The sequence below is a fragment of the Mercenaria mercenaria genome, chromosome 2, assembly GCF_021730395.1.
Source record: "Mercenaria mercenaria strain notata chromosome 2, MADL_Memer_1, whole genome shotgun sequence".
In the NCBI taxonomy this organism is placed as follows: Eukaryota; Metazoa; Mollusca; class Bivalvia; order Venerida; family Veneridae; genus Mercenaria; species Mercenaria mercenaria.
In genome coordinates, this window is record NC_069362.1 from 12,082,807 (window position 1) to 12,348,757 (window position 265,951).

Consider the following 265,951-nt stretch of genomic DNA (forward strand, 5'->3'; position numbering starts at 1 on the left):
ATAGACCTAAACGTAATGTAAACCCAGAAAGATTGATGATGTTATCAGTCGAAATTTGTGCTGGATAAATGAGAGTTCCTGAACTGCGAAACAAATTAGTTCCAGTCACATACAAAAGACCAAAAAGTAATAAAAATACAAGGGATATAATGCTAAAGAGATAGCTTCGGCATTTATTTGTCAGTGGTTATTCACTTTTATAACATTGACTCGATACTGAGATATATTTGATCGGAATGATTTTATGACAAAGTTTAATAAAGATTGGACAACAAAAATATTCTGATGAATATGATAGTATTATCAATGCAAAGCGTAAACATAGACATTCTGTATCTTCATAATTAAAGTACATTTTATAGCAAACAAATGGTAAAACATTAACAATTAACGCATATTACAAACATTATATTTGAGTTCTAAATATAAAGATATTAAGCCCAAGGTCATGAATTACAAATTATGAGAAAAAGGGATAGACTATATACAGAAATTGTCCTTTTCCTGTTTTCGTATATTATTAAACTAATTCGTAAACCATATTCATTGCTAAATCAACGCAGCACACATAGGAGCATACAATTTAAGAAATACCGCAAAGAGAAATGCCATATTTTCTTGTTCCAGAGACTGACTAGATTTTTTATAGTCTTCAAACGGCGAAAATTTTCCACTGTAATACTGGTTTCAAGGCTGTGAAGATAAGTTTGAACATCAGTCTCCGGCCTTCAGCATCTTGTAAAATAACATATATCATAGTTGCTGCCCCTTAATACAAACCAAATATCATTCCGTGTAACGTATATGGCAAATGGACTAATACAAATCTTTTTATAAATTTCATTTCTTACTAATATTGCGACATCCAATAGATCATTATGGATTTTTAAGACGTGATATTTCTACAAAAATTCGTGATTTACAACAGTGATTATATAGTTCTTGGCGGTTGGTGTAGAGAGATCAGTCAGTCTGACAATCAATATTTATTTACAGTAACTGTAATTGATCACCAACTTTCCTTTCTTTATTATTGTTGCTTGTTGTTTTTAACAAGAGCACTTAAAATAGTATGCAACACGAACATGTTTTTTCTTCTTTCCATTTCTACCTACAACATAGTCATTCTAGGTCTTTATACTGATCTTTGAAAACATGATATAATTATAACCTGTCATGATTTATAACGGCCATGACTGCAGTATTGTATTTCATGAGGCTAATTTTCTTTAAATAATAATAGTTAAACTGTATCAAAAACTTTACATGGTTATTCCGTATGCTCATATAATAGGTTTGTTTGTTTATATCATGAGTTAAACGTGCTTTTCAAAAGTATTTTAGTTGTGTGCGGCGGTCAGTTGACCTAACTGATGTTCCTGGATTCTGTGAAAATACTGACAAAAGTTATTCACTGACAATTTCCCCGTATGAATCAAAGATGGAAGACGAATGACTGCAGACAAATTTTCTTCGCGAATCGTCACTGAGAACATATTATATCAATCCCGGGGATCGAACTCGCGATCTATCAACCCATAGTCATGTGTTATACATACTGCGCTAAGCAGGTGACAGAAAGCGAAATCAAAACATCCTTGATGAATCGCATCAACTACTGAAATATTTTGGCAATTTAAAATTCCCATCTCTTCTATTTACAGGTAAATATTTCCATTCAGAGATTATGATCTTTTTATTCGTGTTTTGAAATAAAACACACACAAGCAAATAAGTTCCACTGCTGGTACAGAGTCAATCCGGAGGTTGTAGCAGCTATTTTACAACTGTGTTGTTAATTCTTCATTTGCGACGTTCTCCGCACAGCTTTGATCACATTCGTCGTTGTCATGAGAATGTGTGTCAGGTTTTCCTTTCCTGAAAAAGTCAATAAAAGAATATCATTTCAAGTGGTGTTTTGCCAGTTGTTGCCAAACTGTGTTCCTTTATTTGTTTGTTTTGTCGTTGCTGACTTGTTGAACATTGTCTCTGCAGTTTTTGTACAGATGCCAATTATTTATGTGGTTATTAAGTTAGTGTCTCAATTTCTTTTCTTGTCACATGCCAGTATGAATTATATTATGCAGGTAGAATAGCTTGCAATGTGTCCATTTTACAGTATTAATAAAAAGTTATACTTTGAAATTTAAAAGAAGCATAGAACGCAACCAAGCAAAACTATAACAAACTAGACTTGACTGAGTCTAATAAAATTACTTAATAATAAATGTTATATCTACACTATCGATACCTTGTTACGCGATATTTTTCGCGTGTGGTTCTGATGAGAAGTATAACGACCACAACAACTACCAGTGTAACAAGTGCTCCGCCGATATAGATAATGTAGACAGCTAGGGGAGAAAAATTCAAAGTTAACTGTTGAAGTTTTGTGCAAATTTATTCATATCCGATGAAGTTACATAAAGAATACAATTTGACATATCAATAACCTACTAAAACTTTAAACCGCTGTGTAGACGAAATCTAGACTGTTCTTGAAAATGAATTTTCAGGATTAGGTCACATGTTTACCTGCCATTTCTACAAATGTCGCCAGAGTTACAAACACATATTCAGCTAGTGATATTTTTGGCGGCAAAGCTATTTCAAATGCTCTTCTTATATTTCCGTATGACGAATGAAAAATGTAAATTAAAAACGAGATTTATGGAACAATTAATGTGTCCTGTAACCATCATAAATTTTGTTTTGTTGTTGTTGTAAAATTTTGTTTTCTAATCCAAATCTAAGTTAATTTACACAAACGTATTTGCCTGAAATCTAACAGAAACCACCAAATATATAGTCTTTAACCAAGATCATTGGTAATGTAGTATGAAGGTCTGGGTATCCAGATCCAGACCAGTAGCTACTTTTCTTTAAAATCCTGCGCGATAGTACCCCATTTTGGTCATTCTCTCGATAATCAAGCAGTGCACCAAAACGGTGAATAATTGCATACTGTTGAAGAGATTTCCAAAACAAAATATAGACATGTTTCAAACTTACTTCTCCAGAACATTATTGTATTAAGTTTAATCTAAAGATTTGTATAAATCTTTCCTTGGAGCTTTATTATTTGAAGCAGCGAGTGGATTAGTTATGTATCATATGATTTGTTATGTGCGACTTTTATAACAGTTTTATTGCTGTTTCTGTTGCCTTTTGCAAATACACGGAAAATATTATTTAAAGCACATAACCGATATGCATCAAAACTGCCACAAAGACTACGTTCATTAGCTGTCTAATAAAACCCTGATCAACGTTTCAACATGCTATTCAAGAAAATCAAATTACATTATGTACTTTAAGTAAATAATGTATATTTTATCCCATAGGCATGAATATTAACATTTTCGTATCATATCGAATGATAGTAATACCCAACATTAACCTTTAGCCTGCTGGCCTGCTGGTGGCAACTGATTTTGCTACTGCGGCCAGTGCAGACCAAGATAAGCCTGCACAGCCATGCAGGCTGATCATGGTCTGCACTGTTCGTTATTCCGTCAGTAAATCTTCATATTGAATGATAGACCGGTCCATTTTAGAAAATTAACAGGGTAAAGGTTATACTGATTTGCTCTTGAACTTTTGTTCCTTAATCAAACTCCTTCAAAAGCAAAATGAATGTATCCATTTACCTAATACCTTAAAACTAGACAGTTAGGTTAAAGGATATTTTAAATTTGACAGTAGGTCCAGAAGTATCAGTTTTCTTACCTATTTGAGTTGGGTTTCCGTCTTTTTGAACTTCACTGAAGAAAGAAAATGTAATAGACTGATACACGAATCACCTATAAACACATGGTTGAACTGTTTGACACCATAACGCTCGTATGAATTAACAATTAGTATTTTATATAGTGCAAACAGAACATTCTAACGCATTTTATGTGCTGGTGCTGTTCTTAAATTCATTAAGTGCTTATTTTTCGTCCGCTCTTCATAAAAAATGCATACCTATTCCTAAAAGATAGCTTTTAAAATTTAACGAGTTTTGGTTTTGGATTTTCAGTGCTAGACAAATAAGAGATGAACTGATTTGAATCTGCCCAATTTCATATATTTATAGGCTTAAAAAGAGCTTTTGAAAAATAAAATACGGCGAAACAATAATTTAGCATTAAATTGCCTTAACGCTTACTCAAGACTTTAAATATTGTTTGTTGGCCTGTTGTTTGTCAACACTTACTCAAAATGATAAAATTTGCACACTGAAAATTTAATGTTCGTCTATAATTCTGCGGAAAACATGACCGTGAAGCGTAAATAAAGAGGCGCTAAGTTAAAATAATCCTGATAATTACAAGTTAAAGTAATCTCGACTACTCGTAAATATAACCCTATTAAGGCAGTTCTGCACGTTTGATAAACCGGAAGTGATGGCGTGACGTCATTTATCCGGAAAACGTAGAATAAAATCTTGATTCGGCGCACGGAAATGTAAAGCAGTTTATGAATTAATGGTAAACTGTGAGTAAATTTATTACAATGACACTATTGCTATCTTTCTTATGTTAAAATATGATATTAAAACATTGACATGTTAGATAGTTTAAAATAATGTCTTAAAATAAGTTTGAAATTGCGGATAGCTTTAATTATAGTCCAATACCCCAAAAAATAAACGCACGGACATATACATTTTATTTCACTATAATATAGGCCATATGTTTATTTACGACTGTGAGAAGTTTCATTAAAATCTACATTGTAGAAAAATTTCTTTTCGCGAAAATGTTATGAAAGTTGTGATTTTCCCATAGACTTCCATTATGAAAAGTTACGTGAGATACATTTATTTCAATTCAGTCTATCAAAAAATTAAACACACGACCCTTTCTTTCTTATTTGCTGAATTGTCTAAGTATATTCCGAAGTTCTGAAAAATCAGAGTTTAATCAAATTCTACATTGCAGAAAATGTTTCGATATGTATATGTAATACCGTGAGCTTGCATGACACCAATTCATTTCCTTCTTCATTTCATATGCACAATTACTTCTACATCATTTTCACAACTTAGATCACTTCATTGATCGGAATATCCAGTTGGTATAGCATTTCTTTTTACCAAAGAACTAAAAGTGAGATGTTATGCTTATTTCATAACTGTTTATCACGGTTAAAAATGTTTTTCTTAAAAGTAAAATAGAATTAAGAGTTCCTTTACTTTCTTATTGATGCAATGTCTCTTTAAGTTTTGTGTACACGAATATGCAAGAATATTTGTTAGGTTGTATTTTATGTGCACATAGTATCAACTGTACTATTTTAGTACCCATCATGAATGACAATCCATTAGATATGAGTGTCAGTTAGCCCATACGTTTGTCCAGCTTCCTTATCAAATGATTTTATTCAAGCCAGAAATCTGAGGCTTCCTCATTTTGAAATGAAATTTAGTAGATTTTAAACATAATTGTTATATTCTGAAGAAGCTCGCTCGTTTTCGGCGACTTTGATGCATAGCATCAGCAGTCTGATTGTAACTAGTTACAAAACACATGAGCAATATTAGTTATTGTAGGCATAGATAATACAGATCAACTGAGATCTGAGGAAGCCACCCAGCTGGCTTACGAATGTCGGTGGTTCTACCCAGGTGCCCGCCCGTGATGCTAAAAATGCCCGGATGGACACTTTGTGTCTTTTTCCACCATGAATAGCGTGAAAGTCACAATATGACTTATAATTATGTCAGTGTGACTTTAAACCTCCCTCTCCCCCCGAGAAAGATAATACGATCGATATAATATAATTATTATAGCTGTTCATGAATATGACATAGTTTTACATGCAAACATGTACATCCTTGTAGTATTTTCACTATAAGATATACTGAATGATACTTCATGTTATCATCAGATAGTTAAATGTTATTTGTTTTCAATAAATAAGCTTGCAATACATTTAAGTAGAGCAGCAAGGGTAAATTACACACATGCGCGTATATCCTCATTATCTTTGATGTGAAAAATATAACATTTTGTCTAACTTTGTTTTACACTTCCACTCAGTTGAGTAAGGCACGTGTAAGAGAAGCTAACTAATACATGTATATGCTAGTGCTTGTATTGAGGTGTCACTCTTTGCGAACACAGGTCTAAAATAAACATCAGAATTTCAGTTATAGATATAAACAAAACTTTCATACAATTCACATTTGTAAAATAATTGTTGGTTATTTGAAGGACTTAGAAATCATTTTCTAGATATTATTTAATGTGTTTTGTATTTGAAAACTTATGTTCTATCTATATTTATTGGTGTATTTACACCACTGAAAATAGCGTTAGTGTAACGATTCACTGCCGAAAATAGGTAAGATTGAGGAGCAAAAGAAAGTTGATTTCCGAGTTTTGATTTGTATTTATTTAAGCTTTCGTAGCATTTCAAGTTCTTTATGTCAAATATGATCCTGTGTCTGACAGTTACTGACATGATATTCATTCGTTGGATGTACCGACTCAGTGATACTTGCATCACAAGCATTGTTGTACTAATCTGCATCGAGATACTTACCGGCATCGTGGAACGCCATCTTCAACTTGACATTCAAACCGTTCTGCACATTTTCCGAAGACAGTTTCAAAAATATCACATGTTCTTGTGGCATTGTCTGGTATATCTGAAATATTGTATCTGTTTGTTGCTTTCATTCATAATATGTGGAAACATTGCAGTGTACCATCTATCAAAGAAAACTTCTTCTTTGAGTATTTCTATTCCACTGACAGTCTTTGGTTTCTTTAAAACAATAGATAATTGCATTAATGACTGATATCATTCTAAAGGAATAAAAGTTTGATTACATCTACGCATTAAGGTTTTAAAGATATTCTAGAAAATTTTACCTAACACTTACATTGTAGGTACATATAGCTAAAAACGATTAAACTATGAGACACATTATTTTTTCATATTAGAATATCTTGATACACATTGATTTCCATAATATTTATAATTTAAAAGAGGTTTTCTTTAAAAAATCTGATTAAAAGAGAAACCACATTCTTTGGCATTGATTTAATACCGACATTATCCAGTAAGCTCCAACAGAGATGTATGGAAACAAACAGAATTAGATACACCTGTAACTCATTTTTGATTATCTTTATAATTCTAGAAACTGTTTAGAGAAAAATACGCAAGGGAAACATTTACTGAGCATCATGAATATTCACAACTCCAAAAACTATAACATCTGATTTCTAGACAGGAGTCTCAAAGAAGGAAAAATTTATTTATTAATTTTTAACATTTTCCAGACAAAATGTTCTTATAATTACACGCCCCATTGTTTATGATTAATCGATAAAAATAAAATAGAAAAATACATTACTACTAGTACTTGAATTACAAAAATGTTTAAATAATTGACTGTTTAAAAATTATCATTGAAAGCTTTGTACATTAACCTAATTTCACCAAAACAGAGTTTCCACCGTAGTTCATAGTAGTCCACTCAGTTAGGTCTAACAGTCCACGAACAATTTCGTCTTTAACATTTCCATTATTCGTCTTTTTATCATAATTTAGAGTGTATTCTGCTACGATTCCAAATCCGTCAGTTTGATAAGTCGCCATGTTCGTTTCCCTATCCAGATAAGGATATCAATCATTTTCATGTCAAACTTGTTATGCTTTTAGACAATTTGATGTTTAACCCTTACCCTGCTAAATGTTTCTAATAAACTTATCCATCTTTCAATTTGGACAGTACCATTAACTGTTAGAAGGGGTGCTTACCTAAATACCACAAAAGATACTGACTGAATGGTGAACTGTGCAGATCTTGATCAGACTACCCGGATGTGCAGACTAATCATGATCTACACTGGTCGCAAAGGCAGAATTAATCGTGTACAGCAGGATAAGGGTTAAATAGCACTAAAACAAATCTTACACTGTGAGTATTGTCAAGTTTGTTACAATTGCAATTTTTATGTGTGTAAGTCATTTGATGTAGCACAAACGCAGTTGTATCTGAAATGTAAATCAAAGTATAAAAATATCCTTTAGAAGCATAAGCACAAGAAAGAAAGTAAATAGCATAGTCAGTTGATCGGGTCTGTTCAAGAGAGGTAAAGAAATGTGCAACACCCCTCTCACACTTACACCGGTTAAGCTCAACGTATTATAAAGACATATTGAATGGAGTCGATGACCACACAAGGACAGACATAGTTACGACACTGAGTCTCACAGCTAAAGAAAACATTGAAAAAAGTTACCTTATTTGAAGAGCACTAACAGAAACTTGATCTCCTGTTAAATATTTGAAATATGTCTCAAGCTAAAAGAGAAAATAAAGCATTATTAAAGGTCCATTACTAAGGGAAAGTGAGTTGGCAATTTTTTTCATAGCCAGTGCATAGACTTCTGCAAGACACTAAATAATGAAGATTGGCAGGTCAAAATTTACAGAAGGTCTTTGGAACTCAAAGAAATGTATGTGTATTATGTTGAAATTTCAATGAATCGACAGAACGACCCCCCAGGTCTTTTTAACTTTCTTCATACTTCATAGAAAAATAATTGTACATATACTGCGATTTATTTCGAATTTCTACATACCAACTTTCATTTTCCAATAAAATGAAATAGTTTCTGTGCTTTTTAAAAGAAATTAAAATGTTCACTTTCCTTAGTATTGGACCTTTAAGAGTAATGCGAGGGAAACGTGTACAAAGACAATGACACAATATATATTTAATAGATACTTTTGTAATTTTTTGCCGCTCTTGACTTATTTCCTGTGACTGCTGAATATACCTGGTACATAAGCAGAGTAGACTTTGGTTTTACTCTTTAGAAATTTGTCGGGTTTTATTTTTGTTTAAAATCATTGTCGAGATATTCTATAACGTTGTAATCGTAATCAAATCAAATCATAAAATACTTACAAGGAACTCGACTTGTTTTGAAATTTGGTCCTTTGTGGCAGCCTTCTGCAAAGTTTCATTTTTCGTTTCTTTGAAAATGAAGATCAGTGATGAGTTCAAAGCAGCATTGTCTTTAAAACAATAAATTTATATTTAGTTTTGTATTATATATGTATATGTATCAAATTATATAAAACACGCTACACAAAAATAAAAAAGTAGGAATAAATTGTTATAATATCGTTAAATGCCTTTACTGGATGGTTCTTCTTATCAAATTAGGATCGACTTTTCGCAAATTTAATGTAGTTTATTTCGACACTGGGTAATTTAAGTCGGTTAAAATATTCTTTGACAATTGATTCATCCAACGCCGGGAAATGAATTCAGGCATGTAGAATTATTGTTAAATATTACCGAACAACGAGAATACTGTAAAATCATCTAATTTCGTGGGCATGAAATTTCGTGGTTTTGGTCAAAACAGTAATTTCGTGGGGATATGAATTCGTGGATTTCAACTTTTGAACATAAAATGAATGGGAATTTTACTTGTTCGTTGGGATTAAATTTCGTGGATTGACCCTACCACGAAATCCACGAAAATTTGTCCCCCACGAATATTAATGATTTCACAGTATTAATTTTCTTACTATATAAGATATGCATTTGCTAACTGAAAAAAAACATACTACAGATGAAGTTTTATGTCGGACAGCAAATCGATACTATCACGAAAGGCTCTTAGTCATTTAGCACTAATAAGATTCCAGGCACGTATGATATACATATAATAAATATACCATGTCAAAAATGCCTAACTTACTATTACATGATATTTGGTCATCATTCAGCAAGTAACCTTTCTCACAACTGCATCTGTAAGACCCCTTTAGGTTTTCACATATGTGTTGGCATCCACCATTTCCGTTTTCGCATTCATTTACATCAAAACATGAAACATTGTCGCTTTGTAAACGGAAGCCTGTAGTGCAGTTGCAGAAAAATGATCCTATATTGTTAACGCAAAGTTGTTCACATTCTCCAATGTTGCTTGCACATTCATTTATATCAATACAATACCCACTATCGCTATTTCGAAGATATCCATCACTACAGTTACAAGAAAATGACCCTATCTCGTTAACGCACAACTGGTCACATCCGCCATTTTTAACATTGCACTCATCCATATCAATACATGATACACTATTGTTCTGTAGAGAAAAACCGTCGATGCAGCTGCATGAAAATGAACCCATTGTGTTCGTGCAAATTTGATCACATCCCCCATTGTTAATTTCACATTCATTCACGTCTATGCATGCATGTTTGTTGTTGTGTAAAGTAAACCCCTTTCTACATTTACAAGAGAAAGAACCTGCTTCGTTAACACATATTTGATCACATGCTTCATTATCCATACTGCATTCGTTTACATCGATGCACGAAAAACTATCATTCTGCAGTTGGAAACCTTTACCACAAGTACAAGAAAATGAGCCAAACTCATTGATACAAAGTTGTTCACATCCTCCATTATTGTCGTTACATTCATTTACATCGGAACATGAAACACCGTCATACAAGAGATAGAAGCCTTCAACGCAACTGCATGAAAATGAACCAATTTTGTTTGTGCAATTCTGCTCACATCCCCCATTGTCAGTTTCACATTCATTCACGTCTACGCATGAATATGTGTCGCTGTGTACGACAAACCCATTATTGCAGTCACATGCGAAACTTCCTATTTCATTAATGCAAATTTGTTCACACCTCCCGTTGTCAGTTTTACACTCATTCACATCAATGCATGAAAAGCTGTCATTTTGTAAAAGGAAGCCATCGAAACAGCTGCAAAAGTAAGCTCCATTTGTATTAGTACAAAATTGTTGGCATCCTCCATTAATCCATGCACATTCATCTAAATCTACGCACGAAATACTGTCATTTTGCAGAATAAATCCTCTGGAACAGTTACAAAAGTAGGAACCAACTTCATTGGTGCAAAGTTGTTCACAGCCTGCATAATCTGTTTCGCATTCATTAACGTCGGCACATGAAGTACTGTCATTTTGCAGAAGAAAGCCTTCAGAACAATTACAAAAAAAGGATCCAACTTTATTTGTGCAAATTTGTTCACAGCCGCCATTGTTAGTTTCACACTCGTCTACATCAATGCATGAAATATTGTCATTTTGCAGAAGAAAGCCTCTGGAACAATTACAAAAGTAGGAACCAAGTTCATTTGTGCAAAGCTGTTCGCAGCCTGCATTGTACGTTTCGCATTCATTAACATCGGCGCATGAAATATCGTCATTATGCAGAAGAAAGCCCTCGAAACAGATGCAAAAATAGGACCCAAGTTCATTCGTGCAAATATGTTCACATCCGCCATTGTTAGTTTTGCATTCATCTATGTCAATGCATGAAATACTGTTATTTTGCAGAAGAAAGCCTTCGAAACAGCTGCATAAATAGAACCCATTCTCATTTGTGCAAAGTTGTTCACAGCCTCCATTGTGCGTTTCACACTCATTCACATCAATGCACGAAATGCTGTCATTTTGTAAAAGGAAGCCATTAGAACAGCTACAAAAGTAAGCTCCATCTGCATTAGTACAGTGTTGTTGACATCCTCCATTATTCAATGCGCATTCATCAACATCCAAGCATGAAATGCTATCATTTTGTAGTATAAATCCTCTGGAACAGTTGCAAAAGTAGGAACCAATTTCATTGGTGCAAAGTTGTTCACAGCCTGAATAGGGCGTTTTGCATTCATTTACATCGGCACATGAAGTACTGTCATTTTGCAGAAGAAAGCCTTCAGAACAATTACAATAAAAGGACCCAACATCATTGGTGCAAAGTTGTTCACAGCCTCCATTGTTCATTTCACATTCGTCTACCTCAATGCATGAAATACTGTCATCTTGCAAAATGAACCCTCTGGAACAGTTGCAAGAGTAGGAGCCAACCTCATTTGTGCAAATTTGTTCACAGCCGCCATTGTTAGTTTCACATTCGTCTACATCAATGCACGAAATATTGTCAGTTTGCAGAAGAAAGCCTCTGGAACAGTTACAAAAGTAGGACCCAGGTTCGTTGGTGCAAAGCTGTTCACAGCTTCCATTGTACGTTTCGCATTCATTAAAATCGACGCATGAAATATTGTCATTTTGCAGAAGAAAGCCTTCGGAACAGTTGCAAATATAGGACCCAACTTCGTTTGTGCAAAGCTGTTCACATCCTCCATTGTACGTTTCGCATTCATTAACATCGGCGCATGAAATATCGTCATTATGCAGAAGAAATCCTTCGGAACAGTTGCAAAAATAGGACCCAAGTTCATTCGTGCAAATTTGTTCACATCCGCCATTGTTAGTTTTGCATTCATCTATGTCAATGCATGAAATACTGTTATTTTGCAGAAGAAAGCCTTCGAAACAGCTGCATAAATAGAACCCATTCTCATTTGTGCAAAGTTGTTCACAGCCTCCATTGTGCGTTTCACACTCATTCACATCATGCACAAATGCTGTCATTTTGTAAAAGGAAGCCATTGAACAGCTACAAAGAAGCCCATCTGCATTAGTACAGTGTTGTTGACATCCTCCATTATTCAATGCGCATTCACACATCCAAGCATGAATGCTATCATTTGTAGTAATCCTCTGAACATGCAAAAGTAACCATTTCATTGTGCAAAGTTGTTCACAGCCAATCTTTGCATTCTTTACATCCACATGAAACTGTCATTTTGCAGAAATAAATCCTTTCGAACATTAGCAATAAAAGGACCAATTCATTGGTGCAAAGTTGTTCACAGCCTATGGCCTTTTCATTCGTTTACCTCGGACATGAATACTGTCATCTTGCAAAGAAAGCCTCGAACATTGCAAAGAAAGGACCCAACTTCATTGTGCAAATTGTTCACATCCGCCATTGTCATTTCACATTCGTCTACCATCAGTACACGAAATACTGTCACTTGCAGAAGAAACCTCTGGACAGTTGCAAAGTAGGACCCAACGCATTGTGCAAATTGTTCACAGCTCCCATTGTATTCGATTATTAACATTCGTCTACACATGAAATATTGTCATTTGCAAAAGGGAAGCCTCTGGAACAATTACAAAATAGGACCCAACTTCGTTGGTGCAAAGCTGTTCACATCTCCATTGTTAGTTTCGCATTCATTATGTCATGCCATGAATATGTTATTTTGCAGAAGAAGCCTTCGGAACAATTTACAAAAATAGGACCCAACTTCGTTTGTGCAAAGCTGTTCACATCCGCCATTGTTAGTTTTGCATTCATCTATGTCAATGCATGACATACTGTTATTTTGCAGAAGAAATCCTTCGGAACAGCTGCAAAAATAGGAACCATCTTCATTGGTGCAAATTTGTTCGCAACCGCCATTGTAAGTTTCACATTCATCTATATCAATGCATGAAATATTGTCATTTTGTAGAAGAAAGCCTCTGGAACACTTACAAAAGTATGTACCAACCTCATTTGTGCAAAGTTGTTCACAGCCTCCATTGTGCGTTTCGCATTCATTTACATCGATACATGAAATATTGTCATTTTGTAGAAGAAATCCCTCTGAACAGTTGCAGAAGTATGACCCAATGTCGTTTGTACAAATTTGTTCACAGCGAGATTCGCTGTTGTTTTCGCATTCATTCACGTCAAGGCATGAGTAAATGTCGTCACTTAAAATGAAACCTTCGGTACAATTGCAAAAGAAGGACCCAATTTCGTTCGTACACATTTGTTCACATATTCCATTATGCATTTCACATTCATTCACATCCAAACATGAGTAATTATCTTCACTTAAAATGAAGCCTTCCGTACAATTGCAAGAGTACGACCCAACATCATTACTGCAAAGTTGTTCACATCTCCCATTATCGATTATGCATTCATCTAGGTCACGGCATGAGCAACTGTCAATCTGTAGAAGGAAACCTTCCGTACAGTTACAAGTGAAGGACCCAATTTCATTTATGCAAATTTGTTCACATCCTCCGTTGTTGATTTTACATTCATCGATATCACCACAAGTATAATTGTCAATATGTATAGCAAAGCCTTCAGTACAGTTGCAGAAAAATGATCCAACTGTGTTAAGGCACTGCTGCTCACATCTTCCATTGTAAGCTTCACATTCGTTCACATCCTGACACAAATATCCGTCATGATGCAACATGAAACCTTCATCACAGGTGCAAGAGTACGACCCGTCTACATTCATGCATATGTGATCACATCCACCAAGGTTATGTTCACATTCATTAACATCTAAAACCAGATTTGAATAACAATAATGCATTCATCAAATATATCTATGGTTATTTGGCATATATTTCTATGACCAACTAACTGAGCGTTGTTACTTACTTTAGCAGTATATAATCAGTTTAGACAGGTCCTGACCTGCGTTCTTTAGAAAGATAGACATGTAGGTATAAAAGGTATCTGTAGGTATAAAAGGTATCAAACATTTAATTTTCCTTGTTCTTTTCTCATAAGCTAATGCATATAATATAAATGATAAAAATGTCAGATTGTCGTTTGGACAAGTTATCATCTACTGCATAGTGACACATGGTGGCTATTATAACTGGGGTGAAAAAAAACCTCCCGTATGTTTCTTTCTACTAAATGACTTACGGTTAAGCGTTATAAGTAACAATGACTAATCAGTGTATATAATATTCAGATAAAAATGCTTTATGTCATAATTCAACTACCTACCATTACAACCCTTTCTATCGGTTCCAAGTGTGTATCCTAAACGACAGTAACAATAGAACGAACCGACTGTATTTTGGCAAGAATGCTCACACTCATGTGTACTGGTCGCGCATTCATTTATGTCTGCAACAGAAGAGACAAAAAATGGAATAGTGTGTACTAAACAATGACCTAAGACAACGTTACTTTAGCTTACAATTATTTGGACATAAAACCAAACCAAAACATAATATTTGAAATATTGGATAGATTAAGCCTGTCAGAGTCAAAGATAGCTGACAATGAAAAAATATCTAACAATGATTTAGTGCTGCATTAAACATCTGGTTTCTATATAAAAGTTTAAGATAATTGTTTAATAATAATTGGTAATTTGTGTAATATATACATGACAACAATTTGAACACTGAATAGTGAATAGGTCAGGTGGTATTTGCCACTACATGTGTTCTTGTCCGTGTCAAGCTCAAATCTCAAGAAGCAGCTGCAATAGTAGTATCATTCCGTATTGCGACAGGAATTATCACATCCGTGGTGTGTTATAAAACATTCCTATCTTTCTTGCAATGAATTTATTATGGAACGTACATAAACTTGTGAAAAAGACATTATATAAAGTTATCGTGATTTACTATATAAACATGCCCTAGTACTATGTGTTAATATAGAACTTTTTAAAATAACAATTTACATATTTACAAAAAATAAACGGTAAAGCTAGATATCCTGGAAGCACAGAGTACCCCAAACACAGTCCATTGCCATGCATGAACAAAAAGTCCTCAACAAAAAGAAACTGTAACGGTAAAATATAGCAGACGGTTTGCTTCAAAAATCCAACAAGTACATTTAAATTGTATGCAAAATACAAAAATGGATAAAGATAGAGAAAAGGGTGGGGGTTGTTGGGGAAAGTGGTAATAAGCAATGATGAATATTCAACAGGGACACACACACACGCGCACACGCACACACACACACACACAGAGGAAAAAAAGCACTGTGGGGCACCGCTCCGGGAAGGTTGGCAGCCTAAAATATGGTAGGCACCTAACCTCACTCATAAAACATGTCCTTTCGCATTCAACATGCAGATGCTTAACAATAACATTTTGTTTAAGTAAACACCCACCATTACATGATTTTTCATCTGAATCAAGAAGGTAGCCTAATCGACAGTTACAAAAGTAAGAGCCTATTGTGTTTATACAGGAGTGTTCACATCCATGTTTGCTTCCGATGCATTCATTTATATCTACAAAGAAAGATTGCATAGAATAGGTTAAATGCATTAAAAAGAAGAGGTTCAGTTATCAAATTACCCTTTTTGTTAGAAATGAGGAGAAATTATCGAACTGAACCTAATTCAATTTATTTCTTGGTGTAATCGGAGAACGCAGATCTACGGATCCCGGGGTTGTGAGTTCGAACCCCAGGCGTGACGCATGTTCACCATGACGATTTGATAAAATACATTGTGTCTGATATCATTCGTCCTCCACCTCTCATTCATATGGGGAAGTTGGCAGTTATTTGCGGAAAACAGGTTTGTACTGGTACAGAATCGAGGAGAGGAACACTGCTTAGCTTAACTGCCCGCCGTTAAATAACTGAAATACTGTTGAAAAACAGCGTTAACCCATTTATACCTAGAGTTTTACCTTGGGATCTTCCGACTTCCAGTTTGGACAATTCTATTTCTTTAAATAAGGGTGTATTGCAGGATTTATTTTCGAAAAGCTATAAACATAAATCCTGAGCAGACAACATTGTTCTTCCATGTGCACCGCCGTTTGAACACATCTGCGGATGTCTAAATTGTTTTTGTACTTGTGTAAATGTTGAGTTCTGCTCAACCCGTGACGGTAGCACGCATTTCCACTACCGTTTTTGAATAGGCTCAATCAAACCAAGCCTGCAACATTTTAATTTTTGTCGTGTTGAGCGACCTATGGAGTTTCAACTTTTTCGGCGTGCCGTATTAAGCACGATTTTATGACCTCGTATGACCTTATGCCGCCTGAATAATGTACCAATCTGATTGCTTGGTAAGGTATTCTCGGTATTTTCAGCCATAATGAGAGATTTTGTAAGAGTGGCGCTGATTGGAGGAAAGGCTGAAAATGCTTCACTCTGAGTCATGTGTGACACTGAGTGAAATGGCAACGCGTTCGTCATCTATAACCTCTATAAGTACAGCACCATCGGGTTGTATGCGTACCACTTGAACAGGTGTGCGTAACCAAATATTCATCTGCTCATCCGGACATATTTCTGTTTTGTTTTCTTGTTAAGTTATTTCTGTTTTGTTAAGTTTCCTTTCCTTAAGTTTTGTTTTTACAAAAAGGTTATTTGTTTTATACAGTCATTAACTCTTACCCTGCATTACAGCAACAATTTCTAACCAGTGCAAATCATTACTAACCTGCAACAACATGTCCGATACTGTTAAATTTTAGACTCTAAATTTTAAATTAATCTTTCCGGTGAAAACAGTACTGTACATATTCTGAATGATAGACAAATTTGATAATAAGCTAAAGTAGGGTAAGGGTTCATGTTGCTTCCAACAATTCCAGAAATAAAGTATAGAACGTATTTCAATATTGTTTGCTTACTGTTACCATATTTTAAGCACCGAAGGCTCAAAGTGAGCTTTTGTGATTGTTTGGTGTCAGTCGTGTGTCCCTCCACAATTTCTAAACACAGTCTTCTTCAGAACTACTGTCCTCATTTATACAAAACTTCACAGAGGCCCCTTTCAACATTGCCAAAAGATTAAAATACAGGTTTCTGTCCATATATAACTTGTGCTTCAGTTACATCACGCCGACCATCTTTTTTAAAGATATTTCTGTTCTATTGTATTATCACAACAGCGTTGATTGTGCCGTGTGGCGATCGTAAAATGTACCAGTACATTCAATCAGGGCTGTTATATTTCGATCTTTTCAGATCGTTCAACACGGCTTTTATGTCGTGTTATTGGTACTGTTTAGTGTTTCAGCTTGAGCATTTCGGCCTGGGTTGTTCCAATACCCCCGCTTTCATAGCTTTGGGTATTGTACAATCACCCCTTGGATATGGTGCCTGCTTGTAATTTTGTCTTTTGGCAGTTTCTGTAATATAAAGGCTCTCCTTTTCAAATTCCAGTTTGTTTAGTTCTGCCCATTGTTTTATCGTTTAGGGCAACCACATTATTTTAACCGGGAACCATACGCCACCTTTCATGGAATTACACGCAAGTGTATCATTGAAGGTTCCATGTGCACCATCGTATATGAACACATCTGCACATGTCTCTAAATTGTTTTTGTACTTGTAGCATGTGTAAATGTTCAGTTCTGCTCAACCCGTGGCTAGAGGGCGTGGAAGGTAGCATGCATTTCCACTACCGTCCATGAACAGGCTCAATCAAACCGAGCCTTTTGTCGTGCTTAGCGACCTGTTGAATTTCCACTTTTTCTATTTTATTCTTGAATGATCTGCATAAACATCAGTTTGAAATTAAAGGTGCCAAATAAAGACAAATAAAAAACCTATCAATCTTAAAAAAGACTACACATTTTGAAATGTACTACTAAACATTACGATAGCCGTGCAATATTCCCTTGAAGTCAAAACATGTGCAGCGAAACCAATGTTTTTTTCTGTATTTTCTTAGACTGACATGGGTGGTCATTTTGTTCTACTTTCGTATTTATCGCTTTTCCGTAATCGGTCGGAAATTCTTCGGGATCACGTGATTTTAAAATTAATTCAAACGAATATCCTTTTAAAGACGCGCAACAAAATAACTGTATTCTTTTGTATTTCCATGATGGTAATTATACATGATTTGCATGAAAAATATGAGATATACAAGATTTTAGTTTCAAATTGACAGTGACATATTAGGCCAAAACAATGTGTTTAATGTCTAAAATTTTATTGAATTAATGTAGCAATATGTACATTAATCAGTGTATTTTGGTAAATTTCAATTACATTTTGTTTCTACAGTGTACATAGTTTTTCATCTATATTCTTAAAACTTTGCTGAAAAGAGATTGACTGAATAAGTTTACAGATGAAGTTGTGAAATCACATTTACTCGGGAAGGGCCTAAACTGTCCACCCGAAAACTTGTAGCATAGCTGTATATTACATGTACCTGTATTATAAGAATGATATTCATGAAGTTTTTGTGAATTACAAAAATGTTGAATTCCCTATGCTATGTTTGTAAACATCACGTTATCGTTGGGGCATATATTTTGTATCTATTTATAAATTATAGCCTCGTTTTGGAGCATTCTTTCGAAAAAATCCGAAGATGCGCGACGGGTTCGTAAGCAGTCGGAAAACATACTTTCGGTTTGAAATAGGCAAAAGGTTTTTGTTTATTTGTTGATTATTCTTGAACATATTCGTGACTATTTGGTCAGATCCGATGCAGTGGGTCATATTTTCAGTAAATATGAAGTCTCAGCTACAAACTCTGGTGTTCCTATAATACTCGTTCGGGTGTTAGCAGTGGACCTTTAATTGATACATAGCATCTATATTCTGTATTGATGATCATCTACCTAAAAACTTTGCTTTGTGTCAAAACTTTATCCTGAACGACAGTCCTTATATATGTTTTATTTGACTGAAGGATTTTCCTACGTATATTAGGTTCAATAAATACAAAATCAACATCCATTACATGACATGAACTTTTATTTGTATCAAGACTATAATTACTGTGCATGCAACAGTAAGAAAAAATAACTAGTATGAATAAGTGTAATTTCAGAAAAGGACACTGATTACAAGATACTAATACAAATACGAGTACTGATACAACAAAGCATGTGAAGATGACAAAATGCCAGTTTCTTACCATCACAAGTTTTGTTATCTGTGTCTAGTAAATATCCAGAATTGCAGGAACAGTTATATGATCCCGGTGTATTCTGGCAGATTTGGTCGCATTCATGCTCACCAGTATTACACTCATCAGTATCTTCAAATAAAAACAACAATATTACAAGTTAAAGCATAGCAAAAGTTCCTTCTAGGGCACATCTAAATAAATATGTAATGGTCTTAAATATTTTTGGTTGCAATGTATGTTTTAAATATTGGTCATAATGACATCAGTGTATGGAACCCTTGGATTGGACGCAAGGACAAGACCATTCTACCTTATTGACATTCCGTATCCCCCCCCCCCCACCCGTTTAAGCGCCCACGGGGGCGTTACATGTTGCACCAAGGGGGCGTTTATTTCTGCACCAAAATACAAAAAAAACCCTAAAAATTAATTTTGAAAAAGAACTATGTTGTTTTTTATTGCCTAAAAATGAAAGTCCGCTATTTCCACAGTATTTACACTAACATAAGTTGTTATGTCCAACAACAAAGTAAATCCGTTACAACAATTCAGTTGAGTAAATACGGCAATACAGAAACACTGGCTGTACACATGGACCCGATTTAAACTCAGTCCATGTCCACGTGTAATTGGAAAATCGTACACGCGTGTAGAAGGACTTCGGACACTTTCTATACGAATCTGCCTACTCCATGAGAGTGACAAATAAACCATTAAAAATAAATATTTAATTACAAATACCATCAAAATACATATTTGAGATTATTTCTTAAAGTCAAATTTTCAATATTTTATTTGTTTCATAAAACGGTGATTTTTTGCTCTAAATAGAATTATGTACCCTGTTATATACATACAAAAGCTATTTTTCTTTATACAACATTGTCCCCCCCCCCTCCCCCCCGTGCATCAAAACCATATTTGGCCAGCATAGGTAGATATTAATTATACACATTTTCTGTGACTATTGTGTTGATGCAAGTGGAGGGAACACTACTTTTAAGAGAAAAATATAACTACAGGGTGTTCCCAAATGTAAACTAACCAATACTTTTTATATTCATTTTAAATAACTTGATAGTCACATATTTTTACATCTGTTTGTAACTCAGATAACATACAAATGTTTGCAAAGCGTACACATAGGTATGTTATACATGTATAGTAGCGAGAGAAGCAAATACTGTGAATTCATTATTATTCGTTGGGTCAAATTTTCATTGTCATATCCTTGTTGTTTGTTGCAGTAGATTGGCAAATGTGTGCTGTAAAATACTAGCAAAGCACCAGACAATCTTCTGCATGCCCTCCTCGCGACGTACACGCCACTAGCGATGAGGAAGAATTCGTATTCAATTTATTATTATTATTGTTTGCATTTTTTTTTTATATATATTTTTCATTTTTTTTTTCATCTTTTTTTTTATATTTATTTCTTTTAGACACATACTAATTGTCACACGCATTCATTACTTCATGTTCTTCCTTTTGTGAAAACTGAATTAAAGATTTTTCTTTGTGGTGGACTAGGCCTAAACACCACAACAAAGAGGCAATATGTGCACAGCAGTTAATCTGATCCTGACTATAGTCTATCAAATAGAAATAACGCTTGGCATTGATATGCCTGTGATGCATAGGTCAAGAACAGTAGTTTCTTGGCAGTCGTATCAGTGATGGTTTCACATTCAGTGTGATGCCATGAAAGTGATGTGTCAAGTCGCTTTCCATGCAAATGGCATACACAAATACGGCTGGACTCGAAAACTAACTAAAAGGTCCAGTCGAGTTTCAAGTGGAATTTTTATGCAGCGACCTTCTTCTACTTTAGCCCTACACATGACACATTTCGAATGTGTTTTGCCCACAGCTTCAGCCCTGATTTGCACAACGTTATCTTTAGCAGGGTTGGAGTCAGACTCATCCTTTTAACTTTTTCCGATAAAGCTTCCTTAGGCAAGCCCCACAAAGAACTGTCATTTCGGATAGATTTTTATTACATGTTTAATTCAAATATTGTCTGTGCCACTGGTACTTATCCCCAGCGAGAACCCACCCAACGGCCTTGATAAGATGACTCCCTTTTCTTAGTATTAAAGTTATACAACACAAACATACCTGCCATCACTTATAACAAAGGTATACAAACATTTACACAACTGTTCTTTTGTTCTCCGCGGGTTAGTAACCAAAAGAATACCTACAAACCATACCTGCGCACGTGCACAGGTATCATACCATACCTGAGCACGTGAAAAAGATATTAGACGAGTTCAAACAGTAATGTTTTTTTTAATGCCATTTTAGAAGTATCTGTGTCAAATAACATTTACAAAACATAATTTAATGTACAGTCAAACTTGTGAACAAAGACCACTCTTCGGAACAAGCAAAAGTGGTCTTTGTTCACAGGTGGTCTTTATTCGGGGGGAGGGGGGGGGGGGGTCACTTCTCAGTTAGCCATTATCATGCTGATAAAAAGTATTTTACAGCTTCTTGCATTCTTTATGTTCTATGTATTAATTCGGCCGGTGCAAACTTGCAAATTTTCAATCAAGCAGTAATTATTATGCTTGCTATAAGGCGAAAGTCATGAAAATTCGGCGGATTTCAAATATTTTCAAGCCAGAACGGTCCAGCTTGGTCGTTATTGGGGGGGGGGGGGGGGGGCAAATATGACCCTTTGGAATCAATTTGGTCGGTAGCTGGTCGCGGTCGCCAGGTGGTCGCTATTCACGGCCTTTTTATGAGCATTTTTTTATGGTGGGACCAGAGACCGGTCAGTGTCGACAGGTGGTCGCTATTCACGGGTGGTCGCTAGCACAAGTTTGACTGTATACTTAAATTCTTTTTATATATTGTATATTTTGACCTTTGAGTTACGATCGACATTTTTCCCTACCATAAGCTTGAATACTCGAAATCAGACTAAACAGGGAGAAATAAACATAGCATAAATGTACCTCGCCTTAGGCTTACAAACATTTGTCATCGTGTGCAACATATGATCTTTTTGTGTCGGTTCGCCTTAAAACCTAACTTACTCACTCATCGTGTGAAAATCTTTACACATGTATTTATTATATACTGTTACAAAATACAATGTGGCATCAAGTATTATTAGTAATAATAATAATAATCATTATTATAATAATAATTAGGAGGAGAAGAAGATAATCATTACAATCATTTGTGATCGCATAGTGCACATGTCCGTTGCATCGTGCGTCAACATTTGACCTTGTTTACACTCTAGCCCTGTCATTTCGAAAGCAATCCTAACCGAATTTTAACATAATGTGTTTGGCCATAAAAGCTCGACCAGCTTTGATTGTGACCCAGATCAGATTAGTACTTCCAGAGTTATTGCCCCTGAAGAGGCAAAATTGCCATATTTGACTTTGTTTACACTCAAGCGCTTCCGTACCGAACTTTACGATAATTTGTATGGCTTTAGGAACTTTGCCAAGTTCGATTGTGACGCAGATCGGACCAGTACTTTGAGAATGTTTGCCCCTGATATTGCAAAAATTGCCAAATTTTACGTTGTTTACACTCTAGCTCATTCATTTCTAAAGCAATCCTATTAAAACTTTGATGTACTTTTTATGGTGTCAAGTTCAAATGTGGCCGAAATCGGATATAACTTCTAGAGTTATTGTCCCTGATAAGGCAAAATTGCCATATTTAACTTTTGAAAGCAAGCCACATCAAGTGTACATATTACTTTATCATTTTTATGGTCATCAGATCTCAATCAAGTTCGATTATGGGCCACGTTGTATGAATTTATAGACTTACTGCATTTGATGTAGCAAAGTCAAAGAAAATTCATAAAAAAAAAACAACCACTGACCAGATTTAGAAATAATTTGGCACAGATGATTATCAGGTGAATCATTATCAACTACTGTGAAGTTCATGCAGAATTCTGGTTGCCATGGTTACCAACAATACTTTAATAATTCATTAAAAATTCTACCACTTACCAGATTTCAAAGAAATTTGACAAAAAGGATCAGCTAGAGACCTTCTGTGAAAAGTGCTAAAAGAATATGTTCATGCAAAATTCTGGTTGCCATGATAACTGATTGGAAAATAAATGAAATATAAAAAAAACTCATCATATGTCCAAATAATTTGGTACCTACAACCAGCAGGAGACCTATTGTGAGAATTATTGAAAGAATTCATGTCAGTGCAGAATTAAAGTCATGGTTAAATGTATTTTACAAGATTTACGTATAACAATTTACCGGCTTAAGTTAGAGAAATTCCCACAATCATTTTTTTCTGACTGGGGGAAGGAAAGACTTATTAATAAATAAGTTATAGAAACTTACAAATTAATATGACGTTGTGTAAGTCAGTTACTTACCTCTTAGATCGGTGTTCATGAATTGAAAATACTCGTGCGGTAACACTACGCGCTTTCGGTGTCACGATTCGCACGAGCGCGGGTATTTTCAATTTATGAACACCTCCTACTCGGTTAGTAACCTACACGTACATGTACTTAAATAATAAACTGAACCACTGTAATAAAACTGACCGGTAACTTATACATGTATATCTGTAGCATTCCTATTTACATAAGTAATGCATCAATAACTTTACATTACGAACAGTGTATAGATAAGAACGTAAAGTAAGTTTAAATCAAGTACAGGTTGTTTGCAAAAATATCGTTCTCTTTCTTTATTTTTTCTAGGATTTTAATCCTAATATGTTATTTTTTCCTTAAATTAACATATTCTGTCACCTTTTTTCAGTTGGAATCCATATATTTGAAACTTCCGTAAAGTGATGACATTATATTTTTACTGAAATGAAACATTTTATTTTTTCAAAAAAATATACCCTGGCCTAGATTAAATAAGAAAAACATCTTGATAAGAACAGATACAAACCAGTTTCTGCTGTAATAAGTTAACTGACATATTGCTTTATATGTGATTCGAAACGACTTGGGTATTGTTTTAATACTTAATGAGAATTTTGCATTCCAAATGTAGGCTAGAAGCATATGATAGTGTCCGAAGTCCTTTTAGCACTAAGTAACAAGTTTAAGTCACGAGTACGTTTTAAGAAGTTTATAGAGATGACAGCAGACTATGACAGTAGCGGACATTAAAAGTGAATAGTGGATATTTACGGGACTTGAGTTTTTTTTTCTAACATGTAAAATTGATATTTTACGGAAGTGTTTAATTTAGTGCTAGATATATGGTTGGGGCGTTTATAACGGGGGGGGGGGGAGGCATTTAAACGGGGGGATACGGTATATTTGCTTTATTATTGTTTCTGTTTAACATCCTAATGTAGTCTACGCCCTCGCACACAACAAACTTAGTGGTCATTGATCAAGTAATTCTAGGCTGTTATTTAGTAGTATCTGACCTAAACCTCGTGAATGTGACATACGAGCATTCGATACGTGAATTTGTTGTGCACAATGAGAGGGTCGCAAAGGGGTTTGTTTTTACATATTGACAATGCATTCGAAGGTAACGACGTATGTTAACCTTTGTCATAAATAAGATTGTATGGTATGTTTCAACAAAGCCACTTTTCCATCCTCTGGTTTAATAATATGTAATCCGCGGAGCGCGTACAGCCAGACAGTCGCCTCAATCAGGAAAGAATAATTTTAACGTCAGAGGTTATTTCTAAGCTCACGGAGTTAGTTTGATTGGCCAGCTTGTAATGACAACAGCTTTCGAGGTCCGTTGCTCAGTCAAATGTGACTTACCAATTCTCAACAGAAGGAACAACAATCTGATTAAAATTTATCATTTTACCTAGATTTTTCATGGATTTCTAACAATAAGAAGTAATAGTGTCTTATATGATATTTGTTTAAATCATGAAACAATTTTATACCTCTACAAAATTGTTTTTCCTAAACAATATTGGTTAAATCTGATTATTGTTTTAATTTTCACATTTCTATTACTTTAATGTGAAAAACAGTCCTTAAATGTATAAACAAATATAAATTTTGCATGCAAAAAGATCGTAGAACTTGAATAAAAATGGCGGCCTCCGTGGCCGAGTGGTTAAGGTTGCTGACTTCAAATCACTTGCCCCTCACCGATGTGGGCTCAAATCGCACTCGGGGCGTTGAATTCTTCATGTGAGGAAGCCATCCAGCTGGCTAACGGATGGTTGGTAGTTCTACTCAGGTGCCCGTCCGTGATGAAACACCTGGGATCTTCTTCCATCATCAAAGAATGAAAGTCGCAATATGAAATTGTATCGGTGCAACGTTAAACCCAACAAATGAATCAAAATGACATCTTTTGCTTCAACTCCCATAGTAAGGCACATAAACACGTTATATAGTCCTAACCATGACACGTTCTGTTATGTGCATCCAGTATGAACCCGGAAACACATGAGCAATTATATGAGCCTGTTGTATTTTCGCAGTTTTGGTCACATTCATGATAACTGGTTTTACACTCGTCTACACCGTTGAATAGATACACAAATCATAATTTTAAATCAGACACAATGCAAACTCAACACAAACAATTTCTAAAATTTATTTGAATAGAAGTACTTTCTTAAATAATTTTTTGCTTTTTCTTTAAATGAATATGTCTTAAATAGATACATGTTTTGTTTGAGATCTGTAAATGCGTAAGGCTTGATTATTTGCGAATTTCTACTTTGTCAGCATTGCAAACTTATTACATGTACCATTACATGTTTTGTAATCCGTATCTAGAAAGTATCTATGATTGCGCGAACAACCATATGATCCTGGTGTATTCTGGCAGATTTTGTCGCATTTCTTGTCACTTTTATCACATTCGTCTATATAATTATTATTTTATGGAAGAAAAGTGTTACATGGTATGAATATTTTAGTGATACATAAAGATTAGGATGCCAATAGGGTTTACAGTACAATTGGTAGTAAAACTGAAACTGAAACTGTTTTATTTGATTAAACGCCTATTTTTGCGTAAAACATATTCAATGGCGTTTTACAAATACATAAAAATACGACAAAATTAAGACATTTTAAATGACATATGACATAAATGAGTCATAAATATCATTGTGAATAAACTATTTAGTAAGCATTAAACAAAAGATCAGGCATCAGATAAGATTAAAAAAATATTAGAGTATTAAGATACAGTAAGATAGCTGTTTGTTATTTAGTAAGAATAAGTGGGTTATTGCGACATGTCCAGAAGTTATTACAAACAACTGCAATTTTGTATTTGTTATAAAATAGTTCATATTAGAATGTATTTACACAATAAAATCATCCAGTTCACGTTACTTCAATCTCTTAAAAATCACAGTCACATTCTCTAAAAGAGTCCAAAGTAATTTCCAAAATAATGAGCTTTCAACTTCTTTTTGAAAACATCTATTGTGCCTGAGTTCCTTATTTCGAGAGGAAATTCATTCCAGAGTTTAGGTCCAACAGTACCAAAACTTCTGTCGCTGAACGTTTTGCACTTGTTTAAAGGAACAACGAAACACCCAGTAACGGAATTTGAAGAAGTTCCTTGTCTGTGTTTGTTTTATGAGAAGTTCAGAAAGATATTCTGGAGAGTTTCCAACTGAACAATTATACATGTAGGTGAGCATTTAGAATGTGATTCTGGCTTTGATTGGTAGCCAGTGAAGATCATACAGCGCTTGCTTGGAACTGTCATATTTTCTTCGATTTAGGACAAGTTTTGCACACATGTTCTGAATTCGTTGCATTTACTTCGCTTTGAGCAATACCATACAGAATGACATTACAATAATCTAAATGGGATATCACCAATGACAGCACAAGGGTTTCGGTAGCCTCTTTGGTAAGATATTTCCGGATACATTTTATTCTGAAGTAGTTGAGCATTGCTGTTCTACACTTTCGTTTTACATGCTCTTTTAGATTCAAGTTTTCATCCAGGTATGCACCTAGATATCGAATAAAGCTCACTGATTTCACTTCATCACCTACAATGCATATTTTGTCAGTTGAGCACTTAGAGAGCTGTTGCCTACTACCAAACATGATGAACTCGGTTTTGGAAGTGTTCATTTTGAGCTTATTTTCATTCATCCAGTTGTTGATTGTTTTAGCACATTGTTCAAGTTCTTGTATTGCCTGGGATTCTACTGTTGGAGATGATGGTTTAAAGCGTTTAGTAGCAGTTTGGTCATCCGCAAAGCCGTAAACTGAAATCGACGGCGGAATAACACCAAACAGTATCCCCGCATATGTCAAATATAGCCGCGGTCTTAAGCAGCTCCCTTGTGGGACGCTACAATTTAATTGGCGTAGAATTGACATGGCTGAATTGACATTTACACGGCAACTTCTGGGGCGCAGATAGGAATCAACCTAGCTCAGTGCTGTTCCACGAAAGCCATACTGCTTTTCAACACATCAACAATAATGTCATGATCTACTGTATCAAAGGCGGCACTGAGATCGATGGCAATTAGCGCCGTTACTTCTTTCTTCTCCATAGCATCCAGCAAATCATTTACTAGACGTAACAATGCTGATTCGCAAGAATGGTTTTTCCTGTAAGCAGATTGTTTTTTGGTAGAAGATTGTGTTTGTTTACATGATCACTGAGTCTGAACAGAACTGCTTTTTCAATTAATTTTGACAGAAACGATAGGTTACTAACAGGCCTGCAGTTTGCGAATTCAAGTTCCAGTCCCATTTTCTTCAACAAAGGTCTTACAATTGCCTGTTTCCACTTTGTTGGAAAGATGCCGTCGCGCAACGACAAATTAACCAATTTGGTAATAACAAGCAACAGCTCATCTAAGTACGATTTTAGCACTTTTGTTGGTAGAATATCAGGTTCACATGATTTCGTCTGTAGTTGGTTTATAAGTTTTCTAACTTCTTCCTCGCTCAGATCTTTAAAACTATCAAACCAAGGAATATCTTTATCGCATGGTTGGAAATTATCGAAATGTTTCAACGATTCTCGAATTTTTTCGATTTTATTCATGAAATGATCTGTAAATTTCTCAGCCAATGTGCTGTCATGTTCAGAGGGCATAGGATTCTCAGACCTAGTGCCTGTTGTCTCAGATACAAATCTATAAAGCTTTTTCGAGTCACCTTTTGCATTTAGAACTTTTTCACTCAGAGATGATTTTTCTCATGTTTGAGTTCTTTTTCGTAGTTTTTACGTGCTGTTTTGAAGGCTTCATGCATATGTGATTGTCTATGTTTCTTCCACAAACGTTCAGATTTGCGAGCCACTCTTTTAAGGTGAAGGAGTTTTTCTGTGAACCTGGGTTTTGGAGCGCGACGGATGATTGTTTTTTCTATAAATGGTGCGTGTGGGTTCATAAACCTTTCTACTGCTGTCTGAAATTCTTCAACAAAAAAGTCGACATTTTCGATGGTCATTTTTCTCAGATCATTTGAAAATGTGTTCGTATCCATGTCTTTGAAATTTCTAAAAAGCACCACCTCACTGGTTATATTTTCCTTTCTAACATTTGTCACAATTTTAACTGAACAGTGATCAGAAATATATGGACCCTGTTCACAAGAAACTACTTCAACACTATTCACGACTTCCGTAAGGACCAAATCAAGAATGTTACCACCAGTGTGTATACTAAATTGTACATGCTGTTGCAAACCCATGGCATACAAAGAGTTATTGAATTCTGTTACTGCATTTGTGTCATCGTGGATGTGAAGATTAAAGTCACCCATGACCATTACATTTGAGTATTGTGATAGTATGTTGGGCAAAGTTTCCTAATTGTCACGGCAAAATTTTTAGTGACTAATATTTCGAAAATACTTAATTAGGGCAAGTGTTTTTACATATTTAAAACTCTTTTAGGAAAATATCTTAAAAACAAGCACATTGACCGATACATTTTATTTTAGCATATTATAGACAGTATATTCAGACAGTTTAATTCTAGACTAAAATTTTTGTACAGAAAAAAGGATTATCTCAACTTGCACACTAAAAAGCTATTAGTAAATTCTCTTATTCAGTGTCATTTTGATTATGCCTCTTCAATATGGTTTTATTCAATTACCCAAGAGCTCAGAAACAAGTTGCAAATATCACAAAATAAACTCATACGATTTGTTTTAGATTTAGACTGTAGGTCTCATATTGACAAAGGACATTTTTCCTCTTTAGGATGGCTATCGGTTGCCAAAAGAGTTGACTTTAAGACACTTTGCCATGTTTTTAAAATTTCTTCCCATGCAGCTCCTTACTATATGGAAGAAAATTTTGTTTTGGCCAGTTCTGTTCACAATTACAATACTAGATTCCGAGTTACAACTACAGAAAAACAATTAAACACTAATTTCAATTTTGCTGATACTAGCAGATACTCTATTCCAAAGGTTAAAAGTTTTGGCGTACGATCTTTTGCGTACAAAGGTTGTTCCTTATGGAATAATTTACCACAGCATATAAGGGATATTCAGTCCTATAATAAGTTTAAAGTCAATATCAAAAAGCACCTTTTTGCACAATGATATATTCGTTTTAACATTATTGCAATTATTTCATGTTAGTATTTTTATCCAATTGTGATTTCATTTTAGACTACATTTAAGTTCAATAATTATCGGCAATAGTTTTATTAAGTGTATTTGCCTAATTGTGATACTTTTTATGACATACGACATTGTAATTGTTTTTCCACAAGTCTTTCATGATAAAGTTAACTGTGATAACAATGTCTTCCTTTGTCAAACTGTAATTATTATTATAAGGACCACAATGGAAATAAGAGACATCTTTGTCCCTTTTTTGTGTTATCCTTTGTGTATAATGTAGTTGGCATGGCAATATGGCATTATATTCAATTCATTTATGTTCTTTTACATATATGTTTGATATCTATTTTACCATGTTTTGTATACATTTTATGCAGAAATAAATCTATCTATCTATCTATCTATATTAGTTTATAATCGAGAGAAGTTTCATTAAGATCCATATTGTAGAAAAATTCTATTCGTGAAAATGTCAGCAGAATTGTAATTTTTCCATAGATTCCCATTGTCAAAACTTGTGTGGGTCCAAATTTTTCAAATCAATATAGCAAAAAATCAAGCGAAAGATCCTATCTTTTTGGATTTGTCTTATTTTCTAAGTACATTCTAAAGTTTTGAAAAAAATAGGGCTGCAGCACGTATGGTCACATCTATTGTATGGTCACTATTATCACATTCATTAATATCTGCAAAAGAAAATATAAAACTTGAAACAGTACTTAAAAGTGACATAACACATCATTTTGTTTACTAATAAGAACAGAAATTTAAAAAAAGGACAGACTTTCAATATTAAATATTGCCGATACTGAAAATATCCAAAGAGATTATTATGTTCGACAGGCCTTATTGTTCTTAACTGTTTTAAAGACCGTTGTTATAGAATTATCGATTCTATGTACTCATTAAAAATAATTATATACAACAGGGCCATGTTGGCCCTAGCTCGCTCACCTGAGTTCCAGAGCTTAGAAAGGCCAGGACCATAATACGCCCCAGGTATTGAAAGTTCAAGAGGCAGTGGAAGTTGATTACATTACCGTGACAGATGACAGCAGTTCAAACACTATTGGATTCCTAGGTTTTTAAAATTAGGTGGAAAAAACACAGACCATTGGAGTAGGCCAATAGTGTTTTTGACGGTTTCTCTATAATGATTACCTTTATTAGTGATTGAATCTTTATTTGAAATATAAACATGTCATTTTATGATGTGTTACAGGAAACCTATTTATATCAATAAATGTGTTTAAAAACACTTGAGAGAAAAAAAAAAACAAAAAAAAAAAAAAGAAAAATAAAACTGTAAAGATAAAACCAAAATCTGTTTTAAAATGAAAACTCATGGTTAGAGGAGAAAAGCACACGACTACAAGTGGCAACAAAATGTCCTTGCACGAAAGACAAGAGATCTGCATGAAGCATGTCGATTTAGCGATTATACATATATACGATCATTAATGGATTCAGTTGCGCCCAATATGCAAATGATTTTGTTTTTGTAAGCACCCACCGCTACATGACCTTCTATCCGGATTAAGACTGAATCCTGATCGACAGTTACAATTATAAGAGCCCACTGTGTTCATACAGGTATGAACACATCCATGTGTGCTGCTGATGCATTCATTCATGTCTACAATGAAAGAATCACAAAGGAAAGAAATGTAGACATCAAATGAATCTTTTTTATTAAATAGTAAAGAGAAGAGTTTCGAACTAAAGAAACTTTAACTTCTTTCTTGTTGTTATCGTGAATTAGAATTGATTGTGGGTTATTTGATTAATTTGCATATATGACAATTTGATATTGATCGATATATAGCAACTATATACTTATTGATGATCATCTACCTTAACAACTTTACTGTGTATCAGGACAGTATTGCGAACAATAATATTTATATACGTTTGCAAATCTCAAACTGATTTCATGATTTTATGAGAAATATTGAAGAACATATTTGTTATTTTTAAAACTGATAGATTTGCTTACATATACCAGATTCAATACATTAAAAGTCACCATCCATTGCATGCAGTTTTATTTGTTTCAAGACTATAATTATTCCAAAAAGTCTAGTTATAAAAGTTAAAAAATAACTAGTTTGGATAACCAGCTTGTGAAAGTGTAAACTCCGAAACACATAGATAACAAGAAAGGGGGAAAATAATGATACAACAAAACATCTAAAGACGACAAAATGCATGTTTCTTACCATCACACATTCTGTTATCTGTGTCTAGTAAATATCCAGGATTGCAGGAACAGTTATATGAGCCTGGCGTATTCTGGCAGATTTGGTCGCATTCCTGTGCACCGGTATTACACTCATCAGTATCTTAAAATTAATACAACAATTTTCTAATCTGATTTAAATATTTCTATCTTATTTGTTGATTTCTAACAATAAGAAATGTTGCATTATATAATATTCGTTCAAATTACGAAACAATTGTAGACGTTTAAGCAAATGTTTTCCGTAAACCTCTATTGACAAAATCCGATTATTACTTTGATATGAATAGTTCATTTAAATATCTAACGTACAAACAAGCATCAGTTGCATGCTAGAAGATCATAGAACTTGAATCAAAATAATATTTTGCGCTTCACTTTCCATAGTAAGGCATATACACACGTTATGTTATATCACGTATACACATGTCTTACCATTACACGTTCTGTTATCTGCATCAAGTAAGAACCCAGAAACACATGAGCAATTATATGAGCCTGGTGTATTTTCGCAGTTTTGGTCACATTCATGATCACTGGTTTTGCACTCGTCTACATCTTTTGAATTATTAATACACAAATCATAATTTTACATCATACACCATCCAAACTCAACACAAAACATTTCTAAAATTTATTTAAATACAAGTATTTTCTAAACTAATTTGTGCCTTTTTGAATAAATATGTCTTCAATAAAGAAATGTTGTTTTTTTAGCAAAAGGCTTGATTATTTGCGAATTCCTACTTTGTCAGCATTGCTAACTTATTACCTACCATTACATGTTTTGTTGTCTGTATCTAGAAAGTGTCCCTGATTGCACGAGCAAACATATGAACCTTCTGTATTCTGGCAGATTTGGTCGCATTTCTTGCCGCTTGCATCACATTCGTCTATGTCTTTTTGATTTTATTGAAGAAAAGTGTTACATGTTTATGATATGGATATTTTACTATTGCATTAAGATTAGAATTTCAATACGGTTACCATTGTAACACTTGTTCTACAATCATCTTTATGTTTTGAAGACATAACCAAGTCCATATAAAATGCAAACTAAACAATTTATTTGGGACACAAATAGAAGTATTTTCTGCCATCCTACGGAGAGACCTCGTTGAGTAACTCCTTTAAATGAGTATGTCTTCAATAAGGACAGGTTTTGCTTGAGATAGATACATGCATAAGGCTTTATTGTTAGAGAATTATTTCTTCTTCGTCATTACTAGGCAGTTCAAAACAATGTAAAGTACTTACCGGTCCCATCACATATTTTATTCTATATATTTGGTATGAACACATCAGACTTAGCACCTACCACTACATGTCTTGTTATTTGTATCTAGAAAATATCCCTGATTGCACGAACAATTATACGATCCTGGTGTATTCTGGCAGATTTGGTCGCAGCTGTTGTAACTTGTATCACATTCATCTATATCTTTAAGATATTTTAGAAGAAATTTGCAATATGACATGGGTATTTTAGTTATGTACAAAGATTAGAATGTACATACGGTTACCAATACCATTAATAGAGCGTTGGATAAAGTTTTCGAATTATTGTTTGTTAAACAGAAATTGTTTCATTGAATAATTCTTCAAAAATATTTAATTAGGACATTTGCTTTATTTATGGCATAATCAAATTAACGACATGATCAAAGGATTTTCAAGGCTTCTAAATGTATAAAGGGATCGGTTTGTGTTTAAGCCCGTTTTGGGAAGGAAGATCCTTTGAAAGCATAGAATGCAATCAAGCATTGAAATAGCAGACTCGCTTTGACTGAGTCTGTTCACGACAGGTAACGAAAATAGTAACATCCCATTCTTTCAAGCACCGGTTTAAGCGGAATTCTATCAAACAGATTTTGAATGGACTCCTTTATTACAAAGGACGAGAAAATATAACAATACTTTATTAAAGTACGGTTTAATAACAGGTTTTTGATTGGTTCTGCTTTGTAAATTTATTCTCTACATCTGTTTAGAAAGCGGTCTGTTGTATAGCAAGGTGAACAAGGTGGCGTAATTTTATTCTTGTGTTGCCCTCTCGCATAATGGTTTAATTTTACATATTTTCCGGTCATATTTATGTCAAATATCAATATAAATATCATTTCGTCATGCACAGTGGAAATAAACTAGTTTCGTGGGATAGGACCGATACCTGTATCTCCGTTTAAACAGAAAATTCTGTTTTAAAATCTACATACCATTACAGGTCAGCTTATCTGTGTCACGTGTGTATCCTTGGCGACAGAAACAATAGTAGCTTCCTACTGTGTTCCGGCAAGAATGGTCACACCCATGTGTACCGCTATCACATTCATTAATATCTACAAAAAGAAATTAGAAACAGTACTCAAAAATGACAAAAGACATCATTTTGTTTACTAATATGGGCAGAAATTTTAAATATTGGACATACTGACATGTGCTGTCAAGATTAGACATTGCTGATACTGATCATATCAAACTATTATTAACTATGTGTTACGTAAACATGACATATTAAGATTATCAATGCCATGTATTCTATAAAATACCATTGCCCAGAAGAACAGAACAACTGATTGCAGAAGTTTGGTATACTAAAACGCTGCCTATATATGTTTTTAAACACGCCCTGAAGAATTACTATAACAACAGAGTTTGCATTTGCTATAAAATATCTTTAGAAATTATTTAATGCGGTGATTATTTTATTAAGTACCTACCACTACATGTTTTCTTATCCGTGCCAAGCTGGTATCCCGAGCGGCAGCTACAGTAGAAGGACCCTACTGTATTGCGGCAGTAATGATTACAACGGTGCCTAGATGTCAAACATTCGTTTTTATCTGCCAATAAATTGTTACATTTATAAACCGAAAGAAGTACTAACTTAAAAGAAACATACAACAAAATGTCTATACTTAAAAAGTATACATGTAATTTTACGCAATAGTAAAGATACGCATTTCAAGAGTTCATCAGCACTTGTCTAGAACAGAAATAGAGTCTTTCAGAAGATCCTTTGGAAGTATAGAATGCAAACAAGTAAATTAATAGCACACTCTGCTTGACTGATAATAAAATCTATAAACAAATTCTTCCAAAAGATAGAATAGACCAAGCGAAATAATAGCAGACTCGGTTTGACTGAGTCTGTTCCTGAGAGGTAACGGAAATAACAACACCCCTAGTACCATCTAGCACCGACTTCAGTGGAATTCTATTAAGCTACAGTTACACATACGGACATGTCTGTGCGTTGAGGTACGGTGCGGATGGGATTGGTCTGTGGGGGGTGCGGACACGGATAAGTACGAAGCAGTATATGTCTTAGTACGGGAAACATGGTGAGAAACGGTGAACAAAAAATACAGGACGCGAAAAAGTACTACGTGGAACTACGTTTTACTGCGCCTGGCAACTTGCCTAGCGCATGGACGGGTTTGTTTTGAACTACGTTGAACTACTCTTAAGTACGGGCAGCCTCGGATAACTACGTTCAGCTACGGATCAGTACGGCAAGGTACGTTTTAGGACGGATAACTACGTTTTAGTACGTTTAACTGCAGATGAATCAGTTTCAATCAAGTTGGACTGAAGTCACACTTATATGGCTACGTATCGCTCAAACTTTTGTGCATGTTCAAAAGTTGGAGAAACTTACAAGTTTGGGATAATACCCCAGTCACACATACGGCGCGGAAAGCTACGTCTAGCCACGGATAAAAACGTAGTTATCCGTATCTATCCGTATTGAAACGTATCTAAGACGTACCTCAAAGTAGTAATCCGTATCAGTTCATACCAAGCCGTACGGCTCAGGTACGGATCGATACGGGTTACTACGTTTTTATCCATGGTTAGACGTAGCTATCCACGCCGTATGTGTGACTGGTGTATTAAACATATATTGAATAGACTCCTCTATCCCAAAGGAGCAGAAAGTATAATTACACTGGATAAAAAATGGGTTTTGGTTTTCGATTGGTTCTGTTTTGTAAGTTGATTTTCTGTAGCTGTTTAGAAAGCTTTCTGTCAGACAGTTTCATATAGCAAGTTGAAAAAACAACAACACAGAATCTGTTTTAAAATCTACAAACCATTACAAGTCTTCATATCTGTGTCAAGTGTGTACCCGGAGCGACAGAAACAATAGTAGGTTCCTACTGTGTTCCAGCACGTATGGTCACATCCGTGTGTACTATTATCACATTCATTAATATCTGCAAAAGAAAATATAAAACTTGAAACAGTACTCAAAAGTGACATAACACATCATTTTATTTACTAATAAGAACAGAAATTTTAAAAAAGGACAGACTTTCAATATTAAATATTGCTGATACTGAAAATATCCAACGAGATTATTATGTTCGACAGGCATTATTGTTCTTAACTTTTAAAAGATCGTCGTTATAGAATTATCGGTTCTATGTATTCATTAAAATAATTATATACAACAGGGCCATGTTGACCCTAGCTCGCTCACCCGAGTTCCAGAGCTTAAAAAGGCCAGGACCACAATACGCCCCAGGTATTGAAAGTTCAAGAGGCAGTGGAAGTTGATACCATTACCGTGACAGATGACAGCAGTTCAAACACTATAAGCTTCCTAGGTTTTTAAGATTAGGTGGAAAAAAACACAGACCATTGGAGTAGGCCAATAGTGTTTTTGACGGTTTCTCTATAATGATTACCTTCATTAGTGATTGAATCTTTATTTGAAATATAAACATGTCATTTTATGATGTGTTATAAGAAACCTATTTATATCAATAAACGTGTTTAAAAACACTTGAGAAAAAAAAAAAACAAAAAGAAAAAAAGAAAAAAAAAACTGTAAAGATAACAACAAAAAAATGTTTTAAAATGAAAAATCATGGTTAGAGGAGAAAAGCATACGACTACAAGTGGCAATAAATGTCCTTGCACAAAATATAAGAGATCTTTAAGAAGCATGTCGATTTAGCGATTATACATATATACGATCATTAATGGATTCAATTGCGTCCAATATGCAAATGATTTTGTTTTAGTAAGCACCCACCGCTACATGACCTTCTATCCGGATTAAGACTGAATCCTGATCGACAGTTACAATAATAAGAGCCCACTGTGTTCATACAGGTATGAACACATCCATGTGTGCTGCTGATGCATTCATTTACGTCTACAAAGAAAGAATCACAAAGAAATGTAGAAATCAAATGAACCTTTTTTATTAAATAGTAAAGAGAAGAGTTTCGAACTAAAGAAACTTTAACTTCTTTCTTGTTGTTATCGTGAATTAGAATTGATTGTGGGTTATTTGATTAATTTGCATATATGACAATTTGATATTTATTGATATATAGCAACTATATTCTTATTGATGATCATCTACCTTAACAACTTTGCTGTGTATCAGGACAGTATTGCGGACAATTATGCTTATATAGTTTGCAAATTTCAAACTGATTTCATGATTTTATGAGAAATATTGAAGAACATATTTGTTATTTTTAAAACTGATAGATTTGCTTACATATACAAGATTCAATACATTAAAAGTCACCATCCATTGCATGCAGTTTTATTTGTTTCAAGACTATAATTATTACAAAAAGTCTAATTATAAAAGTTAAAAAATAACTAGTTTGGATAACCAGCTTGTGAAAGTGTAAATTCCGAAACACATAGATAACAAGAAAGTGGGAAAATAATGATACAACAAAACATCTAAAGACGACAAAATGCATGTTTCTTACCATCACACATTCTGTTATCTGTGTCTAGTAAATATCCAGGATTGCAGGAACAGTTATATGAGCCTGGCGTATTCTGGCAGATTTGGTCGCATTCATGCGCACCGGTATTACACTCATCAGTATCTTAAAATTAATACAACAATTTTCTAATCTGATTTAAATATTTCTATCTTATTTGTTGATTTCTAACAATAAGAAATGTTGCATTATATAATATTCGTTCAAATTACGAAACAATTGTAGACGTTTAAGCAAATGTTTTCTGGAAACCCCTATTGACAAAATCCGATTATTACTTTGATATGAATAGTTCATTTAAATATCTAAATTAACGTACAAACAATCATCAGTTGCATGCTAAAAGATCATAGAACTTGAATCAAAATAATATTTTGCGCTTCACCTTCCACAGTAAGATACACAAACACGTTATGTTATATCACATATACACATGTCTTACCATTACACGTTCTGTTATCTGCATCAAGTAAGAACCCGGAAACACATGAGCAATTATATGAGCCTGGTGTGTTTTCGCAGTTTTGGGCACATTCATGATCACTGGTTTTGCACTCGTCTGTATCTTTTGAATTATTAATACACAAATCATAATTTTACATCATACACAATGCAAACTCAACACAAAACATTTCTAAAATTTATTTAAATACAAGTATTTTCTTAACTAATTTGTGCCTTTTTGAATAATTATGTCTTCAATGAAGACATGTTTTTTTTTTATCACAAGGTTTGATTATTTGCGAATTCCTACTTTGTCAGCATTGCTAACTTATTACCTACCATTACATGTTTTGTTGTCTGTATCTAGAAAGTATCCCTGATTGCACGAGCAAACATATGAACCTTCTGTATTCTGGCAGATTTGGTCGCATTTCTTGCCGCTTGCATCACATTCGTCTATGTCTTTTTGATTTTATTGAAGAAAAGTTTTACATGTATATGATATGGATATTTTACTATTGCATTAAGATTAGAATTTCAAAACGGTTACCATTGTAACACTTGTTCTGCAATCATCTTTATGTTTTGAAGACATAACCAAGTCCATATAAAATGCAAACTAAACAATTTATTTGGGAGAAAAATAGAAGTATTTTGGAAACTAATTTTCTGCCATCCTACGGAGAGACCTCATTGAATAACTCCTTTGAATGGGTATGTCTTCAATAAGAACATGTTTTGCTTGAGATAGATACATGCACAATGCTTAATTGTTAGAGAATTATTTCTTCTTCGTCATTACTAGGCAGTTCAAAGCAATGTAAAGTACATACCGGTCCCATCACATATTTTATTCTATATATTTGGTATGAACACTTCTGACTTAGCACCTACCACTACATGTCTTGTTATTTGTATCTAGAAAATATCCCTGATTGCACGAACAATTATACGATCCTGGTGTATTCTGGCAGATTTGGTCGCAACTGTTGTAACTTGTATCACATTCATCTATATCTTTAATATATTTTAGAAGAAATGTGCAATGTGACATGGATATTTTAGTTATGTACAAAGATTAGAATGTACATACGGTTACCAATACCATTAATAGAGCTTTGGATAAAGTTTCCGAATTATTATTTGTTAAACAGAAATAGTTTCATTGAATAATTCTTCAAAAATATTTAATTAGGACATTTGTTTTATTTATGGCATAATCAAATGTAACGATAAGATCAAAGGATTTTCAAGGCTTCTAAATGTATAGAGGGATCGGTTTGTGCTTAAGCCCGTTTTAGGAAGGAAGATCCTTTGAAAGCATAGAATGCAACCAAGCATTGAAAAAGCAGAGTCGCTTTGATTGAGACTTTTCACGACAGGTAACGAAAATAGTAACATCCCATTCTTTCAAGCACCAGTTTAACCGGAATTCTATCAAACAGATTTTGAATCGACTCCCTTATTACAAAGGACGAGAAAATATAACAATACTTTATTAAGTACGGTTTAATAACAGGTTTTTGATTGGTTCTGCTTTGTAAATTTATTCTCTACATCTGTTTAGAAAGCGGTCTGTTGTATAGCAAGGTGAACGAGGTGGCATAATTTTATTCTTGTGTTGCCCTCTCGCATAATGGTTTAATTTTACATATTTTCCGGTCATATTTATGTCAAATATCAATATAAATATCATTTCGTCATGCACAGTGGAAATAAACTAGTTTCGTGAGATAGGACCGATACCTGTATCTCCGTTTAAACAGAAAATTCTGTTTTAAAATCTACATACCATTACAGGTCTTCATATCTGTGTCACGTGTGTATCCCTGGCGACAGAAACAATAGTAGCTTCCTACTGTGTTCCGGCAAGAATGGTCACACCCATGTGTACCGCTTTCACATTCATTAATATCTACAAAAGAAATTAGAAACAGTACTCAAAAATGACAAAAGACATCATTTTGTTTACTAATATGGGCAGAAATTTTAAATATTGGACATACTGACATGTGCTGTCAAGATTAGACATTGCTGATACTGAACATATCGAACTATTATTAACTATGTGTTTCGTAAATATGACATATTAAGATTATCAATGCCATGTATTCTATAAAATACCGTTGCCCAGAAGAACAGAACAATTGATTGAAGAAGTTTGGTATACTAAAACGCTGCCCATATATGTTTTTAAACACGCCCTGAAGAATTATTATAACAATAGAGTTTGCATTTGCTAAAAAATATCTTTAGAAATTATTTAATGCGGTGATTATTTTATTAAGTACCTACCACTACATGTTTTCTTATCCGTGCCAAGCTGGTATCCCGAGCGGCAGCTACAGTAGAAGGACCCTACTGTATTGCGGCAGTAATGATTACAACGGTGCCTAGATGTCAAACATTCGTTTCTATCTGCCAATAAATGGTTACATTTATAAACCGAGCAAAGTACTAACTTAGAAGAAACATACAACAAAAATGTATATACTAAAAAAGTATACATGTAATTTTACGCAATAGTAAAGATACGCATTTCAAGAGTTCATCAGCACTTGTCTAGAACAGAAATAGAGTCTTTCAGAAGATCCTTTGGAAGTATAGAATGCAAACAAGTAAATTAATAGCACACTCTGCTTGACTGATAATAAAATCTATAAACAAATTCTTCCAAAAGATAGAATAGATCAAGCGAAATGATAGCAGACTCGGTTTGACTGAGTCTGTCCCTAAGAGGTAACGGAAATAACAACACCCTTAGTACCATCTAGCACCGACTTCAGTGGAATTCTATTAAGCTACAGTCACACATACGGACATGTCTGTGCTTTGAGGTATGGTGCGGATGGGATTGGTATGTGGGGGGGTGCGGACACAGATAAGTACGGAGCAGTATATGTCTTAGTACGGGAAACATGGTGAGAAACGCGGAACAAAAACTACAGGACGCGAAAAAGTATTACGTTGAACTACGTTTTACTGCGCCTGGCAACTTGCCCAGCGCATGGACGGGTCTTTGGTGAACTACGTAGAACTACGCTTAAGTACGGGCAGCCTCGGATAACTACGTTCAGCTACGGATCAATACGGCAAGGTACGTTTTAGTACGGATAACTACGTTTTAGTACGTTTAACTGCAGGTGAATCAGTTTCAATCAAGTTGGACTAAAGTCACACTCATGTGGCTACGGATCGCTCAAACTTTTGTGCATGTTCAAAAGTTGGAGAAACTTGCAAGTTTGGGATAAGTCTCGAGGAAATTTTGACCAAGTGTTGTTACGGATTGATACGGATTTCTACTTGAGGTATGGCTCAGGTACGGATTGATACGGATTACTACGTTTCTATCCGTGACTAGACGTAGCTATCCGCGCCGTATGTGTGACTGGGGTAATAAACAGATATTGAATAGACTCCTCTATCCCAAAGGAGCAGAAAGTATAATAACACTGGATTAAAGTACGGGTTTAGGTTTTCAATTGGTTCTGTTTTGTAAGTTGATTTTCTGTAGCTGTTTAGAAAGCTTTCTGTCAGACAGTTCCATATAGCAAGTTGAAAAAACTACAACATAGAATCTGTTTTAAAATCTACATACCATTACAAGTCTTCATATCAGTGTCAAGGGTGTACCCTGAGCGACAGAAACAATAGTAGGTTCCTACTGTGTTCAAGCACGTATGGTCACATCCGTGTGTACTATTATCACATTCATTAATATCTGCAAAAGAAAATATAAAACTAGAAACAGTACTCAAAAGTAACATAAGACATCATTTTGTTTACTAATAAGAACAGAAATTTAAAAAACGACAGACTTTCAATATTAAATATTGCTGATACTGAAAATATCCAACTGATTAAATAAGTTTGGTATAGTAAAAACGCTGCCTATATATGTTTTTAAACACGCCCTGAAGAATTACTATAACAATAGTGTTTGCATTTGCTATAAAATATCTTTAGAAATTATTTCATGCGGTCATTATTTTATTAAGTACCTACCACTACATGTTTTCTTATCCGTGCCAAGCTGGTATCCCGAGCGGCAGCTACAGTAGAAGGACCCTACTGTATTGCGGCAGTAATGATTACAACGGTGACTAGATGTCAAACATTCGTTTTTATCTGCCAATAAATGGTTACATTTATAAACCGAGCGAAGTACTAACTTAGAAGAAACATACAACAAAATGTCTATACTAAAAAAGTATACATGTAATTTTAGCAATAGTAAAGATACGCATTTCAAGAGTTCATCAGCAGTTGTCTAGAACAGAAATAGAGTCTTTCAGAAGATCCTTTGGAAGTATAGAATGCAAACAAGTAAATTAACAGCACACTCTGCTTGACTGATATTAAAATCTATAAACAAATTCTTCCAAAAGATAGAATAGACCAAGCGAAATAATAGCAGACTCGGTTTGACTGAGTCTGTTCCTGAGAGGTAACGGAAATAACAACACCCTTAGTACCATCTAGCACCGACTTCAGTGGAATTCTATTAAGCTACAGTCAAGAGTTGTTACGGATTGATACGGATTACTACTTTGAGGTACGGCTCAGGTACGGATCGATACGGATTACTACGTTTCTATCCGTGGCTAGACGTAGCTATCCGCGCCGTATGTGTGACTGGGGTATTAAACAGATATAGAATAAACTTCTCTATCCCAAAGGAGCAGAAAGTATGACAACACTGGATTAAAGTATGGGTTTAGGTTTTCGATTGGTTCTGTTTTGTAAGTTGATTTTCTGTAGCTGTTTAGAAAGCTTTCTGTCAGACAGTTTCAAATAGCAAGTTGAAAAAACAACAACACAGAATCTGTTTTAAAATCTACATACCATTACAAGTCTTCATATCTGTGTCAAGTGTGTACCCTGAGCGACAGAAACAATAGTAGGTTCCTACTGTGTTCCAGCACGTATGGTCACACCCGTGTGTACTATTATCACATTCATTAATATCTGCAAAAGAAAACATAAAACTAGAAACAGTACTCAAAGTGACATAAGACATCATTTTCTTTACTAATTAGAACAGAAATTAAAAAAAAGGGACAGACTTTCAATATTAAATATTGCTGATACTGAAAATATCCAACGATATTATTATGTTCGACAGGCCTTATTGTTCTTCTTTTAAAGATCGTCGTTATTGAATTATCGATTCTATGTATTCATTAAAATAATTATATACAACAGGGCCATGTTGACCCTAGCTCGCTCACCCGCGTTTCAGAGCTTAAAAAGGCCAGGACCATAATACGCCCCAGGTATTGAAAGTTCAAGAGGCAGTGGAAGTTGATTACATTACCGTGACAGATGACAGCAGTTCAAACACTATTGGATTCCTAGGTCTTTAAAATTAGGAGAAAAAAAACACAGACCATTGGAGTAGGCCAATAGTGTTTTTGACGGTTTCTCTATAATGATTATCTGCATTAGTGATTGAATCTTTATTTGAAATATAAACATGACATGTTATGATTTGTTACAAGAAACCTATTTATATCAATAAACGTGTTTAAAGACACTTGAGAAAAAAAAAACAAGAAAAGAAAACTGTAAAGATAATAACAAAACTGTTTTAAAATGAAAACTCATGGTTAGTGGAGAAAAGCACACGACTACAAGTGGCAACAAAATGTCCTTACACAAAAAACGAGATCTGCAAGAAGCATGTCGAATTAGCGATTATTACACATATACGATCATTAATGGATTCAATTGCGCTCAATATGCAAATGATTTTGTTTTAGTAAGCACCCACCGCTACATGACCTTCTATCCGGATTAAGACTGAATCCTGATCGACAGTTACAATTATAAGAGCCCACTGTGTTTATACAGGTATGAACACATCCATGTGTGCTGCTGATGCATTCATTTATGTCTGCAAAGAAAGAATCACAAAGAAAAGAAATGTAGAAATCAAATGAACCTTTTTATTAAATAGTAAAGAGAAGATTTTCGAACTAAAGAAACTTTAACTTCTTTCTTGTTGTTGTCGTGAATTAGAATTGATTGTGAGTTATTTGATTAATTTGCATATATGACAATTTGATATTAATTGATATGTAGCAACTATATTCTTATTGATAATCATCTACCTTAACAACTTTGCTGTGTATCAGGACAGTATCCCGGACAATAGTACTTATATACGTTCGCAAATCTCGAACTGACTTCATGATTTTATGAGAAATATTGAAGAACATATTTGTTATTTTTAAAACTGATAGATTTGCTTACATATACCAGATTCAATACATTAAAAGTTACCATCCATTGCATGCAGTTTTATTTGTTTCAAGACTATAATTATTCCAAAAGTCTAATTATAAAAGTTAAAAAATAACTAGTTTGGATAACCAGCTTGTGAAAGTGTAAATTCCGAAACATATAGATAACAAGAAAGGGGGAAGATAATGATACAACAAAACAATTAAAGACGACAAAATGCATGTTTCTTACCATCACAAGTTCTGTTATCTGTGTCTAGTAAATATCCAGGACTGCAGGAACAGTTATATGAGCCTGGCGTATTCTGGCAGATTTGGTCGCATTCTTGCGCACCGGTATTACACTCATCAGTATCTTAAAATTAATACAACAATTTTCTAATCTGATTTAAATAGTTCTATCTTAGTTGTTGATTTCTAACAATAAGAAACGTTGCATTATATTATATTCGTTCAAATTACGAAACAATTATAGACGTTTAAGCAAATGTTTTCCGTAAAAAGCTATTGACAAAATCCGATTATTTCTTTGATATGAATAGTTCATTTAAATATCTAACGTACAAACAAACATCAGTTGCATGCTAAAAGATCATAGAACTTGAATCAAAATGATATTTTGCGCTTCACCTTCCACAGTAAGGCACATAAACACGTACTGTTATATCACATATACACATGTCTTACCATTACACGTTCTGTTATCTGCATCAAGTAAGAACCCGGAAACACATGAGCAATTATATGAGCCTGGTGTATTTTCGCAGTTTTGGTCACATTCATGATCACTGGTTTTGCACTCGTCTACATCTTTTGAATTATTAATACACAAATCATAATTTTACATCATACACAATGCAAACTCAACACAAAATATTTCTAAAATTTATTTAAATACTTTAAATACAAGTATTTTCTTAACTAATTTGTGCCTTTTTTAATAAATATGTCTTCAATAAAGACATTTTTTAGCACAAGGCTTGATTATTTGCGAATTCCTACTTTGTCAGCATTGCTAACTTATTATCTACCATTATATGTTTTGTTGTCTGTATCTAGAAAGTATCCCTGATTGCACGAGTAAACATATGAACCTTCTGTATTCTGGCAGATTTGGTCGCATTTCTTGCCGCTTGCATCACATTTGTTTATGTCTTTTTGATTTTATTGAAGAAATGTTTTACATGTATATGATATGGATATTTTACTATTGCATTAAGATTAGAATTTCAATACGGTTACCATTGTAACACTTGTTCTACAATCAGCTTTATGTTTTGAAGACATAACCAAGTCCATATAAAATGCAAACTAAACAATTTATTTGGAACAAAAGTAGAAGTATTTTCGAAACTAAGTATGTCTTCAATAAGGACATGTTTTGCTTGAGAAAGATACATGCATAATGCTTATTTGTTAGAGAACTATTTCTACTTCGTCATAACTAGGCAGTTCAAAACAATGTAAAGTACATACCGGTCCCATCACATATTTTATTCTATATATTTGGTATGAACACTTCTGACTTAGCACCTACCACTACATGTCTTGTTATTTGTATCTAGAAAATATCCCTGATTGCACGAACATTTATACGATCCTGGTGTATTCTGGCAGATTTGGTCGCAGCTGTTGTAACTTGTATCACATTCATCTATATCTTAAAGATATTTTAGAGGAAAGGTGTAATATCACTTGCATATTTTAGTTATGCACAAAGATTAGAATGTACGCACGGTTACCAATACCATTGATAGAATGTTGGATACATTTTCCAAATTGTCATTTTTTAAATGGAAATAGTTTCATTGAATAATTCTTCAAAAATATTTAATCAGTGCATTTGTTTTATTTATGACATAAGTAAATGTAACGAAATGATCAAAGTAATTTCAAGGCTTTTTAATGTAAAGAGTGATCGGTTTGTGCTTAAGCCCGATTTGGGAAGGAAACTGACCCAGGAATATGTCAAACGAGTTTATTATATGCTAACGTGAAACGTGTATTCAGTTAAAGAGAGAAAATATTGTGTCACTTTCTTGATAATAAAATCTATAGGAAAATCCTTTGAAAGCAAAGAATGCATCCAGGCATTGAAATAGCAGACTCGCATTGACTGAGACTGTTCATGACAGGTAACGAAAATAGTAATCCCATGCCTTCAAGCACCGGTTTAAGCGGAATTCTATCAAATGGATATTGAATGGACTACTTAATAACAAAGGACGAGAAATCATAACAATACTGAATCAAAATATGGTTTAACAGCACGTTTTCGATTGGTTCTGCTTTGTACCTCAGTTGTACAGCTTTATATAGCAAGTTGTGCAAACTTGAACAAGGTGGCGTAATTTTATTCTTGAGTTGCCCCCTCGCATAGTTGTTTAATGTTACATATTTTCCGGTTTTATTTAAAATATCAATACTTTTCCGCATGTATAGTGGAAATAGACTCTAGTTTCGTGAGAAAGGACCGATTCCTGTTTCTTTTTTTTTCAAACAGAAATCTCTGTTTTAAAATCTACATACCATTACAGGTCTTCATATCTGTGTCACGTGTGTATCCTTGGCGACAGAAACAATAGTAGCTTCCTACTGTGTTCCGGCAAGAATGGTCACACCCATGTGTACTGCTATAACATTCATTAATATCTACAAAAGATAAAAAGAAATTAGAAAAGTACTCAAAAATGACATAAGACATCATTTTGTTTACTAATAAGGACAGAAATTTTAAATATGGGTCATACCCATACCGACATGTGCGGTCAAGATTGAACATTGCTGATACTGAAAATATCGGAAATTATTATTAATTTTCAGACCATATTGTGCTCAACTATGTTTTTCGTAAATATGACATATTAAGATCTTCGTTACAGAATTATCAATTCCATGTACATGTGTACTGAATAAAATACCGTTGCTCAGAACAACTGATTGCAGAAATTTGGTATACTAAAACTCTCCCTATATATGTTTTTAAACACGCCTGACGAATTACTATAGCAGTAGCGTTTGCATTCGCTATGGAATATCTTTTGCAATTATTTATGATATTTGCCATCGAATGCACATTTTTTTAAAAATGATCAGGAGGAGATTGTCGAGAACTAAACAAAATGTTTTTTCGTTGTTGTTGTTATCTGGAATTAGAATAAATTGTGGGTAATTTGATTAATTTGCATATTTAACAGTTTTCAATTAATTGATATATAGCAACTATTTTCTGTATTGATGATTACCAAAGGTAATAGGAAAGGATGATTACCAAACTTAAAATCTTTGCTCTGTACCAAGACAGTAATCCGAACGACAATCTTTACATACGTTTGCAAAACTTGAATTGATTTCATGATTTATCAGAATTATTTAACTAATTGAACGTAACAATAATTGCATGCTATTTTATTTGTATCAAGACTATAATTAATACAAAACGTCTAATTTTAAAAGTTAAAAAATAACTACTGCCATTAATACAAATGTATAATGCATGGGACCCTTACTTAAGATAGTTCTGTAAGTTTATAAGCCGGAAATAATGGCGTAATTTCCTTATTCGGGTAACGCCTGGACACGACATAAGGAAACGAAAATCATGTTACGAATAAATTACAACCTGTGAGTATAATTATACAAACGGCAACGTTACTATCTTTCTAGAGGTGAAGCATGATATTATAAAGTTAGACATGTTTAAAAATTCAAAATAATGTCTGAAAATCAGCTTGAAATATGCGAATCTCTTTAATCATGGTCAAATATCTTAAAAACAAGCACACGGACCTATACATTTATTTTTGCCGTATTATTGACCATATGCTGCATTCATGCATCATTACTGACATTGTAAAAAAGCATCATGCAGATTTTAGCATTTTCCACTGATAATGTTGTTTTTTCCTCTCAGTACTGAAGCTTTTGTGAAACCATTACAAAAGGAATATTTACATGAACCGTATGTGTTTTTGCAAATGTGTTCGCAGCCGTGGCTTTTAGTATTACACTCATCTGTTTCTTTGTAAAATATCTTAAAGCTGTAAAATGGAGAAAGTTACAGCTTTAAATATGCCTAAATGTTGCAGCTGTAGAAATTTAAAAAGTGGTGAAAAAGAGAGCATTATTTTAAAGGACGGACGACAGCAGAGGTACAAAACGTTTAAGACGAATTGTAGTTCTCTAGAAAGGATATATGACAAAATATACGATTTAGTAAGTACAGAACAATATGAAATATGGAAACAGCATAGCAAGTGCAAAATTCAAGAGTAGGATACAAATCTACTGTAAAACACTATATGCACCATATTTTTATTAAACTTTCTTTGTCACGAAAACATATGATTATCTTGTGATTATTTCTCTTAAACTTGTCAGCTTTAAATATAATGTAAATAGTTAATGTATGTAATTGTACATGTCTTTTTACAACTGTACTAGATAATTAAACACTTGCACTTACTTATTCCCTAACGGTTAAATTTTAGATAATGTGGTGTCTCTGTGAATTTCAGTTATATCGGGCCAAAATGCATTACAGATGGCTGGCAGTACTCATGTTTCCCTCCAAAACAGTTACAGCTGAGACACGACCATTTTACAGCTGTAACTTTTTACTGTAATTTTTACAGCTGTAATTTTGAGACCTGTGTGTTTTACACCTGTACATTTTTAACTGTATTTCTGGTATTTTTCCACTTACAGGTCTTTTACAGCTGTAAGTTCAAAATACAGGTCTTTTACAGCTGTAAATACAAGATACTTTTACAGACGTTTTACAGCTGTAAAACAGGTCCTATTGTCGTACAGGTCGATAATGTAACTTGTTTCAGAAAGAGTTTCGCCAAAATAAAATAAATGTTATTGCGAAGAGAAAGAAGAGATCCTTTTCGCTAATGGACAGACATGCTTTAAATTTCGAGTAAAATTGTACTTCAATTTAAATTCCATCATTTAATTAACCATGAAATCATTTAAATTCGTTGGCACAACTTCCAAGGTTTTGGCAAATCAGTTTTTTATAGCGATATCAATTCGTGGATTCCAGAGTTTTAGCATAAATGATTATTTTACTGTGCGTTGTGATTTAATTTTGTGGATTGTCGCAACCTCCTTGAAATCCACGAAAACTAGTTCCCCATGAAAACTTCCTTTTATCAAAAGTTGTATAATTAGTGAATGTTAATAGTACATTTGTCATAAAAAGTATGGTTTTAAGTGAAAAATAAAATAAGCTTTAATTCATTTTATAATGGGATTGATGCCTTGTTATCTGTATTTATAAACTCATTGTATATAGATTTCTGTAGACTATTCACCTCTACATTTCGGCGAGGAATATCCAGCAGGACACAGACATTTGTCAGGGTATGAACATGTGCCACCATTAGGACAGGATGTTGAACCGTAACATAGAGCTGCATGAAATGATAAGTAAATAACAAAATACAAAATCAATCTGGTTATTAGGTCATACTTGGAAACAAAATGTCACATTACTTCAGTTTTCACTCGTTTGAGATTGTTTAGTAACAGCAGATTATTCCATACTGGTAATAAAACTAGAGAGCAGTGTAACTAAGATATGCACTGATAGTATATTGCACTAATAGTATATTATTGTAGTAAGATCATAAAAATTTTGTATCAAATTTATGTGAGCATTGTACTAGCATTGGAACATCATGGTAAAATACATCGAAAAGTTCACTGATATATGTCGCAGTCGTATGAAGCAAGGTGATTTAATATTCAGGGTAATATTATTCTATTCAGTTTAAGATATTATGAAATCTAAATAAAAGCTAAATACTTCTTGATGTTAGTCATGAGGACGTACGTTTGCGGCAGTAATATCCCGTGTAGCCCGTGCAACATCTCTGCCTGTAACAGGTCTCCGTGCAGGTATAACCCACGTACCTTATAAAGAAAATACCACATGAAACGAGGGTTGATCCGCATATGGTATCTTTTATTTCTTAAATATTTATATGACCTTATATGTAGGAATAAGTACGGTTGTAACTAAAAGTGTTAACTAGTTTAAAACTCGGCAAAAATATAAGAGAAAAATCTCCAATGTAAAATATATTCTATGTAAAGAGGATGGTTAAGACATTTTAAGTCATGGTAGTTTTCTGCTTTTGTCATCTTAAGGTGTTTAAAGGCTTGTTTAAGTTCTTAACAATATGCACACATCAATTTTGTTAGGTCTAACCTCATACTAATATAATTAAAGGTGTTCCGTTCGGACAATTTTGACTTTTTTATTTAATACTAAACCGCGATGCACGATGGTACGATGACGAAAACGCGATGGCGCGATGGCACGATGATGAAACAACGATGGTTCGATGGTGAAAACGCAATGGCACAATGATGAAATCGCGATGGTGCGATGGTACGATGGTAAAATGTCCATGTAATATCGCGTTTTAATCATCGTACCATCGCGTTTTCACCATCGTATCATCGCGTTTATCACCATCGTACCATGCGCAGTGGTACAGTAAAATACAGGCTTGATACAATCTCATTTTCACATTGCACTATGTACCTTCTACATCCTAACAAGAATAAGCTGAATTTGAATAATACCATGTGACTATTACACCCAGCTTTTTATTTACTTTCATGCATACATAAAATACAAAGGACGTGGCCTTGAAGATTTTACAGTTTTAATGAACAGAGCACTGAACATTTTGTAAAACGTTTTGCAAAACAGCAGAATATAACTGGTAAATTACGTCCCACAAAATACATTGAGACACATTCATCTATTGTTGACAAAAATACAACTGTACAGGACTACGCATTTCTAACCGGAAGGTGATGGTGAAAACGATATGGTACGATGGTGAAAACGCGATGGTACGATGGTGAAACCACGATGGTACGATGATGATAACGCGATGGCACGATGGTGAAAACGCGATGGTACGATGGTGAAAACTCGATGGTACGATGGTGAAACCACGATGGTAGGATAATGATAACGCGATAGCACGATGGTGAAAACGCGATGGTACGATGGTGAAAACGCGATGGCACGATGGTACGGTGATGAAAATGCGATGGTACGATGGTGAAAACGCGATGGTACGATGATGAAAACGCGATATTACATCGACATTTCACCATCGTACCATCGCACCATCGCGATTTCGTCATCGTGCCATCGCGTTTTCACCATCGTACCATCGTTGTTTTATCATCGTGCCATCGCGCCATCGCGTTTTCGTCATCGTACCATCGCGGTTTAGTATTAAATAAAAAGTCATTATTGTCCAAACGGAACACCGTATATTACGAAAGTTCAGCTTTTAATTGTGGAGGAAGCAAAGGCGTAGAGTAATTGCAAATTAATATCTTATTATCGTATCAATAAATCGAAAATGAGCACATGTGTTCGATGGTAAAATCAAAAGTATATCGAACTATGTGTCAAATTACTAATTGATTTGTAAAAGCATATTCAATTTTCTACTACGAAGTGGAAGTGACTCTTGCGCATTTTTTTTTCGGCCAACGTCTCCTACAAATAGTAATTAGGACATTAATGGAAGATCATTAATAGCTGAACGAGTTGTAAGCTTCAGAAAAACTAGTTATTTCGGAAAAAACAAATTTATAACATCTTGAAATACATAGCTAATTAAAGCAAGGTAGATGTTCAAAGTTTGAAACATTCGGAACTAGATAAAAACCAGTTCTCGAGGAAAATCATAAGTTATTACACAAAGAACCTTATTTCAACCAGAAATGATTAAGTAACGATACATAGAACCCTTCTGGTTGAAAACTGGTTGAAAAGGACTATAGGATTGAGCTTTTCCGTCCGTCTGTCCGTCCTTCAGTAATTTCGTTTCCGGCCTATAACTCTGTCATTTATCAAGGGATTTTAATATTACTTGGTACAAAAGTTCCCAAGGATGAGACGACGTGTCCTGCGCAAAATTCTGACCCCTAGTTTTAAGTTCAAGGTCACACTTTGAGGTCAAATTTCAACAGGATTTTTTCCTGTCCGGTCTGAAACTCAACAATCCATAAAGCGATTTTTATATTGCTTGGCACAAATGTACCACAACTTTCAGACCCCTAGCTTAAAGGGCAAGGTCACACTTGGCATTCAAATATGTACACAGCACGAACAGGGTCTGTTTAGTGTTCGGCCCAGAACTCTGTCATCCATCAAGGAATTAAAGTTTTACTTGGCAAAAATGTTTCCCATAATCGGACGACGTGTCATGCGCAACACCAAGAACCCTAGCTCAAAGGTCAAGGCCACATTTGTAGGTCAAAGGTCAGAGTAGGTTTTTTTCCCTGTCGTTCCCATAAGTCTACATGTATCATCCATTAAGGGATTTTAATACTACCTGAAATTAATGTTCCCCATATAAATCAGACATGTGTCAAGCTCAATACCCGGAACTCAAACTCAAAGATCAAAGTCACACTTGAGGATCAAAAGTCAACATTGATCTTTTCCTGTCCAGTCGGTAATCATGTGTCATATGGACTCAGTTAAAAATTTGTTGGTGTGTTTTCTTCAGAATTACTTTCCTTTAATATGATGATTTTTTTTATAAATTTTTTCTTATACTTTCCCACCAATTTCAAAGTGAAATGTTAACAAATTTGAAAAATACTATTTTGTATTTCTTTTTGTTAAATGCAATTAACAACTGCAGATTTTTATACATCCACATTTCAATCCAAATATTATGTTTTAACATATTGTATATACAGTACAGTATTGTTTATACATCATTGACACCATATTCTATACATTGTCTGGTCTCTACCATTGATCGTCTCACTGGCCGTGACAGTGACTCACTTTTGGCTTCAAAATTATTTGGATTGTTTGGTTAATACTCTACGGAAATTGCGTATAGATAAATTCTCCTCATCATTTGGCTTCAAAGTTTCTCTTTAACGGCATGCCTGGTGACATGCCGGGGGTCCGTAATTTTTAATAGCTTAATTGCTATATTGTGGCTGTTACGGCCGGATTGATCCTTATTAAACACAAACACTAACTCACTTACTCACCCACTCATATAATTGACATTTATTAGATCGTTATGTTTTACTGCAGCGGAGAAAATTAGTCGCCGACCATTAGGGAACCTTATATTGCATGGAAATACTTCATTCACTTGTTTTACCTGTATCTCGAGCATCTACCTAACCAGAGAAATCCACACGATGTATAATATACAGCTCTATAATAGCATGTGGTGTAGCAAGTATAACTGGTAGAGCAATAACCAGCGTATGCGCAACTGAAATAGATATATAGTAGTCTGTTAGTATCTCGTCTGTATAAAAAGATGGAAATGATACTTAAAAACTAAATTTTACATGTACACTTGAGAATACTTTTAAACACAACAAACGACACACCGGTTAGATGCTGTCGGCATTTAAAAATTGAAATAGCACATTCTAACATTCCATTGATCCTCAAATCAAAAGTAGGTTGTTTTACTTATTAACAAATGAAATACATTTCACTGATAAGAAATATAAACACTATGTGCAATATTTCACCATTTGTAAAAGTTGCCTGATCCATATATCAATCATGCCGTGTTTTATTCGAAAAACACACAGAGTAACATGTAACAAAACGGGTTCCCTCTCGGGAAATTGTTCTTTGTATTTTCGCGAAATACAGTGGAATCGTGTCATGTTGATTATGAACAAAGATCCAGGTTGCCCCAAACTCCAACAAACAATAGTCCATGTACGACCATGGGGCTGATTTATGTGTGATATAAAATATGCATGAATTTAACCTGAAATGCTCAAGAAATAGTTTTTTTCTCCAATTTGAATAAAAAATAAGCAAAACGTGTTTAAATAGCAGAGAAAGGAAATAACAGACAATACATGAAGAATAAAATTTAATCTACGCAAAAAAAATCGGCAGGATTGTAAAGATGTCGTTTGTTGATATAACATAACACATGAAGTATTGCTTCGAAGTATCAGCTGTGTTACAGTTTACTACTAACAATTGTCTGCGGTTTTGTAATATATGCTCTACTGATGGAATTTTGTAAACATTCTGCTCTTGTCGAAGGTGACCTTCCATAGCACAGAGGAGGAAGTATATTGTAATTTTCTGTCTTCTAACAAATATATGTGAAGTACACAATCTTTATTTTATGCTAAGGAAGTTATGTCTAGATGGCGATAGAGAAAGATTTAAAAAATGATAAGTTCCCAATCGTGGTTTATAGTAGAATAACCCGTGTTTTGAGTTCTTATGCGTAAGAATATAATACGAAGGCCGTAGGCTTCAGTGATATATTGTTTCGATTAAGAAAGAAAAACTCTGGTTATTCTACGATAAATCACACTTGGGAACTTGTTATCTCGATACTAACACGACACACTAGTATCAGCAGTGTTAGAAAAAATGGTAACTACTTATTACGACCGTGCTACTCACCTAAACCGGATTACGTCCTTGCACGCGAATGGGTTATCGCAAAATAACCGTTGACTGATCATCTTCTAAGTGTATATAGGTTATTTGCTGGTCGTGTTAGAATTTTACATGATTGTACATAAGCATTGTCATAAAAAGTTATAAACATACATGACTGAAACAACAAGTAAATCAATAAACTAATTAATTCAAAGAATAGTGTATCCAGGGGATACATGCGTGTTAAAAGATCCATGTCAACTGCATGCTTGCATAATTCTTAAGATGCGTTTACTTTCGCTTAAGTTTAGTCAAATCGAAAATTATACTGCCATGTTACCTTTATTGCAATTAAAATCCATTTTCTTACCTTAACAGGGTAAAAAGTAATGCTATCCTCAGTACCATAGTGTTTATGTTATTGTCATACTTCACGTTATTCCCTAAGGTGTGTTTGCTGTGCGCGGTTTATTTAGAGAAAATATCAGAACTTTGAACAGAACTCGACGTCAAAAAAGACTACTCAACTTGATACGCTTCTACACAATGTCATGACAAAAATGTCACTTACGGATTGAAAAAAAAAACACTTAATAACTGTCTATTGTTTACTTATGAGGGCTGTTGTAAAATAATCAAATATCCACGAAACCTTTATAATATGAGGGAATGTTTAGTTGATACTCAAAAGGTATTGTTTTTGTTGAGAAACATAAGAAAATAATATCTCAGAGGCAACATCATGTAACGTCATCCGGCTCATAGTTGTCTTATTCTTTCCCATTTTTCATTTAAATAAACGTTATGTTTTGAACATCCCTCACATATTGTATGTATTTGAATAGCAAAATGCAAAATATTTTTAAGTTTGCAATTCAATTTGCAAAGAGCAGTAGAGTCTGACATTTTCAGTTTTAAAGACAATGCCATCTTTTTAGAAACAGAATCGCAGTTCAAATTAAAATTAAAAAGCGCAAAGAAATTGGTATATTTTGTTTTCAAATTAAAGCCTGAAATTTTTTCGTAGAAATCTCGAAACACAGTTCAATATGTTATATTTTAAAAATGCAAAATAGTTCGCGGTTTGCAATTTGAATCGCAAAATGCAAACTTAACGCATATTAGACATGATATGTCTCACAATTATACAATCTATTACCTTTTTTCTTGAGAAGAAGAAAATACCAATAGTAGTAAAAACGTACTGAGACACCAGCTTACACACATAACTTACCCGAATATTTCTAAGTCGATGAAGGGATATAACTTGTCAAAATATAAAATAGAGTTACGGAACGTGTGTAGGGCATGTTAACAACTGTGTGAAATCACACTTGGTTTCTCAGATACTAAATTAATCAAATCGGGACATGGACGCGAACGAGAGCGCCGACGCAGACGCAGACGCAGACGAAGGTGTGCATTAGTTCTACCTATTCTTCGAATAGTGAAGTTAATAAAAGGAAATCGATATAAGTTTCTATGACTTTGTTAGTATAAATTTATTGAACATCGGTGATACTGCATTGTTTAGCTATTGCTCATCTTTTTCTCATCATTGTTTGTCTACACATTTAGATAAATCTAACTATGAGCTAGTTTGCAAATATAGATGATATGGACATGCATATAAGGACTGATTGATTAAGTTTGGTCAGACGACACTAAGTATTTCCGCTTCACGAATGGTATTACAAGGAAGAAAAGTTTTCAAGTTCTGTTCACATACTGATTTTGTTTTATCTTACCATGTGTATGTATATACATTAAACTAACAATTATTGAAGTTAAGTTAATGCGTAATTTCACAAGCGTTAAGTAGTTACTTTTTGTACATAAAATGCATCAGACGCCCTATTATAGATATATGTTTAATTGCTTTCTAGAGTGTTTATTCTTCAAATAGGAAATGCCACTACAACGATAAAATAACCTTCTCTGTATGTTGTGTGTATTATCATACCATCTAACGTGACTTCCTTGATCCAAAACTTAAGAAAAGGGAGAGAAGGCCATCCAATGTTTATCCAGCTTTTAAAAATGTAATGAAAATAAATGTATAGTATTATGTAAACAGAATGTTTATTGTGACCTGTCTGTCTTTTTTTCTTCAAGTTTTCTTTCTGTTAAGCTTAAATAGGAATACATAAAAATGTTACACTACAAGTTCATTGTAAGTTTATATAAGCAGTTATTTCTAAATCGTATTGTTTTTGTTTCCAGCTTATTGGTATACTAGTAGTATATTTTGACCAATTTATGTTACCTCAAAAACCATAAGAAAGCATTAACATGTACGTTGAATTAATTATTTTACTACTGTAGATAGGGGCGTATGTTCTCCGTGACTATTTTATAAACGACATTGTGTCTGAAATCATTAGTCCTCCACCTCTGATTCATGTGGGGAAGTTGGCAGTTACTTTCGGAGAACAGGTTTGTACTTGTACAGAATCCAGGAACACTGGTTAGGTTAACTGCCCGCCGTTACATGACTGAAATACTGTTGAAAAACGGCGTTAAACCCAAAATAAACAACAAGCAAACAAACAAACAGGGAAGAGTTTCAGCTTCCTACTCTGTTACTTGTGGTAATATATGTAAACGAATGTATTAATTAATTAATTAATTAGTAATTAATTAATAAGTAAATTAATTAATACATTCATTAATTAATACATTCATTAATTATTATATATGAATTAATTGTAAGTGTTCAATCTATCATGTCTACGTTTCACTGGTAACATCGTACCACCTGCTCATAAACAAATACACTAAAGCAATTTTCATATACAGAATTAGTTAATATAGATAAGGAATGCGAGGTGATGGCCGCCGCAGTAATAACTAAATTCTACAACATAATTTAACTGGTTAATATAACCTTACATCAAATTACAGTCAAGTGATTGTCTTACTGCAGAAACTGAAACTAAACTGAATAATTTGATTAAACGCCTAAGGTTGCACATGTTAGTCACGACTTTAACGGCTTTTTAAGATATAAACTGTACCAAAACGTCGGCTTAGTTCATGCGCAGGCTAGAAAGTAGGTGCCATGTTATACCCAACAAAACAAAAATAAAAGGTTATACGCGGAATAATTTCACATGGACGCAGCCTGAGTGAATTATTGCACCCGACGAATAACCGATTTGTCTTTTATCTAAACAATCTGGCGCATTTATGGCGTCAAATATAAGTAGGTCGACTTGACATCAACCGGATACCGGTTTTTTTAAAATGTCAGTATACGGGAAGAAGAAGCTTAGGAGTGCGAAGATGACTAGTGAGTTGTTCTGTGCGAATTATAATCAATTCAGAGTGTGTACGGACGGTACTAAGACTTCTTCAAGAGTTTTGATTTTGGTAAGGGACTAATTTCTACATACACAGGTAACTGTAAACAGGTTGAACTTTATATCTTGAAATGAATGGATCTTGGTCTGCACTGGTCGCAAAGGCAAAATCACTTGCAGCCAGCAGGTTAAAGATTAAAAGACAGGTCGCAGACATTTGGATAATTTTAATACTTTAGGAAACTACTTTCTTGTTTTTGTTACACGAAAACTGGCTTTGTTAACAAAGTCAACACACCAATATCCGGAATACTATGTACATGTCATTGTCGCAAAATTGTCACAGTTCATGTAATGTTGTTGTATAGCGTATAAGGATGCACTTATACTGCATAGCTATAGAACCTGTTGTTGTAAAGATTTGGTAGTCTGCGTAAGAGGTCCTGGGTTCGAGTCCCGGTCAGGACTTATGGATATGTGTAGTATGTTACAGCACGTGTTTTAAGGTTTTCAGACTGTTACTCTGTTATATATTTTAGCGGACAGTATAATGGATCATTGTTGAGCAATCCAGATAACTGAAATACACTCAAACAGAAAATATATAATATATTATATCCCTTTGATGTTTCTCCCCTACATGTTTAAGAAAGATTACATTTCCTTGATCACAGAATTTTCTTTTCTAAGAAGTATTAAATTCACTTTTGGTTAATATATTCTAAATGCATTTATTTTTAGAAATATATGAACATTTGAAAGCATTTCATGCGTTTCAACTTCCTGCCTCTGAAAAAGGAAATACAGTCTCCAGGGTGTGCGAATTAACTGTAACACCGTTATGTAATATTATTTCGATTCTGAAACGTCTTTTACATAAAACAGAAGATAAAACATGGTAGCCCTCTATTCTGGTGCATGTAACGTTGACGTGACGTCATTATCGTCATTTAAAAAGTGCATGTTACTTTCATATTATAATATAAATTTATTATACAAAATATATGTATTTTGATCTCTCTCTCTTAAGGAAAGCAAACTGGCTTCACTGTCTACTTCTTATTTTAAGAGAAGGTACGATTTGATACTTATACCGTTCGTTTAGGATTTCATTATTTATTTCAGATGGGTTCGGAACCTCTTTAGGGATGTGGAATTCTTCATGTGATGAAGCCATTCGACTGGCTTACGGAAGACCGGAATCAGGTGTCTGCATGTGATGAAGTACAAAAACAACAGCAAAAACACAAAACATACTTGTTAATCAGGTTTTATTGAACATATTTACATCTCTTGTTAATTCAAAAGTTTTTCTACACAGTTTGAAAGTATATGTATCATATATTTACGAATAAATGTGTTAAAGGTAACTATAACATAATTACAGGCAACATAAGGAAACATAGGAATATGGAATGTATAACAATTATTCAGTGTTTTTAGATGAATTATTACAACATTGTCCGAGAGCATATAAAAACAGTAAAGTTTTAGTAGTTTTTGAAATTTTATTGCATTCAACCACTTTCTCCAGAAAACGAAATTACATTTTTTTCTGGATTAGTTCATGTATGAATTTCACGCAGTGAATAAATTCGTTGTGCTTTCCTGTTACGAATACATGTTTTAGCATTTTAGTAAATTTCCATCAGACAACGAATCAACACATTACACTTTCTTGACGACAAAGTCCAAGCAGTTTATCTATAAATTCAGTCAGACAACACAAAATCAATCAGACAATAAAAAATTACCCAAACAAAAAACAAACAAAAAAGAAACAAACAAACAAACAACAACAAAACACTCAGACAATAGAAAAATTCAGTTAGAAGACAATTCCGTCAGAAAATAGCTATGTCGTTCCATAAGACGACTCCTTGCCAACGCGCTTAAGCGATAGCTTCAGCACTCCGCCAAAAGCATTCAGCGAGTCTTCAACGTTACACTAATCTTGTGAAGTCCATACTTTTTCTTCATTCATGTGCTGCTCAACACCATCTTGTGTCGTGGTATTTCCTTTTTGTGCAGCCGTCTTCTGCTGTACCTTCAAATAGTAACAATTATAGCAACTGATATTATTATTACTGCAATGACGATGATTGTGATGATGCTTTTTATGATTGATGATTATGATGACAAAGATATTGATTTCAACAATGTAGCAAGGGCACATCCGGCACAAGCATACAAATACACAACTCTTATTTTCGAAGAAGCCTCTAAGGACGGCTAAAATGCTATTCAAGTTCCTAGCAGCAAACTTCTAAATAATAATAAAATCCGTAAAATGACCCTTTAGAAGCATACATTGCACCCAAGCAAAATAAAGATAGCAACTTGACGGAATCTGTTCATAAGAGATTATGAAACGTGAACCACCTCTAGGGTCTTTGGTATTAACACTACATGTAGTATTAAGCGTAACATTATATAAATATCTTATGCAAGCGTGTGTGACATTGATATTGTCAACCCGAGGGCAGAATGTCACCCGAGGCGAAAGCCGAGTGGTGACATTCTGTTTCGAGGGTTGACAATATCAATGTCACACACGCTGCCATATGATATTTATTTATTATACCGCACAAAATTTAGTACATAAAAATGTTTAAAAATGTTTTTAATTCATTTAATTTAACAGCTGTAATCGCCCGTGTACACACTGAATAGTGACGTCACTACAATACGTGGACAAGGAAGGCAATCATTTGACTAAAAAATTGAAGCAGTTAATTGTCTTTATATGACATTCAAAATATCAGCGCGGTCACATGACCTGACAGTCACTTTCGCTCGGTCACGTGTCAAAAAGGTTGAAAATGTTTTTGATAGTCAAAATATCTCTTTTTCGGGTAATGGGGTTTTATCATTGTAGACAAAAGAGAGGAATAATAAACTGAAATGTCTCCATGATCCGAGGGACCGGCATTGGATATGAAACTTTTACAGCAATGAAAAAATGTTTTAGAAAATTTGCTTAATTTTCAATATATTATCACAAATATACTGTGTAAATGATGTCACATAGGTATTTTTTAAAACTTAGTTAAATGCCTCTTTGAAAACTCAATGTGTAATACTCTTGTACATTTGGTGATTCCTCAGCACGTCCAGTAATTGTTTCGTACGGGTTTTCCCTAGTTGATTGTGAGCGAAAACTCAATGTGTAATACTCTTGTACATTTGGTGATTCCTCAACATGTCCAGTGATTGTTTCGCACTGGTCTTCCCTAGTTGATTGTGAGCAGGTCACTTCCGGCTCGATTCCTTCCTCCCAAGGTCTTGCCACTTGTTTGTTGCTAAATGAAATCGTACTTCCTTCTGACAAAGTGGTTTCATACACATTTTCAACCGCTTTATCATAATCGTCTTCGTATATGTGTTTTCTATAATTTAAATAGAAGCAGATGTTAACATTTTAGGTGCAGCGGTATTATGGTGTATTTTACTTGATTTCCTGCGGCTTGTAAACCAGACATTTTCTGATTTGAATCAAGGGCAAATTTTCATTAAACGAACAATGTTTTTAACCGGGATGCCGATTGGCCAAATTTGCGTTAAAAGATCCCACATAAGACTATTGATCAAACACCGACATGAAATAAGTTTGTATTTCTTCTCCCGGAGCAAAAACGCTCAGACATTTTTACCGAAAACGTATTTTTTAAACATTGTTTAAGTTCATACAATTACTTTAAAGGTGGATAATCAGATTTTGGCTAAGTAACAGATTTGTTTTAAACTTTAACATCTGATCATTTACACTCATTTATGTTCAGTTAGCGCTTAATACAAGTTAGGTTTTCACTGGAGATATTTTTAATAATTGGTTTTCCTACTGCAGTTGCCCAACCAAGATCGAGTTATTTTATCATAAGTATAAATGTGATAAACATACTTTACCTAAGAAAATGTAAAACTAACCGATATATTGTATTATATTCATAAAATAATTGCATTAACAATTACATATGTAGATTGAATTCATTAGAAATGCAAGTTTGAAAAATTATTATTACCTCCCTTTGCCTATCTTGGTTGCGCAACCAAGATAGAATGGAAAAAAATGAAATTCAGAAGCTGCATGCATTTTAAAACCCACCTTTTGATTCAGATTGTTAAATATTCGGTATATCTATCCAATGCAAATGTAAAACTCGGAATTATATGGAAATAAAAAGAAATACCAAGCATTTTAAATATTTTCATATTAAAGGGGAGTAATTACAATTTTTTATGAAAATCAATAAAGTATACATTTCTAACAGGGATCTAACTCTAAGTAATGGGTATTTTTGTTTCTTAAATGAATCTCTAACAGAATATACAAAAAGTAAAAAATGTCACAAAATTTTGCTTAAATATGATTGACCACCTTTAATGCCATTGCTCACAATAAACACGGAAACGTTGTTTGAAAACCAGATAATTCATGTAATATTGTTTGCCTCTGAAAGTATAGTCTATTTCAGAAATTATATAAATTGGGTGTAGTCATCGCACAGGGAAGTGTATCGCTTAAAAACTATACTGACATGGGATAAAAGTAAACATACAGGATTCCCGTACGAGACTAGTGTTAGTTAGTTTGTAAAATGTCCACAAAAGTCTCGATATGGTTTTTACATGTATGCTAACAAAAAATTTTTTTATTTTGTTGGGTTTAACGTCGCACCGACACAATTTTAGGTCATATGGCGACTTTCCAGCTTTAATGGTGGAGGAAGACCCCAGGTGCCCCTCCGTGCACTATTTCAACACGAGCGGGCACCTGGGTAGAACCACCGACCTTCCGTAAGCCAGCTGGATGGCTTCCTCACGTGAAGAATTCTACGCCCCAAATGAGGTTTCGAACCCACATCGATGAGGGGCAAATGGTTTGAAGTCAACGACTCTAACCACTCGGCCACGGAGGCCCCCGCTAACAAAAAAAAAAAAAAAAAAAAAAAAAAAAAGAAGGACAAAACAGTCAGTATATCATAGGGATTATATCAACGATTTTGCGAAAATAAAAACTGCAATATCATAAACTCATATAAAGGAAAAATACACGTGCGTTGACAGCAGGCAATAAAGAAATGCATTCTGTGGTTAATTGTTTAAAACGTATTTCTTTGTATGCTTCATATACATCGAGATTGTCAAATATATTTCTTGTTTTATCATAGTATAGTCGGATACGACTTACGTTTGGAAAAAAGTAAGGCCAGACGGAATATATTTTCACATATGTACTTGGCAGTGTGTGAATAGATACATACATAGATCGGCAAGCTGTCGGTTACATACTGATTTAAGTTACCTGTATTTCACTGACCAGTCGCCGAGATGATGCTTCTTCCTTCTGATGAAAACAATTACTAATATTATTGCGACAATGACCACAGCGGCGACGATTACTGGCACAATGTAGACAACGTAATTGTCTGTGGAGAGATAGAAAAATGAAATTGATTACACATTTATCGTAAAGTAACTGGCTAAAAAATAACTATTCTGCTGCATATTATTAATGGTTCTCAGCTAGTCTGATATTCACAATATGACTTTTTAAAATTGTTTTAGAATTCCATACAGTAAAAGGCACATGCTAAATAATTATAAAACCTTTACCTTTAAAGTATTCTTCCGCTGGGATTATGTATCTGAAAGATGAAAAAATAGCTTTTTAGCGGTAAATCTCTTTTTCTGGTGGTAATGAAAAGAATGTACAGGTATATAGATTTGAATACGAAACCTCAAGTAAGTTATGTTCAAATGACACGACATTTTAGCCTGTTCAGCAGTTTGAAATTTAAATATAAGTCAGAAGTCAGGCCATTCAACTTATACTGCATTCACTGTATTATGTGTTTTCTTCTGAAATACCATTAAATACTAAAATAATCGTTATTGGAAGAGAGAATAGTTATTAATTAGTAAGTTAGTAATTAATAGTTATTATTATAATCTTCCCATATTACATGAACATGAAATGTGCGAAACAGACAGATGTAATACCTTACAAAACAGTCAAGGATTCAACAGGAAAATCCAAATTCTAAGGACAGAACCCCTTCCAAATCAAAACCCAAAAGCAGTGTATGTAGTGGATGTACATAATGAAACTTTACTTAAAAAGCATACAGAAAACAAGGAATAACAAACAAAGGAAAGAAACGGTCAATTCATGAAAAAACAACTATGGGAGTAGTTTGCACCAAACCACTACCCTGAATCCCCGCAATATTCCAAAGTTATCGGACATTATAAATGAAAAAGTTCGCCTATCAGGCGAATTGGTAACAGAAGGCATTATATAAAAACACAAAGATTCTCGTGTGTATAATTGTCGAAAGAAAACCTAATGAACCACAGGTAACATATCTTATAAAAAGTGGTATACTTACTGACATTGAGGTCCGTCATCACTATCCTTGCACTGAAATCCTTTGTCACAACCTCCAGTTATCATTGTATAAGCATCACAAACGGAAGATACTTTCTCTGGTAGGTCTAAAATGACAGTTTTATACAAATTTGTCAGCACTGCATGATTAACGCATAAACGTTATCTTATTTCAATTACTTCATTTTAGGCAACAGGCATTTTACGAAAATATATGTATTCAACTATTGATGCTCGGACCTAAGGTACGTTATTGTTTACATTAAAGTTCTTGTCAGTCCCGAAGTTTTCAAGAACTTCAATGTAAGCAATAACGTATACCGTAAACTCTTACACTAATACTGACACACTGGTCATGTCTCCGAAGTGCTGATATTTCAGTAAGTGTATACTGATATAATGACATTAGAAGCATAGACAATAGACTGTAAGGGCAGTTTTCATTCTTTTGAAAATGAAAACATGATATACATGATACTTACGTAATTTCCCTTCAACAGATTTCCCGTTGTATAACATCTTTGTACCATCAAAAAGCTCCATAGTTCCTCTGACAAGTTGGTCCTTGGTGTCACTGAATTTTTCGCTTTTTTCATATGCAACTGTAAAGTTAATCATTAACGTAGTTTTCTTCTCCTCCTTTAGGGATGTGAACTTTCTGAAAGAGCAGTTTTAAAAAATGTATCTTTTATTTTATTATTTATTTAAAACACTTACCATATATCTAGTGAGTTGATGATAATGTTACAGTTATGTTAAACAAAAACAATTATAACTGCTTCTTTTTGTTGTCAGCCTACTTTGCGATGCATGGCTCTATGGCTATGTTTGGGTGCTCTGTGCTTCCGGGAAATCTACCCTTGCGTTTTATGTTTTATTTGGTGGGATAAACAACTTGCTAAGTCAACAGAACAAAGCAAAATAGATGCAAACCTTATTCTGCGAATATCGATGGAGAAATAACTCCTGGTATACTTCTTGAAGTGCATTTGAAGCTGAAAATATCAATTTATAAAGCAACATAAGTTCTAGAGATACATATCAAAACTTCTAGACTATATAGGAGCGTTTTTCAGAAATTGTTACATACATTGTAATATGAGTCAATTTTTCCGCTACAAAAATAATGTTATACGAGATATGTTTCGCTCTAACTGATTTTGTTCTTTTCTTTCCACTCCCGAATGATTAAGTGTTCTTAAATGCAGTGTATCCGCCTTAAACCAGGACGTGAATACTTGTATCAAACGAACAATCTGTATATGCACTTATTGGGATTCAACTCAAACCAAGATCATTTGTAGAGATCATAGTATTTTATTAATGCTTAAAATCCATTAAAATCTTTTACATATACTGTTTTTCTTGTTTGAAGAAATCATATACCGAGAGCCTGACATGTTGATAAACTTCAGCGTCAGTAGACATGTCTGTCAGGTTGTTGTGTATCATCTTAAGGTCGCGTGTAATTTCAGAATCGATCGCAATGATCAACACAGAAGAGAGTGAACGTTCCGTAATATCTGGAAAAAATAATGTATACTTTATAATAATGTATCTATGGTTTGTTTATATAAAAATTATACATTATGGATAGCTGTGAATATAGCCATATTGACTTTGTTTAAAATGTGGTTTCCGTATTTGTTATTATGAACATAAAATATGTCAATTTCATGTTAAATCTTATTTTCGATAATTCATTTCTAATATATTTTTCAAAGGTTTGATCAAGTTGATTCGCATAATAGAAATGATAATTGAATTTATTCCGGTTTATTACCTCTCTTTATGGTTCTGATCGTATCAATTCATGAATGTGCAGAAATAAAAAAAGTGCTTTTCTTACCATGTAATTATGCATACTGTCTTTGTGGAGAGTTGCTGTATCGGGATATAACATAGAATTTAAAGCCTTATGGGACTTTAACTGCTATTAAGTACATGGGAAGAACAACGTTTATAAGAAACGCACTGCCCTTTCTGCTATAGATTTCTTGTTGGAATGTACTTTGCTTTTGTTGGGTTTTACGCCGCACCGACACGCTTATAGGTCATATGGCGACTTTCTAGTTTTGATGGTTGAGGAAGACCCCAGGTGCCCGTCCGTACATTATTTCATCACGGGCGGGCACATTGGTAGATTCACCGACCTTCCGTAAGCCAGCTGGATGGCTAAATTCAACGCCCCGAGTAAGGCTCGAATCAGTGAAGGGCAAGTGATTTGAAGTCAGCGACCTTAACTACTCAGCCACGGAGGTCCAAAAGATTTATTTTGATTGCTTAATACTTGAAAGAGCTGCAAATAATTCGTGAGCCTGCTCTATCAATATGAATTTCAAATTGATCACTTACTCTTACATGTTATCCTATCTTCATTTAGGGCAAAGTGTGTATCACAACTGCAGAAAAAGGACCCCGCTATGTTTATACATTGTTGCTGACAACCGCCATTTTTGATGTCACATTCATTTATGTCCACACATGACACACCATCATCTTGTAGAAAGTAGCCATTCTCACAACCACAGGAAAATGACCCTTCTTCGTTAATGCAAAGTTGGTCACAGCCTCCTGTGTTTGAGTCACATTCGTTCACATCCATACATGAAAATCCGTCACTGAGTAACGTGTACCCATTTTCACAACCACAGGAAAACGATCCTTCTTCATTCATGCAAAGCTGGTTACAACTTCCGTTGTATGAGTCGCATTCATTCACATCCGCACATGACAATCTGTCATTGAGTAAAGTATACCCATTCTCGCAACCGCAGGAGAAAGACCCTTCTTCATTCATACAAAGTTGGTCACAAGTTCCGTTCTTAAGTTCACATTCATTCACATCCCCACAGGCCAATCCGTCATTAAATAAGGTATAGCCGTTTTTGCAGCCACAGGTAAAAGACCCTTCTTCATTCACGCAAATTTGGTCACATCCTCCATTGTTAAGTTCACATTCATTCATATCCACACAAGTTGTATTGTCAGTACCTAGAGAATATCCTATAGTGCATTCGCAGGAAGTATTGTCACCCTTCAAATAAAAATTATCGAAACAACTACAATAGAAGGCACCTAACGTATTATTACATATGTGCTCACATCCTCCTTTGTCCGTTTCACACTCATTTACATCTACGCAAGTCGCGGTATCACTGTGCAACTTAAAACCACGTGAACAGTGGCAAGAGAACGATCCATTTGTATTTCGACAGAAATGTCCACATCCTCCATTATTAACTTCGCATTCATTAACGTCAGCACACGAATGATTGTCTTTTTGTAGAACGTAGCCTTCTCTACAACTGCAGTTGTAAACGCCCTGTTTGTTATTGCACAAATGCTCACATCCGCCATTATCTATATCGCATTCATTGACATCTGCGCAAGATGCACTGTCATTATGCAACATATAGCCATTAGAGCAAATGCAAATGTAAGATCCGTTGGTGTTGGTACAAAAGTGCTCACATCCTCCATTGTTTATTTCGCACTCATTTACATCAACACACGAATGGCTGTCATCCTGTAAGACGTAGCCTTCTCTACAGCTGCAGTTGTAAAATCCATCTGCGTTAATGCATTGATGCTCGCACTCGCCATTGTTAGTTTCACATTCATCGACATCTTGGCAAGAAACGCTATCATTCTGTAATGAATAACCATTATAACAGCTACATTGGAATGATCCAACTGCGTTGGTGCACGTATGCTGACATCCGCCATTATCAACTTCGCATTCATCCATGTCTGAAATATAACAAAGACATTATGAAATGTTTTAAGTTTAACTGTTAATGAAGTGGTAACGGAATGTTTATTTTAATCAAAGCTTTGTGTTTATAGTTCTAATGGTCATATAAATACATGACATTGACCCAAACAGTGTAAGATAAAATACACTATTTTTTGTTCATAGAAATTCGATAAAGAAAATACCATGTGTGTCTTCTACTGGAGCACTATGCAATGCCGTTATATAATGATACACTAGTCTAAGTTTTTACTTAAAGAAATTGTCAGCGAAAACATAACTTTTAACAGCGGAATAAAGGATTTTTTTCTACATACCGTTGCATGTTGTTCCATTTGTACTTAAAGAATATCCCGAGTCACAATAACATTGATAAGACCCAGGAGTATTCAGGCAGTTCTGCTCGCAGTCGTGCGTATTGTTAAGACATTCGTCTATGTCTTGTAACAAAAATAAACAACAGAAATTGAAGTGTACAATTTGCAACGAAATAAGCGCTGGACATGATTTGTGACTGAAATTGTGCAAAAATTAATTCAGGTGATTAACCAAAGTGTCATGCTATTATTAACCCTTGTTATGACTTGTTAAATTACAATGTAAAATGTAATCGTTACTATAATTAATTTTATTAAACAGTAGATCGAGTTTTAAGCATTGCCATTTGTACACTGTTTCTTCGCATTACCTGAAAAGAGGCTGCTTTGTATTTTTGTGATGTTATCATAGTTTTACAGTAGGGCATTACACTTATATATGTGTAAGACCTTAATTGGATGATATTTCGTTAATTATTTTCAATGTAAGAGTAAATATGAAGAGAGCATATAAAAGAAATATATATAAATATTGGGAAATATGACTTCGATATAGACTAAGTGTAAAAATAAATCTTTTTAAAGCATTGAAAACAAAGATACCGACCCATATCCAACAAGTATTAAATGTGCTTGTTGTACCTGTGCAGTTTGGTAATGAGAATCCAGACTCACAAAGACAACTGTCCGGGGCCACACATGTTCCATTATTTGGACAAGAGGTTGTTCCAAAACACAGGGCTGATGAAATACAGAATTTGTTTCGAGAGTTAAATATGTATATTCACCTGATATGAGAGGTTAGCACTGGAAATTTCTTTATTACTTTACAGATGATAAACCTAGAAATAACTTAGCTAAATGAAAAGAGTAGTTTTGTGATGACGCGGAGGTTTTTCTATTGACGCAACACTAGTTTATAAGGACAATATGAATTTTGGTGATTGCTGTTATAACTATAATGAAACAGAAAACATTTCTATACTTTTGTCAGGGCAACAATTTCTATAAAACAGGAACAATTATCATTAACTGTCACAGTCGTGATTTATAATTAATTGAGCCGAACCATGAGAAAACCAACATAGTGCGTTTGCGACCAGCATGGATCAAGACCAGCCTGCGCATCCATGTTGTTCGCTAACAGTTTCTCTAATTGCAATAGGCTTTGAAAGCGAACAGCATGGATCCTGACCAGACTGCGCGGATGCGCAGGCTTTTCTGGATCCATGCTGGTCACAAACGCACTATGTTGGTTTTCTCATGGCGCGTCTCATTTATTCATTACGATACAACCTGAGCAGTTTGGTGGTGTATATCCCGGCTCACAAAGACAATGATCTGGTGCGGAACACGTTCCATTGTTTGGGCAAGTAGTACTTCCTAGACAGAGAGCTGTGAAAATATAAATATACACAGAGCGTAAAGATATGGAATTTTGTTAAAGGCATATTAGGCCTGGATGTCTTATTTGAAAATATGGACAGTTGATACATATGATTTTGTATAACATACATAATATTACATACCATGAACTTGTGTATGTTTATTAATTGTATGATGCATCAGGTTTAAAATCAAACGTAAGTATGCAGCTAGTATAAATGTGAACTGCCACTTATTGAAAACAGAATATAAATAACTGATACTGTATGATATTTACTTTTGAATGTAGCTCATGTTGAATGTAGCTCTACATACAAAAATAATCTAGATAAATACATTTCACGAGGATTTCTACTTTGGAAGTAAACATTTATTAGTAAAGATAAAATATTTCAGAGAGAGACTGGCATTGGATCTCTTCAAGTTTCACCTTTTTTGGTTTTGCAAACAGCTAAAGGTTCACTTATTAAGATTTATGCCCGTTATGTATTCGAAATGCAGAACTTACTTTAAAGTTTTAGTAATTGTAAATGCCAATTCAACAGGAAAGGTAATAAGTAAGTTCTCTTCAGTATTAATTTAAATGCACTTTACACCATACCCATATAAATATTAACCAAAATAATACTGCTCTGAGATTGATATAAGTTATAATAGAAGTTGCTGTCCGTATAAGATATTTGAATTCTTATGTTCGTATTGAAGCATGCTCCTCGCATTCCAATAATACTGAATACATTCGCAAGGCTTAATGAAACTAACAAAACACTAATATAATAAATATACTTTACCCTTGATTCATTTGTAATAGCAATACTTACGCGTGGCACAGTCAGTCCCATTATATCCAGGACAACATACTTCCCGGTCACATGTTTGTTTGCACGTTTTGGTACTTGTACTAAAGAAACGTTTGGAAAGACTTACGACAATAAAATATCACCAACATGCTTAACAAAATAGTTATGTTCAAGTTTGGCATTCACAATGCTACAGCTATCTATTTGGCTGTATATAAAGCTGACTTGTATACTCAATCTTGGGCGTGGTCACAAACATAAAGTGACAGGCCGGACAGGAGACTCAAACTAATCAAACCTGTAAGGTAATAAAAATATTATATAACTAGTTAAAAATGAAGTGCGAATCGATTTAAAACAGTGAACCAAAATGGATGCAATGACAGCAAAATTTCATTAGAATTTTCAAAACCAATTTGTTAAATGCGAATCTATGTAGTCAGTGTGCTTGTATTATCTAACTAGATTGCAGGTACGACCTTTTGTCACGCACTATTTATATGCAGTGTTGCCCTTATTATCCGACTCAAAGATGTTGTTATATGAAGCAATATCGTTTAAAAAAGACTTAAAGATGGTGATGTCATTCTAAAAAAAGTCATTCTAAATATAAACTTATCCTGATTGTGGGCTCTAACGCATTTTGGATTGGAGCTCTAGTGTAGGGTAGCTAGGGACTATTAATACCTTCCTAACTGAAGAGTTGAACTCTTCTGATCCTCTTATGTAGAACTGACTGAGCAGCGCAAAGGCATATTTACGTAGCTGTGATTACTGGTTATTTTGTAGGATGAAGTGACTGTCTGTCCTACCTTAGAGCTCAAACCAGAAAACCTTAATTGCGTCAATAGGTGAAATACATGACTCCGTAACCCTGGTGTTATTTGCTTGACATGTTTTACAACAAAAAAAGAGGATTATTTGGCATGATTTGACGAACACTTGTACTTGGAGAAAATATGTTTTACATGACATACACAAAATAAAGTAAAATATTTGTTATTGTAAATAATAAAAGTTAAAACAATGAAAATTTCTTCTAAAACATAGAAGCGGTAACCACGTTTTGTCCAATGGCTTTATACATCGACCGTCAGACGGGCTTTGTTTGGCTACTAGTATCACTTTACATGACTGAATTGTTTAAACAATGATATTTTCAGCGTACAGATGATTACCATTCAAGTCGCAATTGTCTTTAAATCTAAATATTTGCTTCTTTTCACAATTTCTTAAACTTTTGTACAGGTCTGATACAGACTTTATGTTTACGTAGCCGCAACTGACGAGCGTGCAAAATTCCAAGTATCAACAACCTGAAGGGCCTGAGTCGGCTAATGATTGATGTACTGACAGTATAGTCTACCAGTTTCAGTTTGTTTTTAGTTTTTTTTCTTAAAATTTCATAACACAGCACGATATTTACGCAAAATATTATATCCGGATACGATTACACTTTTCTCCAGTTTCAACAATATATTTTACAAATTGTTATGATACGAAGACATTTAGCAGCAATTGGCAGTATCTGACATTGAAGTTTACGGTTAAATTACCTCTTATTTAGATCTTTTCATAAAAAAGTTGTTTCGTTTCGTGAAAGCAGCCAAACATAGACGATCTACTTTCGATTTCAAAAACTACAAGAAAATACAATTTAATGTTTCGCCGATTTGTTTATTTCTCGAAAAATAAGAATTAAAATCATTTTTAATATCAGTAGTAACTAAACAAGCCAGTAAGAGCTTCTTCTTCCGATAATTTATCCGTTTACTGACTGCAAAATTCAACCCACGCAAAGTTTATAGAAATCATACGATGCGTGTTTACGTTCAATGTGGGAGAATTAAGGCTGATCGGCTATGTTACCTAACGCATCCAGACGATTCAGATTTTGCTTTTAAAAAAGCATTGTGTGCGTTTCTGTAATTTTATATACGTTTTATACGCTTAGAAATTATTAGACATGCGTATTTGCATTATTTCTATACGTAATTTACGCTAATACCCATCTTATCTGGAGCCCTGTGGAACTGTTTTTTGTCTCTCGCTGGATGTTACCCAAGCTTTGTAAGCCTGCGCAATTCTTAAAATGCACATTTATGCTTAATGAGTTACATTCGATTATTGCACAATTACAAGTCATAAATATGACAGATTACATCGTATATTGGTCATAGCAAAGGGAAATGACACAACTTAACTTCGTTCATGCAGTGAACTGTTTGAAGTTTGAGAAATCTAATGGAACTACATCCCTTCACGTGTTATTCGGTCCATTTAGAGAATCGCTGAACAGCAAGGACTCGTCAAAAGGCTTTCAGCCTTTAGCCGACTCAAAAATGTCAAGATTTCCATTTCACAGCTCAGCCCGCTATTTAACTTGATACGTTTCTGTAGTCCTATATTGTTTCTCCTTGTTTACGTTTTTACTGTACGAGTTGTTACAAGAATTGGATTTATTTCTCTTGCCTACCTAGCAGTGAAAAAAAAAAGTTTTGCAGGTATGTGACCACCTTGTCTTCTCTAGGGCAAAATAAGCTACATGCGCATGTTGACGTCATAATATGACGCTACTGTCACTGAGCTATTTTAAATTTACAATATCTTTGAAAATATTACAAGTACTTAAATGGTAGACAAGAACAACGACCACTAACATGTCTGCCTGATCAAGACATGTGTTTTCCCAGCCCTTGAGAAATTATTTTACAGATAGATATCTAAGAAATAACGAAATACATGTACATCATTTTGTTTCATGTTGCCATTGAAACAAAAATTGCTGCCTCTTGATCAAATATTAAGATCTTCATAACTCTATCAGTTTTAATCCTATTTTACTTTTTTTCACTTCCTTAATTGATAAAAGAAGACCTATCAGATTGCAAAAAATACGAAAAAAGTTGTCTTTCCTTAAAATAAAAGACATCAATATAGACAAACATGTACACATAGACGATAAAAAAGCATGTAACACTATATATAAATTTAAATGAAATATTTAAATCTCTTGGAAATGGTTTATATGGCAAGCTAGTTTTGCAAAGAGTTCTCGTTCATCACATAGATTAAATCTTAAAATTTCATCATTTTCAATCGTTATCATACAATGAATTAAAACACTGAACGTTAAGACTCTAAAGACTTACTTTGAGGGTTTCAAAACGAATTGAATTGCAGAAAAAGAATGTTTTTTTTTTCTCATTGATGAACTGAAAACATCCAGTTGTTGTAGTGCTTGTATCATATAGGGAACACTGTTATGAATGTTTATATATCCATCCATTCAGAACTTATTCAACTTAAATAACTTATCCAATTTAAAATATTTCTCTTTTCTCCCTACGTGCGTAGCGTAATTGCTTATTATAAAGCCGATACTTTTATTTTCAAAATTTCTTTTCAATAATCCCCGACAATTACGCGGAAAATGACAGGCCTTACGATATAACTTTAAATCAATCCTACAAGATTTTCAAACATAAACATGTCGGCGTCATGAGAATGTGTATGACGTTTTGAAATGACATTCTGTCAAAAGGTAAGGATATATCAAATTACTGCTCACATGTGAAGACAAGGTTGAAAAAAAGTACTTTTTTTCTGTGAAAACTTTGATTTTTCAAAAAATAAATACAAACAAGGTTCGATTGTTAGAAGAATTTTTTTTCTGTGAAAACCTCGATTTTATAAACATTTATCACGTTAATGTAGACAAGGTTCGATATTTAGATAAAAAGTCAATTCATCTGTTTGTTTCGTATCTTGATAAATAGTTACCTGTATCTAGCACAGCGGCCCCAATAAAAGAATCCACAGCTGACGTAATAAGTGGTACTTTGATAGCATACCTTGTCGCACTGGTAATATTGTGTGCAGAAACCAGCATTCACTAATGTAACACTGAAACAAAGTCATTATACTTCGTTATGTAGTCTATGCAAAATCTGTACGGATATCAATAGAATTAGTACAAATGTACAGTATCAGTAATACAATATAAAAAGTAAATATATATATGATATCTGATATTTTATACATATTTATCTTCTCCAAATTTTTTTTCAAAATCAATACAAATTTGATAAATTTCAAAATAGAACATTCCAGTTTTGTAAAATACAGTGTTTTCTTTAACTTTTTTCCATAATTTTGAATGAACCAAATAGGAGTAATGCATCATTCTAGAGGTATTTGGCACAATAACATGTATTGCAATTATTGGAACTTCAGTTTCGTAAACACTTTACATCTACTTCAAGTAGGAGATCTTAAAAGCTTTGAGAAGGTCTGACAACAAATGCAGAAAATATTTGTGCTTTAACATCTGAAATTCACAATAAAATATAAGCCAATATCTACCCTTACCTTTTACCTTTGATAATATGTTTAATACCACTTTAGATATTTCGAAACTAAGTCTAAAGAATTATTAACGAATAGTATCGCAAAGTTCCGCCAAGAACTTCAGTACAATATTAAACAGTTTGTTTTATATACTGATTATAAACCTAAATCAAGAAATATGTCTTTAGTTTCATCTGAAAAAGGTCTCATTCTATTAATAAATAACTTTTAAAGAAGACGTTTACTCTACCTCACGACTGAAAGCAGTAAGACTATCCACGCCAGCATGATAATACGACCTGCGGGGCTCTCAGATGAAAATTAATAAATCAATATATAACTAGTTAACCCTGTCTTTTCCACAGTCGTTATGTTGAAATATTTGCAAAAACAACTTAAGAAGAGAACCTAATATTTTATCTTTGTTGCATCAACATCCTTTTTTATTATTATCTTTGTTATGCAGTTTTAGATAATATTGTTTTGTTTTTACAAAGCTATGAACAAAAGTAAAGGATCTGATAATAAACATTTTACTACTTATGGCTAAAGATAACATCGAAATACCTTCAGAACCATAGTTTTGAAATAACAAAATAGATTATTTTTTTATATTTAAACCTCAGCTTAAATATACTTATTTTCCTTTGGTAGCAGAGCGCTCAGCGATTAGAAAGTCTTGTTGCGATACATAAGGAAGCAAAATGCTCTGCGAGAAGGTGCAGCAACTGAATTTAATTTACCTCTTCCAGATGAAGAAGATGAAGATTTTATTAAATTCAGGAAACAGTGCGAAAAGACAAGAAAAACAATTGAGACTGACAAAAAGTAATTAGCATCTGAACAACATCAAAATAAAGATAACGTGTATCCTAACATGCACATACAAAGTGTGTGAAGGTGAAAATCTGGAAAGGATAAAACATATATACATGAAATAGTATAGTATTAACCAAAACAATTTTGATTTGAAATTGCCTATGTATGTTAGTTTATCAACCAAACATACTTATCAAATTCCTGTTTTCTATTTGCTGGTGTTTTATCACTGTTGTTGAGGCTTAATTAAGCTCGTTGTTTTATCAAGTTTTATAAAAAAGGTAGCACTGAAAATAATTTTATTTTGAGCTATGATAAATGCACGTAAAACAGGAGTCACCATCATCATCTTCAGTAATCGCCTCACTCTGAAAGAGTATACAGTAAACCTCGCTTATAAGGAACAGCTTGGGACCTCTAAAAATTGTTCCTTATAACCGAAGTTCCTTATATCCGTATAGCGAACTAGTTCCTTGTAACCGAGGTTTGTATAAAGAACACAATAGTGAACACTATTTGACTGACGTTTGAAAAGGGCTATGTGTTCACACTCCGGGCCGACCATGAATCTTTATATGAGAAAGTTGCGAGTATAGTACATGTACCGGCCCTTTCCTGGAGAGATGATAAGGTAAACTGCCTGCATGCATATGACTGAAAAAGTGTTGAAACACGGCGTTTAACCTAAACTTAGCCAAAATGTACAAAATGTAAGAATAACCGTAATTTGTGTACATGTATATTTTTGTCGGTTATTTCTATCTCTTTTTAGAGGGTGCTACATATGACTATAAGATATGTTGCAGTTACTCCCCTTACCTTGCCCGACTGCATGTTATGTGAATAGGCATCAATACTAATATAAAAAATGTTGAGATTTTCATTTTGCACACACTTTACAACGGCGCCATACGTAAGGATTAAAGTGTAAATTATACATATAGTTTTGCTATTGTCCATTTAAGCACCTGCTATAATTTTTACAGTTGGAAATTTGGTAAACTGGACTGTTTGCCATCGTTTATCACGCGTAATTAGCACATTTATTTAGGATATTTCCATCGTGAAACTAGACTAGTAATGACCAATATTAAAATCCCAAGGTTTGGTGACCGTGACTGATTTTCGTTCACTATTTTTAACATGAAATACCCAATTCATGTAGCTCTTGAACATAATCTTTCAAGAGTAAATATAAGTCTACTATCGTCTAGTATTCGGTAAATGTTATTGCTGATATATTTTTTTTTCGTATCCATGAATTAACAAACTAAAGATGATAGAAATGAAATACGAGTAATTTGTGCTTTAATTCATGTGCATGAAAGCGCGTGAAAGTGCCGACGTTAATCTGACGTCATCAGCGATTCTCCTGTTTATTTCCGGTTTTCATTAGTTTTTATTCTTTATGTCTATTCGATATAACCGAGGGGTTTTCCATTGAATTTCGTACTTTGGGACTGGAAAAAGTGTTCCTTATAACCGAGTGTTCCTTATAACCGAGTTCCCTATAACCGAGGATTTTTACATTGAATAAAGAAGGAATTACATCGGGGAATTGAAAACTGTTCCTTATAACCGAGTGTTCCTTATATCCGAGTTCCTTATAAGTGAGGTTTACTGTATTCGCGATTTGATTAATGCGCAGCCGCAATGGACAACTGTTTACATCTAAAAGACTAAAGGTTTCTCTTTGTACACAGTCTCAAAAAAAACTGACCAAACAAAGACTGGCATTTAGAATGTGTTGATATTTCCTAGAACAGCCTTAATGCCCTCTAGCCTAGGCTGATTAATGGCACATTAAGGCAGGTGGTTCCCAAGGACAACAGTGACAAACAATCAAGATCGCGTTGGAGTTGTCTGGCGTCTTCATGGCTCCTGATTTGTCTGTACTTTGGACAGTCATCTGCAAAAAGGTGGACTGTTGATCTGACTCTCGAAGGCAAGTCGTTGATGTACGTAAGGATGAGAAGAGGGCCAAGAATACTGCCCTGAGGGACACCAGATGAGACAGAAGAGACTTCTGAACTAGCACCATCTAGGACTACTTGTTGTGTGCGACAGTGCAGGAAATTGGAAATCCAAGAATGAATACTACCTCTGACTCCGTAGTGATCTAGCTTCTGTAGGAGGCGGTGATGACTAACCTTATCAAATGCCTTACTAAAATCTAGAAGAATAACATCTATCTGCTGGTTTTTTCGATGCCTTTAGCAAGGTCATTTATAGTGAGAATAAGTTGGGTATCACAGGAACGTTTCTTTCGGAAGCCATGCTGGAAATCAGTGAGTATATTGTTGGAATCAAAGTGAGACATGATGTGACTGAAGATGATGTGTTCTAGGAGCTTACAGGTTACAGAGGTCAAGGACATTAGACTGTAATTGGAAGGAGTGGAGCGGTTGCCCTTCTTTAACACACTAGTGCAGATTTCCAGTCAGATGATATTTGACTCTGGTCCGGCAATTGCAAGGATTGTGTAAGCCTTGGTGCCAGCTCATCAACGGCAAGCTTCAGAAGTTGAGAAGAAATCTTGTCTGACCAAGCAGCTTTGTGTGGTTTGAGCCCCTGAAGAAATTTAAACACACCTTTCTCTGTGATTTTGATGGTGCCAGCTAGGGGAATTTTACTAGATACATGAGTGAAATACTGTTGAAAAACGGCGTTAAACCCAAAACAAACAAACAAACAAACAAAGCTATTTGATTTAGAGAATAACGATACTCCACTTGGAAAAACTATTGGTAAAAATGGTATTGTTTTGATTGGATGCTAGTATATATAGTTATGCTAAACATGTGTTGAACAAAGGGAAAATGATTTAAGTTCACTGCTGAATAGCACTAGTTTTGATTTGAATATTCATGCTAATGGTATAAATTCAAATACATTCTGTGTAAGCATATGTATTTAAGATGCTGATACACTTTAAACTAACGCCTCTTCTTTGTCAGTATCTATCATATTACTAATAGAACATTTTCGTAAATTTCTTACATATCAAGCAAAATATGAGCCGTGCCATGAGAAAACCAACATAGTGGGTTTGCGACCAGCATGGATCCAGACCAGCCTGCGCATCCGCGCAGTCTGGTCAGGCTCCATGCTGTTCGCTTTTAAAGCCTATTGGAATTGGAGAAACTGTTAGCGAACAGCATGGAGCCTGACCAGACTGCGCGGATGCGCAGGCTGGTCTGGATCCATGCTGGTCGCAAACCCACTATGTTGGTTTTCTCATGGCACGGCTCATATGTTAAAAAAAACATGCGAAAATTCCAGCAAAATGAAATGATGCTCTGGTATTATTTTATTTATACTACGGCATCATCCCAGTTTTTAAAAACTCACAAAAAACACATAAATTGAAACAATTTACAAACGAGTGAATTTCGTTATAAGACACGAAAAATTTGTCAGAAACAAAACAATTTCTTTCCCTTTTTTGGAATAAATTTGTTTTTGATATTTGACCATATTTTATACAAAGTCAATTTCCACATATCTGTATCATTATAAACGGTATTTGCTCGTTTTGTAAAACCATTACTTTTATGACTTGTGTATTTTGTGAAATGATTAGTGATCGTAAAATAAATAAAATTATGTTTTGGCATGATTTGAAATTTTGATATGGTTATTTGTCTAAATGTGCGAGAAATTTGATAAATGAACAGTTAGAATTATAAAAGATATCGTCAAAAATATTGTTAGAAGTTTCGATTTGTTTATAAGTATTACTGAAGTTGTCAAGGCTGTAAAAAATCTAAGTTAGGTAAGGCTTTCGGAATTGACTGTATCCCACCAGACATTTATGAAAAGGATGCTTCTTTATTAGTTTTTACAGGAGTTTAAATGTCCGTTTTCAAACCGGCCGAGAACCAAATGTATGGCCAAAGAGTATTATATATTATAAATCATATTCCAAAATCTTGTTCAAAAGACCAAAGATCCTGTGTACTAGATAGTATAGTATTTTTATTGAACATTGTAAAGTCGGAAAAATGGCTTCCGCAAAATATGTAGTACAGTAGACTCTATATTAAGTCTTATTAATATGAGTACATTCTGCGCATTCATTTATTTTCGGAAAGAGTACGATTCAGTATATTGCCAAATACTTTGCGTAAGCTTGCCGAATTGGAATATCAACCAAAATGCAGTCGGTCCCTTTATAAAGATATACTTTGTGTAAGACAATCATTTAAGGTAGACTCTGTTTTTTTAGCAATGATATATAGCAGAACTATATCAAGGTATCGAAACAATACGAAGCGGTTATGCGCCTGCGGAATAACTTCGCGATGGAGTAGCCCGAGTGAATTATTACACGCATCGTATATCCGTTTCGGAGTGTTAAGATATATCAAAACATGGTTCTGCTGTATGTTATTTTGATTCTAATATGTCTTTTCTACGAATCTGTAAGGGATATAGGGAAACGCTGTTTCATAGCGTATGTATAGAGCTAAATATAATAGGTCAACGTAACGTCAACGCGTAACCGATTTTTATAGTGTTAAAATACTTGAAGTAATACGTCGAGCGGAATAACTTAGGAGTGCGTAAATGTCTAGTGAGTTATTTTTGCGCACCTAATAATCAAATTAAGTGTAACACCGTTTTCTTATATTAGATTCTGAAACATCTTTTATATAATATATAAAAGGGTAGTTCAAATTTGGCAGAACTCTTTCTCGGCATCTGTATGGCGCAAAATAATATGTAGAGGTGTGTTTTCATGTCATTTTGCATGTATTTTAATAATAGAATTCAAATGTGGGACTGCACCCATAACACTTAAAACTTGACGATATGTTAATTTATCGGTACCTGACAGAACTTGCCAGACAGAAATGCATGTTTTGTGTGAATATCTAATGTAATATCCTGTACGAAAAGGCTCTATCAGTACATGAAGGTTTTAGTGATATGTTTGTTAACGCTAAATTTGTGTTCGTATTTACTCACCCAAACATGGTCCAATCTTAGCAAAAACCTACTGTAATATATCACATCTAAAAGGAACACACTATATATTAACAATTATTCTGCAAGTATTTATTTTTAGAAGTGGTAACAATTTTATTGCAATGATATATATCTACAGATGGACAGTGAAACATTACCAGTGTCTGTTTTACAATATATGTAGTCAATTTAAAGCGACTAGCCCACACATCGTGGTGTAAGAATTTATAAAATCAAACGTTTACCTATATTGACCTTTAAGTGGCATATTGTAACAATGTATTTTTCATTGAATTCTGTCCAAAATCGTTGTTTTCTAATAAATCAAAAATAAAAACATTCGTCTACCATTTCTGATAAGGGTTTTCCGGTTTATAATAAAACGGAATCCCCGGCCTTCAGCGAGCGCCTTACAAACATCAGGTGACAATGAGAACATGATAATCAATAGAGCGTACAAGTATAGGTATCGCATAGTGTAATGACGTTTTGAAAATGAAACTAAATAAAACAATAATATAAAAAAAGTCAGCACACTATTGTCCTTAGCATGCACATCAAGCCAATTTTCTCAGAGGGGGTCCGACCGAACTCTCACTATGACAAACATGTGTCTTTATACACTAAATAATTTGATGTGACTTGTGCGAATGCTAGCCGTTTACATGTACAGGGTTGCCAATAAGGTCTTGTTGAATATGCTGATATAGAAAAGTAGCCGAACAGCTAGAAGGTCCGGGGCATGCCCCCCACCCCCTGGAAAATTTTGAAATTCAGCGCTTCATTTCCTGCACTCTGAGGTATTTTAGGAGCATTTAAGAACACATTTTCCACTGCAATTTTTAAACAATATACCCATTATTTTCACGTTTTTATGAAGTCACCAGTTAAATTTTGGAAAAATGATAACATTAAGTTTTCTTAAAGGTAAAATTCTTTGTTTCTTTGAAATACTTAATAATTATATGAATTACGTCAAGGTCGTATTTAACAGCAGCCACTCTCTCTTCTTTTCTTTTTTGGATTTTCCAGAGGAGGGGGGTCCCTTGGATCCGCGCATGCTTAGTATTGACCTGGAAGGGGTGAGGGAACCGAATCTTTTCCGCCCATATCTGCTGAGCCTTATAACATTGATATCAAAAGACAGTTGTATGTTATTCTATTAATCATGAAACTCATACAGCATACCTAGAAAAACATATGTCCTCATCTCTTATTTCGTAAAGGTTGACTTCTGAAGCAGAAATTAAAAAAAAATTCATATTTTACAGATTTGAACATTCATCCGCCCCTGAAACACTTGAATGAAACAATACGGCAGCCATACAGAACTTCGACAATGTTTACTGACTTTCTGATATTCTTATAAAAATATGATATCAATGACATAATCTCTTATCTGCGTAAAAATCATCCTCGAGAATAAATCAAAATATGCTTTATTTCCACATTATTAAACATTTGACTCAGACAACTACATGTCAAAACCCCTGAAAATTTCACTTCCAGTTCAGAGATACTTAAAATGTAATCACTAAATTTACACTGATCCAAGAAAAATTTGATAACACAAACATTTTTGCTACTAATTAACAAACACGGATGCCTTAAGTTAGGCATGAATCAAGAATAAGTAAATTATCAAGTGTATTGTAAACCTTTCCAAGAATTGATCTAATGGCATGTAAACATTGTGATGTCATGATGAACGCTCCCCAGTGACGTTTTTAAGTGATATTGTCTGTGTGATAAATGTGGAGACAAGCATATTTAAGGAAATGAGTTGAGAATACAGAATTTGTTGTGTTTTCTTTTAAAAGACATGCAACGTCAAAACTGGATCTGTAGTAAAATTCGATATGGAAGGAAGCTGATGTAAAAATTAGTTTATCAATATGGGAGGTGCTTAATTTTGATATCAGTTCAATGACCTGATATCGGAATAAAATATCAGGCAAGTGATATCAGGCACTTTGCAGTTTGCATAGTAGTTGCATGATAAATTACTTTATAATTTAACTTATATCGCATGTGCAAGTAGCTGCGCGGGCAAATCGTTTAACTGCCAATCTTGGTGCTGATTGTTCGAGTACTGCATCTGACCTTTTTTATTTTTCAAATTTCATCTACAACGCCGTGAAACCATCTATTGACTTCTAGCGTATATCTTCACTTTAAACGAGAGTGCTACTTATTGTTTTTGTTTGTTTTTTAATCAAAAACGACACAATACTGTGCGGTACTTATAGATACTTATCCGCTCTATTATTAGAAGCAAAATGAACGCGTGTACAGTGTATGGTTTGCTGCCCACGTGATTTAAGTGTCATAAAATACTGTCGCGTCTCATTCTATATTTATATCAATGTTTACAAAATAGAGCCAATATTTACAAAATAGAGCGTTGTAACGGTTTATAAAAATGCGTGAGAAAAACTGCGAAAACTCGAATGTTCCCGTAAATCTGGAAACTAGAAACTTATCAACCATTTAGTTTCATATATATATATATGAAATAGTGGCGTCATTTTGACTTTCGGTGATACTTTTTTTTTAAATTACAATTCACAATGTGCGGGTTAGTCGCTTTAAAGCTAACTGGTGTTAATTATAAAGTTTTATTTATCTTTAGTCTATCTATGCTATGCTTCCCTTTTTTAATTTGTAATATCTATGTCATCATATTTTGGGTATTGTTTAGATTATAGTATCGAAGTTTTCTTATAAAAACATTGTATACATTTATTTGTAATTTATGTGGATGAGACAAGATTATTAAATAAATAACTATAGATAGATCGTAAAACTGTAAAGTGACTTCACACGCTGTGATACTTAGATTTTCATAAATTTTAATAAAAAAGGTCACAAACTAGATTCGCTCATGAGAATGGCTCAACAGTGTGTCTAGATATGTAACAATAACAGAAAGGGAAGTAATTCAATAGTTCAATTCAATATACATATATATACCTACAATATAAACTGATGTATTATGACTGACTGTGTTCACGGAAAAGAAAACGTATTTGAAAAGTGATAAAACTCAATGTTATAAGACTTACATTTACTGACTGAATGAATTTCTTAAGGTTATGTATTTAATAATATATAAGTAATTCTAATATTCTAATTGCTGGACCAAGTGCTGTCAGCCATCTTGTATATGGAGAAAAATAATTTTCTGAATGAAATGTTGCCATGTTTACTGAAATAACAATAAGTTTACGTGGTGCTGGTAGCTGGCATAATGAAAGTACCAGATATGAAAAAGAAGACGTCACAGTTTACTGACTGTTTTGAAGCTTAACAGTAAAAAAAAAAGATTAACTAAGACACTTCCAACAAAATATTATTCACAATAATAATATTTTGCGTAGAGTCTACATGTACATTATTGCACTCGAGATATCTGAACAAGATTCAAGAAACTGAAACAAATCGACAGAACAACTGACAGAATGCAAAAACACTACATGCTACTAAATAATTCTACCTTACGGACGAAAGCAACAAATATATCCACAACTGCATGTTTTAGCCACTCTGTTTTTCCCTGTTATAATAAATTCAGGTACATTTTATCCACCACTTTAGCCTCAAACGTGTTCTACATTCGTGACTTCAAATATTCTAAAAAGTTATTTTGCAAAACATTTTCATATACAATACTTAAACTGGTTTTATCTATATCTAAATCATCTTCCTTTTCCTTTGTTACGGGAAAAACTATTTAAAGTCGTCTTTCGTTTAGATTCAACTAAAACAAGGAACATAAATGTAACTCATGACGCGAAAACAAAGGTATTGCAGACTGTTTTGACAGCTGTAGGAATTTATTGTCATGTGTTAAATGAATTTGAAAACTGGTCTTTTTTCAAAAAAGTACGCAATTTATATATGTTCCGACAGTTTTTCGGCTTAGCTGTCTAAGCTAACTTCTGACCTACTTAAACAACCAATAAAAGTTGTAAATTTATAATTCTTCAACAAATAAAAAAGAACTGAATACATGCATACTTTTAAATGGCTGAAATTGATATACAGTTTCACAAAATATTTTACATACAGTATTACATAGATACTGTAGAAACTGTCACTAATGGCGTTTATCGGAGATACTGTAGACAAGAGGATTTTTATACATGTAATATTGGAGTTTTGCCTTAGTGTAGTTGACGGTCGTGGTGAGCTCGTCTATCTATATTATAAAATATGTAAAAAGATCCCATTGGAAGCGTAGAATGCAACCAAAAAAATAATAATAGCAGACTCGGTTTGATTGAGTCTGTTCATGATAGGTAATAAAATGTGCAACACCTATCACGCTCAACCCACCCCCAGACCGGCTTAAATGGATCTCTACACATCTATTGAATGAACTCCATGATCCCAAATGACCAGAAAATATAACAACACTGAATCCAAGTATGGGGAGACTTTTACAGCCGCCACACGGCACTTAAAGATTGCTGTTGTGATAATTAATAATATCTGTAAAAAGATCCCTTGGAGGCATAGAATGCAACCAAAAAATAATAATAGCAGACTCGGTTTGATTGAGTCTGTTCATGAGAGGTAATAAAATGTGCAACACTTCCCACGCCCCCCTAGCACCGGCTTAAGCGGAACTCTATTACACAACATTATTGAATGGACTCCATGATCCCAAATGACCAGAAAATATCAACACTGAACTGAATACTATTATAACGTTACATTTTCCGTTTGCGACAACACCAAATACATCGAAGACAATGAAATTGACTTAACTAAAACTTTGAAAGTCAGTATCTACAGCACTCCTCCTTGCTTCAAGGCCCATATTCACAACTAATCTTAAGTCAAAATCCAATATTTTCTTTAAGTTTTAAAAAAAAATAAAAAAAAGTTAAGATAAAAAAATAAGTGGTATTCCCATCCATTTTTAACGTAAGTTTTGTCTTAAATATGCCATTTTCTTGCTTAAAGATAAGTCAGCCCTTACCCTGCCTTAAAGTTAAGAAATTTCTTAAGTAGAAAAAAAAGTTCTTAAAAATGGCCGACTAACGATCACTGCTTCGATAAAAATACATTTTATGACAGGGAACGAAATCTTGGTGAAGGTATAATAATTTCGTTCAAAAAAGGTATTATATGTGTAGGCACATGAAACAAGAGAAATAAATCATGGTGAATTGACATTACGACAGTGAATGATTGACATTTCTAATAAGCCAATCAGATATCTATTCTGATAGGCCTTGTTGTTATCCGTCATTTTGTCCGCCAAACTGACTTGTCTGACATTGAAATATTGTGTATTCTTTAGTAAATTTCTATCATTATCGTAAAAAGGTGCTGTTATGGAACTTGCAAATCAGATATTAGATATCCAGACAGGCTTGCGAATGAACTTTCTTTCGTCTCGTTCCCAAAACTAGCCTGTAACCTCGTAAAATGCAAGCGATGGATCAAACTCTGTGGTAGACCCCCATGAACAGCTTAATTTGGAAATTCTGAATATTCATCAGAAAGCTAAACATCTTTACGTCTGCACAAAGGCAAAGCATATATATAAAGGATATGGTGGATGTTTTTAGAGAAGGGAAATCATGAAAAGAAGTATTTCGCTTGTCGTTCTTGGCGACTTTGACCTTCAAACTTTTTCCAGCTTTTTACACTTCCGCGTTGTGATTTCCCGCAGTTTTCCATATTATAACATTTTGTATGATTTTGTAAGTTTCGTCTTCGAAAAAAATTGAAATTGAGACGATAAATTGTCCGAAAATCAGAACCTAGCCGAAATAGTCTTGAATCTAATTTGGATGCCGTGCATCTTCATCCGCATATAAGATATATCGAGCTAGTAGTCTTAAGTGCAGGTGGTCTTGGTAGCTCAACTGATAAGAGCACTTGCCTGGTAAGCAAAAGGTCCGAGGTTCGAATGCTGGTTTCATTGTCGGCAAGTGCAAATCGGATTACCCTTGGGCCACACTGGTGACAAGTGAATGCACTAATCGGACAGTCCAAAACAGCCCTAGAGTTCAGTTATATGAATTAACAGGAGCCTGCTTATTAATATCCACGCATGTTTGGTGCAAATCCGCACTTTGTTTTTTGGTAGTCACAGGTCTACAATGACACAATTTTGCATAGTAAAAAAGGACAAAAACACTGGCATATAAAGCGGTTTCACTAATTTAAACTATTTGTGTCGGCCTTAAACACATGTACATGTATTATGTAAGGTGTTGAATATGCCTGTACACTTGGCCTGTACGAGTCACGAAATGTATTAAAAAGTGCACAATGGCATGTGAAAAACTTTTAAAATATTTTTTAAAACATAGCTAATATTATTTAACCTAGTTTACATCTGCAGAAAGCGTCTGTCACGCACTTTTCCTTTGTGTTGATATCCATGTCGACAACATGGCGACCGTCCTCTAACATTATATTTAGTTTTTCTACATAGAAGCAGATACTTTCTGTTTTCTGTGTGATGAAATGCTGCAATGCAGGTAAATTAAACCAATATCACCCACTATGTCAGCGAGCGATCCGTTTTTCGACTCCATTTTGTTTTCTTTGTTTAACGGACCTAAACAGAGTAGTCCCCATTGAAATTCGGTGGGCGTGGCTACGTAGCCTGTGTCGAAAGGTCAATTGCGGAGACACGCAGGGACGCTAACACGAAATTTAAGTAATTTATTTAAGTAATAAATTCATAAATTTTTGACTTATCTTAAGGCTTGCATAAACGTTAAATTATTACAGACGACAACTGAGGTTTGAATACTAAAGTGTACTCGGTTAACTAATAATGTCATTAGATTTCGCGAATGAACTAGGAAGTTGCTAAATCGAATGATTGCATCTACACACTGTTGGGCAGAGTATATGTAGAAGTCAGGATGATTCACTCTTTTGAACACCGTCCTTTTTTATTATGACCATCTATAGTGATTGTCTCACTCTGGAAGAGTATAGTTCTCGCAGTCAAGATAGATCTACCCCTGTTAAGCTGTTAGTGCCTGACTTGCCCTGAGGTTGAACTAACTGGATGGTAGGAGGATCAATTTCAGTGGCCTTAAGATTGTTCCTTGCAGAAAAAAAATAGACTGATTGAATAAAACATATTTTCAAGAATGGATTACTGAAGTATTATCTAAAATAGTGACAGCAGTCACTAAGATTAAGAAGCAAATAAAAGTCTTGGTTAACTCCTAGGAAGTCAGTTTGCCAACCATATTTCCGGATTTGGTAGAGTTTGGTTCGTATCTTACTTGTTAAATAGGAGAAAAATGTTCAGACCAGATGCAGGACTCGAACCATAAACGTGCAGCTTGCAAATTACCAACTATGCTAATCAGGCAGACAGTATGGTAGTTTGTATGTTTTAGAGTCACACAGCTTAAATACTGTCTTGGGGAAATTGACCAGTTTGAAAATGGATAAATCCCCTTGATCAAACATAATATGCTGGTATATCTGTTCTTTTCTTTTCTTTTTAATCTAAACATGATCGAAGTTTTCCTAATAATAATATTAAAAGGCAAATATCTACAGTATATGGATAAAAATAATAGATTAGTGAATGAATATCTGATTCAAAACAAGATAATAAGGCTACGGCGTACCTGGTGTTTTGACTGCACTTTACTGATGGAGCATTTTATAATACACAGGCAAAGTAGTCAAGTTCAAGGCATAATCTTTAAATGCATTTGAAGTTTGCATTTAGATATTAACTGAAATATATAGTATTATAAAGACTTCTAAACATTTGTCACATGTGATGTTTCATTTGCAAGATTCATGATTTCATAATGTAAATCATTATTATTATTATTCCTCTTTGTGCAATGGTACACATAAGGCCTTGATTGTAATGTATAAATTTTCTCTCATAATGTAAATAGTCAGCTATTGAAAATGAATGATTTTCCACTATTTTTCAGAATGAAAAGGACATGCATTTTAGCTTGGGCAATAGGAAAAAGTGAAGAGTCCAGCAACATTAGCAGTTGGATATAATTATAATTCAGATGAAATGGTTAATAAAGAACATATTTTACAAACTGTGTGCGAACTTTACCTTGTTACAGTGATGACATTTCAAAGAACTGGGAAATATGGCAAATGTCAACTATGAAATTTCATCATCATTCATCATGCTCTTGTGTTATGAATGGTTGACAGGGCTTTTAGGATAAGAGCTGGAAGTGATCTTTCATGTTAAAAGCGTGCCTGATCAGAACAGGAAGGCGTCGTACTAGAACCGTTTCTCGCAATCGTATATCGCCGGAAGTAGAACATGTAGGTTACACCAGTTTCTTATTTCACGTGAAATTGGCCAAAAACGGAGCAGTTGTCAGCAAAGTATCAATTTACGGGTACCATAAGGATTTTAAATGCATTTATTATGCTTATGAATTATTCAATATTGTATGAAAGTAAATGTAAAGTGTTCCATTTTTAATGGAAACTATGAAAGGAAAGTAGAAAAGAAAATATTTACTTTCTACTTTCACTTTCACTGTCACTTTTAAAAATGCTCAACTGTGTTCTTTGCTTTAATTTGTTTTTTTTCTTGTTTTTGTTTGTAGATACATAATCCCCTAGCAAATTATTGTGTGAGATAACAGCTTATATAAAGCATTTGCGATTAACTGGGATTAAGTTGATTGATTTTTAGCTCGACTATTCAAAGAATATGTAGAGCTATTGGACTCACCCATGCGTCAGCGTCCGCATCGTCGTCGGCGTCGGCGTCCCGATATGGTTAAGTTTTTGTATGTAACCTGGTATCTCAGTAACCACTTGCGGGAGTGCATTGAAACTTCACACACTTATTTACTGTGATAATTTACATTGCATAGGTTCCATAACTCTGTTTTGCCTTTTTATAGAAGTATGCCTTTTGCTCGAATTAGAAATGTTTGATAAAGGTTTTGTATGTAAGCTGGTATCTCAGTACCCACTTATGGGAATTGATTGAAACTTCAAACACCTGTCCACTGTCATAAGCTGATAAGCAGTATGCAGGTTCTATAACCCTGTTTTGCAGTTTTACAAAATTATGCCCCTTTTTCGACTTTGTATTCTTTCAATTGACAAGGCTGTTGAGTAGTCGAGCGTTGCTGTCCTCCGACAGCTCTTGTTCCACTTAAAATGACCTTTGACCTTTAATAGCTTATAGTCTATTTTTATGGTTGAATAATATGTAAATAGCTTTAAAAATTCCAAAAAGTAAAAGAAAACTGGTCAAATTGTCTAGTGGCTTGGTATTTGATTGACTTGTACATGCAAAAGAAATTTTAAGTTTGCAGATATTAATGATTGCATTCATGCAATTTTATAAAAAGTACAGGCCAATGTCGCGATTCTTCCCAATTCAGTTTCCCTAAGTGACAAAAGAAAATCGCTGGCTTTAGTGAAATGCTTAAAAATAAAAGGCCAAAACAAATATATACCAGATAGTGCCTGTACCACAAAGCATTAATTCATTAAAAGTTATCACCTATCGTCTTGTCTGCGAAATGTTTATCCAAAGATTCATATTGAAATATTTAACAAGGTACTAAAATGAGTCACCATCAGATGTTGATTTTGATTAGAATTTTATGAATTTAACCATTTGAGCAAGTTTCTGGAATGATATACTAGGTCATTTTATTGATGTTCTTCACCAAAAGGGCATCATCTAGATGTGCGTATATTAAATAACTTTGCTATCGGTATGACGATTATTGATGATGATAAGCGTGTGTTCAGGTGCCTTGCTTCGATTAGGTATCGATTGCGCTTACGTAGCAGTTAGTAGTTTGTAGCCTTAGATGCGAATTGGCAAGGGTCAAAATCTTAAAATAAAGGTAAGTCTTAAAACTGAAACACCTGTTCTCTTTCAAAATTATATTAAATGCGAAGTTTGAATGTTGGTGCTCTGGAATGTACATTTCAAAATCTTCTTACAAGCATTCTTAAAAACTAGTTCTTCATAATAAGCTTGCTGTACACTTAGTATGGTGACAGTATGTCAATCGAAACTAAAGTTATAAACTGGAAACCACATTTTGATAATTCCAGCAAAAGAAAATCAATCTCTTTTTTTTAAACTGTGTCTTGGACATTAACCATATGGTATCTAAATGGTTCTGTTTACCAAACCAAAATGAAAACAAAAAGTTAAGCCTGGACCAAGATTAGAACCACTACTCGTTCGTCGCACTTAAAAATTACTACATAATAAAAGGTACAATAACCAAACGCCTTAGACCACTGCGCCACGGTAGAATTTTCAAAGTATGCATATTAAATAATTTACGCTGCCTTGAACTTGATCCCACTGACCTCATATGGCATCACAACTTTGGTTTTTCTGTAAGCTACCTATATGCCTATATATGTTTAATTTCAACACATCAGTCCAATCAAAAGGTAATCAGGGGAAACTGCTTTTTTCTATTATTTGTATCAGTGACCTTGACCTTGGCGCAACTGAACCGAAATTAAATCCAAACCTAAGTCTTATTACATGTATAAGCTACTTATATGTTTTATTCCACTATCTCAACTCGAACAAAGTTATGGAACGGATCTCAAATTTTGCTGACGATTCCAGCAAAAATATATATTTTTAATGATTGTGACATTTATTTTAACCTATTAAATGACTTTTTATCACAAAACAAATGTTAGGCGCTGAGGGATTTTAACCATAATCCACCCGTTCCACAGTACGAAATGTAGATTTTGCCCAACTCTCTACATCACTGCGCCACGGTGGTTTTTTTCCAAGTATACACACGAAACCAATTATACTGACATTGGATGAAACCCCACTGACCTGACATGCAATCCTAGCATTGATTATTCTATAAGCTACTTATATGCCAAGTTTGGTTTCAAAATTCATCAATCCAAACTTAAGTTTTTGAGAGAAAACTTTTTTTTTATCTATTTTTGGTAAAAGTTACATTGACCTTTACTCCACTGACCCCAAATTTAGTACCAGCTTGTACAATATAAATTATCGAAAATATTCTTAACACCCCATATACCTTAGTTTAAAGCTTTTTTCAGCTTAACTCGACTTATTGATATTTGCAGTATGTTACAGCACGTGTTTTAAGGTTTTCAGACTGTTCCTCTTGCATATTTTAGTAAACAGTATAATGGACAATTGCTAAGCAATCCAGATAACTGATGAATATATAATGAAATACTCTCAAACAGAAAATATAACCAATATATAATAATATCCACTTGATGCTTCTGCTCTACATGTCCATTAAATCTTCCATTTCCTTGATAACAGGATGTTCTAAAAATATTAAGTGCTCATAACTATTCACTTTTGGTTAATATATTCTATATACATTTATTTTTTAGAAACTTCTGCATCCATTTCATGCGTTTTAACTTCATGCCTATGTTGTGTAAAAAACTTAATTATGTTTCTAGTGTGTGCGAATTAAGTATAACACTGTTATGTTATATCATTGCGATTCTGAAAGGACTTTTGAATAAAGTAATTACATGTAGGTCAAATATTGTAGCACTTTTTTCTGGTGCCTGTAATGTCGACGTGGTGTCATTATCATCATGTTTAGAAATTAAATGGAAATGTGCTTACTTTTTTTTATATCATTATATAATTTTATTTTACAAAATCTATGTATTTTGATTGAAAGCGATCTGGCTTCTATGTCTACTTCTTATTTTAAGAGACGGTACGATTTGATACTTATACGGATACTGGTACGTTTAGCATTTCATTATTTATTTCAGGTGGATTCGGAACCTCTTTAGGGATGTAGTATTCTTATTCTACACTTTATACTTTTCTACTCTTTCTGTACTTGTTGGAATTTTGAAGCAACCAGTCTGTAATATTTTTCCGTTACAGCTTCTTTATGTTGTGTGCCTACTTTGCAAATGCGCGGCTCTGAGGCTGTGTTTGTAGTGCTCTGTGCTTCCGAGAAATCTGCCCTTACCTATTATCTTTTTCATGTGATGTAGCCACTCGGCTGGCTTACGGAGGGTCATCTGAGATCTTCCATATGACCTCAACTTTACCAGTGTGACTGTAAACCCAATTAAAATAAATTTTTATTACAATGATCGTTTGTGGTGTCAAACTTCTGAAATTTATTAGTTACACTGCTTGTTGGTGACAGGATACGGGATATACGCTGTCGAGGAAATCCATATCAGGCGAGAGCAAAGCTCGAGCCTGATATGGATTTTCAAGACAGCGTATATCCTGTATCCTGTCACCAACAAGCAGTATTTATCTTGCCGACTACCTTTTACATCCTCGCTGTTATTGACATAGTTTTTATGTTAATAAAGCTACTTACAGTTACTGTGCAGACTGGAATTCTGCAATCTTCTTTGGTCATCATGCTTTGACTATAGTTGAATGAGTTGATTAACACAAGCCATAAAATGTAAAATGAACTGTATTTTGACTGAATCACAAAACACAGAAGCTCATTTATACAGGTTATGAACTGGTTTTGAAAAACTTTTATGTTCCATCCTTTCGAAAAATCATCAGATTACACGATGTCAGAAATGTCTTAAAACTTCGGCTTTCGTCCCGTTTCCTGTTAATTCCTTTATCTTGCAGGTAGATTAAATGATCCTACAGCAAACTACTGTCTTACAAATGTGTTAATTCCTTTGCTTTACGATGATTTAACTAAAACAACATTTCAACCTGGCAATCGCGGCCGTCCAATATAGAGTTACTGTTCTTCTGTTACCACTAACTTCACGAACCTTATTTAGATAGGAAAAAATAGAACGGCAAAAAACACTAAATTTTTTATCTCGGAAACGATATCTATAGCTAGAGCTTATAATCTTACTTGATTAAATTACGCTAGCGATGCGGCAGACATTTTGTTTTTAATCAAAATTCATATCTGAAATGTATTAGCAGTATATGTAATATATACTGTCTCCACGTGACGTCTGTTGACCAATAAATAGAAATACAAGAAACTTGTAGGAGGCAAGATAATATGTTATTCATGTAACTTTATCAAAAACGTTCAAATATCAAACACCTTTTTTTAAAAGACGATCATAATTATGTATTTCACTTCACACACGTGTAAACGAAGATTTATTGAAATCACAACCTTTCTATTTACTTTAAGTAAGAACTATGAAAGCGAATTAATTATTTTATGAGATACGTGTCATGGACATAGGACACTCATAAAGTAATGGTTTTACCGCTGGCATGTAAGAAGTTAGATTCGTTTGTGTATACTAATACGCTTAACATGAAGAATGCAATAAGATATGTCAGCCAGGATGCTATTACCTTATCATGAATAATTAATATTTCATTTATTTGATACACTGCCATACATGAAAATATAAATGCTCATATTGCTTAGGCATAGTGCATAAATGTTTAAGCACGATCAAAATTCAGTACATTTCACCTGCTCCTATATTTGAAACTGGTTCAAAACAACAAAGGACTATCTGCTTTGTCGAGTACTGAGTGGCAATTCATTAGATACTATCAAGGTATTAAATGTTACTTGTATAAGAAATTTTCTTACTCAGTAATGCACAGTTTATAATACCAATACATACAGAATATTCGGTTATTGTCTCATAAATTTAAATTTATTAAATGAGACTTTTATTTTTTCGTAGACGAACTTAATGAAATTAAATTTATAAGACAGTAACCTAATGTTCTATTTATCCTACCTTCTGATCTAAAATCATTTTTTAATTAAAATTCAAAATTTACCACTAACTAGATCTGTGTCTGCCTTGCATTTAAAAATTAATACGCCCCCCAAATTACACGCATTCTGCATTGAAACAGGACTTTAAAATCCCAAATGTTATAAAATAAAAGCGGAAAAACAAAGGTTAACCCTGTGTTTTGAACCCGACCTCTCTGTTCTGCTGAACTTGAATGAATAATTCTAATTTGCTGCCAAGAGAAGTTTTATCCAAAGTTCAGATGCAAGTCGGATACCCATTCTCACCAAGCCAACGTTAGACGTAACTTAAATTTACACACGCCATAACGCCGCTTGAAAGAAAAAAAAATAGGCAACCGTTTCCTCGATGATTTTATTCAATAACATTCCATTTCAGATGCAACTTTTCTTGATTTAAGTGCAGAAATCCTGAACAACGCTTTAGATGAGTCATTTTCCGTTTTTCTGAGCGATTTCGTTATAAAAATTTTTTTGTGGTAATTGCAAATCAAAAAATAAGTCCGGCAAAAGTTTATTTAGTCACTGACCCAATAAAGCAAAATTTATCATACTCCTAGATTTTGCCCTTTATTTCGCATGAAGATAGGATAAAATACATTTCTTCTAGTTAAAAGATAATACTTATTGGTTATGTCCTCAATTGTTCTAACCATGTGTAGGTAGAGAGATATATCATTTATACATGGTATGTACCCGACCTATCTGTAACCAATACACAAACATTACATTTGGTAATTTGAAGAACAAAGCAATTTTTTTGTAATATTTCTCTACCTTTAGGAACCGTCTCGGTAGCCTAGTACCCGCTTTGAGTGCGGGAGGTCGTGGGTTCGATCCCCGGCTGCGTCATACCAAAGACGTAAAAATGGTACTAGTACCTTCCTCGCTTGCCGCTCAGCATTAAGAGGATAGTGCTAGAACTGGTCAGCCCGGTGTCAGTTTAATGTGACTAGTTGGGGTATCATGTCACGTGTCTACGGCGTGATATTCCAGTGAGGCAGCACTTTTAAGTTGAGCATTGCGCTCACTGCTACAAGTAGACACTGTCGTTTATAGGACTGAAAAACTGTTGAAAAAGACGTTAAACCCGAACACACACACTACCTTTATGATTTTTACAATGAAGGTTCTATCCTTGATATCCTTGCGTGTATCAGTGCTATACACTGGGCACGTTAAAGAACCAGGCTGTCTATTCGAAACGAGCTAGGCTAAGTTAGCCGGATAAGCCTGTATCTGATTTCTGATCTCTCTGTCGTGGGGGCTTTGTCTCACTCTGTCCCTCTGGTCAGATCGCTCTGTGTCTGTTCTAGTAGAGGATGAATTATGCGCCCTGTGTGGCTGCATTTGAACTATGTAAAGCGCCTTTGGCGCTATATAAATCTGGTATAATTTAATGTACAACGCCAGTGAATAAACTATGTGTAAAATTAGGCGTTTAATCAAATAAAGCAGTTTCAGTTTATCTCTAAATAGATTTGCTTAAAATTACTACAATCCCCCGTTTGATTCAGAACATTAGTAAATATAGCTGATCTATTGAAAATATCACATCTGGTTATTTTTATCAAAGGTGCTATTCAATAAAAGGTCATCTAATGCGAACGAAAATTCAAAAACATCAGCAAAAGCACAAAACGTACTTGTTAATTAGATTTTATTGAATATATTTACATCGCTTGTGAAGTTTTTCTACACAGTTTGAAAGTACAAGTATGTTATATTTACGAATGAAAGTATTAAAAGTAATATAAACATAAGGAAACATAGGAAAATGGTATGTATAAAAATAATTCAGTTTTTTGGACGAATGATTACAACGTTGTCAGAGAGCAAATAAATACAGCGAAGTTTTAGTAGTTTTTGAAATTTTATCCCAATGAACCCATTAGACTTCCTGAAAACGAACTTACATTTTTTCTCGACTAGTTCATGTATGAATTTCACGCAGTGAATTAATCCGTTATGCTTTTCTGTACAGTAAAACTTTCTAGTAGTTTATCAGACAACGAATCAACCCATTACACTTGCCTGACGACAAAGTCCAAGCAGTTTATCTATAAATTCAGCCAGACAACAGACAATTCAATGAGATTGTAGAATATTAAGGCAGACAACAGAAAATTCAGTCAGAAAATAGCTATGTTGTTCCATAAGACGACTCCTTGCCAACGCGCTTACGAGATAACTTCAGCACTTCTCCAAAAGCATTCAGTGAGTCTTCAACGTTACATGAATCTTGTGAAGTCCATACTTTTTCTTCATTCATGTACTGCTCAACACCATTTTGTGTCGTGGTATTTCCTTTCTGTGCAGCTGTCGTCTGCTGTACATTTAAATAATGACAATTATAAAGATAAATACTTTTAAAATTCAATGATCAGAATGATGATGATGATGATAATGATGACAGTGATAATGATTTCATTAATGTAACATGGGCACATTCGGCTTCATACAAACACAAATCTTTATTTCGATTAGGCCTCTAAGGACTGCTAAAATGCCATTCAAGTAACATGAAGCAAACTTCTAAATAGTAAAGAAATCCGTAAAATGATCTTTTAATAGCACAGAATGAACCCAAGCAAAATAAAGACAGCAGCTTGAATGATTCTGTTCATAAGAGATAACGAAACACCTCTCGGGTCTCTGATATTAACACTGGTATTAAAAGTAAAATACTGAAATGTCTTCATGATCCAAAGAACCTGGAATTTGATTTGAAAATTTCACAGCAATAAGAAAATAACGTTTAAGAAAAACACCTTTAGAAAATTCGCTTAATGTTTAATACATTACCTCAAATATTCCGTGTAAATGATGCCACATAAATATTTATTTTAAACTAAGTTAAGTGCCTATTTGAAAACTTAATTAATAATACTCAATCTTGTACATTTGGTTCTTCATCAACATGTCCAGTGATTGTCTCGTACGGGTCTTCCCTAGTTGATTGTGAGAAGGTCACTTCCGGTTCGATTCCTTCCTCGCAAGGTCTTGACACTTGTTTGTTGTTAAATGAAATCGTATTTCCTTCTGACAAAGTGTTTTGGTACACATTTTCAACCGTTTTATCATGATTGTCTTGGGATAGGTGTTTTCTATAATTTAAATAGAAGCAGATATTAATATTTTTAGATACGTGCGTACATCCAATAGGGGCGATTTAATGTTTGCGATATTTTAAAGTGCATCCGTATTATGTGGATTTTACTTGATTTCCTGCGGTTTGTAAATCAGACCTATTCTGATTTGAATCAATGGCAAATGTTCATAAAACAAAAAAAAAAACGTTTGTAACCGGGATGCCGATTGGTCAAATTAGCGTTGAAAGGCCAATTAAACAAATAAGTTATTGATAAAAAACTGACATGTAATATGTTTGTATTTTACTCTACTGGAGCAAAACAGCTCAGACATTTTTACCGAAACACGTACAGTTTGTAACATTGTTTAAATTCATACAGTTACTTTATTGTCATTACTGTAAATACAGAAACATTGTTTGAAAACCAAATAATTACATTCATGTAGTATTGTTGGCCTCTGAAAGTATAGTCTGTTTATGAAATTATGTAAATTGGGTGCAGCTTTCGCACGTGGAAATGTGTCGCTTAAAAGCTATACTAACATGGGATAAATGTCAAGATTCAGATTCCAGCATGAGTGTAGTGTAGTTGTAAAATATAAAAAAGTCGCCAATGCAAAGAGTGGATGTCTGGATGTTGTTAGTACATATATGCTAACAAATACATAACAATAAAATAGTCTGTATATCATAGTGATTGAATCAACGATATTGCGATAAGCTGAATTCTTCTTCAATATTTACATCTACTCGCATTTCAATCAATTTCGTGAGCTGTTGTTTAAATCACTGCGGATCTTTTGTTGTGTGTCATTTTAAAATAAAACACATTTCTATTTAAGCTGCATCATGTACTGGATAAATACAATACAATACAATACAATCTTTTATTTAAATCTCACTTTTCATGACATTACATATACTTTCATATTCATAAAATATTCATGAAAACCTTTCTAAATGAAATATGAGAGACTATATATTATAAAACAAAAATACAGGGACAAAAAATAAAACATAAAATATTTACGTATTAGATGGCACTGTAAGGTATTCAGGGTTATCCTTTTCAAATTTCAAACTGATTTCAAACCATTTCTTATAAGATGTTTAAATGGTTTTATGGTTTTATATGACCTACATAAAACATATTCATCAAACAGCGCGTGAAAAGTTCCCATTCTTACATTATGAAAGATCTACATAGTATTACATTATACTTTAAATCAATCTGCAAGAGTCTCTGGGGAAAGAAATGAACAACTTATTACCTGACTGCCGTCATTTAATTGTACATCCACCTAATCTACCTGTAACGCCTATCTGACCTTAACATGACCCAATCAATTTGATATATATCCAGCAGACCTATGATTTGTACACCAAGTTTGGTCTAATCTATACAATAATTATTAAAGTAGAGAATTATTCTCCATATATGCTTCCTAATTTATAACTAGGTTAGGCCGCAATACCTTAAACCCAGCAGAATGTAAATGAAAACCAATTGATACCATTTTATATACAGTGACCTAGATCTAAGACAGCAACAATAAACACTAAATTATACCATTTATTTAATATAAATGTTGAAAAATAAAAATAAACGTAAATTCTTTCAAAAAAAAAAACAACTGATCTTTAAAGACAACACTGAGCCAATCTTCATTTTAAAAAGTGGCCCTTACCTCACTGACCAATAATCTCTGTCTATATACTAGTATTTCCAATTACATCACTTAAGGAAAATAAGACTGCAGTATAAATTGATGAAAGGTAATAACTCCTATCTATAAAATCTTGTTAATTTTAACAACATTTAAAAATATCGTCTCAAGTAAAAAGTGTGTATTTATACAATGTACACCCTCTATCTACATTGATCTAAGAATATAAACACGTATTCTTCGAAAAGGAATATCATAGCAGATTTTAGCAGAAAATTTTATCATTTCTACATTATTGGAACCAAAGATCACAGACAGTTTATCCCTATTATCTAATGAGTCAAAGGTATGTACGTAACTAAAATATGCTAAAACAAATTGTATCTCAAGTCATCATACAGTGGGTAGACAGTTTAAACATGTTCCTCACTGTCAATTATATTGTTATTACAATTCGAACATATTCTTTGTTCCAGGGGAATACCTTCAAACCGACCTGTTTCAAGGCGTGTGGGGGCAGCCCCACATCTGAAATTGGTACAGTCACTCCTATGGCGGCCAGGCAAAATATACTTAATATAAGACTCTGTTTTACAATCTTGCTTAAACAAACGGTATGGTATGTCAATTTATTCCTTCCATTCCCTCTTACAGCATTCTCAGTATTTAGATTACATTTCCAATTGACTATAAGTTTCCCATTCTGTTTTTCTAACACTTTACCTTTAGTTCCAAATTTTATCGATATTTGAAATGTAAACAGTGCCAAAGATGTTTCCAACACCCGCTTCGTTAAATAGTTTTCTTAACCTAAAAGACCAATATTTACATGAGATATTGATTTTGGTAAATTTTATAACTCAATCTGCTGCTCGACATAGCTCTAGTACGATATCATTGATTGAGAACTGACGATAACAGTTTGATATATGCTTTTGTCCATTCAATATCTCTATTTACCGCCACATTCGGGGTGTATTTACCAACGCCCATACAAAGCTCGCTGTTCTATTCTGAATTGCTGATATACAAGAAAAATGCCTATCACCCCAAATGGCTGCTCCATAACTTATAGTACTCCACACTGTTGCCTCATACAATTTTGAGTAAGTCGAGAAAGTAAGACAACTGAAATATTTGTATTTTGAGATTAAAAGTCCTAAAGCACGGTTTGCTGATTTAGCAACGTGTTTCGCCATGATGTTAAAATCTAAATGTTCAGATAAATATAGACCCAAGTAAACATAAAGATTTTCAACTGCTAAAACTTCATCCCCACATTTGAAATTCCTCAATGTACAAGGTACTGATGGTGGTCTAAAATGTACAATTTTTTACTTATCCGGACTAACTAAAGTATAATAACAACATCCTGGTGTGTATAACAAATTTATCGAATGAAAACGTTTAATGCCTGAAAATAAATTATGGATGCTAGATTGATGAAGCATTTATTGTTACGGAACTTCCGATATTAAAAACATTAAACAGTATTTCACAGTTCATATATTTAAGTATCGAACTATTTTTGAGTGCAATATTGTCCTACCGCTTCATACCACAAATGACAGAGGCATATGTACTTTACAAACATCACTTATTTTTTCTATGTGGTTCTACGGAAACAAAACCTTTTCAATATCATAAACTTTCATAAAAATAGAAACAAAACGAGAGCTGAAAACGGGCAGTATAGAAATATTCATTTTCACTGTTAATTATTTGAAACATGTGTCTTTGTATCCTTCAAATGCCCCGAGATTGTCAAACATGTTTCTTGTTTTATCTTAGTATAGTTGGATATGACTTACTTTTGAAAACAGTAGGGCAAGACAGAATGTATTTTCACATACGTACTTGGCAGTACGTGAATAAAAAGAAACAAGAGGGTCATGATGACACCGAATCGCTCACTTGAGTAATATGAGCCACATGTTTAAAATGGCACACTGATGCTAAAATATTACAAAGTAGGTCAGTAGGTCACATTCATGGTCACTGAAAGTCAGTTTTTTAGGTCGGTGTGCAAAACTGTACATGTCATCCAAATTTCAAGACTGTATCTTAAAAAACAAGAAAGTAGGTCAGCAGGTCAGATAACAGTCAAGTGACCCCTTATCGCTTGGGGTCATCAGGTAATTATAATTAAACGGTCTAGGAAATATGATCTGATAATTGTTGAAGTATTTATTCCTATATAACTCATATAACAAGTGACCTCCAGGGCCGGGCCTCTTTTCATCCCAGGGATATAATTTGAACAATCTTGTTAGAGGTCCACTATGCAGTGCTACATACCAAATATCAAAGGCCTAGGCTTTGAACTTTGAGACAAGAAGATTTTTTTTTCCCTATATAAGTTTATGTTAAATTTGGGACCCCAGGGCAGGGCCTCTTTTCACCTCAGGAGCATAATTTGAACAATTTGTTTAAGGACTACAAGGCAATGCTTTATACCAAATATCAAAGTCCTAGGTCTCGTGGTTTTAGACAAGAAGATTTGTAAAGCTTTTTCCTATATAAATCTATGTTAAATTTGTGACCCCCGGGCTGGGGCCTCTCTTCACCCCAGGGGTACAATTTGAACAATCTTCATAGAAGACCATTAGATGATATCACATGCCAAATATCAAGGCTCTACGCCTTGTGGTTTTGGACAAGAAGATTTTTAAAGTTTTTCCTTTCGGTTGCCATGGCATCCAGAGTTCTGCATGGAATTCAATTCTTTGAATAATTTTGAAAGGGGGCCACCCAAAGATCATTCCTGTGAAGTTTGGTGTAATTCTGCCTGGTGGTTTTCAAGTAGAAGATTTCTTTAGAACTTGTTGACGGACGCACGACGGACGACGGACGACTGACGACGGACATTGAGCGGTCACAAAAGCTCACCATGAGCCTTTGGCTCCTGATGAGCCAAAGACAGACAGATAGACAGATAGCGAAAGTTAACTGTCGGTGAAAAGACATACTGATATTAATTACCTGTATTTCACTGACCAGTCGCCGAAATGATGCTTCTTCCTTCTGATGAAAACAATTACTAATATTACTGCGACAATGACCACAGCGGCGACAATAACTGGCACAATGTAGACAATGTGGTTTTCTGTGGAGGGGTAACAAAATGCAATACAAGTAACTGGCTACAAAATAACAATTCTACTGCATATCATTAAGGTACTCCGCTAGTCTGATACAATATCACAAGTAAATTTACTTTTGAAACTTGTTTTTAAAATCCAATATGGTAATAAATACGTGTTATATAATTTGAAAAAGGAATAAAACTTTACCTTTAAAGTATTCTTTCGATGGGTTAATGTACCTGAAAATGTGAAAACAACCATTTGTCAGCTTTTTTCAGTGCATTTTATTATGGAAATGGTTTTGATATACATGTAAATGGATTTAAATACGTAATTCTAAGCACGTTTTATTCAAAGAGCACAACATTTTAGCCTGTTATAGGACACCATACTTATACTGCATTAACTGTGTGTTTTGTCTTAAAATACCACTAAATACAAAAAATAATCGTTATTGAAAGAGAGAAATTATAACCTTTCAATTCAACATAAACGAGAAATGTGCATGCCAAACAGGTATCATACCTAACAAAAATAATGTCGAAAATCCAACAGAATAATCAAAGTTCTAAGGACAGAGCCCCGTTCAAACCAAAACCAAAGATCAGTGTAAATTAGAAATCTCTCTCAAAGTGAATCCTAAACACAAGCATTGGTAGCAAAAGGCATTATAAATAATCACAAAGATTCCCGTGGGCATAACCTAATCAAACACAGGTAACATAAGAATGGCAATTTGCAATATCAATAACCATATACTAACTGACACTTGGGTCCGTCATCACTATCCTTGCACTGAAATCCTTTGTCACAACCTCCAGCTATCATTGTATAAGCATCGCAAACGGAAGATACTTTCTCCGGTAAGTCTAAAAATAAAATGCTGAGCAATGATTTCAATATTAATAATTGACCTTATTAACCTTGGCAATTTTACGCAATGTGTCAGCACTACATGATAAATGTATTTACGCCATCTTATGTTAATAATTTTATTTTAGGCAATACACATGTTTTTAAATATATATAATATGCACATGCTTCGCGTCATTAAAAATGTTCAACTCTTGTTGCTCTGCCTACAGGTAAGTCATTATATACATTGAAGTTCTGGAAATCCCTGATTGGCTCATATGTATGTTTTAATACAAAATAGTATTTGATAACTTCTATTAGAGCTTATCACAGCGGGTATAATGTATTTGCTTATTTGAGCTCTTACGTTTTACTGAGAACAGCGAATGTCTCAAGTTAAGCAAATGTTAATGCTTTATGTATACGAACACGTATTCTATGTTCTAATTGACCATTAGTTAAAACTTAGATATGACATTCGAAATGCCTATTGTCTTCATTTTATAGCGAGTCTCTAAATTCAGGGCTGTGTATTTTAAACCGCATTACTATTTGGTTTGAAAATTGTACGTTTTTTCATGGATATTTTGAGTACATTTTCTATTGTACCTTAAGAACCAGACTTGGTATTTATAGGCAGATTTAGGATATTTAGCAGATATTTGATTCAGTTCACTTCGTTTAATGCTTTCTGTAACTTCTGTTATTTTTAATGGTTTATTAAATTGATTAAGATACTGCACTGACTGATAGGATCTGGTGATTTAAATGTACTTGTTTGAAGAGCGAAAATAAAAAGAAAATTTTAACCGTAGTAATGTTTATTTTGAATATTGTATAGCATAAATAATAACTGATGGCGTATTCAAGTGTTAATTCCATGTTAAAGGGTATCGATAAAGCAGAGATATGTAAACTTTCTGTCATTGATATTGACAAAATGGTCGTGTCATATTATTCAGTAAGTATTTTCTGATATAATGTCATTTGAAGCATAGACAGTAGACTGTAAGGGCAATTTTCATTCTTTCAAAATTTAAATGAAAACATGATATACATGATACATACGTAATTTCCCTTGAACAGATTTTCCGTTGTATAACATCTTTGTAGCATAAAAAAGTTTCATAGTTCCTCTGACAAGGTGGTCCCTGGTATCACTGAATTTCTCGCCTTTTTCATACGCAACTGTAAAGTTAATCATTAACGTGGTTTTCTTCTCCTCTTTTAGAGACGTGAACTTTCTGAAAGAGCAATTTTAAAAAGATATCTGTTATTATATTATTTATATAAAACATTTACCATTTATTATACCTCTCTTTTGTCTACAATGATAAAATCCCATTACCCGAGAAAGAGATATTTTGACTATCAAAAACATTTTCAACCTTTTTGACACGTGACCAAGCGAAAGTGACTGTCAGGTCATGTGACCGCGCTGATATTTTGAATGTCAAATAAGGGCAATTAACTGCTTCAATTGTTTAGCCAAATGATTGTCTCCCTTGTACACATATAGTAGTGACGTCACTATTCAATGTGTACACAGGCGATTACCGCGCTAAAGATGAAACTGTTCAATATAATGAATTAAAAACATTTTTAAACATTTTTATATACTAAATTTTGTTCGGTATAATAAAATAAATATCATATGACAGCGTGTTTGACATTGATATTGTCAACCCTCGAAACAGAATGTCACCACTCGGCTTTCGCCTCGGGTGACATTCTGCCCTCGGGTTGACAATATCAATGTCAAACACGTTGCCATATGATATTTATATAATATCTAGTGAATTGATGTTACAAACATCATATGCTAAAATAATGTTACAGTTATGATAAACAAAAAAACCCCCTCATAATTGTGCCTTATTTAGTGAGATAAAGTCAACAAAACAAAGTAAAATAAAAGCAAACCTTATTTTGCGAATAATGATCGAGAAATAACTCTTGGTATACTTCTTGTAGTGCTTTTGAAGCTGAAAATATAATTTATTAAAGGAACATAAGTTCTGGAGATACATGTTGAAAATTCGAGACTATAAGCGTTTCCCAGAAATTGTTACATACTTTGTATAATGAATCAGATTTTCCGCTGCAAAAATCATTTTGTACGAGATATGTTTCGCTCTGACTGAATTTGTTCTTATCTCCACTCCCGAATGAGTAAACGTTCGTAAATGCATTACAGATACAAAGGTGTATCCGCCTTATAGCAAGTCGTGAATACTTATGCTTTTGTTTATGCACTTATTGAGATTCAACTCAAACCAAGATCTTTTGTAGATATTATAATACTTCATTAATGCTGGAAATCCATTAAAATCTTTTACATATACTGTTTTTCTTGTTCGAAGAAATCATATACCGAAAGCCTGACATGTTGATAAACTTCAGCGTCAGTAGACATGTCTGTCAGGTTGTTGTGTATCATCTTAATGTCGCGTGCAATTTCAGAATCGATCGCAATGATCAACACAGAAGAGAGTGAACGTTCCTTTATATCTAAAACATTAATGTATACAATATATAATGTATCTATTGTTTGCTTATATTAAAAATATACATTGTGCATAGCTGTGAATATATAGTAAAAGGGCCAGCCATAATGACTTTGTTTAAAATGTGGTTTTCGTATTAGTTGTTATGTACATAAAACATGTCAATTCCTTGTTAAATTTTATTTTTCGATAACTTATTTTCAATATATTTTTCAAAGGTAAAGTTGATTCGCACAGTAGAAAGTATAATTAAATCTATTCCTTTTTATTACCTCCCTCTATGGTTCTGATCGTATCAATTCATGTGCAGAAATAAAAAAAAGTGCTTTTCTTACCATGTAATTATGCATATTATCTATGTGGAGAGTTGCTGTATGCAGATATAACATAAAATTTAAAGCATTATGGGACTTTAACTGCGATTAAGTACATGGGAAGAACAACGTACATAAGAAACGCATTGCCTTTTCTACTACTGATTTCTTGTTGACTTTTTTCTTTGTTTCTGTTGGATTTTACGCCGCAACGATACAATTATAGGTCATATGGCGACTTCCAAGTTTTGATGGTTGAGGAAGACCCCAGGTGCCCCTCTGTACATTATATCATAACGGGCGGGCACATGGGTAGATTCACCGACCTTCCGTAAGCCAGCTGGATGGCTGACTTCAACGCCACGAGTAAGGCTCGAAGCCACATCAGTGAGGGGCAAGTGATTTGAAGTCAGCGATCTTAACCACTCGGCCACGGCGGTCCCTAAGATTTTTTGTGAATGCTTAATACTTGAAACAGCTGCAAATAGTTCGTGAGTCTGCTCTATCAAAATAAATTTTGAAATGACCACTTACTCTCACATGTTATTCTATCTTCATTTAGGGCAAAGTGTGTATCACAACTGCAGAAAAAGGATCCCGCTATGTTTATATCAATTGTTGCTGACAACCGCCATTTTTGATTGTCCACATCATTATGCCTCACACATGACACACCATCATCTTGTAGAAAGTACAATCTCACAACCACAGGAAAATGACCCAACTTCGGTTAATGCAAAGTTGGCCCCCAGCCTCTGTGTTTGAGTCACATTCGTTCACCATCCCATACATGAAAAATCCTCACTGAGTAACGTGTACCCATTTTTCCACAACCAAACAGAAACGATCCTACTTCCATTCATGCAAAGCTGGTTACAACTTTCCCGTTGTAATGAGTCGCATTCATTCACATCCGCACATGACACACTGTCATGAGTACAGTAACCCATTTTCTCGGCAAGCGCAGGAGAAAGACCCTCTTCATTCATACAAATTGATCACAAGTTCCGTTCTTAAGTTACATTCGTTCACATCCGCACATGACAATCTGTCATTGAGTAAAGTATACCCATTCTCGCAACCACAAGGTAAACGACCCTTCTTCATCACAGCAAAATTTGGTCCACATCTCCAGTGTTGAGTTCACATTCATCATATCCACACAAGTTGTATTGTCCATACTTAGAGAATATCCTATATTGCATTCACATGAAGTATTGTCACTCTTCAAATAAAAATTATCGAAACAGCCACAATAGAAGGTACCTAACGTATTATTACACATGTGCTCACGAGCCGCCGGTTCCTTTTCTCACGTCATTTACATCTACCAAGTCGGCGGTATCACTGTGCAACTTAAAACCACGTGAACAGTGGCAAGAGAACAGCGATGCCATTTGTAGTGCGACAGAAGTGTCCACATCCTCCATTGTAACTTCGCATTCATGAACGTCAGCACTCAATGATTGTCTTTTTGTAGAACGTAGACTCTCATACAACTGCAGTTGTAAACGCCCTCTTTGTTAATTGCACCAACTCTCACATCCGCCATTATCTATATCGCATTCATTGATCATCTGGCAAGATGCACGTCATTATGCAACATATAGCCATTAGAGCAAATGCAAATGTAAGATCCGTTGGTGTGTACAAAAGTGCTCACATCCTCCAATTGTTTATTTCGCACTCAATTCTACCTCAACATACGAATGGCTGTCACCTGTAAGAACGTAGCCTTCTCTACAGCTGCCGTTGTAAAATCCATCTGCGTGAATGCATTGATGCTCGCACTCGCCATTGTTAGTTTCACATCATCGACATCTTGGCAAGAAACGCTATCATTCTGTAATGAATAACCATTATAACAGCTACATTGGAATGATCCAACTGCGTTGGTGCACGCATGCTGACATCCGCCATTATGAACTTCGCATTCATCTATGTCTGAAATAATATAACAAAGACATATTTGAAATTTTTCATGTTTAACTATAAATGAAGTATTAACGGATTTTGTTATTTTAATAAGAGCTTTGTGTTTATAATTCTAATGGCCATTTAAATACATGACATTGACCCATTGGCAACCAGTTTTAGTGTAAGATAAAATACACTATTTGTTGTTCATAGGAATTCGATAATGAAAACAACTCGTGTGTCTTCTGCTGGAGCACTATGCAATGCCGTTATATAACGATACAGAAGCTTTTACTTAAAGAAAACATCAGCGAAAATATAACTTTTAACAGCGGAATAAAAGATTTTTTCTACATACCGTTGCATGTTGTTCCATGTGTACTTAAAGAATATCCCGAGTCACAATAACATTGATAAGACCCAGGAGTATTCAGGCAGTTCTGCTCGCAGTCGTCTGTATTGTTTAGACATTCGTCTATATCTTGTAACAAAAAAAACAGAAATTCAATTGTACAACCAAATAAGCACTGGACATTTTTGTGACTGGAATTTGTTTGTTTGTTTATTTTGGGTTTAACGCCGGTTTTTCAACAGTATTTCAGTTGTGTAACGGCGGGCAGTTAACCTAACCAGTTTTCCTGGATTCTTTACCAGTACAAACCTGTTCTCCGCAAGCATTTGCCAACTTCCCCACATGAACCAGAGGTGGAGGACGAATGATTTCAGACACAATGTCTTCTATCAAATCATCACGGAGAACATAAGCCCCGCCCGGGGATCGAACTCACTCTCTGTTGAGATAAGCGGACGGGTTGACTGGACTTTGTGCATAAAGTAACAGAGGTGATTAACCATGCGTATATGAAACAGAACTGATTCACCCTTGTTATGACTCTAACCTACAATATTTATGTTAAATTGCAATATAAAATGTATCTATAATTTATTTTATCAAACAGTAGATAGAGTTTAAAGCATTGCCATTTGTACTCTTTTTCTTTTTTCTTTGCATTGCTTTTGGATATTTGTGACCTTATCATAGTTTTACAATACAGACGGTATATACAACTTACACTTATAGATGTGAAAGACCTTGGATAATATTTCTTTAATGATTTTCAATTTAAGAGTAAATATGAAGAGAGAACGTGAAAGAAATATAATATATGAATAATGGAAAATACAACGTTGATATAATGTAAAAATCGGTCGTATTAAAGCATTGTAAACAAAGATACTGACCCATATCCAGCAATTATGAAATGATTTTGTCGTACCTGTACAGTTTGGTAATGAGAATCCAGACCCACAAAGACAACTGTCCGGAGCAACACATGTTCCATTGTTGGGGCAAGAGGTTGATCCAAAACACAGAGCTAATGAAATACAGAATATATTTCGACTGTTATGGTATATCTCAAATATATATATTTTAATTAACAGACCGGTATTGGAAGAATGCGTTTCTTATATTAGATTGAAAACCCAGAAATAAATTGACCAAATAAAAGAAGTATTTTGTGATGACTAGAAGATATTGATACTGTTGCAAGAGTTGTTTATAAAGACAATTTCAAGTGTGGTGTGATTGCTGCTATAAAACGTATACTGTAACATGTTTCTACATTTTTATCAGGGCAATAACATATAAAAACATGACAACTAATCTTTAATTGTTATTATCGTGATTTATAATTATTTTTTAATCATGATATAACCTGAGCAGTTTGGTGATGCATATCCTGGCTCACAAAGACAATGATCTGGTGCGGAACATGTTCCATTGTTAGGACAAGTGAACTTCCTAGACAGAGAGCTGTGAAAATATAAATATACTGTTTTTGTTAAATGCATACTAGACCAAATTATCTCATTTGAAAATATGGATAATAAATAAATATTGCTTATGTAAACATAACAATAACATGTTTATGTGTGATAACAGTCACTTAAAACATGTGCAGCTATGCCTCTAAACTAGCGGTCTTTATACAAAAAAAAAACAAAAACAAATAACTAATACTGCATGACATTTATTTATTAACATAGTTCATAGAAATTATGTTATACATTTATTTTTGTTACAAGCATTTGATGAGGATTTTCTACACTCGAGATTAATTATTTTAGTGATTTTTTTTATAGAAATTGTTGCCCGTTTAAAGTATTTGAATCTTTATGTTCTTCTGAAGACATGATTCATACAGTCCAATAAAACTTAATACATTTAAAATGACAAATAAAACAAGTGCAATACTACAAATATGTCTACTTTACGCTAGATTCATATGTAATTGATTACTTACGCGTGGCACAGTCAGTCCCAATATATCCAGGACAACACACTTCCCGGTCACATGTTTGTATGCAAGATGTGGAAACCTGTCTAAAGTATCGTTTGAAAGACTTACAATTATAAAATATTATTAACATGCTTAGCAACACAGTTATGTTTAATTTTGGAATGCATCATGCTACAGCTATTTTTGGCTGTACACACAGCTAACTTGTATATACTCAATCTTGAGCGAGGTCGTAAATATCTAGAGTGACATGCCGGGGAGGAGACTCAAATTGATCTATCTTGTACAGTCATAGAGGACTACTATTTAACAAAATGTGCAATTACAGGGTAAACATAAATCGTGAATCGATTCTAAAACAACTAACCAACGTTTGTGCAATGACGTGATATCAGGATAAAATATTCAAAAACATGCGAATCTTTTTCCAGTATAACTAAATAGCAGGAACTATCTGTTGAGCACTCAAGATTTAGATTCAGTTTGGACCTCAATGTCCGCGACTTCATTTCGACTCAAAGATGCCATTAAATGAAACAATATCAGTCAACAAAAATTCATGACAGTATTTCTTAAATAAACAATAGTAGTATGAAATATAGCGTGTTTGGCATTTAAACCCCCCCCCCCCCCCCCCCCCGACCGCCTTGTCCCTATTTTCTAAAAAATCCATGCTGGACACTTTCAAACCCACAAGGTTTTATCAAAGATACAAGTAAAAATCTTTTAATCTTTTAGTTAAACCGAATGACAACTTTGGTTTAACCAGAAAAGAGGATTTAGTCTTTGGTCCTCGAAACTGACCCCCACTGACCTTTTGACCACTTTTTAAAAACTGACCATGCCAACCAATTTTAAAAAATAAGAAAAAAACAGTTTTCCCAGGTTGCTTTAAAACTTGACAAAACCTTACATTAACAATAATGAGAACAATCTAAAAGTATTAAAAATAATTAACTATAAAAGTACATCCTGTCATATTACTTCCCGATTTTCTTATATTAAAATATACTACCTATTATACCGCAGTTAAACAGACGATTATTGTCGCATGTCTTTTATCAGCTGTTATTTGTAATATCAATAAGCGGCACCGGTGCATAAAACCTATAATTTGTTTAAAGTTGTTGATAATATAACATTGAAAATGACACCCGTGTTGATAAATAGTTTTTGTTCAACAATTTATTGAAATTACGCCTGTAACCTCTGCACTTAATGACCTTAGTATAGAACGTTTTTGCAGACGACATATGTGTCATTTTTTTTGTTGAAACAGTTTAATGAGAATTACGCTGTAATTCATAAAAAATTTTAAAAAACATTAAACGTAAAAGATTATAGCTTTGTAATTTTGTGACACACGTGTGTTTACAATCAATATTATAAGTTTACAACAGACGATTTATTGGCATCCTTTTTAAGATAAAAAATAATATCGTGGAAGTGGTTTATACACAATATTTGATCTTATTTTCAATTAGTAAGATATAATTAGGTACACATAGTAATTAAACCTTGAATCCAAAGGCTGTTTCTATCATAGATACAGTTCATCTGATATGTAGAATTTATGTAACTGCCCATCAAAAGGCATAAAGGTTAATTCGGTAAAGTGCTGAATCGTCATACTGGTGAAAATCACACATTGTTCTTGTTTTAGATAAATTTTAATTTTATTCTTATACATAGATATTAACTTACTACAGTATCCAAAGTCCTCAGCTGCTCAGCTGTTATATTTTACATTATCAAATATACCAAAAAGTAAAAACATCATCCTGAGCCTATATTTCGCCACCTAATATAAAAGTGATATTGGGCTTTTAGTCGGTTTATACGTTCACCCCGGGGAGCTTTGCACCCTTTAATAAAATTTAATATATATTCTATAAGTTCCGGTTTTTTTTACTATAACACACAACCAAAAGCATATCTAGTACATCTCTTTTATATTCCTTGGTTTTATGCTTATAAAATCTTTATAACTAAGATAATTCCAGGCTTATTTCAAATATATTTAAATAGTTCAGATCGTCCATATTTTTATATTTTGAATGTATCCAGCACCACGACGGGTCGAAATACTTTTCATTTGTATGTAATCAAAAGTATGATTATAATAGTATTCAAAGAGAAACGCTTTCATGCTCACTGTCCTCTACCCTTTTTTTTCTATTCCTGTCTTTCTTTTTAAGTTTTAAGAATTATTTCAGCTAAATCAACAACCGTTTTGTTGTAGCAACTTCCAGAAGGCAGATAAATTGGTCAACAGTAGCCTTGTTCTAGCTAATTTGTGGTTTCTGTTTAAAGAAAGCATCTTTTACTTCTATAATTTTTTCCAAATATAGAAATTTTTTCATCATTAGTAGCAATTCTCCGACATTAGCGGTGATATGCTTGTAGTATTAGCAGTAATTACTTGGGTATTAGCAGTGATTGATTCTCCTTGTTTAGCTGAAATTCAACTACACAGAGTACGTCAAATCATTTATTATTTTTTAATTTTAATCATTAATTTGATTATTAAATTTAATTAATATCTTCTTGTAATAAACCTTTAAGTTTACTGTAACTTATATATAGTAAAGATAACTCTTCGTACTTTATATTGTGAACGTGCATCAACATTAATTAATCAAGTCTACAAGTTGTTTCTCAAATCTTCTATCTGATTTATTACTGTGTTAATTGCTTTAGTATTAGCAGTAATTGCTTCATATTAGCAGTACTTAACTCCCATGGTTTAACTGATTTTTTCAACTACAAAGTCGGAGTTCATTTTTTATGTTCTTCAACTTTAGGCATAAAGCTGCGACATATCTTCTTGTAATTTTTTTGTAATATTACTTAAGTCTGCATACTTTGAAATTATGACGGTTTTGTCAACAATACTAATCAATTTCGATTTGTTTTTTTAAAGTCATCTAATTAGAATTAATTTCTTCTTTAAACTCCTCTAATGCTGTGTCATGATCCATCACCTCTTTGTGAAGCTAGCCTTTTCCAAGTCAATGTTGTATATTCCTTCAAGATTATTTGAAATTAATTCAAAATAAATCTTTAATGCTTTTTTTCAGTTTTCAGTATTTAGTTATTTATTTCTGTTCTAATTTCTAACTGATACATATTTTGTACTTTTTTTCAGCTTCAATAATCTGTCTTTTAGTTCTTCATGTTTAATCATACTATCTTTAATCTTGAACTTGAAGTGTCTAACTTTTCAAAATTAGGTCAAAATACTTTTTTTATATTGTCATCTGTCCAATAGATTTTCTCTCAGTTCTTTAATAGAATCAGTCATAGCTTTCATTTCTCTTCCCCCCAAAATTTTTTTTTTTTTTTTTTTTTACCTTGTATTAATTCAACTATTAAAATGAATTCTTTTAAATCTTTTGTAATTCTTCAAATTCTTTACTTCTCTTCTAAATGTCCTGTTTTATACTTTTGACATCTTCAAGATTAATAGCAACTATTACACTTTGAACTTTTTTATACACAAACCGTCTGAAACTATCATCGGTGATTTTATCTGGATTTTTCCTATTAATTATTTTATTACCTCCCATATCTAATGCACTGTTCATTGTGTTATCAAGTTCCTTATTCTGTGAAGATATGATTCCATGTCCTTTCTAATCTTTTTGTATTGTTTTTTATACTAATCACTTAAATCACTATCCAAATTTTACTTTACTTACACTTTCAGTTTCACTTTATTTATGTTTTGTAATAATTAAAAACTCCATTATAAATTAACCATTAAATTTTTCTTAAAAACTTCCTGGTGTCAATATATTAAGAAATCATATTTTTGATTGTTGCATTATCAAAAGATCACGATCTACATTTTGGTTCATTACAAATCATATCATTTTCTCTTTTACCTGGACTTTCAATAAAATATAATGTGAACTGTAATTCAATAACTTTTTGTGTTTTTATAGTAAGACTGACTTAAATAAATAACACAACAGTTTTTTTGTGACGTCCCTTGAATAAAGTATTTTGTTATTTCAATTTTGAAACTTTTTTATCTTCACAACAAAATCATCAATTTACTACTTTTTGTTTTTTCTGATTCTAGATTCTCACAAGGTTAAATTTGTTGGGAACAGCTGAACATTCAAGTATTTCATTTGGATCTACCTATTAATTTTTTTTGCAATATGCTTAAATGGTTAATTAAATCTTGATATTTAATTGTTCTAAGTTTTTAGCATATAATTAGTAATTTATCATAATAAATAAGCGGTTTTTCGAAGTATATGCATTAATGTATTTGTTTTGTCCAGATCCAGAAGATCCACATATTACATTCTAAAACATTAATACCTGGCATAAAAGGATAAAATTGTTTAAAAGTTATTGATTTATCACTTTCGTATCATAATTTGGAATTTCCCATTTATATAAATTACATTATTTTACATTATTTTACAATATCTTACATTATTTACATTATTTATACATTAATTACATATTACATAAATGCAATTCAAAAACTTAATGAAATGATAATAAGAAAAAAATTAGTCGGACAAAAGAGGAATAGCCTCTTTAGAAGAAATAATGAGAGAAAAAAAATTAAGAAAGCTACAAACAAATCGGGATATGTACACTGACTTTATAAGCAATTACTGAAGGAATAGAAAGGTCAAAAAGAACAATTATCAAGTCAGTTAAAAGCATTACCTGGAATTACACAACAATTAAGCATTACTAGGTGATGAAATAAAAGACCAAACAAACATAACCAGGGTGTACCACAGCCTATTCCAAGAACCAAAAGAACGCAATACAATTATTGCCACCAAAACCGGCTCCCTATCCACCAACATCAATAGATTGGGGAGATGAACCAACTGGATGGATTCCTCAAGATGAACTTAAAAAGATTAGAGATATATGGAAGAGAAAAGATGGGAATACCTGAAACAACTGATTGAAATCAGAAGATAAAAAAATTGAGGCAAATTTAGATGTAAATATTGAATAAAGATGTATTATCAGATTGGAAGTTACACCTGTATTATCAGAGTTAATAATAAACCAAAATAAAGATGGATTGGATAAAATAAGAAAGAGGTACCGAAAAATTAAAGGAGATGTACTCGTAAATAAATGAACACAGTAAAAAAAGAATTCAGATGAAATAGTTGAATTTACGAATGCAAACCTATGGCTGTGAGTGAGTATGTGTCGGAGTTAGAATTAGACAGAAAAAATCTAAAAGATATGACTATCGCTTATCAAAAATTATTAAAGACCCAGAGGTATTGGAAAGGGAATAACATATTCATAAACCCATAAATTTCACCAAATGGACAATATGGTAAATTTTAATTATTAACTTAAATAAACTTTTATGGTCAAAACAAATTAATGCTAAGGATGAATAACTGGAAAAGAAGTAATTAACACTAAAGTAGATAATGATTTTGATTGATTTGTTAATAAAAGATATAACAATAAGATAAAGCATTCAATTCATCAAAAAAATATTAAAGAATTTAACAGAAAAAATCAGGATTCCCTATCAAATAATAGATCTATGAAATTTAAAAAAAAAGTAATTATAGTACAGGGTTATGACGTTTGTCCCATGAAATCCAAAAGAAATTGGTTTTAATGACTTGGAGGAAGGGGGGGGGTTGCAATTGATGCTGGAAATAATAATGAAGAACCTAAAAAATGAAGGTATTAAAATAATGATGAACAATGAAAAATGAATTCACTATTTACCAGAACAACATGAAAAGTTATATAACAAATTATATTTCTCTTGAAGTTAAATTTAAGTTTAAGTTTTTAATTAAAAAGATAGTTTAATAAGTATATAACTGGAACAAAATAGTATTAATTCGAAACAGTTAAAGATAATCAAAATACTGTCCGAGTGATTTTACAATCTGATTTTAGTCGTTCTTAATTTAGATAAAATTAAAACTTATGTTGTTGGTTTGGATATATTAACACTATGACCTATTCTTGGCATAAATTGAGTGATGAATATGACAATAAAAAACTTCCGTTATAATAATGGTAAAGAATGGACAAGATATTTATATGTAACAGAATGGTTCTTACAGTTACACAGATATTAATATTATATTAGGAAACATTAATAAGTAATGATGATGTTGAATTTAATAAATCAGAAATTGCTCCAATAAGTGGGGGGGGTAATGGATTTAAGTAGTTTTTAAGATTTTGATTTCAATTACAGATAATTTTATGTTGATTTAAGAATGTCAAATTTCATAGCATTGCTTGGATGAGAAAAAAGCATTGAGAAATACCGAATGGGGAACTACAAACACCAACTATAACTAACTCTGTGTACAATTTTACATTCATTGTAAATCTTATTGATAATTCACTGTTGATGGTAATTTCAGTGATATTATCCTTGCTTTAAGTACTAGCGATTTAACAAGAGCTTATCCATTTACAAAAGAACCACAAAGAGTTGGATATTCTGAAATTAATAAATATATATATAAATTCATTAGAATTATATTACAGATGTATTTTGGTAGAATAATTAATTTTAATGAGGTTGAAACAATTTTACCTAATTTTAAAAGAAATTAATAAAACTAAAGTTTTTTAAAAACTTTATTTATGAAATTAAAATTTTAGTTTTTAATATAATGTACAAAACATTTATGACAAAAATAAAGGAATATATATTATTTGATGCCACACGGAAAAGAAATCATACATGGAACAGGTATCTTTGACATCTTTAACGAAATTGTTTTCAGCGAGTTGCATCTTCAATTGGCACAGCTGGAAAAAAGCTTTGGAAACAGCAGAAAAGCAGCACTTGAAAGTGAACAAAAAAGGTTGGGGGGCTCACAGAAGTAGGAAATTAAGCTGCAAGCTATAATTGTTGAAAACTAAAAAAGAAACCTGCCCCGGCAAGTTTGGTAATTTAATTGTTTTGCTTTAGGAATTACAAGAAAAGAATAACAGTAAAATAATGATAAAGAGGAGGATAATCATATGAGAAATAAATAGGAAATTGTCAGTGATCTGGAACTTTAGCTCGTCTGGAACCTCAGCCAACTAAAACGTATTAACAGATTAATTTATAAAAACTCAAATAAAAACTAAATAAAAAAATAAAATAAATAACTAATATATACATGTTTAGAACAAAAGAATATTGGAAAGATATGAATTAACTCCTATTCAATAGATACAGCATTAATATCTGTGCCTGGAAATAATGTTAATACAACAAAAAAACGGAATATCACTTTAGCAATTAATGATAGAAGTTCATATTTATGATTGGTTTTTATTGGTTATTTTGAAGTAAGGTTTTAAAGTAAATCAACTTTCTAATGGTGCTGAGTATGATGGGCTCAAATAGCTCTAATTATAATGCAGCTTCAATTAATTGAATCAGTAGTGTTTTAAACAAAATGATAAAATTGTTTAATATGTAATAATTTAACAAAGTAATAAATGTAAAGAGTTTGGTTAACTATCTGAAGATATGCAAATCAAACTGGAAACAAATGAATTTATTTAGTTAGATACAACTGCTACTGCTGCTGCTGATGATAATTCTGGTTTTGCTATATAAAGGATTTAATCAGAAAAATAATGAGGTAAATGCTAAATTCCATAAATAACTTATTCATTTTTCAGGGTTTAGAAACTAATATTATAAACCTCCAAGTCAAATTCAAATAACACTGCAGCTGACAGATGAGATGAATAATTTTTAGAGCTAATGCTGCTGATGCTGGTGAGAGTAATTGTAACAAAATGAATTCTATGGGTTCCCCGTTTGGTTTTTTAATGAATTTGGACTTAATCTAATTTCTGAAGATTTACAAAAGCAAGATGGCATACTTATGGAAATGATGACGCAAATCAACTGTTACACAACAGATTAATACAACTTTAGAATAACGGGCTGGGTGTAACAAAACCCACAACATTATTTTGTTTATTTACAAAATCAACGACCTGATAGAAGTAATAATCAAGAAATGAATCCACATTATTAATAAATTAAAGTTACTGCAGCAGATGATGATATAATTGTATTTTGAGTTCTTGTCGTCTCGAAGTTGGTAATGGTGTTTTTTATCCAGAACAAATATACAAGTATATCAAGAATATATGACGAATGTAATTAATTAATTATTATAAACAAAATAATAAGACTACTGAAGTCTCTTAAATCGATCAAATTCTATGTTTGTAAGGGATTTTTTCATTTAACTTGGAATATAAAAAGGAAGTAACTACAGAGATCCTAAGCAATACATTAACAATTAAGTTAATGCCACTTCCCCTCTGCAAAAATATCGTATTTACGAAATTGTATTATATGAGGAAACAGTGAAAAAAAACTTTTGGAAAATGAATTTGTTATTTTTTTAAATGAATTTGTTATTGTTTAAATGACTTGTCATTGTTTAAATAAAAAAATAAATTAAAATTAAATAAAAAAAAAAGTCATCAATTTTTAAAATTTAAAAAATTTAAACCCTTTTACAGTGGAAAAAAAGAAAAATTTCCCCCGGCCCTACAACAAAAATTCCACTACTTTTAGATTAAAAACATGAACAATTACGGGAAAACTTCCCTTTATTTAACAAAAACACAAATTAAAAAAAAAAAAGTGGCAAATAAGAAGGGATTAAAATCAATTTAAAGAAACAAATGTCCAGTCAAGGCAAAAAGGGGGATTTTTAGGAGCTTTAGTGGTTTGTTAGGAAAAAAACAATCTTCCAAGGGCAGAAAAAATGCCCCAAAAATTTTTCCCCCCTCAAAGGCTTGGAGCCTTTCTGGATAGCCAGAAACTGGTGTTAAATAAAATATTTGGGGAAAGGGTATGTTTTTCAGTAGTTTTAATGTTTAAGGGAAATATGATTTCCATATCTTACCCTAATCAAAAAAGAAAAACTAGTAGGATTGGGTGTTTTTAATTTTAACCCCAAAAACAAAAAAAGACGGTGGGTTTTAGGTATTTTGGCTGCTATTGGGGAATACCTTTGTTTTCATCTTTTTTTAGGGGGTAAGGGTTTTACAGATTGTTTAAACAAAGACCTTACGGGGCAAATTTCCCTTTATATTAAAAAAAAAATAAAATTTATTTAAAAAAAAAAATAAAATTTAAAAACCCAAACCAAATTTCTAACTTTGAAATTAAACCCAAGGGGGAAAAACCCAATTAAAAATTAAAAAGTTTAGGGGTGTATTTAGTAAAAATTAATTTTTTAAAAATTTTAAATTTAAAGGGGGACGAGGGTGGAATTATTAAATTTGGACGATTCTATTGGTCCTGGAACAATTGGGTTTGTTATTTAAAATTCCTTTGTATTTTTGACCCATTTGGATTTCCTCCACCAAAAGAAGAAATTTTAAGTTTATACCAAATGTAAATACAAACAATGTTCAATTCAAGACAAAACAAGTAGCTTTGCGGATATTATTGTTTATTTTTCTTTAAAATGTTACAAGAAAAGTACTTTGTATGATTTATTGTAAAAAATACTAAAAAATTAATAATAAAAAGGGGTAAATGAACAAACAAATTAAAAATTTTTTTAAAACCCAAAGGGGCTTTTATTTAATGGAAAAATTTAAATATAGGGGGAATTTTTAATAATAAAAATTTGGAAAAAGTAAAAAAAATAGAAAGAAAAATTAAATAAGAAAAACCTCCATTTTTTTTAAAACTGTTTCCCCAAGTTTCCCGATGGGGGTTTTTTTCCCAATGGAAAACTGTAAATGCTATTTCCTGGTTTTGTTAAAAATGGTAATAATGTAAAAATTTAAATTTTTAAATTGCATTTTAAATTTAAATTCTTTTTTGAGCAATTAAATTAGATAAAGGAGAAGCTAATTACAAAAAAAAATAAAGAAAATGAAATTTCTTAAAAATTAAAATGCAAAAAAAAAAGAAAAAAATGAATCTATTTCTATTAATTATGAAAATGAATTTAAAAAAATGATGTTATTTATATTAATCTTTAAATGTTATAAAATATTCATTTAACAATTTATGGTTCTAAAAATTTAAATTTTTTAAATTTAAAGGGTTTAATTTTGGGTTTTAATTTAAGATTTAAATTTTTATTTTTAAATTTTAAAAGAGTTAATTTAAGTTTAAAAATTTAAAGAATAAGTTAATGTACCCAATACCATTATAAAGGGTTTATTTCTTTTATCTTCAACATGATAACGATGTTTTTTTTAACATAATGGAAAGATTTTTTTAATCAAAGGGAATAATTTTTAAAGGGTTTGTGGATTAGTTTGGGTTAAAAAAAAACAAAGTTTCTTTTTTAAATTTTTATAAAAACTATTTTTTTTCTTAAAAAACAAGTTTTTTAATTCCTTTACATTTTTTAAAATTTAAATTTTATTTTCTTAAAAAATAAAAAATTTTTTTTTACTTCTTAATCCCCAAAAAATTCAACAATGGGAATGCCAGCGCTTTATCTTTAAATTTTCCCAATTACTTTTTTATTATTAAACCCAAAAAAAAATTTTGAAAATTTCTATCATAATCCCCTATTTTTCAAATAAATCTTTGTCCTTTTTTAAAAATTTCCCCATTGCATCTTTGGTTTTTTATTTCATAAAATAAAGAAACAGTATCAGTCAATAGTAAGTTACCCAAATTTCCTTTGTACTTTTCCCTTAAAGTAATTATAAGGAAAAAACATACATTTTAAAAAAATTTTTATAAATTAGAAATTTCACATTCCCCAAAATAACAAGGTCGTTTTAAAAACAAAAATTTTTTTATTCTTAATACCAAAAAAAATTCTTTTTAAAAAACGTTGAACTAAAAAAATGAAGGTTTGGCTATGTATTTTAATAAAAAATTTTTTTTTTTTTTAAATTTAATTTTAACCCTCTTTGGGGAAATTTTTCCATCCCTCTTACCGAATACGAATTGGTTTATTAAAATTAAAAAAAATCCTTTTTAAAAGAATTTTTTGCTTTAGTCTTTTTTTTAGTATTAAAAACAAAAAAATTTTTTAACCCAAGGGCTTTCATTAAAAGTTAAAAATTTTTGTTTTTTTTGTTACTTTTAACCCTAATTGTGTATATAGTTCAAGATTTTTTAAATGAAAATCCCTAATTTTGTTTTTTCATTAAAGTTGGAAATAATTTTTTTTTTATTACTTTTTCCTATTTCAAAATTTGTTTTAATATTTTTACTATAATCAGAAAAACCCTTGATTTGGTATAAAAATTTTTTCGGAGTAAAGGGGTAACGTTTTGGGGGGTTTTTTGGGAATTCTTTTGGATATCAAGAAACACATTCAACTATTAAAATTAGTTTTTCCCTTTTTTCCCTTTTAAATTTTTTGAATTTTTTTTCGGATTATAAATTTAAAGTTTCCAGAGGGTAAAGGTTTGGGCAATTTGCCCCCCCATAAAGAAATTTTTGGCGTTTAAGGTACATAATGTATTTGCTTTCTTCTTTTGAATTATAATCTTTCATATATTTATTGTTTGCTTTACTGTATCTGTTTGAAATATAACTTATTCCTCCTCTCAGTCCCTTTTCAATAAAAAGATACATATCAATATCAGTTATTAAATCTAACTTAATTCCAGTCATTTTTAACATTGCATCCCAAGCTAAACCAGGACTACTAAAATAATGACAAGGATCTAATTTGTAGTACTCCAAACATAGTTTTCTAAAATTTTCAAATACATCAGCTAAAAGTAATACGTCAGTTTTTAAATATAGATCATGATATTCTCCCATTGTTTTAATTTTAAATTTTTTCCAGATATTTTTAGCATGTTCGTATTCATTATCAGATATGTGTGTTTCATTTAAAATTGAATAAAACTCTTCTTTAGAAGGTAATTTTGTTTCTTTAAATTTTTTAAATGAATCCATGTAATCATATGGATAAACACCTTTTGTTTTTAATAATTCTATTTTATTAAATTCTTGAGATAAATATTTAAATTCTGGAATATTTTTTACTAGGTTATCCAATGATTGGGACATAAATTGGAATGAATCAATAAAGACCAAGTCAGAAATCATAAATGCCATATATCTTTCCATATTGTTAGGAATAACATTAATTTCTTTTTTGAATTTTCCTATTTGTTGCATAATAAAATGACCGTCATAACCTCTTAAATTATGAAAAATAACAGGAATTTTATGTGTTAGTTTAAAATTAATATTACATTCTGAGTGAGCACTTCCTCTGAATTTTCCTGTTATATGACAGTGATCACGTACTTTGATTGAATCTTCTATATATTCTTTTTCACAAATATGACAAAACTTTTGTTTTTTAAATTCGGTTGAATCATTTTTAGACATTCTTAGTTCTTTGTTGAAATGTTCTTTAAATATTTCTTTACAATATTCCACTTCCTCAAGCATTTTTTCAATAAACTTATAAACTGCATTAGGACCTCTATAAATCTGGGTTGGTTTAGTATATCTATCGTCATAACAACAAACAACTTTATAACCGTAACCACAATCTATATGATTTTGATATGGTTCAGTAAATGAAGATTCAGTTGATGGTAAAGCAGTTAAAACTTTTTTAGTTATTGATTCAAAATCAGCATAAATTACAAAAGGTACTGCTGAACCTTTATGATAATTTTTAAATTGTACTTTACTTCCCTCTTTTGGCATTTTAACACCTTGGATACCATTAATAGCTAAACAATTTGGAATATGTTCATTTAATATTCTTTCTTGAGAAAAATGTTGCAGACAGCTTTTACAGAAGTGTTTTTTATGTTGATATTTTGTTTTGTTAAACATTAATCTATTAAAGTCTTTTATCCAAACATAATGTTGGATTACAGTTCTTGAGGGCTTACAGTCATCATTTATTTTATCATTTATTTTATCATTAGTAATTAGCAACATGTCACAGTGTTCTTCGTATTGATATTTTGATATGTACAATGGATAAATACTATTTTCTTCATAACCAAATATATTAAATGATATTTCATTTAAAACTTCAATTTTAGGTATTTGATTTAATGTAACAGGAAATTTAATTCCAGTATAATCAAGATCGTTTATATGTTTTTTATATTTTGAAATATTTTGAGGATTTTTTTCAACAGGAAATTTGTAAGCTAAATGACACCATCTAAAACATTCGTTATCATCATTCTTTATATTTATTAATCCTTTCATTGGATGTTGTAATGGTTTTGGTAATTCTAAATAACTTGAAGCAGCCAATGGGCTATACTTATATCTGTTTATATAATGAGCATCAACTGACTCTATTCTCCAGCCACTTCCTTCAGAAATCCAATTACCAATTCTATTTATTATTTCATCAAAAGCTTGATGTAAAGTTTTTTTTTATTTCGTTTGTGTTAATAATTTCTAAAGCCTTTGATTGAAAATAAGCTGATTTATATATTGTATCAGTTTTATCCATTTTTGCAAAAGTTATTTTTAAAACAACGTTTATTTTTATACCTTTTAAAGTTTTAAGTTCAGATTTAAGTATTTCATAAGAGTCGTTTATAGTTAAATATAATTGATTCTTTGGATCTTGTCTATATGTAATTTTAATTTCAAATTTCTTATAATATTGTTTTGTAGATCTCTCAATTTCCATCTATATATTATATTTAGAAAATAAAATTCGTTAAGCAAAAAAGGATTAAAAAAATAATTAAAAAAATAATTAAAAAATAATAAAATAAATAAAGTTTTAAATTATCTTTAAGAAGAATTAAAATATTTAAACTTATATCTTTTTCCATTAGTTTTTGATATTCCACATTTTACTCGGTTTTCTCCTTTGCAGCACATTGTTATTAACCCAGAATTAATACCAAGGTCTTTAGACGCTGCATAATTGCTTTTATATGTTTTTTCTTCATTAGTATCACAGTCGGTTACAATAACTTTTTTAGGGTTGTTTCTAATATTATTTGGTCTGGGACAATCACATAACTTTTTAAAACTAGAGGTTTTAGTACTCGAGGGTACAGCATTTTCTTCTTCAGTTAATAGACAACCACAGTTCCATTCAAATAAAGTTCTTTTACGAAGATAAGGATCTATAACATTTTGTAATTTATCAATGACATGATTTTTATATTCATCGCTAACTATTTGATCAAGTTTTGATTTAATAACATTTCTTCTTTTAAGAACTTTCTTATATGAATTTTTGTCTGGATTCATTATTTCTCCTAAAGTGCTAGATAATTTTGGTATAATCATTCTATCTACCTTTCTATTAACCATCTATATATAATATACTTATAGAAAAAAATCTTTAAAAACACACGTAAAATTTAATACAGCTCTTCTTCTTTTTTACTTTTATATCCGTTAAGTTTAAATTCCTTCATATACGTTTCAAAAGGCATTGAATATTTTTTTCTTTCTGCATTTCTAATAGTATTGTAAAAATATCCTGAATAACTTGTTTCTCTTCTTCTTTATTTACTTTTCCAATCCGTGCTTTTGTTATTAGTTGTTTTATTTTGTGATGATGTGCTTTTAAAATAAATTTCTTGTCGTCAAGTTTTAGTCTGTTAGTAAATATGGTAATTACTGATGGAACAGCGCCAGCAACTGCTACAAATATAGGAATAGCTGGAACAAGTGCTAATGCAGCTGAACAACCAAAAACACCTGCTGTAATATATAATCCGGTACTTACTCTCCCACAAAATTTATAACTTTTTCTGTAAGCAGCAGCTAGTTTAGTTAAGTGAATGATTAACTGATCTATTGTTTCTATTCCATTATTATTAGAAATAAGATTTTTATTACTCATTTATATAATTAAACTTTTTATTTTCTAAATTAAATTTGTTCAAGATCGCTAAACGGAACCCAACTATTAAATTCTTCACTATAACCTTTCCATTTTACTAAAGCTTGTTTTTTCTTATAGTCTCGTCTAATAACTTTTTCTATTCTAAAAACTTCTTGTGTAGTAGGTAAAAGTTCTTGTTCATAAAATGAACCTTGAATTATTTCATTATTTAAATCTTTAATAGTGTACGTTCTGGGATTTGTATTATTAATTTTATAAATTATAAATATTTCCTCTGTCCAGTTTGGTGTATATCCTTTTTCAAAATGTCTTTTAAGTTTGCTTAAACGAACTCGATCACCAATTTTAAATTTTGCTTTACTCTTTGGTATCTTTAAATTACCATATAAATTAAAGTAAACAGTACCTTTATTTAAGTTTTTACTAGCTTCAGTTGGTGTCATTTTTATACTAGAATGTTTTGTTTTGTTATATTTATCAACCATATCCTGCAACTTATCTAAATAAGTATAAGTATTATTTGCTGTAAAATATTTCCACATTATTCTTTTTAAAGTTCTATTAAATCTTTCAATTACTACAGCTTTGCCTTCATTAAATGTATGATACATATTAATCTTATTTTTATTCAAAAATGATTCAAACTTTTTATTATAAAATTCTTTTCCTTCATCCACCCATAAATTTATTGGTAATCGCCCTTTTAAAATTATTTTTTCAAATGCTTCTGTAACAGATTCTCCGGTTTTATTCTTTAATGGAATAACCCAAGCATATTTACTAAATATATCAATAATGGTTAACAAGTACTTTACTCCTTTATTATATTTTGAAAAAGCTTGCATGTCAACTAAATCAGCTGACCAAGTATCATCAATATCATTAACTATCACTCTTCGTTTCCTAAATTTCCTTTTAATTGGTTTGTGTAATTCTTCTGCTAATTCATCACTCCAATTTATTTCGGGGGTAGTAAAAGTTTGCTCTACCCCCTTTTCCCGTTTTTTGATTTTTGTTTTTGTCCGAGACCAAGTGTGTATTTCGTTTTGATAGCTGGTTTTACAACTAAATGTTTTGCAATCTTTTCTCCAAATGTTTTTGATTTAGTTTTATTTAAATTGGAAAGCATTTGCTTATCACATGTACCCTTTTTTACACCACTGTCATAGCAAAAATCATGGTCCATACATACTGCATCCAGTTCATTGACAGGGGGTCCATTATCTAGGGGATTTCCTGGCCCACAATAATTATATCCTGGAAGTGTTAAACCTTTTTTAGGTAATAAAGGTAACATTGCTTTGTGAATATCTAAATTACCCCCTGTACTTTTAACAAACTTTGATTTCATTTTTCCACAAGATGAACAAGTAGCCTTTATCATTTTTCTCCCGTTTTTTGTTATAACATAATGAGGATTTATATTATCAGTTAATCTTCTTTCTTTCAAACAATATATTTTATTCTGTAAACTCATCTATATCATATGTATTTAAAACTTTTTAGTTGGTTTTAACTGGGTTTAAAACCTATGGTTTTTTAATTGTCCAGCATTGGTCAGTCTGGACCGAGGGTCAAAAGGTCAAATGAGGTTAAACCAAAGGTTTTCATTCGGTTTAACTAAAGATTTAAAAGATTTTTAGCTTGTATCTTTGATAAAACCTTGTGGGTTTTAAAGTGTCCAGCATTGGATTTTTTAGAATAGGGACAAGGGGTCGGGGGGGGGGGGGGGTTAAAATGCCAAAAACGCTATATTTAATACTACTAACAATGTTGTCATTCTAAGAAAATCACTATAAATATGTACACGTTAAGTTAATAAAATATCTTATCAGTCAAATACTGACTGTGGGCATTAAAGGTTTTAGGTGGCAGCTTTCTACTTTTCTAACTGAAGAGCTGAACTCTACCGACCCTGCTCCAATGGTTCCCAGCTTGTAATGGCTATGCTGAATGAGCAGCGAAAAAACAGTTTTACTTATTACCAGAGCTAAAGGTATGATTGGTAAGTTATTTTGTAGGTTGGATTGTCAGTTCTACCTTAGAGCTCCAATCCGAAAACCCTCATTGTGGAAATATATAAATATAGGACTGTTTAACTCTGCAGTTATTTGTTTGTAATGTTTTGCTACAAAGAGAAATAAATATGCTTAAAAGGACTTTTTATGGGATGCCTGAACTCACAGAAAATATGCTTTACGTGACACAGGAATAGAGATTAAGATACAAGGGACTCGTACATGTTATTGAACATAAATATTATTAAAAGGAAAATACAACTGACATTGATATCTTCTATTCCTGTTTATTTCCAAAAAAGAAACTCATTTAACTCTTCTTCCTTGATTTCATTTTAAATATGGTAGTAGTAAACAAGTTTTGCTCAATGGTTTGTCAATAACGAGAAAAATGGCATTCCTTACTTTTCGACTTTTAAATCAATTGAGACGTCAAGATGTTGTGAATGACGTATTGAAAAGATATTACAATGTATGTAAGTTCATGAAATATCATAATAGCTCTTACATGTGAACATTGATTTTACATTTTTTTCTGTGAAAACCTTGACTGGTCAAAACATCAATATACGCAAGGGTCGATTGTTAGATTGTTTTTTCCTTGTAAAAACCTTGATTTTTCAAAAGATTATTATACACAAGGTTCGATCTTTAAATAAAAAGTAAACTCTTCTTTTTGTTTCGTATCTTGATGAATAGTTACCTGTATTTTGCACAGCGGCCCCAGCCAAAAAGTCCGCAGCTCACGTAGTAACGATTACTTCGATAGCATACCTGGTTGCACTGGTAATACTGTGTGCAGAAACCAGCATTCACTAATGTAACACTGAAACAAAGTTATTACACTTCGTTATGAACTCTATGCGAAAAGTGTACAGATCTAAATAGAATTAGTACAAATTCTATTTATTTATTTATTTATTCATTTGGGTTTTACGGCGCACCAATTAACACAGTATAAGTTATATGGCGCCAAACAGGACTACAAATTTTGGTTCCACATCTCATTTACATCGAAATAAAAAAGTACAAATTCTAAAATACAGTATCAGTAATATCATATAAAAAGTAAATATAACTATTAGATATGATATTTTGTACGTATCGTCTTCTCTCAGTGCTAAATATATCTTTCAAATATAAATTTAATAATTTTATGTTTTCCTTAATGTTTAATTTTCATGTACCAGCAATACGTTATTCAAGAGGTATTCGGCAAGATTAGATGTATTGCAATACCTGAAAACATTTTACATCTAGGTCAAGTAAGCGATCCATAAAGCTTTGAGAAGATCTGACAACAAATGCAGAATATTTTTCGACTAAACGTACAATGAAAATAAGTTTGGATGATATGTTTAAAACAACTTTAGATATTTCAAAACAAAGTCTTAAGGATTAACCAATATTATCTCAATGTTTCGTCAAGAAATTCAGTACAGTATGAAACAAGCTGAGGACGTAGAATAAGTAAAATGATAGCATAGCATCATTCGATTTGTATTTTGCAACATATTTTGCTTATATATTGATCATTCAGCGTAACAAGAAATACGTTTGTAGCTTCATTTGACAAAAAGGTCTCACTTTTGTAAATGATATTTAATATTTACCGAAGCATTTAAAGCATAATTGTAACACCTGCGGGTTGACCTTGAAATATTTGCAAATAGAACCTATATTTTTATCTTTGTTGCATCATGAGCCTTGTTTATTGTTATCTTTGTTATGCAGTTTCAGATAATTGCTTTGTTTTTATTTATCAAAGTTAGAAACAAAAATAAAGGATATGCTGATATATAACTGTACCACTTAAGGTGGAAGTTAACATTGAAATGCCTTCAGAACCATAACTGTGAAATAACAAAATAGATTATTTCTTCATATATAAAACCTCAACTTAAACATACTTACTTTACTTTGATTGCAGAGCGCTCAGTGAAAGTAAATAACATACTCGTTTTGTTGCGATACCTAAGGAAACGAAATGCTGCAAGAAGGTGCTGCAACAGAATTACCTCTTCCAGATGAAGAAGATGAAGCTTGTATTAACTTCAAGGCACAGTACGAAAAGGCAAGAAAAAACTGAGAATGACAAGTAATGTGCATTAACAGAATAAAGAAAACATTGCACCCTTACATGCACACATAAAAAACTACGAAACAAACATGAAGGTGTGATTTCAATATGGGCATTGTCTTCTAAATAAAGTGCTTTTGTGTTAAAGATGAAAACTTTTGACAAATGAAAAAACCTGAAAAGGATAAAACATATATACACAAAATAGTAAAACAAATACAAGAAACGATTTTGATACCGTTACATATATTAAGTGAAAAGAAGCATAAAAACATGAAACAACAAACTTAAAAAAAACTTTTATCAGTTTCTGTGTATATTAACTAAACATACTTATAAAATTCCTGTTTTCTATTTGCTGGTGTTTTATCAATGTTGTTGAGGGTTAATTAAACTCATTTTTTGTCAAGTTTGATCAAAAAGCTAGCACTGAATATAATCTTATTCTGTGCCATAATAAGGGCCTCGCACATTTTCCTATTCAGATTGCCTATCCAATTAAGGAAAAACTGACCTAGAGCTAGACTTCTGGAAATGCATGGTAACGATAGTTAAAGACCATTTCTTGATAAATGCGACTTCATTTTACAAGTTTATGAACAAAAAAGAGAACTTTATAGACATTTCTCATTCTCATTTCTATTAAAATATGAACATGAATCATTTTTACGTTTTAAGCATCTTTTCCCCCAGTGACGCAACAAAATATTTCACATGCCTTTGTAAATAATTATAATATATGTATGCTGCAAAAATGGTACTTGGTCGCAGGGAGGAAAGTGTTTAGAATTGAAAAAAACTACCTACAGGGTGTCAGCAAATGAATTTTACATAAAATATTTGACACTTATTGCATATGTTTCCTAAACCTTACATATCTACAGCTTTATTCATTTTTGTAAATATTTCAAGCATAGAAAACACAAAACTAAATAAAAAGCGGACATAGAAAGTCAAGCTAGAAAGCAGACTGATCGTAATAAGTATATCTTCTGAATTTTTCAATAACGTCTGCTGCCTCTTGACAATCTGAGTCTATTGACTGAGTGTCGTATGTCATGAACCAAGCAAGTGGCTTGGAAACATACATATATATGTGTCTTCAACTAAAACACGACAAAGAGATATAGACAAACTTCTATGGGAATAGTGCAACTTTGGTGCAAACTTTTTAACTTTTAAGCGAACCTAGAATGTATTTAAAGAACAACATTTGCTTTAATTCAAACCAAAGAACACTGGATCCAGCATCCTAAACTCTAGCAGAAGTACATCAGTCACCAACTCCTGAACTGACCCTGTTGCTTCGAGAACTAACACTGAGGCCCGTAAAACTAATACTTACGCCCATAGAACCAGTACTGACGCGCCTAGAACTAGCACTGAGTCTGCAGGAAGTAACAGCAATTCGCTCACACATCTAAAAATTATTCCGAAGCCAACCGAACTACTAAAAATGACCTCAAAGAACAAACACAAACACCACAAGAATATCTACATAAATGTTGATACTAGCTAGTGAAGTTCTGTTCCACTGATATTCTGCACCAGTCGATATTTTAGATATTTGACCATATATCTGTACAAAGCCAATTTCCACATCTCTGTATAAGTATAAACGATATATGCTGGTTTTGTAAAAACACTACTTTTATATGTATTTTGTGAAATTTTAACACAGGCAAGTGATCGTTAAAGGAATGAAATTATGGTTTTTGCATGATTCATTTTGTTAACAGTTTGATAAGGTTTTAATATTTATCTACATGTGTGTGAAATTTGATAAACATACAGCTAGAATTATAAAAGATATCGTCAAAATATCGAGGGTTCGTTAGAAGTTTCGATTAGTATATAAATATTATTGAAGTTGTCAAGACTGTAGAAACAGCTAAGTTAGGAAAGGCTTTATGAATTGACTGTAGCCCATAAGATGTTTATAAGAGTGATGCTTTATAAGAATGATGCTTCTTTATTCGTTTTAACAATGCAGTTTAAATGTAGGGATAACGCATGCTTTTCCCGTGTGGTAACAACTGCAGAATCTCGTGGGATTGGTTGGTACCCCATCCCGGTAGGGCGAGTGTACCAACGATTCCTGAGGGATTCTGAAGATGTTATAACACGAAAAGAAGATGCGCTATCGCTATTCTAGCATAAATCGCGGAAAAACCAAGTAAATGAATATATTGTCCCTCAACGTCATTAAATTTCCATGAAATACACTGTTTTTTTCAAGTTGACGTAATCTTTTTTGAATTATCCGTTTTGGGGCCGTAATACGTTTACGCTTTGCCACGGAACGCGCATATATAAACTGGTGTTATAACAGCACTTGAGCGCGAGAATCTCTCTGTTAACACACGTTTTCTCTCCTGTTAAAACACCCCCGACAAGTGACAATAACAGCAGTTTTATGCTAGAATATCTGTTTTCAAACCGAACAAGAACCAAATGTACTATAGTATGTCAGAGAGTATTATATATTATCAGATTATAAATCATATTCAACGTCACGTCAATATGCCGTGTTTGAATGACATTGTGGATGGTTTTTCATAATAAAATTAAGACTAGTTATAACACTGATTGTAAACAACAGTCGTCATCCTATCTTGGGTCCGCACTATCAAAATTCAAATATGGGGCTGCTTCCTTAATAATTGAAAATTTACGATATGTTAATTTACCGGTACCTGACAGAACATGCCCATCCATTTTGTATGTGTTGTGACAATGCAATATTTACATTCGCCGTATTCTTTTCCATTGAAAATTATTACGTTCATTTCGTATGAACAGCAAAAGGAAAGGCGCGAAAGTTACGTCATCGCTGCTTAGTGATAACCGACCGCTGTTTTGATGACGTCCGCGTATAGACAGCTAGAACGTTCCTTAGATGACGTCGCATTTGTTTCGTGTGGTGAACAGAATTGCCGGGAAGCTAATTTTAATGTTAAATGCCACAAAATTTGTCCAATTTATAATATAATCTTGTTTACAAATTGAAAGGAAATATAATGTAAATATAAGAAACGAAATTATTTTTTCGGTGTTCATGCGAAATGAACAACAGAGTAGGATCGGCAAATTAAACATGAATCGCTAGCGCATTTCTTAGAAGGCTTTATCGGTACATGAAGGTTTTATTGATATATTTGATAGCGCTTAATTTGTATTCGTGTTTACTCATCCAGACATGGTCCGAATCTTAGCTAAAACCTGCTATAATTTATCAAATCTACAAGGAACACACTGTATAGTAGCATGTCATGTGAGTAGTTATTTTAAGAAATGGTAACAATTGTATTGCAATGTTATATATTTTGAAATGGACAGTGAAACATTATCAGTGTCTTTTTTTTTACACTATTTGTATATAAAGTTTTAGCTGAACTATTTAGTTATGAAGTTTTATTATCTGCTGTCTGTCATGCTTCCCAGATTTAATTTTTGATATGAGCCGCGCCATGAGAAAACCAACATGGTGGCTTTGCGACCAGCATGAATCCAGACCAGCCTGCGCATCCGCGCAGTCTGGTCAGGATCCATGCTGTTCGCTAACGGATGCGCAGGCTGGTCTGGATCCATACTGGTCGCAAAGCCACTATGTTGGTTTTCACATGGCACGGCTCATATCATGGTATTTGGATGCTGTATAGATTATAGTTTCAAATTATTCTAGTAGAAACAGTGTATTTATAAAGTTTGTTTGTATTGTATATGGATGAGACAGGAGTGATAATTATATTTATATATACAATATAAACTTATGTATTGTGACTGATTCTGTGTTCATGAAAAAGAAAACGTTTTGAAAAATGGTAAAACTCACTCTTTTATAAGACTTAAATTCACTCTCTGTATGAATCTCGTTAAAGTTATGTATTGAATATCATATGGTACAATGGAACAAAAGTATCCAATATCCTCAAAGCTGACCCAAATGCTCTCAGCCATCATACTACTTTGAAACTTAACAGTAAAATGAAAGATTTATTTAGACACTTCCAATGAAGTGTTATTCATGGTAAAACTAATAGTACACTGAAGACATATCTCAACAAGATTGAACAAACTGAATCAAATAGACAGAACAATTGGCAGGTTGTAAAAAAGCAAATGTTATTAAATAATTTTACCTTACGAAAGAAAGCAACACATATATCCACAATTGCATGGTTTAGCCACTCTCTTTTCCCCCTGATTTAATAAATTCAGATACATATAGTCCACCACTTTAACTTAACCCATGTCCTACATTCGTGACTTCAAATATTTTTAAACATTATTTTGCAAAACATTTTCATACACAATACTTAACCTTGCTTTATCTGTGTCTCCATCATCCTCTCTTTTCTCTGTTACGGCAAAAGAAAGACTTTTTAAGTCGTCTTCCTTTTTGTAAGTGATGTTAATCTGGGTCAGCCTGAGTGTGTTTAGGTTAACAAAGTGATTGACATTTTGAATTGGTTCCTCCTGGGATTTTACTTTCGTTTGTCATATTCAATCGGTCAAATTTTCTAAGTTCAATGTACCTTGATGTCATTTTTGGACTAGTAATTAACAACTGTGAATAGTAGTTTAGACGCAAAAAATTGTGATAGAACACGGTTGGAAGTAACATATCTAGTTTTATGAGAAAAAAATGCAAAAAAAAAACCCCAACTCATTTTGAATTTTTAGCCCCTGTGACAATAGTCATTTGCAAGGTGAAAATAAGCATTTTGACATGTGTATTGCTTCCAGGTCCGCAATATATTTTTTTGAAAAAAATATTTCTTAATCAATGATTGGCTGTCTTTCGGGCATGTAAATAATCTTTCAGAAAAAAAATATTTCAGGGCCCAGTTGCAAACCGTTTACGCACAAGCGAGTAACGGCGTACTAAGCGGTAGTTTTCTCTCTACCCGAATAAATCACACACATTTTTCGTACCAAAGTGTGCCAGTTAAAAACAAGCTAGATGAAAATTAACAAGACAAAAATAGGGTCAATCCTATTTGGTTACTTACAGGTTTGCCATTTAATTTTGCTTTCGCAAATTATCTTCGCCTGCCATAGCTGTTTGTTTATATTCCGACTTTATAGTGTGAAATACGTAATTTATCTTCGCCAATGAAAACCTTCTGTCGTTTTGTCATTGAACATCATGGCTGGCAAAGATAATTTGCGAAGGCAAAAAAGTTAATTTAAACTACAGAAAGACGGTATCGCTTACTGTTTAATACGTAATACAAGAGATACAATACGGCAATTATACGTATTGCGGCTTCCAGGCATTATTCTAGGTATGTTTTCAGGATAAATTACGTTGCTCCATCAATTCCTGTATTTGTTGTATGTGTTGTCAACTTCATTCTTATTATATGCAACTGCATTCTGTGCGAACTTCAAATGTCGAGTGCTAACAACAGATACCTAATTTAACAAAGAGTACTGAAAAAATACTTATCGGTTAACAAGTACTTCCTTTATGCGATATAGGTAGGTATAAGAGGTTTATGAGCAATGTACACTGACTCCTGCTTTGCCCCTAACTTCTTGAAACTACGCGAATTATGGTATTATTCTGGAAAATTGGCCGATATTTTCGCGGCCCTATGTGTCACAAAAAGCTATCAATTAACAACAGAATCTTATAAATTGCAGATATTGTTTATTAGTGTTAAGAATACACACCAATAAATTATTACTATAAGTTTATCTGTGTGTAGGTGAGTTCTACTGAATCTCAGAAAAACAGTCTTAGACCAAATACTGACACCTGCAACCTTAATCTTATTTTATTTTTTCCACCACAACTATCTGCACTAACGATTGACAGGTTTCTTTTAAACATTGTATACGGTATTGAACCAGATATCACTGTAATTTACCAAAATGAACAGTCAAATACCAAAAAAGGTTATTATTTACCGAACCTGAACTATAACTACTACAAGGCGATCAAGCATTATATGCGCCTATACATCACGTTATTAGTACATTCAAAATACATATTAGTATGGAAAAATGCTTTCAAAACTGATGAATATTTGATTTACTGCATATAGGTTATTATCAACCTAATAACTTCTGCTACCGGCTTGGAAACAATATCCTTTCTATCCTAAACAGTGCCTAAACAACTTTAGTTGAGTAAAGTAATAGGTAATAAATGTAAAAGCATTAAACAAACTGGCCTTTAAAATTTAAGAGTGATAGCACGTTAGGATAAAAAAAATTTGCAATGCAGAATTTGAATTGACACCATTTTTTAAAAAACTTAAGAATAAGCTTAGGAAATTCGATTTATAAAAAGCTTACTCTAGTGTTTTGGAAGACTGATTTGAACAATGTGGACCTCAGATATGTTTAAATGGAAGTCTATGGGAAAATAACAATGTTAATTTCATTTTCGGGAGTTGAAAATTTCCTTTAACTCGAAAATTATCATACTAAGTCGTAAACTAACATGTTATCTATAATATGGAGAAATAAATCTTATATATTCGTGTGCTTGTTTTTGAGATATTTGCCCATGATTTAACAAATCCGCGCATTAAGATGATTTTAATAAATTTTTTGAAATGATTTAACATGGTAAAGTATGTACTATCAATAAAATCTGTAAAAAGATCATTTAAAAGCAAAGAATGCAGCCAAGCAGAATAATTGCAGACTCGGTTTGATTGAGCCTGTTTATGAGAGGTAATGAAAAATGCAACACCTCTCACGTCCCCTAACACCGGCTTAAGCGGAACTCTATTACACACTAATTGAATGGACTCCATGATCGCAAAGGACCAGAAAATATAATAACACTGAATCCAAGTACGGGGAGACTGTTTGCAGCTGCCACACGGCACTTAAAGATTGCTGTTGTGATAGTTCAATTTTATTTGTAGAAAGGCAGTATAATGCATTTTTAATGAATTTACTCACGGGTTGCCAATTATTCAATATTAACTGATTTTCAATTCCGTATGCCGAGTCCAGGATTTATTCTACTTTATCCGGATTGATGACGTTTCGCTTTTACTTCTGGATTTTTAGAGGTGCAAAACTACCTTAATCGACTAACTTCGTTTAAAATCAGAGTGGTAAATAAAGTAGGTCAGTCATATACAATACCAGTCAGTGTTAATTACAAGATACAGGAGTATCATGTATCACGTAAGCATCCCATATTAGTGCAAAATCACACAGAGAAGAAAAAACAGGATGTTTACAATGATTTGGCAATGAACTGTGACCTCAGATCAGATGTATTTCATAAAAATAACTAAAAGTTTACAAAGGAAGACAAATACAATAAACACTGAGTCGAGCTTTCCTGTGTACAAAATGAATAAGGCAGGATATCCAGGGATACTTAGAGTAACAGAGACCTTTAATATAATGTTAATGTCTATTTGTTATGGCTTTTAACCCGCCCGCTTAGCTCAGTAGGGAAAACGTAGATCTACGGGTCGCAGGGTTGTGAGTTTGATCCACGGGCGAGGCGTATGTTCTCCGTGACGATTAAATGCTCGAAACTTCGGGTATACACACTTCTCTTTAAAACTAAATTGCACGTAGAAAGACAGGAGCATGAAAAGTCCGGATATTTTTGACCACCCCTCGTATTAAAGTTATGTACTGGGTGTTGATGTTTCCAGCTGTATCGGCCCAAACTGAATTGCGGGGAGAAAAATATGACACCTGCCTTTGGCTTGTTTGAAATATGTTGTTCCATCCATTTCAGGTAGAGTATTTCGTTCACAACCCACGTTAAATAAGAAAGCTTTACCCTTTTTTGCTACGTTAAGCTCTAAAATTAGTGATCAAATACTGGGTAAAATATGGAAATTCATTAAATATGTTGTCAACGGACCTGATTTGGTGAATGTCCTGTTTAAGTGACTTTCATTGCTAGCCTGCTGACTTGATGCCATAATAAGTTTTCTGTGCAATAATGTAAATAAACTTTTATCGGCATAGTTTACAAAAATTAACACCAAGCTTTGTAGACAAACATAGGCCTATGCTTTGCTTTCAGAAATTATTTGGTATTTTACTTAATTTTCATAATACCGTTTTACTCCAAATTCTGTTGTCTCCGAACCTATTCTTGAACTCACCAAGTGTATATTTTATTTTGTCATATATTTAACAATATCACATACTTTCATTTTATCCCGGAGGAGAGAATGCAAGAAATTTCATACATCACTTATATGTTTGAGATTTCATTTTTAAATAAAAATAATATTGTTATCACATCACTTCTTTTATTATTGAAGACACAATACCAGAAATTATATAATCACCTTAATCAACGTTCCATTTAAACCACTGGAAACACTATATTTTATTCTGCACAAAATGATGGTCAAATGTTTATCGCGCATGCTGCAAATAACTTGATTCATTAAAAACTTTCTATAGATTTAACATTTAAAATACCATGATTTCATATTTATCAAAAACACAGAACTTTTGCATACATATTGTATAGCTATTGGCCAGAGTGACGAAGTCACCGCTCCTATAATTGTCTTTAAAATAAATTCCTGTTGTCTAAGATCTAGACGTTGGGCCCCCTACATCCGGTCCAATACGTGGCCTATAAAAATTATAAACTTTCTTTTTTATGGGAAAATAATTTTATCATTTTAAGTGAGATTCATTGTAAATATTTTATCATATCAGAGTGGTCTGACCTAGCAGAGAACTGTGTCATTTTAAACAACGTTCCTAATGCCTTTACTTGAATATAACGTTACAAAATACGTAATCCCTAAAATATCGATATCAAACAGACATCATTGGCGTCAACTATCCATAATGCATATAAAACAATGATAACGCCTCACTGAAGATCTAACAATTGGGATATCTTTCACTTTCCTTGGATAGCATGTCTACATGAAAGTAATAGTTATTGCTCGAGGAATAGGTCTGTATTGTGTTTATAGACCTGTGAGGGATTTGTGAACCGAGCGAGCGTTGTGAGCGAGGTTTTCAAATCTCATCACAGGTCTATAAACACTATGCAGACCTATTTCGAGAATGATAATTGACTTACCTGCATGCTTCTTTGTTTTACATAGTCTAGGGTGTGCCCCCACTGGTACATTTGTCACAAATAAGGGGCAATGATTCGAATGTTTGCAGTCTTAAAGGGTTTAGCCTCAACAAACATTTTATGAAAAGGATTCATTATTCTAGGCCATATATATTTTTAACTATGAGCATCACAAACAAAACATCCACTATTTTGGCTATTTAAAGGGCCATAACTCTGTAATAAGCACTACAATTCTCAAGAAGAATGCCAAGTGTGCAAGGTCACATTACGATAAAGACTCAAGCAAGGATTCATGAATTTACATCAAATCCTTTTTGAGCTAGGCACATTATTAGGTAAAAATGTGCATTTTTGACTATTTCAGGGGCCATAACTTTAAAAATAGGGGGTGGAGCCAGCCAAAAAAATAAGAGGTGCGCAAGTTTATATCATAATAAAGACTCATGCAAGTTTTCATCCATTTATATCATATACTTTTTGAGCTAGGTGAGTCTCAAGGTGAAAATGTGCATTTTTGACTATCTCAGGGGCAATAACTCTGGAAATAGGGAACGGAGGCAGACAAAAAATAGAAGGTGCGCAAGTTCATATCATGATAAAGACTCATGCAGGGTTTAATCAATTTATATGAAATAATTTTTTGAGTTAGGCGCGTCACAAGGTGAAAACATGCATTTCAGGGGCTATAACTCTGAAAATAGGGGGCGGACCCAGATGAAAAATAGGAGGTGCGCAAGTTCATATCATGATAAAGACTCATGCAAGGTTTCATGAATCTATATCAAATACTTTTGAGCTAGGTGTGTCACAAGGTGAAAATGTGCAGTTTTGACTATTTCTTGGGCCATAACTCTAAAAAGAGGGGGCAGAGCCAAATGAAAAATAGGAGGTGCGCAAGTTCATATCATGATTAAGACTAATGCAAGGTTTCATGAATCTATATCAAATACGTTTTGAGCTAGGCGTGTCACAATGTGAAAATGTGCAATTTTGACTATTTCAGGGACAATAACTCTAAAAATAGGGGGCGGAGCCAGACGAAAAATAGGAGGTGCGCAAGTTCATACCATGATAAAGACTCATGCAAGGTTTCATCAATTTATATCAAATACCTTTTGAGTTAGGCGCGTCACGAATTAAGGACGCACGGACAAGACCAAATTTATATAGTTAGAAGAAGGAACAAGACAATATGTGCTACAATATATCGGATACTATTAATATAACAAAATTCCCTACTTGCTACGCACCTGTAAATATATTTGTCAGCAATTAGGACATGATATTTTATATTGCATGAAAAATCCGTGCACATTTGGGAAATATTGGGAAGATTATAGTCTCTTTCTGAGACCATCAATGTGTCTCTAGTCAGTTAGTCAGAATTTGACGCGAATGGTATTTTATCAGGGTTTTTTTATATAATAATTTAATGAAACTTTAAGTATATCTATTTCTTTAATTTGCTACTTAAAAATACATTGCCGTATAAAATTATTGATAACGATTTATCATTACATTATCACAAGAAATATGTATCATAATTAATAGGCATTGTAACTGAAAATACAAACTTTACGTAGGAGCTATCTATATTATATGTATGTGAAGTTAACTGCATCAGAATACGAGGACTGAAAAAATATTAAAATATCATTTCCTGAAAAAGAGTTATTTGAGCTGAAAAAAAAATGATCCCGGATGAAATATTTGGAAAAAATGGAGACAACTCCGCAAAGACTTTAAGATAGGTTTAGGTGACAATTGACCTAGTACCTCATGCAAACTACCCACTTTTTACCTCTAATCATGAAAAAAGCATGCCTACTTGCCACATGAATTAGCAACCTGAATGCAAAACTATGTAAAGATCAAATAATTGATTGCCCTGTGGAAAGTAGGACATTTTATGTGGTGAAATTTGTCAACAAACAGACGATTTTTTTTAAAAAGTCAAAACCCACAGAATTTCACAAGGTGAAATATGTTGAAAAGGCTACTGCTGGAAAGAAAACAAGCTCAACTACCCATACATATGCGTCAAAGTATGGGAAAAATATCTAGAAATATGAGAAAATCGAAGAAATTGATTTCAAGACTGTTAGATGCATAACTGAGTAATCATACATGGCATTTATCATAGATAGGTTACTTTTCCTTGCACTGATATAACAGGGACAGGATTAGGATTAAGAAACGGTGTTCACTCAACAATTTCATCATATAATTAGATTGTTTCCCTTGCGTGAAGAAGGCTTAGGGTAAATCTCTACATAATATACCCTTATCAGGCCACGAAATGTGCTAAAAAACTGCGCGCACACCAAAGAGAAGATATTAAAACCTTCATTCTTCTTGACAATGAAAGTAATGAGTACTACTAATTAAGAGGTTGGTAGTTCGAGGCCTCTGTTTTAATTGACACGGCAACGATTTGAGTAAACATTATATAGTTTAAAGCCGTTTTGGTCCTCCAATTCTGATTCACGTGAAGAAGTTGTCAGTTACCTGTGGATGTCAATACAAGTATAGAATCCAGGAAACTGACAGTTTTACACGAATGAAACACTGTCAGGTCGACAAAACTTTGTACAGTGCAAAATATCTAATGATATTTAAAGGCATAAGAAATGTACTTTGACCAGTTTCCCACCAATTACCACTACCTAAAAACTGCCTTCATATATGTTTAAACCGTCAATCTTATTCTATCTGCCGTTGACATCAAACCCCTTGCGGGAACGTAGACGTTTATACGTCTCATTTCAGACACGTCCGGAATATATCATGAACATTTAACTTGATTATTTTTTTAAAATAAAACTTCGTTATTTATGTTCCATGTTAATTGTACAGAAAATCCTCACAATTTTCATTAGCAGATTAATAATTAACTTGGAGGAAATTTGTGGTGTTTGTCATTTTAGCAATTATATCTTTGTCATTATGTTTCTTTGTAAAATAAAATGTCCTGTTTCACAAAGCATTCTCCACTTAGACGGAAGAGTATGCCCGTATTAACTTTCAGACAAATATCAAGACCTGTATAGAATTGAATGTTAAAACTTTACAGTAAGGTTAATAATGTTAGATGATAGAGTATGTCCATTCTGTGTTAATGGACATGTAGCTGAGGATGAAAAACATGTTTTGTTGTACTGCAGAGAATATCTCGATATAAGGAATGACTTGCTCAGCAAGGCTAGCTTAATAGATAGTCACTTTATAAATTTGCCTGAAAATGAAAAATTGAATTTCATTTTGTCCGATCATAGAATTATGCGTCTGGCGGCAAAATCCTGTTTTCAAATTTTAAACCGTCATAGGGAAAAGGTGTACTCCGTGTAGTGTTCTTTTAAACTTCTTTTATGAACCTGGGAAGTGTTTTAAAACTGTAATAAACATTCTGTACTCTGGTTTTAAAACATAAAATCATTTTAGATGTTCAACATGCAAATGGAGTTAAGGGTTTTATTTTCAAATACATTGGGAAGTGATACAAATTTAAAACCCGTATGTTAAAAACGGTTTATATCCATCAATAAGGTCAGCATTTAGCTCGACTTTTCAAAGAAAAAGTAGAGCTATTGCACTAACCCCAGCGACTCCGTCGCCGTTGGTTAAAGTTTTTTTATAAAGGCAAATATCTCTGTTACTGTCTACACCAGGAGAAACAATCCCCATAACTCTGATTTGAATTTTGACAGAGTTATGCCCTTTTTTAACTTAGAATTTGTGGTTAAAGTTTTCGATTAGGTCAAATATCTCTGTTACTATTAAAGCTATTGACTTGAAACTTAAAGTAGTTATTCACTATCAAAGTCTGCACTAGGAGAAACAATCCCCATAACTCTGATTTTAATTTGTTGGAATTATGTCCTTTTTTGACTTGGAATTTTTTGGTTAAGTTTTTGATAATTGATAAAGACAAATGTTTTTGTTACTATCAAAGCTATTAACTTCAAACTTAAAATACTTATTAACTAACAAAATCTTCACCAAGAGAAACAATCCCCATAACTCTGATTTGAATTTTGACAGAGTTATGCCCCCTTTTTAACTTAGACTTTTTGGTCAAAGTTTTTGATTATGTCGAATATCTCTGTTACTGTCAAAGCTATTGACTTGAACTTTAAAATAGTTATCTAATAATTATCTAAGTCTACACCAGGAGAGACCACTTCCGTAACTCTGATTTGAACTTTGAAAGAGTTATGTCCCTTTTTAACTTAGAACTTTTTTTTTGGTTGAAGTTTCATAAAGTTTTTACTGGCAAAGCTCTTAATTTAGAGTCAAGCACTGAGAAAAGTCGAGCGCACTGTCTTCCGGACAGCTCTTGTTATTGTTATAAAGGCTACTGTTTTATTTAAGGCAGGTTTTAACCAACTATATTTAGTTACATGATTAACATCATTTGTATGGTAAAAATAAAAATCTAAGATAGTATACTCGTATATGTGTATAAATTGTTACTAGTCTCTTATAATTCAATAACTGAATGGCAATGTACTGTACTTTATGTTTATACTTTTATTATGATATCTTGAATGTGTACATTGATGAGACTATAGTAAATAAAATAATTCTAAATACGGTAATGTTATGTTTAGATCAATTTTCAAGATATGTAAAACTGGTCGGATATTTTTTACCTAAAACGGACTTTTTGAAACAAGTGATTCTATATTTACGGAGCCAATCACGCGTTCACCTTGAGTGACATGCACGGACATCTCATGATTCTACTGCATTGTTTCGGTCGCTTACGCATAACTTTATATTTAATCTCTGACAAGTGCGTATGTGTGTCGACAATTTGACTGAGTGGTTAGAGCATTGGACTAGCATCAGAGCGATTCGGGTTCGATTCCCGCTACAGGCACTTGAGCTTTTCGTCATTTTCGTGTAAACAGTAGAAGTAGGACAGGTCTAGTAATTGTTATAGACCTCTTAAGTAGTCTATAACTTGTATAAGGTGTTTATAGACCTCAACGAAACAAAGAAGCCGGTAGGTAACGGCATTTATTGTACTTACATTACCGTATGTAGGCATAGGAAATAGAGATCAACATAATTGCACCTTTACTAATCCTACCAGGTGTTCTGTATTACAAAAGTGCTTCTATTGTGACATTCTGATAGAAGCAAAACTGTATTATCTGCACTATTAATTACTTACTGGTACTTCATTTTATTATTGGATTGTTAAAAAGTTAATCTTTTACCATATGTAAGTTGACAGAATCATAGGAACCATGTTTTGAGAGGTAAATCAAACACAAATGAATAAATCCTAAATGTTTTTGTTGAGCAAAAAACTATGATATTGTGTCTAAAACAGTTTTCATTTTCCAAATAATTGTGTAATTGCAAGGGAAGTAAACTAATAGATATCTCTGCTTATAAGTACTAGCCCAAGGCAAGAGTTGTCATTCTTTGTGGATCACAACTTAAATTAAAAATCAAAACTTTTGTTATTGATATTAACAAAACTATCATAAACTTCACATTTGTGAAATCATTTTTTTTGTTCTTTCAAGTACTATCATTGAAAATTTTAGGGTCTATCTCTACCTTATGAAATCACTATAATATTGACTAAAAGTGTTCATATCATTTGCTTAAATTTTACTGTTTAACTATTTTATGTTACTTTATCAAGAACAGTACGCAGTAGTCACAACTAGGTTTTAAGATGTTTCTGTAATTTACGCTACTATGTTTCTTGATTTAAATTTAAATCTAGATTGTTATTTACGTGTATTATTTTTAATGAAACTTAACAACATGTAACTTATTTTCAACAAAATGTTTAAGAATGATTCAACTGTTTTTTTTCTTCTGAGCTTTAAATTTTGAATTATTTAGCTTAAATCAATATGATAGATTTTTTTTAAACTTTCACTGTAAATCCTTGAATGTTAATAGCATTTTTAATAAATGAGTACAGGAGGATCATAGATATTCCTTACTTTTTTAATATCATTTAAATAATACTGTAATTTACATCACTTCAATTCTTGTTTAATAATTTACGTTACTAAAATCTAAATTAGATTGAAATGCTGCCTTTGAGGTTGTGACATGTATATAAAAATGTTTATCAGAACATATTAAGTGTCCTTTTAAGTAAGCATGTCTTAGTATACATATGATATGATTAAAAGTATCCAGTATCTTTCAAAATATATGCAACATCATGTTTATTATCTAGTATATTAAAAGATTGTATTCAGTATATCTCAGTAGGTTCTGATTGTATTCAGTATAATTGGAATACGTACGTTGTATTCAGTATCTGTAGCAAAACTGATTTCTTAATGCTTTCAGTGTGTTTTAGTATTTTAGAATGTTGTAGCTCTGTTCCAAACATACGATAGTTATTGTTTATTGAGTAGGAACTTTGGCAAGGCTATGATAAACATTTTTGTGTATGGTGTGCATTTATTTTTCTCCTTTCATCTTTTTGAGAAATATTTCCATATAGTGCATCCAACAATTAAAAATTGTAAGTGGTGCTTATTTTGTTATATCTCATAAAACAGAGTCAAACTGAGTCTGCTATTATCTTTCTAGATTGCGTGCCATGCTTCCAAAACTTGTTATTTCGTGCAATTTTCAGATTCAATAAAATGTATGGCATTGACATGCATTCACATTATTGAAGTTTCCATCCTTCTAATGCAAATTAGCCATAAATCAGTGACTTTTTGCTTTGTGTCAAATTAAAAGTTTTTGATTGCGTGATAAACACTAAAACTAACAATTCTGTCAGTTTTGACATAATATTTGTTGTTGTCAATTTACCTCGCACGTAATTGTGAAACATTCTAATAGTATATAATTCTATATTTATTTATTATCTTCCCGGTAAATGCTCCGAGTCTCTTTCTTGTGACAATGAAATGACCCGACATTTCAGAAGCGTATTCATACTACCTCTTTTGCCAGTTCTTTTGTGTTTCCACTAGCTAGGAATTTGTTAAAAGCACTTATTTTTCATAAAAGCTTATCAAGAAAGCGGGTATGTAGTATGGAAGCCCTGGAGGGACAATTGATTTCCGTACTTCTGACTTCTGACTTCTAACTTATGCACTTCTCACTTCCAACGTCTTGACTTCCTACTTCCAACTTCCGCACTTCTTACTTCCGACTTTTTACTTCTTACTTCCCTCTTCTAACTTCCGCACTTCTCACTTCCAACTTTCCCTCTTTGGAAGTCGGAAGTAAGAAGTGTGGAAGTCGGAAGTCAGGAAGTTGGAAGTCAGAAGTGCGGAAGTTAGAAGTCAAAAATGCGAATGTTAGAAGAAGGAACTAAGAATTCAAGAAGTCGGAAGTAAGAAGTGTGGAAGTTGGAAATCAGAAGTTGAAATTCAGGAAGTTGGAAGTCAGAAGTGCGGAAGTTAGAAGTGAGAAGTGTGGAAGTTAGAAGTGTGGAAGTTAGAAGTAGGAAGTAGGAAGTCAAGAAGTTGGAAGTCAGAAGTGCAAAAGTTTAAAGTCAGAAGTGGGAAGTACGGAAATCAATTGTCCCTCCAGGGCTTCCATAGTATTGTATTATAAATATTCAATGTTTTAAAACTGGGGTTATAATATTGTTTAATGTTCAACCCGTTTACAGTTGGACACTATGTTTCCTTCTTTGATTGTGTCAAACGGAAGAAGGGCGGGGGTGGACTCTATGATTAGCAGTATTTAAATTCCACCAGGACTTCTGTCTTCCGGCCTGTTTCGTAGAGTCCATTAAGGGTGTTTCTCTTGATGCTCTGTCTCTGCAAAGGCACTGAATACATGTGGTTTTGGTTCTTAAGGTTTCCTTTTTATATAATTATACAGGAGCATTTTTGTGTTTTACATGCCAAGCCTTTTAGTTTCCATTGCATGTGTTAGAGATTCAACAGGCAGGGATTACTTTTATTTACACTGTTCCGTGACTTTGGAACATGGTCGGGTGAGAGTTAGGTTGGGTACCATAAACCAGTTTAAGCTACCCATTGGTGTTTTGCCACTGACCGTTCCAAGGCGGAGCCCCACTTTGTTCATTTTGTCCTCGTTTGGTCTGTTTGCTTTGTTTGTGAGTGAGTGTATGTATAGGTAGAGTGCATATCTGCGTGCAGTGAGTTTCGTTTTGGGGAGGAGGCTGCGTTTTTGGAATGGGGCATTCCCTGTTTGATATTTATCCTTGTTTTTAACCACTCGGCAACAGATTAACAAATTAAAAATGAAAGTAGTGTCAGACCAATTAGTATTTTAAGTAATGTTTCCCGCTTTTGATGGTGGATTACTTCAGGGCATTATTTCATCATGGGAGGTCACCTTGGTAGAACCGCCGAATTTCCATAGGCCATCTGCATGGCTTTCTCGCATGAATAATTCTACAGTCTAAGTAAGATTTCGAATCCACATTATTAAAGGCCAAATGATTTTCAGTCGGCAATCTTATTAACCACTTGGCCACGGAGGCACATTTGACTGCAAAGTATTTGTCAGATACATTCATATTGACAAACCTTATCCGATCAAAAGATCAGTTCCACTATGTAAGCTGAAATTTTGAAAGGTACTTTCTTATACAGTACATATAAAACAGGAGAAAACTTTAAAAAAACTGATGATTATCACTATAACAAATGATATGAATTATTACCCATTATTTTACAATAAGATTTCCATTGTTGTTATATTTGGTGCTTACGTAAAGTAGGTGCAGAATTTGCTAACTATTTCGAGGGTGAGAACGAAATTGATCTAGATGCTTCTTCAGCTGTATGCATTTAGACCACTTTCGCTCTAACTACCCCGAATTTTTATCTTTTGTATATAGCGCATAGTACACCATCTCTTGATAACGTCTACAGTCTCGATGTCTTTCCTGTTGCATATATTACTTTTAACAATCCATATCCGAAGAGAACTGTTTATAGTGCATTGCTGAAACACTTGTATGTTTATATACAATGCTTATAATCACGTGACCTGGAGATTTCCTCCAACAGACATTTTTGCTTGGTTCGACCTAAACACTGGAGTGTTCACGTATCGAAAAACAGTACGCCAACGGAATGTGCAGTTCCGTGTGCTTCAAAAATATACCTTACTGTTGTTATGAACCCCTGTCGTTTTTGCCTGAAAGTCGAAAAATTGTTCTGTCTGTTGTAAACCAAGAGGATTCTTTGTTCGAACTCTCTGTAAAACGCAGGAAAGCGGTGTAACTGACATACAAAATGTGTAAAATACTTTCCACCGTTGAATCAAAGCACATCTCTGCACGCTGGTACTTGGAGAAAGTATCTTTATAAAAAGGAACTGCTGTAGAAACTTTTTGGATGCATACAACGAACGTTTTTCTTACATGTCTTTAACAAGATGCACGCTTTCGCCAGATATGAAACGTTTCTACAAGCAATCGGTTCTGTTTGTTTTGTCATTTTCAGAGCCTTTGGAAGTTGCAGTGTTTTTAACTGATGGAAATGTTTTGATTGCTCTTCAGTGTTACACAGACAGACATCTCAGTAAGGTAGATTATCTTAAAATATTCCGTTTATTTTAAGATTCTATTTAAAGATAATAAAAGTTTTTGTATGGCTACTATTGTGTTAGGATGCACAGAGTAATGCAACCATGAAGATATTAGCCGATATGATTCAAGTAAAGTATAAACAAGTATCTGACATACAACTTTATAAAACCTGAGCAGTTCAACAAAATTAGTAAAGCCCGCACGCACATTCGACTGATTACCAATTCTAACTAGACTTGATCTATTCTGTACTCAGATAGCTGTAAACTGCAAGGTTTTCCATAATAACAGAGGAAAGAAGGATATTTTTAATTTATGAATCTAATAGTACGTCTTTACTCAGGAAAGAATCGACTTGTCATAAAGGTAAGCGACAGTCGAGTCAACTCCCGAGAGTGAGCGAATAATGAGGGAGGTCATGGGTTCACTTGAGTGTTTCTCAGATATCATAATGCAAGTTTAGATGATTTTTTTACAATAATTATTTGAAGGTAAGATAACAGTGCAGTGTCGTGTATGTATTATATCGAAAGTACATATTTGTGTTAGGTATTTTTTTAAAAAGATATTGTTCTTTTTTAATACAGTCAAAAATCCATTATTTACCAAAAACGCAAAGAAAATAAAACAACAACAAAAATCCCTAACAGACAGTAAATTGGTGCAAACTATTAAAAAAATATATAGGCAATTCAATATAGAGCTACGAAACCTAGCCTAACGGGGCTCATCAGTCACTCCCAGAAATACACGTCGTTTTAACAAATATTTACATTTAACAAATATATCATGTATGGTAAGAACACCTACATATGTGCTAATAAGTTGTCATATTTGGGAAAACATGATTTATTTGCCTCTATTTGAAATTAACCAGCGCTGAAAGTTTATCATTACTTTGAAGGGGGACAACCAACTATGGCATGCGAGTTCAGGTTATATAACAGTTATTCGGTCAAAACTGTGCTTCCATAGTCCCTAATGAATAGATCGTAATTACCATTTTTGGCGCATTTGCGCGTAAACCGGGGTTCAAATGGGCATTATTTCACTCGTGAAATATATTTTGCATAAAATAAGATAATTTTCATACTTATATTCGCATGTTTTCGACTTGTATACTTGAAAACGAAAGTAGGGTGTTTATTCTGCAACGCGGCAACGAGAGAGTACCTGACTTCAGCTGACTTGCATTTCACTGCATACTATTCAACACCCCTTTTTTCTTTTCGTTTTATTGAAGCAAATGTATGGACATCTTGTAAAAAATAGATCTACGACGGAGTGAAAATCTAAAAACTGTATCAAAATTGATCTGGAGAAGCTGCATGAATTTTATATGAAACAAAGAACAATTCCTTTATTGAAATAAAAATATATAAAAGCTGGGATGCAATTAAAGAAAATTATATGTAACTTGACATTAAGTGAAAGTCACAAGACTGAAAAATGTTCCTTGAATATTTATACGATTTTGACACATTTTGTACTTTTTGTTTTAAAATTTATGCTTTTACCTTCTCAAACTGATATAATCCAATTACACACTTGTAACACCAGTTTGAAGAAATAGACCATCCCCCTCTTAGTTCCTATGATACAGAAAAATATTACTAAAGGTTAAATTTATTTTAGTGTTTAAGAAAATAAAAGGAAATTTGTGCTGATATGAATAGTTTCAGGAGATGATCCAGTATATTTTATATCACTCACTTAACAGCCATTTATTCATTTAGAATAGGTTCAATAATTAATGAAGTTGAATAGAGCACATCTTTAGATTAATATTTATCTATGTTCAAGCAATACGTCTTTGATAATTATTATCTTTTATATATACTTGCTAAACTGGTCGTAAAAATGTTAGAATATTAACAGTTGAACATTTAAATTACAAAAAAATTCAAGACTATTTTGTACGCATTTTACATCTTTCGGTTTGCGACAAAATCTTAAGCGTAGTCAAAAAGTTTTGTATCTATAATTTAATCTGTAGACTTTACATGTTTATAAATGCACGCAACTTTTACGGTTTGCACAATATGAATAACTGAACTTTTTCATAACACACTATATAGTTTTACCTTAGTTTAATGTTATTTGCAGCTTTACTCGAATTCCTAAAACTTGGAAGTTGCCAATATTGCATTTTTATTTGCGTATGACAACTTAAAGCTGATTTGGACGCAAAAACAAAAACATATTTATTTTCTTGCTTTAGCAATAATGGCATCAACTTTTTTGTCTTCGAATGGTATTGTTTTCATAACAACGTCGTAGAAACCATTTTTTTCAAGGGAAGTCATATACCTCTCTGGGTCAATATTTCCGTGTTGCATAAATCCAAATTTCTTGATCAGTTTCATTCTCGGAAGAGATAGGGTGGCAACCATTGATTTACCTGGTTTAATAACCCTATGCAATTCTGCGACTGCATCATCCATATTGGGCCAAAAATAGTAACAATTACAGTGAAATATACTGTCAAATGTACACGAGTCGTATGAAATCTCCGTCACTGAAGCAAGATGTAACTTGATTTTTCCAGTTCCTATTTCCTGTTTTAAGTTTTTGTTGGCTAGATTGAAACTCTTCTGTGAGATGTCAATGCCATGAACAGTGCCTGGACCCTCTAAAAAGAACAAGTTTGATAAATAGCAATAGCACAAAGATATTTGAAAAGCAAGAAGTAAAGACTTGCCGAGAGTAAATTCTAGTTAAATTTATTCATAAATAAAAGCCTTACTTTGATGTATGATAGAATAATACATTACGGTATAAAAGAGATGTTAACAATACTCTCGCAGACAGAAAACCTCACTAACAGTCACGTAGACCAAATTATTTTCTGAAAACCCACATATGACTTAAAATACTAACTGCTCGAATGTGGTAAGTATAGTTTTTGCGATCGAAATATAACTATATTTTCACATGGTTTTATGCAAGAATAACACCAGTGCATTATTGTTATCCTCCGCCGAAATTGAAAATGCTTGCAATTCAAAAACTATCTAGCTAGAATCACTAAACCTAAAATCATTATTGACACATGACCTTTACTCGCATGTATTAATTTCCCCCTTTACCAAGTAAAAATGGTTTGGTAAAAAAGTATGGATTTTTAATGTCAGTAACCTGTTGATAGAGCTTCATAACATTTCACATGGTGGTGCACGCGCAACTTTCGTCAGGGTTTTAGTAAGACTTTATAGAAATTAGTAGCTTCAGAGTTATTGAACTTTAATTGTTTTACAATTAATAAATTCTCACATAACCAAGTATTCCATTGATGGAAATTCATGAAATCTAACGCATATATAGATCACTATAGGTCAGTGGTGCAAATCTTTTGTCAGGATTTCCTTCCTCAGTAACTGTAGAGTTATTGCTCTTGAATTGTTTTAAAACATATAAATTCCCAACAAACAAAGTAATGATGGCTCTTCATGAAACTTTATAAAGAAAGTAATTAATGTAAATCAAATATAGATCGCCATAGAGAGGTTATGCAGGCGTAACTTTCATCTTTTGCCCTTTAATTGTTATATCTTTAAGAATATAGTCTCATCATTCACAAAACAACCTATTTTGGGGGATATAAATGCACTGAATTCGCTTGTGTATAGTTATCTTTCCTGTGCTCAAGTGATTTTGTATCCAGATAATTGATAGTATTCGTAAGAATGTGTATAACGGGTATTTTTACCTTTTCTCACCTGTCGCATTTCCAATTCGTTCGTAAGCTTCTTTCAAAACAAATCTAAGGGTCCTTACTCCTTAGTATAATTTTGTAAATAACCAGTTGCAACATTCCTTTCTCAGACTGGTTTTCAAAATCAGTGTGCAAAGCAAGGACAATAACTAATTTCAAGCCCCGATAGTCTCAGTTTAGTTCTATATTACATAACTGTGTTACAGCGTACATTTAAGACTAACAGAAACCATGGCTTTATTTGTACGTCCTTGACTGTGGGTAATTTCTTGAAAATCTAAGTATTATTGTAGAAAATACTGGGTAGTGTGTTGTATGATTCGTAGATATTGTACGTCAAAAGTTTTACACTACTAATTAAGCAACTATCATGTTAAGATTTAGCCGCCCTTTTACAAAATATCCACATATTTAGAGCTTCTCCTGCTTTTTGACTTACTTGACACCTTATTGAAAGCTTCCTTAAAACCAATCCCAGGTCCAAATCCTACTTCGAGCACCTGATAATCTGGTTCTATGTTGCATAAGTGAACAGCAGCTGTCTCAATTATACTGTTTTTCTTGACAAAGAATTTCTGTAGTAAAAGAAGAAACAACGTTACGATATATCTTGTGTGTAATCAGTGTAAAAGAACAGAACTTTCAACTTCTGACTTTTTTTCTCGTTTTGTTGGATTTAACGTCGCACCGACACATTTAAAGGTAATATGGCGAGTTTCAAGCATTTATGATAGAAGAAGACTCCTGATGTCCCTTCGTGCATAATTTCATCATCAGCGGGAACCTTGGTAGAACCTTTGACCTTCCATAAGCCAGCCAGATGTCTTATCCCCTTTCTAAATTCCAGTTAATTTAGTTCTGCCCATTGTTTTCTCGTTTGGGGCAAACCCTTTACTTTATCTGGGGACCAAACGCCGCTCTTCATGGAATCACACGCCTCAACACGTGTATCATTGAAAGTTCCATGTTCACTGCCGTTTGAATACATCTGCGGATGTCTCTAAATTGCTTTTTGTACTTTTAGCATGTATAAATGTTGAGTTCTGCTCAACCCGGGGCTAGAGGGCGTGAGCGGTAGCATGCATTTCCACTACCGTCCATGAACAGGCTCAATCAAACAGAGCCTGCAACATTTTCGTTTTTGTCGTGTTGAGCGACCTGTGAAGTTTCACTTTTCTCTATTTTAATGACATGACAAATTCAACGCTCGTATCTACATAGGTGAGGGGCAAATGATTTGAGGTCAGTGACCTTAACCACTCGGCCACGGAGGTCACTAGATCTCATAGTATTCCAACAGTAATTTTTTATCATATTCATCACTGGCTTGCAAACTTAATTGTGTGTTACGTTACACTAAATGTGTCTTAGTGGCCAAAATGTATTCATCTTTGCACAGTATTAAGTATTTGTTGCAATAGCGCTTGCTTTTCACAGGAGTTATCGTTTTTATAAAATATAAAATGAATTCAGGTTTCAGTGAAGAAGATTTTTTAAATTTACAATATAGTTATATATGGAAAATAAGTACTGCATCCTGGCGGCCACTTTTTATCGAAATAAAACGGCTTAAGCAATTTTGGTATAGGGTCACCTAGAGATAATTTCTACAAAATATTTTTGAAATCCGGCTAATAGTTTCTGAGAAGAAGATTTTTAAAGATTTTCTTTTCGGTTGCCATGGCAACCACAGTTCTGAATGGATTTTAATTATCCGGGCAATTTTGAAAGGGGGTCACCCAAGGATCATTCTTATGAAGTTTGTAGTAAATCTGCCCAGTAGATTTGAAGAAGAAGATTCTTTAGTAATTGTTGACAGACGCACGACGGACGACTGACATCAAGCGGTCACAAAAGCTTACCTTGAGCCGTTTGAGCCTTTTTGGCTCAAGTGAGCTAAAAATACGCAATATTCCTTCTTCCTTATCTTATTCATACAGGCATACTGGTTTCACACGCCCTAATAGCGCGGTTTAGTCAATTTAAAATGGGTATTGGATCTAGATTTTATATTCAAAACATGTTAATATTATAATAGCTTATGTAAGCATGAAATGAGCAAGTTTATGTGTATTACCTGTACCATGCATGAGGTTTAAAGTAGTATAATTATGCAAACTTCGTAAAGTTAAATATGAGCCGCGCCATGAGAAAACCAACATAGTGGCTTTGCGACCTGCATGGATCCAGACCAGCCTGCGCATCCGCGCAGTCTGGTCAGGATCCATGCTGTTCGCTACCGGTTTCTCTAATTATAGTAGGCTTTGAAAGCGAACAGCATGGATCCTGACCAGACTGCGCGGATGCGCAGGCTGGTCTGGATCCATGCTGGTCGCAAACCCATTATGTTGGTTTTCTCATGGCACGGCTCATATATTTGATGAGGATCTACTATATACACTAGAAGTAAATATCTAAAGATAGAATATTTATGCGAAAGATCGACATTGAAAATCTGTAAACTTATCTGAAAGTTGAAATGTACTCTCCCTAACAATAATAAGTGTATAATAAGTTTTTAATAATAACATACCAACTGATAGCTAACTGTGTCCGATATAATTTAACATGGTAAACATTGGACAGGAAGAAAACGGCTTCGAAAATATAGGCCCTATCATCTGTTTAATGTAGGAAATATAATCTTTAAATAATTGCAATAAGAAAATAAGAAAACGACATACAGAAACTAAAAAGCCTGCAATGCCATTATTTGGTTCTTTAAGGTTCCTTGATATCAAATATCTCATGATTTCTCCAACTGCTGCGAAGATTCTGAAATGTTAAAAAAGTATAATTAAGCCTTTGAAGGGGTGTGTCTGAGGATTTATGTTAATTTGTTTGTTTGTTTGTTTGTTTCTTGTTTGCTATGGGTTTAATGCCGTTTCTCAACAGTATTTCAGTTATGTAACGGCGGAACAGTGTTCCTGAATTGTGCACCATTGCAAACCTGTTCTCCGCACGTATTTGCCAACTTCCTCACATCATGAAACAGAGGTGAAGGATGAATGATTTTGCAGACACAATGTCTTTTATCAAATCGTCACGGAGAACATACGCTCAGTTCAGAGATCTAACCCACAAACCCGCGATCCGTAGATCTGTGCTGTCCCTATATTGAGCTAAGCGGGTGTGCTGATTTATATTAAACTCTTATTAACAGTATTTGAAAATAAAAAAGTAAGGTACAAAGCTATTTAGTGTGTTGTGGGCAGTATTAATAAAGCTTATTACATTTACAAGTAACACGCTTATTCTCTTTTATCCAAGAAAAATATGTAGTGCTTTTGATTTCTGTATCTATTTCAATTATAAACTTCCATGTGATAGATAATCATGATATCTTAACAGTCATACCAATGGACGAGTTTCAAAACTGCGCGTAGGTTTGAATACATTTATTTCCAAATCAAACAGATTCTACAAATTTGCACTGCTAATGAATTTTGGCGAAGCATATAATTGTAAATGCAAATGTAACACAATTATTCTGGGTCAGCTTGCCTCGAAAACAAGCTCAATATATTAAATAGTTAAATTTTGACACTTTTAGGCTCGTCTCTCAAATACACTATTGATGATAACTACTTAGAATGGCGTAGTGGTTGTGCGATGGTCTGGCACCAAGGCTTAAATAGTCAGACGGAGCTAATTTTTCATTGAAAAAAAAATTGAGGTTTGATTATATAAATTTCATCATTTTAATATTATTTATTTAAAATTATTTCTGTATTGTACAAGTAAATATCATTTCGATGCAAAATTTCATTCATTTTGCTTCATAAGCGGTATCTTGAGTTTCGCCGACTTTGTTAGTGGATTCCCGGAGTCAGAGTCTTAAATTACAATGACAAACACATTTTCTTTTGGAGCTAAGCATTATAGAAAATTATTACTTATCTTAATTACACGTGTGTGTTCAATAAAAATGTACATTAATATTTCCAAAAGGATATTACAATACGCAACACACTTATAAATTATTTTTCATTTCATCTCTCATAAAAATATATAAATTTACATAACGCTCTGTTAAAGATGAAATAAAATATTAAAAGATATAGAGCATATAGAGACGATTACGGATATCAAACCAACATCTACAAAACAAAAATATTACGATATCTATACTTACCTGTACTATCACGGTTATCAATGCTATGCATTTTATCAAAATTAATCATTATCCAATATAAACTGTACTGAACCATACTTATTTTCATTAGTAAACATTACCTTAACAACAGACCGTTCAATGGAACACCGTTAACCCCGAAACTGAACTTGTGTTAAAAAACGCCAGACGCAAGACGCTACCCGATCTATATTTCGCCTGGTTCAGGATGAGTGAAAAATGTAGATCATGTTTGATATCGTACTATGGTGGCATATTTCTGCATACGATAATCAAAAAATTTTCATGAAAATTTTATTAACTTTCGAAAAAGAAAAAAAAAAAAAACAGTACTTTTCGCAAAAAATATCTGAACCATTTATTTATTATCGCATGCAATAGTTGGCACAATTTTTTTCACTTAAAAACAAGAATTTCTATTCATGAAAGGTTTTTAGATTTTCACGAAAACTATACGAATTTTCGCGAAAACTATCTGCTTAAGTGGATGCAGAAATATGCCACCATAGGCACTATCGTTATTTTTTTTCACTCACTTAGCGCGATAATACTGGTATAATACAGCTATTCTACAAGATGATAGGTGGACAATTTAGGCCTTCCCTGAATTAAGGGGACGCATATTGCTACATTCACAGTTCATACAGAAATGCGGAAGGGGTGCATATTCAAGAAATCAATGGTGGGAAAATAAAAAACATATCCCTAAACTGATATAATACTGATGGACACCTGTAATATTCAGTATTTTGTGGATAAGGATGTGGTACTATGAATGCAATAGGAAAACAGAGGTCTTTGTGAAAGTACATTCAACACAAAATATTAAGCTTTTGTGTAAGGAAAAAACAGGTTTTTTACAATAACAGTGTTCCAAATAATGTTGAAGGGATGAGATTTTCTTTCTAACACACCAGGTTTGCTTAAACATGTAAAAATTTAACGCCACGTCAGTTCATTTCGGGATGGACGCCATATTTCTCATTGATAAAAAATGTAAACAAACAAATTAGAGTGGGATTAGCATTGCAAGTGCACAACATGACATTCTACACAATGAATACCTTAGAACAGATATCTAAGATGCTACACAGGTCAGGCGGGTTAAATGCATAATGTCGATCACTTGAAATTCATCTTGAAAAGGTGGTTAATTTTAGTTTATTTACATGGTTTTTAATTTTCCAACGTCTTCTCGGCGATTCACTGCAAATGTATTACTGCGCCGGACGAAAGGTAACTCTAATAAACAACGGGAGACAACTTAGGTGTCAGCACGTGTACGATTTTTAAAAAAAAAATGTCGATGATTATAATTTCTCATCAAATAATGAATCCTATTCAGATATTCGTCTTTAATATTATAAAATTATTAATTTCTGTGGACATTTGTCAAAAAATATTACTTACAGTGGACTACTTTGCGCATTAAACTGGTTTCCGATTCAGTTGTGCGGCACTTCCGTTATACTTTTTGACAACAATAACAAAACACAAAATGAGTCAATAGAGTCACTTATAAACCGACTGCTACTTAAATCAGTGTAAGTAAATTTGTTGTTACAACATTATACATGTTCGTTACGTTATGAGATAAAGTTTATCTTGAACTGCATAATCCATTAATTACGTTTAGACGATATTGCATTTACAACTTATTTGACACCGTTTTTTTACGTGAATAACAGCATTCTCGTGCAACTCGTGCAAACAGAGCTATGAAAAGTATGGTGGAGAATTCAAGGACACATTATAAATGACATTAAAGTGAGGATAACTATATATTCGTCCAGTTTTGATCATTGATATTCCTGCTGTTTATTAGTATCTTCTGTGAACAAGATTAGAATGTTACTTTTGCACATATACACATTGACTGGACCTCTCAACCAAATTTCATACCTTATTTTAGGGATTTTTAAGACAATACATTTTCAAAAGTTTGTTGAATGTGTTTTGATATTTAAGTGTATTGTAGTTCATGAATACCAAGTTAAAAATTAATAATGGCATCATTTCTAGGCCTTTATTGTAAGCCACTAGACTTCTGTAACGATAAATGTTTAATGTATTAAGGGGAATATACTTTTTTAGTTTTGGAATGTGGCATTCCTCGACCACCGTATCTTTTCTTATGCACTACTTTGTAAACAAACTAAATAATGTGTTTTAGCTCACATATGCTAAGTGAAAAGCAAGACAGTGAACTTATTTCACATTCTTTCTTAAAATTAGAATCTGTAGGACATTGATAAATGTTTGGACAAGGTGAAGCATTGTTATTTTCGCACCAAAATGTCTTAATTGTTGACTTTGAATGTACACAAGAAGTCTTATGTAATTCAACAATAACTTTCTTGTTTCAGTTTTTCTCATTTTTATTTTAGTGAGCAATCCTTTGTGTGATTATAACAGTTGAAACAGTATTCATTTCATTTACCAAAACCTTGTACTTTTTTGCAGGTAAATTTTATAATACCCCACCCACTTTTTTCTAATTTCAAAGTGTGCGTCCCCTTAATGTGTTTTCACAACTTCATCAGCAAACTAATTCAGTCATTCTCTGGCCAGTATAGTTTTATAAACATAAAATAATAACTATCTTACACTGTAGAAACAAAGCGTGGTCTAAACTCACCTAATACATCAAGTACTGTGTATACTACTACATTAATTTTATAATATATTTAGACATTAAACACATTCTCTTGGCATTATATATGTCACTTTCAATTTGTAACTAGATATTTGTTATTTCTCATTTTCTTCATGCAAAGCATGTATAATTACCATCATGGAAATACAAAAGAATACAGTTATATTGTGGCGCGTCTTTAAGTCGATGCAGAAATATGCCACCATAGATATCTACTTTGTGTTACGGTTACTTTTAGTATATCCCCAACAGAAACATATACTTATAATAGACAGAAATATGGCCTTATCAATTGAGATATTCCAAGTAAGGCATGACCCATCGGATGTATGGACTGCTTGTCACGTAGGCGATGCTAGTTTGAAACTGGTGGTAGCCGAGGTATATTTATGTATTTTTTGTAGCAAAAAATATAGTTGGAAAGCTGTTAGATTTGCTTTCCTTTTTTAGGAAAAATGTTGTTGTTTTTTTTTTATATGTTTTTGGTTGTTGCTTTTGTTTGTTTTTAGCTCACCTGAGCACGACGTGCTCAAAGGTGAGCTTTTGTGATCGCCCTGTATTTGTCGTCCGTCGTCAGTCCGTCGTCAACAATTTGACTGTAAACACTCTAGAGGTCACAATTTTTGCCCAAACTTAATGAAACTATGTCAGAATGTTACTCTCAATACAATCTTGGACGAGTTTGATATTGGGTCATCTGGGTTTAAAAACTAGGTCACCAGGTCAAATCAAAGGAAACGCTTTTTAACATTCTAGAGGCCACATTTATGACTGTATCTTCATGAAACTTTGTCAGAATGTTAATCTTGATGATCTTTAGGTCAAGTTTGAATATGGGTTAGGTGGAGTCAAAAACGAGGTCACCAGGTCAAATCAAAGGAAAAGTTTGTTAACACTCTAGAAGCCATATTTAGAACTGTATCTTCATGAAAATTGGTCAGCATGTTAATCTGGATGATCTTTAGGTCAAGTTAAAATCTAGGTCAAGTGCAGTCAGAAACTAGGTCACCATGACAAATGAAAGGTAAGGCTTGTTAACACACTAGAGGCCACATTTATGATTATATCTTAATGAAACTTTGTCAGAATGTTAACCTTGATCATCTTTAGGTCAAGTTAAAATCTGGGTCAGGTGGGTCAAAAACTAGGCCACCAGGTCAAATCAAAGGAAAAGCTAGTTAACACACTAGAGGCCAAATTCATGACTATATCTTAATGGAACTTGGTCGGAATGTTAACCTTGATGATCTTTAGGTCAAGTTTAAATCTGGGTCAGGTGGAGTCAGGAACTAGGTCACCAGGTCAGATCAAATGTAAAGCTTGTTAACACTATAACGGCCACATTTATTATATCTCTTTGAAACTTGGTCAGAATGTTAGTCTTGATGATCTTTAGGTCAAGTTCAAAGCAAGGTCAAGTGGGGTCAGTAACTAGGTCACCAGGTCAAATCAAAGGTAAAGCTTGTTAACACTCTGGAGGTTGCATTTATGAATATATCTTAATGAAACTTGGTGAGAATGTTAAACTTGATAATCTTTAGATCAAATTTAAATCTGGGTCAGGTGGGTTCAAAAACTAGGCCACCAGGTTAAATCAAAGGAAAGTTTGTTAACACTATAGAGACCACATTTATGACTGTATCTTCATGAAACTTGGTCAGAATGTTAACCTTGATGATCTTTAGGTCAAGTTCGAATCTGGGTCATGTGGAATGTGACCTACTGACCTACTTTTTTTTTTAAGATACAGCCTTGAAATTTGGATGACATGTACAGTTTTGCACACCGATATTAAAACTGACTCCAGTGACCATGAATGTGACCTACTGACCTACTGTCTTCAGGTGAGCGATACAGGGCCTTCAGAGCCCTCTTGTTTAATGTTTTTATAAAATATTCATTTTATTATAAAATATACCAAATGTTACAGAATGCAACATGTGCCTGTCTCACCGTTTGTCAACTGTGTCTGTCTCATTGTCAGTAAGCTGCGTCTGTCCTTTCGTCAGTCAGCTGTGTCTGTCTCACCGTCAGTCAACTGTGTCTGTCTCACCGTCACTGTCAGCTGTCTCTGTCTCACTGTCACAGTCAACTGTGTCTGTCTCACCGTCAGTCAACTGTGTCTGTCTCACCGTCAGTCAACTTTGTCTGTCTCACCGTCACTGTCAGCTGTCTCTGTCTCACTGTCACAGTCAACTGTGTCTGTCTTACCGTCAGTCAACTGTGTCTGACTCAGTGTCAGTCAGCTGCGTCTGTCCAATCGTCAGTCAACTGTGTCTTTCTCACCGTCACAGTCAACTGTGTCTGTCTCACTGTCACAGTCAACTGTGTCTGTCTCACCGTCAGTCAACTGTGTCTTTCTCACTGTCAGTCAGCTGCGTCTGTCCCATCGTCAGTCAAATGTGTCTGTCTCACCGTCAGTCAACTTTGTCTGTCTCACCGTCACTGTCAGCTGTCTCTGTCTCACCGTCACAGCCAACAGTGTCTGTCTCACTGTCAGTCAACTTTGTCTCACCGGAAATGTCAGCTGTGTCTGCCTCACTGTCACAGTCAACTTTGTCTGTCTCACTGTCAGTCAGCTGCGCCTGTCCCATCGTCAATCAACTGTGTCTGTCTCACCGTCAGTCAACTTTGTCTGTCTCACCGTCACTGTCAGCTGTCTCTGTCTCACTGTCACAGTCAACTGTGTCTGACTCACTGTCAGTCAGCTGCGTCTGTCCAATCGTCAGTCATCTGTGTCTGTCTCACCGTCACTGTCAGCTGTCTCAGTCTCACTGTCACAGTCAACTGTGTCTGTCTCACTGTCAGTCAACTTTGTCTGTCTCACCGTCACTGTCAGCTATCTCTGTCTCACTGTCATAGTCAACTGTCTCTGTCTCACTGTCAGTCAGCTGCGTCTGTCCCATCGTCAGTCAACTGTGTCTCACCGTCCGTCAACTTTGTCTGTCTCACCGTCACTGTCAACTGTCTCTGTCTCACTGTCACAGTCAACTTTGTCTGTCTCACCGTCACTGTCAGCTGTCTCTGTCTCACTGTCAACTGTGTCTGTCTCACCGTCAGTCAACTGTGTCTGTCTCACCGTCAGTCAACTTTGTCTGTCTCACCGTCACTGTCAGCTGTCTCTGTCTCACTGTCACAGTCAACTGTGTCTGTCTCACCGTCAGTCAATTGTGTCTGGCTCACCGTCACTGTCAGCTGTCTCTGTCTCACTGTCACAGTCAGCTGTGTCTGTCTCACTGTCAAAGCATTCTGTGTCACTCGCTGTGTCGATGTCCTCGTCGCTGGAGCAAACAGTGAAGACAATGCGCTCTATATACAATTGAAAAAAAATACCGTGCGGGAAAAAGTTCCACTGACCGGGTTCGAACTCGGTACCTTTCGATTACTATGACAGCGCCGTTATCCTCTGGGCTACGTATTTATGCAGGCTATAGGTAAAGAAACATAATGATAATCTAGTACAATATAAGGTTAACACTGGAATGTGAACACATAGTGACATGACTGTCAGGTATCCCTTGCCGGATAGTACGCTTAACCTGTCATTCATAAGTGTTATTGTATTGTATATGTAATAATTCTGAGGGTCCGACCATTGATATATTCTGGCTTCAACCTATTGAAAAATAATGTCTGACTCCCAAATCACTGAGAAAAAAATAATCAGGCTCCAAGTCAGATTAAAAAAGTTATGTTCTTCGTTTCGAAACTGCTTTTAGATTTAATATTTTATAATTTCATAACAAGGTTAGTATATATCATAACATAGCGAGTTTTCTGTGCAGCATTTCTATCAACATTTAAATATCGGACACTGTTAAAGAAGAGTCTGTGTAGTGTAGTTGTGAATGCTGAGGGAGGTCCTGGGGACAGTTGGAGTGTTTTTCAAATATCATAATGCAAGTTTAGATGATAATTTTACAATAGTTAATTCATTTGAAGGTAAGATAACAGTGTCGTGTATATATTAAATCGAAAGTACATATTTGTGTAAGGTAATTTGAAAAAGAAATGTTCTTTCTTCAGTCAAAAATCCATGTTTTACCAAATACGAAAAAAAAAACCCAACAAAAAACAAAACAAACTAGAACTGTCACAGGAGTGACTTATACCCCCACCATACGGTCTTGTCACAGAAGAATGGCAACCATCAACCATAAGAATTTTTAAAAATACTTAGAATAATATAAAACGTAAATATAAAAATCTCTGATATAAGAGATACACTAAAATGAATACAAAAAGTGTCATACAGACACATGTTACCACAGAAAAATGTTTTTACTTTTTACACAGGACTAATAATAAAAAAGTCAGAAAAATACCTAAAATTTTGAAAATCTAAAAATAGAATTTCTAAAAATAGACTAATTCATGGAATTTAAGGGGAAGTAACTCAGTACCAAAGTTAAAAAAGGTTACTTCCCTTTGGCTCTAAGCCAATCAGAATGATATATAGTGAAAATGCATCAAAATTAGTCTTAAATTCTAAGTAAAAGGGGGCATAATTCATGAAAAATTGGTGTCAGAGTTACTCATCTTGTGTCACATCTATTTCAAGTTTGAATCGATTCCATTTAGTAATAACTGAGATATAGTGAAAATGCATCAAAATTAACCTTAAACTAGAGACGCTTATGAGAAAAGCGCATGTCTCCCACAACTGCCCCTATCAAAAATGTCTAGTTTCTCTTGATGGTTTCGACAAGTAGATCCAATTAGATGGTCTGGACGAGATGATCCAATCAGTAATTCAAGGGCCATAAATCAAAAGTGTCTGGGCGGATTTGGCTAGTTATCGAACTTGGCTAAGGTCTTATGGCCAAAATACATTTTGTTCAAGTTTGGTGAAGATTGGATGAGAAATGTTCGACTGAAAGAGCAGACAAGAGTAAAAAGGCCGATTTTTTGATAATTCAAGGGTCGTAACTCCAAAATGCCTAGACCGATTTAGCTAGTTATCAAACTTGGCCGAGGTCTCATGGTCAAACACATTTTGTTCAAGTTTGGTGAAGATCGGATGACAAATGTTCGAGTTAGAGTGCGGACAAGAGTAAAAAGGCCGATTTTTCGGTAATTCAAGGGCCATAACTCCAAAATGCCTGGACTGATTTGGCTAATTATCGAACTTGGCTGAGGTCTCATGGTCAAACACATCTTGTTCAAGTTTGGTGAAGATCGGATGAGAAATGTTCGACTTAGAGTGCGGACAAGATTAAAAAGGCTGATTTTTGGTAATTCAATGGCCATAACTCCAATACGCCTGGACCGATTTGGCTAGTTATCGAACTTGGCTGAGGTCTTATGGTCAAACACTTTTTGTTTAGGTTTGGTGAAAATCAGATGAGAAATGTTCAACTTAGAGTGCGGACAAGCTTTGTGACAGACAGACAGACACACAGACAGACAGACAGACAGACAGACAGACACACGGACTGGAGTAAATCAATATGTCTCCCACACCACTATGTGGTGGGAGACATAATTCTAAGTAAAAGGGGGCATAATTCATGCAAAATTGGTGTCAGAGTTATGCACCTTGTGTCACATGATGTGGGTGATAAGGTGGAACATTTATTTTAAGTTTGAATAAAATCCATTTAGTAATAACTGAGATATAGTGAAAATGCATCAACATTAACCTTAAATTCTAAGTAAAAGGGGGCATAATTCATGAAAAGTTGGTGTCAGAGTTATGCACCTTGTGTCACATGATGTGGGTGATAAGGTGATAAATCTATTTTAAGTTTGAATCAAATCCATATAGTAGTAACTGAGATAATAGATATCGGGACGCGACGCGACGGGACGGGACGAGACAAAACTGACTCCTATATAGCCGCCCCCCCCCCCCCCACAACCCCTTCCACAAACATGTTTGGTGTGGGTATAATTAATAAACAGTAAATTGATGCAAACTATATAAAATTAGATATAGGCCTAACGGGGCTCACCAGTCACTCCCAGAAACACACATCGTTTTAACAAATATTTACATTTAACAAGCCTATATACTGAAAAGGTAAACATTCCCTCCAGTTTAATATGTCAATAAGAAAACCTATATTTACTAAATTTCATCATTTAAATGACACCGGAAACATTTATTTTATAAATGATATATTAGTAATAGTTGAAATATACACGGGCTGGCTTTCGGGAAACACCAACAATTAATGACACGAGTTTTGTTGTTAACTCAGTTGTAATAATAAATTTCTATTTCAGCGAAAATAAGCTCATGTATTTTTAAATATAAATTTCATTCTACTAAAACAGATGTGTAGACTGACTGACTGACGGACCGATGGACGCTATTATAAAACAAATGTACGGACGGACGGATAAACATACAGACAAGCAATAAGATGACAACTTCCGACTTTGCCAAATACAGCTACACAAAACGATCAGCACTTTTGCATACCTTTGATGTTATTGTCATATATACCGTTATAATCCGCTAAATCCATTGTGTACAATGAAACAAACACTCGAGTTGTTCATCCGAAAGTAAGATTGGGTGGCATTTATGAATATGACATTCAAACTCCATTCACACTCCCGCAAGATCTACTCAATGCCCATTTGAGTAATACTTACCCAAGTTTAAGTCAAATGTGAGTCAAGTGTGAGTTTGAGTAACGACTATGAAAATAGTCCTAAAGTGCCTTTAATGATTCATATTGATCTGTTTGCCCTGATTTTACAGTTCAGTCATGGAATGAAATTTACCTGAGCTATAACAGAGAATATTTTGCGCGCTATTCACAAGCAAAACCGTGAGGAAAATGAAGGTCGCACTACGGATAATCCTACTGAACTAACCATGGAAAGAATGCTATTTCAAACGATTTTTTTGTGAGTTTGTTTTCAAGCTTGGGTTTTCCTTGCTAAAATAGCAGGCTATTAATTGCTTGTCTAAATAAATGTACCCATTCCCATCCCCTTCGCCGAAAATGCAAATAAAATAACACTCTTTTCCTGTTCTGTTCTGTTATGTTCTGTTCTCTTTATTCTTATTATTATGAACGTTATCATTTCATATCCCTGAATTGAATTTACCAATTGCTGGTGCATGTAGTTCTGTAAATTAACACCGCGTAAGTTATAACAGAGCTTTAAGAAATCCGCCAGTTTTAGTTTCTTGATTAACTTTGACGTTAAATGGAAGCAAGAAGCAAGTTTTCACGTTATTAAAGTTGTAAGTATGTTATTATAATGTTCGTAAGGTAAGAACATCTACATATGTGCTAATAACATGATTTAAATTGGCCTCTAAAGTGAAAGAAATTGTAAATTGTAGTGACTTTCATTATATGCTCAATTTAAGTTATGGTGATACGTTTGAAACAAAATTGGAGGCAAGAATATATTCAGTAAGAATAAATATTTTACATCAAATTGAAGAGGAGAAATTGATGTATAATGTCATATCTGCTAAAACATTCACAAATTGAAAAAAATACGTAAAACCAGTGAAAATAGCTTCCCTAAAGAATCTATTGCTCAAAATTTTATCAATCGGGAAATCGGGTTACTTTTAAGGGGGACAACCTACTATAGTATGCCAGTTCAGGTTATATAGCAGTTATTCGGTCAAAAATATGCTTCCGTGGTGTAGTCAAAGAAGTCCCTAATTTTTCAATTTTTAGCACATTTGTGCGTAAACCGGGGGTGAAATGGGCATTAATTCACTCGAGGAATGTATTTTGCATAAAATAAGACACTTTTCGTGCATATATTCGCAAGTTTTCGACTTGTTTACTTGAAAACGAAAGTAGGGTATTTATTCTGCGGACCGCTTTCTGAAATGCGGAAATATGAGAATACCTGACTTCAGTTGACTTGGATTTCACTGCAAACTATTCAACACCCCTTTTTCTGTTCGTTTTCTTGAAGCAAATGTATGGATATCTTCTCAGACGGTTATTACACACTTGTAATACCAGTTTGAAGAAAATAGACCATCCCCCTACTGGTCCCTATGATACAGTGAAATATTACAAAAGGTAAGTTTATTTTAGTGTTTAAGAAAATAAAGGGGACGTTGTGCTAGTATGAATAGTTTCGGGAGATGATCCCGTAAATTTCATATCACTCATTCATTCATATAGAATAGGCTCAATAAATAATGTAGTTCAATAGAGCACATCTTTAGATTAATATTTATTTATGTACAAGATATAGGTCAAGCAGTCAGTCTGTGATATTCATGATCTTCTATATATACTTGCTGAACTGGCCATACGTTAATCCTTAGAGTTAAGCCATGGTAAAAAAGTATACCAACCTATCGATTTCAAAGTTGAACATTTAAATTATAAAAAAATCCTGACTATTTTTTAAGCATTGTACATCCTTCGGTTTGCGACATAATCTTAAGCGTAGTCAAATAGTTTTTTTTCAACAACGTATTATATAATAATCAGTAGACTTTACATGCAACTTTTACGGTTTGTACAATATGAATAACTGAACCTATTCATAACACATTATATAGTTTTACCTTAGTTTAATGTTACTTGCAGCTTAACTCGAATTCCTAAAACTTTGGAGTTGCCAATGCTGCATTTTTAATTGCGTATGACAAATCAACGGATTTGGACGCTTTTTGACGTCCCGCCGCAAGAAAGATTTATTTTCTTGCTTTAGCAATAATCGCATCAATTTCTTTGTCTTCAAATGGAATTGTTTTCATAACAACGTCGTAGAAACCATTTTTTTCAAGTGAAGTCATATACCTCTCTGGATCTATATTTCCGTATTGCATAAATCCATGTTTCTGAACCATTTTCATTCTCGGAAGAGATAGGGTTGCAACCATTGATTTATCTGGTTTAATAACCCTATGCAATTCAGTGACTGCATCATCCATGTTGGGCCAAAAATAGTAACAATTACAGTGAAATATACTGTCAAATGTACACGAGTCGTATGGAATATCCGTCACTGAAGCAAGATGTAACTTGATTTTTCCAGTTCCTATTTCCTGTTTTAAGTTTTTGTTTGCTAGACTGAAACTCTTCTGTGAGATGTCAATGCCATGAACAGTACCTGAACCCTCTAAAAGAAAACAAACAACAAGTTTGATAAATAGCAATAGCACAGAAAGATTTTAAAAGCAAGAAGTAAAGACTTGTCAAGAGTAAATTCAAGTTAAATTTAGTCATAAATAAAAGTCGTTCTTTGATATAGCCTAGTTGATATATGATAAAATAAAAAAATTATGACATGTAGAAGTGATGTTAACAATACTCTCGCTGAAAGAAAACCTCAGTAACAGTTACATAGACTCATTTTTTATCTGAAAGCCCACAGATGACTCAAAATACCTATTGCTCGGAAATGGTAGGTAAAGTTTTGGCGACGAAAATATGACTATTTTATGCTTCCCGGAGTGGGAGCATATAATCGCCACCTTGTCCGTTTGTCTGTCCTTGCTTGCATTTGCATACTTAGGCCGTTATAGGAACAATAGGTAACTGTACATTTTTATACGCCCGTCTGGAAGACGGGACGTATTATGTGAACGCCCTTGGCGGGTGGACGGCGTCCACAAACTTTGTCCGGAGCATTTCTTCTTCATACATGGAGAGATTTTGATGTAACTTGGCACAAATGTTCACCATCATGAGACGGAGTTACATGCGCAGGAACAAGGTAAGGTAAACGTCACACTTAAATGTAAAAGGTCAAATTCGCTCGGAGTATTTCTTCTTCAAGCTTGGAAGGATTTTGATGTAACTTTGCACAACTGTTCACCATCATGAGACGGAGTGTCATGCGCAAGGAACAGGTCCCTAGGTCTAAGGTCAAGGTCGAATTGTGATGTCAAGGTCAGATACAATAATGACAACTTTGTCCGGAGCATGTCTCCTTCATGCATGGAGGGATTTAGATGTAACTTGGCACAAATGTTTATTACCATAAGACGGAGTGTCATGCGCAAGAACCAGGTCCCTAGGTCTCAAGTCAATATCAAACGTAGAGGCCAAAGGTCAGGTATAAGAATGACTTTGCCCGGAGCATTTCCTCTTCATACATGGAGGGATTTTGATGTAACTTGGCACAAATGTTTACAACCATGAGACGGAGTGTCATGCGCAAGAACTAGGTTTCTAGATCCATGGTCAAGATCACACTTAGAGGCCAAAGGTCAAATACAAGAATGACTTTTTCCGGAACATTTCTTCTTCGTGCATGGAGGGATTTTTATGTGACTTGGCACAAATGTTCACCACCATGAGACGAAGTCCCTAGGTCTAAGGTCAAGGTCACACTTAGAGGTCAAAGGTCAAATTCAAGAATGACTTTGTCCGGAGCATTTCTTCTTCATGCATTGAGGAATTTTGATGTTACTTAGCACAATTGCTCATCATCATGAGACGGAGTGTCACGCGCAAGAATCAGGTCCCTAGGTCTAAGGTCAATGTCACACTTAGATGTTAAAGGTCAACTTCTCCTCAAAACTCGCCTATGCTTTGACCTACGATCTCAAGACTTGTTGTGTAGGTACCTGGACTAGAGACCTACTAAGACTAAAATCTTAGCTAAACATCCACTGACAAATATGCAATTCGGGCAGCATCCATCGTTTGTAATGATAGCCCTTGGTTTCGTACTTTTTGAAGCTACTCTCATTATATTTTAATCATAAGCTCTGTAACAAAACATTTCCTTCTAACAAGCTCTCGACGGGCGTATTTTGTGACTATGGCACCCTTGTTCTTTGATGTTATTCATTCCGTCAGCTTTTATTTGGCTGTTTTCTTTTAACGTGGCTAAAAGAACAATAGAGAGAACAAAAGAGTCCGTCTGTCCATCCGTCACACATCTTGTCCGGAGAATAACTCAAAAGTATTGAGGATACCAAGTTGTGTCTTCATACAATGATAGAGCTCATTGAGAGAAAATGCAATGACAAGAAACCATAACTCTAGGTGGTTCCATTTTTGAATTATCTCCCTTTTTTTGAAAACCTTGTCCAGGGCATAATTCAAATACTTTAAAAGGTTTTAACTTCATACTTTACATATTAATAGAGGTCAGTAAGAGGGAGTGCAGTGACAAGACATCATAACTCCAGGTTGTCCCATTTTTTAATTATCTCCCTTTTTTGAAAACCTTGTCTAGGGCATAATTCGGGTACTATAAAAGGTATTGCCTTCATACTTTACATATTGATATTGGTCAGTGAAAGGGAGTGCAGTGACAAGACATCATAACTCCAGGTTGCCCCGTTTTTTAATTATTACCCTTTTTTGAAAACCTTGTCCGGGGTATAACTTGAATAGAATGTAAAATATTCACTTCATCTTAACATATTGATAGAGGTCAGTAAGAGGGAGTGCAGTGACAAGGAACCGTCCGGGGCATAAACTGTTAAAGCTTCTGTTAAGCTTCTTTGGGTATTGACAGGTCCCAGAATTCCAGTGTCTGGTTATTCCAAAGAATAATTTTGTAAATGACCAGTAGCAACATTTCTTTCTCAGAGTGGTTTTCAAAATCATTGTACAAAGCAAGGACAATAACTGATTTCAAGGCAATAATTGTTTGGTTCTATATTACATAACTGTGTACAGCTAAGACTAGCAGAAACCATAGTTTTATTTGTACGTCCTGGACAGTGGTTAATTCTTTTAAAATCTAAGTAGTACTGTGGGTAATACTGGATAGTTTGTTGTATGATTCGAAGATGATGTACGTCAATGATTTACACCACTAATTTTGCAACCGCCATGTGAAGGTCTAGCCGCCTCCGTATAAAATATCCACATATTTAGAACTTGTCTTGCTTTTCGACTTACTTGACACCTTATTGAAAACTTCCTTCAAACCAAGCCCAGGTCCAAATCCTACTTCAAGTACCTGGTGATCTGGATTTATGTTACATAAGTGAGCAGCAGCTGCCTCAAGTATTCTGTTTTTCTTGACAAAAAATTTCTGGAGTAAGAGAAGAAACGAAGTTATGACATTTCTTTGCATGTCATCAACATAAGAGTATAGAACTTATGGTATTATGGTATTCCAACAATAAGCTTTCTATCAAATTCATTACTGGCTTGCAAAGGTAATTATGAATTAAGTTACGTTAAATGTGTTTTAACGGCCAAAATGTATTAATCTTTGCACGCTGTAAAGTATTTGTTGTAGGGATGCACGCAGGACAAATAAGTTAGTGTGCAGCTATATACAGCGATATGTGTGACTCCGCTCTTTATGCCCAGATACCAGCTCATAATTGTGGAATATGAAGTATACATACACTAAGTATGAAAGTGGCGTGAAAACTAAGTGACAGTCGTATTTCACAGAATCTCTCGTGATACGTTGGACCCTTGCCCTACCGGGTTCGGGCACCAACCAACTGTTCTGTAGATTTTGTAATAAGAAAAAGACATGTGCTATCCCTTCAGTCTAAACATATCAATACATTCATGGAATCAAGGACTGTTTTCACTCCATTATAGGTTTGTCCGGTAGCGCAGTTTAGTCAAATTAGACTAATTGGAATTTACAAATTTAACCGTTTTCTGATAAGAAATAGACAGGTTTCTTTATAATAATGATATATCAGCTGTTAGCCGATCGTAGCCGTGATACTTTAACATTGTAAATAATGGACAGGAAGAAAACGGTTTCGAAATTAAGGGTCACAAGGAAAAAATGTGTCTAAGGAACGATATCTTTAAATAAATGCAAAGACAGAACAAGAAAACTACATACAGAAACCAAAAAGCCTCCAATACCACTGCTCGGTTTTTTAAGGTTCCTTGATATTAAATGTCTCATGACTGCTTCAACTGCTGCGAAGGCTCTGAAATGTATTAAAAATAAATTAAAATTCAGGCTTTAAAGGGGTATGTCTGAGGATTTATTATAAACTCTTATAAGGCAATTCAATTTGACAGTAATTCACTAAATATAAATAAAGAAGAGCACCGCAATGTGGAGCAATATGGTATAACTCCCGAAGGTATGATCCCTAAGTGTGACCTTCACCTTGAAGCGAGCCATCCGAAACATGTGTTTTGTACGTCGTTTCGATTTGGTGAACATTTGTGCCAAGTTTCTTTAAAATCCTTCAAGCAGTTCAAGAGTTACCGAGCAGACACGAAACCAGCTGATCTGACCTTTGACCCCTGAGTGTGACCTTGACCTTGAAGCGAGCCATTCAAAACATGCACTCACCACGTCGTCTTGATGTGATGAACATTTTTGTCAAGTTTCTTCGAAATCTTTCAAGGGTTTCAAGAGTTACAGAGTGGACACGAAATTGCTAACGGACGGACGGACGTTCGGACGGATAGACGGACGGACAGACAAACACTGGGGTCATAACATAATACGTCCCTACGGGCGTATAAAAAGTAAGATACAAAACTATTTAGTGAGTTGCACACTTAATTACCCTTCATCCCACCCCTTTTAATCAAAACTTTAAAAAAGAAGAGCTGTCCGTAAGACAGCACGCTCGACTTTTCTCAGTGCTTGACTTTGAATTAGGGATTTGCCAGTAACAACTTTATAAAACTTTAACCAAAAAAAATTCTAAGTTAACAATGGGCATAACTCTGTCGAAATTCAGGTCAGAATTATGGGGATTGTTTCTCCTGGTGTAGACTTTGATAGTAAATAACTATTTTAAGTTTCAAGTCAAAAGCTTTAAAAGTAACAGAGATATATGACTTTATCAAAAACTTTAACAAAAAAAATCTAAGTTAAAATGGGGCATAACTGTGTCAAAATTCAATCAGAGTTATGGGGATTGTTTCTCCTGGTGTAGACTTTGATAGTGAATGACTATTTTAAGTTTCAAGTCAAAAGCTTTGATAGTAACAGAGATATTTGACTTTGTTAAAAACTTTCACCAAAAAATTCTAAATTAAAAAGGGCCATAACTCTGTCAAAATTCAAACAGAGATATGGAGATTGTTTCTCCTGGTGTAGACTTTGATAGTAAATAATTCTTTTAAGTTTCAAGTCAAAATCTTTGTTAATAACAGAGATATTTGACTTTATCAAAAAATTTAACCAAAAAATTCAAATTTTAAAAGAGGCATAACTCAAAATTCAATCAGAGTTATTGGGATTGTTTCTTCTTTTGTAGACTCTGATAGTAAATAGCTATTTTAAGTTTCAAGTCAATAGCTTTAATAGTAACAGAGATATCTGACTTTATCAAAACCTTTAACCAACGGCGACGGCGACGGCCTCACCGACGCCGACGCCGACGCCGAAGCTGGGGAGAGTGCAATACCTCTACTTTTTCTTCGAAAATTCGAACTAAAAACTGAATAGTGCTTTTGATTTAATTATGATTTTTAGTTATATGTATCCATTTGAAAAATATTCATGATATTTTAAGAATCCTGCCAAAGGGAAAGTTTTAAAACTCCGTGTAGATTTGGAATTGTATTATTTCTAAATCAAGATAGGCAAATGAAGGTAATAACAATTTTGCAAATTAGCATTGTTAAATGATTTTGTGGCAAAACATATAATTGTTAGAAATGTAACACAATTATTCTGGGTTAGCTTGACTCAACAAGCTCACTGTAAATAGAGTTTGATTTTGACACTTGAGAGTTCAGTTTGTAGGCTCATCTTATCAAATGGGGAAACAAGCATATGTTTTCCTTTAGATAAGAACCACTACTAAGAATGGCGTAGTGGTTGTGAGGTGGTCTGGCACTTAGGCGGCTGGGCTTCAATACTCCGACAGCGCTAATTTTCCATTGAAAAAAATCGAGTTGTAAATATATTCGTTCATTATCTTAATATTAAATTGTGATTACCATTTTTTTAATTATTATTGTCATTTCATTTAATTATTATTGTCAATGCCAAATATCATTCATTTAGCTTCCTCAGCGGTATCTTTAGTTTCGCCAACTTTGTCGGTGGATTCCTGGAGTCCGAATCCTAATTTCAATGACAAACACATTTTTGGAGCTAAGCATTAAAGACCATTATGACTTATTTTATTCGCACGTGTGTATTCTATAAAAATATACTAAAATTTCAAAAAGTGTATTACAATACGCAACACACTTTTATATTATTTCTCATTTCATCTCTCATTAGAATATATAAACTGACATAACGCTATGGTGAAGATAAAATAAAAATGCTAAGACATAGCATCTATAGCGACGCCAACTGACATCAAATCCACACCTACAAAATACAAATATTGCTATTTATTTTATGCTAACTAATGAAATACTATATTCTATCAGTTAAATATTTTTATTTAGTTTATGCTAACTAATGAAATACTGTATACTATCAGTTAGATATTTTTATATCTCATCACTCACACTGTGAAAATATGAAATCTATATTTTCACACTGTGAGAGATATAGCTCCGCCCCTTCATACATTGTGTATGAATTCTAAATTATTTGCTTAAAACAGGATGAAAATTGTAGTCGCACTTTGTTCTTTCTAACGTCACAACACGTCTGACGTCATGTCTGTTTACGCGCGTCTGTTTCCCGCGCTGAGATTAAAAAATTGTTGCAGAATGCACATCTCAACGTAATTGAGCATAAAATAAAAAGAAAATTTGTTTGTTTTTCGTGAATATGAAATATATCTCACCTCGAAGTGAGAAAATGTTCATATTTTCACTCGCGCTCCGCGCTTGTGAAAATATTTGATTTTCTCACTTCTCAGTGAAATATTTTCCATATTTGCTCAAGAAAAACGAATATCCTCTATATCTCATCACTCACACTGTAAAAATATGAAATCTATATTTTCACACTGTGAGAGATATAGCTCCGCCCCCTCATACATTGTGTATGAACTTTAAATTATTTGCTTAAAACAGGATGAAAATTGTAGTCGCACTTTGTTCTTTATAGCATATTTCTCGATTCAAATTATTTTACTTAATGAGAATTTCATAACGTTATGCAGCAAAAAATAAAATAAAATGGAACTTTATGTTGTGTGCGTCTTTCTATCGTCACAACACGTCTGACGTCATGTCTGTTTACGCGCGTCTGTTTCCCGCGCTGAGATTAAAAATTGTTGCAAAATGCACATCTCAACGTACTTGAGCATAAAATAAAAAGAAAATTTGTTTGTTTTTTCGTGAATATTGAATATATCTCACCTCGAAGTGAGAAAATGTTCACATTTTCACTCGCGCTACGCGCTTGTGAAAATATTTGAAATTTTCTCACTTCTCAGTGAAATATATTCCATATTCACTCAAAACAAACATATATCCTCTATATTTATACTTACCAGTACTATAACGGTTAAAAAGCCATTAACTTTATCAAAATCAATCATTATCCAATATATATTGTATTGGATTATACTTATATTAATAGTAAACATTACCTAAACAACAGACCGTTCACTTAGGCCCAAAAACATTGTTTGTTTCCGGTAACATGCAAAAAACATTAGGGTAGGTAGGTCGGAAATTTTTATTTTCTTTTATTTTTTTTTATTAAGTGAGACTTTTCGGAAATCATTTTTGTGTAAAAAAATGAATACAAATAAGGGGTTATGCCTTTAGAGCATCAGTAAGTTGATTTCTAACATCACTGTTTAAAACATAAAAAGTGCAGTTTTGCAACATTTTGTTAAAAGGTTGAAACAAATATTTTCCAAGGCCATAAAACATTTAGGGTCGGGCCAAAAATTTAGGGTAGGTCGGGATTCTGGAAACAAACAATTTTTTTTACGCCTTATCAAAAGTAAGGAAAGATCGTTGCTCTGGAAACTGAACTTGTGTTAAACACGCCAGATGCTACCTAGACTAGCTTCTAGACTATGATATTTTTCTAATGTTTATATTTTAAATTTTGAATGTAGCCAGTCTATATCCTATTTTCAATATGATATTCTGATAATATTAACTAATTCTCTGCGAAAATCTCTTAAATGGACTTGCATTTGTCACTATGACATAAAATTAGAGAAAAATTACCAAAGTTAAAATTTTGTGACAAATTCTTTATTATCAGTCTAGTGGCTAGTCTAGATGCTACCTGACCTAAACTTAGTGTAAAATGTAGGTCATGTTTGATATCTACTTTGTGTTCACAGATATAAAATTATGAGGTTTGTGATATGTCCGATAAAACTTATCATTCATATTTTATAATCGTGTGTCTGTTAATGTAAATCTAGTTATTATTAACGACTAAACGCGAATGCAGTAAACGCAGAGATGAAAGTTTATTATATTGTCGTATTGTTTTCATTCTTTGTCCAATTTAAAAATATTTCTCTTGCAAATATGGAAATGTTTTTGTTTCTTTTCATTAGAAGCTTTTTGGCAAAAGTCAGTGGATAGTACCAGAATCTATTGACTTACAAATAGTAAGATACGGTGGTACAAAAGAGACATGGAATATATATTTTAAGTGAACGCGCGGTAGCCTTTACGTACCCCCATGGTAGCCTTTACTTGCACACACGGTAGCCTTTATACCCCGTGGTAACCTTTAAGTGCGCTTTGGTAGCTTTTACGTATCCCCGTGGTAACCTTTACGTGCAATCACAGAAGTCTTTACATGTGCTCACACAATACACTTAATTACTTGTACTATCACGGCGATTAAAGCCATACGTTTTGGCACCGTGTAAAATATGGAGTGGAGTCGTGGAGTGGAGTGGTGGAGTGGAGTCTGGAGTCGATTTTGGAGTCAGTATTGGAGTTAAATTTAAAGTGGAGTCTTTTTTGGAGTCAAATTTGGAGTCGAGTTTGGAGTTAATTTTGGAGTCAAATTTGGAGTGGAGTCTTTTTTGAAGTCAATTTTGGAGTCAGTTTTGGAGTCAGCATTTAATAAAACCTTAAAATTCATTAAAAGATCCTGCGTTTATATGTCACCTTCAAATAATTATCCACATACAATATTTCACACTTACATTTACTAGTAAACTGTTGAATCATGAATGGGCTCAATACCATACTCTTCTAGAAATAACAAAAACAGTTACTGACCTTTTCTCAAAAGACCCTTATCAGATTCGTGATAACTTGTCAGTACATTGGATAGTTAATTACAGCAAATCACTCTCTGCTTTTATGACAGATTTCTACAAAATTCTACTGGAGAAGCACCTCAGCATGATATCTCATTTTTATCAGGACTTGATCCCTAGTTCCTTCATGGTTTGTTATTTATGATGTTAGGCCACATGTTGCCTGAAGATTACTCAGAGAGAATTAAAAAAGATTTCTAACTTGAAATATGAAATTGTTTTAAGATTTTAAAATCAATCAGGAAAATGAAAACAAGAAAAATACTTAGGTAATTAAATATTTACAATCTACTACAAACGGCATAATATAATAAGAAACATAATAATACTTGATAATACTTGATAAAATTAATGAAGGATAGAATACTGTGTGTTATGCATATGTGTATAGTAGACAATAGTAAATTTATAAAAAAGAAAAATACATTTGTACTTTTATTTTCATATTATAAAATGCCTATGGACATATAAATTATAAAAAGAACTAGGAATTTGATGTATGTACAGTCAACCTGTGGTAAAAACCACCTGCTAACAAAAAACCAGTATTTCAAAACTTGTCTGTAAAGACAAGAATTTTCATCTCCAATTTGACCATTTTCAAAGATATCATACGTGTTAAGTGAGCCTATCTGTCCGCCCAAAACCACTTGTTGCTGTTTCCATGGGTGGTCCATCCAGACATGTTTGACTGTAAATTCACTATGATTTTAATGAAGAAAAAAAACTTGTTTTCTTAGCACCGGAAAAGCACGCAGGAAATGCCATTTTCTGATTTCTATAAAAACAGAGCGGAGGAAAACAAACATATAGTAGAAATTTGCAAAATAATAGTTTGCAACATTTTAATGTGCCACTTAATCAAGCAAAATAATTGAATTAATAATTGAGCCACTCCATGACAAAACCAGCATACTGTAATTGTGACTAGTCTGGTTCTTGATTAGTCTGCTCATTCCATACAAAAATTTGCTTTCAAACCATATTCGAGTAAAACAAATTGTTAAAGAACTATATGGATCCTAATCAACTGCATGCCTGTGCAGGCCATTCTCGCATATCAGAGCTCTACCACGGTTCTTGGGTACCATGTCGAACATCTGATGAATGAGACTGGTGCAGCTGATCTAGTTCGATGCAAATGCAGTAAACTATGTAGGTTTTCTCATGGTGTGGCTCAACTATGAATAAAGACAAAATATCTGCATTTTATAAGATTTGCATTTTGTATATTTTAAGTTCAGAGTGTTATAGCAGATAAATAGTTCTCCCTTCTGCAAACAATGCAGACCATGATCAGCCATGGTCTTCACTGGTCAAAATTCAAAATTTATTAATGATACCTATAAATAACAAAGGGCGTATTGAGAAATAACAAGGTCAGAATTTATAAATATCCATATTACTCTGGAGTCAGTTATAAAAATTGTATCATTAAAAACATGTAAAATAAAAATTGCTATACACTTCTACATAGCTCATATTTTTTCCATTTTGTGAAGTATTGTTCAACCAATGAATGATGTTACCATTATCCTCCATATTCCAACAAATGGTACACAATGACAACTTACCCTGATAAACTGACCAGAGAATACACATTCTAGTTTCTCCTAATATATGGGGGTAACAGATGACTGATGAATCTAAGGCCCACTGACCAATCTTGATCTATCAGGGTCACAGGTGGTCACAAGTCACTGTAACTCACCAATAAAGTAAGCAATATTGATGCTAAAATATTTAAACTAATATTTATTAAACCCTAAAGGTAGTTAATAAAAAGTATAAGTGAAAAGGGTAAAGATAAAACCATTAATTAATTTACTTACAGAACATTATTTTTTGTGATAGTTCAGTAATATAATTGTGTAAAACAAGGTTACTTTATACCATTTTATGGATTTAAGTCATTTCTTCAATAAAAAAATTAAATTGAAATATTTGGTAATTTATGCAATACCGTTAAAAAAATTGTGCTGTATTTCTGTTGTACACTTTACTTAAAAAGCAATGCTAGGATTATATTTTCAGCAAAAAATGGCTGATATCTTTCTTGGTGAAATAAATGCTACTTGAAATTATGATATCCAAAGTGTTTCTGGGACTTTAATACCCTTGGTAAACCATAATATTACCAATAATGACATGACCATTGTCGTAAAACACAGACTCAATAGAAGATTTTTAACCAGGAAAACGTGATGAAAACAGTTATAACCAGGATTTTTTTCTTCGACCTTAAAATCAAGGAATTCCATTCCTCAATTCACCACAAAAATGATAAAAATAATTAATATAAACCAAACACTTCAGTAACATTAAACACCAATGAGACTCCACTCACAAAATCCCTTAACATTTACAAAAAAAATCTTGCTTCGCAGGCCGCATAAATTTAGAGAACATTTGTCTGAAGACCCATTTTATCAATCAAGACCGTTTCATTAATAGAAAACTACATATATTTAGTGACTCCAGGCCTGAGAGAAATCACTCCCATGACTCCACTCCAAAATTGACTCCAAAAAAGACTTCACGCCAAATTTGACTCCAAGATTGACTCCAAAATCGACTCCAGACTCCACTCCACCACTCCACTCCACGACTCCACTCCATATTTTACACGGTGCCATATGTTTTGCTTGAAATATCGTTATCCAATATAAATTGTATTGAATAACTGGCATGTAAACATTACCTAAATAACAAACCGTTCCATTATAAAAGTACAAAGCTAACCTCGAAACTGAACTATAGAGATATTAATTCCACCGTAAGATGAGAAGACATAATCCACATTATGATAACAAATATTGCACAGAGAAAACAAATATTGTACACGGGAACTGATTGTAGCGTAAGAGCACTTTACACACTTTACATTCAGATAAATGGCGACTTGATCGATACAGAAGGTTCAGAACCTAGTAAAAAAGATAGACCTGTGACATTGTTCTAAACGTTTATTAGATCCAAATTTCATATTTTATAAACATGAATAATTACTTTATATATTTTATGTAAACATAAATGGAGCAAGTTTATGTGTAATAAATGTACAGTGCATGAGTTTTAAAAAAGAACACACTGAGTGTATACATGCATAGATAAACACAAAATAAATGTGTATAGTTCGACCGCGTGTTTTGCGCCGTTACGGGATGGATACACTTTTTTGATGAGGTTTATATCGATATTCGGTCTAATCTTGATATGTATTTTTTGTTTATCATGAACTTGATTTAATATATCGCTTGCGCAACTGGTAGAGCGTAATGATTTCATTCCCAGATAACGGCCGTATTTTTCCTCTAGTATACTTTTTTTAATTTAGTCAAGAATCTTTGAAGACCTTTTTTAAAAACAATTTTATATATCTTAATAATAATGTTCATAAGCGGATCCAGCCAATTTTCTCTGAGGGGGTTTTACGACAAACATGTGTCTTTATACACTAAATAATTCGATGTTATTTTTGTGGATTTTAGCCGTTTACAAGTAGAGAGTTGTCAATAAGTTCTTGTTGAACAGGCTGAAATAGAAAAGTAGCCGACCAGCTAGGAAGTTCCGGGGCATGCCCCCATCGGAAAACTTTGAAATTCAGCACTTCATTTCCTGCATTCTGGGCAATTTAAGTTCAGTTTTATATAAAATATACCCATTATTTTCAAATTTTTATAGGCTCACCTGTTAAATTTGGGAAAAATAATAAAACTATTTTTTCTTAAAGGTAAATTATTTGTTTATTTGGGATAATTTGTTTCGTTATTATAGGGTATATCCACAGTTCGTGGGGATCGAGAGATCAGAACTCAACACGTGATTCTACTCTATTCTGTTTACTGTAACGACTGACTAGTAAAGAACGTTTTTTTAATCACTTACCCCGTACTTTTCTTTATTCTATAGATGATCTTTAAAATTATTCTAAACTGTTTTAAAAAAATACCTAACATATACTTTAAAGATGTAAACGCGCTTACCTTGGATCTTTTTTATTTTATCCATCACTGCATGTAATCCTAATAATAGCCATTAAACATTATAAAATCCAAGAAATATCAATCATGTATAATGTTCAGTTTCTATAAATAGTAGGTGGACTCTAACAACCACTTTTCAGAGTATAAACAACGCTGTGTATGGTAGAACTCTAGAAATTGTTGTTAACTGTTTAAGTATACTATTAGAAAGGTTTTGTGTTTGTTTCATTGAACTATTTGCATGGTATCTTGTATTTTGGTATCATCATTTATGATTTTCCCTCTACGTTTTTGTATGTAAACAAATTGATAAAATGACATATGTTTTTCCTACTCTTCTCTTTCTCTTTCACTTTTCTTCGTCTTTCGAGTCCAGGCTTCTTGGGTGTAGCATTTCACGGGTAACGTTATTTTGTTTTGATAACCTACCTGTCGCCAACAAACCAATTATGTACTTATTATGTCTATACCCTCATAGATAGTGAATGATTTAAGCGCATACCGTGCGACAATAGGTTTATTTTATAACGGCATTCAAAGGTTCTTTAAAACAGATCATTTTTACTGTTATCCTTTAGAAACATTACTGAAAGTTATAATTTATTTGTCAATTTATGTATCTATGATACGAAAAGTGACTTGTTTTATCTATTCGAGTCTTATAAATCTTCATACTGGGATACTAGTTTCATTATATGCTGGTAATCTTGTTACAAACGAAATTGTTTTCAATGTGTTCGATAAATCGGACATGTTATTCCAATCAATGAATCTACAATTTTGTTTCCTCTTAATAAAACTTTTAATGTTATCTGGTGATGTCGAGTTAAATCCCGGACCAACTGACTTGGTTGAAAGCGCTCTTTCTGTTTTTCATCAAAATATCAGAGGCATTCGAAATAAATTAGAGTATATACGCGATAACTGGTTGGACTTTGATGTCGTCTGTTTCACAGAAACTCATTTGGATAACTCAGTCAGTAATGACATATTGAAAATGTTAAACTTCTGTGAAATTCATCGTAAAGATAATACATGTCACTCGGGTGGACTTTTAGTATACGTTAAGGATCATTTAATATCTAAAAGATTAATTGAGTTAGAAAATAACTTACCGGACTCTCTTTGGACTGAAATAAAATGCCGAAATGAAAAATACTTAATTGCAAATATATATAGACCACCAAACACAGGTGTTGAATTTTGGGACAGGCTAAGTATTTGTCTGGAAAATGCTTTTCAAAAATGTGGTAAAATTCTGTTAGTAGGGGACATTAATGAAGACCAGCTTAGCTCTAGTAATCATAAATTTCGAGACGTCCTCTTATTAAACAATATGTATAATGTTATTTCGGAACCAACAATGGTTTCAGCTAATTCATCAACATTAATCGACCCTATTGCCATCTCTGATGCGGATTTACTTTTACATTCCGGTATTTTTCATACCCGAGTATATAAGTGACCATTTTGGCACTTTTATTTACATGAAGTTTAATTTACCCCATCTGTTCCTTATAAAAGACTAGTATGGTATTATAACCGTGCAGATTTCGATAAACTCAACGACTTGATAATTGCAACTGATTGGTCATTTCTTGATTTAAACACAATGATGAGGCTTCCAAAATTTTAATACTAAATTTATGGAACTAGCAAAACGCTGTATTCCGTCCAACTATGTAACGATAAGGCCAAAGGATAGACCATGGTATGACTCATTCATTCGTCGTACTTCCCGTAAAAGAGACGGTCAAAAATCTATAGCTATAAGATCTGGTAAAATTAATGACTGGAACGTTTACAAACAACTTCGGAATAAAGTAAACAATCTTAAAACACATGCTAAACAAAAATACTATAATGACTTAGAATCTACATTAAGTGACAGTATGTATAATAATCCAAGATCGCATTGGAAAACAGTTAAACAATTAGTAAAAGACAACAAAAACTGTGAAATTATACCACCATTAAATGTTGATATCGATGGCAATGATGTGATTTATACGTCAGATACTGAAAAAGCGAATTGTTTAAATGACTACTTTGTATCTATATCTACAGTTGATGACTCACGAACAAACCTTCCAGAATTTCTCCCAAAAACTAATAACGTCTTACAGGATTTTTATATTCAAGAACAAGAAATTATTGATATTTTATTTTCTCTCGTTTTAAATAAATCATCTGGGCCCGATTAAATAAGTCACAGAATGTTAAAAGAATGTAAAAACTCAATTTGTAAGCCATTGTGTATTCTCTTTAATAGGTCGTTATCCGAAAGAAAATATCCCGCAATCTGGAAATCGGCCGTAGTTATGCCACTTTTTAAGAAAGGTAATAAAAATAGTCCTTCAAACTATAGACCTATATCTTTAATCAGCTGCGTTGGTAAGGTTATGGAAAGAGTTATGTTTAAACACATTTACAATTATCTATTTGCTAATAAGTTAATTTACGAAAGGCAGTCAGGTTTTTTACCAGGGCACTCTACTGTATATCAGCTGTTAGACATTTATCACCAAATCTGTTACTCCTTCGATAATAAAATCCCAACATGTATGGTTTTTTGTGACATTTCAAAAGCCTTCGACCGTGTCTGGCATGATGGATTACTTTTTAAATTAAAACAAAACGGAATTAATGGACACATTTTGCAATGGATTGAAGATTATTTAAGTAATCGCAATCAAAAGGTATTTGTAGGTTCTTCATATTCTGATTGTAAGTATGTCACTGCAGGTGTTCCACAGGGCTCTGTACTTGGGCCCTTATTATTTTTAACCTATGTCAATGACATTGCAGACAACCTTGCTAGTGTTACACGGCTCTTTGCAGACGACAGTTCTCTTGCAGTTTCCATCTCTGATATTGCTTCTATGGAAAGTACATTAAATGACGACTTAAATGAAATAGCTGAATGATCCAAGCGTTGGTTAGTAACTTTTAATCCGAACAAAACAGAAGTGGTATTTTTTACTCTCGGATCTGAAGTTAAACCGTCTCTTTACTTTGATAATGTTCATCTTGATTATGTTGACAGTCATAAACATTTAGGAGTTACTTTTAGATCAGATGGTAAATGGCACGATCATATCAATAATATACTTTCATCTGCCTCAAAAATTCTAGGGTCAATGAGAGCATTAAAGTTCAAACTAAAAGAAATACGTTAAATCAGATTTATATATCCTACATGAGACCTGTTCTAGAATACGCATCAATAGTCTGGGATGGCTGTGCAGATTACGAAAAACATTCTCTTGAAAAACTCCAATACGAGGCTGCACGTATTGTCACAGGTCTTACGAGGTCTGTTTCTATCGAACGTCTTCTTAATGAAATTGGTTGGGTATCTCTGTCCGATAGACGAAACATTCAGAAACTCGTTACCATGTATAAAGCTAAGCATCGTACATTACCGGACTATCTATTAAATCTTATTCCAGATACAGTTGCCAATGATGTACCCTATCTTCTAAGAAACAGGAATGATTATATAACAGTTGCTCGTCGTACGCAAATATTTGCTAACTCGTTTATTCCATCAGCTTCTTCTTTATGGAACGATTTAGAATCCGATATAAGAGAGTCATCCACAATTCATATTTTTAAATCAAAACTTAAACTAAAATACAAACCTTCATCTGTACCTACATATTTTTGTATTGGCGAAAGGCTGTACTCGGTTTACCATGCTCAAATGCGTAATAAATGCAGTAATTTAAATGCTGATTTATATAAAAATCATTTGAGAGACAATGCTGCATGTGATTGTGGTCACGATACTGAAGATGCCGAACATTTTCTCTTTAAATGTAGACATTATGCTTTACAAAGAATACAACTTTTTAACGCCACACGTATCTTTCATCCACTGAATACGCGTACTCTTTTGTTTGGAGATGAAAATTATACTGAAGAAGAAAATTCACTAATATTTTTAGAAGTACAAAAATATATCAAACATACAAATCGTTTTCATTAAGAAATCTGATTGCTGCCGTATTACTTTAGTATATAAACTTAACGCAGTTGTACCCCACACATCAAGTTACGACCCTTGGAACACTCTGGACTCTCTCTCTTCTTATATTACCATCTATCTAGCTTTCTTTTAATTTTTACAGTTAAATCATTCTACTTATTCTCCAACATTGTTGTTATTCATTTCGCTTAACTTTGTTCTCTTCCAATTACATTTTGTCATTTTTATAAGAATACAATGCAATCTATAATATAAAATTTTCCTTTAAATATACCTTCGGGGACGGACCGAATTACTAATGTTATATGAACTTGTGGTCCAACCCTTTTACCTTTCTTAGAATGTTTTGTATATTTTCTGTATATGTACATTGTATACGTTGTCATAAAAAGGAAGGAATTAAATATGTTTAAATCAAACTGACTAGCGCGGGAAGCGCTCTCAGAATATTTAAGGGTTATACACGCATGCGCATTTGACATAAACAAATGTAACATAATTAGCATTAATATGAATTACGTCGGGGTCATATGTAGCAGTAGCCACATACATTTTAACACATTGAATGAGGTCCTAATGTTGCCTTTTCGAAAAATCATTTTCTTTCTTCTCTGGTTTCCTTTGTTTTGGGATATTCCGGGGGTGGGGGGGGGGGGTGGATCCGGACCCCGAACATCACCCCCACCCTCCCCTCTAGATCCGCGCATGATGTTTGACTTAATTTTGTTTTCATAGTTTTTTTTTTAAATATATTTTGCTACTTTTATTTTAATTTAATTCATGTCACATAATTTCATTTTCACTTACTGTGTCTGCTGACGACCCTTCAGCTGTGTGTCAGTCTCTGAGTCAGATGATGTATAGTATTCTGAGTTAAGCTCGATGATCACCGGTGCTAGAAGATCATCTATACCAATATATAACTCCCAGTATTTCTGTACAACTGACAGTAGGTCTTTCACATGCGCCATCTTAAACGTCAAGTTCTTACGTTCAATGTAGCCTGAAAAATAAAGGTAAGCAGGAAAAGGAATTTCATTTAAAATATTTGGAAACTTGTTTTAATACTGACCTTTCAAAAAATCCTAAGTAAGTTCAATGGGTTCAAATCCGCATGTTAGAAAGGCAGTCGAAGCTCCTGGTGACCATGTGTTTCCAGTTACTGGTCAATAACATAAACCGGATCAGGTTTGTGTTGTTTGCAGATGGTAATAAGCTCCGGCTTCATCAAGTTGTCTGAGGAAGTTATTTTGTTTCTTCTGAGCCAGTCCGTATAGCAATTGTTGGACAACAACCTAGTCGCCGCAAGTTGTGATATGCAACGTTATCCATTACTAGAACAGACCTAGGGCTAGATTCGGTATCAGCTTTTCCGTGATCTTTGTGTTCATTTCCAAGTGGTATTCACTGGAACTACTGTTGGCTTTGAACACATGGTCTCCCTGAATCCAGAGTGACAGCCTGTGTGTAGGATAACCATCCTCTCACCTGAAATAGACAAAAAACATTAGATTAGAGCCATTTTTTAAAGGCCACGGACATTTATATTAGTCATTGAGCAATTGCATTACTTCGTACCTTTTGAAAATGGAATAAGGAGACCAGATAATTCGTCCTGCCAACATTTGGTTTCTTAATTGCTACTGTGACCTTAGTTTTCATCTGTGTAAACAATAGGATGACCCGCATCTCGAAGTACCTTTATCTTCCTGTGGTAAGATATATGCTGCAGAATAATATCCCATCAGAATCTTACGATTCTGCTTGCAGCGCTGGTAAGTGAATCCTTGATGCTGAAGATGCTTATGATATTCTTTACCACTAGAATCGCAAACGTTGTTACGAAAGGCCTTTTTTCAAATTCTGTAGAGTAGGTAAAATCTTCTAATGAACATTCATTGTACTCACTGTTCTCCTAATAACGCAATTGTCAAAGTCGTCGACGGTATAATTCGTCTCTTTCATCCTCTTTGATGCAGGTACACTCGATTCTGCAGCATAATAATAACGGCTTATTGGAGAGATCTATCAAGAAATCTCCTAAGTGCTTTCAAACTAGGAGGATTTAGACTAATTATATTATTTTACGGCGTTAGATTTCACTGTCTAGCGCAAATTACAGTGAGCAAGTCTAAAATGGCCAAATGCGTATGGGCACAAATCAGTTTTGAAATCTTCTAAGACGAAAATAATTGTTCGTTTAAAATAAAGAAATATAGTGTATTACTATTGTTACAAATGTTGGAAACGGTTCAGTTATTAACAAAAAAAATATAGATATATATATTTACTATTCTTTGTTCGAAGTATTCAAAGATATGCATAGAATTGAATCACGTTAAAATGTATTTCGTTAAATTAAATGAATTTATTGTTTAACTGGCGGGTTCGTTTGCCCCGTTCGGAAGATCTGCCGGAATAAGAAGAGTTCTTCCTAGCTTCTGTGTCTTCCACCCGATAGTCGGAGATGTTTATAACTTGATCAAAACAAGACGGCAATTCGACATATAAAGCTTACAAACCGAGTAATAAACTAGAACAAATAAAATGTTAAGAATTTCTTTTTCAAATAGCATATTAACAATAAAAAATCTCTGAAAAAAATATATTTAAACAAGAAATATCTTTAAAAATGATGGTCGGCGAATTGTAACAAGGAAAGAAGTTTATGAATTTTTCATCTAACATTCATTTTTCATCTAACATTTTTCAAATTGTAAAACTAAACACCGCACTTTAAATATTTAAATGGTTCTCTTTTAATTTTTCGCACAGGTTTCGTAGGGTTGCAATTTTGTTTCGTTTATCCTTCGACGAATAATTAAAGCAGTAGTTTGATGAAGATTCATGAAGCGGTTCATGAGAAGAGGTCATTAAACGTGTTTATATGTTTAGCTAAATTTGTCCCTATCCCCATTGGTAACAAAATAGCAGGAGACCTTACGATATTGTTACACATCGAGTTTGATAAAAATCCATTACATTTTAGTGGTTAATGCGAAGAAAGGCATATCTACTTTTAGCTATAGTGGTCCCTAATAGGGCCCAAGTTCCTATATAAATAAATTTGGAAGAGGACCTTATAATGATGCTTCAGACCAAGTATGACAAAGATCCACCAAGCTGTTCATGAGACGCTGTATAAAGGCATTTCTAGTTTTAGCTCTAGCAGCCCCTAAAAGGGGTCAAATGTCCCAGCTGAACAAAGTTGGCTGCGGGCCTAATAAAGATGCTACAAATCAAGTTTGATTAGAATACATGAGAAAAAATCAATTAAAGGATTTTTTTTATTTATTATTTTTATTTATTTCTAAAATAGGCCAACTGATCCCACTTTAACAAATGCATATTCGCTATTCATGAATCTTTGGACAATGACGTCACACCTATAAAAAAGTGAAGGTCAAGCAAAACATACAATTGTAATTATTTCAATATTTCTGTTTCATAGGCAAAGTTTGACCGTAGTCATATCACATAGATAAACTGTATGCTGCGTACCTTCATTTCCGTGTAATGAGATTCAGTCATTATATAGCATATATATAATGAAACAGATTTCAACTGAGTTCAATATTTGCATACCATACTAAAGAAAAATATTCATATATAATAAATCAGTTAAATGATTCAGCTTATTCATTAATTTGATATATGTTGGTATTTGAACAGGTTTTTTATCATATTTATTAAACTTACTTATCATTTTGAGATATATCAATATTCTTGCTAAATATACTGAGCCAAAGTTAGCTTTAAAACTGTGAACAGCGTCATTTAGGATAAACGCTTTGTCTATATTTCACTCAGCGTAGCACAATCAACAGAGTGAAAGAAATTGACACTCTCGTCCAATCAGGCAGAGGGTTGCATAAATCTTCCATTTTGATAAATTATCTATAATGCGTTATCAAGTAGTTTGATTTGCAAACTGAAGTCACGTGGCATAGGTAACGAAAACGAATTTAGACGGCGTCGCCGAAAAAAGTGAAGGTCAAGCAAAACATACAATTGTAATTATTTCAATATTTCTGTTTCATAAGCAAAGTTTGACCGTAGTCATATCACATAGATAAACTGTATGCAGCGTACCTTCATTTCAGTGTAATAAGATTCAGTCATTATATAGCATATATATAATGAAACAGATTTCAACTGAGTTCAATATTTGCATACAATACTAAAGAAAAATATTCATATATAATAAATCAGTTAAATAATTTATAACAAATATATCAAAGCAAACAAGTACTCATTTTAATATGCAATCTGAATAAGTCACAAAAGCAAGAAACCTTTTCATATACAGACGACAATTGTAACAAGGAAAATCTTTTAAAAAACACTTCTCTACATAAAAGACTCTTATCACACCCTTATTCATGTGATACGCAGACCGAATTCAGCTCTTTCTTTAATTTCATATATGTTGGTATTTGAACAGGATTTTATCATATTTATTAAACTTACTTATCATTTTGAGATATATCAATATTCTTGCTAACTATACTGAGCTAAAGTTAGCTTTAAAACTGTGAACAGCGTCGTTTAGGATAAACGCTTTGTCTATATTTCACTCAGCGTAGCACAATCAACAGAGTGAAAGAAATTGACACTCTCGTCTAATCAGGCAGAGGGTTGCATAAATCTTCCATTTTGATAAATTATCTATAATGCGTTATCAAGTAGTTTGATTTGCAAACTGAAGTCACGTGGCATAGGTAACGAAAACGAATTTAGACGGCGTCGCCGAAAAAAGTGAAGGTCAAGCAAAACATACAATTGTAATTATTTCAATATTTCTGTTTCATAAGCAAAGTTTGACCGTAGTCATATCACATAGATAAACTGTATGCAGCGTACCTTCATTTCAGCGTAATGAGATTCAGTCATTATATAGCATATATATAATGAAACAGATTTCAACTGAGTTCAATATTTGCATACCATACTAAAGAAAAATATTCATATATAATAAATCAGTTAAATAATTTATAACAAATATATCAAAGCAAACAAGTACTCATTTTAATATGCAAAAATCAGTTAAATAATTTATAACAAATATATCAAAGCAAACAAGTACTCATTTTAATATACAATCTGAATAAGTCACAAAAGCAAGAAACCTTTTCACATACAGACGACAATTGTAACAAGGAAAATCTTTTAAAAAACACTTCTCTACATAAAAGACTCTTATCACACCCTTATTCATGTGATACGCAGACCGAATTCAGCTCTTTCTTTAATTTCATATATGTTTGTATTTGAACAGGATTTTATCATATTTATTAAACTTACTTATCATTTTGAGATATATCAATATTCTTGCTAACTATACTGAGCTAAAGTTACCTTTAAAACTGTGAACAGCGTCGTTTAGGATAAACGCTTTGTCTATATTTCACTCAGCGTAGCACAATCAACAGAGTGAAAGAAATTGACACTCTCGTCCAATCAGGCAGAGTGTTTCATAAATCTTCCATTTTGATAAATTATCTATAATGCATTATCAAGTAGTTTGATTTGCAAACTGAAGTCACGTGGCATAGGTAACGAAAACGAATTTAGACGGCGTCGCCGAAAAACAGAATGATATATATTTTTTCACTTCCACAGACGTCCGTTCGATTTGGATTTTCTTCTAAGCTTTTCTAAAGCTTCTCGGAAGCTATTCTTTTGGGCCCAAATGACGAACAAACCGGTCAGGTGAGGTTCTCGCAAAATGGTAAGATGCTAATTTGGCAGCTTTCACTAGGGCCAATTAAGTTCTGTGTACAATTGTTGCAGTGGTAGAACATTTTTAATAACTGAAATTCAGTAAATAGGAAATGCTTGGGCTACATTCCTCGGATAGGCGGAGGATGATCATACCCTGAAGATGACTTATTGATTTTGAGGTCATTAGGTCATGGTCACAGTAACTTTGATCCCTAATAGGTCACAGTGACCTGCAACAGGAAAACTGGTTTTCGTCTATAGCAAAACGTATCATATAACCAGAGACATAGATAACGATTGTCTCTGATATAACTTTAAAAGGAGCAACACTTGACCTCTTCTAAGTTTCTTTCTTAAAAGAACCCTACTTGCACTGGTAAGTGTTGAAACACGCTCTATACTGCGTATCTATGGGATTTTCAACCCATTATTTGTCTTCTCCTCGAAGCAAAATGAATGAACATTTTCGATTACTTTGCGAGCATCATCACTATATTTGTAACATATTGAAGCTATTACTTGGTAACTAAAGCTAACAGGCAAGTATTTTGACTAACTAACACATCATTAAGTAATCGATTTAATGAACTACACAATTTTCTCATTCAATGTACATTGAAACTAACGATTTAAAAAAAATTCAAAATGTTGGACTTACTAAGGCTCGAACCTCTAAAAGCAAGTTTGTTTGCCAACGCCATATCCTTTGAGCCACGTATTCATTTACATTCATCGATAACTTATACCGCCTAACAATGTAATACATATCTGTTCCTACTCTTTTTTACATATATGCAACTTTTAACAATGAATTATTTGTTCTTGATAATTTCAACCAGTACTTAATAATACGCACATATCTACTAATATATAATGAATATCTACCGAGTTCCCCATATACAAATAGAAAATGTGTGTTAATTTTAACTTGTAATAACCGTTTGCAAAGTTTCAGATGTATTCGTTCTATTTCTTTTGATTTGGTATAACCCTATACTTCACATGAGTAACATAATACAGAACCTAGAAGGCATCAAATACACCTCAAGTGAAGTTTCGATCCAAGCACTAGTAGATAGTAATAAAAGATATTGTAATTGGGTTACATACGTTAGAAAACTATTAACTGATTATGGTTTTGCAGATATAATTGACGATGTACATAATGTTAACATTTATGCATATGTGCAAGTATTTAGATATAGAGTTATAGATACATTTAAACGGGAATGGTTTGTCCTTAAGTTATAGTACTGTTCTTGATATAAGGTATTTAAAAATGAAAAGCATTATGAAACATATTTGAACATGTTACCAAAGAAGAATCGTTTGTATTTTTGTAAGTTGCGTGTATCTGCCTATCCATTAAGGATCCAAACGGGCAGATATGCAAGAAACAATACCCCTCGTAACGAACGTTATTGTAAATGTTGTAACCAACTTGATATTGAAGCTGAGTATTATTTTGTGTTTATATGCCCATGTTATACTGTTATCAGACAAAATACATAAAGCTTTATTATCATATTCACCCATCCGTCTTCAAATACCATCAACTTTCAAACTCTGTTTATAAAATTGAGTTAATAAAGCTATGCAGTTATGTCAAGGAATCATTATATATTATGCTATTTTAAACAATCCTACTTAATATGTTCGCCCTCTGTTACCATATAATATACTTCTCGTTTCACATTATTATCATAAGTATGAACATGTACATGTTCATATTTCCTCTATCATATGACTAAACTTTTCATTTGTATGTTACACTATTACCAAATGCAAATACACGTGACATGTTACAAATGCTTTAAGATGTGTTTAGACGATGTGATTTATGTATGTCTTAATAAAGGTCTGTTCTGTTCTGTTCTGTTCTGTAAAATTATCCATGCAACGAAGCCATCCAGTTGGCTTATAGAAGGTCGGTGTCTCTTTCTAGGTGTTCTCCAAAGCGTACAAAATGCCTGGAGGGGCACCTGCGGTCTTTTCCCACCTATAAAAGCTGGGGAATTCGCCATATGACGTTAATTGTGTCGTTTCGGTGTTACTCTACACCCAAACAAAATAAAACATTGTTCCCCCTTTTTGTTTGTTCTTTTAATGAATACACAAAAGGTATTTGTTTGTGCAGACTTTAAGTAAATATCTAAAGATAAAATATATAAGTGAAAGATGGACATTGGAAATATTTATTTATTTTCAATATACAGGTCAATCAATCAATCAGTCCGTAATATTGTATTCGTTTTCAGTAACAGTGAGCCCAGTTACCGTCAAAAACTCAATTTTTAGAGACTGTGCCTTGGACCTTGACTATATGGTATCTAAATGGTTCTTTTTTACCAAAAAAAAAAGGAAAAAGGTTAAGCCTGGACCAAAATAAGAACCACCACTCGTCCGTCGCACTTAAAAATTAAAACATTATATATTGCTTTTTCTATAAGCTACCTTTATACCTATATAAGTTGAATTAATCCAAACAAAAGTTATTCATGGGAAACTGTTGTTTCTACTTTTAATCTCAGTGACCTTGACCTTGACGCCAAAAATCTCGAGATCCCACCCTAGGCTTTAGTACATGTATAAGCTATAAATTTTATTCTAATATCTCATTCCGAACGAAAGGAACGGATCCCAAACTTTGATGACGATTCCAGCAAAAAAATATCTGATTTAATAATTGTGCCTTTTACTTTAATCCATTTTATCACAAAACAGTAAGGCACTGTCGGATTTGAAGCGCAACCAATCCGTTCCGCAGTGCGAAATATAGATTTGGCCCAACGCTCTAGATTACTGCGCCAAGGTGGAATTTTTCCAAGTTTCTTGGATCTAATCCTACTGACCCCAAATGCAATCCCGGCATTGATTTTTCTATAAGCTACTAACATGCCAAGTTTAATTTCAATTCATTAATCGAGACTTAAGTTATCGAGTGGAAAATGTTTTTGTTCTATTTTTAGTAAACATGATCTTCACATTCACTCTACTGACCCAAAATTCAATTCTTTTTACGGCTTGCACAATATTAATTATCAAAAATATTCTTAACACATCATATACAGTACCTTAGTTAAATGTCATTTTCAGCTTCAGTCATTCCTTAAATTCTGAAAATACCAATGTTCCTACATTTTTACATGGCATATGGCGACTAAACGGATATGAAGGCTTTCTAACGCTCGCTCCAAATTAGAATTATTTTCTTGCTTTAGCGATAATCGCATCAACTTTCTTGTCTTCGAACGAAATTTCTTTCATAACAACGTCGTAGAAACCATTTTTTTCTAGAGAAGTCATATACCTCTCTGGATCTATATTTCCGTATTGCATAAATCCAATTTTCCGAACCGTTTTCATTCCGGTATGCGATAAGGTTGCAACCATTATTTTATCTGGTTTAATGACCCTATGCAATTCTGCGACTGCATCATCCATGTTGGGCCAAAAATAATAACAATTACAGTGAAATATACTGTCAAATGTACACGAGTCGTATGGAATCTCTGTCACTGAAGCAAGATGTAATTTGATTTTTCCAGTTCCTATTTCCTGCTTTAAGTTTTTGTTTGCTAAATTGAAACTCTTCTGTGAGATGTCAATGCCATGAACAGCACCTGAACCCTCTGAAAGAGAACAAGTTTGATAAATAGCAATAGCATAAAGATATTTGAAAAGCAAGAAGTAAAGTAAAATATGGCTTGTTTCATACAGATTTATGCAGGAATATCACGAGTGTATTATTGTTTTTGGCAGAACCCAAATGTTTGTGCGTACTTCCATCCATCGAAATGATTATAATTCAAAATGTCTCTAGCTGGAATCACATAATCTTACATCATTATAAGCACATATCTTTAGCTCGCATGTAGTAACATCCCCTTTGACCCAGTCAAAGCAGAGCTTTCCCCTTGATTTGGTTAAAGCATGGATTTTGACTGTATATAATAAACCTATTGACCTTCATAAGGATGTTAGTAAGACGTTATAGACTTTAAGTAACTCCACAAATATTTCCCTTCCAAGGGATTTTAGGCGAAAAATAGTTTCTCTCAAAAAAACCCCATAAAAAGTGAATTCTCTGAAAGTGACTAGGGGAACAAACTTATTGACATAAGATTTTTGCAATATATTCATATAAATAACCAAAAATATTGTGCAGAAGGCAGTAAATCCTTGCAACGTTTTTGACATAATGCTGAAAGTTTACACTTTTTATGCATTTTTACCAACATCCAACTTTTATTTTCACCCATTTTATCATTTTTTTCAGTGTCCTATATACATTCAATGCCAAACCTGGTGAAAATGAACATGTTGAAAAATTTCAAACAATTTACCGGCAAGTGGCTTTAATTGTTTTACAATTCATAAAATCTCACATCACCAAGTAATCTATTGACGGAACTTCATAAAATTAAGAAAAAAAAGATCAATTTAGACCAGTAGTGAATGCAGATTTTTCGTCTGGATTTCTTCCGTAACTGCAGTTTTATTGCTCCTTTATAGATTTTATTAAACTTAATAAAAAAAAGAAATAATGTAAGTCGGATATAGATCACAATAGGAAGATGGTGCAAGCGTCAAGTCCTTTTCAGTAACAGCGGAGTTATTGCCCTTTAATTGTTAAAGCTTTCAAAATATAGCCCAATCGTTCATAAACCTACGTATTTTGCAAGGATATAAATTCAATTAATTAAACTGTAAATAGTTGTTTTTTTTGTGTTCAAGGGATTTCGTTCAAGGATAATCTACAGTATCCTTGCCTATGAATATGCACCACGGGTGTTTTTATCTTCATTTGTTTCACCTCTCGCATTTCCAACACATTCGTCAGCTTCTATTAACCCACAGCTAGGGTCTTTAGTTATGGACAAGTCTCAGTCTACAATGATTTTGTAAATGACCAGAAGCAACATTTCTTCCTCAGAATGGTTTTCAAAAGCAGCATGCAAAGCAAGGACAGTAACTAATTTTAAGCCCAAGATTATTTGGTTTTATATCACATAACTGTGTACAGCTAAGACTAGCCGGAACGATGACATTATTTGTACGTCCTAGGCAGAACAGTGGGTACTGCCTTGAAAATCTAGGAAATACTGTGGGTAATACTGGATACTTTGTTGTATGATTCGTAGATCATGTACGTCAATAATTAACACCACTTATTATGCAACCGCCATGTTAAAGTCTAGCTGCCTCCTTACAAAATATCCACATATCTAGAACTTGTCTTGCTTTTTTACTTACTTGACACATTTTTGAATGCTTCTTTCAAACCAAGCCCAGGTCCAAATCCTACTTCAAGCACCTGGTGCTCTGGTTCTATGTTGCATAAGTGTGCAGCAGCTGCCTCAAATATTCTGTTTTTCTTGACAAAAAATTTCTGGAGTTAGAGAAGAAACGAAGTTATGACATTTCTTGCATGTCATCAATATAAGAGTATAGAACTTATAAAGCTTGCAAAAGTAATTACGAATCAAATTACATTAAATGTGATTTAACTGCCAAAATGTATTAATGTATCTAACGGCCAAAATGTATCAATCCTTGCACAATTGAAAGTATTTGTTGCAAGGATACAAGCAGGACAAGTTAGAGTGTGCAGTTATATGACTTTAAATGTATGTATCCGCTCCTTATGCCCAAATCCCACCTCATAATTGTGGAATATGAAGTTTACTATATGTGGAAGTGACGAGAAAACAAAATCACAGTTGTATTTCATAGAATCTCTCGTGATACGTTGGACCCTCGTCCTTTCAAGATTATAGCACCTACCAGTTGTTCGGGATTCTGTAGATTTTGTAACACGAAAAAGGCATGTTCCAGCCCTTCAGTCTAAACTTATTAAAACATTCATGGTATTTATAGACTAATTTCAATGCATATTTTAAGTTTTTCCGGTAACGGGATTGAGTCAGATTAAACAAATAGAAATTTGCAAATTAAAACCGAGTTATTATTATTATTATTATTATTATTATTATACCAGATTTGTTGAGCGCCCTTTTCATATGGAATATACGTTCAAAGGCGCTTTACAATTAAGCATGTGACACATCGCAGATATGTAGGAAAATAACAACACATGACATATGCAATCACAAAACTGAAACTGAACAATTTGATAAAACGCCTTTTTTATAAATGATATATTCAATGGCGTTGTACATAATAATAAAAAGTAATAGTTATTACAACAATATCATAAATGAACAATGATAATATTTACAGCCTTATTGTAACAATCAGCCATGACCGCACCCCACCCTTGAGGTCGTTTTACCCCTATTGCCAATACCAGTGCTTTAAACATCTGGTACGCCCAGACGGGCTGCATATAGCGGTTCAACCTCCCGGTAAATGGTGCCATCATGTACTGTATTAGATAGAAATACCACACACTTCAAGTGAAACTGAAGTCTTGCGAAAAACACACACATAGAACGTCATAACCCTTAAAATGTGACATGATGAAATAAAAGCTAGATTGTCAATTTAGTTAATTACATGATGAATTGTACAGTTAAGAGATCTTCGTCAGCGACGAATGACTTGCCGTAGTTCTGTATTACAAAAATAACAATGGCATATTTATTATGGATAGAAACAGTCACAGTTGGTATCTATGTGTTGTAGAAAATTTTGAAAAGGTGTGTTTTGAGAGCTCTTTTGAATGAATTAAGTGATGAATCTTTTCTGAGATTGTCAGGGAGAGAGTTCCATAGTTTTGCGGCGGCAACCCTGAAACTTCTATCCCCGTAGGTAACCAGTCGACTTTTTTGTGGCACAAGGGTTGTTGCTGCACTTGCTGACCTCAGATTTCTAGTTGGCACGTACAGCTCCAGTAAGTCTCTCGTATACACCGGCGACTGTCCATGCAAGGCCTTGAATGTTTGAATGGGAATCTGGTATTTGATTCTATTTTGTATTTGAAGCCAATGAAGATCTTTAAGGATTGGTGTTATATGTTCAAAACGGGATGTTTTCGTAATAAGACGTGCAGCTGTGTTTTGGACATTTTGCAGTTTGCTCGTTGTTGATTTTGGCACGCCGTACAAAAGAGCATTGCAGTAATCTAATCGTGAGGTCACAAGCGAGTTTATCAGGGTTCTTGTGGCTTCAGTTGTCAAATATGGTCGAATATGACCAACGTGTCGTATTTGGCCGTAGCATGTTCGAGTCTCAGAATTAACATGATGGTCCATGTGCATGTTCGAATCAAGCGTAGCACCAAGGTTTCGAACAGTTTTTGATGGTCTTATGCTCGATTCGCCAACTTTCTAGATTTTCAACATGTTTGGAGTGTTTTTGACTCGAAAAAAGAATTACTTCAGTTTTGTCTGCATTCAATTTTAACATGTTTGAATTCATCCATGAGATGATTTCTTTTAGGCATTGTTCAACTCGTGTGATTGTGGCTGCCTTTGATGCTTGGTCAACTGGTTTAAACGATAGATAGAGTTGGGAGTCATCTGCATAAAAGTGGTGGTTTAGACCGTGGTTTCTACAGATGGACCCGACTGGCTTTGTGTACATTGTGTAGAATTTTGGGCCTAGAACAGATCCTTGAGGAACACTGAATTTCATAAAGACTGGTTCAGAGAGTTTGCCATCGATGCATACTGTTTGGTAGCGGTCTGTTAGATATGATGCCACCCATTGAAGTTCTGATAAGAAATAGATTTCTTTAAAATTATTTTATATCAGCTGTTCGCAGACTGAAGCCGTGATACTTTAATATTGTAAATAATGTACAGGAAGAAAACAGTTCTGAAATTAAGGGTCACATCATGTGTTTAAGGAGGAATAATCTTTAAATAAATGCAAAGAAATCACAGGAAAATACATACAGAGACCAAAACACCTCCAATGCCACTGCTTGGTTTTTTAAGGTTCCTTGATATAAAATGTCTCATGATTGCTTCAGCTGAAATGTATTAAAATGAATTATAATTCAATCTGTAAATGGGTACGTCTGAGGATTTATTATATACTCTTTATAAGGTAATTAAGTTTAACAGTAATTTCACAAAATGTATATACAAAAGTAAGATACAAAGCTATTTAGTGAGTTGCACACATAATGACCCATCCCCCACCCCTTTAATGCCATTTAGTGCTTTTGATTTAAATATAATTGATACTTTTTGTATCCATTTCAAAGATAATCATGATATTTTAAAATCCGACCAAAGGGAAAGTTCTGCCTGTAGCTTTGGAATGGTATCAATTCTAAATCAAAACGGGCAAAATTTAATAAAGGTAATAACAGTTTTGCAAATTTGCATTGTTAAATGAATTTGTGACAAAACATATAATTGTAACAAATGTAACGCAATTATTCTGGGTTAGTTTGACTCGAAAACAAGCTCATTGTAAATATAGTTTGATTTTGACACTTAAGAGTTCAATTTGTAGGCTCATCTATCAAATGAGGAAACCAGCATGATTTGCTTTTCCTTTAGATAAGAACCACTGCTAAGAATGGCGTAGTGGTTGTGCGGCGGTCTGGGACTAAGGCGGCTGGGCTTCAATACCCAGACAGCGCAATTTTTCCATTGAAAAAAATGAGATGTAATTTTATTCATTATCTTAATATCCATTTGGGATTACAGTTTTTAATGTTATTGTACCAATATATCTACTAACTTTGAGGGTCCTGGTCATACACATTGCAGAGTTATAAGCTTTTTCTATTACTTAAGGTCACAGTGACTTTGGCCTTTGACTTCAAGGTCATCTATTCTTCAGGTCAAAGCTCCCTATTAGTTGGAGAGGCTTAGGCTCAAGCATTGCAGAGTTAAACGGGCTTTTGCTCTATGTAAAACAAGTGACACCCGGGCGGAACAACTTCTCAACCCAGGGGCACAATTTGAGCAATCTTGTTAGAGGACCACTAGGCAATGTTAAATACCAAGTATCAAATACTAGCGGTTTCAGACAGGAAGTTTATTTTTCCTATATAAATGTACGTAAAACTTGTGACCCCCGGGCGGGGTAACTTTCACTCCAGAGGCATGTTTTGAACAATCTTGGTAGAGCATCACCATGCAATGTTAGATACCAAATACAGAAAGGCCTTGGCCTTGTATTTCCAGACAAGAAGATTTTTAAAAAAAAATTCCTATATAAGTCTGTGTAAAACTTGGGACCCACGGGCAGGGCCTCTTTTCACTCCAGAGGCATAACTTGAACAAAGTTGATAGAGAACATCTAGGCAATGCTGCATACCAAATATCAAAGGCCTAGGCCTTTTCGTTTCAGACAAAACGATTTTTAAGGTTTTCAGTTAGAAAAAGGGATATTTTAGCTCCTGTGACCTAGATTTGCTATGGACCGGCACTTAAGTATCTGTTTCTAAAATTAAAATTCCGCACTTATATTTATTTATTTATTTTGTTGGGTTTAACATCGCACCGACACAATTATAGTCATATGGCATCTTATCAGCTTTGATGATGGAGGAAGACCTCAGGCACCCCTCCTTGCATTATTTCATCACGAGCTGACATATGGGTAGAACCAACGGCCTTCGTAAGCCAGCTTGACGGCTTCCTCACATGAAGAATTTAACGCCCCTAATAAGGCTCAAACCAATATCGATGAATCCCCTCAATAACGGAGGCCCCAACGGATACTCTATCACAAAGTTATTGGGGTGGTTGTCTAGATATCAGATTACCGGAACCCTTGTCACTACCTTATTCAGATATTGTCGTTTTTTTCTGTTTAACATCCTAATGTATTGATTTCATGTTGTAACAGTCTACGTCGCCGCACACAACAAACCTAATGGACATTGATCAAGTAATTCATAGCTGTCATTTAGTTGTATCTGTCCTAAATCTCGTGTGACATCCTTGCATTCGATGCGTCAATTTGTTGCGCACAATGAGAGGGACGCAATGGGTTTGTTTTTACTTATTGACCATACATTAGAAGGTAACGACGTATGTTAACCTTTGTCCCAAATATGATGCTTGGCATGTTTCAACAACGCCAGTATTCCATCCCCGGGTTTAGTAATATGTAATCCGCGGAGCGAGTTCAGCCAGAGAGTCGCCTCAATTCGGAAAGAATAATTCTAACGTTTAAGGTTATTTCTATAGTCAAGGTGTCTGATTGGCCAGTTTATAATGACAACAGTTTTCTCGATCAGTTGCTCAGTCAAGTGTGACTTACCAATTCTAAGTGTTGAAATGAAACAATCATTCATTTTTCTTCGTCAACGGTATTTTTAGTTTCGCCAACTTTGTCGGTAGACACCTGAAGTCCGAGTCCCAAATTACAATGACAAACAATTTTGGGCGCAAAGCATTACATACCATTACTTATTTCATTTGCACGTGTGTATTCCATAAAAATATTCTAATATTTCAAAAAGTGTATTAGAATGCGCAACACACTTCTACATTATTTCTCATTTCATCTCTCATACAAATATTGTGATATTTATACTTACCAGTACTTTCACGGTTAAAAAGCTATTGATTGTATTAAATCAATCATTATACAATATATTTATTGAAGCATACTAATTTAAGTAAACATAACATAAAAAACAGACCGTTGCTCTGGAAATTGAACTTGTGCTGAACACGCCGGATGCTACCTCTAGTCAGGATGATTTTAAGACTTAGTGTAAAATGTAGGTCACGTTTGATATCTACTTTATGTTTACAGTTATACAGTTACGAGGACTATGATACGTCTGATAAAAATTGTCATTCATATTCTATAATCTTTTGATTGCTATTGTACATTTGTTAGTGTTAATATCATTAACGACTAAACACGCCCATTATTATTAAATTACCGTATTTTTTATTCAGATTAAAATTAATTCTCTAGCAAATATAGAAGCGATTTTTATTAGAAGCTTGTGGCAGTCAGTGGATAGTACCAGAATCTATTGATTTACAAAAAAGTATGGTACTGTGGTACAAAAGAGACACGGAATATATATCTTAAGTGTGCGCGCGGCAGCCTTTACGTACCCCCGTTTAAGCCGTTAAATGCGCACACGGTAGCCTTAAAGTACCCCGTGGTAACCTCTACGTGCGCTTGTGGTAGCCTTTACGTATCCACGTGGTGACCTTTATGTGCGATCACGGTAGTCATTACGTGGGCACTGGAACCTATTCTCACAAAATAGGTAGTAACTTGTACTATCACGGCCATTAAAGCCATACGTTTTTTGCTTAACTAAATTGTTATACAGTATAAATTGTATTGAATTACTGGCGTGTAACGTTACCTAAATAACAACCGTTCCATTATAAAAATGCAAAACTTACCTCGAAACTGAACTATAATGAGAACGAGAGAGAGATACTTAATTCCACTGTAGAACGAGAAGGCACAATCCACATTATTATAATAAAACTATGTTAGCAAATATTGCACAAAGAACACAGAACTGATTGTGGTGTAATTTACATTGATATAAATATGCGACTTTAACGTCTTTATACAGGAAGTTCAAAAGATAGTACACTTGTTTGATAAAGAAAGAGAAAAAATATGCACGCTATCAAATTTCTTAAATTTTATAAGTTCTGTAATAGATGTTAATACACAAATTATATCTTAACAAGTTTATTGTCATTTTAATGATTTGAAACAATATAAAGTAATATCTTGTAACAGTACAATTCAATTTAGCAAGTTTTATTGATGTGTACTTTGTTCAGATAATTCTATATGCTTAAGTAGTCACATACTTAGTATCAGTGTCTAGAGTAAATCCAGTTTTATTTTATATTTTAGCTTAAACTTATTTTGATAAACGTGATTTCTTCTAACTTAAAATATAGTTTCTAAAATACAGCCAAACCATATTGATAGTGAAGTTATATAGTAATCTAATTACGGAATATTTCTATTGAATGAATTGCTAGAATAAAAGTTAAATGAAATAATAGCGTTTCATATGTGATACATGTATTACCTACTCAATCCTACAATATGGTAACTCTATGTTTTGTAAAGTACAGTTCACATAAACAACAATTTATTGATGTCAATTCAGTTTAGTCATATTGTAAAATATTGACATGTGTATATTAAATTACACTCACGTTAGCGTCACAATTACGGACAATTGACCAGGAAATGCACTATAGCCATTTGATTTATTGTTGCTAATTATATCTTTTGTTCATTAAATTCAAAGGTATACCAGCAAGGGTTTTTGGAAGGTTCTAGAAAAACTCTTCTTGCATGCTAAGTAGGAATTTCCCGTGTTTTTGCCGGAGCTGGAAAACTCCTCAGATGACTCACGGAGAGATATTTATAAATGAATGGGTAAATCAATACGCTAGAATGGTAAAAAAGTCCTTAAAAGAACAACATTTGTTTTATTATATTTTTTCTATTATTTGAAGAATACGGTTTGCAAGAAAAAGAATATATAGTTGGAGGTGCAGATGGATATAACTGGCTCTCGGGTAATAGTAACTGTTTCGGCAGAGCCTCGCTACCGTCCAAAACGTTACCCTCGAGCCAGATATTTCCACTCACACCTTCAACCATTAAAAGATTTTTATATTATTATATTTGTATCCTAAGTATCAAGGTGGGGCTCATAGTGTCAATTCATACCGTCGACCTAAGCTTTGGGTATATAGAGTGGCAACAACAACACGTATTATAATCAGCGCACACTTTTTTTTATATTTCCGGTAGATTGATATCTTATAATGATAAGAACAAATGCTCGTGTTTAAAGATGGTGTAACATATCTGAGACGTGTTTACGTCTCTCGTGCTTCCAACTGACAACATATTTTCCATTTACACTCTAACCTGCTTAACAACAAAAGAAATGCAAATACGCAAAATCCTACTTTAATTATAACTTGAACAGCATCGCCTTTTGGACACAAACACGAAAAAAAAAGAAATAAAAACACTTTATTTGTTTGCAATTTTAGCATGAAATGATTTCAAAGCAAATGTACATAATGAAATATATGAACAAGACGGTATTAATGATAAAAAAATGAGTTTTGCCAGATGAAGCACACACTTTAAGGTATTAGATCACTAATAGAGAACCTCCTTTTTGAAGAGTATTCAATTCCTACAATAAACCTATTTTTTACTGCAATTCTTAGGGGGGCGTAGGTTCAAGCCCTACTGGGACCAAATTTTTCCCCCTTATTTTCCTTTTTTCTAGTATGTTTTTACTTCTTTCAAGACTTATTATTGATTTCTTGTACAAAAATGAAAAAAGATGAATCTTATAAGCGATTTCTTGGTGTTCAAAGTGAATTTACTACTTAAACAGAAGGGGTAGAGTTACACATCTTTAAAAATATTGAGTTACACGCGGTGAAGGTTCTCTATTTTGCTTTCACTCTTAGATTATATATTGTGGAAGAAATTGAGGTAGGTTTTACGTCTGCCCTAAGGTTATTTTTAAATGGAGTAAGCAAATTTCAAAACAGAAACACAGCATTCGACCTTATTTTTTCGATTTGAAGTATGAATTCTGTCTCATTGAATCCGTTTACTTGAGGCACCATAGAAAAAATGATATTGACATTTTTATTTTATGTTTTATACTTGTTTACCAATAGTTTGATGTTTCTTTTATTAAAATTAATGGTAAAATGAGTTCTCTGCAAACATTTTGGGTAGTGGCTATCACTTTGAAATTTGTCTCTACTTGTGCTTGAGGAGATACCATAAGTTATACAAAATTTATAAAAAACGGCACGGTAAAAGTTGTTTAAAAATTGCAAAATAGTGCAAAACACGGTTACCTTTCAGAATATACCAAGCAAAGGCCATTTTGTAAACATTACTATTAGTGCTCTAATACCTTAAAGCCGTTGACAGGTCTTTTCAAAGATATTAAGGAGCGGTTCTTCAAAGGAATGTAAAAATGCTATTATCTCTTAGTCTGCGGGTTCAAACAACGCCTTATCAGAAAAACACCTCTTAAACACAGCACTTTTTTATTTAATGAAAGACTTCATAAAAATCATTGTATAAAAATGTAATTACATAGAAAGATTTCAAAAAATGCAAACTGAACCTAAAATAAACAATTAATGTTGTTATTTAGGAATGAACATTCAGGAAGATGCCATACTATATGTCTTGTATATTTCATAAAATTTATATTAACACATGTTGTAAATGATATTTGATACAGAAACATATTATACTGATGTTCTGATTACATTCAGATGATGCAACAGAAAGTGGGATTGCTGTCTTTATTAATGACTATTATCATGTCATTTTAACATAATAAATTAAAAATGATTTTAAGAGTTAAAATGATGACATGTTATCAAAAAGAGATGTTTGTTTTGTTGTCCAAAAAGAAGGAAAATTACATGTACATGATGCACTGATTGGTTAATTGTGCAAAGCCGGGTTACCAAGAACTCGATAGGGAGAGTGAGAATGCTATATGTACAATTTCAATGAGAGCGATTTACCATCAGAACAGTAGCGGCATACAAATATGCATTTACCTAAGAGCAATTTGCATAGAAAAAATAAGTTATCAGCACAATATTTCTCAATGCACCTTATGCTATGACCGCTTGTTTTGAATTCATGTAACATGATTACACGAGTATGTGTCAAGCCTCATAATGTGGAATACTTAAATTTAAACTACATTATTGAATTTCTGAAAAACGTAATTTCTTTCTATCATAACAAAGCTACATAAATTTATAATGGTGAACATAAAGGGGAGAATGTTTTATAATTATCAAATGACCCACGCCATTAGAAAACCAACATAGTGCGTTTGCGACCAGCATCGATCCAGACCACCCTGCGCATCCGCACAGTCTGGTCAGGATCCATACTGTTCGCTTTCAAAGCCTTTGCAATTAGTGAAAACGTTAGCGAACAGCATGGAGCCTGACCAGACTGCGCGGACGCGCGGCTGGTCTGGATCCATGCTGGGCGCAAACGCACTATGTTGGCTTTCTCATAGTGCGGTTCAAATATCAGTTGATGTTTCATAACATTGATACTTCGTTCCTTGCCTAAAAGTTCTTGCCATTTGATTCAGTAGTTCTATTAGGTACTTATAGAACAATGTAAAGTAAAGTACGAAAAGGGAGATAATCAATTACTATTTAGAAAAGTCCGTGTCTTTTTTTGCTGTCTTACAGAATATTTTAAGATGCACAAGTGTAAGTAAAGTCTTTATCCGTTGAAAACTGTAAAAGATGTGAAAGCTTTGATTGCTTTAGGACAATACAATTGGATGTGGTAATGATTAAAATGGTCTTGTTTACTTGATAAATTATGTATATATAATGTATATATTGGTAACATTTTATGTCAGTTTTGGTTTTATCACTAGCGTCTTGTGATCGTTTATTTTAAGTGATGAAAACTTCGAAAAAAATATTGTTTTTAAAAATTTAGATTCTCTTGAATTCTAAGTGTCCGTCTCACACTATCAACACTGCTGCCCTGCTGCGGACGATAGAATGGTTTTAGTTGTAGCCGTTTATTTTCCTGAAATGTAAATGTACATTCTATGTATACACTTGAATGTTTTATGTGTGATAAATTAACATGTAACAAATACGGCAATGATGAACTTTTATCGCCAGAGCTTCCTAACACAAAGTATATGGTAAGAAATATTTCTGTCAAATTACTTTGTATACGGGCCTGCAAACTTTGAAATAGCCTTGTCATTTTCCTGTTTTCTGTCAAATCATAATTGCTTTAAACAATTTAAGTAGAAGGCAACAAAAGGAAAATTTCAAAATTTGAATGTTTGTTCTATTTTTATCTCTTAAACTCTTTAGCTTTAATCTGAATATTGTGAACACAACAAAGCCACTAAAGGAACTTAAATACAAAACAAATGACCATGCCCTTTGGCGGAAATATTTTGTGATTTTTTTTTTTTTTTACAAAAAAAAATCTGACCTATCTGATCCTGTCGTCCAAGGAATATTTCTGTAAAATTATTTGATATTGAACCAGTAGTTTCTTACGAGAATGTCCTTAGATTTCTCACTATTTATATGTTGGGAAAATTATCACATCCCCTAGCGGCCTTGTGTTTTGACGAATCAGAATGTTTTACGCAATCTGGACAGAGTGTTACCAAAAGAAACTGTCTGCGAAATAATTTTGAAATTTGACCAATATGAGAAGAATCTGATGTTGTTTGAATTTGCTCTCTTTTTTTTAGCTCTAACAACCATTTTTTCTACGAATTGGATTACTTTAATTATTATTCGTAAAGAATTATCAAAGGAACATTTATGTAAACTTATCTTAGAATTTGGTAATCAGATCTTTTAAAACTTCCACTATATGCGTATGAGGAGATTTTACAGCCCTGTGATGGTCTCGTGTTTGGCGTATCGAACAATCTTGTTCACTCAAGAGTTATTTGTGTGAAACCTTTTAAAATCTAGCCGGAACTTTTTGACTAGAAGAATTTCAAAGATTTAACTGTATACATGTAGATAAAAATGACCACGCCCCCTTGTGGTCATGTTTTTGGCAAATCAAAATCATTTGAACTGCTTTGAAATCTGTAAAGCGGATAAAGTGGGGATACCGTAGGAAGATGTTTCTATTGTCGGCCCTGTCTTTGTGTCACCAAACGAAAAAGTCTGAAAGAGGACCATCCAAGGAACCTTCTGGCACTATTTCAGCAAATTCAAATAATCGGTTTCAGGGAAATGCTTTTAGTAGAAATTGTTGACAGTTGACAAACACAAGAATGATTAACGGTGAATGATTACAAGAGCCCATGCTCTGGTAGGCTAACAAGAACAAAAAATTATCCAGCAGAATTAAATGTTTTATATAGCAGATAAAAATTATTTCAATTTAAATTTAAAGCATCATAAAGTAAATACTTTATTTCTACTCCACAGATTCAGAATATAACTGGAACGGTAAAGAAAATGTTACATCACATAACGGAGAGGCACATAATTATGCTTTTTTCTATATCATGTATTTCACATCAGTACACAATTTTACTTTATATGTGTGCATATAAATGTTGAAATATAATACAAGATCCCGGCTTGACCTGTAAATTCGAAGTCAATTTTTAGTGTCGGCACAACCAAACAGCTAACAAAATCGTTACAATACACGAAGTACATCATACTAAACCTGTATAAATTACCATTAAACATATCGTAGCGAATTAGTATCGTCATTTACTTTGGGTTCTTCTTCTGTATGTGTTCTTTTTGATAGCTTTTTCCTTGGTTTTTCCGTAACTGGATCAATGTCTGGCAGTACATACTCATGATATTCTGGTAACTTTACTTCCTGCAAATATTCAGAGAAGGTAACGCGTTGAGTTGAAAGTTGACACCAAAAGATTTGTAGATGATACTGACGGCTGGATCAAGCCTTTTTCAAAGAAAATATTGTATAGAGATTGTACCAAATGCCTAGAATAAAACAAGTGTAAAACTGAAGTACCGTTTGCCTACTCATGACAGCAAATTATTTATAATGCATTTATGGTGAATGCTGGTACTTTGGACAGTCGACACTGGGTTTGTTTCATTTTTGACGAACTTGACAAAGAAATCGGACTTTTTAAAGAAGCAGCATTATCGCATACCAGAGGTTTACCATGGTTCCCTAGTTGAACCTGTGGCACAATTCGCCGGTATTTTAAATTTCAGCCAGTCAGCGACGTTTCGCGACACATCTCAGCGAATCATTTAAAACGGTAGTGAAAAGCTTTACCGCGTCCTTTTCAATATAAGTGCCAAATTATGAGAAATACTTTAATTTCTGTAGGTGTATTTCTTAACATCCGATTAGAGGAATAAATCTGTATCAATCGCAGTATCGTTTTAATTCATTGTGGACAAGTATGTTGCTAAGATATTATTTAAATTTCAATTTGACGTGCCAAATAATGACGGACATTGACTAGCTACAACATGTGCCGGTTATAATTACCTGTGCACATGCTCACCAAATAAACGAAAGAAATTAACAGAAAGTTTGATTCTGAATTTTGACGAACATCTGATTAATGACAATGAAGTTCTAACATTGACATTTCACTTTTAAAAATTTCTGGAGTTGTACTTTTGCAAAGTTAATTGTTTGCTGAAAATCATTTTTTATATACACCTGGCACTCGTCATAAAATTGGCTTTGGAGCCTTATGAGATATTATTCATGGAGTCATCCACTTGTCTTGACAACACACAATCAAAAAGGACGTTTACAACAATTCAAGACTATTGGCTTTGAAAACAGTCCACGGCGTATGAACACTTACTGATATAACTGGGTCTTCGTATGATTCCTTTGGAACACTCAACGGATCCTTGTATGTGTCCGGTGATTGTTTTAGAGGATCGACGTAAGGTGTTGACTTAAACGGGTCCTTAGATCCCCTCATGTCCTTTATTGGGTCATTTCCTTGCGCACTGTTGTTCATTGTCGTATAGCACATTAATCATGCTACAAAAAATAAAGTCCTCTTATGAAATCTGTGCATAATAAACCGTGTTTTCTCTTTAGAAATGTTATTTTGTAATAACGTAAAAACATACCATAAAGCATTTCGAAAATAATTTATTGAACTGTGTCTTGAAACAAAACTTTTATCACAAATTCCTCTGTTACCGTATACACGTGGCATAATTTCTGAACGGCTGCCTCACATTCAGTTATTCATTTCAAGAGTTTCAAGGAAATACATTGAACATTATGACATACAACTGGTAATAAAATATCCTAAAAGTTTGTTTATAATGCGGATTTTATCTTACAGAATTGCAAATTTTACAAGTGAAACATCCAGAAAACAAAATATCGCAAAACATTTTCAAAAAAAAAGCAAAAGTGGTAATGAATTTCTGGTATTTGTATGTTTCCTAGCAAAGTAAATGAAAGTTGGCATTTTCAACCGAAAGTATTTAGTGTGAAAGTTTGTTGTTGGTTTTCTACCTCTCGGATTACACCAGTAAAATATCTCAATAATATTGTATCCCTCTCACCCAAAATAATAACTCATTTCGTTTCTAGTTTAAACTGTCATATCTAATTGCAGGCATGTTATGTGACTATTTTACGATAATAATTCAAAACACAAGCAAAAACAATTTCCAGTAGAAAAGTTGCCGGTAAGAAGTTTTGTTTGACCGAAACTTCCGTAAATACAGACTGAATAAAAACCGTAAGCACATTTTGTTTCGATAACCTTTTGAATGTATTAAACTAATTTTAAATTAAAATTACTTACTGATAAAGACATCAGCCTATAGAGAAATTACGAAAAATTACCTTTTACAGAAAGTGTCATGGCGCTTTTGCCACAAGTCCTTTTTTGTTCAGTCCTTATTTTATATAATAAAGTCAGTAAGTTAATGCATATGTCAAGATATGTTGTACCTCAATGTGTTAAACTTAAGCCAATATTTTGACTATATATTGTAACTCTATCCTCTAATTACTTTAATTGATCATAATTACATGATAGGCGCTATGTAAAAAGCTGCATTGTTATAAAACAGATAGATTTCAACAGGACAAGGTTAAATCTTATTTATGTCAAGATTTTTTCAAATATTACAATGATAATAGCTATTTATATCTGTAGCCGATAGTTCAATAAAGTGTAGCCATGAATTTATTACAATTTTATAATGTATGTACCTCTGGCAAGCACACTATTTTTATTCAATGGGTTTACTAAATTCAGTAATGAAACTTCGTTCACATTATATTTTATTTATATTGCTTAAATTAAAGTATTAACATAAAATAGAAAATAATGTACATTTGTTATGCTTTACTCAGTGGATTCAGTTCGAATGTTTTCTTTTCTCTTATGCCTGTAAATAATCATCAACATCTGTTTTAATAACATGTAAAGGGAGACAATTTTACATGACTTTAAAATTGAACATCTATATTACATGAATTCTAATCTATTTTCAGGATTTTCCCCTAAATTCGCCCTGATTCAGTGTGCAAAATTTGTTTAATGTTGTTAATGAAAATAATTTGAATTAATGAATAAATCTGCTTGCATTTTCTTTAAAAATATACCCAACTAAGTAACAGACTGAGGACTTTGACGGTCAGTATATACAGTGTATACCATCGTAAAGTAAATTGAAGATTAATTTTTCTACAGAAATGCTGGAAACATCATTTCATTAAAACTTGTGCAATACAGTCTCAGAAATGTCTTGCTGAAATTCTAGATGCAAGTAGTTCATACTAGCACGTTGCGACAATTAATTCGGAGTAGTCACGTTACAAAAATACACGAGGATTTATTGAACTGCTATATAATATTTAAAGTAAAATTACACTCTTGAGCTCGTACCTGACTGACGACGCTTTTCTGGACTTTTCTCGTGATAAACATTTTGTAAACCAGGAAATAAAACAAAGCGTAAAACCATACTGTATAAGAAAATCAGACGAGTCGTTTCAACAAGCATTTGGCTGAACCATCAAAATAGCGTCGAATGTCAAAAGGTGAGAAAAACTGTGCAGTCAGTCCGGGGCTCAAACCCGGGACCCTTCGCTTAAGGGCTGGAATGATAGTACTGTGGTGAAGTTTGTAGAGTGAAATACAAAGCTTGCATCACAATAAAATCGTAGATTTAGACTTTCGGAATTGATAATACATTTTATAAACTTGATAGTTTATATTTAATCTGACGAAAGTATATCTCCAATTAACGATAAGCTTTGGATCTGAATACGTGCTATTTATCGATAGCCTCGTTTTGACTACCCTTCCACTAGCCAATCATAGCATTGCTTTCAACATTTTGAAAGTGAAAGTAGAAGTTTAATATATCTTTATTTAACCTGGGTTTTTCATGTTTACAATTCTTATGACGACCACATCATGACTGCGTCCTCGTGTTTTGAGAGGAATCATATGTCACAGGACGGAGTGTCAGGCAGCCGGTTAGCTCAGTCGGTAAAGCACTCGCCCTGTAAGCGAGGGGTCCCGGGTTTGAACCCCGCACTGACTGCACAGTTTTTCTCACCCTTTAACATTCGACACTATTTTGATGGTTCAGCCAAATGCTTGTTGAGACGAGTCGTCTGATTGGTTCAAATAAAAATTGATTTGCGAAAGTAAAAACAGCAATACCGGAAATCCAATTATACAGAAAGATGAATGTGAATGGGTCATCCTCAGATCTTCGTTTAGAAGATCAAGTACTTTAGTCAGATAGTGGGAACTTTTTAATGCAAATTCGATTCCAAGTTTCGATAAAACATATTTGCCTTTTTTCTTTTATATAATTTATAATAAGAAAATACAATAGGGGCAAATTACGCGATGTGCTTCTGCTCGAAATAAATCATAAAATAGCAAAACGAAAATTAAGATTTATTTCAAAAAAGCTAGTAATTGTTATTACACAAAAATTTGTTTATTTTCTTATAGCTTATAACTGTGATTGCACAAAACTTTACAAAACATGTTGTTATCGGATTAAAAGAATTCCAGTTACAGAAAAAAAACAAATATCACTTGCTAGTATGGAATTTTCTTCTGTAAAATTATATCAATGAAATAATATTCACAAACTCGAGCATAAAGAGTTATGTATAATGCTCTCAGTAGCTTATTTGCCACATAATTTTCTTTCTTCTTTTGTGTAAAATGAAAAGAAACCCTGTCCCTATTCTGTTATGTTATTATCAAACATTGGCTTTGTGTGTGTGCATGTGTGTGTGTTTGTGGTGTGCACGTCTGCGTGCTGTAGGTTTCGTTTTGGGGAGGCTGCGATTTTGGTACGTGGCATTCCTTGTTTTATTTGTTTTTGTTTTTTTTTTTCAACATGCACTTCTTTGTTGAGCGTATTTGAGCTGAACCACGATAAATGAGCAGTTAACCGGGTCTTGCTTAAGCGGAATTTCATTTATATAGAGACATTGAATGGACCCAACGGCTAAAAAGGACAAAAATGTAACAACTCCGCTAAAGTACAGGAACCAAGTTAACTAACGGTTCGGCTCTGTGATATACAAACGATAAAAAAATATATTTAATACGGTTCGTTTTGAGGAGGCTGCGCTTTTGGTGCGTGGCACTCCCTGTTTGATATTTTTCTTTGTTTTTTTCCAAAGACCATAAAAAAAAGAAACACACACACTCATGCACGCACGCGCGTGCACACACACACGTACACAAAGACTATATCTGTATTTGAATTTCAAGAAGGTTAGTTCATTTTAGCCTCAGCCAACAAGAAAATGAAATTGTTGTGGTAAATGTTTGTGTCAAGTTATTTGAATAGCCATGCATAAATGAAACACTAAAAAACAAAGACAAATATCAAACAGGGAATGCCACGTACCAAAAACGCAGCCTCCCCAAAACGAAACCTACAGCACGCAGACGTGCACACCAAAACACACACACACACATACACGCGCAAATACACAAAGCCAACACATGAGGACAAAAAGAACAAACAAAGGAACACAGTGGGGCACCGCCTTGGAACGGTCAGTGGCAAAAACACCACTGGGGAGCTTAAACCGGTGTATGGTGCGCACCCAACCTCACTCTTACCCCCACCATGTTCCAAAGACACGGGACGGTGTAAATAAAAGTAATCCCCTACTAAATCAATAAACGACCAGTTGTACTTGAAAGTAATAGCTGACATTACACATCGACCAAAACAACGCAATTAATGTTCATCGCATACTCATAAAGTTATTATTACAGATTAATCATACTTTTAGTTTATTTATAATGCGATATGAAACATTAGCATTAGTAATTTATTAGCATACAAGAAAGGTTTTTAGCACAATCATGCATCATTAAATACTTCTCTTTTTTTCGTACATGGTTATTGTATAAAATGAGTTAAATTGCTTTCTCTCATATCTCTTGGCATGTTTTATTAACATTTCGGTACGTATAGAAATACATTGTATATTTGTATTATTTGAAATTTCATAGTAGCATTTCTTCTGGCCATCATTTTGTTATGATTGTGTCTCGTGTAGCTCCTCTTTCAATAGAAGATTGGATTTGTCTTCTTTTTGTCTTTGGTTGATTTTGTTTCTTTTTCTTCAGATTGTGAGGAAACCTTTTTCATTTTGTCAGCTGTGATCTCTTGTGATGACCTCTTGACTTTAACATTTGATAGTTCTGAAGAGTTTCGTATCTCCTCGCCGCCTGCAAGATTCGACGTGATTGATGATGGCTCACTTGCGAAAAATCTTGATGTAGCCTCCTCTGTACATTTCATTTCTTGGTAAGTGTTGTCTCCTTCTTGAAGTTCGCTCAGTAGTGTTGCCGAACGTTCCCGTCTTAAATTAAAATCAAATATAGCATAATTAAAAATTCGGGATGAGTTAACTTGAGACATATTTGCTAACTCCCCGTATTCATGAAATAAATATTCGTGCAGAAGTTTAGCTGTTATAATCACATATATCATATATTAGCCATTCATCGCGCACAGTGAATCAATTCAAACTTTAATCATAGCAAAACTGAGTCTTGCAAAAATATCTGATTTTACAGCAGTAGCAAAACTGCCAAACAATGATAACTGTTTTAGCAGTACAGTACCTGGCAGATCATGAAATGCTATTTTATTAGGATCCAGCTTTTAAATTATTAATCGGCATTATATATAAGTATTGATCATGTGCCATTTTACTAAAATACAAATGCAACGTACTTATATTTAACACCTGAATCACTAGTGTGTTTCCTTTACTTCTTTATATACCAGAAGGCGATTATTCCAGCCCCCAACAACAATATAACAACAAGAACAGGAGCAATGTAGACAATGGATCCACCTGTTATAAATATAATTAAATTGTTTTAACTAATCTACCATTCGTTAATAAATTACATTGTGAAACAGCTCCAGGTTAGTATCTATGTTTACCTTTACATAATGCCTTATTGTTAATCTTAAATCAGTGTAGGGTGTAAAAGAAGAAGAAGAAGAAGTAGACGAAGCTAATCCATATTTACGTAGTCTTAAATTGAATGAAAATAAAAATTAGATATGTAACATTTCTAAAAGTGTTCATATAATGATAAATATTACACATGCGGCAATATTACTGCCTAAACAGGCATGAAATTAAAAATATTTCGAAATACATGCAATTGTTCAATGATTTCTAAAAATAAACATATAATTTTTGTACTAAAAGTGTAAAAATGTGTATGAACATTTAATGCGTTTGTGTAAGAGAGAATTTTGTTATCAAAAAATGTAACTTCTCTTATATTAACGAGAAAATCAAACGGTCATTATATCGTTGATAATTTATATTTGGATGTATTTCATTAAATACATTTCAACAAACATACTGTTCGCTATGAATACAGAACAGTTAAACGTTTTGATTCCCTTCACATGCATACGGAAACAGACTGCTGTAGCAACAGGTTCTATAGGTTCTATAGCTATACCATGTAAGCTGTGTCCTATTGCCAGTAGATATAGTTCACACCCAATCATCCATACTTTCCCCTTTTCGCAGTAGGCGAACGGCGGAATCACATAACTTTCTCCAAATTTTAACCAGTGTTCAACTAAATACCTTACTGCATCATATAATTCCTTACTTTAAAGTCCATTGTTACACTTACATGGATAAAACGATTTGAACACTGAGAACTTTTTTTGAGTCGTTGGAAATTGAATGCGTACACATGCAAAGGTACTCAATAAATCTTACCTTTTTGACGTGATTCTGTAGGCTGAGTTTTTCTAAAATTAAAAACAAAATGAACATAATAAGAATTTTGTTTAAGTAAACAAACAAAGTGGTTGATAATGCGCTAAAGGAATCATTGATATAACTCTGCTGTCTCAGCTTTTTGTAAAGAACAACTGAAAGTTTACGAGTTGCACCAAATCTGTCTAGAACGAACGTTATAGTCACATACACCCGTGGCTTAGGAGATGTACTTTGACATGTTTTCTTGTGTCGCACATCTTAATAACTAATATAAAATGCAGTTATTTCTACCAATCATAGCAGCAAACAATAGCAAAATTATGACGTACACGCAGCGAGGGGTGTTTCCTTTAATTCTGCAATCAAACCCTGGTTCACAATTTCCATAAAGCATTTTGTGTACCTCACAAAGTCCACTTCTGTTCTCCGGCATATCTGTAAAGAACACTATCGATTTTATTTTAAGTCCGAATAAATACATGGAATTAGTATCACCAGCCTTTGGCATAGATACAGTTTGACAAAGACTTTTACATTATCTGCGCAGTTTACAGAGGTGTCCACATCATATTTTTAATAATTAATGATCCAATGACATGTGTCAATTAGAAAAAGACTGTCTTTATTATCTGTGGAATGATACGAGCACTGCTAACTTTTGTCGTTGTACAAAAGTTTGCGTGTACAGTCTTTCCACCGTACAGCAAAGTAGTTCCGTCAGCGAGATCAGTAGATCCACGAAGTAGTCTGTCTTTTTCTTTATTGCTCATCCCGCTTTCGTTGTACCAAACCGTATAACTTGCTACAATAACAATTTTCCCATCTTTGTCCTGGAATTTCCTACAAACAACAACAAACTGAATATTAGGCAAATGTCAATCATATATTTTTAATCGTAGGTTTGTGCGTGAAATCTAAAGGGTTTCCTGTTGTATTCGCATTACCGGTGCACACCCCCGCTGAAGACTGGGAAGCATTTCAAATGTACCCACTACATACCAAAAATATTTTTTTCTCAAAATCTATGTTTCTAATCGATGTCCATTTTCATATATCATGTTACCAATATTCAATTATGGCAGACCTTTAAAGGCTTTTTTATTTCAATTATAATCTATAGGAAGATACTTTAGAAATAAAAAACAGAACCTTGCAATACCAAAGGAGACATGTATTGATTAATACGATGAATGGTCTCCATGATTCTAAAGGATCGGAAAATATAACTTTATATAATATATGATTATAATTTATTACAAATATATAGATTATATTTAATTATAATTTGATAAAGTCACATATAAAATTTTCAAGAAAAAAGCACTTTTTTGGCTAAATATCTTGCATTATTTAGATTGTAGTACAATGTTTTGTTATATTACGAAATAGCGTGATGTTTCCGGGATCTTATACGGTATTTATATAATTGAATGGTTTCTTCCTACATTTGACCAAGCCTCTTTTTTTAAATGCAAACAATTTTACGCAGTGTTCATAATGAAAATCTAAACTGATCTTAGTTTGAAACAGAATTTGCCATCACATATTTCACGGAATACGATTTCTTGTCTCATATACTTAAAGAAGTATTGATATAGTTTTATTTCATATTTCCTTTAAGGACAGTCTCATTTCAAAGGTTAAAGTTAAGTTCAAAGAACGACATACATACAAACCTTATCTGATGTACGGCCACAGTGATAGGATTCTTGATGAATGTCTTAAAGTATGTGTCAAGCTGCAAGGGACATTTACAAAAGGGTTCGTAATTGTATCACAATAAGTCAAGATATTCATGCATGAAAAATTGTTAATAGAAAACAAATTCTCTTCTATTGATTAGTAAAATTAAATAAACATGTTTTCTGCTATGTAACAGAACATGTATATAGTATTCTTGTGTTATGTTGTTTGTTCCACTTTATGTCAGTTATTTTACGAAAGCGTTCGAAAACAACCCGTCTTAAATGTTTGCTTCATTGAAAAGTGATTTTTCAAACTTTGTTTACTAGTGTATTGCTACAACATCTTTTTGGTTCGTTTTAAAAGTAATTATTGCTTCGAATTGATAAATAAAGGATATTACATGAGTGTCTTTTCATAATGAACTTATCATATAAGTTTGATAAAATGATAAAGTTCGAAGCTCTGTCGAGCATTTTATCACTTTTATGCAACTAGTTTAATCAATTTAAGCTTTTCCTGCTGAGACATCCAAATCCTTCTTTTTTGCCTATCATAGACCATGTCAGTTCGACCAACGTCTCCTATACTAAGAACGACATCAACGTCAAAGCTTTATTACACTAGTGTATTACCAAAGTTATGAAATGGCTTTATTTCATTCCCACGACGTCAAACATGTGATAAATATTAGCCTGTTATCTAAATTAATGGAAGGTTCATATTGTTGCAAAAATGAAAATGTACGTACAGACTCCTTCACTTTTTCAAAAATATTGTCATTTGCTGATGCATTGTGTCGTTCATTTGATAGTGATTCATCGATTACGAGTCTCAGTGTTGAGGAAATTGAAGGAAACGTTGTATCTGAAATTGCAAAATATTTTGATTCTGGTGTATTCTGATGTAAACTTCTAACAGACATTTAATGTTTCAAATAGAAATATCATACACGGTGAAACTCAGCCATGTCCATGCGCCTATAACAGAAATTATTTAATAATATAACTGTCCAAGGGAATAAAAAGACCTATTATATTAAGTTGAACGTTGAGAATGACGGCAATGATTTGCCGGTGTATATTACTAATTGTTAGAATATGTTCTTAGATAAACTATCATTTGTTTTTGTAAAATGATCGTGTTGTGCTGAGAAGTATGTTATTTTCCTCTTAGCATTACAAAATGGCAAATAACTTACTGTCACAGGTAAACCCATCGTCATTTAGAGTTTTGCCCGTGTCACAACTGCAGTGAAATGTACCTTCGGAATTCGTACACTTCTCCTGGCACCCTCCGTTACTTTTTTCACATTCATCAATATCGAAGCATGTTTTTCCATCATCTAGGAGAGAAAAGCCATCATGACATCCGCATGTGAAGGATCCGATCTCATTCACGCAGTTCTGGGTACATGCACCGTTGTTGGCATTGCATTCATTCACGTCGTCGCATGTCAAATTATTCGCCATTAAAGAAAAGCCGGCTTTACATCCACAGGTGAAGGATCCGTTTAAGTTGACACAAATCTGCCCACAACCACCATTCTCGGTATCACATTCATCCACGTCTTCACATGATTGATTGTTTCCTTGTAACAAGAAACCGTCTGAGCAAGAGCAATAATATGCTCCATCGGAATTGAAACAATGATGATCACAAAGTCCATTATTTGTTTTACATTCGTTTATGTCTTTGCATGTTCCATTTTCGGAATGTAAGGAAAATCCATTGGTGCAGCCGCAAATGAAAGATCCGTTTGTGTTCTTGCACGTTTGTTCGCATCCACCATTATAGTTTCTGCATTCATTGACGTCTGTACAAGTTGTGTTGTCACTTTCAAGCGAGAATCCATCTGAACAGAAGCAAGAGAAACTCCCTTCTTCATTTCTACAAAGTTGTTCACAGGTTCCATTGTTTACCTCGCACTCATCGACGTCATCGCATGTATGAGCATCATCATTCAATAAGTATCCAGTTGTACACACGCAAGTGTATGTTCCATTTTCGTTGGTACATATTTGATCACATCCACCATTATTAGCTTCACATTCGTTTAAGTCTTTACAAGTTACACTGTCATTCTCCAGGACAAACCCGTCAGAACAATTGCAAGAAAATGACCCGTCTGTATTGATGCATAATTGCTCACAACCGCCTTTCTCGTCCGCACATTCATCAACATCTTTGCATGATGTCGAGTCGTTCTGTAAACTATATCCTTCGTTACAGCCACATTCAAACGTCCCATTTATGTTGGTACAGTTATGATCGCATCCGCCGTTATCGACTTTGCATTCATTAATATCTAAAATTAAAGATTTTTTTCTGATACTGAACATTCCTTTAGATGTTCCTTAAATGTCGTCAATGTAACGTCTCCTAGTGTTTCCTCTTTTCAGACTTTAACAAAACTGGAAAATGTGTTATTTTGAAATACAGAATTCACTACACTTGCTTGGTTCATTGATAGCGTTTATGACAGTGAAATTAATTGTCTTTAAGAATTCGTAAAACTTAAAACGTACCTGAGCAAGTTTTGTTGTCGGAGTCGAGTGAAAACCCAGCATTGCAAAAGCAAACATATGAACCTGGTATGTTTACACAGGTTTGTTCGCATTCATGGATCCTTTTACTCTTACATTCATCGGTACCTGAAAGTACCACGTATTCTTTTAGACAATAATCATATACAGTGAGGGCAAAAGAAATCATTGAAATTAAAGTGAAAAATCATAACCATATTTATCACAGGACTGGCGTTTTGTATTTGTCGATAAGAAATCAAACAGCAGTTCGTTTATAATATTTTGCTGGTGGTACATTTAGAGAGGGAGAACTTTTAAGATTTAGAAAACTCCACCAAAAAGCATCGAAATGGCTTCCAAATAAACAGCTCTATTACAGGCTTACTATGCAATTTAAATCAGCTAAATGTTAAAAAGAAACCAGCAATTGGTGTTTTTGTCTTTTATATATTTAGTTTAGATATATACAGCACGCAAACAAGAGCAAAATTCACCTTCGTCGGAATTCCTTAGAATACTTACTATCACACGTAAACCCATCTGTATTTAGAATGTGGTCCACATCGCAACTGCAGTAGAATGAGCCTTCAGTATTTGTACACTGCTCCTCACATCCTCCGTTGTTTACCTCACATTCATTCACATCGAGGCATGCTTTACCATCATCTTGGAGAATACATCCACCCAAGCATCCACAAGAGAAAGATGCCTCTTCGTTTACGCAGATCTGGCTGCAGTTGCCATTGCCAAAGATGCATTCATTCACGTCTTCGCACGAAATGTTATCTGGCGATATCAAATATCCTTTGTTGTATTCACATTTGAAAGATCCGTTGACATTGACACAGGTCTGATTGCAACCTCCATTTTCAATTTCACATTCATTTATATCCTCGCAAGTTTCATTGATAGCCTGTTGCGTGAAGCCTTCAGAACAGTAGCAGAAATAAGACCCTTCCGAATAATTGCAATTTTGATCGCAGCGTCCGTTATATATTTCGCATTCGTTTATGTCTGTACATGTCATATTATCAGACTGCAAGGCAAACCCTTCTAAACAGCTGCAAGAGTATGACCCGTTTTTATTTGTGCAATGGTGTTCACATCCCCCATTGTTTGTGTCGCATTCATTTACATCATTGCACGATCTGTTATCGCTTTCAAGTGAGAATCCATCCGAACAGGAACAAACAAATTGTCCATCTTCATTTATACAAAGCTGTTCACATCCGCCATTATTTGTTTCGCATTCATTGATATCAATGCACGTTCGATTGTCATTTTGCAGAGAATATCCGTCTTCACACACACACCTAAATGTCTCATTCTTATTTTCACAAATTTGAACACAGCCGCCATTGTTGGTTTCGCATTCATTCAAGTCTTCACATGTCATATTATCATTATTTAGAATATACCCACCATAACAACTGCAAGAAAAGGATCCGTCTGAGTTGTTACACTGTTGGTCACATCCTCCATTCTTGGTAGCACATTCATCGATATCATTGCACGATACTCCATCCTTAGCTAAAGCATATACATCATTACAGTTACATTCGAATATTCCCATCTTATGTACACAGTTATGCTCGCATCCTCCATTATTTATATCACAATCGATGCCTAAAGTAAATAATTTGTACATGCATGATACCTTTTACTTATCTATACTACCTAAAAGAATCATGTAATGTTAAAGAATTTCGAAATCAGTGCAAACTTGATCACTCAGCCGCGGAACCCTACGACAATTTTCAAATTGGTCTTAAGGGCAGCTGCTACATCTAAAACCAAATTAACAGTCTATATTTCGCGGTTGATCACCAGTGAATTTCCTATTGAGTCAATATTGAAGTTTACAAATGAATTCGACAAAATATTTCAACAGAGAGAAAACTAAAATTTGCCATGTAATCTATAATTTTGACGCCTGTAAATAACAAAAGTTTTCATCTACACGTTAATATTTAATTTCTATGAAAGTTTAAGCCAATCACGCTAGATATGAGTGTGAAAGAAGACAGTTAAAAATAACAACTGGTTAAGATTACCAAATATGTTATTTTCTTTTAAACATTTCCACATTATGGTTGATCTCTTCTCAAAGACTCGTTCAGTTTCATATTTTCCAAAACCTCGAAGGTCATAGCTCAAAAACAATGATCAAATACATTGTACATAACAACTGAAAATGTTTCTACGTCGCTAGTCTACGCAATGTAAATATAGATTAAGATGGTGTACATTCAACTATCTTACTAGACACGAGAGGAGGTCATTCAAAGGTCTTCATTGTTTAACTCTTACGGTCTCTAACAAGTTAAATGGAAGCATTTTAATAAAAATGGAAAGGCCATTTGTGCCTCATATATAAAGTAAAACGAACCCTTTGAGCCAAGTCTTTGAAAACCAGCAGCTTTAAATGAAAAGATGTTTAAGTTAATTGTTGACTGAGTAAATTCCAGAAGTCGTATGTAATGGCTTTTGTTAGAATTTTTGGTTAGATCAAGCACGTATGTGTGGGATCATTACTTAACGGTACTGGTTGTCATTTGGAAAATAAGAAATCCTATCCGCTTCTGAACATCTTACTCGTGAAAAAACAGACATCATGTATTGTGACATCCATAATATTAAATGTTACTTGCTGTGGGATAAAACTCTGATGAATTATTTGTAAAGTGATAGGAAGATACCTTGACACGTTCTGTTATCAGTGTCTAGAGTAAATCCAGTTTTACAATAACAAGTGTAGGACCCTGGTGTGTTTTCACAAATGTGCTCACATTTATGAATGTTGCTCTCACACTCGTCGATATCTGTAAACAGTAATGTCAATATGAAAATATTTGAAATTAAGGAAACAAAAATTGCGATTTGGTAGTTTAGATCTTGATATGAATATGAACGTGTAAAAATTGTGAAAGTCTAACGCTTTTTATGAGAATCCTCCGTAAAATACACGCATCGAATATGACGATGTAATGTGTATAATCAATTGTAGTCAGCCGAGCATTATGATCTCTTGAATGTTACGACATATACATGTCAGTTAATTATTATGTGTAAACACGAACGTCATAGGTTTATCGTTACGAATACCGAGGCTATATAAATAAAAGGATGTAAACAGCGAAGTCTGTAAACAGTATCCTTTTGAAATGAGAATAGTGGTCTATGTCAACAAGTGGTCTGTCAACAAAGGCAAATTTAAAGTTTTTTACTGTTAAACATGTTAAAAATAAATATTGGTCTTTATAAGCAGGTTTATAGTTGCGGTCTTTATTCGGAGGTTGTCTATAGGCCAGTACCGTAGATAGTCAAAATGTCAGCAATTTCAGATGCGATTAATATGAACTGGCATAGGGTGAATGTTTATCTTATAAGAAATAATGTCATATGTTAAGATGCAGTATGTGGAAAAAGAAGTGTTATATGGTTGTAGAGACATTCTCATGAATATCTGTAATTTGTATATTTCATGTCATTTGTAAATTAGACACAGTTTAGAGAAATGAACTGTGTAGTTTTAGATTGTTATGCTCTTTCCAACCGTCATATTTGTATTTTGGAGACAACATTGTATTTTTTTTTCTGAGCTTAATTAATAAGTCACGAGGATGAAAAAGACTTTTGCAATAAACAGTAAGACAGTACAATTTGACAGACAGGCGACTATACGGAAAGTACTACGAAATTCCAATAATGCCCTCTACAGGCTTAGCTTATTTATTATCGACAAGGTTGGACAGACAAACGGACACACGGACTGAACAATTTTAAAGTGATTCCAATAAAGTTCAGGTCCCCTTTGGCGAGGGCAAATTTATGTCGGCAAGTATATACATTTACGTATAAGTTTGGTTTGAAATATCCATTTTAATGAATGTAATTGGTTTTTGTGTATTTTTTGTGACAGTTATTCTGCGGCACGAGGATTCACAGTGAAAATGTCAAGTGAAAGCCTACAAAAAACCGTAAAAATGTTCTATGTATTCAAAAAGAATACGCCATACCTTTGCTTTTTAATGGATTTTACAATCTTTTACTGTTAATGTCAATTAATCAGAACTGACAAAACTTCAAGACATGATATGTTTTTATACTCCTGCAACATGCATGGCATGAAACGAATAAAACAGTTACAGGGAATATGTTACTCTTGTTATCACATGACAGATATGCTGTTTTGTTCACTGCAATGTTTACACTATAGTCAACCGTCAAGACAAATATATCATAACAGCATATTTTCTTTACCTGAACACGTGTAATTATCAGCGGTGAGTTCATATCCGATATTACAGGAACAGCTATAGGAACCGATTGAGTTAAGGCAAATTTGTTGACATTCGTGGGTACTGTTACTGCATTCATCCACGTCTGCATATATAAATAAAAGCAAATTAACTGTAAAACTGAAAAACACTATGTACTTATTATGTTAGTAATTGATTTCTTCGGTGAAAAAGATTTATTGCAGCATAAATTTTAATATCATGAGTCTAATATTGTTTCTTGATTTCAAAAACGTCTAAAGTTATCATTTAAAATAAAAAGAACAAAAAGAAGAAATACAATATAAGGCTTTAATAATATTTAACATGATTATTTTTATGTAACAGAAGGTAATGTTTTAAAAAACTGAAAAATTTGGGAACATTTCTTGGTCCATTCTACATTGAAAAGCTGGAAAGAATGCAAAACAGAAATTAAAGAACAATTATTGGTCAGTAAATACTTGTTAAAATAAAGTAAAAGCCTCAAATTCAAATGCGAGAAATGTTTTCTTATCTAACAAGGAGGCATGGTAGAAGGAAAATTTTAGTATGTCCATTTCATCATATATTTTGTACTTACCATTACATGACCTTTTGTCTTCATCTAGCGTGTACCCAAGTTCACAATCACAGACATAGGAACCCGGTGTTTCTCGGCAATTTTGCTGACATCCATGATCACTTTCACATTCCCTGATGTCTATACACATTGTAAAATAGAAATTTGCTAGACAAACCGATTATCGGGGGAAAAAATACACAGACATTATAGATAATGTCCGTAATCTATAATGTCCGTAGTCCATGAAAAATATAAGTAAGCACGATTTCATCAATAAGAAAAAATAATAGTTCTGCCGGCTTTAGTTACTGCATTTACATTATAAAATTTACTTGCTGAACACGTTTTCTACCAATAGCGCATTTGTGATATTTGGCATTTATTTGGACAATTATTTTATTAAAGTCAAACGGAAATTTTCAAAGGTTAAATACAAGTTATTATGTTTTCTTTTCATTTTACGATCACATCCCATTTTAACATGTTACAAAATACACCAACGTATGAATGTTTTGAAACAAGTAAAGTTAAATTGTGACATGAAAACAAGTCATAAAAATATAGAAACACAACCATTTTTATCAAAGATTGAGACCCCACTTGTTTTGCTAAATGTAAATATCTTTACCTTTGTGTTCAACTAAATAAAGATTCGCACTTTTAAAATTACTCTCAATTCCGGTTGCTATTGCGAAAATTGTTATATACTCATATACTGGTTTAGTATCTCTGACATTTGAAAAGAACAAAAAACGTAAAATCCTTAATGAGTTACCCTTATCCCTATTTCGTAATATTTTAACCATAACGGCGTCAAGTAGCAAATGTTTATGTCGGAATAATTATCTCACATGCCCTTTTTAATAATATCAGTTTGAAACAACTGTTTAGATTATTCGAATTTTTGCAATTGATTTATTAATTGGTATTTCACGAATTTGTGAAAATGAGTTCAAGTATTTAAATTATGTGAGACGTTTGGTACCTAAGATGAAGGAAGCACGTAAATCGGGGCATCAGGCATGGATATCGTATGATACGCTGTTTGTAAACGGGAGACCAGTAAAGGATGCATAGGGGGGGTCAGGATTGGCTGAAATGTTTCATATGGAATTGTAATGGTTTGAGTGCGCTTAAAAGATCAGACTGTGAATTTGTAAATCTGCTGACGGAAAATGATATAGTTATTCTGACGGAGTCCTGGACAGGTAAAAATAGTAAAATAGACCTGGATGGTTATTATTGTTATAATTCCTATAGAAAATTTAAGCCCAGAAATGCTAAACGAAACAGTGGTGGAACAGTTATATATGTGCGCAACGAGCTTAAAGGGGGTGTATCAATAATAAAAAATACCCACGATACCATAGTGTGGTTGAAACTTGATAAAGCATTTTTCTGCATGGAATTTGATGTGTATATAGCTGCAGTATACTTATGGAGCGATGCTTTCGCCGATTACGAATATTATAGATGTTGATCTGTTTGATTGTTTGCAAAATGATATTTTTAATTTCGAAGCCAAGGGGACAGTTCTAGTCGCTGGTGATTGCAATGCTCGGACATCGTGTAAAGCTGATTACATAATGTGCGACAGGCTAGTCCCGGAAACTGATGATCCAGATTACTGTTCCGACACACCCCTTCCGAAATTCTCTATGGACAAAATAAGCAATTCACAAGGTAATAAACTTCTCGATTTATGCAAGGGAACATCACTTAGAATTGCAAACGGCCGCTTAGGCAGTGATTGTGGTAAGGGGGCGTATACTTGTTATAACAGAAACGGATCCAGTGTAATTGATTATGTCCTCTTAAATGAGCAAAACTTTAAGATTATCGATGACTTTATATAAATTTAAGGTATGCAATTTTAACAATTTTAGTGATCACGCTCCAATAATATTTAATTTATTATATCACAGTAACTTAGACTTTGAAAATAAGGTTTACAGAGAATCTGAAAACTTCAATAATACGCATGATTTTGATAATGATGTACCTGTATATGAAGAGCTAGACGCAAATATATCATACATTGAAGTTTGCAATGCAAAAAAACGTTTAAGTAGAAACAAAGCGTCTGGTGAAGACAAGTTGTTAAATGCATATTTTATTGAAGCATGTGACATTTTAGCTGGACATATTACTATATTGTTTGATAATATTCTGAATTCAGGTTGTTTCCCAGAGGTTTGGACTAAGGGTATTATAGTACCGCTACATAAAAAGGGAGATAAATGTAATGTCAACAATTATAGAGGTATAACCTTATGAAGCAATTTAGGCAAATTATTTACTTCTGTTTTAAATGCACGCATCACGAAATGGTCGGATGATAACATTATTTCTGATGCACAGTTTGGTTTTAGAAAGAATAGATCAACAGTAGACGCGGTCTTTATACTAAACTGTTTGATACAAAACTTTATTAATAACAACAAACGTTTATATTGTTGTTTTATAAAATAGAAACGCATTGTGGTATAAATTGTATAATATGGGTCTTAACGGAAAAATATTACGCATAGTTAGAAGTATGTATCCTTCAGTTAAATAATGTGTTCGTTCATTAGATACTGGTAGTTTTTCAGATTACTTCGAAATTGCAGTCGGCTTACGTCAAGGGGAGATAATTTCCCCGATTATGTTTTCTTTATTTGTGGAAGATTTAGAATTGTATTTGCAAAAGAGAATAGATGTTGGGCTCTCTTTAAATGAATTATGTCTTATTTTATTGTTATTTGCTGACGACATGGTAATTTTAGCTGAAACACCTATTGATTTGCAGTCGTCTCTAGACACACTTTATGATTATTGTAATACTTGGGGCCTTGAAGTAAATGTAGACAAAACTAAATGTGTTGTGTTTAGAAAACGTGGAGGCTTGATTAGAGGCGAATCTTGGTACTATGGAAACAACTCTTGTATTATAGAGACTGTAAATGATTTTAATTATTTAGGGGTTACTATGAATTATACAGGGAATTTTTCATTAAACACCCAGACTATGTACGGAAAAGGCCTTAAAGCTATGAACACGCTAATTGCCAATTTAAAGAAACATGAAACATTACCAAAATTAGCATTGCAACTATTTGATTCCTTTGTGGGTTCCACAGTTAGCTACGGCTGTGAAATATGGGGACTTTCTAAGTCCAAACAGTTGGAAACTTTACATATTAAATTTTGCAAAACATTGTTGGGAGTTAGGCAATCCACATGTAATGTTGCAGTATATGGGGAATTGGGACGGTACCTTTTATATATTAATAGGTATGTGCGCATTGTAAAATATTGGTTAAAATTATGCCAGAGCAATAATATTATAATTAAAACCATTGTAAACTCCGAGCTTAATGATTCCGCCGTGGGCAAAGTAAATTGGTTTACTCATGTTAAAGATCTTTTGTCAAAATCCGGGTTTTTGTATAAATGGAATGATATTATAAATAATAGTCATCTGATGAAGAATGTAGATTCAGTATTTATTTCTATGTTTAAACAACGTCTGATAGACGAATTTACTTAAGAATGGCGAAATGGTGTTAATAGTATGGAAGTATTGACTCTGTATAAAAGTGTTAAAGAATCATTAGAACTGGAACCATATTTAAATAATATTGTGTCTCGCAATCTGCGCATTGCACTTACAAAACTTCGTGTGTCTGCTCATAGTCTAAGAATACAGACTGGCCGATATGGTCGAGACAGAATAGATAGAAATTTAAGGTTTTGTCAAATATGTAACAGCAATGATATAGAAGATGAATTTCATTTTGTATTTAAATGTTTCCCGTATGAACCAGTGAGACGTAAATATATCAAACATTATTATAGATCTAGACCAAGTATGTTTAAATTTACCCAACTGTTATCCACCAAAAATAAACCAGAACTATATATGTTAGCTAAATTTATCCAGGAAGCACTTGAAATACGTAGACTTAGACTGTAATATGAATTATTTTATGTATACCGGTAATTATGTTTGTGTTATTTGTAAATATAACGTCTGTTCTAAAGCAGCATTGTACATGTATAATACTATTCCTGTATTTGAATGTGTATAGTAGACTGCGATCTTGCAGTGAGAAACAGGTTTGATTATAATGAAGTATATTGTTTTTATGCCATAAGGCTACTGTTTACAAAACACAAGAGTTAATGTGTAATATGCCAGATTATAAGACATATTGTGAGTTTTGGGCAGATATTTATATATGTATAATATTCGTTTCTGTCCAAGAGTAGATATTAAACATATTGTATAATGAAGGTAATACTAGTAGAAATATCAGCTTTAGACTGTATGTATACGTTATTGTACAGATATCGACACACATCAAACCGTTGTTAATTATGTATGTCCATCCGAAAATATTTTCCATCCATTCATTTGGACACATCTGTATTCTTAGTGTCACATTTTCGTTATCACATGAATATTAAACTGTTTTTGCTTGTCACTAGAAACTGTAATATTTTTTGTGAGAAATAAAATATGTTCTGTTCTGTTCTGTTCATATTTATTCGATTATGCTTTAATTTTGAAATGTTTTTAACACTAGTTTTTTCCCTAAATTTAAAAGATTGGCAAAAATTATGTAAATCTTGCGTTAGAACATTTGTCAAGTGTATACAAAGTCACCTCACTACGAAAAAGTATAGTACGAAAAAATGTTGAAAATTGTCACGCTATCATGTCCATTACTTTGAGAGAAAAAACGAATTCGTACGCAACGAGGAATATAGTTCTTAGCAACTCTCAACTGTAGCCATAAAGCTTACCAGCACACGTTTTGTTGTCAGAATCCAGGTAGTATCCCCTATAACAGGAGCGGAAATAGGACCCTAGCGAGTTTTGACATCGTTGTTTACATCCATGGTTACTGTTTTTACATTCATCAATGTCTACAATTTAAATCCTTTTAAATTAATTTCTATAAACTACAATAAATTATGAAAGTACGTGTAGATCATTTATTTAAGGTTAAGATCTTTACATGAAAGATAAACATCATCAAATCATAGTCAATTTCAAAAATTTAGGGTATACAATTTGATAACCCTTTAAAAGATTATTGTACTTGTAATGAAAGAAATTATTAATATCCGAATATGGTACATCTATTTTTTGCAATTGTTCCAATCGAACAATATTGCAAATACATCAAAGTAAGACGCGAACCACTGTTTCATTGTTCCTTTGCTGGATCTTACTTACAGTGAGGTACCGAATGTGTTGAACTATCCAGATGTGTGGCCCCTTTATAGGTTGCTTTTAAGGTATTGGACCCCTAATAGTAATGTTTAAAAAATGGCTTTTGCTTGGTATATTCTTAAAGTTGACCGTGTTTCGCACTGTGTTGCAAATTGTAAACAACTTTTACCGTGCCGTTTTTCTGAAATTTTGTACAATTTATGGTATTTCCTCAAGCTCAAGTAGAGACAAATTTCAATGTGATGGCCACTATCTAAAACGGATCCAGAGAATCCATTACAGCATTAATTTTGATAAAAGAAACATCAAACTATTGTTAAACAATTATAAAACACAAAATAGAATTGTAAATATCATAAACAAGTATTTAATGAGACGGAATTCTAACTCCAACATTGAAACATTAAGGTCGAATCCTGTGGGTCTGTTTTGAAATTTGCTCACTTCATTCAAAAGTAACCTTGGGGCAGACGTGAAACCTACCTGTCTTTTTTCCAAAATATGTAATCTAATGAATGAAGGCAAAATAGAGAACTTTTATCGCATGTAATTCAGTATTTTTAAGGATGTCTAACTCTATCCCTCTTGATTCAGAGGTAAATTCACTTTGAACAGCAAGAAATCGCTTATAAAAATGAACATTTTCCACTTTTTTTACAATACATCCATAATAAGTCTTGAAAAAAGTAAAAACTTACTAGAAAAATGTAAAATATGGAAAAGAAATGGTCCCCGTGGGGCTTGAACCTACGCCCCCACCCCCTGAAAATTGCAGTCAAAGTAGGTTTATGGTAGGAATTGAATACTCTTCAAAAAGGAGGTACTCTATTACGGGTCCAATACCTTAATACAATGGCATCGCAAGGAACTGACACTCTTTTATGAAATACATCAATGTTCTGTGTGATGTTTAATGTTTTAGTAAACAACATCTTCTTTGCATGTTAAAATGATGTTCGTTTTCATGTGAAAAATATCCATTTAATATTTAATCGTCTCTGTTTTTTTTTTTTTTTTTTTTTGGTTTTTTTTTTCATTATTTTATGTTTATGCGTTTTAATTTCAAAAAGGAGGATACTCAAATAGTTTGTCAGTTAGGATCATGTTTACTTAACCTTTAGCCTGTTGGTGGCTGGTGATTCTGCCTTTGCGACCAATGCAGACCAATATCAGCCTGCACATATGCACTGTTCGATATTCAGTCAAATACCCCTTTGAATAATAAGTGGTACTGCCAAAATTGAAATGATAGACTACTCTATTTTAGAAATTTGGCAGGATAATCGTTAGATATTATGCAAATGCGAAATAAATAAACTAGTAATATATGAACGCATCTGTGTAAACAATTAGTCATCATTTTCTTGCTGTGCCAAACTATGTACAGTACTAACGAAATACGCTGTGCAGAAACCTTAAAGGTTTGAAATAAAATGTATATCTGATACTATTCATAAAAGAAGTTTTTAAAAACAGCACATGACATTGTTAACAAAGCAAAATTTGTATTTGTGAATACAGATTATATCTCCTACTTTAAAGAAAAGAACACTAGTACTAATAAACCAAAAACAGTGTATCTATATTTTCAACTAGAGTTTTAATTATACATACGTACCGAAACACGCCTCCTTATCCTTACCAAGAGAATATCCTGGGTTACAAAAGCAGTCGTATGAACCGGGTGTATTACGACAGTTTTGTTTACATTTATGGTCACCACTTTTACATTCGTCTATATGTAGCAACAAAAAATATCAATCTCGAATAATAAAAAAATTAAAATAAATTATATCATAATAAAAGAAAAGCTATTAGAAGCCAGTATACATCGTATGCGCGCACATTATGAACCCGAAGAAAGATATATAAGATGAGGCGGTAATATATGTAGATAATTTGAAAGAAATGAAAACACATGTCCCTGCACCACTCCCTGAGGTAGGATTTAAATGCAGATAAAATACATGTTATGCGTATGTCTATTTCATGTTAACGAAATGTGGCCAATTTCATTTGAACTGAATGTAAACTGTAGGAGGAGTTCACAATGTACATATGTAGTTGTAATATTGGCAAATCTAAAATGGGACATAGCTCGATATAATATAATCAGATATGTCTCGATATAATATAATCAGATATGTCCAAACAAATGCACATGTCAATTTAACGTTGGTGATGTAGACTAACTATCATTTGAATTTGACGGAAACTGTAGAAGAAGGTGAGTATACAAGAATGTGTGACAAACAGACGTCCGGACGCAGTGACATATGGACGAGTTAAAACAATATATGTACATTTGCTTTCCCTGTCTTTGACACCAGGAGTATAATATAATAAATATGTATTAAACATGCTTAACATTTCGTTTATAAAAGTTGTAGCTAAAATAATGCATCAAGAATTTTCTTATAATAATGCCATCCTGTCGCATGCTTGATATTTTATCATTTTTAAATGGGCTCTTTAACAGCAAGATATATTGTTCAAACAAATTTATCACTACATGTCTACTGACATACCTGTACAGGTTTTCATGTTACTTTCAAGCAGGTAGCCGTGATAACAACTGCACTTATACGATCCTTGTTTTGACATTTTTGTGTACAATTGTGTGTACCATCTTCACATTCATCTGTTTCTGTAGAAATGTTAAATGTTCCTGGTATGTGTATCTCTTCATTTTAGAATTTTTAACTTCGTGGACTATTGCTCTTAAGAACATATAAACCAACTTGATAAGAATATTGAAAAGAGATAACTGTTTGCTTTAGAAATATCAAGTTTAACTTTAAGAACACTTACTTTGTCCATAATCTATTTGGTAGATTTAAAATCTATTTTAACAAACATTTTGTCTTACAATTTTGTGCTCTACATGCAAATTGTAATACCTAAATATTACGGGCAACGAAAAATAACAAACATGTACCTTAGTGAAATATAATTAATAAATATAATGAACATGGTTAAACCGTGGCTTGACCTGCTTACGCACATGATAATATAAAGATGTGTACACAGTTTAAAGTTGCTGGGTTTATAACGTCGCTCTGACACATTTATAGATCATATGGCGACTTTCCAGCTTTGATGGTGGAGCAAGACCGAAGGTGTCCCTCCGTGCATTATTTCATCACGAGCGAGCACCTGGGTAGAACCACCGACCGTCCGTAAGCTGGCTTACTCTCACGAAGAATCTAATGCTGCTAGTGAGGCTCGAACCAAGATCGGTGAAGGGCAAATGATTTGAAGTCAGCGACTTTAACCACTCGGCTATGTGTAAAAGACATAATTTAAAAAGATACCTATTTTTCTGAGCAATAGGTTTTGCAAAATCCTTAAAAGAGATACGATACCAAGCTCTACTAACTTATTGCTAAAACATAAATGTATACAGTTTTAAAGCTATTGGTCTAAGATTGCTCAATTATATCATGGTATACAGAACAACTAGAACATTTCGAGGAACTTACCGTTACATGACCTCAAATTTGAAGACAATGTGTAACCACTATTACATGAGCATACAAATGAACCAGGCGTGTTTTGACAGTTGTGCTGACATCCGGCAGTGTATACTTTACATTCGTCCATATCTGGTAACACAATCATATAAAGAGTATATATTACTTCGCCATACAGTTTAACCGCTATGGTACTCTAAGAATAAGATGACAAAAGTATAGATGATCATGACATGAAGTTTAATAGTAATACACTTGTTGATGGCTTGTCGGTCAATAAATAGGAATGTTACCCTCGTAACTTCTAACCCCGGGCTGATAAGTCTGAATTTTGACTGGTTAGTCATTAAGTAAGTGTTGTATAAAATGGCATCTTTCAAGACTTTTTTCTCACTTTTTTATTTTACCGCAGCAAAACTTTTTAAAATATAGACCAGTCAATAACACAAACTATGGACCGACGATTCATTAACTAGGGAGTAATGTTTATATTATTTACTGATCCGTCATGTCTGTAACGCATTTTTATTTGCGACGTCTTTGCCTTAAATATGAAATTCATTCAAGACATCGACAAAAATATTTGTCAATACTGACTATGAACATAATTACATTGGCAAATCGAAAGGCATATCTAAAGAGTCTTGGTTGGGTAGATCATTTAGGGGAACTTAACGATACAGAAGAAAGAGAACAATCATTTTTGCATGAACACGAAAATGAGCCAGGCATGTTGTGACAGATTTGTTGACATCCATCGATACTGAGTTTGCATTCATTATTGTCTATAATATGAAGGATAAAATGATGCATATTTGTCACTCTCTTCATCAATTCAAGTCGAAAATTTTTAAAAGCCATGGAAAAGGCTTAGCCAACCAATATAACTACCACTTGCCAAATTTGAGACTATACACGAGTAAAAACTAACAATTATTAAAAGAATGAAGGTTCTAAGGTTTCTCAAAACAGCTGAAACTAGTTATGATAATTAGAACTAATGCTGACTGTAACCATTATATGTTCTTTTCCTTTATGTTTTGAAAGGATTACTTAGTAAGTACATAGATATTACCTTCACATTTTGTTCCACTAAATCCTGATAGACATTGGCATTTGTCTGGTGATAAACATGTTCCCCCGTTTTGACAAGAAAGTGCTCCGAAACATACAGCTGTAAAATATAGAATAAGAAACGTTCGTGTCTTTAATGCAACTGCAGAAAATGCGTCCAAACATTTTAAATCGCGCTGATTTTAAATTTAGAGCCGTGCTTAACTAAGTGATCCATAGCTGAAACTGTATAACTATGTATTGTACTCGTACCAACGAACTTGTGTAATTAAGACGTTACACGCCATGTTTAAAAAAGATATTTCCTTGTTAATAAAAATAGACTTCGCCGTAAAAGAAATAATAGTACTTATGCCAAACATCTTGATGAATTATTGTGAAATTCAACGAAGGGTTGTCAGCAAACAATTGACTTTGTCATATAATGAAGAATTTGAGAAGAGCACAGTCCGAAAGACATCTACCTTCCTGTTAATTTTAGATATGAAGATTAGTAATAAAGTTATGTTTTTGCGTTAGTTACAGTCTCTTTTTGCCAAGCTCTCATTTACGATAAAAGACGATAAACTTATAGAGGACGGTTCGTATGTGAATCCTTTTTATTTCTTTCAGTTGGGTCTGATGTGTTTTGGTTTGAGAAAGAGCTAATAAAGCAATGAAATGTAGAAACACTAGAAAGTAGCATGTTATTTTCTTTTACTTTCGAATGGGAATGCAATTGGGGCGGGCTTGGATAAAGAAGGGATTATCAAGATACAACCTGGAGATATACATGAACGCGAGAGGAATAATCACGTAGATGACATTCATTGGGCTCAAGTGTGTAATGAGATTGTGTTTGGAAAAGTAGGATAATAAGAAACGTTATTTGGAAACATAGGAAATTGAAAGAGGAAATGCTATGTAAAAAGACAGTATTAATGAAATATTTGCGGGAACATTTTGAATGATAGTGGATACTATGTAATGACTTTCTTATTTATAATAATAACAAACATGTGTTCAGCAAAAGTCAACAATATAGCTTTCTTTAGGCTTATAATCAGAACAAGAGGGTCACGAAGGTCTGTGGGTTTTTCACTTTTTCTATAGTCATTTATGTCGTGTTAGGTGGCCTTTGGTTTTCCACTTTTTCTGTTTCAGTCATCGTGGACTTCAAACGAAAAAGTGTTAATAGTTGCCAAACCAATTAACGACAACGATACAACAGAAATAGCCACGGCCCCAGAACGCAATCAAGCACATCATTCGACAATATCATAAACTGATATCTATACTTACACGGCAGTCAAAATGTAACTCTTCAACTTGGATTCTGATACAATTTTATTGTGAATTGGCTTAGTTCATGGAATATATAACCTTTAAACAAATAAGACGCATTTTTCCTTTTTGCGTACTTGTTTTTTTCTGTAAATAGAACTCACGAGAACATCTTGATCCAGCGTAACCTGAACGACACTGACATTTGTTCGGAGAGATACACGTACCACTGTTTGGACAGGATGTTGAACCATGACATACAGCTGCAAAATGTGTATTGAAATTAGAGCTTAAATTGTCCTTGTATAAAATGTCCCAAGTAGATGTACTTACTTTTGTAATAACGACATAATACGACACTATCAATTTTTTAACTTACATTCATTAAAAATATATTTAATTCAAAACGGCAAAAGACGCACCATGTTCAGAGCATGTATTATTTCAAACGATAAGTGCTCAAACGACACACCTATAAACGCAAGTAAAAATGTATCAAATGTTATCTGTCCATCCCAGTTTAGTTAAGTTTATCGTCAATGCTACATTCAAAATACAAACAGTATAATAAAGCACTTACATGTAGTATCCTCTTCATGGTGTCAAAAAGACGAATTTAAAAGCAGAGCCTGAAGTGTTTGACTTAAAATGATTTTTAATTAAGAATGAAGTTTTGTCATATTATGCACATTTGAACATAAGTTTTAGCTTCTAAACTGTCTTATAATGCAAAATCAAGAAAAAAACATGCCTAGCCAGGGCCGCCTTGGCAATAAAAACTTTTTTACTTTCTTGACCGGTATACCACTAAGGAATTCGTACTTCGCGACCGTTAAATATCAAGCTTTGTAATTAAGGCAGTTTCCCAACCCCCACACACCGGTTCCCCGTTACAAACGCTAATCAAAACTGAATGGAAAATTAATAAAAAAGACTGTTGTTACGTGATTCCATAATATATATTTTGTCAGAAACTAAGTTTCAAATCCTTCTAAAGAAATGCAGTAATAATTTCCTAATATCTAAAAATGTTCTCTCTTTTTTGTCGTACGATCCGGATGTCAGTGCCTTTAAGATTTGAAAAAAACTCTGTTTGAATAAAGACCTGTTCTGAGATATGATGAAAATTGTCTTCCTTTAGGAATATTCTCGTAGTTTTGTTGATGAAATAAATGACTTCTAAATGAGAATTCTCTATATCTATAAACTTTTAGGTCAAAATGTACTCACGGAAACATCTTGATCCTGTATATCCAGAGCGACACTGGCATTTGTTCGGAGAGATACATTTACCACCATTTGGACAAGATGTTGAGCCATAACATACAGCTGTAAAATAATAAATGAAGCTTATAACTTATCCTGATGTCAAGTAAAATATTTCACACAAATCCGCTTCATCAAAGGTTCTGTTAAGATGTATCCTTACTTCAAATTTATTTCTATCTTAATGCCTCATACTTCATAGAATATTCTTCTTCATAAATTATCTTCAAACATATGTTTCACAAGGCTTACTGGTACTCGCCCCTTGCTTTAACAAACTGCTGTTGTTATTTCTGGCCATTTTGGATCAAGGAGTCTATTTAAAGTTTCTACATATTAGAATATCGCTAAGGTCTGTGCATAGGGAAGCGAGGGGTGTTGCAGCAGCTGTATTGTCGCGTGATCTGACTGGTAAAGTTGGAATAGGAATCACTTTGTATACCCATTAGACTATGAGCCAGAAGGGGTTTTGCTTCCCCCCCCCCCCCCCCCCCCCCCCCCCAAGGGGGAATTTTGTGGACCATATTTTTTTGAAACTCCAATGTGTGGTGAACATTTTGGCATCAAGTTTGCAACTGGCGAGTGGGGCTTTTCTCCGTAACAACACGTTAAAATACGTTACCCTCAAAACCAATTATTTTTTCATCAATTTTTACAGACAAATGGTACCATTATGTTAGTAAATCATTTCAAGTTTGCATATTTTATTACAGGGTGTATACTAGATGCTGCAATTTGATTAAATTTTAATATCTAAAATGTGATGTTAAAGATGAAAAATATTGGAAAAAGATACGTTACCCTAAAAAACAAAACATTTTTGACATGAAGTTTTTATTGCAAATTTAGATGACCAGGTAATTAGAAATTGACGTTACTATTAAAAAGTTCAAAGTTCAAAGTTCAGCAAAAACAATGATATATAGATTGCTAGTATAAATTAAGGGAAAGCATACTTTTAGCGATTCTTAAAATGTAACGTCATTCTTCCAAAATATGCTAATTTTCAATCATACCTACTTCAAACATGTTTTTTATTAAAATGTTCTATCAATTTTATATTGACATTCTTTAGTTACATGTAATACAACTATATACTTATTTATCAACAAACCTCTAACTTGTAAGATGTCTTACATTGAATTCTACATTACATTTTACGTTACCAAACATACAAATTATATTGTATGTCTTCAGTTTCTTTTAAACACACTTTATTAGTTGAAAAAAAAACAACAATAATTCTGTTCTCAAGAGTATAGTTTTGCATTTCAAACTGAAGGTTTAACTTAAAACACGTATAAATATATCAAATTAAGTTACAATTTACGTTACCGAGCAAACTAACTATATATCTTATGTTCTGTTACCTTAAATATACTGTAGCACTTAGAAAAAGCATATATACAATTCAATCAAAATATGTTTTAACATAGCTTTGCATTTCTACTTTAAACCCATGTATTTAAAAAAACAGTCTACGTTACAATTTACGTCGTACGTTACCTAACATTATAAGCTATACATTTTCATGTATTCTGTATTGTGAACATATACTTTATCTTTGAAAAATAGCAAACTTACAATGATTTTTTTTTTTTTTTTGGTTTTAAATATTTTGCTTTCAATTCTAAACACATTCTAGAACCTAATTTACATGGTCCATGATTACACCTTCACGAGAACACTATGCACCCAAATTTTTTTTAAACAATTGATATATATATATTCAACTATTTAAGCACAGTGTAGTGACATACTTAAAATATATACAGACATTGCCCAACACAGTGCTCTATAAAGAGGATAAATTTGAAACAGGCATATCACGATATTTAGAAAACTTGTGCATGTTTATGCACACAAATTTTACATTTTGTTATCTGCTGTATGTTGTAACTGTGATTGTTTTGAAAGTACAGTAGATTCATTCATCAACATAGACTTCATCCAACATGTTGTCAATCTCAACTGTATCCTTAACTAAATATACCATGTACATGTATCTTCTATGGAGCCGGTAATGGTCATGACTGGAATACTGTGACTTTCTTTAATATGGTATGTATATATTGATGGTAGTTCAACAAGACAATTATAGGAACTGCCTCAAAATAGGATATTCTGCAAGTGAAATTAATGTAACTCTAGTAGGTAAAGTAAAGTGCATTTGAATGCCCAGTCTGAAGGCAAGTTCTTACAAACTAACTCTTTTGATGGCAAATATGGGACTTTAAACTTTTATGGGTGAATTCCGTTACCAATTGAAAAGTTTATGCCAGACAGAGGACCTATTTGATGTTCAGTCATTTGAACCTAAACTGGTTTCTAGAGAACCTAAGGTCAGATACAAATAACACTATTTGGGAATATTGTTACTAGAAGTCAAGCCACTTGTGTGAAATTCGGAGGCCACTTCCTTCCAAAGGTTTGTGGACCTCATACTAACTACCCTATTAGCAACATCAAAAGCCCGCTAGAGTACTGCCCTTCAATCACACTGGGCAGTTGCTTTTTAATAATGTTGGGTACCAACAGTCAATCTATCATTGTTTTGTCTAGGTCATGAGGGCATTTGTCTAGGTCATGAGGGCATACAGGTCTGGTGGTTGCCACCACTAGAAACATTATTGTATTCGGTACCACCTTCTCTAACAGGGTTCCACCTTCCTGCATTTAACCTAAATGCATGTACATCAAGTCCATCTCCATGAAAGCAACTATGGAACAAATATATGTTGAGCAATACTTGTCCTGCGTCGCAAACTGCAGTGTCGTTGTTTGGGGATCAGTGTCCTTCATGTCTATTTTACTAATTCCTTCATTCCGAGGTTGGTAGTTTACACTACCCTTACTGTGCACTTTTCGGGGGAAAGGGTTGGGTTATGACAACAATTACTGTATGTACCTTGCTCCTGAAACTATGGCTTTACACAATTTTGGAAACATCGACTTTGAGGGGCCGAGTCTATGGGATGTGTTCAGGTCTCCTGTTCTGATGGATAGACCAGTAGCGGCACGTTGTGCCAGAGTCTCACTTATTGGTTGGTCTGGTTTTGGCTTGCTTACCCTTACTCAGTAAGTGGACGTGTGGATTTGGTTAAGTGGCGGCAGGATCAACTTTTCTCACTTATCGGACAGAAAAATCTCTATTTTTAGAAGTGCTGGAAAATCTTATCTCACATGGGTTATCCCACACTCCTGTGACGGACTACTTCATGCACTGAATATACATATTATTTATGTTAAATAATTAAAAATCAGGTACCTTTATCGTTTCTCTCCGTTCCTTATAGTGTATTTCTCAATTCAAAATTCATTACTATATGATAAGAACGTACCGTTACGCTACAAACGATAAAACTAAAGCGGAACTTTGTTATTGTGCGTCACTGAAATGTCACGACGTCACTTCTGCTTACGGACGTCAGTTTCCCGCGTCACTGAAATAGTTTCATATTTTCATGCTTGTTTTTATTGTTTCTGTTGTGGTAAGTGAGAAATAGAATCCATCATTGGTGTTCGGTGAAGATCGGAAATCCCAACCCTCGGGCGCACCGCTCAAGTCTTAAACTCGGCACAGCCTCGTTTAAGACTTGAGCGGTGCGCCCTCGGGTTGGGATTTTCTGATCTTAACCGAAGACCAATGACAGATTCTCTATATCTCCAGTGTGAGACTGCAGTCTCAAAAACTGATGGTAGATATGGCTGTGCAGCCTTTATGTAACCACAAAATCCTTTGTACTTGGGTTGAAACACGAGTCCCTTCCAGATGGGTATTGGTATTTCGGGACTTGTTGCGGGACCTGTCTGGTTTAAGCAATAAAGATTCTTGGGCTGGAGGCCTAGGAAAGGGACTTTGGGTCTTGGATCATTTACTTTAGATCCTCATTTAGATATGTGTCAGCAGAGGCAAAGCCCAGTCCAGCAACAGACGCAGAAACTGTGTCCATCTGTTTGAAGTCTTCCCAGCTTCATGGGTATCCCAGGTTTATCCTTGTGAAAGATGCAGAAGCTATGTCCATCCGTCCGCCAAACTTTCAAGAAAACCCAAGTTTCTCAGATGTGTATGTTTTGCTAGGTATCTTGACTGCGTTTTAGAAATTTAGGCCAGAATGAGTATCCCATAGTACACATTAGTACGGGTATTCCAGCATGGTAATAATTTGGTACATTTCTCCGTGCAACCTAAGAGTTTATGAACTAATGCAGTATGTGTATCACCTGGCATACATTTTTTCCAGGCATCCCGGAGGTTTATGAACTTGGGTCAGGGTATCCCATGACCTTAAGTTTTGTTATTATAAGATATGTGTGGAATAACTGCTTCAGTATAGTAAATAACCATCCATTGGGGAATCTCGTCTGTTTTAAGAAGGAAGTACTTTGCATTAGATGTATAATCGTTATTGGCAAAACCTCCATTTTAATTATCCTGCAGGGTATCCCTGTTATGTCTGATTCTGCAAGGAATCCATTTGTGGCCTCCGAAGCCCTTATGACCCACTTTATAGAACAGGGCTGGGGGAGTGTAGTGAGAATGCTGTTAATGGTTACCAAGGTCACTGTCAGAGGTCACAGGAGAAACAGCAAATCAGCGAGGAGGATCGACATCACATGGCTAGGAGGATCAATCGTTTACGAGGAGTATCTCCTCTCGACCAGACTCTATTGAATGCAGTTGTATTTATCATCAAGAACCGAAATCTAAGGCCATCTGCCTTTTAGCGTTAGAAACCTCTTCTGCCCCTTATAAGATGTCGACCCTGGTATAGTGAATACCATTTTCAATTCAAGCTCAATGTCACACTTAGTCGTCAGAGGTCATACCTTAGGACTAATATTGCTTCGCATTGCGGAGTCTTTGTTATTTAATTATACTAATGATAATTATGATATGCAGTCATACTGGTACATTCGAAGATCTATATATTCTTAATATGCATTTAAATAATATTTCTAATGAATTATAAAATCTATATACATTTATTTGATAATGTTGTTCATGTCTGGTGATGTTTATTTATAGTCCAATGTATAAATTTTTTAAAATCCTAACCATATAGGTAATACCAAAATTTTAAATAGTTTTTCTTTAACACATATTTCGGAAAGGTAACGTATCATATGTGACGTATTGAATAAGTTAACTCTAGGGACAGTTTTATTATATATAAATTTAATAATACTAATGATAATTATGATATGCAGTCATACTGGTACATTCGAAGATCTATATATTCTTAATATGCATTTAAATAATATTTCTAATGAATTATAAAATCTATATACATTTATTTGATAATGTTGTTCATGTCTGGTGATGTTTATTTATAGTCCAATGTATAATTTTTTTAAAATCCTAACCATATAGGTAATACCAAAATTTTAAATAGTTTTTCTTTAACACATATTTCGGAAAGGTAACGTATCATATGTGACGTACTGAATAAGTTAACTCTAGGGACAGTTTTAGTGTATATAAATTTAATTACTGAACTGTGTATTGGGCATTATCAGTATTTTACAACTAAAAAAAAATCATCATTGTTGATATATTTCTATGTTCTAGTAATTTCATAAAGAGTAACGTAAGTTACGGATAATACATAACATCTGTTCACCTAAAATGATATGAACATATGATAATTTCAATTTTAATACATAAACATATCTAAATGTCTTGTTTATTACGATTAATTGTACAACAGGCATGTTTATAATATTAAATTCACATCAATGGTGATTTAAATGAAAATTTGCATGGTAACGTATTTTAAATCTCCGTAACTCGTTAAAGCCCCAACGGAAACTTGCAAACTTTTGTCTGTGAATGCCAACTACCATAAGGTTTAAGAAAATCATAGTGTTGAAAATTCCCCCTGGGGGGGGGGGGGGGGGGGAGCAGGGTCAATTGTCAGCTCAAGGTCTACATGTGCTTTTATGTATTGTGTGAATTAGATTTAGTGCTTGTTCTGTTCTTGTCTGTTCTGCACATGTCATTTATATACCTCTCAGAAAGCGGGTCTGCTATTAATTTCCTTGGCTGCATTATTAGCTTCCAATTGATCTTCTTGCATAAATGTCTGTTAAAAAAGTCTTTCGCAGGCAGTGCGGGAAATGGAAAGTGATGAATGAAATCTAGCGATTTTTTGTAACTCAGTACAGTATGAACATATTGCAATTATTTCAAATATATATTGGGTAGCTCTATGTTTGTAACCGTATAAAAGCGGGAATACCTGAAAAATATATTAGGCACACACAAATTATACAATTATTAAAATAATATTTAGGAACAAAACTGGCACATTGAAGAATCCAATACTGGGAAAAATATACGAATACTCTCTAGAAAGCATGTCCTACTTCTTTCAGACAGTTTTTTACATGCAATGTCTATTAGGTTTAAAACAAATTCTTGATGTAACGTAGCACATAAAATGAACTTTAAAGCTATGTAAGTGTAATATATAATGAAGATAAGCATTTAGTATACGGAAAAAAATGTTCCATTGTCAGGACGTAAATAATTTGCAATAAGATTGTTTTACATTTGAGGATAATTCCAATTCAGTGTTATGACTCAACTATTTTTCAAAAGAAAAAAATGGTTAATTTAATATTTTTCACCTATAACATCACATGAACTAAATATCAATTTTACACATTCCTTTTAAATTAACAAACACTTTAGATTTACTAAACAAACAGACAAAATAATTTCATTTTTATGAATTGGTATTCCATTAAAAACATCAAGCTTTTTATACCAGACGTTCCTATATTTATTTGATATTTGATTTTTTACCACGAGCATACACCTGTAAAAGCCAATTAATGTAAAAAAGACATTTATAAAGCTAAATTAAATGACTATTCCTCCTTTACCACTGATTCATCTGTACTTGTGATACTTACGCGTGTTACAGTTAGTACCAGTATATCCAGGGCAGCAAACTTGCCGGGAACATGTCTGTATGCAGGTTTCGGTAACAATCCTACAAAAAACAGTTTGAAAGACGTAAAAATGTGAACTGCAGCTAATATTCTGAGTGAATTTATGATATTAAATTCGGAAATGCCTTGTTTCCGGAAGTGAACACATCTGACCTTTATACCAAAACTTGGTCATAGTTGGTAGACTATGAGTGGCAGGTAAGTGTGTGTGTGTTTGGGTTTAACGTCTTTTTCAACAATTTTTCAGTCATATAAACGACGGTGTCTACTTGCAGCAGTGAGCACAATGCCCAACTTTATAGTGCTGCCTCACTGGAATATCACGCCGTAGACACATGACATGACAACCCACCCAGTCACATTATACTGACACCTAGCACTACCCTCTTAATGCTGAGCGCCAAGCGAGGAAGCTACTAGTACCAATTATTACGTCTTTGGTATGACGCGGCCGGGGATCGAACCCACGACATCCCGCTCTCGAAGCGGACGCTCTACCACTAGGCTACCGAGGCGGTACTGAGTGGCAGGTAAGGGAGACACTAACGAAACTAAATCGTTAAAGTGTCACAAGGGCAAAGAAAAGCATTCGGTTATAAACTTGCTTGATAATAAATGATTGTGTATCTCACACAGGTTTCTAGGATATACTCAAAACGTAAGAAACGCATTTTATTACTTATATTTGATGTGATGTAATAAAACACGTATTGAATTATTTGTCGGTCAAAACTCACCACAATTGCAACCTGCTTAATAAATGTATAATAAATATCATTTCGGTGGTTGAAGAATATGAATGATTGTAATCACAAATTTTTAACAAAAACACTTCAATCAAGACAAGTATGTGTCAGTAATGATCGTAATAATCAATTATAGACTCACAATGTCTAGATCTAAATCAAATATTAACTATCTATTGCACGGAGTTTCTTTCGTCATATAAATAAAGTCTTGAAATTTCATCGCACATTCATAACTACACAAAACTTTGAACGACCTACGGTAAGAGTTTTCGAAATCGGCAACCGAGAAAATAAGATGTATTTAAACTTGCGTTTCAAAAATTCTGTTTCTTACCGAACAATTAAATGTATCAGATTAATATATGAATTGTAAAGTTCGCTAATCCGACTGGCGGGTAACTGGTAAAAAGATGGTCAACTGAAATTGATATTCTCTTCAAAAGGTGACAAACTTGTATTTGATGTATACAATATTCGTTTTGTTAGTATTCTAAATGTCATTGGTTTAAATACAATATTATAGTTTTATAAAGAGCAGTATGGTTAGTATTTAATAAAATATATAATGCTAAATAGTTCATAAGATGTTTTTTTTTCGGACAGTTAACCCACTAAATATATATGGAGGGGAATACCCGCCAGTACATGGCATATTGAATAGGTAATAAAAGAGTGACTTTGTCTTGTTTTCCATGTATTCCTATTTTAGGTTAGTAGATGTCTTAATGTTTAAACAAAGCTGAATATTGACTTTTTATACGTCGTGTAAATTTATTGAAAAGTAAAGAATGATTAATTCTATGAGTAAATTCTTTTATTGACTTTGAATTCACTTTATATCATCCACAGCATTGATTGTAGATAAAATGTTTATTTCAGTTTCAATATCAAACTACATGTATAACAATTTGGAACATAGAATTAAGAACTATGTATTAACAAGCATTTTGACATATTGTATTGTGATAAGAGACTTGCAGGCGATTTTTCTCTCATTCAATTGATTATAGAAAATGTAAGAAATACTTGTGTGCTGCCAAGCGCTGTATTTCTAATTGTTATCACATGTGAAAGTTAATATGAAAAATAACTTTCTTTCCTGACGGCAGGCCATTTTCGAACTTTTACAAATTTGCCTCAAAATATAGCCGAAACATAAGACAACCTCACTTATAGAATGTTTTTGAAATCACAGCTTATTTTGAAAGAAAATTATAATACACGTAGGTCGGAAAAAATGAAAGGCATAGATGCGTCCATCTGTGAGATTTATAAGATAAATTTAAAGCTGTTCGCATACTTTCCTGAACGGAAAAAGTCCTAAATATTGTGATTATAACAGAATATTCAATAAAAAAGATATTTCATGGAATTATCTAAAACTAACTAAACATATATATCTTTTCCTGACCCCTCTCTCCCCTTTCTCCCCCTATGCGATTTTCAACGATAACAATGACCAATACACATATAAGTAGTTTTGATTGTTGACAAGGTAGTGTTAGCACTTCGATTTTCGACCTAGTTCGAGCCCCTTTGACCGGACCATATACCAATCTGTAAATGGGGTACCCACGGGAGTTGCGGAAGGTATGTATATATATATAACGTAGACTCAATACATCACTATTTTGACCATGCCTGAAATGTCGATGGCTTCGTTTGAGCGCAAATGACCAGAATATATACACTTATATTACATCCGTTCTGGCTACATTTTGAGTTGCAGATCTGGTACCTTTGGCACCATAGAGTCCATGGTCTATGTGGATGATAGAAGATGACCGGACAGTGTGTGTTAGAACTTAGAATATTTCACTAATTTGACCATATCTGGAATGTTTTCGACCTGGATCGAGCCCCTCTGACTGAAGCATATACCCATTCTATATATAAAGGTGCACATGTAAGGCCATGCTAGAGTCTGAAACCAATCGGTTACCTAAAGAAGATAATGAGTCAGTTAAGGTTAAGTAAATTTAAGTATATAAAGATTTTGTAATACGTTTTGACTCGTGATAAAGTCCTAACGTACCGGGCACATACTCTACCATAAATGTACCCGATTTGCAGTGGCATTAAGGTAGTTTTCAAGCTTAGAAGGGGCTAAACTTGCTATAAATTGTTGAGTGCTGATCCTGACTAAACTGTTTTGACCCAAGGACCAGCCAGGATGTCTCCAAAGTACCACTGGACTAAGCTTAAGTACTAGTAGCCATTCAATCCCGTTACGACCTGAAATGCCTGCGATAGTATGAGAATATTACCGAACTTTTGACCTATCCCTTTTGAGGCTGACAGGCTATATTCGTACCAGGCTTACCGTTTTTCTTCAAGGCACGGGCCTGATCTGTATCATTTATGACAAGATGAAGATATGACCCGACACTACCTCTAATTTAATGATGAATAAAGCATATATTCGCAAGAAGGGTAAACTGTCGGAGTTCGTTCCAATGAATCCGTCGGCAAAAACCGTATCGAGATTTCATACATATTTAGACAAAATCCTGAATTAAATTTTCTAATTATTCAATTAAAACATGTCTCCTGTCGAACATTCCTCAAAATATCTAAAGTTAATGAAAAACAATAGATTTCACACTGAAAAAGTACACGAACACAGCTTTTATCCAAATACATGTATCACTCAAACAGGCGAACATATGCCGATTAGCTTTTTCCAGATGTTTCCTCTTTACTATGTCCTATTGATTAAAGTTTTCTTTATTATCATTGATGCCAAATTAATATTTGATAAGTAAGTTTTCCTTATTTAGCGGCAAGTACAGCACATTTTCACATCGGAATGGCCGTTAAATAAGAATACATGTTCCCTATTCACTAAAACATTGGATTCATCTATATTCTAAAAGTAATGTTAGTTTGATGCTGTCTGATAATATCGAAACTGGCTAAAATAACCGATAAGCGATCGCTGTATCAAGACTTCATGCAATGCGTTATGCATTGTACTATATAGTCCTGGCTTCCAAAATTCTAAATGCCGCTTTTCCATATTTTCTTTTTTTTTTCATAGATGCGGCTTTAGAGTTTTGGACCAGGCCTAGTATGAAACCATACCAAAATAAAAAGTCGTCCAACTTTTCATCGCCAACGTAGTCAAACTGAAATTCTGAACGAAAACGTATGGGTATCTTGATAAAGTAATTACTTCTACATCAGTTAACACCATTTACCAAATTCTGCAAGCAAATTTTACAATAAAATCGTCGATTTTTACAAGTCACTTTTAAATCTGCATCATTCCGGCGGCCATTGTTGAAGAGCTACTGCGAGATTCTCGCATGACGTCACCGCGCGAACCGCTAAGAAAATATACATGTAGAGCACCTTGTAAACAAAAAAATAAATGATACATACCAGTTTTCTTATGGATTTATCTATAAAAATAATAATTCAAATCAATTTCAAAAAAAAGATAACCGTTTTCCTAACTTTTTTGTCACCGGGACGCTGATGCAACTTCAAACACGAAGCGGCACATGTCAGTGCTCTCATAGCGGTTTGCGCGGGTGAAAGGTCAGTCTCGTATTTCAAAAGAGCAAGATGGCAGCGTAAAGTAAAACGTTTCAGGCCAGTTCGAAATTGTCAGGTATTTCTGCCTTCAATTATGGGTTTTGATGCATATAATACGGCACAATGGTAGATTTTACTATACATTAACGGATTAAAAAGTGCTGCTGCCGATTTCTTTTAATATGTACAAACGCGAGCGTGTCAGATTTCTGGCACGATTATTGGTATGATTTCTCTACGGAGTACACCTCAGCTCTCCCGTCTAAATCCAGCATATAAACCGGGTGCGCTGAAGTATCTTAAGCTATGTACTAATATTGCAATCTTCTCGGCGCTATCTTGTATGTGCCGAATTGTAATCGTTTGAAATTTGATATTAACATCTTTCTGCAGTCAAGGTGAAGTGAAGCAAATTGAAATAAAAGAATTTGCTCATATAATTAACCATTCCAATCTGTTCAATATGGCGTACGCCAAATACAATGTCACCAAGAAAGAAATGGACAAGAGACTTATCATTCTGGTCTTATACATGCACAGCATTTAATAATCTATTATCAGCATACTTGCAAAACAACACAAAGGCATGTAATATTACAGATTTGTAAAATTACGAATATAATCCCATGATACAATGTCATAAATCAGTATGCATATATGCATGTTCTTGCGTATATCCCCAACCTCCTTTTTATATCTAATGGTCTAATTGTCCGGAAAAAAATCAGTTTATGAACTATCTAGTATTAATTTATTTATTGATACTTACCATAATGCTTTTTTCAGTATGAATTCATAAAAGAAATAACTTACTGTATGATGATATACGCCTATTTGGGGCTCAGTAAATATCAGTTTGATTAGGTTCATAAATAGGGATACTAACCTCATCATCATAAAATAACTATTTAATTAAAAGGATCAGTGTCTTAAATGTTTTATATATCCAACCGTCCAAAAGTTATGCAGCTTCAAAAAACTCCCGCTCCCGCTTGTGTTATGCAATTGCGAATTATAAAGCCGTTTCTTTAATTATAAAAACTCCCTAAGAAAGTCCCTTGGCAAATAACACAAAACCTATCACGCCTTTGGGCATGCCTTGTACATCTATCTTACACGTTCAGACAGAAACATTGTGACGTTTTGATTATGTGCGTGACGTATTGAAATGGTCATTTTGTAAAAAACTTACGTAGCATCAAAGTTAATGCAATAAAGCAAAAAAGAAAAAGTTTTAACTCCATCGATGAATAAATTGTATCAAAATATGTTTGTATTTGTATCAGATCACCAGGAGTAGTATATAGTGATTTGATACCGCCACCGTTTCTTGTGCATTGTGCCAAAGTCAGTGACCGTGACATTTACCGTGACCTTGACCGACTTAGGTACGTGTATGTCACCTTCGTTCTAAAGATAGAACGTCCTTGACAGATCACGCAGCGACCTAGTGCTTATATAACTAAGTTTTTGGGTTCCCGGGGTGACCCCTTAACACGTGATACATGTCACAAATTACAACTGTTAGATTTTATGCTTTAAGCATGTATTTACGTTAGTTATTGAGATTCAAATAGCTTTCTTGAACATTTAACGCATAACTGAGCATAAAGAAGTATATGTAAAGTCTAAATATAAACACGTTAAACTTCTAAAAACTTATTTAAATCATACTATATTTTGTTTATTTTATTCACTTTGCTAATGGATTGAACTCTTTACATGTACATTTGATCTTTCATATGTAACATATTTTCTACGTATCGAGCTTCAAATGTAGAGGTATCGTGGGGGATTTCTATATCATTATGCGTGTATATACATGTAAGTAGGTCATATACTACTATATTTCGCGTAAAAGTTAAAGGGAATATATAAAATGGTTTTAAAAGAATCAGGGACTACATAGGTGGTGTTATCTCCCTTGGAACCGCTTCTTGAAAGTCTGCTAGTCCTTCTGAACGTGTCACGGACCGTTTAAAGGGACTTAAGATGAACGCGGGCTTTTCCATCGTTACCACACGTTCTTTGTACGTGTTACGCCGTTTCAGGGGACTGATGGTTGACCTCCTGTGCCGCCATGAGTACCCTTTCGGGCAAGAGGAGATAGATGGAGGCAGAGAGGTGGACCTCCTCGAACCTCAGAAACGCATAAAATGTATAAGGAGCTAGTGCTCAGAATCAGCTACGCGTGACATAATCGATTCTGCTAAACATCTTGTTGATAAAGCGACCTCCCGTAAACTCCTCTTCGAGAGGAGGTAGGAGGAGGCAGTGAGGAGGACTTGCTATACATCTTGTTGACGCGTGACTGATTCTGATCATCGGCTCATTATACGTTTTATGCGTTTTTAAAATTCGAGGAGGTCCTCCTCACTGCTTCCCCCTATCTTCTCTCGCCCTCCTCTTGCCCGGAGGTCAACCATCAGTCCCCTGAAACGACGTAACACGTACAAAGAGTTTGTTGTAGCGATGAAAAAGCCCGCATTTTTACATTCTCGTTTCATCTTAAGTCCCTTTAAACGGTCCGTGACACGTTCAGAACGACTAGCAGACTTTCAAAAAGCGATGCCAAGGGAGATAACACCGCCCAAGTAGTCTTTAATAGAGTTAAATCCATTAGCAAAGTGAATAAAATAAACAGAATATAGTATGATTTAAATAAGTTTTTAAAAGTTTAACGTGTTTATATTTAGACTTTACATATACTTCTTTATCCTCAGTTAAGCGTTAAATGTTTAAGCGGGCTATTTAAATCTCAATAACTAACGTAAATACATGCATGAAATCTAACAGTTGTAATTTGTGACATGTATCACCTGGGGACCCAAAAAAACTTAGTTATATAAGCACTAGGTCGTGGTGTTATCCGTCACGGACCTTCTATCTATAGAATAGAGATGACCTACACGTACCTAAATCGGTTACGGTCACTGACTTTGGCACAATGCACAAGAAACGGTGGCGGTATCAATTCACTATGTACTAATATCAGGGAACAGTGCCTTAAATGTTGTTCAAAAGTTATTCAACTTCCAAAGACTAATCCTTTTGATTTCCCGCGTGCGTTACGTAATTGCTAATTATCAAGCCGTTACTTTTTTTTCTAACAAAGCTCTATGGTCAATAAGGCAAAAACTATCAAGCCTAGTTCAAACAGAAACATTGTGACGTCATGCTTCTTCGGCCACATATTAAAAAGGTCACATAATATCAAAATAACATAATAACGCATACGCGTCAGTGATGACTCTTTACTGACTGGATTATAGACAACAAATTTAGCAGGCAATTAATTAAGCGGGTACGATATTTGGTTGTGATAATTTTATCTCGAACGCAATGGCATTTTTGTTTTCATGAATCTGTTGTCCATTGACGGTCCATAAACGGACATGGAGACATCATTAGGAAGTTTTGAAGTCAATTTTTCTATTATTAAAATATTGATGACGAGTTTTTGATCCAGAACTTGAAAATGCTTTTGCTTCAAAATATCTGTTGAATGAACGAACTCGGGTAAATTTGGGATATACACGAACACCTTTATCCCTCAGGAACATGTACACCAAATATAATCTGTGAATGTCTTTTTTTTTTTTTTAGAAAAAGTTACAGGCTTCCAAACAGTCCGGGTAAAGAAAAATTGCCGCCTCGATAGACAGAAACGTTTTTTAAAGGCGGTCTTATATGACAGAAACGCTCAGAGAACGGCTAACAATTTGACAGAAATACCATATCGCTTTATTATTGATTTTTCTCTTTCTGTCATCACTGGTGCCGGTAATACGGTGTGTAATGTGAGCACCAGGTTTTACATTTTGACTTTGGAAACCTTGATTTTCCTAACAATTAAAATATATTCATTTATTTATTTGGGTTTTACGGCGCACCAACACAGTATAGGTTATATGGCGCCAAAACCTATACTGTTTTGGTGCGCCGTAAAACCCGAATAAATAAATAAATATATTTTAATTGTTACGAAAATCAAGGTTTCCAATGTCAAAATGTAAAACCCGGTGCTCACATTAAAGGTTCGATTGTTAGATAAAAAGTCATTTTATTATTTTTCATTTCTTAACGATTATCTACCTGTAACTTGCACAGTGCCAATTCCAGATACAACCGGTGTAGTAGAGGTCAGTTTGATAGCATGTCTTACTGCACTGGTAATACTGTGTACATAAACCAGCATTTACTGATGTAACACTGAAACAAATTTATCACACTTCGTTATATTCTCTGCGCAAGACGTACACATTTTATAAAAGATAAAAAGGTAGGGTTAGATTTCCCGGACGCACAGAGCACCCAAACACAGCCATAGAACCATGCATCGCAAAGCAGGCCCACAACAAATATAAGTAGAATTAGTACAAGGTTTAGTATCAGTAAAATGGCATAAAATAGAGAAAACATATAAATAAGTATGAGATATGATATTTTCCACATACATATTCAATCTTTTTTCATTTTTAAAGAAAAAACTCATTCCTATATCATTTTGATAATTTCATAAATTTCTATTATCATTTTCCTTTTCTTTTATGTATAGTGTTCCTTATTTTCGCATGTACCAAATAGAACTAAAACATCATTCCAGACGTTTTCAGCTAAAGTAGATAAATGGCAGAAATTTTTAACTTTAGTTTGACAACAACTGCAGCTCTAATAGCCATTTAGTGAAACTGGACCAGCCAAGTATTTGATAAGATTAAGATGGCTTTGAAAATTTAGTGCCCCATGTGGTTCTGGGACGATCTGTGTATGAAAAGAATTGGAACCATTGCTTTACCCAGGAATATCGTACGAGGCGACTAATAGGGTCATTACACTTGGTTTTGCTGTAACTCTTTGATTCCAGCAGGTATGCAAATTTTGATTCCATACCTCATGTTTTTATTTCGATGTAAATGAGATGTGAAACCAATTTTTTAGTCCTGTTTGGCGCCATATAACCTATACTTTGTTGGTGCGCCGTAAAACCCAAATAAATAAATAAATAAATTGAAAATTAAGTAGAGGATCACCTAAGAAACATATTTTTGACTCTGGCGGCCATATTCTTTTAGAAAATCGTAATAAGTTGAAAACACTTGGTAGACATTTTCTAAAATAATATTTCTGTGAAGTTATTTTAAAATCAGACAAACTAATTTTTAGGAGATTTGTCTGGAGAATTTTGTACTTTTAGACTTTTTTTTCTTATTATTTCCCCGCCCCCTACTTTCAATGTGCACTATATACTGGCGGAAGCTCCAAATTTGTTTTATTGTTTTGCCACGGTGCCCCACCGTGTTGTTTTGTCCTACTTGTCTGTTTTGCTTTCCTTTCCTTTGCTTTCCTGTGCTGCGCTGTGCGTGCGTGCGGGTCTTGTGCGCGTCCTTGTTTGCACTACTGTGGTTTGCAGTTTAGGGAGAGTACATTTCTGAAACATGGCTTTCCCTGTTTAGTATTCATCCTTGCTTTTTTCCATTTGCCCCAACATCCCACCGGTTTCTCTACCCAATACACATTTTTAGCATCTTGATACATGTTGTTGGATTTTTAAGCAATTCATATGCTATATTTTTTCCATTCACAGGAACACACTTTGCGATGCATGGCTCTGGATGTGTTTGCTGTTCTCTGTGCTTCCGAAAATCTACTCTTAACTTTAATGCTTTATCTGAATTCGCTTTTTAAAGCTGCTTTTTTACTCATAGTGAAGGTTTTGCAAAAAATGAAATTTAAGTCATGTCATACAAGACAAACGACAGGACTGAGAATTAGCTTTCGCTGAATATTTAACGGGGGTTAGTGGTCCAAAGAATTACAAAGTTTTACACTCTCTTGATGCGTTTAATGCCAGCTAAAGTGCATTTCAAAGCTCTACATTTTTCAACAAACTCATTTAATTCAGTAATTCAAATTTCGCATCATGATCCTAATATCAGGAAACCGATTTGTTCATGTTCTGCGTTAATAATTTTCTACGAAGTCAACATACATATTCTGAAGACGAATGGTAGGTGTAATCTAACATGCTAGAGATCTGGTATTAGGTCGTTTTAAATAAGAAGCAATATTCCGATGCCCCGGCATATAATATTTTTTAAATAATAACCATCCGTTTTATAAATGAATAAACTGATATTTAGATACTGATAAATAAATATCATTTGTTTGATCCTTGTAAATCGTCGGCAAAACTTAACATTATATAACTCATGTGTCTTTGACACTGAGGGACACTTATGACATATCTAGTAATAAATGTTGTTTTTTCCGGACACTTTAAGTCCCAGAGAAATACTAAAGGTGTCAACTCAACGATTTCTTCCCCCCACAACCTGCTATATGAACATAGCTGACATGGACATATTTTGTAATATTTTAGGTGGCACTGACAGTCAACAAAATAGAAAAAAAATATTCAAGAAACTAAAACTTAACTATTTTTGATATTTTTGTGTTAAATCATTGCCTTTGACAACGCAGATTCCAAAAAACAGTCTGCATGATATTTATCAATTTGTAACGTGACGATGCATCATTGGAGATGCCTTTCGTTTATAGCCAATTGTATTCATTCAGGATGCAAATAATTTTTGCATATCCCAATTCGTATTGCAGTTTTATTCATGTTACATCAACTGTGTTGTGTGTATAGTTTACTATGAAAAATGTTTATCTTCAAGTCTATTTTTCTACAAAATAGATAAATAAAGAACAAAATAATACATATCCTTGATGAAAAAGAAAACTTGATAAAATTAAAGATAAATATTAAATGGAGTATAAAATATGCAAGAATCTTAAAAATTCAAACTTAAATCACTCACCTCAGTCTGTCAGATAAAATGGCATTATAGTGGACAATCATGATGTTTCGTTGTGTGGAGAAATTTTTAGTCCTATTCTTATCAAACTGCACAATAAAAATTGTAAAAATAATCAAAGTATCTTTAAGCAAAATTCTAGTGTGAAGTTGTTAGTGCAACACAAATAAAAGACCCAGGTCTTTCACTTTGCTGGTTTGATCCTGATACAGGTGTTAGCTAGTATTGCACTACCATTGATGAATGGTAGTGATTGACCGGACACGAAACAGATCCTGTTAATCTTTGACCTATGTGACTTTGAACTCGGAACTTCGGGTCTGTGTTCTGCGCAAGGCACTGACTTATTATGGGAAATATGTGTGCCAAGTTATCTCAACACCAGTGTGAACAACATGTTGAAAGATGTTTTGAGTTGTAGTGTTCAAGTATGTAATACTGAGAGGAAACCAAATGTTAATGATTTAAAGCCAGGAGCAGTTATAGCTACCATGCAGTTTTGTGAAGAGAATTCAAATCAAATCTCAATTACTCAGATATCTTTATTCATTGTGGTCAGATATGTGAAGACTGTCTTATGATGAACAACTTCAGAACTGTAGTCGGAGCACTGAAATCAGATGTATGCGTGGTAATAGAGTGGTACAAAAACTGGCAGTTCTGTTGAGCCCAATGATCATGGTAATAGTTTTAATAATAAGCAGTTATATAACAATGGTTCTCATAGTCATGATAATCCTTCTGGGCAAAGTGGAGTTGGAAACAGGCGTTGCGTGGCGGTAGTATAACCAGCATTATTAAAACAATGGTTCCCATAGTCAGGGTAATCCTTCAGGGAATGGTGGAGTTGGAAACAGGGATAGCAACAGTAAGGCAGTCTGAGGAGCAGTGCTCGTGGTTGGAAAGACATTAGGTAAGAGCAGGTGCTGGAAGCAGTAATATCTTTTATGCTTAGAGAGGAGACCTTGTTATTTTTCATCTTGACATCACTGGTATTCCAGAAACACCTTTATTAAATTCTGATTGTATCGGTGTACCTTATTTTACATGGTTTGGTAATAACCGTTACAAAACTCATGTGATACCAAACATTCGTGTAATATGCCAGAAACAGCTCTGGAGGAGTTGTGTTTTTAAACCGAAATTCTATATTAAATGATTTTAATGTGTCTGTATTGAATGACTCTGTGTTTAAAGCTAACAAATAAATCTGAAGACACTTTTCTTTTGAAAATTATCCAAGGCAGGCGAACCCTAATGTATTTTATGACAATTTGTTGTTACACTTATATAAGTACCAGAGTCGTGGACTACCATCTATTTGCAGTGATTTCAACAGCCGTTGTGAGACTATGGATATTACATAGCAGGTGGACAATATCAGTGATAGATGTGTTGTAAATTATAAATAAAATGAGAATGGTTATATAGTATAAGTCCTTGGTTGCAAGGAATTATAACAAAGCGACTTTGGCCATCCGGTCATGGAGGCATCTATAGAAGTAACGTTTGAACTATTTACCATTATGAAATATTCAGGCTGATTTTCATATCCTGTGAATTAGCAAGTATTAAACTTAAATATTCATTTAAATTTCGTTAACATAATGATACTCTCAATGGTATTTACGTCAGAATTTGTCGAATACACCTCCATACTTTTAATTACAAACGTTTACACACCATGAGGGTAGGAAAGCACGAAATTTACGTTCTTGAACGTATATAAGAATCGCCATGCTTGAAATGTAAATAAAGGAATTAAAGTAAATGTTTACATGATCGTGGAAATGATCGAACTGTGATTGTCAATGTTCCCGATATGGAATATATATGAATGTATAAACAAGAGACGTTTCATCTTATGGGACTTACAGTAACACAGAAAGCGATTGTTGTTTTATTGTATTTATGTTCTAGTAACCTTTGACACTGATTTCGAGGACAAGCCGGATTTGTGACACAAACATGTATGTTTTTGGGCTGGAAAAAGACAGGTCCAAAATTTAAACTAAAAGCTTTATTGCATAACTTCTTCGTTATTTCTGCGCATACAATTCGGTTGCTTAAACGTTAGAATATCAGAAAATTACTGGAAATAAAACATATCTTTGAAAAAGTCCCGATCTTTCATCATTTGTTTGGTTGGCGCATGTTTACAAATTAAAGTTAGCAGGCCGTGATCTTCATAAAGCCGTGTAAAGTGATAATTTTGATGACACATTGGTTTTATTTTGTAATTGTGAGTGATCGTTCAGTGATCAGAAAGATCGGACAGTGGGGTGTTATAAAAAATGCTTTATCTAGATAAGAGAGTGCATCGCACTATACAATAAGGAATTCTAAGGTAAAATACTCCTTTTATTTCGTTCACTGAAGAAAACATGGCGGACATATTTTTGTAAAAAATCGGTGCACGTGTGATTTGTGTAACACAGCTTAACGACGTTTTCTTAGAAAACTAACGCTCAGAAGAGATGCATGTTTTCATTATTATTAGTTTCTCTTTGATCCCCGCGTATTTCTCGTGTTGTTACGACAATCTCAGTTTTACATAGGATTTTTTCTTTGTCAAAATAACACAGTCTTTCAATAATATCCATTTTTAAATGAGTAACTTATCTCGATGTCTTTTGGCAGTTTCTGTGATATGCAGACTCCATAACCTCTGATCCCATCTTTAAATTCCAGTTTGTTTAGTTCTGCCTATTGTTTTTTCGTTTAGGAAAGCCCATTATTGACGCTACATTTGATGGAATTGCACTCAGTGTATCATTGAAGAGTCCATGTACACCTCAGGGTGAACACACCTGCAGATGTCTTTAAATTGCTTTTTTAATACTTTGACATGTGCAAATGTTACGTTCAGTTCAAACGTGGGCTAGAGGATGTAGACGGTAGCATGCAGTTCAAGTACCATCTATGCACAAGCTCATTCAAACCGTTCATGCTACATTTTCATTTTTGTGTTGGGCGACCTGTGGATTTTAAATGGTAAAAAAAACCCCAAGTTATCATCTTAAAGTTATTACTAATTAGCTCTATGGCCCACTTACAAGTTTAGGTGAAGACAGTAGACGTTGTTACATCATTTGATACACATCAGCCCGCTCTATTCGATGCGTGAAATCCAAAAATATCAGTCATCAGTTGCATGGAACTGACGCTTAATTGGTTCAGAAGAAAACTTTCCTCCTGCTTTATTGTTAATTCTGTAGCGTCCAAAAATGCGGCGCGAATTTGCCAGAAATGTATAGGGTCGATCGGGTCAACGGAAAGAAAGTTTAGTTTTAGGCCTGAATCGAAATAATTTGATAAATCTTTGGAGACGGTTTCCCAAGGAATACTTAAGAAATTATTTTGTGTTTCATGTTTAAAATTAATTTGCATAATAAGAGCAAGTTTGGGAGATAATCACCCAGGGAAAATTTCAATTACATTTTTTTGAAATTGGGCAAGCAGTTTTTGACAATTATTTTATATATACATGTCGGGAAAAGTGACCACGTCTCCTGGCGGCCATGCTATCTGGTGAGGATGAGTGAGCCGCTATGCGTGCCCATTACTTAAACTAATTAACAAAAAAAATATTATACAAGATAGCAGTTAAAGATAAGTTACTTTTGTAGCAGATACATCACTATTTAAAATGATACAAATTTAAGATATGTTTGTTGGCTAGTATTCAAGTTATGACATCAGTTTATGTACATTTTGATCGACCTTCGTATATCATAATGTACATTTTATAAATGGAAACTGACAAATACATGTATACATATAATATGAAAAGAATTAACAAAAATAGATAAGTGGCATAGAATGATATCAAGCATTGATAGCAAACATTAGATTATAAGTATGTAAGTTTGAAATAAGCTATGTTTATTATATTCTGAAGTTAGAATGAATGAATGAATGAGTTGGGTTTTACAGCGAATCGACACAAAAAGGTCATATATCGCCGAGAAAAAGTCAAACGGGTTACGTTAATTGTAAAGCTTAGTTACATACAACCATAAAAGTAAAAATATATATACATATATATTGTAAAACTCATTTGCAAACATAAAATATGTAACAGTTGTGAATAAAAATCAAATAAGGTTCAGATTTTATGATATAAGCCGATTTGTTTCAAAAATTGTAATATTTTGTCGGCAGGAATTTGCTCAAACAACTCCTTTAACGATTCAACATTATAGTATAAATTGCGCTGTGGATCGAAGTCTACACAGTCGATTAAAACATGTTTAATAGTAAGCGGTGTTTGACATGGTACACATTCAGGTTGATCTTCATTGTTAAGAAGATATGAATGAGTCAACCGAGTATGACCTATTCGGCAACGAGAAAGGATGACCTCCTCCCTGGGAACAGATCTATTTCCTTGGGGCCATTCACCTAAAGTAGGTTTAATCTCACGAAGTTTATTGAACGAAGCATTGTTCCATGAGGACTGCCATTTAGTTAAAATATATTTGTTGATATTTGACCTAAAATCAGTATATGGTAATTTCAATTTAGATTGATTTAATGAAAGTGATTTCTTTGCTGCAGTATCAGCATCTTCATTTCCATAAATAACATGACTAGGAATCCAACAGAATATGATGGACTTTTTAAAAGATAGTTCATGAACCATGAGAAGAATGTTTTGAATGAGAGGATTTTCTGTATTACGGTTGTGGATTGATTGTAATACAGAAAGTGAGTCGGAAAAGATGATAAACTTTTTTTCATTATATTCTGAAATAAAATTAAGGGCCAAATCAATAGCTTTTGCTTCTGCTTCGTAATCTTGATTGATGCAGATGGCTAACGGCGGCACATCCAACCTTTGAATCGTCTTTTGAACCATCTGTATAAATTGAAAAATGATCTTTGTAAGTCGACTTGATTTCATTATATTTGGACTTGAATATTTCAGGGTTTGTTTCAGACTTTTTCAAGACGGTTTTCATATCAAAAAGAACTGTTGGCGAATTAAGAGTCCATGGTGGTGTATTCAGAACTAAGTTTTCTTTTATGTCATCAAATTCAAAATCAGTTTCCTTCATAGAATTGTTGATGCGAAATCCAAAAGGTTTAATTTGTTTTGGTTTTCTGTCATACGAATCGTGGTACTTGGGTTTAAATATGATTTTATAAGCAGGATTGGATTTGTTGGCAGCTACCCTCAGAGCATATTGCAATGACAGTTTTTCACGTCTCGTGTAAAGGGAGGGTTCGTTTGCTTCAACATACAAACTTTCAACAGGCGATGTTCTAAATGCGCCAAGAGCAATACGAAGACCTTGATTATGGATAGTATCCAACATTTGTAAATACGATTTCCTGGCTGAACCATAAACAACACAACCGTAATCTAGCTTGGATCTAATCAAAGCTTTATAAAGTCTTAACAAAACCTTGCGATCTGCTCCCCAATCAGTATTTGAAATTACCTTTAAAAGATTCAATGATTTCAAACATTTGGCTTTCAGGTATTTTATGTGTGGTATAAAAGAAAGCTTTTTATCAAATATAACACCAAGAAATTTTGCTTCGTCAACAACGGGTATTTTTGTACCATTTAGAAAAAGTTCAGGGTCACAATGTTGTTTCCGTAATTGACAAAAGTGGACACACTGAGTTTTCGATTGGGAAAATTTAAAACCATTTTCCATGGCCCAAGTCTGAACTTTATTCAAACACTGCTGTAATTGGCGTTCAATCGTACGCATATTTTTTGAACGATAACATATTAGAAAATCATCAACATATAATGAACAATCTGTCCCTGGTGACAAACATTTCACAATATTATTGATTTTGATGCTAAAAAGTGTGACAGATAAAATCGAACCTTGTGTAACTCCTTGTTCTTGCTCAAAAGAGTCAGAAAGGGTAGAACCAACACGTACTTTAAAATTGCGATCTGATAAAAATTGCGATATAAATGCTGGAAGACGACCTTTTAAACCTAAGTCGTTAAGATCATTCATAATACCATATTTCCATGTAGTGTCATAGGCTTTTTCTAAATCGAAGAAGACAGACACTAAATGCTCTTTTTTAACAAATGCATCACGAATAAAATTTTCCAGCCGAACAAGATGATCAGTTGTGCTGCGGTGTTTGCGAAAACCGCTTTGAAAGTTTGTAATTAGGCCTTGAGATTCAAGATACCAAACTAGTCTAGAATTGATCATACGTTCTAGAGTTTTACATAAACAACTAGTAAGGGCAATCGGTCTGTAATTACTGGGGTTAGTGCTATCTTTCCTGGGTTTTGGTATTGGAATAACTATAGCTTCTCTCCAGGAATCTGGAAAAATGCCAGTTTTCCATGTTATGTTATAAATTTCAAGTAGGAGGTCTAATGATTCTTGAGGTAAATGTTTTAAAAGTTGATAATGAATTTGGTCTGGGCCAGCTGCAGTATCATGACATTTGTCTAAAGAGTCAAACAATTCTGTGAGCGAAAAAGGTTTATTATAATCTTCATCATTATTCGAATCAAAATTTAAAGGTTTACTTTCTTTATTCGATTTTATGTTTTGAAACCTTTTATCATAATTGTTTGATGAAGAGTTTTTTGAAAAAGTTTCACCAAGTGTATTGGCAATGTCCTCGTTGCTAGATGCAATAGACTGGTCTGATTTTGTAAGATGAGAAACATTTGAAGTTTTTCCTTTCCCACTTATTTTGCGAATCATTTCCCACACTTTTTTAACCGATGACCTAGAATTAAGTTTTGAAACGTATGAATGTCATGACTTTTTCTTTGCTTGTTTTATAGTTCTACGAGCTTTTGCTCTCAGAATCTTAACTGATTGTAGATTTTCTTTTGTCGGCCGTATATTGAACTTTTTAATGGCCGCTCTACGTTTTCGAACAGCGGTCTTACAATCATCATTATACCAAGGCTTATTTTTATGTTTACCATTTCTTGAAGTTTTAGGAATGGACTTGTCAGCAATATCGGACAGAAGAACTGAAAACCGATCAATAGGATCATAAAAATTAGTAAAATTCTCCAAAGTCAAATCATTTTTACATAACGTTTCAAATTGCTTCCAATCAGCTTTATTAAATTTGAAGTATGAAGGGTGGTCTGATGGCAGATTAGAAGTATTTGAAATAATAATTGGAAAATGGTCACTACCATGCAAGTCATCCAGTACTTGCCATTCAAAATCAAGAAAGATGTTCGGTTGACAAATTGTCAAATCAAGTGAGGAAAAGTTACCTGTTGCAGGATGAAGATAAGTTTTGGATTTATCATTCAATAAACAGAGGGCATTTTTTTCAATAAAAGTTTCAATAATTTGACCTCTAGGGTTGCTGTCAGAACAGCCCCAAAATTCATGATGACCATTAAAATCTCCCACAAGCAAAAATGGTTGTGGTAATTGTTTTATAAGATCATCAAGATCTTCAAGATTTAGTTTAAAATTTGGAGGTATGTAAATCGAACAGATAGTAATTGGTCGATGTAAAGTTACGTTAATTGCAACTGATTGGATACTTGTATTTAGAACAATTTGTCTGTGCGGACATGCATTATTAATAATAATAGATGTACCACCAGAAGCTCTATCAGTGTTAATATTTATGAAGTTGTACACTGAATAATTTTTGAAAGCTATTTTGTCCGTTTCCTTTAAAAATGTTTCACTAAGGCACATAAGTGAAGGATTATATTTTGATAAGAGAAGGAGAATTTCATTATAATTTGCTTTAAGTCCACGGCAATTCCACTGGATAATTTTACTTTCCATTTACAATGGCAAACAAAAGTTGAACGACTGGAAAATTAAAGTATTAGTGTTGCATTGATTCAGGAGTTGGGAACCTTTTGATCTTCCCCTCCTTTGTGCTGGTTAAACTGGGCGGAGCAGATAATGGCGGATCGTCATCATCCTCCCCCGTCAACCGGTTCAAATCAAGAGGGAACCGGTTATGGGTTTGTATGGCATCATTTGATCCCTTTCAAAACCCATCAGTTTTCAAGTCAATTTTTTGTTTGGGTGTTTGACTCACCCCACGTTGATTAGTAGTTGATGTAGCATTTTGTTTTGACGATTGTGAACTTGCGTAGTTTGGAACATTTTGTACAGCTGGTGGTAGCCTTGGTTTAGCAGCTGCATTTTGAACTGCTGGTGTCTGAACAGGTTTTGCTGGAACGTTTGGCTTTTTGTTTTGAGCATTAAGAACGGGCACAGAATCAGTTTGCGTAGACGCATCAATACATTGAGTTGATTTGTTTGAAGTAGATTTTGTTATGGAAGAATATGTTGTTGTTAGTGATGGTGGCATAAATTTAGCATTCGCAATTCGTCTAGCCTCAGGAAATCCAATGCCCTGTGTGAACTTGACATTGAGGACCTCCTTTTCGATCCTCCATGTCTTGCAGTCGCGAGACCTGGCCGAATGTTCCTCACCGCAGTTCACACAACACAATGGACCCTTGCACCTGTCAGGCTCATGAGCGAAACCGTTTTGTTTACATTTATGACATATGAATTCGCCTTTGCAGTTTGATTCGTTGTGTCCAAATTTGAAACAGTTGTAGCACTGAAGGGGATTTGGTATGTATTGGGTGACCTTTGTGTGGAGATAACCTACTTTTATAGAATTAGGAAGGAATGGGACTCCAAATGTAAGTATAATAGTGTTGGTTACGATTTCCTTTCCATCTCTTTTAATTTTGACGCGTCTGGCAGCCGTAACATGCTGGTCAGCAAGCCCTTGCACAATTTCCTTCTCTGATACCCCAGCAAGGTCGGGACAACGAATGACCCCCCTTGAGGAATTCAGAGTGCGGTGCGCAATGCACTTACACGGACGGTTGAAGAATGATGTTAAGCCTAAAAGATTTCGAGCATGTGTTGATTTTTCTACCTCAACAGTAGATCCCCTGTGCGTAACTTCTTTACCGATTTCGGTACTCCAGCTATACTTTCTAGTGTCTTTTCTATCACAAATGGGGAAATGCTGGTCATTTTGAAATTTTCATCAGCAGATTGAATAAGTAGAAATCTTGGAAAGACTGTGTTAGATGTTGGTGACCGGTAAGGATTTTCACCTTCCGTGCTATCAGAGTCAGTTTCAGTATGCGGCCGTTTGTTTTTATTTATGTTTTCCATATTTAAATGAAATGGATTCATCACTCGCAGCCCCCACCCGCCGCGGAGTCCAACAAGGGAACATGAAAACAGAGCGGATATCCAGCTCATACATGTTAGGGATACTGTAGTGATATACTCGGCTAGGTATTTTACAATCTTGTTCATATCACCAGCTGTATTGCAGAAAAAGCAATCAGGGGATTCAAGGGATTGTTACTCTACCCATCCGATTGGCCCTAAGCCACCGCCTTCTAGGAAACATAGATTGAAGTATATATGAAAATATATTGTTAAATGAATTTGTGTGAACGTAATATGAAGTTTATTGAGCGCAGTAAAATGTGACAGTAGAGCAGAGTAAAGACAGGTTTTGTGTAACGTATTTTGTTCCAAAATTATGTTTGTGAAAATATAAAAAGGATCATATGAAGATGCAGTTTGAAACAAACAATAGAAAATGTAAACTAAACGTAAATGTGAGATTTCCTAGGGCTTGGCATGACTAGCCGATTGATCGTATCGGGCCAATACGACCACCAGAACGTCTACACCGAATTAGAGGCCAAAGATGTGTATTGGCGCCCACATCCCGGGAAGAAGATGCGCACATGCAAACAAGTACGCATCATCTCCCCGGGATGCCATGGGGCACCTCAACATCCAGGACCCTCCTCTCCGGCTTACGGGCCGCCACCCACGGCAAACAGGTGGCTCCATTTTCGGGGGAGTCGTATCCCTCTGCATGGAGATACAGCCAGCATTTTCTATCCCCCCCGCCGGCAAGGGGCTCTGAAGTTAGAGAAAAAGGTGAACAAAATCAAATGAAATTTTGATAATAATTTTAATTTCGCGAAAATTTTGACTTTTTCATGAGTTCTATGTTTTAAATCAGAGAAAAACCTAAAATTGTCCATTATATGAAAGAATGAACAGTCTCGGTGCAACGTTTGAGGCTTTTCCCCTTTACAGAGACCACATTTCATTTCCTTTTTGTGTTGTTTATGAAGAAAATATGTTGTATTAAGAGACTAGTTGTATTAAGAGACCACTTTTTGTGCGCTAAAAAGTTATCAGCGGCACAAAAAATCACAGCAAACCGACAAAGCAACCGGCTACATTTAATGAATAAATGTTAATGAATCTTTTTACCTTATGATCGACAGCAACAAGAATATCCACATTAGCATGACTTTAAAACTCTGTTTGCTCTGACACAAATGTTTATACGATAAAGTCCCACATACCTGACTTTCAATGAATATAAATATTATTTCTCATACAAAATAAAGCATCAGCTTTATTTATCGCTACTGCTCAAAGAAGAACAAAAGGGTTTTAAGTCGTTGCTTTTTCTATTCATGTAAAACAAAGAATAGACGTAGAGGTATACACAAATGTAACGCATGACACAAAAATACTGCTTATCATCTATTTAAACACTTTGTCACAAAATACTACAGCAATACTGTAAAACATAACAGTCAACTATGGCACGCAGCACAGACACACAATGCTTAACTTTTTCTTCCTCCTTCTCTGATCTAGAAATTCGGGCGGGCGCACATTGCACCGCTTTTCAGAGGACTTGTAATATAATAACTCAGAGTTTTCCTTGTTAAAACATGTACAGAGTTATTATTTCTCTTCTGTTTACCCGGTTTATATACAAAGATGTTTTTTTATCTTTCTTATGATTTAGAGGACTTTGTAAAATGACAATAACATGTACGAAAGGTTCATGTCAGGACTATTATATTACCATCCTGTAAACAAGTTTCAAGGGCACAGTTAGGTACGTTTATCTAGGTTTCTTCTTTTCGTACATACTGTTGACATAAATACTGACATAACAAAAAATTATAAAACGATTGTTTTCCACTGTATCATTGTTTTATGTCAGCGAAAAACTTAACTGTCACTATAAAAACAAGACCACACAATTTAAGTATATGCCTACCGTGTTTGACATAAAAATATTCGATCTTTTCTAACGTTAAATCTATCTTTCGTAAATAAGACATATTTTGCAGAAATCAATCACACATAATTATAATTATAATATTGTCGAAACGCAATATATTCATGAAAAAATTTTCAAACTTGGTGGACTATTTGAACTTTTGTAATATTATAAACTGAACAGCTAAGGAACAGTAATTGAGAAAAACTCTCTTCATTGAGTAGTATACTGTCAGGGTAATTTCAAT

At 33.7% G+C, this 265,951-nt stretch overlaps 7 protein-coding genes across 15 annotated transcripts; all 7 read right to left on the reverse strand.

Moving 5' to 3' along the window:
• Positions 1-278: 278 nt before the first annotated feature.
• Positions 279-55,753, reverse strand: LOC123563189 (fibrillin-1-like). 3 transcript variants are annotated; one of them, XM_053529867.1, is made up of 36 exons: positions 55,569-55,753; positions 53,928-54,044; positions 50,594-50,673; positions 50,073-50,171; positions 47,281-47,403; positions 46,289-46,411; positions 45,439-45,561; positions 44,984-45,106; positions 44,280-44,402; positions 43,352-43,474; positions 42,512-42,634; positions 42,105-42,227; positions 40,802-40,924; positions 40,299-40,421; positions 39,401-39,523; positions 38,846-38,968; positions 38,505-38,627; positions 38,045-38,167; positions 37,345-37,467; positions 36,398-36,520; positions 35,021-35,143; positions 34,517-34,639; positions 33,619-33,741; positions 33,077-33,199; positions 32,736-32,858; positions 32,281-32,403; positions 19,540-19,662; positions 15,805-15,927; positions 14,673-14,795; positions 8,919-9,028; positions 8,247-8,308; positions 7,431-7,609; positions 6,535-6,640; positions 3,730-3,764; positions 2,252-2,354; positions 279-1,878 (listed from the first exon to the last, which is right to left on the reverse strand). In XM_053529867.1, the coding sequence occupies exons 1-36, from the start codon at positions 55,604-55,606 to the stop codon at positions 1,782-1,784; spliced, it is 4,101 nt and encodes a 1,366-aa protein (XP_053385842.1). In that variant the 5' UTR covers positions 55,607-55,753; the 3' UTR covers positions 279-1,781. The 3 variants fall into 3 exon arrangements, with proteins under 3 accessions (XP_053385842.1, XP_053385849.1, XP_053385853.1); XM_053529874.1 differs by lacking the exon at positions 3,730-3,764; XM_053529878.1 differs by lacking the exons at positions 279-1,878; positions 2,252-2,354; positions 3,730-3,764 and adding an exon at positions 3,799-5,090.
• Positions 55,754-59,754: 4,001 nt separating this feature from the next.
• Positions 59,755-133,968, reverse strand: LOC123563196 (fibrillin-1-like). 7 transcript variants are annotated; one of them, XM_053529951.1, is made up of 15 exons: positions 133,824-133,968; positions 128,305-128,427; positions 110,783-110,862; positions 70,262-70,360; positions 69,608-69,706; positions 68,966-69,088; positions 67,247-68,644; positions 66,278-66,414; positions 65,825-65,886; positions 65,374-65,549; positions 64,893-64,998; positions 64,117-64,148; positions 63,806-63,929; positions 61,592-61,889; positions 59,755-60,547 (listed from the first exon to the last, which is right to left on the reverse strand). In XM_053529951.1, the coding sequence occupies exons 1-15, from the start codon at positions 133,859-133,861 to the stop codon at positions 60,449-60,451; spliced, it is 2,994 nt and encodes a 997-aa protein (XP_053385926.1). In that variant the 5' UTR covers positions 133,862-133,968; the 3' UTR covers positions 59,755-60,448. The 7 variants fall into 7 exon arrangements, with proteins under 7 accessions (XP_053385926.1, XP_045211807.2, XP_045211806.2 ...); XM_045355872.2 differs by lacking the exons at positions 110,783-110,862; positions 128,305-128,427; positions 133,824-133,968 and adding exons at positions 71,173-71,252; positions 74,935-75,057; positions 84,788-84,943 and having other exon boundaries at positions 59,755-60,541; positions 61,685-61,889; XM_045355871.2 differs by lacking the exons at positions 110,783-110,862; positions 128,305-128,427; positions 133,824-133,968 and adding exons at positions 71,173-71,252; positions 74,935-75,057; positions 84,788-84,943 and having other exon boundaries at positions 61,685-61,889.
• A 16,255-nt stretch (positions 133,969-150,223) lies between these two features.
• Positions 150,224-156,363, reverse strand: LOC123563202 (uncharacterized methyltransferase YdaC-like). The gene is made up of 4 exons (XM_045355879.2): positions 156,205-156,363; positions 154,653-154,743; positions 152,408-152,543; positions 150,224-150,885 (listed from the first exon to the last, which is right to left on the reverse strand). Exons 2-4 carry the CDS (start codon positions 154,716-154,718, stop codon positions 150,458-150,460), a joined length of 630 nt encoding a protein of 209 aa, XP_045211814.2. The 5' UTR covers positions 154,719-154,743; positions 156,205-156,363; the 3' UTR covers positions 150,224-150,457.
• A 10,550-nt stretch (positions 156,364-166,913) lies between these two features.
• LOC123563200 (uncharacterized) lies at positions 166,914-185,803 on the reverse strand. Its single transcript, XM_045355877.2, has 4 exons — positions 185,563-185,803; positions 171,489-171,579; positions 170,570-170,705; positions 166,914-167,825 (listed from the first exon to the last, which is right to left on the reverse strand). Exons 1-4 carry the CDS (start codon positions 185,724-185,726, stop codon positions 167,398-167,400), a joined length of 819 nt encoding a protein of 272 aa, XP_045211812.2. The 5' UTR covers positions 185,727-185,803; the 3' UTR covers positions 166,914-167,397.
• A 6,857-nt stretch (positions 185,804-192,660) lies between these two features.
• LOC123563201 (uncharacterized) lies at positions 192,661-201,982 on the reverse strand. The gene is made up of 4 exons (XM_045355878.2): positions 201,789-201,982; positions 198,342-198,418; positions 195,736-195,871; positions 192,661-194,111 (listed from the first exon to the last, which is right to left on the reverse strand). The coding sequence occupies exons 2-4, from the start codon at positions 198,405-198,407 to the stop codon at positions 193,684-193,686; spliced, it is 630 nt and encodes a 209-aa protein (XP_045211813.2). The 5' UTR covers positions 198,408-198,418; positions 201,789-201,982; the 3' UTR covers positions 192,661-193,683.
• Positions 201,983-203,324: 1,342 nt separating this feature from the next.
• Positions 203,325-209,933, reverse strand: LOC123563203 (uncharacterized). Its single transcript, XM_045355881.2, has 4 exons — positions 209,776-209,933; positions 208,766-208,950; positions 207,679-207,789; positions 203,325-205,992 (listed from the first exon to the last, which is right to left on the reverse strand). Exons 2-4 carry the CDS (start codon positions 208,940-208,942, stop codon positions 205,888-205,890), a joined length of 393 nt encoding a protein of 130 aa, XP_045211816.2. The 5' UTR covers positions 208,943-208,950; positions 209,776-209,933; the 3' UTR covers positions 203,325-205,887.
• A 2,339-nt stretch (positions 209,934-212,272) lies between these two features.
• On the reverse strand, positions 212,273-231,296 carry LOC123561968 (fibrillin-1-like). Its single transcript, XM_053529989.1, has 15 exons — positions 231,098-231,296; positions 229,047-229,169; positions 224,274-224,393; positions 223,674-223,796; positions 222,110-222,232; positions 219,933-221,036; positions 219,411-219,536; positions 218,084-219,190; positions 217,634-217,749; positions 216,876-216,937; positions 215,856-216,039; positions 215,529-215,634; positions 215,197-215,228; positions 214,176-214,299; positions 212,273-213,798 (listed from the first exon to the last, which is right to left on the reverse strand). Coding segments are annotated over exons 6-13 (2,754 nt in total). The 5' UTR covers positions 220,984-221,036; positions 222,110-222,232; positions 223,674-223,796; positions 224,274-224,393; positions 229,047-229,169; positions 231,098-231,296; the 3' UTR covers positions 212,273-213,798; positions 214,176-214,299; positions 215,197-215,226.
• Between the last annotated feature and the right edge of the window lie 34,655 nt (positions 231,297-265,951).

Excerpts from the sequence above, each read along its gene's own strand:
- LOC123563189 (XM_053529867.1), bottom strand. The coding sequence starts at position 55,606 with ATGGTACTGAGGATAGCATTACTTTTTACCCTGTTAAG. Across the intron at positions 40,422-40,801 it reads GGATAAGAAAACATGTAGTG|ATATTAATGAATGTGAAAGC; the intron begins GTAGGTACTTAA and ends TTTCTTTTGTAG. Across the intron at positions 3,765-6,534 it reads GATGGCGTTCCACGATGCCG|TGAAGTTCAAAAAGACGGAA; the intron begins GTAAGTATCTCG and ends TTCTTTCTTCAG.
- LOC123563196 (XM_053529951.1), bottom strand. The coding sequence starts at position 133,861 with ATGCAATTGTGGATATATGTGTTGCTTTCTTTCGTAAG. Across the intron at positions 70,361-110,782 it reads TGGGACTGACTGTGCCACGC|CTCTCTGTCTAGGAAGTACT; the intron begins GTAAGTAATCAA and ends ATATTTTCACAG. Across the intron at positions 63,930-64,116 it reads AGCGGAAGAATACTTTAAAG|ACAATTACGTTGTCTACATT; the intron begins GTAAAGGTTTTA and ends ATCTCTCCACAG.
- LOC123563202 (XM_045355879.2), bottom strand. The coding sequence starts at position 154,718 with ATGAGATATTTGATATCAAGGAACCTTAAAGAACCAAATAATGGCATT. Across the intron at positions 152,544-154,652 it reads TTGCAGGCTTTTTAGTTTCT|AAATTCTTTGTCAAGAAAAA; the intron begins GTATGTCGTTTT and ends CTTTTACTACAG. Across the intron at positions 150,886-152,407 it reads AGCTTTCAATAAGGTGTCAA|AGGGTCCAGGCACTGTTCAT; the intron begins GTAAGTCAAAAA and ends TGTTCTTTTTAG.
- LOC123563200 (XM_045355877.2), bottom strand. The coding sequence starts at position 185,726 with ATGGCGCATGTGAAAGACCTACTGTCAGTTGTACAGAAATACTGGGAG. Across the intron at positions 171,580-185,562 it reads AAGGGTCGTCAGCAGACACA|AGCCTTCGCAGCAGTTGAAG; the intron begins GTAAGTGAAAAT and ends AATACATTTCAG. Across the intron at positions 167,826-170,569 it reads AGTTTTCAATAAGGTGTCAA|AGGGTTCAGGTACTGTTCAT; the intron begins GTAAGTCGAAAA and ends GTTTTCTTTTAG.
- LOC123563201 (XM_045355878.2), bottom strand. The coding sequence starts at position 198,407 with ATGAGACATTTTATATCAAGGAACCTTAAAAAACCAAGCAGTGGCATT. Across the intron at positions 195,872-198,341 it reads TTGGAGGTGTTTTGGTCTCT|AAATTTTTTGTCAAGAAAAA; the intron begins GTATGTATTTTC and ends CTCTAACTCCAG. Across the intron at positions 194,112-195,735 it reads AGCATTCAAAAATGTGTCAA|AGGGTTCAGGTGCTGTTCAT; the intron begins GTAAGTAAAAAA and ends GTTCTCTTTCAG.
- LOC123563203 (XM_045355881.2), bottom strand. The coding sequence starts at position 208,942 with ATGTGCTATACGACAATGAACAACAGTGCGCAAGGAAATGACCCAATA. Across the intron at positions 207,790-208,765 it reads ACGAAGACCCAGTTATATCA|GAAGTAAAGTTACCAGAATA; the intron begins GTAAGTGTTCAT and ends GAATATTTGCAG. Across the intron at positions 205,993-207,678 it reads ATACAGAAGAAGAACCCAAA|GAAAATAAACGGCTACAACT; the intron begins GTAAATGACGAT and ends TTTACATTTCAG.
- LOC123561968 (XM_053529989.1), bottom strand. The coding sequence starts at position 220,983 with ATGGGAATATTCGAATGTAACTGTAATGATGTATATGCTTTAGCTAAG. Across the intron at positions 219,537-219,932 it reads AGATGGGTTTACGTGTGATA|GTACCGATGAATGTAAGAGT; the intron begins GTAAGTATTCTA and ends TGGTACTTTCAG. Across the intron at positions 219,191-219,410 it reads CGACAACAAAACTTGCTCAG|ATATTAATGAATGCAAAGTC; the intron begins GTACGTTTTAAG and ends CTTTAATTTTAG.